Source organism: Gopherus evgoodei, chromosome 18, assembly GCF_007399415.2.
Source record: "Gopherus evgoodei ecotype Sinaloan lineage chromosome 18, rGopEvg1_v1.p, whole genome shotgun sequence".
NCBI classification, from domain to species: Eukaryota; Metazoa; Chordata; order Testudines; family Testudinidae; genus Gopherus; species Gopherus evgoodei.
Window position 1 is genome coordinate 15,381,302 of NC_044339.1, and position 257,932 is coordinate 15,639,233.

A 257,932-nucleotide genomic window follows, 5' to 3' on the forward strand; every position below is an offset into this window, starting at 1 on the left:
CACTCCACATTCCCCTCACAGCAGCAGATGCTAGGCCTGGCTCCCCATTCCCGTTGTTAGGACCTGCTACAAGGGGTTGCAGTGTCAATCTGGTTTGGCCCATGGCCCTTCCATCTACATGCTCAGTGACTCTCAGGAGACAGCCCCATCACAGATAAAATATAGACAGTGTTTTGCTTGGAACATACACACACAGACAATAGCACTCAGCCCCCAGAACTGCTCAAGTGATCACAACCAAAGCATGCCAGGGGCTGGTCTACATTGTAAAGTTAGGTCGAGCCAGCTGTGTCACTCAGAGGTGTGAAAAATCCACCCCCCGAGTGACGTAGTTAACCAATCCCTATCACCATTCTTCCTTAGCTACCACCTCTCAGGGAGGGGGATTAATGACAGCAAGGGGAGAACCCCTCCCATCGCTTCAACGGTGGAGCTGTAGCATTTTTGAGCGTAGACATAGCCTGCCTTGCAAAGCTACCCATTCCTTTCCCCGTGCTCTGCCCTAATGAAGGCTCAGTTCAGTGCCAATAAGTCACAGAAATGAACTACATTATGTGCATTCCATTTCATTCCCTACTCAAAGTGCATTGCTTGCTGTGCTGAAAAGAAAAACAGTGCATTATTTCAGGGGGAAATCTCTTGGTTTCTCAGGCCCGAGTTTGTTGGTGGATTTATTTTTTTAAAGACCATCAAAGAGGGATCCCTCTTTACTGAAATTAGATCCTAGATTATGAATAAAAATAAAATAAGTTTTTAATGGGTCCTTTGTGCAGCAAGAACAATCACATTCTTTTTTTTTTGGGGGGGGGATGGTAAAAAAGCATCATTTTATCACATTGTAACACACAGATCCTGATTCTACTCTCTTTTATATCAGTTTTACACCCATGTATGTCCATTGACTTAATATGGATTTACTCCTTATTTACACCACTAGATCAATATGTGGCCCTCTGAATCTACATTAAAATGCAACAGTTCCGTCTGAAGGTGCCTCCCGTGAGTTCCCCTCAGAAGTACCCAAGGCAGAACTTTTTGAAAGCAAGAAGCTTTTTTTCCTGACATCTCCCTATTTTATTTCCCTCTCCCTCCTTCAAAGTTGGCCCGAAGCGTTTGGTCTTTACCTCCATTTTTATCAGTGCAGCTTTATCGGCCAGTCACTGAGCTGCACGAAAATTATCCCATCAATTGAATGCACATGAAGACTGGACATAAGCAGACACTAATCTGTGTGATAGGCTGAACGTTAGAGAAACAGGACTTTTGCAATGCATCTCATGCACAATTCTTCCTCTGCATTTAACTCCCTGCATACTTAAGTTCTTTTGGAGATAGGAGCCTGTGCACACATGTATATGGAAATCCATGTGAGTGGGATTTCTTGTGGAGTAAGGTGCTACCCAGCACGAGCCAAGGTATCAGGATCTGGCTTGAAGTCCCCATTGCCAGAGACTGTACTCAAGGATGTATTGTCACATGTGAGAGGACCCAAGTGGTGATTTCATGACCACACAGCAGTTTATGTTATTTTCTATCAGCATTTTCAAAACAGGAAAGATACAGAGCCACATTCTTTGATGAGACTATTGAGGTCAGCAGAGATTAAACTGACCCCTTCTTTTTACAGCCAAGTGGAGTCACCTGTTCAGGGATCCAGGCTGGGGTCAAATAACTCCGTCGTTAGACTGCTGAGTGAGTGCAGGCTGCACAACCTAGATCTGCAAAGTCTGAGAAATACTGGGCCCAGTTCTCTCACTTGCAGCTGAGCAGCTCTGGACTGTGCTCTAAATTGTGATTAGCATCCAGTGTTTAGCCAATTTCCCCTCAGCATCCTCCAAGCCAATATGTAGTTCTTGAAAGACAGAAGAGCTGGGGAAGTTCTTCTGCACACAGCCCAGAGAAGGGGTCTCCAGTCCATATCTGCTACAAAGCAGTACTATCCATGATAGGCCCGAGGGGTGTTCAGGGGTCTTTCTAGGGGCCCCTGATGACAAAGAGCAATCCCCATTCTGCTGGCTCTTGCCAGCCTAGGAGGGAAATTTGGTCCCCATCAAGCCCTTGGGAGAATCCCTGTGCCAGGCCCATTCAGGCTTTAGAGGGCAAATTTCTTTATACTGTTTATCAAACGCATTTTGTTGGGGTTTCCTTGTTAGACTCACCTGCAATCTGGGGTCCGGCAGGATGCTAGTCTCCACCTCAGTTGGGGCAGACGTGCAGAGTCCAGAACAAGCGAGTCTAGTCACAGGACCATTAGTGGGTTGAAGCAGCTCCAGGGGACAGAAGGAGAGATTTCTTACTCGCTTCTTGGGTCTGCAGCTCAGACAGCTCCAACCTAGGCCCAGGACTCACAACACCCTGGGCCACACAGTGCAAAATATCACACCCTCTACATTATACTTGTGCTCCCCATAAGCTCTGCCTACTCCCTTTCCAGAGGCAGGCTTAGGGAGAGGGAGGAGATAAACTAGATTAATCTAGCCTCTCTTTTAAAGAGACAAGCATGCTTTCTGCACAAATGCATTGATGACAAGGTCAGGGCATGGTTGCCAGAAGCATTGAGCACTGCCAGTAGCTCCTGGGAACCTCTCCTTTCACTCATCATCCTGCATGGGAACAATCAGACCTCTGGATTCTATTCCCTCCACTTAGGCAACTCATTTAACTATCTGTGTCTCCGTTTACAGACCTCGATTCCCTGGACTCATACACCTTATCACAGGGGGGCTGGAACAATTTGTGTAGTAGGGGTGCTGAGAGCCATTGAACCAAAATGTAAACTCTGCATACAATAGAAACCACTTCAAGCACCCCTAGTTCCAGCACCTATGCCTAATCAGTGTCTGAGCATCCAGAGAAATGGCGATAGGCCTTAGAACTCTGAATCCCAGTTCCCTGCTCTAATCCACAGACCACACTTCCTCCTATCAACTGGACAGAATATTACCTCTCTCAAGTGGGGAGCTGTCTGACATAATGCATGCCTTGAGATCCCTGGAAGGCAAGTGCTGTAGAAGTGCAAAGTAACCTTATCAATAAAGGGAAGACACTGGGTGCAGTTTGTCACATAAAATTAAAAGCTTTTTTAGTGTTTAAAATAGCATTTACACATAAGCAGCTATATATTAACTATACAGACACTTGGGTTTTAATACAATATCTACAAAAAAGAATTCAATTATGCAATAGACATTTAACAGGAACAGTGCAGTCCATGCTAGTAAAAGGTTACTCTCGGAGTAGAACCAATTCTAGAATAGGTGATAGTCTGGGTTTTCATTATTTAAAATCATTTAACGTTTCCCCTCCCCACTGTACATAAATTCTTTACATGTATTTCTAATCACTGATTAGAATGATTTTTTAAAGTCAATCTTATTACAATCTAGTTAAATGCAAAACAAAAACAATTACATCAACTCATCAGCTGTCAGTCTCAAGAGAGGACTGTCAATTTGACAAAAAAAACAACAAAAATATCAAAAGTCGGCGCCTGTGCATTGTTTGCCATCCAATACACCTTTGGATAAAGTGTCCAGGGACTATTACCTCTGAAAAGAAAACGTGTTAACAGGAGGTCAAAGACATCAGCAGTGCCTTTAAGACAAACCATTCACCAAAATCTTACTCTTTAGAGAGTTGGGTTAATATATTACCCTGACATTCCAGTAGGAGGCGTCATCCCAAAGCCTTGGCAATATGTTATCTCTAAGCCACAAAACACACCTATTTGTCCTTATTCGGTGCTGTTGACAGGAATGAATAAATAATAGTGCAAGTCTAGCTGCAGAGCACAGGCAGATTTTGATAATTCCTCCCTTTCCCTTCCTCCCACCCCCCCCAAATTTAAATACTATTTAAGGCTCCTGTTATGAGGCCAGCTTGTCATTTTAACCTGTTCAGCATCACACCCTTCATGTGCCTATTAACGGCAAGCTCATTCCTTTTCATTGCAGTGGAAGGAGGACAGGTCAAGATACATTCTAGAGCCAGACCACTGCCAGCTCCCCGACCTTAAAAGGAGCAAAGTAACCCTGGGCTCTGCTAAGAAACTACATGCTCTTTAAGGGCCTGATCCTTCAACTATTCGTCACTTACAACTGCCTCGTGGATTTCACGGGCACGTCTCTCTGGAGGAAGTACTCCATCTGGCAGTATATACTTGCAAAGTTAGCCCCAAAACACCCCTAGGCTGCAAAGATAAACTTGGACATATTTAAAGGCATCAGCAGGATTTCGGAGATCTCCCTCCATCCACTCACGAATAAGTGACGAACAGTCTGCGCCTGGTTCCCCGCTCACTCAGTCTGGCATCTCGCTAGATTTCAGTGGAGTTACTGTATGTTCCTCTTGGGGAAGGGAGAGGGGAATCAAGTCCTACGTATTATACTATAAGCATGATGTATTGCACTATTCATAGAATGGGCACTTAGATTCTCCTATGGCTCTTCAGGGAACAGAAGATTCTAAATGCTGTTCATTGTTTAATAACCTGCCATCGCGCACAGAACAGCGCATGCTTTGCCTGAACTGGGAGCTTGATCTCAGCTGGAGCCAGTTTGGATAGAACCAGGCTAATGTCTAACCCACAGTCCAAGCCAGACTTGGCAGCCTGTTCCTTCAGCAGATGAGCACCTTCCCACACCTCCAATATGGACTGTGTCAGCCTGACTCCAGAGTCACCCATGCACACGGAAATACAGAACACAATCATTTCAACACAGCAGCAAAGGGCAACACGACACAAAGCAGTTTTTCTGCCAATAGCACTTACTACAACAATAACAAAAAGAAAAAAAAATACAGCAAGTGTGTAACTGCAATTCTTGAAAAGACGTACAAGGAAATAAAACATTTCAGCCTCCTTGGGTGAAAGTCCAGCCTGCACTCACTCCCCCTTCTGTATACCCTATCAGATTAACACTACAATCTTTTTCCCTGATCCCATAACTTTTGCTTTAAGATAAAGTGAGCCAGAAAAAAACAACACATGAGCAGAGAAGTAAAAAAACTGGTTTAAAAGCAGAACCACCAGAGATTGTCAGTAAAGTCACAGACTTTTTTTTTTTTTAAACAGTGTCTCCTTGAGATACAGCAAAAGTAAGGGATGATTTACCCTGATTTCTCTGATTGCTTTAAAGTTTGATTTAAAAAAAATTAATTTCTGAGGGAGATTAGTATTTGTGTCATGCCTAGATGAAAAATGGAAAGAATGTTGCTGAACAGCTCCAGGTTCTAAAAGAATCGTGCAATTTTATATTGGTCACCGGCAACTTTGCTACTTAGCCAGTACAGTCTGGGATTCCAGATGAATCATAATGAAAGCTGTGCTTCCAGAAACAGAGCTGGGCAATGATAGCCAATGGGTGAGTTAGGCAAAAGGGATTTAGGGGTTTAAATGGGGAGTTGGTGTGTGGCAAGGTGGGGTGTAAAATCTACAGTGCTCCAGCACACTAACTGTCCGTGTGGATCCTGCCGCTGTGCACTAATATGCAGTGATGAAGTGAATGGCTGTTTCAAGCAGGTGTATGTCAGCGTATTCTAGGGAACCTTGTGGGTACGGCAGCGGGATCCACAGGGACTGTTGCAGCTTTACGCCCTTGCTTGCCATGCACTCACTGTTCATTTAGACATGCCCTAAGACCCACTGACTCGCAGGCTGCTCTGTGCCGAAGTCGCTTTTGAAAAGGAGCCCTACGATCCTAAGTCATTCCGCTACTTTTGCAAATTTTTACCTTTTGTCTTTTTCTAATTCCACTAAGAAAAAGTAAAAGAAAAAGCTGTGGCAGCCACCCCAGGGTGCGTGATGTGATAAGCAGACTGCTTGGGAAGTCAGTGCTGCAGTAGGATTAAAAGGGAACATGAAATCCCAGCAGTATACAGCTATACACCTTCTCTTCTGCATGCTTGCTAGGCACTGAAGCCAACAATAATGCAAGGAATATAGCAGCAGGGACGGTCATATTGGAGAAAAAATCTTTTCTATACAGTGAAGTGTGATTTAAGCACCTATCCTCAAATTCAACAGGAAGAGCTGACTAATGAAGGTGGATTTTGACAACATTTTCCAACACCACAGGACTGAAATCCTTGGAGATGTGTGACAGCGGATGCTTAAGAAAAAGCTGCCTGTTGGAAGTGGGACCCTTAGCATAGGTTTCACTGTGTGTCAGGTAGAAACATGAATCCATTCAAGCATTTCTGAGCTGTGCATAAAAGCATTTCCCTTCCTACCATTACTAACCTCTAGCCCTGTCGGCCTTCAGAACACGCCCACTTGGTAACACAGCAAGGCCAACCCCAGGATTCTGATTCACAGCAGAGGTGAAGCTGAGAAGGGGGATGCCAGAAAGATCTTATTCAGCAACCAAGAGGAAAAAGAGCAGCCACAATTACCAGCAAAGCCACTGATGTGGGCAGGAATAGGATGAACATCCCCTCTTTAAAGTGGGAAAAGCTGCATCTATGCCTTGCATAACCAGAGAGTGGCAACTGTCCCATTGCTGCAGGAACAACCTTTACAACAGCAATTAAGTGCATGTTATGACCAGACAAAAATAGACATGCCTCATCATCAGGGATGTCACAATTGTGATAGGATGATGTCAAAATGAAAGACAATTCCACTCCTTACTCAGCAGAGGAAAGAAGGACTCTACATTGAATCAGATCTTTGCCTACTGCTGGGAATTTCACTCTGTGCCTGCCCCTCTTACGTATTGCCCACACACTTTCGGACGTTAGGGCTGCTTGTGTTGCTGTTTGCTATATACCAGATGTATGACAGGGAAATCAGTCATAGTAGCCAGTGTTTCTGGTAAGACAGAGAGAGTGAAAAATAAAGGTGCTAATAATGCATCATTGGAAACTTAGAAGTCATATGAAATAATACTCTTGAATCAGCCAAGACGACACACTAATTGCACTGAAAGTAGGTGCCACAATTACCAAAGCTCGTTAGGCTGTGAATATACACCAGTCAACCACATTAAAAAAACCTGGGGAGAAAGGGAAAAAAAGGAGGAAAGAAAAGATGCCATTGATTTGCTGATATTTAAGAATCTCAGGCGATACTTTTTGTTTTTTGCAACACATGACTGAGATTCAGGAAGATGTTACATGCAATACAGCCAAGCTTTCTTTCTTGAAGTGTTTGGCAATGACCCCAAACCCAAACTCCAACATCAATGAAAACAAGCCCCTCCCACCCCTCCCCCAAAAACAGAGTCTGAAGGCACTTCCTCTCACATGATGTCAACAAAGAATTCGCAAGGGTTGCCCATCGCCTTCTGGAAGGACTGCCGGCTCCCCGTCAGCTCTGGAGGAACAGAACTCAGTTCTCTCACGGGAGGTCCGCCGGGGGGTCCACTTGTCCCGTAGACTTTGGACCCTAGCTTTGGCAAGTTGTAGAGGGGTGGGACCCCCGGAGGCCCATACGAATGGTGGCTGTGGTGGCTTCTCTCGCTGTGGGTGGCAGAGACATGACTCCGGTGGCTGAGCTGGCTGACGGGCCGTTCATGGCGCACTACGCTGGCTCCGCCCCCGCTGCAGGCGGTGTGGTCAGATTCGCTGCCGCTTCCGGCTGACTTGCGGTCCTTGTCCCTGCCCAGAGCCCTCCGGCTGTTCTCACTGTTGCTCCGGTTAGAGCCGCTGCTCTTGCTTCCTGTGGACGGCGAGCAACAGGAACAGAACAGGAGGGTCAGTCAGTCACGTTTCCTCCCCTCCACATTCATCAACACTTCCTGAAATCTCCCCGGCATCAGACCCACAGTGGCAACAATGACAATGACCAACTCCGGCCCACATCAAGCACAACAGGCTATGGATGACTCCAGAATTTGGCGACGACACCCGGTAGAACAAAGCTGAGGAAATTGTGGCATGCAAGGATACACATCGATTGAACCCTCCCTCCAGAGCCAGCACAGGAAAAGCATCGGCTAGCCTAGAACTACAGCCTGAAGCCCTTCTGCTTCCATGCCCCCCACTCCCGGCACGTAGAGAGGGAAAAGACAAAATGGAGGGGTGGAGAGGTTCTGTTTTTAAACACAAAATCGGTTTTTTCTAACAATATGACTGAGTCAATGTGTGGATGCCAGGAACCCTGGCACAGGAATGGGTTATCCTCTCATGGAACCTCTTCTTCAAAACACAACTCATCTGGTCTTTCCTGTATCAGTCTTTGGTAAACAAAGCAGATTCAAATGATGGCCCTGCTCCAAACCCAGTGAAGTCTACGGAAGTCGTTCTGTTGGCTTCCATGGCATTAGGGCCTGACCCAAAGGCAGATTCCTATGAAGCCCATCACTGAGGTGTTTTGTGGTTGTAGTGGCCTTCAAAAGCCGGAGTGTAGAGTTGTTACACGTAGATTGCCGTGGATCATGCAAATGCCGAGTCTAGATGTTCCCCACAGAGGCTGAAAAATAATGCCTGTGAGGTTGTGTGCAAGTAGCCACAGTCTGTGAGTGTGAGCTATTGACTTCACTGGGTTTGAGGCAAGGCCCTGTGTAAGCAGCTGCAGGAAGTGCTCAGATATCGTAAGGATGAGCATGGGATGGATACTTAGGTAGATATTTCCAAGTTAAATCTCTCTCTCTTTAAAAAAAAAATCCTAACTTTCCAAGCCATCGTTCAACAAGGAACTAATTGCTCCGCGTAAACCAAACCCCTTAGTTTGAGGTTCCATTCACACACAAACTCCTCTGCCTCGTAATCGTGGGCCAGAGTCTGAATTTGAACAATCACCACAGCACTGATGGTTAATGCAACAGGAGAGAGGGAAGAGAGAATCACAGGTGCTCCTATTGCTAGTCCACTGATGAGATTATATAGAGAAAAAGGCAAAATAAAGGAGATGGAGTTAAAAAGCTAGGCGGCCTGGCATGTGTAGTAGAGCTCAAAGTCTCCTGCAGAATGCAGAGGGGTTGAGGACCAAAGCAGAATGTGAAATACTCAAGACGCAGTGTGGGCGAGGGGTTTGACCGCAAGACTAGGAACCTGCAACTGGTGAATTCTATTCCTAATCCCCAATTCTCCTGTTTGCTTTAGGCAAGACTCGAGCTTCAGTTTCTCCATCCATGAATGGAGATGATTATATTTACTCCCCTAACTTCCAGGGGTGTTGGAAGGATTGGTTAGCTAAGCCCTTTGAAAACAAAGCACTACATAAATGCTGAGTTTCATTATCAAACATCTCCTAATAACCAATAAAAAAAACCAAACACACATCAGAGCATAATAAGGAATTAGCAAGCTGACTGTTCCAGCCCTCACTCCAGGCAGGATCGACGCCAGCATGACACAGAGTTTTCTTACAAGGGAATGATTATAATTCATCCAGGAGTGAATGGGCAAGTGCCCATCTCCACCCAAAAACAAATCTTAAGGCAGGGCTCTTTGGCAACTGCTTTGCAAAATCAAGAAGCACCTTGATAGGAAGAAATTCCAATGCAGTGGGCCTTTTTTCCTCAGCAAGAGATCCTCCCCACATTGTGGCAACCCTTTAAGCACTAGAGAAATCTCCTTTTCCACTAACGTGTCCCAGGAAAATAGCATAAGTTTTCAAGTAGGAATTCCCATGGATGGAGAGATCGGTATGCTGGGCCTGCAATGCCGAGTCTGCAATAATATTCTTAGAGTCAAGCTGGAGGCGTACATCAAAGTTAAGGTGTATGTGAGAGTTGTTATTCGAGATCAGGCCCCAGAACCTAGGCTGATTTACCTCATCAGCATAGTCACTGCTGAAGGTAGCAGCACATTCAGTTTGGTGCAGGTGAAAGGAGCCGAACTGACAGCTTTGGAGAACTAAGCCCTCTATTTACTAAGAGCTACGTCCTCCCCAGAACAGTAAGATTCAGGCAACTGCAGGGCAAGCTTCCTCTCACTTGCCCTTCCAATACTCCTCAACACAAATCTAGGAGAGGAGAATAAAATCCAGTATCCTTGGCGGCTCTGATGACTACTAATGAGGTACCAGTTGTGTGACATGGATAGTCACCAGATCTGCACAGACACCCTGGCCACTGCAATCCTGGGATATCCCTTTGCTGCCTGGGGGTCACTACCAACCTACCAGAGCCACTGTCTCTTTTTGAATAGTGGAGTTATTGCTACACCCTCAATGGCTGCTCACTTTACATGTCCGTCAGTCATGTCAGCTTTCAGACTTCTGAATGCCCAGTGTGACCAGATCCAGCAGCCTGGTCCAGCACCCCCAACAACGAAGGTGCATGGCTGGCACCCACAGGCCTTCCACCAGGCGTATACCAGGAGAGCATTGGCGGCCACCTCTAGAAGCAGCTTATTGGACTAATAAAAACAGGGTCCAGATGAGAAAGTCAAAAGGCTGATCAAAGGCACTCAGGGCACCATTTGGAAGTCTGCGCATTGGCAGGGAGAATTCTGATGTCATTCCCTGGTAGCTGTTGTACCGCTGTGCAGTCAGATTGCTCACTCCGCTAATGCCACGGTATTACAAACAGGATGTCCTGGGACAGGCAAAGTGCCTCTGACAATTAAAAATAAAACAAGGGGGGGAGGGAACAGCTAAACACTTGGATCACAAGAATCTAAATGATCATGCTATGAAGTTGTTGTTATTATGGAGGCGTTTGAAGCTTACCAATCCCCTAGTGTCAGCCATTCCTTTCGGAATCCTTCAGTCTAATGCTTGCTCAGAACAAAACAAGGGAATAACAGTTACAAAACAAGAAACAACACATCAGTGTAGTTTCCAAAAGTAGAACAAGGAAGGAAAAAAGTGTTGAACCGTTCAAAATGAAACCCTCCCGTCGCCTTTAATGAAACTCTCCTTGCTGGTAACCCAGGATGCATGGACAAAAATACTGTACCTTTCCTATTCCAGCAGCAAAGAGCTAATATTCTGTTGCTCACAGTGACTTGGTGAACCCCCTGAGGAAAAATCAGTGCCCCCCCAGTGACAGAACAGACCTGATGTGGATTTTTTCCTAAAGATCTGAACTTTTTTGGTTTCCCTCCCACACATACTTGTTTTCAGCTGAAGTGGGAAGGGCAAGCGCTGGAAATCTCACAAGAATTCTTCTCATGGGATTTCCAGCCTGGGTTTGCATAACGAAGGAGGTTGGGTTAAGTCTGGAGGGGCTGCAGGCAAATTATTGGATGTTTATCTTGGTAACATGGTTCATACCCAAACTTGGAGACTCCTTCTGAGCCTTGCTTTTTGGTTACTGGCAATGTTTCACATTCACACACCAGAAGCAGTGTATTTAAGAAATTCCAGGGGGCCCCCACTGGACAGTCACACCACAGAATCATGTTTTATTTACTATGCTCAGAATGAAGTAGCAGGGTGATCCTAGGGCTGGAAAGGAAGTGGTACATTCAAGCAGCCCATGCAACATGCATCAGGGCAAAAGTCATTGTGCTTCCCGCGGAATGGCATTTCAGGGTTGCAGTGTATTTGGCTGGCTGCTCCAGACAGCACTCTTTCTGCTTATTTCACACAAGAGGAGGTGAATGGCCTTCTGCACTCGGTACGGAAGTGGAAGCCGGGAGCAGGTAGTTTGGAATCCCACTTCTGTCCTTGACTCTCAGTTCTGGCACATGACTTCAAGCAAACCACTAATGGCCTGATATTCAGGGATGTCGAGCACACCACTGAAATCAGCACCTCGCACCTGTGAAAACCAGACCCTTCACCTCTCACGGTGGCCTTCTGATTAGTCGGCAAGCTGTTATCTATGTAGCTCTTTCCTGGGATGAGGAGTGAGTGATTTATCAGTGCTATGCCTGTGCCACATTGGACACGACAGACAGCCCTGTATCTAGTTCCCCTGGGGTTCTTGCTCTGTGTGCTGAGCTCTAGCGAAGTACCCGGATGGAATATTGTGCTGGCTCAACTAAAATGTAATGGGCACTTTCACTGCAGTGCTGAAAGGCCGGCCCGCCTCTCCCCTGCATCTGCAAAGGGAGTTTTGATTCAGCACAGTTGCCACACATCCCATGCATGGAGCATACAAAACCACGAGGAAAGGGAGCACAGACAGGACTAGGGAAACTCAAGCAAACGGCCTGAGATAACAGGAGCTGGGACAGCGCGTGCTCTACTCACAGGCTTACCTTCGCTTTGCTGGCTACCCGCACTGCCACTTCCGTAGCTGAAGCCTGGGTCCTGATATGCTGGTGGGAAGCATGGAGGGGGGAGTGGGTACTGGTAGGGGTACCCCTGACCTAGCGGCCAAGGTGCAGCAGGATGTGGAAGGGGAGCAAGAGTGTCCTGATCAGAGGCTCCGCTAGACCCGTTGTTAAGGTTCAAGGCAGCCATATCTGGAGGAAGAAAGAAAAGGTGAGGACAGTACTCTTCCCAGGCCCCGGATCCCCACATACCATCATCACCCTCTAGAACGACAGCTAGTGGATTAACTTAACCTCAGCAGTTCAATGAAGCTATTACCCAGGGTGAAGTAGGTGTGAATATTGAATATGGAGGGACAGATATCATAGGCGCCAACTTCCACTGTTCCCGGTGGGTGCTCGACCCCTTCTGGTCCTGCCCCTGCACCGCCCTCGCCCCGCCCCCATTCCATCCCTTCCCCAAAGTCCCTGCCCTGCCTCCTCCCCTGAGCGCGCCGGGTCCCCGCTCGTCCCCCTCCCTCCTGGAAAGTCCTAAGTGCCGCCAATCAGCTGTCTGGCGGCAGGAAGCACTGGGTGGCAGGCAGAAGAGCGGGGACGCGGCGTGCTCGGGGGGGAAGAGAAGGGGGAGGAGAAGGTGGGGCTGAGAGGAGCTTGTCTGCCAGTGGGTGCAGAGCACCAACTAATTTTTCCCCGGGGGTGCTTCAGCCCTGGAGCACCCACAGAGTCGGCACCTATGACGGAGAGTTTCAAGTAAGCATGTGCAACTGCGAGTGCAAAAACACCTGCACTGTTCTGATTCGATGCCCCAAACCTTCTACCATTGGCCTATCGCTACCAGCCACCCGCAAAGACATTCAAAGGTTTATAGGAAGCATCTCAGTGGGGAGATGGGCCTTGCAGCAGAACCACTAGGTTAACAAAGCCAGTCTCTGGCAGACTAAGGAAGGATGGTGGCCTTGTGCTTAAGGCACTGACTCCCTGAGTGACTTTGGGCAAGTCCAGGCTGCCAGCTACACCTGGAGCTAGGGGTGTGAGTCCCAGCGTGCACACTCGCCATTGCACTAGTTCGCGCTGAGCGAGTGTGCTAAAATGAGTAGTGAAGCCACGGCAGCATGGACAGCTCAGGCCAGCCGCCCCCAATAAACCTGCTTAGACACGGAGGTTGGGGGAGGGAAAAGGTGCTCAGGGCAGCTCGCCCATGCTGCTGCTCCCGCTGCCTGCGCACTATTGCGGTGACACTACTGTTTTTAGTGCACAACCTGATGAGAGCTAGCAGGTCTCCCCAAGCCTGGGATCACACCCTGAGCGCCAAGTGCAGATGTAGCTTCCATCCCCTCTGTGCTTCAGCGCCCCTTCTGTACAAGTGGGGGATCTGTTCTGAACGCTGAGGGATGTGGCGAGGGTACAGCCATTACTGAAATAGAGGTGCTAACACACTGCCACGATGGGGGCCCCTGAAGTGACCTGAAGAATAAATTCCAGAGCAAGAGGGGTCAGTGGAGAATGCCTGGTAGCCTAGTCCCATTTAGACAAAAGGAGGGCCAGACGGAATGCCTCTGCTGATCACGCTTGTGTCGGCATGAAATCATTATTCGATGTCAGATCATACTTATACAGCCCTCATCACCGTAGTGTTTGAGCCCCTCACAGCATCCCCATAAAGCAGGGTAATACTAGCCCCATTTTACAGATGAGGAACTGAGACCCGAGGACACACAGGAGTGTGGCAGAGTCAGGATTGGAACCCAGATTTTCTGAGTCCCAGTCCAGTGTCCCATTTCACTAGACCACCCTTCCTATCCAGATAAGAACATAAGAACAGCCACGGTGGGTCAGACCAAACATCCATCTAGCCCAGTGTCCTGTCTTCCAACAGTAGCCAATGCCAGGTGGCTCAAAGAGAATGAACAGAGCAGGGCATCATCAAGTGATCCAGTCCTGTTGCCCATTCCCAGCTTCTGGCAAGATAGAACATAGAATATCAGGGTCGGAAGGGACCTCAGTAGGTATCTAGTCCAACCCCCTGCTCAAAGCAGGCCCAAGCCCAGATAGATTTTTACCCCAAATCCCTAAATGGCCCCCTCAAGGATTGAACTCTCAACTCTGGGTTTAGCAGGCCAATGCTCAAACCACTGAGCCATCCCCTCCCTGAGATAACTCAGTTGCTTCTTCTAGGGGAAAATATTGGCTAACGATCATGTGACTGGGGGGGGGGGAGAAACAGGACAAGGGGGCACGTGTGGAAATGTGCCTGTGAAATCCCACAGGAGGCTGTCCTGCACTTCCTGCCAGAACAGAGGAGCTGGCATCCAGCACACACACAGCTCTGCCCTTCACGGCTGAGGACCTTACTGCTGCAGAGGTCCCCGAAGACATAATAGCACTGCTCTGAGAAGGTGATTTTGTTCACAGTGTGCCTGAGGTAGCCGTGTTTTAACATGCTGCTGGCGTATTTTCTAGCCTCTCGTCTGTCCTTGAAGCCCTCCACGTGCGTGTAAAGCCAGTCAACCACATCTGCCCCTGCAATGGGAGCGGGGAATGGAGAAAGAGGAGAAACATCTCAATGTTACTTTTAGCTGGCAAGACAACATTCAAACTCCTATTATTATCTACCATAATGCAATAATGCCTATAGGCCTCAGCCAGCTCAGCAGCAGCATTGTGCTTGGCACTGTCAAAAAACAGAGAGAGGTCAGGCCCTGCCCCGGAAAGCTTCAGAATATCATAATTTCATAGCACCGTTCATCTGGAGATCATTTGGCCCACCATTGAAACGCATCCACATCCGGGGCGGGATGGAGCAGCTGTCTAACAGCGCTAACCACCATCAGTTTAAGCCAGAAAGTGAAAAACAATCCTGCATCCAGGTGGAGCACCCATTCATTTAAATGCTGGGGTGAAAAAAATCATACATGGATTTTTTTTTAACATAGTGCATATGAGAAGGAATTAAGACACTCTGAAATGATACAATGTTTATTCAGACAGTGAAAGGTGTTCAGCAGATACAGGGGGCCAGGAGGGGTGGCAACTCCAGGCTGTCTAATGTCCTGCTTCGGTTACAAGTAAAAGTAACTTAGGTTGCTTAGAGCATGCAGCATGGAAACACCATCTGGGCCACTTGGCAGTCTCCCTTCAAGAGGGGAATAGCTGGGAGGTGGTTCCAGTCACGACTGAGATGCCTTGACAGAACGGTGTGAACGTGCAGGTTTGGAGCAGCAGGGGGCGCTGCTATCCTGGACTGAGAGGCATTCATTCCACAGCTGCAGGGAGGCACAGGGTGGGAACAACAGTGGGTTTAGGTGCAGTGGGACAATGGGAAGGGGAAGCTTGTACAGTCCTAGCCCACACGAGTTCAAACTCAAGCCATTCGTTCTCCCCTTTCACAACTAGATTCTTTCATAGATACACACAAGAAAAAAAAGTCACCCGGGCTCTAAAAGGCAGCTTCCCCGGCCTGTTCCTAACAAGCCGCTAGGTGATCTGCGCAGCCATCGGGGGACCCGCTTACCTATCACTGCATTGGAGATGGTAATTTTTAACCACATTCTGTCCCGGATTTCCAGGCCTGAGTCGGGTAACTGCATAACCTTGACAATAGTAGCCATGTCACTCTTCACAGTCAAGGGAGATTCTTCCAATTCTGAAAGGAAGAGAGGTTAGATGCTTCTTGGAGCTCAGACACCTCTGCAGAGAGTCACGGTTTCAGCTCACTGTTTGGATTGCGCCTCTCAAGACACAGCTTTCCAAAGCAGAGGCAAGACACAGCCACAAGATTCCCCCGTCTTGCCCTCAGCAATGGCACCAACGTACAGTATTCACACCAGTTCTGTAAAGATGCTGCTTGGCGTGAACAGTTTCGTCACTGAGTTGCAAGCATCCTACAGGTGCTGGCTTCTCCAGCCAGTTACAAGTCACTACCGGCCCCTTTCACTAGGGGGGCTCCTGAGGCTGATCCAATCATCTGCAATTTCTCATTTAATTTGCAGTGCAGAAGGACTGTAGGCAACACTCCCTCCACATTCAACCCACCACAGGTCACATGGCGGTTGTACAACATTCAATGTTGGGAACAAGCAGGTTTCGCTTCTACCTAGACCTCTGGGTTAATCACCATGAATGGTGGCCCTGCCAGGGAAAGAAGAGGACGAGTCTATTCTGCTATCAATGCATCTGCAGCTCCTATTGATGTCAGTGGCCACGGTCCCGGCATCAAAGGGAGGAGGGAAATGAATCAGGAAACTAGAAGACAGCCTGTATCATTAACAAGCACTGGGCTGGTGGATGCCTTCAAAATGACTTGTTTATTGGTACGCAGCCTTACAAACCAGGGAAAGTAACATAGCCCAATGAGAACATCCCCTTCCCCACACTCCAGGCACCTCTCTTGCAGAATATTTGGAAAGGCCAATTCTAGATGTGTCAGCATTGATCTGTCATTGCTGCTTCTCTAATTTCACCACCCCATCTCGTGCATAACGCCCCGGTCCTGAGTGTTCAGCTAGAAACAAGAGTGATTTGTCTTGCTGATCTGTTTCCATCATAAAACCCAGCAGCAAATGCCTGCCAGATCTCCTGTGCTGGCTGGGCAGGGTTAAGCCTAGCCCCCCTGTCCCTCGTATGGGAGGGCTATACTCCTTAGTTACCTCAACCAGCAACTCCTAGGACCCTTCCTTCCATAAAAGTGATGCTCACTATAGATCATAGTAATTAGAGACCGATATGAACCCCCAAATGCCATCAAACTCTGGATCCAATTCCCAACTTCACAGCTGGTCATGTATTTTTAATGGGCTGCCCACCATACTCATTGTGTCAACCCTGCCTCCTGTCCTCCCAGCTCAGGAAAATTCGTATCCATCACATAGCTCAGGCCCATCTCCGGCAGAAACATAGCAAGTCATGAGCCCCCCACCTTCCTAGGAGAGCAACGGAATCAATTTCTCTTTGTGTCAGCCACCCTCACACTTTTGGTAAAAGGCACAAATACAAAACAGCAGAAACTCAAACCATTGATCTTGATACATGCACATCTACACACTTGAAATAGATCATCACATGCCATATACACATGAGGCTTCTAAACTCTCATGCTATCTGAGCAACACTAAGATTTTGCTTTTGCTTTAAGTTAGTTCGGTTAGTAACAAAAAGCAACTTTAAAAAAAAAGAATGTCTGATTTAAATATGTGGGGAGCAATAAACTTGATTTTCATGGCCTGCCTCCACATCAATATTATGCTTTTAAGAAACCACTGGAAGCAGAAGGATGCTGGATCAGTAGGCTGTAGTTTGCTGGTTGCTGTCCAAATCTGAAAACTCTCAGTTACATCAAAGAAAATGCATCCACTTCGGGACTGGCCTTCATCAAGTAACCCTTGACCTGACAACATGACTGAATGGGGTGGTGAATACACGAGCATTAGAACAGGCAGAAATGCTGAGCATCTTTTGAATCAGATGCATTAGCCCTCTGATCCTCAGATCCTAGCGGTTCAGGAGCCAAATTAGTGATCAACGTTCCCCAAAGGAGCCACAGTAGTGTACATTTATTGTTTCATTTTCTCTCTCTTGAGAGAGAGAGAGTGTAAATTATATAGTCATTTTGCTGTGAGAATTATATATAATTTTTCTCACAACAAAATGACTGACCACGTGTTCTACAATTGGTTAATAACATAGTAAAAGTATCCTGACTGGTTAATAACTTAGATCAGTTAATAATTAAATCACACAGTGTTTTAATATCATGTGATGTAAAGAGCCACAGGAGACACATTAGAGAGCCACTTGCAGCTTCTGAGCATCACTGCATTAGCCCATTGCTTTAGATTGGTTCTGAGTGGCACCTTTACCTGTCAGTTTCACCTCTCCACTTTTGGAGATTACGGATAAGGGTATATACATCAGGACAAGGCAGTTGTACCACACCTCATGCCATCTTTATTTTGCACCTTCATTCCAGTGCACATGCATGTACAATATTTGCTGAAGAGAAAGGCCCATGCAGAAGGAACAAGTAGCTCTGGGCAGAATACCCCTTTTCAAAAAGCAAGAAGGTATTTCACAGTAACGGTCTGAGGGTTTGATCCAAACCCCATTCAAGTCAATGGAAAAAAACTCCCATTGATTTCAGTGGATTTTGGATCAGACTCCGAAACACACTAGCTGCCAAGAGGGATTCTGAAATGCTCAGGGGCTAGCTCCGGAGAAAACTAGAGTGCTTTTACACATAAATATATCTAAGGTGATCTTAGAAGACCTGGATGGGCAGTAAAAGCAAGCTCCCCTTCTGAAAACGGAGTGGGGAAAAGGTGCTCTGCCTTTAACAGATAAACCAGCATTGGCACTTGTACTGGCTGAAGGCAGCTGGCCCAACAGAGAAAAATCAGAGGCTATTGCAAGAGATTGTTGCTCTGGAATAAGCTGAAAATTATTCTAGAACAAGGTACTTTTTTCAGTAATAATTAATATGGAAAACTGGCTCTATCTGGTATGAAAAAGTCTGATTTAACAGCAATTGAGTAGTCAGGTCCCTGAGGAATCCTGTGTTTGAGAACAAGCCTGAAGAAAAAGAGATAACAAAACCAAACCCAAATAAGAAACCCAAGCCCTGCTGTGTTGTGGGTTTCACCGGAGGCCCTCCAAATCTCAGGTGCTTTAGTCACAAGTGTTGATGTAACACTGACTGCACCAATATGTCTGACGTTAGGAACAGGCAAGCAGGTAAAGGGGGTGGGCTGGAAGAAAACCGGAGTCTTTCAACCTGTTTACGTTGTCCCAACCCCATTATATAAACAGAGTAAATCAGGAGACATATTGCAGTGCTCAAAAGAAGCACTGCAAAAGCACAGACTTGCACTCAGCTAATGCTGCTCCATTAACTGGCTGCTTCCACGTTTACAGCCAAAACAGTAAAACTGATGTTTATGTTTGCTGTGAGTATCAGCAATGTAACCCTGAGAGAATCTAGGAGGCTCCTGAACGGGGAAGTGCAAGGCTGGAAAGCCCTGTTTGTATTTAAGCTCTTCGTTTATTCCATTCTGGGTTTAGAGGCGCGTGCTCTCTCAGCTTCTGCCGTACTTGGCTGAGAGGTTAATGGGTGAGATCCTCTCTTCCTCCTGACCACTCCTGAGATCTGGGCGTGCCACGCCTACTGTGCATCAAACTGGCTCCAAATGGAGGAGACCGAAGGGGAAAATCGAATGAATGGCAGTGCAGTTTGCGACCAATCTCACTGCTAGTCCTGTTAGCCTTGTTTGTAATAAAATGTTACCCTTCTATCGCGCCTCCCATCTGAGGATCCCAAAGAGCCAGGTGTGCTGGAACAATTTGTATAATGAGGGGTGCTGAGAGCCATTGAACCAAACTGTAAGCCCTGTATATGATGGAAACCACTTCAAGCCAATGGGTGTGGCAGCACCTCCTTCCCCGCTACCCCCGTTCCAGCAGCTATGCAAAAAGCATCAGAAATATGAATGAAGAATCCCCCAGACACACCTCTGATGTGCGTCAGGATAACTACTTTACAGATGTGGAAACTGAGCCATTTTGTTCCGATTTCAGTTTTTCCTCCTGCTCGTGTTAGGAAAAGGGGACACCCCACGCCACAAGAAATGAAAAGCTATCTGCAGAAAACTGGTTTCACTCCCAAGCAACCTGCATTTCAGAAACATGATGAAGAGGGTGTCCGCGTTCCTCATTTCCAAATTGCTGTGCTGTGTAGCAAGGCACCCGATACATTAATGGTTCCAGAGGAATGTAAACAGAGTAACAGACTCTCATTGTTTGACAGCAAATCAGCAGACATATTCGACTCCAGTAATCTTTAGTATGTATAAGACTGAAAAAAATGCATCTCTAGATAAAGCCATGGTGGGATAAGTGGTTCACTTGCCTTTGACTGCTGATAATATTTTGCCCTCTTTTGTTGGTGCCGCCTCCTGTCTAGGGAGATGCAGAGACAAGCCCTAGAAAAGAGATAACTCCCCTTTCAGAGTTTCAAGGTGAGGCTGTAATTCTAGCGGCTGTCTGCTTATGAAATCAGAGAATGAGCAAGCACCTACACGGTCTGGCAGGACCTGCTGGTATTTTTAAATATAAAGGCACCACCAACGCATAGACAACTCCAGGAATTTAATACTTCAGCCAAACATTTGTCAAGGAAAGATTCTGTCATTGATCATTAACCCAAAGGCCTTTAAATGAGCAATGAAAGGTCTACTTTATTCATGATGATGATGATGATGATTGTTGTTGTTTTGCCTCTATGGAAAAATCCAATACAATGTATTAGCAATGAAACCAATAGAGTTTCTCTAAGGGGTTACAGAAATGACATTAAGCAACCTATAGATTTTAGGCCCCAATTAAGCAATGCTCTTAAGAGCTTGCCTAACATTAAGATTGTGAGTTATGCAAGCTGCCTTCAGTGATTGCTGAATTGGAGCCTTAACAGAGAATGAGATCCTCCCTACAGAAATTTTAAGGCAACCTACAGAATCTGTGGGGAATTATATCCTTGCTACAGATTGGGTTAACCTTCTGTAGAATTTTTATCATTCTGTATTAAGGGTTTTTCCATACAGGATGTCTGTAGGAAAGAAATAAGCACTTTTTAAGGTGTAAAGTTCCTTAGAGGGTCTAGTTTAGATTATTTCATTGCAAAACAAGTCTTGGAGTGGAAATAACACCTGAACTATAATTGGCAGTGTCAAGGTTAGTTAACAGAGTCAATCTTTTTTTTTTTTTATTACCCCGTGCAGCCGAGAATATTTTCAGTGTGAAACAAAGATTAAAGGAGATGTGTGTGAGTAATACAGCTAGATCAATCAATTCTCACCCCTTCTTTTAACCTACTCAGATAAGCCAACCCTTTCAGAAATGACTAGTCATTTGAGACATTTCAGTTTTTGGATGTTAAGCTGAGGCACCATAAAGGGCCTGATTTTTAGAAAGGGGAGAGCACTCTGAAACCTAGCCATCTTTAAGGTATTTCAAGCAGAGCCCAAAATTGCTGGTCACCATTGAAAATCTTGGCCCAAATTTTCTAAAATCGGGACATGCTATCATGAATAGCCACCAAAAGCATCCAGTTTGCATTGCTCCTTCCTATTTCTTCTTCTTTTGAAAAAATATGCCAGCCAACAAAGTACAGCAGCTGTCCTGCCTGCCTCAGAGGAATCGGTGGGAGAAGAAAAACTTGGGGACACAAACTGAGGCTTTGCCACTTGACGAATAAGAACAAGACAAGAATTTGATCCTGACTGAGGCAAAAGTGCTGTTTAATTTTGCTGTTCGCAGGGCAATTGGGAAGTGTGTCCAGTGTGTTTAGCTAAGTTGGTCGGTGCACTGATTGCCCTGTGAGCACCAATAGGACCAGTTAGCAGCCACAGCTCAAAGCGGGATGCTAGATGGCAACATTTTGGATGAAGTCGTGAACCAGTCTTGCAGAATGTGTTTAGTTTCCGGTCTCTCTCTTCTTCGTTCATTCATCCAGGAAAATACTTCAGCGTGGTGCTTAAGTCCACCCCTATTTAGGGCAACACTTACGGACTAGCTTAAGTCCCTTCAGCACATGCTTAACTGCGGCCTCAAACAGGGATGCTTTCCTAAATTGGGGCCTCAGTGGTGAGGCACTGAACAGCCACCTGCTGTATGTATGTGTCTTGCCTCAGTGCCATGTGTTTTAAATCAAATGCTGCATTGTGCCCTGCACACTCACTAGAGAACAAGAAAAGACTTATTTCTTCACTTCTAACATTTCCAAGATAAGAAACCATAACAACTTTCGCATTAGGCAGACAGGAGAACTTAGGAATTGTCACAACAGACCAGACCAGTGGAGGAGAGAATCTGACCCTTCATTTCCTCTTGCGGGACAAAAGTCACCAGATTTTGATTTTCGTTTGTTTGTTTTTTAAAATTTAATAAAAGTTCCCAAAAGAAATGGCAACCCAATTAAACAATATTAAAAACACTGTGAAGGCTGTTTTGAAAGCAAATAAAAAGTTTCCAAACATAAAGCCCCAGTTCCTGATCTGCAAAGTTATCCACCTGGGGGGAAACGGCTTCTGACTCTGTAAGGGACCGATACATTAGGATGGAGCTCGGCCCTTCCATTTGATTGGAAGATGTGGGGGAAGCCCTTCTAATTTATGGTGCAAAATGTAAGTGCAAAACCTTGCTCCTCCTACACTGTGCTATCACTGTGTTAACCTTCAGAAAGTTTTATGCTCCCCACACGTTAAAATTAAAAATTTAAATGTTTTCTTGTGGTTGTCGTGTTTGTTTGCGTCTTGCTTTGCTTTTTGTGCAGCTCTACACTGCCGGCCCTGAGCAGAAGACACCTGCCCTGTGCTGGCCGCAGTGCGACTTACTTTCCGAATCGTGAATTGAGCTTGTTAGTGAGGAGCTGGTAGATGTGATGGTGCTCATGGAGGGGCTCATACCGTAACGGGGGTACGCTCCCGTCATGGCTGTGGTATGAGAGATCCATGCTGCAGGGTCAATCGGCCTCACTGGTTCAGCTGGAACAGCAAACAAAAAAGAAAGAAACCAATCAGATTTCTGGCAGAATCCACCTCAGCAGGATTCAACGGATGGTGAGTGGGGGTAAGACACAATTATTTGGACACTGTCAGTATCTTGAGTCATTGTCATTCATGTGCACTGGGCTAAGATCATCACTAGTGTGAGGGACCAGAAGGAATTGTCTCCTTGGGTGTCCTATCAGGGACTTTTGCCTTCATCCAGGGCACTAAGCAGGGACGGTTGGGTTAGATTTGGAGGGGTACATCCAAGATGATCAGTTTCCTGTGATTGTAGCAGGAGTCTTCTCATATTATACTATGAAACCTGACCCAGACCCAAAGCTAACTAAAGTCAAGAAAGAAAGAACCCCTGCGCCCCCCACCCCCCACTTAGAACTAGATATCCTGATCTGTTTGCAAAGGGTTGGGGGGGGGGAAAACTTTAAGATGACAGGGTAGCTGGAAATGCCTTGACCCTTGAGGTCTTTGTGCCATGGATTTTGAAAACCTTGCAACTTAGCACTGTTATACTGGCTGCTCACTTACCCCTCGGGATAGTGAAATAACTCCTAGGTGTGGGGTCCCAGCACTTGGCCACCGTTAGGCTGATAGGTCTGAAAATAGAGAAAATAAATAGGGATGAGGCAGTTCTCTTTCCCTGTAGAACCAGGAGAATGATACTCTATCGCGGTGAACTAATTTGTTCCTCCCCAGGGATGGCCAGATAGAACAATCACATTTTGAGAAGTCTTTCACCCTAGGATCCCCAAAGGGCGTGAACCAGCAAGACAGCTACCAGTCTGTGTTGGTTTTAGCTGGTATACTAGCAGCCAGAGACTGACCTACTCCAAGTGGTTCAGATAGTCAGGATAAGCACCCAGTGAACTGTGCTTATCCAGACTGAACAGCTGAACTTTTTGAGCTTTGCCCAATACCAATATTTCGGGAGATGGGGGAAGACAGGAATCTGGTGACACACTCACCCAGGCTTGGAGACTATTTCCCGTAAAACCCGCACTGCGTCATCATTGCTCATGTTCTCAAAGTTGACCTCATTCACCTGGAACATGTCACAAAAGACAATGATGGTCAGAGGTTGTCATTGAAGGGAAAAGGATGTTTTACTTAGGCTAGTGTTAGCCTGTCCCATACCAACGGCAATGAATAGGGCATTGTCAAGCACTATGAGCGAGGCCCCAACTTTAATTTGTCTTAACTTTGTTTTAATTTGGTGGAGAACCTGAAGAGATTTTTCACTGCTGTAGAGTTGGTCAGCCATCCAGCAGGGGGAGCTCAAGTTAAACAGCAATGATTTAGAGACTTATGTAGTAGGTAGACCTTGTGCAAGCTAAAACTACTTTGCACAAGGGAGAATTTCACTCACGGGTTCTGGAACGAGGGAAGCTGGGGGAAAGGCTGAGCGGAAGCCAGTAATATTTCAGCAAGCGGCGTAATTTTGGGGGCATGGACCAACCTGTAGAAGCATGTCTCCTGGTTCAATTCGGCCGTCTGCTGCCACGGCTCCTCCTTTCATGATAGAGCCAATGTAAATGCCACCATCTCCTCGGTCGTTGCTCTGTCCTACGATGCTGATCCCCAGGAAATTATACTTTTCTAGATAGGAAGAGGGGGAAGAAAAAGCAAGCGAGGTGATGGAAGGCCACTGAAAGCTGGCAGAGCATTACTCTATGGCCTTAAGAGAGACAGGTGTCTTCCAGATTTCTCACCACCACCACCACATTATCAACAGAAGCATTGTAGACATTCAGACCAAGAGGCTAAGCTGAGCTGGTTGTATGTACCTGGCATATTCATCCAAGCAGGGAGAGGTTGTTGATCTTGGATTATTTTTTCATATGACTTGTTGAAAATTTGCACATTTTAAAGAAAATAAGCAAGAGGAACTGTTCTGAAAAGACCCGTCTGCACCTAGAAATAGAACACTTAACAGCATCAGGTCATGTTTGTTTTTCCATACATCACTGGGGCAGCAGGAATTCAGGGCTGGTGAAAGGGGTTGGACTGACAAGTCTGAAAGCATCTAGTTATCCAAACAATGCAGACAACATGGGTGGCAGCAACATAAGCCTCCATCACCAAGCTACCTTCCTCCTTACCCCACTTCTAGGAGTGAGAGGAGAATTCCATCTCCAATGACCACAGTCATGGCTTATCCTGCTGTATCTGCCATGAAGATCAAAAATCTGAGACAACTGTGGTGTGGGTTATGTTATATGGACACACATCCACTCTGAACTGGACCGAGAACCACCTGCTTTATTTGGCAGTCTGGACAGCTGTCAAAATTTATGCCCCTTGAAGTCAATGGGAATCTTTTCATTGACTTCTAAAGAAGTTTGGATCAGGCCCTAATTTAAATAGCTCAGCTATTGTATCATGCTAAGTCCTGACCTTAATAGTAAACAATGAACATTTACAGCACTCGACAAATAGAATTAAGAATAAAAATAAACAACGATGCTACAACGTCAGTTTACCCATATTGAGCGTGACAGTGATGATATTCAGGGACATGGTTGAATCCGTAATACTGCTGAACGAGGATGACTGGAAAAATAAAATAGAGGCTTCATCAGAATCCCAGCTTTCAAATAGTTCAAAATCTAGCAATGAAAATAACTAACTGGAGCAATTCATTGGGAGCAACCAACGGATCAGATTTGGACCTTTCTTCTGTATGGGAACCACCTGGGAACCCATCATGATTTTTTGAAATTGATTCCTTATTCATAATTCTTCAACAAATGTATTTCATCCAATGGTTGTTTGAAAGGGGCTCATAGCAATACTCAATATCAGGGATTCTGTATTTGAACGGTGCATGCAAAGTCCTGTGGTACAATTTTAGACCAGATGACCTAAAGAAAGTACTCTTGTCGCATAGATGTGCATTTGCATGCGAGTCCTGGTATTCCCATGGATCAAAGCTCCTTCCCAACCATCCGTGCAAATAAAACATGACCCTACAAAAGTTTGCAGAAAGGCAAACAGAAAATGGGGGACACACGGCTAAATTGAAACACTATCAAGGTTCAACAAACATGTTTGAGAATAGCTCTTCTGTTAGCCCAGTTCTAGCAATAAGAGCTTAACATATTCTGTTTCTTTAAAGCCCCCTGGAATATTTTTTTTATGAGAAGCAAACAAGTGCCTGATTAAATTATAATACATCCTTAGAGTCACTCCAGTGCAGCTGTTGCAGAAGTGTACCAGAATGGAGTGAGACACAATCCTTGCAAGTTGCTGAGTTTTTCCTAAGAGCTGAGCATCCTCTGCTCCCGTTCAGGTCAACAGGAGAGGATGATGCAGGCCAAATACCCAATACTGCAGTAACCTTGCCACTGGCCCTTCCTCTTACTGAAGACAGTGTCCTGACTGAGGCTGTCCCATGGGAGCATGTGGCATAGAGAAGATGGGGCAAGAAGCAGGGTCACTCAGCATCAAAGGCAGAAGTCTGAAGAAAAACAACAAGCTGTGATAATACTTCAAGATTCCTAGCTTGAGGACCTGTTTCAAAGCCTATAGGAGTGGACAGGAATCTTTCCACTAGCTTCAGCAGGTTGTTGGCCAGTCCCATAACCTCCTGCTAGCACACACGCGCTCATCAGAAACATGACCCTCCCCGCCAGATACTGCATGACCCCCCCAAACTTACCCTGTCAATCTGGCGCATCCTTTGTTTTCTCCTCCTGCGTTTATGCTTCCGTATTAGCCGGGATGAAGTACTTTGCTCTGTGGAGCTACTCAGCCTGGGGAGAATTCAAAGCACAGTTCAGCTGCATAAAAGTGAGGCCATTTTCAACTCTCTACTCTGCCACAAATGGCCGATGCCTGAAGATCCAGGAGGGAGCAAGAAATGTAGGCCCCAGCAATTGACTCACGATGCACCTCCCTCCCTCCTTGAACTGCCGCTCACCCCAGTGTGTTCGATCTTGGTCTTTGCCTAGCCGCATGCACAGGGCAGTAGATTAACTGTGACAAGGAAGTTACAGGCTAAATTTCAACATGGATTAATGAGAATAATTTACTATCTTCCCCCTCTCCGGGAGCAAGAGGGAATTCAGCCCCCAACTTGGAAACACAAATCCTTCTGATTTAACCACCCAAGGTCACGGAAACCCAGCATTGCCTAGTACTTTGTGGTGGTCCTGACCCCATTATCCAATGAAGAAAAATGCACACAATAAAGACAGCTGTAGGCCAAGCAATTATTTTAATCTCTGCTCTGAAAGGCTCCAGCACAGAGAACCCTGGAGAATCACGTGATGCTACATTTTGAGAGCCCTGGAGGGAGAAAGAAAGATCCTTGTCAGCATGCCGCTATTCCTCCATGCAACTGGAATCCCATGTGACTAGGAACTTAATGGGGGCCTCATAGCTAAGAGAATAAACTTTCTCAAATAGTTATGCTTGTTCCGATGGCTCCTCAGTCTGTGGGATGGAGAAAGTTACGTTGCCACATAGCGATTTATTTATTTTTGCTTCTATGGTTTTCGAAGGCACCGTAATCGCTGAGCATCACATCCATTCATGCATTTTTCTTCAGAACTGCTCAGTGAGGTAGGGAAGTTGTATCATCCCTATTTTACAGATAAGGAACTGAGACCCGAAGAAATGAAGTGACTTGTCCAAGGTCACACAAGCAATTTGTGGCAGACTCAAGGACAGAACCCATATCTCACAAATCCCAGTCTGGTAGGTAACCACAAGAACATCCTTGCTCTCTATTTGTTACTCTAAAAATGATTAAGAGACACAAAGACGATGCTATATCTTTAACCAGCACAACACAGCAGCTACAAGAGCAAATGGGCGAGTCCCTGCTTCACATACCTGAGCAACAGGGACCCTGGACCTTTTTTTCCATGTCTACCTGGCTCTGATCTACAAGATTCTGGCCATGTTCAAAATGCTGGAAACGACAAGAGAGGACAAACCCTGGAAATCTCATGAAGGGGCCTGTTATCATGAGAATCCCCACACACCGGCAGTATCCAAGTCGTGTATACTCTGCGAGTGAATACTGGGGCCGGGAACCTCACGGAGCTGGAGGGTTTGTGAATCTCTCGATTCATCCTCTGAGATCACAAAACTAATTCAAAGCTTGTCAACATCAAGCACATGCTTCCCCCAGCCAGCGGCGCAGTTCCATTTGGAGTGGCCACAGCCTACATTTTCAAAAGCAACTAGTGATTTCAAGTGCCTCCATTACTGGGAAAGCCCACGCACCACTTAAATCCTACCTAAGCACTCCACGTATGGTACAGTATGGCTTCCGGGGTGCCTAGATCTTATTGGCTGCTCTGCATAGGGATCAATTTCACATAATGTCCATTTTGCCACCAATATTTTTCCCAATTGGATTTTCACTCTTCCTCTTTCCTCCCAGAATCTCCCCTTAGTAGAGCATGAACCTAAGTACGTTCAAGACTGAGCTGAATTCTCCAACCCACAAAGATCAGGGGGGCTTGAAGTCCAGTGAAGTGAGTTTGCTTGAGTCCAATGAACCTGCCTGCTACTTGAAGAGAGACTCTGGGGAAACTTTCCTGCTTTCAAACAGCAAGATTCCTGGGAAGGCTGCCGAGTGAGAGGCAAGTGCCTTTCTTAGGCGATAAGAGTAGGACTTTAGAGCTTCACTAGGCAAACTAACCCTGTGCCGAGATTTCATTCCATGCTGTGAGCCCTGGGGAAGGGGTGAAGTCCAGCATGAGTCATGGTGAAGCACGCACTAATCTTTCTGTTGATTTTCATGCAGCTGGGTTGGGCCATGAGAGAGAAAGAATGAAACACATGGCAAATTTTTATAGTGTCATCTTTTTCTGATTCTAACAGCTTTAAATAATTCCAGGCAGCTTTGCATCATGTAGTTCATTTTCAGCGTCTGTAATGATCGACCGAAGCATGCAGTAGTTTAGAAGGTGCTGCTCTAGACCAGTGTTTCTCAACCTTTTTTAACCAGGGACTGGCTTGCTGCCTCCCTGGACCATGTCAGGGAGATCTCAAGGACTGGTGCCGGTCCACAGGCCGGTCGTTGAAAAACGCCGCTCTAGACAACTCCTAAGGAGGGGAATTCTGGTTTGCAATGGACACACAGATCGCAGGACACGTCCCAGGCAGCTCACCATATCATTTGTTTGGTATCACAGTGCCATGCCAAGCAAGCCACTGGCTGCTGTTTCCCATTGTAAACGGCGGGCTCTAGCTTAGAGATGTTGACAAAACGCACATACCACGCCATGCCAGAGAAGTCAGATTAGGGAGGGACTCCTCCCAGTAGCAGAGAGCTCTTCCTTCACCTGGCAGACATAGGTGGTTTTGTCTGGACAGATAATCACAGGACCAGTGGGCAGAAACATAAGACACCTTCAAGGCCCCCAGCCCAGTTTTGCCTCAAGAGTCTTGACAGGGACCTAGTGTTACTTCCAACATTTCTGATGCAGAAGCATCTTCCAGCCCACTCTCTCCCTGTCAATATTCTCATTATCACCAGGCACTTCCAGTAAACAAACCTCCTGAGCTGCCCGTGCTGACAGGTTGTGCCAATTCCTCCCCTCCTGCTCTGAGGCACATCAACACAGTGCTGCTTAGAAACACAAAGAGCAATTATACCAGGGGTTCAATCAGATTCTCTCTGGCAGGCTGGACTAAAAATATTTGTCTGCAGTAAATCTGACTGGAAAATGCAGCTGCTCTCTGACTTTGTGAGCACTTAAGTGACGTTTTAATCCCCCATCAAGTCAGGGACTCAGTGTTTCAAAGATAGCTTTGATATATACAAGGGTAAAATTAGCTAAGTTCCTAATTGCACTGAAACCAATTAAAGACGTCCTGATTGTAACTTGTAACAGTCCATTGCTAAAATACCAGCAAGATGGATACATCTTAGACACTGGTCTGATGCAAGGGATGGTCAAGAGAGTTTGGCTAAAATATTCTAATTGGTAGTGGGCTTAACTTTTCCTCCTATTTTCTCTGCTCCTTCTGCAATTCTGGGCTCCGGCCAGGGCTGGAAGTGTAACGAGTCATTAGCATGCTTTGCACTTGGGTCTTCCAGGTCACAAGCTAGACTTCTACCATTAAAGCTTAGCTGGTGGCTAGTAGCAGGCTGTTATTTTCTAGTGATCCAGCCACTAGGTAGCAGTCGCATCAGACATGTTGCTAGTGTTACAGAAGTAGAGGTGCAAAAATACCACAAGGAAGTGAACAGAACAGAAGGAAGAAATAGCAGAAATCTGGAGAGAAAGCCTATTTCCCATGAGACTTGGAGGTTCTGCAGATTCAAAGAAGTCTGAGAACTAGCATCCAAACTCTGGGTCATTATTCAACCCAAACTGTCAGATCTTCTTAGAGGTTCTTCCACCAACCACCATCTTATACATCCTTTATTACTGATTTCTTAAAGAATAAATGTACCTTACCCCTTCTGACTTGCTTATCTTTCATAATTATATCAAAGGAATTCTGAAGGCGTAGGGTAAAATTATACCTTCTCAACGGAGACCATGTCAGAGCAGAGTGTGGTTATTAAAAGTGTAAGAAACCGATTCTTACAAACTGAAGGGAAAGGGAGACAATCTGCTTAATGATTCAGAAAGATGGTTCTGTAACCCTCAGGAAATTCCAGACATTCACTCAAAGCACCTAATTGGCTCTAAAGTGCTGCAGAGTTGGTATCTGATCTGGCCAACACCATCACCCATGTGTCCTACTCTCTATGCCAAAGGTGCTAGGCACTCGGTTATTATTTATTTGCATTATGGTAGTGCCCAGGGCCCCACTGATTTAGGCACTCTCTAGACAAACAAAAGAAGACAGTCCCTGTCCCAGAGAACATACACTATATGAGAGAGCGACTATAGGGATGAGCCAGAAAGAATAGGCAAACCGAGAAAAGATACTTGCATATGTGTGAGGGTGATGGCAGTCAGAACATTTTAGCATCACCTGCAGGCTGATTCCACTGTCAACTGCACACTCAGCATCTTCAAAAGGATACACACCTTTACCCTCCCCATGTACCTTGGCAATCCTGGATCAAATGATACTAGTCTGCATAGGGAGACGTGGGCCTCATGTGGGAATCCAGGTTCCATTAGAATATGCACCTCTCCAAATGCTGAACACTGTCGATCTGTAAAAACGGAACTGGATATCCCACAGAACAGACTTTCTTTAAAGATTTCTGGCACTTTTTTGTTTCCAGCTGGTATCAGACTAAGAGGAGTCATGTTCTTTTGGTCTGCAGTATTTCCGGTTCTACTCTGCATCAGAAACCAGGAGTTGGGGTGCCGGGGAAAATCAGACCCACAAAAGATCTCAGTTCATATATGGTTCTAAAATACAGTCCATGATTTGGGGCAGTTTTAATGCGATCCAAATTGGCTCTCACTCTCTTTGTCTTTCAGAATTCAAGACCACATCTTCAGCCTTAAGACACACTTCCCTTGGCTTGCTTTCTGGCATCCTTCCATCACAGATGAAGGATGTTAAAATGGTACGTGCAAAATGTATGCAAAAGAAATGAAAGAGGAATTTATCCTGAAGAATGCTACAAACGTGTACGCATTTAATTCAGTTAAATTCTTGATCCCTTCTTGTGGAAAGCTGGTCAAAGTTTTAAGCTGTCTTAATAACCTTGGGTGGAAGTACAAGGAAAGCAGTTGGTCTTGGCAGGACTATGTGAAAGCATGTTTGTAAATATCAGGCTCCACAGTCTCTGCGATTTCTTTAAAAAAAATAATTAGGGAAAAATCAAAGGAATCAAACATTTCCTCTTGCACGTTGTCATAACATTTCAGCCATCTCTTAAGTTCTTCTAGCCAACTTTTTCAAACCTGTGTCCTCAAGAGAACTGCTACTTACTTCATATTTCATCAATAAAGAAAATATATATTACAATTACATAGTCATACTAATTTGCATTTCTGTAGCACTTTTCACGCCCAGTATTTCACAAGTGCTTTACAAGAATTAATTACGTAATCCTTACAACATCTCTGGGAGATGGGTAGGAATGACTACTGCCATTTTACAAGTAGACTTAGGCCACGTCCAGACTAGATATTAAAATCGATTTTAGATACGCAACTTCAGCTATGTGAATAACGTAGCTGAAGTCGAATTTCTAAAATCGAGGTACTCACCCGTCCAGACGGCGCGGCATCGATGTCCACGGCTCTCCATGTCGATTCCGGAACTCCGTTCGGGTTGATGGAGTTCCGGAATCGATGTAAGCGCGCTCGGGGATCGATACATCGCGTCCAGACTAGACGCGATATATCGATCCCCGAGCCATTGATTTTAACCCGCCGATGCCGCGGGTTAGTCTGGACGTGGGCAAAGAGAGTGACTTGCCCAGGGTCACCAGGTATCAGTGCCACGCCAGGAATAGAACCCACAAGTCCTGACTATCTCCTGCTGCAACCACTGGTCAAAACTCCTTTTGCACTCCTCAAAACCAAAAGGCTATTAAAACGCTACCCAGAGGTTACAAAATGAGGATAATCAATGCAATCCGGTTTCTCCAAAGAGGAGGCAAGTGGGGTGTGGGGGGGAAAAATGGTAACGATAGACATAGTTTGCGAAAAGGGCTTCAGAAAACGTTCTTTCATTTGGTTCTTTCATGCAATAGACTTCAGCACATCTGAAGTCAGTGCAGTTGGAATTCTCGCCACGCACGATTTTGACCACATTAGAGCTAAGAGTTCTTATTAATAATAATTATAGGCTGCTGTCAAAAACCAACTTCCTAACAGCCTTTCGTTTTCCAACTATTTACGGTCTTAGAGGGAAGGAAGAGAGACTTTAGAACAGTACCTCTTTACTGAATAGATTACTCCCCAGCAGCTCTGTACTCAATATATCACCCATTACCTGCAAATGCCACTAATTTTATGCTGTTTAATGACTTGTGTACTATAGCCCATTATATCACATTACTTTAAAAGGCATTTTTTAAAGAAAACAAACAGTTTTTCGTATCTTTTTCCCACATCCCAGAAGAAAAACACCAAAATTAATCAGAAGATCAAAGTCTGAAACTCCCTGAACCATAAGAGAGAGAGAAATTGCTACTGTCTGTAGAGAACCTGAGACAAAGATATGCCAGCACAGATGATACATGAATCTTGGTGTAACAGGATTCTGGTTAAGAAAAGAAACCTAAAAGATGGTGTCGAATTGGGGGAACTGTACTGCCTTGAGAGATCCACTCACTGAAATAAAGCCCCCCTCACTAAAACGCATCATGGGTTTCACTGGATTGGAAATTAACCAACTCTGCCGCACCGCTTCAAGTTAAAATCAAATACTCACAGAGAAGCACCACAGAAAGTTCACATCTTCCTTCTTGTTACCACCATAAAATCTTTACATTTGGATTCTTCTCTCCGTGTTGTCCCCCTCACCTGCTCACTCCCCACTCTCAACTCGGCCTCCAATACCAGAGTTTATCAACGCCATTAAACAAACTTACCCCCTTTAGCCCTTTCCCCAGGCCCCCATCCCCAGCAGCTCTGGAGCGTGTTTGGTTTTCTATCAGGCCATGTTTGCTGGTGAAGAAAATTCTCCCCCCTCCAGCGGAATCTCTCATCCGCTTGTGAACATCGTCTTTGTTATAGAACAACATACCTTGGAGCATTCCATTACGCTGCTCTTCCTGACGCGCTAGCCTGGCAGCTGCTTTGTATGCCAAGAACTTCTGCCCTGGCCTGGAAAGGAAAGGGCCCTTGGCAGCAGCTTCTAAGAATCTCTCTCTCGTCTTGGGTCAGATGCAGAGAGTTTTCTTTATTAAAATATAGGACAGGATTTAGCTGGGTCTAGCACGCTGTGCTTCAGTAGCCACCCTGACTGTGCTAATCCTGCCCCACTGCATATCTTGCTGCCATGGAAATAATTCATTTATTTACAAGAAACAAAATGAGCTGCAAGGCTCTCTTGGGAACCCTAAAGGTTTTAGGAAAGCTTAGAATGGATGCAGGTTAAAGGCAAAGGGCTGGATTTTGCAAATCATTTAGGCACAGGGAAAGCTGATGGACTTACTCGTGTGTGTAAAATACTTGAGGATTGGTCCCTGCATTTCCACATGTTGGGGATCCATGCCCACAGCTCATATTTGCACAAGGAATTTCCATTTGCATGTGAAATTATCAGTTTTGGCTGGGCGTTTTTCACCCAGACTGTGTCTGGCAAGCACGTATTTTTCAGGTCAAAGCAAAAATTGGCCAAACTGTCAACAGGTGACCCAGTAGCCCCAAATGAGCATGCATGTGCCTGGACAAATAGGCATTCTGCATTCCGCATTACCCATCTGAAAACCTCGTCCTTTACATGTGTCAAATGGAGCTGAAATTAAGGGGGATTTTAGCAAATTAAAAATAACTGAGGCCCCAGTTCAGCAAGGCACTTCAGCATCTGACTAGCTGCAAGCCTGCAAATAATTCCTCTGAATTCAATGGGCTCTATTCATGTGCTTAAAATAAGGCACATGTTTAAATACCTTGCTGAGTTGGGCTCCTCTTTTGTTTGCTTTTCACTTTAGAAACAACAGGAATACCAAGTTGTGTCTTTCGTGGTTTTACTAGAGGCCTCCTTGGAGGCCCAGAGACCTGGAATGGGCTTTTTCAGCTCAGCATCTCTAGAGGACGTCAGCACAGCTCTAGATACAGCATTTATAGCTACTTGCATTGGGAAACTAGGAGAGGGAACAAGAAGCTGGTCTTGCAAAAGCAACGGTGAGTTTTGTTTTAAATCTTGCAGCAATGGAGTGGTAAAATCATTAAAAACATACAGAATTAGAATACGAGTGCCTTGTCATCCTACAAACCCTTCAAGGAAAGGCAAACGTAACAAGAGAAAGCGAGAGTGCTTTGATATGGAAGATCATTTTGAAAACATCAAGGAATATTTCCCAACTACTCCCAGTGCCCTGGCTCCAGGAAAGATTAAATAAAATGCCCGTATAGATATTTGGCAAAACAGGCCTTCCTTGTAATAACATTATTTGGGATGAATTCCTCTACTGCTCATTGGGATCATGGAATATGTAATTCAGCATTAATTAATGTCTACTTACTTGGAAGATATTACATTATAATATTCACATCATTACTATGGAGTGTTTTGCAGCTAATAACAAGCCAAAAAAACATCTGGTACTTGAGGTCTGCACGATGTTTGGATTTCAAAATGTAGCCGTCCTTGCTCTGAGGACACAGAGCAGGATAGCTGTTAAAGGCATGGGATGTCCAGGAATTAGAGTTGTTCCTTAATTGGAACACTCACTCTCAGCTACAGGGCAATTTGGCTCTCGGTCCAAACTTCTCAACTGGGTCCCATCTCTAGTATCCAGAGATGAATGGTAAGGAGTAATCAGTAGGCCAGTGCTCAGATCAAAGTAAAGAGCAAATAAATCCCCCCCATGGATGCATCCTCAGAGATCCTCCATTTGGTTTCAAGAAGGGCTGCGATGTATTCAGACAATGGAGTATTTAGGCTTTGGCAGATCAGACCATCTTAGGAGGCTGTGCAGAGAAGGGAATTCTCCTCCTGCCCAGATACTCCCAGCCATGAATCCCTACTAAATGGGATTAATGTCCCAATTGGTCTCAAATAGGTTCCCTGGGAATTGCAGCAAAGCAGACTCCCTGGTTAAGTGGCTCTCAATTAAACAGCTAGTCCTGTCTACCAATCGACTGAGCCGTCAATATAGAGCAGGTGCCATTTCAGACCCAACGTCCACTGTAGTTTTGCCCTATGATAAGAAGGTGCCACAGCACTGGGGGAGAGGCAAATGCTGGGGTTTTAAAGGACACGATAATACTTCTTGTTGTCCCCTTGACTCGGAAACTCTCCCGTCTGCTCCTTAAATTCCCCAACAACCCACGTAATCCAGAAAACCTTCCTACCTTGGGCCTCCCCACTCTCCCTCACTTGAATGGCTGTCCCATGACTGGTCTTTGTCTTCCACTGCAAACCCACGGGGGGTAAGGTATGAGTCTTACTCCAGGTAAAGAGCCTGGTAAATTCACAGTGTTCAACAGGGGCTTTGTCATGAACCCAGAGTATGGGGCAGCTTGTTGGCAGGCTTCTCCAGGATAAAATTGGAAACCAGATTGTGACTCAGTCAGTCTGGCCCCTGGGTGCCTCTCCTTGCTCCTGGCAGGGGGATGTGATTTGCATCAGTCCTACACCTACTGCAGACCAGGTTTCTCCTCTGTACCCGCTCAGCTGCACTGGCTGGCAGCACACGTGGGTAGGTGATGTGGAGACCAGGCTCCATTTGCTCCCAAACCCTGCCTGCTGCCCACCTTTGCAGAAGCTGCCCCACAGAGGCTGCTTTTCCTCCCCCACACCCTATTCCAAGCTGCAAATGGTGATGGGGATAGTGTGTGTAAGGGATGCCTTACGTTCCCTTAGCCTGGTGCATAGCTAGGGTCACAGTCTGGCCCTACATGATTAAAAGCAACACAGTAAATCTATCCTAATTGCTCAGCGTCAATTCCCCACACCGGTTCCCTACCTGCTTGTGTTATCGTCATCATCAGAGTCAATGAAGCTGCTGGACTCCAGCTCGCTGCTCATCATGGTGGAAGAGCTGTCGTAGCCGGGCGGGTGCTCGCGGTGCCTGTCCAGCTTGGGGTGCCCATTGAGCCTAGGGACTGTGGAGAAAACAGCAGGAAATCAGGCCTGATGCGGAGAGAGGGTGACAAACGACTGCAGTGGCATGAAGGTGCCAGGGATGGGAGCATGAGACTGACACTAAACAACCAATTCCCTGGGAAAAGGGCCCATCTTGAAAACAGAACCATTTAGTGTTTGGATTTTAGTCAACAGCTGACAAATCCTTCCCCCATCTACCCCACTCTGGTTCATTCACAGACCAAGTTTAGAGTTCACAGGGAGAGTCGTACAGAGGTTAGGGCAGACGGGCTGCAGGTCAGGACTCAGCTGCATCAGCAGAGCTCTGTGGGGAGCTCTGTGCTGAAAGCAGCAAGTGCTGAAAGTCAGGATTGAGGTTCATTGGCAGAGCAGCACATAGCACAGGGGTGCCACAAACTGGGGGTCTGGCGCTTAAGCAGCAGGGAAAAATGTGCACTGCCCTGGTCTGAACAGTGCTACCAACTTCTCTCTCAGACACAAATCCGTACATTCCCCCATGCCCAGTCAGGTTCCCCACAAACCTGGGCAGCACAACTACGTTGCAGCCTCATTGTCTTGGCCTTTCCATATGCATAAAATATATTGGCACATTTTCTTCTGCTAGCACGGCTCTGAGTATGCAATCAGAGTGCAAGGACTTTCCTGTACATCTTCCCTCCGAAAGCGTACCCCATTTACCTGAATGCACCGGTGGCTCACCTCTGGCTACAGAGGCACTCAGGATATCCCTCTACAAAACAAACTTCCTCTCTCTGTTCTCCCACTCAGTCACCTGTCACTAAAAGACCCTTGACCTAAGAGTGAAACAATTTGCCAAGAAAGTTCTTGTCCTAGACGCCGGAAAGGCTGTTTCTGATAAGGCAGCCGGTCAAGAAATCAACAAACTGGACTTCAAAGCAGGAATGACTTTTTAAAGCACGCTTTCTAACCCTTGGAATGCCTTCCCAGGTACAAGCAGATTATACAATGGAAAAGCTTCATACTGAAAGAATGATGGTGCCAGGAATATACAAACCAGAGGGCAATTATTATACCCAGGAAGAAACTTTCACAGCCTAAGACTTTGCATAAGTTTTGAAGTAAGATTATTTGAAAAATTACAAGAAGCAGCATGGACTAGTAGATAGACACAGGACCAGGGGTTGAGAGAGCTGGTTTCTAGTCCCAGATCTGCCACCCTTAACCTTGCTGCCTCGGTTTACTCATCTGGGAACTGGGCATCTGACTACTTCCCTCCCTCCTTCCCAGGGAAATTAATTGTATAGCATTTTGAGATCTCCAGACAAAAGGTATTCGAGAATTACAAAGCACTATTATTCTCTGTAATTCAAGCCCTCCCGACTGTAAAGCTAGATAATCAAAATGCTGTGACAGTACCCAAGCCGATCCTTCTGATGCATAATTTCCAAATCCCATTCCATCATTACCTTGGCCCAGTTTACGTGAATTTAGCAGTGGAGAACAGGGACTGCCAACATAGCCCCTAAGACCCAAGCTGTCTTTGTATTGCGAGAGCGGGTGCAACCTGAAAGCAGCATGGTCAGTTCCCCCCTTCCTGGCCAATGTGACTCAATCTTGGTTTGCAGGGAACCACGCCTAGCAGCATCCCTCCTAGCTAGCCTATGGTGCACGAGGGGATCGTTTCAGATGCCATGGTCCATTCAAGCCCTGATGCTCTACTAGGATTGTGAACTAGTTCTAATAATGGGTTTTGAGACTGGAATCTTGTCCTCTCAGAACTACGTTGAGACTGCCGAGGATGGTCCTGTGTTTAACACCTTGGGTGGGAGGTCAGTGTTTAGTTCCAGGCACTGCCTCAGATTCTCCATGTGACCTTGGGACTATTGGCATTTAATCTCTCATTGCTTCAGCTCCCCATCTGTATCACTGGACAATGGTACTTTGTCTTGTCTATTTACACTGCAAGTTCTTCAGGGCAGGGACTTGTGCAGCTCCCAGCATAGTGGGGCCTGGTCTTGGTTGGGACCTCTAGGCACTACTGGAATCCAAAGCAGTGGCTCTCAACCTTTCCAAACTACTGTACTCCTTTCAGGAGTCTGGTTGGTCTCCTCACTTAAAAACTACTTGCTTATAAAATCAGACATGAAACCACAAAAGTGTCACAACCACACTTACTGAAAAATTGCTCAGTTTTTCATTTTTACCATATAATTATAAAAAAAATCAATTGGAATACAATATTCACATAGCTGAAGTTGCGTAACTTAGATCGATCCCCCCTCTCCCTGTCATGTAGACCAGCCCTTAAACAGGCTGGAAACTAATAATTTGTGTGTACATTGCACCACAGATGATCAGGTAAAAAATCCAGTGGGAATCCCCCTGAAAATAGCCTTCTAGTTCTGGATTTCAAACCAAACTCAGGGACCAAGCAACTAAGCCTGTATATCCCAGACTCAACACAGACAGAAGGGAAAATAAAGGGAAGTCAAATTTTGCCCCTCCCAGCCTGGACCATAGGAGTGCTCAGGCAAAAACTATTCTAATGATCAAGCAGGCGGCCTGGAAACAGACACACCCATGTCTCAAAGGGTCACTGAGGAAGTAAAGACTAAACTGTGTTATTTCTTCTCACAGGGAATCGGCAGACTTTGACCTGTGTCAGCCAAAGTCAAGTAATCTGTTCTACAAACTCCCTGAATGTTCAAACCCAGCATCTCAATCAAGCTTTAAAGAGCCATTTTTTTTCCACTGGCGCGGTCATCCGTGACAAAACAGGAGGAGGAGAAAACTTTCCCAATTCTAAAGCTGAGAAAACAGTGTTCTGGCCATCAAATTAGTAAGTTTCACACAGCTACCAAACTGTCCGTTAAAACCACAGAGAATGTCCTTGGCTTGGGCTAATGACCAGCCTCCTTCCTGGGGAATGACTGAATAATTTTAAATCCAGATACAGTGCAGTCTAGTGGCTAGAGCAGATGCCTGGAAAACCTAGTGGCCTGGGTTCTGCTCCCAGCATCAACGTTGCTTCATCTCTCTGTGCTTCAGTTTCCCGCATCTGTGAACTGGGGAATGATAAACCACTTAGCTCCTGCTAGGAGGGTTTTGCGGCTTAATTATTGTCCATAAAGTCTTGGAGACCTTCAGATGGGAGGCTCCAGAGAACTGCCAAGTTATGTTGTATCACTGAGGCTGAGAACCCAAGTTATACCAACATCAGCACTCCCGTGCACAGCACTGTGGCGGCAGGAGAGCTTCTCCCGTTGACACGGCTGGTTCACAGAGGAGGTTTTATTATGCCAATGGGAGAGCTCTCTCCTGTCAGCATAGCACGTCTTCACCAGATGCACTGCAGTGGCCCAGCTGCACTGGTACAACCACGCCGCTGCAGCACTTACGTGTGTAGACATGGCCTAAGAAATACTCAAATCCCATTGCGAGTCAATGGGAATTTGCGTGGCTAACTTCCCTTACGGGCCTTTGAAAAAAATCCCATCTTAAATCACCCAAAACATGTGCATCTTCCTAAGCAGGAACCTTTTGTTGCTTCCCTTGTGCAAATGCAGAAGGCAGACTCCTGCCCAAGCCTGTTCAGGTCTAGGAAGGAATGTTTTCATTACTGGTCCGGAGGGCAGGGTAAAACAAAACAAAACGAAACAGAACACAAAGGCTTCACTGCTGAAAGAAGCCTATTCTGTTGAGGGGAGATTTAAAGTAATCACCAGGCAACCGGAGTCACCATCAGAGTTCCCCAATTCTGGCGACTTGGTAAGACAAGAGATGAGAAGTGAACCTGAGAGCTGAAGAACACAGAAGCGCCTTAATCCATTTACAAGAGAACAAAGCCATGCGTGAAGCTTTAACTGCTGGGGCTCGCTTCCCATTTCCTGACATTCCTCTCCACGCCCAGATGTTTCTTGCCCCTCAATCAAAGACACATCTGACGTGCCCATTCCCTCTCCGCATTCTGCAGGTGCTCTTCCCCCAACTCCATCTCCTAAGGTCTGCTCTGGATAAAAATAAGGAGCACTTTTCATCCAAGGCGCTCTCAGCTCTCTACAATGGACAGCATGAGCAACTTCATTCTGCAAAGCCCAGTCCAGCAAAGCACTTGAACACAATTAACTTAATTTTACTTATGTGCTCAGGTCCCATGGGAGTCAATGGGGGCTTAAACATTAAGCACGTGTGCAAGGTCTGTGCTGAATCGGGGCACACATCTCCAAAGGCAGTTAGGCACCTAACTTCCACTGGATGGGATTTTCAAAGGAGCCTAAGGGAGTTAGACACACAAATTCCAATGGAATTTAGGAGACTAAACACCTTTGAGGATCTGGGCCTAAGTGACCTGGCCAAGGGCAAACAGCGAGTCTTTGTCTCTCTTTGGCGTTGGCTTTGTAGCTGGATTTGATGCGCATCTGGTTAACAAAAGCTGAACCTGACACTACCCAACAGCTGAGGAGCCATGCAGATGGATTTATAAGATTAGCTTCACAGTTTTCGGTCTCAAGGTAACATTTCCAATCAGGCAGGTCACAGGTAGCACCTCACTAAGGCAAGGTGTGTCTATTGACAACAAACATCACAATGTGGGAGCTGAAGTTGAGGGGAAGAGGGAAAGGGTTTAGGAATAGACTGTTGGACCCAATTTTTACTGTGCTGGACCCAATTTCACGGTTGGTGTGGAATACCTGTTGGTTTCCTTTTTAATGGACTGCATTTTTAATTTTGGTAGAGAGGGGAAAAAATATCCATGATTTGGGTTTGTGCTTTGGTTATAAGACCACATAAAATAAATACATACCCTGCCAGGAAAGAGGGTAGGAACGGTCCATCAGATTCACAAATATTTAATAATCTCTTGCACTAATAATTCCTGTTTGAACGCTTTGCTGTGCTCCACCACCAAAGAGGCTGAAATGTTCAGAACTGCTCTGATGACTATTTATTGTTTGTGTTGCTGTAGTATTGAGTTCACAGGACTGCAGCATGGTCCCATTGTGCTGTACAAACACAGAGAAATGGCCCCTGTCTTTGTGCAAGGGATCTCATTAGGGTTGGGAAGGATGGAAAAAATCTACCGCAGCCTTGGGGTTCAGCAGCTGTTATAGTAACCAATACCCCTCTCACCTCCACCCCACATGCTGGGGCTGAGGCCAGGAATCCACAAAGATCTCCTTACACTCAAACCTCCTGTCCTTGCTGTTGTGCAGACTCCTGGGGACAAGGTGAAGGAAAAATCATGAAAATGAATAGCAACGTGATTGCAATAGCAGAACCTGAACACATCCAGCAGCTGGCGGAGAAACGCAAGAGTGGAGGTGGTCACAACGCCAGCAGATATTTGCAAATCAGCCTGGAGCTGGGTCTTCAGCAAACACCGCAGATAAACACTAGGATTAAGGAAACCCATCTATCATAATCCATCATTCTGGGTCAGCTGAATCTCCGTGCTGTGTTTCTGTCTGAACCGGCTGCTAAGGATTCTCCATTCCCATTCAGAGGAGGGCTCCTGGACTTGCCAATAAACATCAGGTTTCCAGTTTATTTTATCAGCTGTGCTGGACGGGGCACCCTTATTGTGCAAACCAAAATACTGGAACACACACGGCAGCATTCGGAGCGAAAGAACAGCTTCTCCTCACACCCCCAATGCCATCCCTGGAAAAGTCAGTTTACCAGAAACTGGCCAGGGGTTGCATGAAAGACAGAGTGGGGGTCAGAAAAGGCTTGAGAGGCCCCGTCTAATGGTTAGCCTGACAAGGAATGATAGGAAGCAGGTTCTTGCATTATTATTGCAGCAACTTCCCAACTAAGATGGGGACCACATTGCGCAAGGCGCGCGCGCACACACACACACAGAGCAATTGTCCTTGCCTCAAACAGCTTACAATCTAAACAGACATGTCAGATGGCAGGTGGGAGAAAGGCAGGACTATTATCCCCACGTTACAGATTGGAACTGGGACACAGAGAAGGACTTGGTCTCACAGAGATATTTGCAGCAGAACTGGGCACACAACCCACATCTCTCAAGTCCCAGTCTGGTGTCTTAAATATGAAACCACCCTTCCATCCCGCCTTCCCTGTGCATTGGTTAGTGGGAATTGTTGACTGGGATGGGAAACTCCATAAGGGAAGCAGGCCCAGAGGGAGGATATTCAAAAATGGGCAAATAGGGGAGGGGAGGGATGCACCTAAGGCAGGGAGAGACCCAGACCACAACCCCAGATCCAACCACCTCTGGGATCCAGCTTTCAATTGTGTCTTGAGCTTGTTGGTATCCCCAAGGGAGGGAGAAGGAAAAGAAGAGAGCAGATTGAAGAAAGGAAGAGTAGGTGGGCTGGTCAGTCAGGGGTCGAGGAGACCAGGAGGGCACTGAAAGGATTTCAGGGACAGTCTCCATTTCCTGACCAGGGACAGCAACTCCTGCTGCCGACTCCAGGCCCTGGAACTACCCAAAGCCACACACGTTAGCATATGGTGGAAACGCAGCCACTGGAGATAAAACCCACTCTACTGGACGCTCTTTGGGCCAGGGACCATCTTTTTATCTTGTGTCTATACAGCCCAATGGGGTCCTGGTTCATGACTGGGGCTCCTAGGTGCTACAGTAGATGAGGAAAATAAAACTAGTCTCCCTGTTGTCTTGTCTGTGTAAACCTTGTCCTTCTTCAATCCAGTTCCTATAATCTTTTCCATGGTTCCTCTAATCTCAGGCTAAGTTCTGTGGGGCAGAGCATGTTCCTTATTCTAGCTTTGCAAATCACTGGGGAAATTTCTGCCAGCCCTACTGCACAGTGTTTTGGCTCACCCCAGTGCAGTGCAGTAGCAGTGTTTAGCTGAGTAACCCAGCAAAAACCCACCCTAATGTTGAGCCCTAAAAAAATGACTATGTCGCCATCCACTTCAGCAGTGTTTTAAGGGATATAAACCTCTGAAAACTGGGGCTAAACAACTGAATGCCCCAAAATTCAAAAGATTCTATCTTGAGCCATTGGGTGCAGAGACTGTTTCCCTGATGTGTGCGCACAGCCCCTAGCACAATGGGTCTCTGATCTCCAAGTAGGGTCCTCACCCCGCCGGCACTACGGGAATAGAAAGAATCTATCATTTAAACATAGCAATGTGGAGTCAATACCCAGACAAGAAGAACCTATAGCAAAGCCATGGGACCTCCCAAGCCACCTCACCACATGCAGACCCAAGACCGAGCAGAACTGCTAGCGAGAGCTGACGGCATATCATTTGCTGACAACAAACCGGGAGCGAAGTCTTGCTCCCTCTGAAGTTTTGTTGCTGGCTGCAGCTTTCCAGATTCACTAGCTGCCTCCTACTTTACCATGGACAGACTGAATCACTTTGTTCTTTCTGAATCTTAAATGTCTATTGTTCATACGGGAGCTGTATATAAATCAGAAGCAGCACGGGTCCAAAACACTAACCCCCAGGAGCCCCACTTTATACTTCCCCATTAGACAAAACCCCCTTCATTACTTTTCTTGCCCTCCCTGAGTTCCCTCTGCTATTCGTCGGTTGCAATTTATAAAACCAACCCCACCAATGGGAGCGGATCATTTTTATTTCATTTGGTGGAGCTGACGTTAAACAGAGCCCTGATCTTAAAAACAAGCCCCCATTGGGGAAAGCTTTTCCAGCTTCGATTGGCTGGAGCATGAAGATCACATAAAAGCTGCGGGGCCAGATTTTCATCTCAGGTACAGGGGTGTGAATGGGAGATGAATCTGGCCAACAGGCTGCACCAAAAGGAGAAAGCTTATTTATATTCAGCTTTGATTTTTAAGCATGTAGCTTTTGAGGCCAGTTGCATTTGTCGTGTTCCCTTTTCCCCTCTGGTTGCAGAACTGTTCTCTATTTTTGCAGCTGTAGGACTCTGTGCATAAGTTCGGGCTGCCCCCAGCACTCATTACTCCATGTTCACTGTGGAAGCCTCAAATCCACCCCTGGCAGTGACTAGATAGCATAGATTCTTAATTCTATTCAGAGTGGGTGGTCCAAGAGCTTTTACTACTGCGGGTCCCCTTTTCCTCTGTATAATTCCATCTTGCATTCTCTTCACCGCTGAAAACTCCACATGTCATCATTTATGGGAGGGTTAAAGAGGGATATTTATCGCCTGCAACCTCCAAGCACTCTCTTAGCCCACACAGCTGGGAAGGGCACTCACTTCCACAACCAGGCCTCCCTCACCACAGAGCTCCTCATTCATAATGGAGTGTTTAGCCAGTGAATTTTTCTGTTCACAAACTGTCAGTGAGCAGATGGTTAGATCATCCTTGAATTTGTCATTCAGAATTCTTTGCCAAATAATGCTGATGGATAATTCTGGGCCAGTAGCTCATTTGGCTTGCAAAGAAGATCCACCATTCAAAATGCTAGACTTTTTGATTAGTCACAGAGGTCACATGGCAGGGTTTTGTTCTCTCATTGGAGGAGCGTAGCTCTTAGAATCAGGTTTCAGGTGAGAATCCTTGCAACTGCAATTTGTTATTTGCTTCCTTTTTACACTCTTGCAACGCTTGCTCAGAATTCATTGATCCCACAAACCTCAGTGCTAATAAATTCACTCACCAGGACATCCACAGAAAACAAACAAATGCTCATAGCAAATTTGCCTCAAAATTCAAACTAATATTGATATGAGTTTATTTTTGAAGCTGTCAGTGTCTCATTGTCTAACACTAGGGTCTGGTGTAGGCTTCTTGGCTACTCCTATAATATGGTTTTAAGCAGTATTTCTCTATAAGAAAACACTATTTTCCTGTGCATTGCCTGGCTCAAGATTTATGAAGGATTACAACACAGCATGAGCACATTGTTCACTGCGATTATCTCGCACTCTGAATAATATCGACAGGAGCGGTTAGCTTTGGCATCTCAGAATATCCCATGATTTACATTTCCCTAAAGTACCTGCTCATTTTGGAGGCTATAAACTGGAAGCTGTGACTTGTATTCCAGTCAAACTGACTAGGATAGCTAATCCCACATGTAATTTTTAGACTCAAACCATTTCCCCATTCATTTTCAGGTAAATAATTTATCCCAGAAAAACCCCATCCGTTCACAGCCACTATGAAGAATTAATGGCCCCCATCAATGTGCTATGCTCTTTAGTTCTCAAGGGGGGCTTTTCAGATGGAGGACCATTCTAAAAGCAGGCAGAATTTTAACCAGCTGAGTGCTGCTTCACATACCTGGGACAAACACACACCTAACAGGGCTTATCTGTATACTGGGCAAGTTTCCTTCAAAGCTCTGACCTTCCAATGAAATACTAGTGTTTAAAAATACACAAGGCAAGTGCCATACGGCGGCTGAACCTGTGGTTAGCAGTGAAAGGGTTAAACATGGATCCATTTGCACTTGTTCTTAAACTTTCCTCAGTTTCCTGGTCACTTCGTTGGTGATCAGAGAGTCTCGCTCTACACCAGGTGTTCCCTTTCATGGCCCATATTCTCTTTCTACTCAGTCTTGTGGTGAAATCATAGGGTTGGAAGAAAACAAAGCTCTGGAAAGCAGCTGGGAGCAGGGGAGTGGGAGTCAGGACTCCTGGGTTCTATTCCTGCCTCGGTCAGTGCTTGGCTGACACACCTTGGACAAGTCTCAATCTATCTGTGCCTCAATTTGTCACATAAAATGAGGTGAAGCTGCTTCCCAAGCCATCATGAGATGTTTATAAAGCCCTTGGAGATCCAAGGCAAAAGCCATGGGAGTGCTCAGGGCTTGCAGAGTAAAAATCTTGCCAATTGAGTTTGATGAGCCACTCCCTTCTCCCTGCCCACCGTTCGCACACCGAGAATGGGCCTCTCACTGCTGCTCACTAAACGTTTAATAGCAGGGTGCTGGGGGGCGGGGTTGTTTGCGCCAAGAGTACATATGAATTTTTAGTGGGAGCAGTGTTTGGCAATGCCCCCCCCACCCTCAGTGTTAAACAAGCTCTTTCCTTCAGATGGATACAGATGGGAACATAAAAATACTTAGCACTCACAGGAGGCTGTCTCTCTCCAAAGGACATTACAAACATGAAATTATTTAAACCCCCAATATGCTGCAGGAGGCAGGTGTGTGTTCTCACCATTTGACAGACTGCCTCGGTTTCCCTGTCTAATGACCACACGGTTACAAAACGCCCTTGCAGGAGCTGTGATCTGTTTGACTGCATGGAAGCCTCAGTTAAGACGGCTCTTGATACCTACAGTGATACACGCGGGGCTGAGCTTCTGGGTAGCATCTGATTGGTTCCAGTGGTCTGGTCAGTGGGTGACACCACTTGTGGCAATGTCTCCTATTGTGACTGGGTCTCGGAGGGGAACGTTGCTGCTGCTGCTGCTGCTGTCGCCACCTCTGCTGCTGCTGCCTCTCCTGCCGTGGCCGGCTTCCCCCAAAACATTCCAGAAAGGTGGACGTGACCATGTCCCTGCCCACCCCGGGGCCCGTGAAGCAATCCGCAGTATGCACGTGACAGCCGCGCCGTGCAACTCAAGCAACCAAATCCAGAGGCAAAAAATTCTCCAGCTCTGTGCATTAAAAATAACTCTACTCCTGAAAAGAAGGTGGCGTTCAGAGCTCCATCTGGGGCATTAAGCCAATTCTTTGCCTGAAGACTCAGAGATTATGGGGGAGTGGGGGGAAATCTGCACGCTCTTTCTCCATGACATAATCCCAAGGATGCTTGTGCCCGAAGGGCAGCCAATCTGGTGAGCACTGGATCTTCAAGGGACTGGGGAAACAGAACATAAATCATTTGCATGAGCTTTTTCACATGGCTGTTCCCTGAACATGCTTTGCACTCTCTCTTTCATGGATCATCTCTGAAGAGTCCAATCCTTTTACAGACACATTTTTAATGGGATCCCTAGAATATACGCTATAGTCCTCTTTATCCAAATAAGCCACGCATAAGCACAGCTTTGGAATTTGCAGGATTACTTTTTACTCTATACTCAGGCTTCAGGAGATTATGATGATTTGGGGATTATTATTTTTAAATTGTTTCTGATTTTTAATGTATTTTAGAAATACAGTTCGGGCCTAACTACACTGGCTGATTTTTCTATTTTAATATAGCTGTTTAAATTCTTTATTCATTTTGCCTGTATTAACACTACTACTACTACCAAACAATAAAAATAGTATCTTTACAGTACACACATGGGGATTCCCTTCTTATAAATTTGTTCAGTTTCACATACACATTAGTATCTAACATGAGCATTGGCAGGTTGCTCAGACAAAATTCTGTCAATTATATTGGTTTAAATCTACAGTGACTCCATTGACTTGTATTTGACAAAGGATAAAACACACAGACTGCTGTCAGAGATATTGTCCGTTTATAGTGGTGGAGGCATTGCTTACAATGTACAATAGATCAAATTCTGGTCTCACTCCCACCAGTGTAAATCCAGATTAACCTTCAGTGAAGTCAACAGGAGTTTGGAATGTGTAAGGACCACAAAATATAGCCTGACAGACTTTGAGATCCTACAAGTTATGTCCCCAATTCAAGAAGTGACAGAGCATGTGCTTAAATACTTCTTATGCTAAGTGTGTCCTTATACCCCATTGACTTCAACGCGTGCTTGAGTTGTTTCCTGAATCAGGACACTTGGGCAAAGGTCGCACTTTCATTCAAGGCAAAATAACTATTGACTTCAGTGGGAACTTTGCTTGAATAAGATCTACAGGATCAGGTCCTAGAAATCAGTTATTTAATGCCACCTCCCCTGGAGTCAATGTGAAATTAATCATAGAACATCTTCTGTGTGACGGATTTCGAAGATCTTTGTACGTGTTTTATCTCAAGCTACACACCCTGGCGCTACCACCAGGTGCTCCAGCCCAGTGTAAAGAGGCAGCGTTTGCTGAGGAACTGTTTCCATTCAGAAAATTAAGGGCCAATGCATCAGATGAACTTCCTCAGTTCCCAAAGACACCAACTGGAGTTGCAGTGGCTCAGCTCCTTTCAAGCTTTGGCTCTACGCTTATACCCCATTTCAGGGAGGTTTTCATATTCCACGACTGCCTTCTTCACCGACTGGGTCACTAGGACACAGAGACAGCTACGTCTCCTACCCCGGGGATGACGGGACATTTAAAGAGAGCTTGCAGCTTTGTCACAAATCCCTCCAACTCCTTTTCTTTGCTTGCTTTTCTTTAAATTACCCCTCAGAAGCAGAGCAAAGGAAATTGGGGAGGGGAGTGGAATATGGAGGGGAGTGGAATATAGAGGTGCTAGTTTAACAGAGAAAAATAATGTACATTCTTGGTATCACAATTATTAATAGTAGTATGACAGCACCTAAAGACTCCTATATGGTACTTTACGTGCTCTATATTACTGCGTATGCTAGATTTAAACAGATATAACACAACTCTAAGAACTGGGATCTTATATCCTCAAACTACTTTTTTCTCCATTTACAGTAAGTAGCATTGTCTAGGTTTCTTACCACCCAACACAGTGACTCTGCTAGGACATGCAACTTACTGATTTCCATGCATGCAGCTCACTTCTTTTAATAAAATTAAAAGATTTAAGAAAATACCTATCCCGCTCCCCTCCCACCTCTGCCTTATTTTTCTATTCATATTCCAATGGTTACATTAAAAAACATTTAAACAATTTACAAAACTTTTTACCTAAACAATACGTGTTGTTGAAAACTTCCCCATTGCTTTCAAACTATAACATTTTAGCACCTCATATAGCAAGAGACTTTTGGAAATATACTTTCACTTTTGACAAAATCATGGCCTTTGATCAGAAATACTATTTAAATAATCCTTCCCATGGGGTTTGAACAGAGCAGAGGTCAATAACCCTTAACTAGAGAAAGGGACACTATTGTTCTGCAAAGACATCACAACTGAGTTGCTGGTGTTTTGTTTTGTTTTAAAACTATAAAGGATTTTTATGATTAATGTCTTTCAAAGTTTGTACAACACTGAAGCAAGAAAGTGGAGAGCAAGAGAGATCTCTCACACACACACACACACACCCCTCTCTCTCTAAAACCCATCCTACATATTCATGCACCTCCTGAATTTTTCCTCAACAGCACATACCAAAAGCTACTCACTTTAAAGCTCCTTCCAGCAATACGCTCAGTAAGCTGCTATATATACTTACTTTAAAGCACAACTTCAGCTGACTAGACTGGGCAGAAGAAACTTCAGCCTGGGCTTCCTAAGAAATCCTTCTTAAAATGCGCACACACAACCAAACCTCAAAGTGCCTAAAGACACCTGAGCCAGTGGATCAGTGAGACACTACAGTCAGCCGTCACTCTGCCTTCACTGTAGACACAGCTGCATCAGGGAGAGCCAAACCAATGAGGGGGAAGCTATGCAAATGTTCCGGTGATGTACTCTCTTCCCAGGGCCTCTGGCACACACATTGTGGCCCTGATGAATAGTCCTTCAGCGCTGAGTCCCCAAAGGGCAGTGCTGGAAGACAGGTAGACTTCTCTCCAGCAAGCAGCTGACATATGCTGGCCAACAAAGGGGTCTGTTGGGAGAAGGCACGTTCTCCTGATCAAAGCCACAGGCCATGCGCTGCTTTGACAAGAGGAAAGAAACACCGTGTTTCTACTTTCAATGGCGTAAGCTCAGCACAAAGCACGGCAGCCTAATACGCTTGCAAACAAACATTCTCCTCCACTACCTCTGTACCCCCCACCACCGCGTCTGCGAAGGAAGCTAGAGATAATTCCGCCCATTATCCCTCAGGCTTGTTGAGCCAGAATAAAAGGTGGCAGCAAATGGAATCAGCTCACCAAAGAGGCTGCCGGGACGCAGTTTGCGATGTCTTGTGTTAACTCGGCTGAAATCAGACAAATATGAAATGGAAAAAACAAAGGAATTTCTTTGGGGTGCAGAGAGTGGGAAGGGAAGCAGAGGCTCCAACCATTCCTAAAAACAACAGACAGGATAAGCGCTACTTGGCAGCACTGAGATTCCTCCTAAACGAAGAGAAACACCCCCAAGGCCAGTCACATATGGTCTCTTTTGACTCACATGCTTAGTTGTATAGCATGATGTTCCCCATACATAAAGAACACAACAGGTACCAGAGCAGCAGCCGTGTTAGTCTGTATCCGCAAAAAGAACAGGAGTACTTGTGGCACCTTAGAGACTAACAAATTTATTTCAGCATAAGCTTTCCTGGGCTACAGCCCACTTCATCGGATGCACAGACTGGAACACACAGACAGGAGATATTTATACATACAGAGAACATGAAAAGGTGGAAGTATGCATACCAACAGGAAGAGTCTAACCATTGAGATAAGCTATCATCAGCAGGAGAAAAAAAAACCTTTTGAAGTGATAATAGAGATGACCCATAGAAGGTGTGAGGAGAACTTAACATAGGGAAATAGATTCAATTAGTGTAATGACCCAACCATTCTCAGTCTCCGTTTAAGCCTGAGTTAATTGTATCTAATTTGCATATTAATTCGACTTCAGCAGTCTCTCTTTGGAGTCTGTTTTTGAACAGGTACCAGTGGCTTTCGTTGTAGATTAAGGAAAACCACCAAAAAAAAAAGGAAAGAACAAAGTTTCTCTGCAAGATTCTCCACTGCCCTGAATTCCCTTCCTGCCCTATCTCCCCATGGAGACATCAGGCATATGGAAAACTCAGGCAGACTTCTTCCCTATCAAGGTGAAGCACACAGAGAAACAGAATCCTGGCTGCACACGTCACCTACACTATCCAGGACTAACAAACCGTCCCCAAAGTTATACTTGGCACATGGATTCTTCCAAGGCACTCAAGTACCATGGCAACGAATGTCATACATAAGCCCATGGGGATGGATCGGTTAGATGGGTAATATATATTATCTGACATGACTTTCTCCATCGCAGAGAGAGGTGAGGGTGGCTGCTTGTTATGCAGCTCTGGGGGCACAACACCTGGAAGGCTGCATTGAGATCTGAGCACTGAAAGACGCTGATGTGACAAAGGCAGGTCAGAGAGGAGCAAAGAGTCTGGGCACTGGAGCGGCTGACTTACGAGGGAAGACGAAAAGAGTTAAATCGGTATACTGCATCCTGTGGCTAACAACCGATATCTATCACCAGGGCTGAGCCTTTCCTCTGTGCCACGTCCAAGTAGCTAGACTTGGCCCAGAGCAAGGGGCAAGGAGTGGAGGAATCCTCTATCCCAGGCCATGGAGAGGCAGTGGTGCCACTTGGTGCCTTTGATAGGAACTGCCAGAGTATATCACACCCACCGTCCACCTAGTCCAGCGTCCTGACTCTGGCAGCAGCCGGTACCAGATGCTGCAGAGGCAGGTGTTAGAACACGGCAGTAGCAGAAGTGGGATAACCTGCCCCCTACATTAGCCCTTATCCTCCTCTCTAATAGCTAGAGATTGGCTTTAACTCTGAAGCACGAGCTTTACCATCCCTTCTGAAAAGTTTGTGAGCGCTGACTATAGCAACGCCAGCGATTCCCAGCATTTTTAAAATCTTGCTAAGTCCTTGGCCTCAGTGGCTACCCGTGGCAAATTCAGTCATGTCCATTCGACAATACTTAGTTTTGGGTTACTTCTTGACCTTGGCTCAGTTTGAACTGGAGACCCGGAAGCCAAAGGCCCCCCGCTCCCCATTCCCAGCCTCAAGCCCATTCCGTCCCTCCGTCGTCACACTTTAGACGCGGCCTGAAAGAGAAGAGCTGCCAAGACTCTCCAGTAGGAAGCAGCAGATTCTGTAAATGTTTGGGCTCCAGTTCTGCAGCATCAGGCCCAGCACTACACAGCTGCTGCATCTGAAGGTGCTAAAAGTCTGCCTTAAGCGCCACCCCCACCAAATGCAAACACAGTATGGTCTCTCCTACCTCCGGCCTTTCATTCCTAACTAAAAACCACCTCCTCTTGGGGAGCTGTTTAATTAACAGCTGCAACCAAGTCTTGCGGCCTGCGGACATTTCGGAGGGAGCAACTGGCAGAAGGGGCGGCTCCATGGGCAAAAACTACGTCTATCATCGGGTTAGTGCAACTTTGCAATTGCCATGTGCTCAAACGTTCCTACTGCAAGAAACAAGGAACCAAGGCATTAAAGAAATGTCCAAATGGTAACTGGTGTCTGTTTAGAACTGAGCATGGAAGTGGAGTCAGGGCGATTATCTGAGCAATGCTGCGAGAAAGCAACTTAAACGTCCTTTATCTAATCAATTGCTCACCTGCAGGCGGCTGCCACTCGTTTCTCCAAAAAGCAGAGGCTCCAACTGCTTTAATCCACTGCTGACAAGCTGCACTGAAAACCAGAGTCGAGCAGAGAAGGTGCAAAGACACACAGAGGCCACCTTCCCTCCAGTTCCCTCCATGTGAAGAGCCATCAAGAGGTAAGCTGAGGCATGAATGAAATCCTCTTGAGCTCAGCTGATCCAGAAAGGCTCTTTCACTGGCCCCTTTGGCTGATGCAGTGGCTAAGCTACAAGCTGGCAACGCTGAGCTCTGGAAACCTGAGACCCTGAGGTAAAGATACATTAGGGGCCAGATCCTCAGCTCAGCTTGACTTCAGTGGAGCTCTGTCAACTTACAGCGCCTGACAATCTGCCCCAAGTGCATTGATTGAGTCTCATCTTATTAATTTGCTCAGTGGAACATGTACACTCCCAAATCGGCTGCTGGCCTTTTAAAGCTCCATAATCAGAAATAATCATGGACCCATTTAAAATGATTCCACAGACTTTGGGGGCCCAATTTGTCCTAGTACGAAGCAACAACTGCACCCCCAAACCTACAGGTGATCTCACCTGCCGATACATTTCACGCACAAGGCACAGCTGGCACCCCCAAAAGATCATGGCACTGCGCACGCAGCCAGCTGCAAGTGCCAGCTAGTGCTAAAGAATTAAATACTACCTAGCTCTTATATAGTGACTTTCACGAGTAGGTCTCAAGGGTATTGAAGTCCAATAGGGAAAACACAGAGATCCACCAGTTAGGAATAGGGTTTTCAGGAGGTAGGCACCCAATCTTAGGCTCCTTTGAAAAGGCCAGTCAGAGCCAACAGAGGCCAGAGCATAAAGATTCAGTACAATATTCGTTACTGCATTGCCTAAATAGCAACTGTTAAAACATTTAACAAGCGCACCACATAGCAGACACATTTACTAACATCGACTGTGGTGGAACCAACCGGGGCATTCCTCCGCAGGTTATTATGCTTTATTGTCAGTGCAGCTGCTTCCCTGCTTTGCTATCGTAAAACTGCAAGTGAAATAAAATGGGGAGTGTAAAAATGCTGCTAATCTAGGTAAACGGGATTGAACCATTGGCTTCACTGGGGGTGGGTGGCAGGGGAGGAGGGAGAAGGAAAGCAGAGCAGCGAGGCAGGCCTGGCTCATTTTCAGGGGAGGTGATCAAGAGGAGTAACTCATCCGCTAGGTTCTAAGGGTTTGAAGCCTGTTCCATTTGGGGTTGGGGGATCGAAGTGGTTCTGCTAATCAGCTCCGCAGCCCTTGAGACTCAGAATTCACTTCGTTAAAAAGCAGATTATGTTAAACGGGCAGCTGTGTCTCCAACCAACGGCAGCCTCTTAATCCAGGCGTGCTGGATAGCTGAGCGGTGTGCTTGTTCCCACACCGGTGTCTGTCTGAAAAAAAATAATTCTGAAGGGAAACAAGGTCAAGTCCGTCAGCCAGGACTAAAGACGGCTCCAGTGCTGAGCCCTGCCCGCAGGTCTCTAGAGAAAGGTTAGGTTAGAGGTATTTTATCAAAGACAAACTCAATGGAAAGTAATTACACAAGAGAGGGGAAACATGAAAAGGCCTGTTCTGTCCTTGCAGGGCATGCTTGCTTCTCCTCCTCGGGCGAGCAGAGTGTGCCCAGCTAAATAGCTAAGAGAGGCTACAGGCCTGGATCTTCTAGGCAATTGTCATCTTCAGATTCCCTTTTGAACTCCCACCCTGGAAACGGAACCATGCAGAGGCCAGATCCTCAGCTAGGACAAAATGCCACAGCTCCAGGCACGTCAGTGAGTGATATGGTTCTGCACCAGCTGAGACTCCAGCCCCTGGCTTTTAAAGTCCTCAAGATGGGTCAGCATTGTTAAGTGCCAGGTGTGTTTATGATGCTATGTAGACAAAATAATTATAAGGATGAACCTATCTGGATAAGTTAAGAACCTCTGATTGCCACCCACTTCCCAAACCCACGCTGGTAAGGAACCCCTTTTGAGCTCTGTAATCATTTGTTACATTTTTTTCCCTTGGGGCTTGTCATTTTTCAGCAGCCAGCGCACAGCTGGGCTTTGGCTGGGGCTGGAAACGGAACAGTTGAACGGCTGCTCCAGAGAGAGACTTCCAGCCCGAGTTTGCAGATCAGAGAGGTACTGATCGTTCGGGTAAGCATCCACGCTCCGAGTAACTCCATCGAAACCAAGAACGCCAAGCTTGTCGTTCGTGTATCACTGGTTTACTACAGAACATGCTTCCTGCTGCTATTTATCAGTCACCCCGAGCCCCACCTCCCTCCTATTTGTTGCGTGCTAGTTTCGGCAAAACGATAATGCACATTTCATCTTCAGGCTTTTACCTGGGGCCTGATTCTCTTTTACACCAAGTCCCCTTTAAAGTTGCTCTATGCTATCAAAGCAGTGTAAAGCGGGGGCAGGTATAATATGCTCCCACGCTAAGCAGGGGTGACAGTAAGTTAAAGGACTTACCGGTACGCCAGAGTCCTGAGCAGGGGCGTGGCCTCAACCGCCAGAGGCAGGACCTTTAAATCACCTGGTGCTACCAGCTGCAGAGGCGGCTGGGAACCCTGAGACTCAGGGGCGATTTAAAGGGCCTGGGGCTGTGGCCGCCACTACCACAGCGGAGCTCCGGGCCCTTTAAATCGCTGCTGGAGCCCTGTCGCCGCTATCCAGGGCTCTAGCAGCAGGGCTTGGGAGGCCATTTAAAGGGCCCTGTGCTCCAGCTGCTGCAGGGAGCCCCGGGCCCTTTAAATCACCAGCCTGGGGAAGCCGGTCTGGTCCGGCACAGCATACCGGACAGAACCAGCTTACTTTCATCTCTGACGCTCAGACACCGTTACACTGCCAGAGTGGAATAAATGGACTTTGGGTCTTCTCTACACAGGAGGTTTTTCAGTATCCCCTGAGATGTGAATGTGAATAGCTATAGTTACACCAGTATCTCTTGTGCATATGCATGTCCACAATGCATTTTTTTTCTGGTTTCACTATGTTCCCTGGGAAGGGGTTTAAGCCAAACCAAAAAAACCCCACCACTCTCCAGTGTCCACATGGGGTTTATACTGGTATAACGCTGCCTGTGTCACTGGGACAGTTTTCCCAGGTAGACAAACCCTAAGTGTAAACAAGAATCCCCTCCCTTTGTCTCAGCCATTCCCAGCGCAAACACATCCTGCCGTTTCTGTCTCCCTTGTACCCAGTACCCATCTGAGAATTCAATGCCTAACCCACTAATGGCCAGGGACTTTCTACCCTCCTTGACCCCGAGCTCCTATTGCTTCATTAGAGGAAGCAGAATCCGTTGAGACGATCAGACAAGAACCTTTCAATCTGTCATGACGATTAGGAGAAGACATTGCTCCGGAGGTTAAAGTGCGTTCTCCTTGGCTTTCATCAACAGCTGAGAAGGTCTCACCCTGAGGGACAAAAGCACTTCAAAGTGTGGAATCAAACAAGCCTTGAAAGGGGGCAGCGGAGCAGAGGCATCTGCACCAGAAACTTAGAAAGGGTTCTCCATTAGCCCCGTGTAGAACAGCAGGGAGGCCAGGGCGGGCAGAAATCGCAACTAACCCTAAACCTCAGAGAGGAGATGACAAAGCTCTAGCTATCCAGGGGGTCCTCCATCAATTATAGGCAGACACTGAAATCCATTCCAACACATGCCACCTCCCCTCCAGCAGCTGGGTCCAGGCCTGTGAGCACAACTGGACCCAGCCTGTGAGCCTGTGAGCACAGGACACAGTCGTTACTGGGCAGGTAAGGGGAGAAGAGGGCGTATTAGAGCCTCATAGCCATGTTGTGCTCCCTGCTTGTCTGTGTGTTGTATGCACCTGCCATCTGTTCTCTTGTGCTTGGACTGGGAGCTCTTCAGGGCAGGGACGGGCTCTGTTTTGCATTTGCACAGCACCTAACACGATGGGGATGTGGCTGCAGCGATACAGACCAATAAAACAAACTCTGACAGATGACGATGAAATCATGGGTTCCCTCCTTCCCTCACAGACAAGCATGCAGCCCAGCCGTGAGAGTAGCCCGTGCAAGACTTTATGCCCCTTTAGACATAAAGCAACTCACGACAGCTGTGAACAAACCCAAGCAGCAGCAAGCTGCCTCCATGTTAAAAATGAAACAAACCTGAAAACAAACCTACTCGGCAACACGAAGTCCTTGGACATGTGTGTGACTGATCCTGGAGTGTTACTGCCTCCAGTGTCAATACGGTGAGCGTTTGGTTTGGCAAGGGAACATAATCACTTACCCCTAAGAGCTTTTCCTTCAAACAGGAGTAGCCAATACATTTATTTGTCAAAGGAAATGTACCAAGAAACACAATCGCTCATGAGCGGTTTCTTCCCTACGCTGAATTAGTCTTAACTTGCCCTGGAAAATGAGTTGGATGCAGGATAATGTAACTTTCCTTTTAATAAATATCCTTTCCCAATGTTACAGCACAAGATTCCTTTCCAGTCCGCCTTCTGTACCTTAACAGATTTGCCTGCATGGTTCAGTATTTACATGTATCATCTTTCAACTGCAAATCCTAGAGCATTCTGTAAACGTCAATTACATCTCGTACAATATCCCAGGTCAAGTGTCTTTATCCCCCTTTTACGGATGGATAAACTGAAGCCCAGATAAATGAAGGGACATACCCAAAGTCACAGAGAAAGTCAGCAGGAGAAATAGAAGAATCCAGGAATCCCAACACCCAGCCCTCTGCTTTTAGTGCTAGGCAATATTTCTCAGCAGAGGAACGCTACAGCCACAAATATGTTCTCTGGGTCGGATTTTCAGAGATCCTGACCATCTGTAGCTCTAAGTGAAATTAACACCTGCAGGTTCCCAGCATCTCTGGAAAAACACACACACACACACACCTGCTATTGTATGTATCTAAATGTGTAAAACTAGTTGACAGATGGTATTTACAAATGAAGACTTTCCCGGTGCCCCTTTTTCCTAATACAACTGTTTCAGTACAGTCCTTAGTACCTCAGAGAGCTTGGGACACTGTTGGTCCTATCGAAGCAAATAGCATTTGAAATAACTACACAAACATTTCCCATATGAATCTATTTGATCTGGATTCTAATTACCCATGGACCAGGCCCGATTTTTGCATGGCGAGCTCTTGAAGAATAAACGAAGCCAGAGATGGTTGGGCGAAGCTCTTTTTCAGAAAACTACGGTTGTTTACGTTTCTGTTACAACTGGCCTGAACAAAAGGCACTGGGAATACAGATACACTGTTCTCCCCAAGGCTTAAGAACACACATACTGTAGCTGCTACTGGAAATTCGGAACAATCGCTCTTCCCAAACGTTCACAGGGCCTTGAGTGTACATGCCAGGCATCTCCCAAAGCACAGGCAATTGACCCAGCCTTTTTCATCTATCCATACAATGGTTCATTTCACCGCAGTGCAAACTCAGCACTGAAACAATAGCGTCGACACTTGACAGACGCAGACTTGTCAAAAAAAATGGCAGCAGCTATAAAACATCCTGAACGCCCATGAAAACTTGTCCCTTAATTACCTCCCTAATTAGACGTTCCACAGTCCCTTTTCTCGCTCCTCCTTGGGAAATGGACGTGGGACCTTTGTCCTAGTCAGTGAGGGGTCCCGAGAACATGTGCCAAGCAGACCTCCCACGCTTCTAATTAAGAGCCTGGCTCCCCTCTCATTTAATGGGACTTGGTCAACTTTTCCTAGTATCAAGTACTTTTGTTGCTTTAAGGGGTGGGGGACAGGAAACAAGGGGAGTCAGAGTTCTCCCCTAGTGACAGCTCCAGCCCATTCAGCCTGTGATTTTATTTGCAGACAAATCCAGAGAGAGATTTGCTACTAATTAGACCAGAAGGTGATCAGGAGAAAGACATTTCCTCATTCATATAAAACCTCAGTTTGATATAAAGGGGCTCTTGGTTTCCCCACACCAATTATTTCTGTGTCTTTAGCACCCCTTCCCTTCTCCTCCGCCACTTTTTTTTTGGGGGGGGGGAAAAGGGGAGGAAATCACATTCAAAAGGTAACTTTGCATAGGTCCGCTTACAAAGCACATCTTTGTCTGCAGGTTGGGTTTACTGTCTCTCACTCAAGAGACAGATGACATCTACATCAGCACAAATGCGCTCCTCTTGTGCTTGATGGGTAACACTCTGGTTTGGGAGCACAACAATCTAAGAATCATGCAATCCCTCTGAGGAGGACACGCTGCTCTTTGCTTCTCTTTGTTTTCCAGCCATTTTATGACACCTGGGGGATCGGTAGACAGAGATTAGCGTGTGCATCACATTATTTGACATCTGAGGATGTATGTTGCTCACTAATGGGAATTATTCTTTTCAAAATTACTTAACTGAGATCGCACGTTGGGAGGAAGATAAATTGGAAGGTTGGAGACCCCAGAAATCAATTATCTTGTTTCTATGTATCATGCTAGTGTGTGAGTTAGGAAAGGGGGTCAATCCCCTCTACAAGCACCTGAATCCTGACCCAAAGCCCACTGAAGTCAACATAAAGCTTCCCCAATTGACTTCATTGGGCACCTAAACACAACCCAGGCAACATCCAGTGCTGGGTGCTCTCTCAGGCCCTGATTCAGCAAAGCACTTAACATGCTTAAGGCCTATTGATGTTATTTGGCTTTAAGCACTTGCTTAATGTTAAGCGTGCGCTTAGGTGCCTTGCTGAATGGGTCAAAAGCACATTCCACAATGTTCCTTGACCCCACGGAGGCCTGGTTGGCCAGGTTGGCGGCGGGCCCGGCTGATGAGAGCTGAATGAAGAACGGATTTTTTCAGTTCAGTGGCCAAACTAAAAAAAATCTGAAAAATTCAGTTTGGCACCAAACCAGGAGGGGTGGGTTTTTTGGTTCTCTTGATGAATTAAAGGAAATGAAAAAAAAACTTTTGTTCAGGTCAAACAAAACATTTGGAATGTCAACATTTTCCAAACAACATCTGCTAATCAAAGTGTCAGTTCAAATGGACATTTCATTTCAAAATGGTTCCTTTGGACATTTTGTTTGGAAATGACATTTCCAGGGGTTTTCCCCAGTTTTTTATCCCGACCAACACTATTTGCTGAATTTGACCCACATTCACAAAGATGTTCAGAGCCCCGAGGAATGCATTTTTCAGTGAAATTTCTATTCACTGTAAAATCATCTGGCCCAGCTCTATTGCTGACATCCTTTGTTCAAACAAACTGTGATGGAAATTCATCTGACGCACCAGTCAGGCCTGCGGGAAAAACTAGGAGACTGCTCCTTCCAAAGATCACACCTCTTTAAATGCATATCACTTTACGCAATTTAAAAATCAACCCTTTGAAAATTAAGCTGGTTCCCTGGGAGAAATCACTTTCCCCAGCACCGCAATTTCTTTGATAATGATGAAGGATTTGTTTTTTAATCAGAATAGATACAGGCACAATGATGTCTGATGCCATTAATTATTTCTGTGCTATCAAATAGCAACAACATTTATGAGAAGTGTGAGTGTAGCTGGAGGGAGTGGAAAAACCTCACATGTATCATTACCAGAGTCACTCCCTGATTCAGTAAATCACAAACTCCTCTTTACTACAAACCTCTATCATCTCTGCACAATGAATATATCAGGTGGTAACCAAATTCTCTTCTAATTCTCACTTTATGCAAAGCAAGGCTTAACATTTTTTTTGAAAACTCTATGCCAAGTCAGTCATGCACTTATGAGACAATCATTCAGGCAGGGGAGATCCAGTTAAGCTTTTCCATTAAAGTACCAGAAACATTTTGCCTGTCCATTCCTGAAGATTTCCATAAGACTGCATATAGACACAAGAATTCTGCTCCAAAATGTCCTACGAACAAGGTGACTTACTTAGCCTTCTGCAAGGAGCAGGATACAAAAGAGAAATGAAAACAAACATGAAAATGTTACAGGACCAGGAAACACAACTGGTATTTGAAGCAACGGCAGACAAAAGGGCTGGAAACTCTGGCCTGCCCCAGTTGCTTTAGGCAAAGGGCAGAGTTAAGGTTACATGTGAAACCTTAACTTTGACTTTCCCTGACTTTGAAGTATTAAAGCCCCGATCTTACAATGTACTCTGCAAAGACAGTCCCCTTGCAATCACACTGAGCTCCAATTACTTCAATGAGGCACTGCATGGAGCTTACAGTGCAATCATGACCTGCTTTAATATTCTCAATGAAGCTTTCTATACACAATTTATATAAAAATACCCAAGCAATTCAACCACAGGCGGTTGGGCTCTATGAAGTGAAATTTTCTGGTCTGTATTATGCAGGAGGCCAGTTTAGATAATCATAGTGGCCCCCTTCTGGCCTTAAAATCTTTTTAACTACCCACACGTTAGAAATGAGTGTAAACACAGTACTATTCTAGTCTCTACAGGTTCTTATATCGTGTTCATCACTGCAGTATCTGAGCACCTTCCAGCAGTGCACTAAGTAATGTGAGTAGCATCGGTCACAGGTTTGCTCTCTCATCCTCTCCCCATGGGGAGGGGTGGGGGAAGATGCTTGTGCAGGAGACAATCTTGTTTTGGTAGCATGTTTTTCACATAGGCGCCCACACGCTGCTCTGCATCTATGCTACAGAAGGGTGATTAAAGAATGCACCTGGCACTTGAAGCAAACGGTGGGAAGGTGAGTGAGGGCCCTTAGACACTGGAATGAACTTCCCCAGGGACTCATGCCAGCACCCGTGAAAGCTCTGTCTTGTGCACAGACCTGAGCTATATCCTTATCGTGGAGAGCTCCCTTGTGCCAGCGGAGCAAAACGACCAACCATGGTTTTCATCCCGGCACTTTAGGCTCTTTTAAATACGCTGGGCCCAGGCCAGGGTCTTGAAATGCTGTGGGAAGCCAGTGTAGAAAACAGAAGGCAAGTCTGATGTGTTCTCAGTAGCCCATGTCGCTGAGGAGACATGCTGCAGCGGTCTGCACTAGTTGGAGTTTCCTAGGGACTGAAGCCTTCATACCCATATATATTGCAGCAGATCCATATTTGATACATCCTGCATAAGAAGCAGCTTTTTCTCCACATCACACACATCTTGTTCACATTCTGATCTGCTAAAAGGTCATGATTTTATTCATTCAATTTCATGCCTTGGCCGGTCCCATATCCCCACACAGTTTGGAAAAGAAGATAACAGTAAGCTATGGTGGGAAAAGCTACCATTAATGCAGATAGATGTATTATTTAATATCAGAGTGTATGTGTGACGAAGGGGGAATGTTCTTAATGTTTTCTCTGAATATTGTGTGGGTCCCTCAGTTTCCCCTACACATTTATCAAGTATCTAGGTGGAGGGAGAAGGGTGTGTGATGGCTGCAGAGCCCTAGAGGACCAGTGTGATGGTGTCTGTGCAGAGAATGGCCGATGCCCTGGCTCCTGGCAATCGATGGCCTGGGCCCCTCCCCTGCAAAGGTGCCAACTGAAGTTGCTGGAGAACAAAGAGATCAGGTGACCTCCTGGCCCGGGAAAGAGACAAAGGCCAGAGGAGGGGCTGGTGAGTTTCAGTTTGGAGCTGGCTGGGGAAATGGAGGGAGGCCAGAACTGGGTCTGGCTCCCTAACCCCGCAAGAAGGACCTGACTGAGGCGTCCTGTTTCTTGTACCTACAAGCTGTGTTTTGGACTATGTTCCTGTCGTCTAATAAACCTTCTGTGTTACTGGCTGGCTGGGAGTCACGGTGAATCGCAGGAAGTGGGGGGTGCAGGTCCCTGTCTCCCCCAAACTTTGCGACAGTTTGTTTCCCTTCCAACTGGAGTTTGGCTCTGTTAAGGAATGCAGAATGTGGCCCTTAGATAGGAGAGGGGAAGTAGGGCCATACACTGTGGGGATATCTGTGGCCAGGCTGCTACCAGCACATAGGGGACAGAGCTGGTTAAAATACTGTCCAAAAATACATGAAAATAGCTACTCAGCAAAACAAAAACAAACATTCACAGAAAATTTTCCATCACTGCTAGAAACGTTTCCAGTTTAACAACAAACGTTTGGCTTCACTTTCTGAAAAAACAAAAACACACACACACACACACACACACACACACACACACACACACACACACACACACACACACACTTACTTTTCCAAAAGCCAAAACATTTTCACAGGAAATTCTGAAGAATAAAAACATTTTCAGAAGTTCCCATGAGAAACAACTGATTGAAAAAAAATCAGCTTGAATGTTGGGTAGAGTCAAACTGATTAATCCCCAAATGCTTGGATAAGCAGCAACTCCATGGACAAGGGTGTTTAAACAACACACATACATGTTATAACACCTCAGCTCTGTTAGGGGTTGATCCTGAGGAGAAAGGGTTAAGTGGGCTCTGCTGACTCATTTGAGGTATGGGTCTCCTTATCTCACTTGGATATAAAGCAAAACTTGCTCTCTGGTGAGAGGGGATTTAGGGTGTGGGCTGAGCAGATGTGAGAGAGGAACCCTATATGCAGCTAAACCTGGGGAGAAAGTTTGAGCTGAACTTTGTCATCATATTGCTAATGACTCCATAAGTGGGGTGAGCATTTGACTCTACATAGTACACAGAATGTGTGTTGAAGCAAGTTGGGAAAGGCACCTTCTCATACAGAGTGGGAGAAACTGCAGGTGCTCAGTATAAGTCTATCGTTCTGAATGCTCCCATTCATGGCTATTCTTCTCTAGAAAGTAAAGCAAGAAGCCATAAAAACAGTACCATGTCACCAGGCATGTCCCATGGCCTCAGCTGAGGGTATACCATCCACTTAGATAATGGCCAGGGTCTGTCCATGGATGCGTATGAGTAACTCAACAGCACCATTTGTATTATCAAGAGTAATCCTGAACTAGAGCATGCAGCCCAATACACACAAGCAATCCTACCATGACAACACACATAATTACCACCACCAAGAAATGTCGTTAATTCACCATCACTTGAGTCTTAGAGTTTTCAAATCAGGCCACTCAAATACATTTGTTAGTATCTAAGGTGCCACAAGTACTTCTGTTCTTTTTGCAGATACAGACTAACACGGCTGAAACCAATCAGGATTGTCTCTGTGTGATGAACGTGCCCTAATTCAACCACAGGTTGTTGGACTCAAAGGAGGAACTGCTGGATGAAATCCTCGGTCCTGTGTTATGCAGGAGGTCAAGTAAGATGGTTGTTACAGTCTCTACTGGCCCTAAAATCTATTACATTAATTTTTTTAAGCAGCTCCACAATGATGAACCAGTTTGTGCAAATGGCAGTGGGGATGAAACTGTGAGGAAAGCGATTTCAGCCTCCGAGGGTTTAGAACAAACAAGCTGACCAATAATCAGAGAGGCAGCAGCCCTAGCGGATGAGGCATTGGACTAGGACTCAGGAGACCTTGACTCTGGTCCCTGTTCTGCTTTGTGATCTTGGGTGAGAACTTTCCCCTCCTTGTTCTCCGTTTCCACCCCCCTCCCACAACCTTTGTCTATCTTGGCTATTCCAAGTGTAAGCTCCTCATCTGTCTCTCACTTCTACGTCCGCATCCAGCACCTAGCACAATGGGGATGGTGGCTGGGGCTCTGTGTGCTACTGGCAAATAAATGGTAAATGCCGACTAGAAAATGTCCGTTTAATTCACCCTCTGCATCCTCCACCCAGAGACTCTCACCCATGTTCTACTGATCCTGCCAGCTTCTGATCAGCTCATTCCCCCCCCCACCAACCACCCGAATGACTGGTCTGTACAAGACCTTTCTTTATTTGAACATTGCACTGAGCTACCTATTATCAAAGCCCCTGGCTCAGGAAAGAGAGATTATTCTGTAGTGGCTCCATTGCTGTATGGTAGGACAAGGCAGCAGAGATCAGCTCAGGATTCTAACCCTTACGGATGGGAAGAAAAGAAAGGCCACCTGTTATTTACACTGCCTCCCTGGCTGATTTCTGCCATCGTTGCTGTCAGCGAGCATGGGAGCAGAGACACACAGTGCACATGCAAAAACACACCAATGTGCACCCCTTCAACAACTCAAACGGGGCACTCACAAAGTATTATTTATCTTGCAGTAGGGCCTCAAGCCACCAAGTGGGGTCTGGGGCCCCACGGTGCTAGGTGCTGTCCAAACACAGCGAGAGAGTATCCCTGCTCCGAACAGCCAGAGGGTGGGAGAGGGAAATGGAGGCACAGACTAGGGAAGTGTTTCGCTTGAGGTCACAGAGCAGGGTGGTGGTGGCAGCTCTCGTCTTAGAGCGCAGATTTCCTGAGTTTTAGGCCAGTGCACTAGGCTGCATCCCAACTTTTATTGTGGCCAAATTTATGACACTTGAGAACCCTGGACTTCGAAAGGGGTTTCTTCCCCTTGTTCACTTTTCTGCTTCTGCACACACATGAACCCGGTGTATATCTGCATAACTACTTGTACTCCATCCCATCCGCCCCACTAATTTAAATGGAAAAGTGACAGCTGCTGCCTAACGTTTTGCTAGGGATCCTTGAGTTACTGTGCTACACAGTGGTGCTAGGGAAAATTCTGCTGGTGGAGGATCTGCTTATGTCTATTAATTGAATGCAACATAAAACAATCACTGAAGATCCAACAGCACCTATCATTAGGCAAAGTATGATCTTTACATCACGGCCCAATTCCAGCCTGGGTTGTTACACGCTGCCTAGCAGAAATTGCCCTTGCAGGTTCAGCTGCAGGGAAGATTCTTCCTACCTTACTTTTTGCGCTGCTGTTAATGCGCAGTAACACTCTGTGAAGCAGAGATGGCTGCATTTCAGCATTGGGGAAGTGAATCATATTCTTTGAAAATCACTTGGGACTGTTCAGGTTTCATTTCTGGAGAATTGTGGGTTACAGAACGTGCCTGAGGCGAGTTGCACCTGTCCATTTTGCAGGTGAAAGAGAGCATATTTACCAGTAACTACTGCTGTCGTTTATCATTTTGCATCAATATGGGAACTGACTGAATGTTCACACTGAACGGGGACACAAGGAATGCTCCCTTTTTAGATCCTGTATTACAAACTGAAGATCAGCTGCACAAAGTCTCTTTGAAGCACTGCTACCTAGAGCATAATTTGCTCTTCAGCAAGATTCAACCTCTCACATGAATACCTAAAGCCAGGGGCACTCTACTAACAGACACACCTTCTCCACTATGGTTGGCTAGATCAGGCAGAGGAAGGGGAGAGCCTCAGTGGGTTTGTGGCATTACAAACTTTGCAAAAGAACTTTTGGGGAATTCACAAAAATAAAACCTCACCCATGAACCATTTTTTCTTGTCCTGGAAAATTCCAACAGCTAATCAAATTTAAAATGACAACCAAAGAGGGGTTGCCTAGCTCATGGGTTCTCAACTCAGGGGTTGCAACCCCCCAGAGAGGGCAGCAAACAGGTGTCAGGGAGTTTTCCCCACCTTGCCCTTTCTGTAAGTGGGAAGATGTCCCAGTCTGGTCCTGGCTAGATGGCAAGGAAGGGCTGGGAGTGGTCTTGGTACGGAAAAGGTTGGGAACCACTGGCTTAGATAACAGGAACACTACGCTATGTGCTAAAGCCAGAAGAAGGCCCTGAATGCCAGCTTGACAAGAGCGGATGTCCTCTCCATGAAAACCAGTTAGAATTTCCCTCTCTCCACTTTTCTCCATTACTCACATTCCCTCTGAGTGTGTTCAACCTTAATTTACCCTCTGCTCCTGTTTCACCCACTACTCCCAGTGGATTTTCTATTGCTTGTCTTCTTGTTTTGTAGTGGAACAAAAACCCTCTAACACTTGACCTCCTAACCCCACAATGAGAAAGCTTTAGGCAAAAGGAGTTTGCCGTCCCAGTTGGGCCTTACCCTGATGTGCCAGAGGCTGAGATACTCCCCTGTGTCTCATTAGCACCTTCTCCTGCTATGCATTTGCTTGAAATTAAAAAAAAAAAAACAAACCATTCAATTCCTCCCCTTCCTGCAGCACTTGGGGATGCCCCTCCCCCTTTGGCAGGGAAAGGAAATTAATCGTTTCGTTTAAACAAAAGGACGGACTCGGGAACATAATGGGAGGTGGTGGAATCTCCATCATCGGGGATTTTTAAGAGCAGGTTAGAGAGACACCTGTCAGGGATGGTCTGGATAATACTTAGTCCTGCCGTGAGTGCAGGGGACTGGATAGATGACTTCTCGATTCTATAACGGGGCATTTTTTCAGTGTAGCTTGGTGAGCTGATGGCACTGTCCATGTGCTTAAAACAAGCGGGGCTTTGCACTGCAGTGTAATTAACGCCCCTGGAACAAAGCCAAAAGGTCCTCAGAGCACTAAAGAGGACACTTCCCCCACACCCTAGTGAATTACTGGAGCTGTAATTTTGGTCTCCTTATAACAAGTCTCTACATGGCCAGATCAAAGACTTCGTATATTGCCTTATTCCCATAGCAGCTGAGGAGGGGCTTGGCCATTATTTCACAGTGACGAGGGACACACACAGCTCCTGTCCCTGAATTTGGCTGTGGACTCTAATCCTATTGTCTGTTCCACAGCCATACGCTCCTCATCCTTTCATTCCAGCAGGCAGAGATGGCCAGAAGGCTCACGGAAAGGATGGCTCTGCTGACACACGAGCTACGTTGTGAAGGGGCTTCAAAAATCAATCTCACTAATCAGAGGAATGCTGGATTTTTTTTTCCAGTGAGACGAATCATTGCAAATTACATTTGCCTTTTAATCTTAATTAAATGCCAGAGAAGAAGCTGTAATGAGCTGACAAGCCCGGATGGTTGCCTTCAATTAGAAATAAGGCACTGTTCTTATTTGAAGCACATTCCTTCACATCACCAAGGCCTTGTTCATTCATCCAGTGTGCTACAGGGAGCAGAACAGATCACTGTGCAGAACAGCCATTTACATTGCTGGATAAGTGATCTCTTTTTGGCAATATCGGCAGAACCAAGACAGGGCTAAAAGGAGGAGTTTCCATGCATAGGGAAAGGTGTGGGCTAGCGGTCAGAACACAGTGCCAGCAGCCAGGAACTTCTGCATTTCAAACACACACACTCAGCGACGTACACGATTGTCTTAGGCCAGTCAGTGAAAATTTCATCCTGCTCCCTCTGAAGTCTGAAGTCCAGCGCAAAACTCACATAGCCTTCAGTGGGGGAGGCTCAGGCTCTCACATGCCTCACCTCTGTGCCCTCATTAAAACAAGGGTGATCCCTCCAATTTACTTGCCTCTTCAGGGTTCCGGGAGGATTAATGAGTAATGAGCTAAGGGAGGTAAAGCCCTGTGAAGATGTGTAAACCCCATTTAAGTGCAAAGGGTTGTTATAGGGAAAACTCAGTGTGTGAAGTAAACCCCATTAAGTGCAGCGATGGGCCACAGTAGCAAAATTCAGGTCCCAATGCCATCCAAGGTAGGGAATAGTGGGATGCAAGATACGGTGTCAGACCCATCCCTCCATTACCAGGAAAGGGTCAGAGATCTAGCCAGATAACCAGAACACCCCCAGTAACATTTGATAGGATGGAAACCCTCATGCATCGGGGCATAAGCCAACTCCGACTAAGAGGCAGTCTATTCTTCTAGAATCTTGGGGACCTTCCCCTGAACCAGATGGTGCTGGAGACTAGGAACTGGAGTGGATGGAGCACATCTGATCTGGAGTACAATTATTCTTTTGTTCTTATGGCACCATTCCAGCAAAGGCGAGACACTTCATTCTTGTGGATACAGACTAATATGGCTACCCCTCTGATTCTTATCAGCATTCGTTATAAATTCTGCTCCATTATTGGACAAGTAAATAAAACAGCAGCAGAACTTTCCATTTCTCCATGTGTCCAATTCTGCCTATCCCCCCCAAAAATCTGGGGTCCCTGATAAAGAGGTTGCCACTATCAAGAGAAGGCATGCCCAGCAAACTCAGGGCTACTCTGTTTGATCACAAATCTCCCACCTGTGACTTTATGTCAAACAATGGTGACCAATCCAAAAACACCCCCAAAAGGACTTTGTTTAGCTCCCTACAAATCACAACCGAAAAAACGCCGTGTACAAGAACACCTGACAAGATGCATCCCAGTACCTGTTAGACAGGTCAGGATCTATGGATCTCCCAGAGAATAGTGGGAAGCAGAGGTTAGCACCTCTTCTAATTAAAAAGGACACTTTCTCTTTGCAAACTTCAATTCTCACACTAGAAAACAAATGATTGTCATGGCAGCAAATGAATGATACTGAAGGGGAAAGAGGCTAAAGTCTGGAACCATGCAGCAAACACAACGGCCTCACGCAATCTCAGAGGGCCAGGGCTATGCAGTTGCTAGGAAAATGTAACGCTATTCACATGCGGCGCGCCTAGGGGTACATAAACAGATTATGGAACAGGTGCTGCCTCTGTGTACAGATGGGATAATCTGGATGGTGCAAGACCCAATTCATTGTTCTGCCTAACGAGAAGCCTCCAAGGAAAGTGATCAGACTGGACAGATAGTGCCTGCCATCCAGGAGGATCTGAAAGCACCTCACAGCCCAGTGAACACAGTCCATAAACACTCACTTCCTCTGAGGCTCAGCTCCACCGCCATGTGGCAGACGCAACACTGCATGGAAGGTCTGTAGAAAAGGAGATCAAGAATACCATCTGCAGCTGAAGTCACAGCCATCAGCGTCTCAGTGTGATCCTGCCAAGTCTGGCAAGCTAGAGTAGTGCTGAAACAGATCAGTACTTGGGTCGGTCAGTTTAGGAAAACCCAGGGTGCTGTAGGAAGCAATTCAGTAGGTAACGCACTTCCCGCCCAGTCAGGAGTGAGTCTTTGTCCCCGCATGGCTCTTGGGAGCACTATGCTGCTGACGGTGTGACCTTTCAGATAAAAGCTCAGGTTCTTTCAGCTTAGCAGCCACCAGTGGTTACTAACGGTCCCGTGGCTTTTCACCACAGCATTACTACCCCTTGTTAAATGCTGATGGGATTCTCAGTACTGGACAAACATGGACTCTTCTGCCCCATGGAGCTTACAATGGACAAGGAAGTCAGGCACAGGTAAACAGACTCATCAGGGGTATGTCTACACTGTATCTGGAAACAAGCCTCCCAGTCACCTTTGAGCTGAATTTGCTTTGAGTTCTGAGATCTGAATCTGAACCTCCAGGCTTCGAACCCTGTATGGACTGAAGCCCACAAACCAAACAATTTGTCCAGAGCCTCCCAAACCTAAGCTGCCAGCGGCCTCCCAGCTCTTCTCCACTTTCTGACCCAGACATTTAAACAGGCATTGACAAGTCTAGCAAACGTCCCCTCCAGACAGCAGCTGGGAGCCCCGCCAACCTACCTCAGCATGCTGCACAGAGGGGTGTCTATGGGGGAACAGCTCACTGCCGATCACAGAGATCAGGGGAAGGGGAAACATCCTCTGAGCTGAGCAGAGAACAAACATACCCTTTCTCTGCTCCCTCTCCCACTACAGCCTCAGCTGTAATAATACACATCTGCCCATGGGAGCCAAGGCCTAAAACACGCGCTCCCCCTACGCTGGGCTAGTGAGTGAGAAAGGGGCATGGATGAATGGAAAAGGCAACAGACATTGAAAACAGACAGGCATGGGCTCCACAGGGTATTTTTAGCTCTTTGGTCAACAGCCCTTAGGGTCTGATCCACCCAGGAGCCAAACAAGCCCGGAAGCTTGCCAGCAGCTTGCAGGATTGAACCTTTGCTGGAAAGGACCTGACTGCATCCAACCCCTCCCACCCTAGCAGGTATCTGCAGTGGAACCAAACAGCTGGAGGGAAAGACAGCACCAGGCATTCACACAGCATGTGACAAGCAAGGGATGGACAGACACACACAGACAGGGAACTACATTTCGACCTAGAGAGCCAGGTGACACTAGGTGGTTTTGGCCAAGTTTCCCTTTGAGATTTGGGATGTGAACCTCAATCTCAAAGCAACACTTGGGAGGCACAATCCACAGGGGCTGAAGCCAGCCAGATCAGGGACAGGAGCTCCAGGCAGAGAGGTTCTGCTGAGTTTCACACAGCTCTGGCTAGAGCAGCAGGCCCTGCATCAGATTAGGGCCAGGTGGGACCCAGATCCAGTCAGACCTCAAATGAGGGGCCCGCCAGATTAGCAGTAGAGAGCAGCAAACAACAAAGAGAGATTCCAGCGAATTGTCAAACTCCACATACACCTTCTGTTTCTTTGGAGTGGAGCGTCGAGAAGAGACACAGAGCAGGCGAGTGGGGGTAAAGGAGGCCAAGAGGTCTGTCTCTTAAAACTTCCTTCTTATCGAGTTCAGACTGGCATATTTAATGCAGTCATTTCTAAAGAGATTGGGAGGGAGGGAGACAATAAACCAGCTTTAAACACACGTCGCCTTTTAACATTCTTCAAGTAACAACCTTTTGACCCAACATTGTTCGAACACTCCCCCCCTTTCCAGTGGTTTCCCAAAGGAATCTGCAGTCAGTACCATGTGAAGACAGCTCTCTGCTCCACCTGCCATTTGAGGGACACTCATTCATTCTCCGAGCCACTGACATGTTGGGTGGTTAAATAAACAGAAAGACACCTGCTGCCGACACAGTATTTATGCCCTTTTGGTCTTGTGTTTGGAGGCACTCGCAGATACTTTGGCAGGTGGGGCTGTGAGTTAAACCTACACAGGCTCAAGAGATGTCAGAGCAAAATATTCCAAAAGCAGGACAGTTTTACACTTGATGAGCCATAACACTTAACCCTGGATGTGCCAAACATTGCTACTCCGGCAAGTAATTAATAAGCTGACTCAGGTGTGTAGAGACCACCGGATGGAATTCTACACTTTACACACTTACCTTGGATGTGCAAATGTTTCATAACCATAATCTGTGGGCAGGCATGATATGCACACCCACAGCAATGTAAACCATGGCTTCCTTACCACATCTCTCAGGCTTCATCCAAACCCAACTAAAGACAATGGAAAGATCCTCACTGACTTCAACGGCCTTTGGATCAGACCCTCAGTGTAATATCTGTGGTCACGTGGGATTTTACAGCTGGCACTTATGATGCCCATCACGGCCACACAGAACTTCATGCTCCTTCACACAACGGGCAGGGCTGTGCATACACAGGTTTACAAGTCTTGGGCTGAGTCCAGAGGCAGCACCAGCATCAAGTCTGATGAGATGCGTCAGTTACACCACTCGGGTGTTGGAGGCAGGTAAGGAGTTCGGGGGAAATCTAAGATAGCACTGAAGATGGTGTCCCGAGATAAACCAAGAGCTGAGAGTTGCACCAGGCTACCTAAATAGAATATGGTACATACACACCCATGACCCCAGCAAAACACCAGTGGGAGGCTGGGAGCCAATGACAGACCTGGTGGAGTTAGTACCAGCAGCCTTTTCTGTATATGTATAAAAAAAAAAGTGCTAGAACTGGTTGAAACAAAGGGAGCAAAATGATGAGACAAAAGGGGGTGGGGAATAGATGCATTTTCATCAAAAACAGAAATCTGGAAAATTCTGACCAGCTCTAAAATGCCCCTTGTCTCCACTGCAATATAAATAATAAGCAGAAGCAAAGCTGGGACCCGTCTTCTAAACGCTGGAGCCATCTGTGCAATTTCGCAATAGGATTTCCCCCCACCCCCCTTCACTTCACTGGAGAGTGCTCCGGCTAATAGGGAAATACAGGAGCTCCCGGCTCAATAAGATGCTTCTCTGTCCTTTATCACAGGGGGGCTCAACCTTTTCCTTTCCCCACCCCATGCTATAAAAACTCCACAGCCCACCTGTTCCATAACAACTGGTTTGCTGCATATAAAAGCCAGAGCTGGGGTTAAGGGGGTAGCAAGCCAGGCAACTGCCTGGGGCCTCATGCCACAGGGGCCCCACAAAGCTAAATTGCTCAGGCTTTGGCTTCAGCCCCAGGTGGCAGGGCCTCGACTTTCTGCCCTGGGCCCTAGTGAGCCTAATGCCGGCCCTAGCCGGCGGAGCCTTTGAAACAAGTTCACAGCCCCCCAGGGGCCTTGGACCCCTGCTTGAGAACTGCTGCTGCCAACTTTTTTAAAGGCACAGGAACCCACAGCCACCTCTCTCAGTGGGCGGGGGTTCCCCAACGGGGCTCCAGAATGATGTCGTAGATGAATACAAGGGACACTGGGCTTACCGTCTTCATGGCCTTCCCTGTTCCGCCGCCGGTGTCTCTCTCGCCTGTGGCTAACAACCGACTCCGTTCCTGTTTCGTTGTCCAGTCCATCTCGACTGCTGGCAGCATTCGGGCTGTGAGAGACAAGGGGGCAGAAGACAGTCAAGGGTCACACACCACCTCACTAAAAACAAACCTGCCGATGTGCTTAGTGTCCAGGAAGGGTGCTGGCTTCGCAGCCCCAGAGACTGAATACAGAGGACAGGTACTACACAGAAAGCAGTAGTGCAAGCTTCCCACAGACTGCTCCGTGAGGGCCCCACTGGAGCTGAGCTAGAGGACGAGGGGACAGATTGGTCTCCCTGCCTTGGGAATGCCCAGAAAGCATCATGCTTTCATTGAACAAAGCAGGCTCAGACCCTCTAGTTTAGATTGTGGTCCCAATGGTCTTGATGTTGGGATAAGAGAGGGGATTGTTTCCACATGAATCTTAGCAGATCCGTGGCACGCTTTGGAGAGGCCAGCAGAAAGGCAGCTTTGACTGGTCACACATTCACACAGCAGCTGGAGACTCCAGTTCACGTTTTCACAGCGCCCTGCCGGGAGCCTGACCATCAGGGAGGCGGCACAAATGAACCTTGGGCCAGAGTCTAACTCAGGTGAGAAAACACCACAGGGACTCTTGAGGAAAGAGTCATCAGTTCTCACACATACTTCTACCTCTGAACACACAACCACCTTCTCCCAATGCCCCTCAATATTCTCCATAGATCAAGGATCCAAGAAACATTCACAAGGGCATTTGAGTTACTCCAGTAATGCTGACAGTCCAGTGCGTGTTTCTCTGGAGAAGTAGCTATTGGGTCATTCTGAAAGGACTGCTAGATACTCGCTGTCCCTCTCAGGTATCCCTAGGGTAGCCATGAGTCTCCCTGCTGCAAAGCAGACAAATCACCTGCTGCATGCACCCTCCGCTGTCGCTCACCATCCTGAGGGCTCAGTCACACGGTGCATGGACCCCCAACCTTTACCCCCCGTTTGGAGTTAGCAGCTTGCCAAAGGGCATAAACCACAACTGAGTACAGCCCCCTTTATGGCAGCCTTGCAGCCTAGGAAGACCCCGAGTCCCAGAATTCATTGCCGAGATACAGAGGAATGAAGGAAACAGCCTAGAGCATGCTGGGACTCACAGTCACTCCAGGCTGCAAAGCCACATTAGAGAGGAGGCTGGTTGCCTGACAACACCATGTCATCCGCCAATCCTTATGTTATCACAGGGACCACTGTTAGAATTCAGCAGTGCAGATTCCCTCCAAATCCTTACAGGGTACCGGCCCCAGGCACTGTATTGAGTCACGTTCTATTCCTCGCAGCAGACTTACCCTAGACCTTCCTCCACCAGCCCATAGTCTGGCACCCCCATCCATGTTCTGCCTTTTCCCTGCTGGTTCGAGGCACGAGGGAGAGAGCAGGGGAGTCAGGTTATGTTGGGTGAACAACGTCAAGGGGCAAGAGCGGAAAAGGGGCCAGTTGGGATTTAACCAAGCCAAAGTCCTGGGCAGCTGAGAGCCCTACGCTTCCCTCTTCTGCGACAGCGCCTCCAGGAGCCACCTGTCCACTCCAGCCATTTACCAATGCCCAGATTGTCAGTGGAAACGTTAGTATATAAGTCAGAGAAGAATTCGGCCTCTAAGACTTAAGGCCACATTGTGAATTTAGACAAAAAACGGAGCAATACTGGCTCCCTACTTCCAGCCTTCAGGGGACTGCTCCTCAATACAGCTAAGCAAGGTTGCCCATCACCCCTAGTTTAAATAACTACACCGAACTGCAGCCTTTGCTAGCCAGTCACTGAGGCTGTAATACAGAGCACTGTGCATATAACCCTGTTTACGAGCAACCGTCTGTTTCAAGACCACTGCTGAGGAAATGCCAAAGTGAAACTGGTCTGAGCAGAGGGGATGTGCTTCCCCCCACACACTTTCCCCAAACAGCATTAGCTTGGCTGCATATTTCTCCCTTCAGGCTCAATGGGTTTTATGGCGCCCTGTCACTCTTACGTTTCATAAACAGCACCGGAGCACTCATGTGGAAGGCAATAAGAAAAGCCTCCCAGAGGCCATAGCTCATTGTAATGGACTGATTTGTGGAAATTGACCTGTAGCTCCTGAGAACGCCGACTGAACAGGATCTGATGTAGCAATGCGCCACTGTGCAGCTAGGGGCTGGAATGGCTTCCCTGAGAAAGGGTCACCCCCCCCTACACACAGTCCCCTCAGATACCCACCCATCGAACAAGCTGCCCCAGCCTGCAGACACGCTACGCAGCTGAGAGTTACCTTTCCTGGGCGTCTCTCAGTAGTTCCTTTTATGGCCATCATTGCAATAGTATCCCAGCTCCACACAGCCATCAACAGATTTATTCTCACGACACCCTGGGAGGTAAGAAAGTGCTATCACCCCCCTCTTATAGATGGGGAAGTGAGGCAGAGAGTCTAAAAGGTACGTCTACACTTCGAGTTGGTAGTAAATTCCAGCTGAGGAGACATACCCATGCTAGCTAAAACTCCGGTTTGAGGAGACAAATTACCTCTAAGGGTAGATGGACCCACAGAGACTTGTCTAGGTCACACAGGGTGCCCGTGGCATAGCTGAGAATCGAACCCAGGTCTTCAGAGTCTTGGTGGAGGGCCCTACCTGGCAGGTCTCCCCTTGCTTCCCTCAGATTGCTGCATTAGCATTTTGAGGTGCTTTTCATCAAAGGATGTCAAATGGAACATCCTTGCTTCACCAATAGATAAAATAAGGCACAAAGTAATTGCTAATTGGGGAGGGGGAATCCAATTTTTGACACCCTACAGTAGGGTCTGAATTCCAGCAGCGCTGAAAACATGCAGCTCCCATTGATCTCAACAGGAGATGGGGAGGGTGTCATCACTGCTGAAAATTAGGCCCTGATGCAGTATGTCTAAAGTTGAGCATGTAAGAATGGAGGCACCCAAAATCAGAGGCCATATTTTAAAACATGGGCTCAAAAGAGAGCCAGAAATACATCCCAGATCTCTCTCATCCCAGGTCCTTCTCTGAACCACAAGAAAACACCGTTGTTGCCACCAATGAGCCGAATGACAGTCCAGTAACATGAAATCTTTGTTTTAGGGACAAAAAAAAATGTTTTACAAAAAATCACACTAGTTACACCTCAGCAATACATGTTCCAACACTGACTCACCACTTTGTCCCTATCAGAGACTGAATGGATCGCTCTAATCTAACAGCTGGCCAAGAGAGAATAAATTGCATGCGGAGAATGCAATAAAATGGATATAGTTAATGACACTATGACGTGCTCTATTGATTGCATGGATTCAAAAGGCAAAACTGTTATACAGCTACTGTAGACCATCAAGGGAGCTGAACAGCGTATGTGTAATAAGTGTATAGAGGACTTAAAAGAGGGCTAAAAGTCAATTATATGGGCACCTATTTAACAATGATTTTCCTCCTTTTCCCAGGGGTTTCTGTTTTATGTTCCACACGATGGTGAATTGGGGTAAAACCGTTAAATGGAACAGGTTAATCTTACTCAGCCACTCCACAGCAGCTTCCGGCTGAGGCTCTCAGACATTTTGCAAACACTAGTTAAATCCCATAATCCCCATGCGGGATAGGCAAGTATTATCCCCTTTTTACAGAGGGAGAAACTGAGTCAAAGTGAGGTTAAAGGATTTGTTTGTGACAATCAGGAACAGAATCCAGGGGTTTGTGCTCAAATCACAAGACCATTTCCCACCCAAAACAAGAGGAAAGGATGTCTGAAATCCACCAGTCTGAGCCCAGTGTTCTCTCCCTGGAATCACAGGGAACTGAACATGAAGGATACGCCCATCCAGCAATAGAGGACTCCTGCCCAGTGCTCCAAGAAGGTGGCAAAAACTCCTTTTAGCCCCCACCAATATGCCCCATGGGGAAGGGAATTAAGTCCCCAAATGAAATTTGGCTACCAGTTCAACCTCTACATGCACCAAAGGGGCTCAGAGAAGCACCCTACATTTGGATACTTAGAGGAACAGAAAACTCTGCACCATTTGAGTTTGCTCCTAACTACCATAGTACAGGGAGCCATGAGGTACAGTGGATAAAGCACTGGATTGGGACTCTGGAGATCTGAGTTCTATCCCAGTCCTGCCACCACCTCAAGAGAAGGGATTTAATTGTTCTGTGCCTCCGCTTCTCAATCTGTGCATGGGAGATTATGTTTACCCAGCTGTGCACAGTTCTTTCAGACCAGGGGATGAAAGATGTTTAATGCGAAATACTAGCAATAATCTGCAGAGTTGCCTCTCAGATCTCAGCGGTTATGCCACAGACCGGGACATATGCTGAGGGAAGAGACAAAAGCAGCACCAAGTCGACCAAAACACCAAGCTCTGTAAAAACGGTGCATAACTTAAAGCTGATCCTTGACAGCCAGAAATTGCTCAAGCAGCATATGCTGCGGAAGGAATCCCCCAGCTTCTCATTAAGGCTGAAGAAACACAGGAGATGCCCTACCAGTTTCACATGTGTGCATCTCTCTATTGCTAGAATGAGCCAGGCATGTCAAACAGAAAGCGCGGGACAAGGGAATTCAAGAGACACCAGCACGCTGCTCAGCGCCGATGCTAGTTCTTTTCCGTAGGAGCTGTAAAAATTAAAAATTCTTTGAGGGGAAAGGCTGGTGCCTGAGTGGTCCTCTCTTTCCATATTGAGAAACCCAGGACAACAATCAAAGGCTGCATCAAATCCTGCTCACTCAAACCCACATGGGGACAACTGAAAGCGAGCAGGAAACCCACAAGATCTCTATGGACTTTCCTCAGGGTAGAAATTCAGAAGGGACCATGCTAGCACCTTCCAAACTTGAGTAAATGGGCCCCCAATGCCACTTTGCCAAGGTGTTTTCATCATGACCAACAGTTCCTCCTGCTGCTACAGTCCTGCACACCCACAGCTGTGCCACAATGCTTCAGTTCTGATCCACAATCCCCCCGGGATGCTAGTCTGGGAACTGGATATTAATTATAACAATGTGACAGCTGTGCGGTCAAACAGACTCCCTTTGCTTGTGGCGTAAGCTGATGCAGGCATACACCCCATGTAAAACACAACATGACAGACCTGCTGAGATTACCTCCTGCAGCTGTGCACCACACACTTCCCTTTGATGAAGAAGCTGCACTTAAGTATCCATCACACGCAGACAGTGCCGACTTTAAGCCTATTCCACCAATTCCCCCAAATTGGGCCCCATGCCTAAGAGGGCTCCACACCCAGTGAGAATCCCTTCCCTGGCTAGAGGCGCCTTTTTAATTTTTACTCACCTGGCGGCACTTCGGGTCTTCGGCAGCACTTTGGTGGTGGGTCCTCCGCTTACTCTGGGTCTTGAGCAGCGGGTCCTTCAGTGCCGCCGAAGACCTGGAGCGAGTGAAGGACCCATTGCTAAAGTGCTGCCGAAGACTCAGAGCACCGCCCGGTGAGTACAAGCCCCACGTTTCTTTTTACATGTGTGTGTTTTGGTTTTTTTTAGTCATCCCTGCCGGGGCACCATTGAAACTGTTCAAATTGGGCCCCGCACTTCCTAAAGCCGGCCCTGCACGCAGAGGCCCCGATTCAGGACAGGACTTACGCACATGCTGAAGTCCCAAAGGCACTTAACCATGACCTGAAGCACTGTCCTGAACAGGAGTGCTTTTCTCTTTTGGGTCCACTTATCACAGGGGGAAAAGAAAGAGTCCCTTCCTCCCTAAACAAAGATGGGCATCAGCTGGTTTTCCAGGCCTTCGTCAGTCAATCTCAGCAGCACCGTCTAGTGAGTGCAGGCAGTTAGCATGCATTGCTACACAGCTCACTGGCAATTAGACACTCAAAGTCTGCCTGAGAAATCTCTACCTTGGAACCGTGGCACTGCTGGTTTTCTCTCTTGCTGTTGGGCTGTCAGGTTTACTTGCGAACGTGAAAGGAGCACGCCACGGATGTGCGAGGGCAGGGATACTGGGCCAGGCCCTCCACTGGGGTAAATCAACATTGCTCCATTGATGTGACTGGAGCGATGCCCATTTACACCCTCCGAGTAAGTGACCCCAGCTTGTAATGTCAGGTTCTGGGCAAAGCTCTGAAGTGATCATTTTCTAATCAGATTTGTACAGCTTCCGCTCCCACAGCATCCGAGTGCTTCACAATCTTTAGCATGTTGCTCCTCACAGCCGCCCTGGGAAACCGGGCAGGGATACTGTCGTGCATTTGGTGAACACAGGCTATGCTAACAAGAGAGTGCTCAGAATAATTACTCCACCTCAACGAGAGGCGGAAGCTATGTTGGTGGGAGAACATCTCCCACAGACAGAGCGCGGTGTGGACAGCACGCTAAGTCAATCTCATTTACGCTGCTGAGGGAGGTGGCTTTTTCACATCCGAGTGACATAACTTAAATTGATGTAAGCAGTTGTATAGACAAGCCCTGCGGCACAGAAAGATTAAGTGACTTGCCCAAGGTCACACAGGAAGTCTGTGGCAGAGCAGGGGATTCAGCCCAGATCTCCTGAGTTGCAAACTAGAGTTCTAACCACTGGACCGTCCTCCAGGCAGTTGAATTAACACCACGCAAAAGCAATGTGTTATTTGTGCCCTCACTGAGCTGCCATGGTGCCAAACAACCACAATCAAATATAATGAAAAGCATCAGAAAAAAAAACAAACAAACCACAACCTTTTTGAATCCAGCCAAAAATAAATTCAAAGGTTGGGCTAGGACCAACCCCCCCCAAAACTCTACAGCAATGGTGAGGCAGCTGGTGTGTTGTCTATCATTCTGACCAGTATTATCTCATTGTTGTGCTGCCTGCCAACCCGTCTGTCGACATTAATTCATCTCCTCATCTTCTATTTGGAGCTAAGCTCTTTGGGGCACTGACTGTCTTTGCTCTGTGACTGTACAGCACCTAGCACTGTGGGGTGCCGAACAGTCACAGAACAAACACAGACGGAGCCCCAAAGAGCTTATGATCGGGGACCCTGGGTGATGCAATTAATAAATACAACCACCACCAAAAAAGGGAGGGAGAAGAGAAGCAAGAGACATTGGGCCAGTGGCGGTTACACGAAAATAAACACCTCTGAAAAGAACAAAGAACGCAGGTCACATTTAGAAGATTGAAGGTGGGGGAGAAGGAATCCTGGACCACATCGACGTTGAAAATAGACCTGGGGGTCCTGATAGATCACTAGTTGCAAGTGAACTCCCAGGGCAATGCTGTAGCTAACTGGGTGAATGAATGCAATCCTCAGCTGTGTAAGCAGAGGGATATCAGGCAGTAGGCAGACAAGGGTATATGGTGTTAGTGAGACCATTAGCGGAATGCTGTGTCCCGTTCTTGTGTCCGCTCTTCAAGAAGAAGGTTGAAAAAGTGGAAAGGGTCCAGAAAAGATTCAAAGTCTAGAAAACACACCTTACTGAGAGAGATTTCAGAAGCTCAGTCTCTTTACTTGATCCCAGAGAAGGTTAGAGGTGACTACCACTCTCTACAAGTAGCTGCATGGGGCAGATGTCCGATAGCGGATGGCTCTTTAATCTAGCTGGAAGCGGACGGTAAAGAAGAAGTTCAGACTAGAAATAAGGCACAGCTCTTTAGCAGGGAGGATAGTTGTCCATTGGGACAACTTACCTAGGGGTGTGTTGGGTTCTCCATCACTTGCAGGCTTTTGAAATCAAGATGGGACATCTTTCTACAAGACATGCCCTAGCTAAGCAGAAGTTCTTGGCTTGATGCAGAGGTTACTGGGCGAGGTTCTCTGGCCCGTGCTAAGGAGGAAGTCAAACAAGAGGATCAGACCAGTCCCTGCTGGCCTTAAAATCTATGACTATGAAACAGAAAAAGGAACTGACACAGGTATCGGGGGGGGGGGGGGGGAGAAGCAATTCCTACCCTAAAAAGCCCTCTCCTTGCAAGGGCCTGCTGGCCTAGGACAAAAGGGGAATGCCAGGCCAGCACGCGGAGTGCAAGTGCAGAGATCTGTCAATGACAGGCTGCGACGGAACTGAACCGCAAACCTCTCATCAGACTTCAGGGGAAGAACTCGGACTTTAAAACAACTCATCTGCCAACGTCCAGCCAACCCACCATGTTGCCTCCCAGGACCCTCTGCTCAGCAGCTGGCCAACGCTCCTGCATTCTCCCAGTCTGCTGAGGCCCAGCTCAGCCAGGGCCAGCACTCCAGGCAGCAAGTGCAAACGTACACAATGACGGGCCACACACTTGGCAGTTGCCCTCTCCTCACATAGTCCCATGGCGGCCCACCCCACCATACCATCATTAGGCAATTGCTCCACTGGGCCAAAAAAGCCAAGCACGTGCATTTCTTTTCCATCCCCGATTTCTCCATCCTGCTGTTTGTTCGGACAGCTGGCTCAACGCCTCCATGTGCCGCGACAGCAAGTATTGTTTAGTAGTCAGAACACAAGCCTGGGAGCCAGGACCTCCCGGCTTCTCTGCCTGACTCACCACGTGAGACCTTGGGCAAGCCACGTCACCTCGTTGTGTCTCCGTTTGTCCAGCTGCGAAATGGGGATCTCAGCCTCTACCTCCCAGGGGCGCTGGGAAGCATGATGCCCCATTGACAAAGTCCTGGGAGTTCGACAGATGGCAGCAGGTGCAACAGAAGAGCACAGCTGAATAAAATGGCATCTTTAAAGCACAGGAGGTAAAAACAGGGAATGCTGCATGCGTGACCCTGTGCCGGGAGTTTGAGCGGATGTTTTTAAAAGGTACAGTTAAAGCGTTCTAAAACCATCACATATTTCTATATATAGGTCAGGAAGAAAGAACTAGTTATGCTCGCAGGTCACGTGACTGCAATTGTACAGGCTCCTCGTCTGCAAGGAAGGCAAAGCTTGGTCACAAGAGGGCAGCATAACCCTTGCGAGAAAAGCAGGCAAGGTGAGTAGTCCCTGGGATTTCTGGTCCCCTCCAGAATGCAGCTGGGTGCTCAGCCCCTCCACCCAGATAACGGGCTCTCCCAGGCAACAGACATCCCAGAAAGCAGAGGCGTGGGAAGGAGGAAGGAACATGAGAACAGCAGGAAAGGACACTGGGTTTGCCTCTTAGAAAACTGAGTCACTGGCTCACCAGCATTGGGATTCGGCTCCCGCTGCTTCCTTACTGGGGACCTGTTAATGTCACCAATGCAGAGCCAAATGCAAAGGACAGAGTCAGCAGCAGAACAAACGGAACAGCGGTTAACCCCGCTGCGCCAGGGGCTGCCTGCCGTTCGGGCCTTGCGGCACAAAGCCTGTCAAAGAAGCGAAGCGGAGAGATGTCCCGGCATCAGCATCAATGCACCGAGCACGGGGCATTTGGGTTGCCAAGCACAAGGAGAGGCCAGAGCTACTGAGAGCTCACTTGGCTTCCAAGAGAATAAAATGGGCAAACACGAGGGTTTCACGCAGCAGGTCGTTCACTTGATCAGGCCGGATTGGTCATATAGCAAGAGAAACAGCACTGAATTTTGAGCTAGATAAGCCTGGGGCTGACAGCCCTAGAGACCGATGGCTTCTGTTTTTCTGAAGGGAGGCAGAGTGGTCTGGTGGTCACAGCAAGAGGGAGAGGGGTCAGAACTCCTGGGTTCTATTCACACTTCCAGGAGGCAGTGTGGTTTGGTGGTTAGAACGTGGATCTGGGCACTTTGCGTTCTAATTCTGATGCTGATACTAACTTGACCTTGGGGAAAATGCCACTTAATTTCTCCATGCGTCGGATTTCCCAGCAGTTTAAACTCACATCAGAAGTGAGAATAATTCACTTTGTTGAGAAATGGTGAGGGGCCTGAGAGTCAAGATTCGGATCCGGATTCCAACCACTCCAAAGGACTGGTGCACAGGGCAGCAGTTTTGAATCTGGGTTTGGGAATTGGGTTACAGGGAAAGGAACCAGCAGCAAAATTCAGGACTGCACTGATCTGGGGTTTCAGTTCAGGCTCAAATCTAAAACTACAAGGCAGAATCTCAGCTCTCAAGCACAGCTAGCCTTTGGGGGAAAATACTTGCTGTTCCCTGGAACAGAGCAGAAGGATCACCGGATGCTTAAGGATCAGAGGGGTAGCCGTGCTAGTCTGGATCTGCAAAAAGTGACAGAGTCCATCTGACGAAGTGGGTATTCACCCACGAAAGCTCATGCTCCAATACGTCTGTTAGTCTGTAAGGTACCACAGGACTCTGTCGCTGGATACTAGAAAACAGCACACAAAAGACTATGGTCCGGATCTTGCTCTCAGGCTCCATGCAAGTCAATGGAGTCATTCTAGATTTACACTGGGAGGATCTGGCCCTGCACGTATTGCTGCAGGTAACGAGGCTGCTAGTACACCAATGTACGTTGCATTACATACAGTCAGGGTGATAGCGTGGGGGCGGGGAGCATTATTCCTTATGCAAATCGCTGCTCATTATAATAGCATTCTGCTGCCTGTGTGAGCTACATAATTATATGGCACACGGTAATAGAAGGTTGTCATCCACATGCCAGGCAAAGCATTTACATTCCTCCCCTTCTCTCCCCTACGGTGGGTTTCAAAATGACGAGCAATAGGGTAACTTCATTTCAGTGATGATATTTTTCCTCCCACCCCCCTTTTGAGTCCCCAATGAGCACAGCATTAGCAAATCAATAAAACAAAATGTGTTGGAAACATCTAACCCTGGGTGCTGAGAGCCGGGGAAAGGGAAGGCTGAGAGGTTGGAGAAGAGCCAGGTGAGTATTTTGCATCCCTTGATTAGAAAGCATAGCTTGGCCTTACTGAAACGAGGGAGGCCGTGAGTCTCCAATGCCACCTGTTCTCTCGATGGGAGGAGGGAGGTCCGTGTGGCTTTCAGTGCACTGGGAGCCCGTGTCGGAGTGGGAGCTTTCAGCCAGGACCAGCTGCAATAGAGGGGAAAAAAAGGGAGAATTAGATACACTCATACAGGTTTCCATGCCCTGACATAAGGTGCTCAGATGCCCCAGATAGGAACCCTATGAATGTCTAGATAGTTTAGATGGGGAGAGAACTGCTTGGCATCAGATTCTGATGGCTCTTTGCCAATCATTCACAACAGCCAGATCACTTTGGGTCTGAACGTGAAATTGAAACTGGTAGAGATTCGTGCAAAGCCCTTTTGAGACCCACAAACCTGCAGCTGACTCAAAGCAAGACTGACGTTGCTGGGCGGGGAGTGCATTTTGAGAGACTTCTGCAGCGTCCTTTGAGCTTCCTAAGGAAACTTGTGGCCCTTAGCAGGTCACTGGGACTGAACAAAATCCCTGGAATCCTCCCAGGCCTTCAGGAACCCTTAGGAAACACATGCACACGAAAGCACTGAGGTACTTTGCAGAATGCCCTGCCTTCAGTGACCGCTTTACCACCACGGGTTCAATCAACCCCCATGCTCACAAGGAAAATCAAAGTCTGCAAAATCACATGGCCCAAACGCAAGAAATTTCTCTGTTAGTTCCCGTGGCAAGCGCTCGTGTGCGAGGTGCTGAAGACTGCAGACCGGATCCCGGCTGTATGCACCCAGCCATGGTTCGTTACACAGATCTTCCTGAAGACTGGGAAAAAATTCAGAATCTGGGTCCAGATCCAATTCCATGGCTAGCCCTTATTTTATACAAAAGCCCCAGCCTGAACACCTGGGAACTTAGGAGGCAGACCTGAAATCCCAAGCTGGGTCTGAGTTTTGTGATTTAGGCCCATTTCCATTATAAATGTCAAGGTCATTCCTCAACAGTGCCATAAAATCCTCATACAGGTAGAAACAAATTGCAGCCAGTTTAAAAATCCAAGGGATCCCTAAAGATTCGGGGCATTTTTTTTTTTTTTTTTTTGCTTCACAGGATGTGCGCTCTCAATAGTCCATAATGGCCTGAAACCTTTTGTAAAATAATGTTGCTATAAACGACTGCATACAAAACCCCTTTAATGCCGACATCTGCATTCACGGAAGCTACAGGCAGCCAGTCAGGGGAGCGGGGAAGGATGCAAAGGACTCCATGTAGAACACTCATGTGAAAATGGATAATTGAAGAAAAGCTACAGCAATCAATCTTCTCACCACAAACAACAGGCAGCTTGACACAGATTGGTGTGTCTGAGGCTTATTATACATTCCATTCTCATTACAGGGGTGTATAAATCCTGCAGATAACCACCATGCTGCCGCTTCTCATTTTCAGCTTCCTGTCGATGGGAGGAAGCCTCGTGTATATGGATAACAGGGATGTTAGGGTTACACAAAAGACACATTGGGTCCAGTCCTGTTCCACCAAACTCAGCGGATGAAACTCTCATGGGTTTTGCGCCTGCAGAATCAGGCCCTTTGAGAGTGAGCCAATCAAGTGCCCTTGTTCTTAACTCAGAATCTTATGTTGATGGACACTGGAGGACGTTTGAAGTTGGAGACTTATACTAACCAAATCTGATTTATCCAACTGCCTTGTATCTCTGTTACCAAATTCTCCCAGGTTTTGGAGGCCAATGTCTTTCAGTCTATTCCCCATCACCACCACCATTTTTTTGGTAGAGCCAGGTGAAGCAAGAGCTACTTCCATCTTTATAAAACCTTGCTAGCGTTGGAGAAAGCCACAGTTAAAGCACACAACTGGGAATCAGATAAGCCAGGTTCAATTTCTGGTTCTGATGGGAATTCTGTGCAGCCTTAAATGAGTCACTTAATTTCTCCCTGCCTCAGGTTTTCCCCTCAGGCTGGTGTGAGATTAAATTCATTCATTAATGTTTGCAAATTGATTTGCAGCCCTTGGGTGGAAGAGGCCATAGATAAAGGACACTTAGAATCACACCAGAAGCGGTTTGGACCCAGCTTCCATTCTAAACTAATCCCTGATGTTTGGGGATTTCAGATAAATGGGTCCGGTTTTGCTCCAACTTTTTCTTTCCAACAGAAAGGGGCAAAAATGGGAGCAATATTTTTGCTTTAAAATATAGATTAGATTTATTTATTATTATTACTGTAAGGAAACAGTCCCTCGTCCCACGCTATCCAGGCCTCCACACACAAACTGGAGAACGCAGGAGGCAAAAAGGCTTGAAAATTGTTCCATTTTTTGTTACAGTGGAACTGGTGCAAACTCCTCCCATTGCAGGATTTTATATATAGCATGGTCGCACTTCGAGGCCCAAAAGGAGGAGAACAGTCCTGTTGTGCTCAGCCCTGTACGCACACAGCAAGAGACAGCCCCTGCCCCAAAAGAGTTTACAGGCCAAACAGACAATACCCAGGGTGGGAGAAAGGCAGTCTGAATAGCATCTTGAACAGATGGGAAACTGAGGCACAAAGCGTGGCAGAAACAGGAATTAATCTGGGATCTTCCAAGTCCCACCCAGTGCCTTGACTGTAAGAGCATCCTTCGGTCTTGTTTCATAGGGAACATTGTGTCCAGCGACAGGGAATTCGGATTAACCAGAAATGGTACTGAGGACATTTCTTTCACATGGGCCACTGATCAGATGAGATGCCGAACATTTCTGGCCATGAGCTCCACTTGAACTAGAGGCGAAGGGGCCCATATCCTATTACCAATCCCTTAAACCATCTAAATCCCCTTGCCCAGTCCCTTCACACAACACGATTAAGAAGCCTTTTAATTAAGTAGATGCTCTAATGCTAACTCAGATTATCACTTCTCACTGAGAGGCCAAAGGTCTCCATTTCTCTCCATTTGTAACGGGGCATAAAAGCTAAACACAGCTTCAACAAGCTTGACTGTAACTGGTTAATTTATCAAAGGCTAATCCTAATATAATTCTTGGGTAAACACTAGCCATCAGTGCAAATGGGGGGGGGAACCAGTGGTCCTGGCAGGCAGCACATAGTCCCGAAGGGGAATAGATCATAGTAACAAGCAGGCAAGAGACAGTTGGACACAAAAAGGAGCAGTTTGAATACAAAAATGGTTCTTCAGAGCCAGCTATATTACTCATCAGATTCGTACATCACCCAAAGCAAGAGCGACGGGGGAAAATATGGAAGCGACACATAGCATGAGTGATCAAAATAACAAGCCATCGGGAATCTGTTTAGCGCCAGGAAGGCATCTAGAAGGCATGGCAGTATTATGGAGACGAGGATGTGTGATGTTGTGCAGTCTATATAGTTTTATAAAAAATATGGTAATAAGTGAATATAATGTAACTGGAATATGCTTCATGCAAAAGGTCTCTTGTAAGGTATTTACAAAGTTTAGAATCTACTGAGTGTGGTCATCCTATTTGTATAAATGTACCACTCTTATATTTCATATTTCTAGTCCCAGATACAATTCTGAGGGCCTATTGCAATTATGCAAAGTGTGGGCCACTAATGGCAGTTTGGAATCTTAATAGTTCCCATCAACCAGGACAATTGACCGAGGCTCTGTTTCCTGTGAGTCAGGCTGGGAGGAACGTGATCATGTCACATGAACTGGAATCCATCGTTAATCTGGTACTTTTCCAGTGGGGTATGGGCAAACCCAGAGACAGACAAAGGATTCCTGCCTTATGCAAAAGATAAATAAAGAAGTGGAAGTGAACAAAAAAGAGCAGTCATCATGAAGAATCCCGTAGCTACCACCTGAGCTGGAACAAGAGCTGTACCAGGGGAAAGAATTGTGCCCAGGCCTGGAAGGTGTCCAGTCTGAGGGGAAAAAACAAAAAAAACAAAAAAAACTTATTGAAGCATTTCTAAGGATGAGATTATCTGTATTCAGTTTAATTAGACATAGATTTATGCATTTTATTTTATTTTGCTTGGTCACTTTGTTCTGTCTGTTACTACCTGGAACCACTTAAATCCTACTTTCTGGATTTAATACAATCACATTTTACTTATTGATTAACTCAGAGTATGTGTTAATACCTGGGGGAAGCAAACAACTGGGCATCTCTATCAGCGTTATAGAGGGTGAACAATTTATGAGTTTACCCTGCATAAGCTTTATACAGGGTAAAACGGATTTATTTGGGTTTAGACTCCATTGGGAGATGGGCATCTGAGTGCTAAAGACAAGTGCACTTCTGTGAGCTGTTTTCAGGTAAACCTGCAGCTTTGGGGCAAGTAATTCAGACCCTGGGTCTTTGTTGGAGCAGACGGGAGTGTCTGGCTCAGCAAGACAGGGTGCTGGAGTCCTGAGCTGGCAGGGAAAACAGGAGCAGAGGTAGTCCTGGCACATTAGCTGGCAGCTCCCAGAGGAGTTTCTGTGATTGAACCCGTCACAGGGTGCATCTCTGAGCAAGGCCTGTCCCTTAAGGAATCCCTCTGCGGGTGAGAACATTTGCACGACTCAAACCAAGGAACACAAAGGAACAAAAAATGGGTGTAGACATGAGATCCGAACCCTCCTCACGCTTGTCCCATGCCCAAATCAGACCGAGCTACCCAGACCAGTCTAGTGCCATTAGCTCTGAAGTGGGAAGATGCAAAACTTTCTCCAGCCTTTCTACAGATGGGAACACCTGTCCTAACTATGTGCAGCCAAAAACAAAGAGGCCGAGATGAGCTGACAGAGACAAATTGCTTCCCAGGAAAAACGGCAGTGACACATTTCATCCAGGACTGTCAGTTACCCAGCAGCGCACTGCCCTTGGTCTGACGAGCTAATTGCGCTGACAAGGTGGCACAACACCTGGGGCTCTGGTGCGCACACTGAAGGCCGCTGTCAGCTTTGACTGATGTTAGCCACAGTCTCTATTTTAGGCACAGAGCACCTGGGCTGGCACGTTCAAAGGGACACACCCATTTCCTATTGGCATTCGATAGGATCTGAGTTCCCAGCTCCCTTAGGCTGCTTTGATTGTCCCAGGCCCAGCGGACAGTTATTGTTCTGCCCCTGTAGAGGTGCAGAAACAAGCACATACCGTGCTTTACTTAGCTAATTCAGCTTCAGCAGCACCCTTGGGCGGTACGATAAATATCAGTAGCCTCATTTTACAGATGGGGAAACTGAGGCACAGTGCCTAAGTGATTTGCCAGAGGTCACAGAGGTAGTCAGTGGCAAGGTGGGATGGAACTCCGGAGATCCTGATTCCTATATGTAGACCATAAGACCACGCCACCACCCACTAGAGACAGAAGAGGGCTAGCCAAATGGCCTGTTCCATCCTTCCACCAATGCAGCGGTTTGATACAAACCTACCAGAGCCTGCCCAATTTGACTGGAAATTCTGCATGGACAAACTCGCGCTATTGATTTCTGGTACCTCCTGTTGGCCGGCTTGCAAAGCCTAGAAGAAAGTCTTTGAGGATATCAGTTGTCAACTAAAAGTTAATTCCCACAAGAGGATTTAGAAGGGCCAACAGAGGGCAGCCCATTTATCAGTCAGGAGTCTGGGGTTAAGCCTGGGTCTCTTCGGAAATGAAACAGCTGCTCTCCAGGCAGGGAGACCCAGGATTATGGGAGTTGGTCAAAACTTGCTTAACTTTGAATTTGGTAGGGCAAGAAAATGGAGAACTCTTTCTCCGAGCTAGCACAGATGAAAAGATGTATTACCTAAAGGCAGCAACATCACCTAGTGGTTAGAGCACAGACCTGCGAGCCAGAACTCCTGGGTTCTAGCCCAAGTTCTGCCCTTGATTTGCTGTGAGACACTCGATAAGTGACCTAATTTCCATGATGCAGCTTCTCCATCAGCCCAATGAGGATAACACCACCTCCCAGGGACTTGTGAAACCCAATGAAGCAACATTTTAATGCTTTGAAATCCTTGCAGGAGGCTCCGTGCAAAGTGTTTGCATCTCTAAAGGGAAGGGCTTAGTCCTGCAAAGCAATGAGGCAAAATCCTGCTGATTATTAGAGTTTGGATGGTCCAGCCTTGGGGAGAAAAGGGGAGGATGTGAAACTCAAACAGCTTCTTTGAGGATATTGGAAGTGTCAGGAAATCCCTCAAGTTTGGCAGCACCTGAAATGAGCTGAGAGTGAGACAGTTTAAAAGGGCTTCGGAAAGCGTTCTTGCTGCTCTGCAGATCTGGGACCTAGAGGGTCCTGCAGGACTATAGCAAAAGGCCTTGTTACAATATTAAAACAAAATCATTTGCTGTCCAGGTCCATGCCGGCTGACAGAGGGTAGGGCATGCTCTGCCGTTCACCAAATCTTTCATCCTTCACTCCTAGAAATCCACATTTGTGAGCACGGGAAATAAAGTGTCATTGGATATTCTGATGGCTCTAAACCAAATTAATGGGAATACGATGAAGGAGCTTTAGGAAAATACCCGCTGTGTGACTGCAGGAAAGGAAACCCTCCCCAGATGACAAAGGTGCAGTTGGATTAAAGCAATGGCTCAGGCTAGCTGGCCTTGCGCCATGGTTGAATGAAGTGTCTATGACTCTATAAGTGGAATCGGAAAAGTTACACATATGTACATCACCTAGCACAATAGGGTCCTGAAACTGGTTGCGGCCTTCCAATGCTACTATAGTACATGCGGCAATAAAACAGCTGTCCCACTCCCTCTGGAAAGCTCTTTGTCGTGACAGCACAAGGAAGAGGAATTCGGGAGGAAAGTGAGGATGTTACAGCGTTTGCTGCATCTGCACTCTGGGATCGAACAAAGGGCTCATGTCATGTATTGGGGTGCAGGGAAATCTGTTCTCTGTTTTTTGCAAAGCTCGTTAAGGATTCATCATTTCTTCCAACAACGAACGGTGCCAGGCAGAGAGCTAAGTATCTGATCAGCTTCACTTGAAGATAAATCACATCCCTTTCTCTTAGGGAGCTAGAGCGTAGCGCAAAATGCTCCAGTACTAGGTCATTTTGAAAGGAAAAACCCCCCAAACGGTAGTATTATGTTTGGGCACGATAGGCTTCTCAAAGTGTTTCCAGAAGAGCAGGGGTTGTTAACCCCAGCGTCCTGGCCAAATGCCAACTCCGATAATTACATTTTGCCCATCAAATTCCCCCTGCAGTTTCAACTGGATGCAGCACCCTGTTTCATTTCCTGCCTTATACTGCAGCTGTGCTGTGTGGTTACACAGCGTTCCTGTGCGCTGTGAAACAGCGACTGTGTTCCACCCCAGAGAGGGCTGCATTTCAGTGAGGGATGAAGCGGACTCTAAACATCTTTTGCCTATTTCACAGGGGTGAGAATTAATAAATGTGTAACCAATTATAATTGTTGTTTAAAGTCTGTTTCACAAATTAACACAGTGAGATCCTCATATTGCTAAGATCTCACCACAGCAGCTGCTATTAAATCTTTGCTGAGACATGAGGAGAACTTACCCATTCTGTGTGAGCTACAGAAAGGGCCTGATTCTCTTCTCCCATTGGTAATGCTGCAGTATCTCCACTGACTTTATAGAGTCACTTTTGATTTACAGAAGCACAGGTGATACCCAGTGGCAGGCTCAGAGGGCACAGGTTAATACTGTGCAGCTTAGAAAGAGTCTATGGTAATAATATCCCCTGTGATCATTTAACACTGATGGAAGCCTTGCCTTTCTTTCTGCATGCTAGGCATGTATAAAGGACCGCCTGAAGGGTGGACTTGGTCCTCGCACAGCTGATTGATCCTTGGCGTATTTCTAATCAAGTCAATGGAGCTACTCCATTACGCCAGGGTGAATCTGGCCCATCGTACAATATTCTGGCCATGACCTAGTCTTTCACTCCTCAGCACTTCTCTACGCTAGGGGGGTTAATCAATTCAAATGTCTTTTAACCAATTAAAATGCAGCTGGCAACCAGAGGCAAAAACAATTTAATTTAGTGGCTGGGAGGCAGTGATCAAAGTTACCTCGATAATTTGCAGGGGTTAAAACTCAATCCAATCAAATGCCCGTATGGATGCACCCCACTGCCCCAGTCAGCCATCCCACTTGAAAGCTTAACGTAAGTACACCATCAACTGATCACTCATGTGAACATAAATCCAAAGGTTCCCATTTGGAGTCAGAGATGTGAATAGTGCACTGGCTTGAGAGTCAGGACACCTGGGTTCTATTCCCAGCTAGGCCACTGACCTTGTGAGACACCTCGGGCAAATCACTTCACCTCCTGTGCCTCGATTTCCCACCTCACCCTGTGACATAGTATTTAGACTATAAGCTCTTTGGCGCAGGGACTCTCTCTTGCTATGTGTTTGCACTGGGCCTAGGATGAGATTTGTTAAGTTGACCCACAACTGAGGCCATGCTAGGTTGGTGGGAGTGTTCCATAGTGCACGTGGGTCTGAGAATCTAAACACGCAGCTTCATGAGAGGTCTTATTTCAATCTCTCAGCTCTGCTGTCTGTAATGTTGGAGCACTTGGCATCTGTGCCCCCTTAAGGACAAGGAGGGAGGGTGATAATAGCAGATGCATAAATACCTAATTAAGAAGAGCCGTTAGTCAGGATTTCTGCAGTCAATGCTGTAACTACCACCTCGTTAGGAGCAGAAAGTCATAATTTCATATGAAGGCATAGCTCTATAGTCTGCCGAAGGCAAATCCCCAGAGACGTGGTCCATTGTCCCCAGGAGCAGTGGTTATCAACCAGAGGTACATGTACCCCTGGGGGTACGCAGAGGTCTTCCAGGGGACACATCAACTCAACTAGATTCTTGCCTAGTTTTACAACAGGCTACAAAAAAAGCACTAGTCAAGTCAGTACAAACTAGTTTCATACAATGACTTGTTTTTACTGCTCTGTATACTATACACTGAGATGTAAGTACACTATTTATATTCCAATGGATTTATTTTATAATTATGAGAAAATGAGCAATTTTTCAGAACTAGTGTGGCTGTGACATCTTTTTATTTTTATGTCTGATTTTGTAAGCAAGTGATTTTTAAGTGAAGTGAAACTTGGGGATATACCAGACAAATCAGACTCCTGAAAGGGGCACAGTAGCCAGGAAAGGTTGAGAACCAGTGCCCACGAGCACTGCCTGTGTGGGTACTGATCTCGCAAAAGGATCCAACCATCTGTCTGGATGGAGTCCCATCAAAGGCAACAGGGCTCCACAGAGACATGCGGGTCTGCACAGGCAGATCAGGGACACGGGATTTACTTTCACGCCTGGACAGGAGACTGCCCCAAGGACAACCCAAGTTACTCAGCAAATTGTGCTAATGGTTCACTAGGCAGTACGCTGCCCTCCAACCCTGCAAACATTGGGCGGGCTCAAAATCCATAGAGAAATGTTTCAGCGTGGGCCCATCTGTATTAAAGGCAGAGCAGAGGTCTCTCCCACTAGGGCATTGAGAGGCAGATGAAAAAACACACGTCCATACATTCTAGTCTATCTTGATGATCTTCACTTCTGCCATATCTGACCCCCAGTGACTTCAGTGGGGTTTGGGTCAGACCCCAGCTCTACTGCTTGGTCTGTTCAAGAGAACTTTGGTGCAAAGACCATGTCGTCCTCATGCTACTTGGTGCCAAGAGCACTAACAGTCATCCCATTTCCTATCAAGAAGTCGCCCGCCAACTTCAGCTCTTTCTCCAGATTTTTTGCAAAATATCTGGCCTCGCTTCAAACTATTCTATTTCAAGAACACCCTTTCTCCACCCCCGGCACAAGTCTAGGAAAGCTCTAAAACGTCCTCAGTTGCAAAGCTTGGAGGAGCTCAAGTTAGTATGCCACAGACTGTGTCTAATAAAACAGAATATCAGCCCATGATTCCTCAGCCCTGCATCTCCTCTGACATATGGCAAAGGGGAACGGACTATAACGAGGGTCTCGAAAGTGACTGGAGACAACTGGGCTTCAGCGTTCACAGCCTTAGGGGGTCTCCTCACCCCTTGTGCAAAGCGTGTAAGTGTAGGCAGGGCCATCTGCTTTCATCAGTGGGAGAACAGCTCCCTCCCCCTACCCCTCTCCAGTGTCTGTTTCACGTCTGTGGCTTGATATCTAGCAGAAAAGAGTCAAAACTAAGCTTTGATCTTTCCACCTAACCCCCATTCTGTGTCCTCAATGACAGTACCATTAGCATCTGCCCGAGTGACAGGAAGGCCTAAGGAGCCGCCTTCAACTCCTACTTCTGTCCTTGATTTTAACATCCTGGCTGGGTCCAAGCCCCACACCTTCCCCTTCGCTCCCCAGAGGTGAAACGACAGCCAGGAGATTTTTAAAAGGGATTTGAAGGGGAGGTGGGGGTTTAGCAAACATGATCAGAGAGGGCATGCCAAGCACATGGAGAGGACCAAAGTAGGTACTGGGGCCGGTTGGAGTATGAACAAAAAAAAGGCCACAGACATAAAGAAGGTTGAGTCCAAGTGATGCAGGATCTTGCAATTGCCACCAACAATGGACTCACACAAGGCCCATTTCTCAAGGGCTCCACACCCACAGCCAGGGACAGTTTTCAAAGTTCTCAGCAGCTCCCACTCGGGCACGAATGGCCGGATTTCCAAGATGTTCCTGTACCCAACATGCACCCTGTCCACCGAGCTCTTTGGAAAATGCAGGCTGTGCTGGGGAAGATCTATGCATCGTAGAGCAGAATCTTCCTCCTGCTCAGGCTTCATGCATCCAGATCCAGAATATTTCTCCCAGCAAAATGGGCAGGATATTCAGTCCCCACTGCCAACAGCAGAGGAGCACGTGAGCTTGTATTCTGACAGGGGAAGAGAAAGGTCCTGCTGTAATTTCTTTCACAAATTAGAATCAGCTGGAAGCTGCTTGTTTGGATTATTTAGATTCTGCATCCGCTGCCTCAATTATGCACTAAGAGACACTGACTTAGCGACAGATTGCTGAACAATCCCAGGTCTCCTATGCAACCCTGTACAGCACAAGACTGCGTAACTCTACCTGACAAGTGGAACAGCAATTGCGCAGAAATGCAGCGCCTGGAAGTATACATACAAGAGGACAAGCAGTTCAGTCCATTGACAAAGCATTATCTCTTTGCACCTAGATACTACAGGCGGAGAGAGACGGGTATGACATCACTAAGAGCCAATCAGAAATTGGATGTCACCAACCAGTCACTCAGCCAATTGTTCTCAGATGTCGCAAAGTTTTCCGAAAAAACCACTAATAATGGCCAACCCACTGCATGTGAACTGCTGGCAGAGGCCACTCGGCTGGTTCTGAATCAGCAGCTACCTGCGGGCTAGTTCTTTTCAAATTCCCCAACATCAATGGGCAGGCTGTGAAAGAAGAGGGTGGGTGGCTGGGTCTGTCTGTCTCCCCCCTCCCACAGCTGCCACTGGCTTTTCCACAGAAAATCCCCAGCAAGGCCCCAATCCTGCAAACCCCGGAGCACATGGATAACTTTGCCCATGTAAGCAGTCCCATTGGCATCAAGGCGAAGTACCCACAACTTGTGCTGAAGGGTTTACGGACCAAGGGAGCCATTTCTTGCAACAGAGCAGCTCAAGGGAATCGGGGTTGGTTGGTTTACATTCAGTTAAAACTTAGGCCTGATCTAGAGGAACAGTCAGTGCCTGGCAATCTGGGGCGTAAATCTACAGTGCCCTAGCAAACTAGCTCGCTCTCAGGATCCTGCTAACACGCATTACGAGTCCTTAGCTCACTTGGCGTCGGTCTGTTTTGAAATGGGAATAGAGCAATGCACAGCAGGGAACTGCTAATGCACAGTAGCAGGAACCACACACCAGATTGGGCGCAGCACACCGGTACACCACAGCTTTGCACCCCAGCTTGCTGTGCACTCAGACTGCGTCTACATTTGAGCTGGGAGGTGGGATAACCAGCTCACTTCGATGTACCCAGGCTAGCGCTGCTTGAGCAAGCATGCTAAAAAAATTAGCATATCCACAAGGCAACTAGGGCTGGCCACCAGAGAATGTACCAAGGGAGTTGGAGTGGGTACACACTCAGGTAGCTAGCTCAAGCCACTGCCTGCACTGCCCCAGCGACACTGCTGTTTTTAGCACATTGGCTCGAGTGGAACTAGTACATCTACATGAGCTGGGAATCACATGTCCCAGCTCAAATGTGGACACAGTCTAACTGTTCATATAGATAAGTCCTAAAACATATGGGTCAAGAATTTCAGTAATGCCTAGTGATTTGGTGCACCCTAAATGGGCCTGATTTTCAGAGGGCAGGTGCTAAGATATTCTGAAAATGAGGGTCCCTTTAAAGTGTCAAGTTAGCACCCAAAAATCAACGGCCACTTTGGAAAATCTTCGCAATGAGTCACACAAATTTCTGATAGAATACTGCAAGATCTGGACGACTAGAGGGATGTGGGGAGTCTAGAAACAGACAGAAGAGTATTTGAATAATAGTACTTCATAGCACACTGGGATATATATATATTAAAAAGCATCACATCATCTTCTCAGTGTAACTTCCATGCTTCAAAACGTCTTTATAACCTCTTTCAAACATCTGATCAGATACACCAAGTGAGAAACAAAGTTGTCTGCAAACCATTGGAGGTTAGGAATTGAGGACTGGGAGTTTGCTTGTGTCTATTTTAATTTTCAAAGGGTGTCCCATGCATGTTAAACTGATTAAGCAGCAGCCTCGCCAAAGCAAGAGCCAGAATGTGATTTAAAGTCATGTTGTGAAACAAACAAAGTTGATTTGTGATTCAGCTCACCAAAGGAGGAGGTCGCCTTTTACCCTCAAATACAGCTGACAAGTCACATCATGGCTCGGATTAGAATGCTAAATGCAAAATACACCGACACACACTCATCACCAGGGGCTCCAGAGGTCAGGTTCACGCGAGTGGCGTACACAGAAGAGGATCCATTTTCTTAGCAGCACAGCTGACAATTCCTTCCTATAAGTCCAGTAGATAAACACACCCACAAGGATCCTGATCCAAAGCCCACTGAAGTCTGCAGCAACACTCTCATTGATTTCAATGGGCTATGGATCAGGCCCCAATCCATCTTTCATGCTACTGTCATTGCCCTATGAGCTGCTAATGTATTCATGACAGATGAACGGCTACACCAGCCCACGCCGGCTGCCTCCTGTTCACTCACGTGCACTCTGATCCCGTGAGACTGGGGCTTGCCGTAGACTAAGCACCACTTACGAAAGCCTGAAATATCACTAGCTTGGCCTCCTGGGTTCTAGCCAGGATAGAATCACTGCTAGGACAAGAATCCGTTCTTTGGTGGCTGGGGCTTGAACTGTTTGGCAGATTGTCCCTGAACTTGTGCTGCTACGGATATAGAAATCACATCCCCTCCCTCCCCCCAAGTCCTGCAAATGGGCTGCAGTGAAGTACATTTTTGTAACAATATACATACAGATATTGCACCTAACAACTCCAGATGGCGGAGAGGGGCAGAATACCCAGATTATACTCACCTGCTCATCAGCACCTGCCTTCCCCCATCAACAGCTCAGCTCCTGTCACTGTTGGAGAGAAGGTAGGTCTGTCTGCCCCACTTCCATGCCCGACCGCTGGGGAATGGAATCTTCTGACCCCTCTTAAAGGCCCAATTCTCTTCTCACGTCCATGCAGGACAGGAGGAGCGACTAGCATCGATGCAAAACTGGTGAGAGAGCAGAACCCAGCCTTACGGTTTTGCTTGCACCTGCACTTTTTCTCATGCCACTCTGCAAATTCAGTTCAGTCCTGATCTGCAGAGAAATCTATTCCCCCACCCACTTGGTACTTTGTGGTTCTTGCGGGGGAGGTGGGGGGAATCTTTCTACTTGGAGTTTGCTTGCTGGCTCTGGATTGAGGCCTGTAGCAGAACGTCTCTTGTGATAAAATCCAGCTGGACTCCTGGCCTCTGCTCTTAATCCGTCACTTCGTTCAGTGGCCATGCATTTTGTCAGGAAAATGGACTTACACTTAAGGCACTTGCAGGAGACTCAGGAGATCAGAGTTCAACTCCCACCTCTGCCATGGACTGTCTGTGACTCTGGGCAAGTCACTCCAGCCCTTTCCCCCCTCGTGCCCCAATTCTAAAATGAAGATAATGGTCCCATTGTCGGCTGTGCTCATTTGCGCTGGAAGCTCTTCAGGGCAGGGCCTGTCTCTTACTGTGCGTTCATGCAGATGAAAGACTGGCATGCAATTTATTAACAACGTTTATACTGTGCGAGTGCCTAAAGGCCAACCAGGTTGGGCCCCACTGAGTAGGTGCCTTAGAAATCTAGAATGACAGGCCTTAGTCTTAAAAAAAACCACACCATAAGATGCAATAAGTGGATGAGACAAACAAGCAGGCCAAGGCAGGGATGGAGGAGATGGGACGACAAACATAATAGGTAGGAGGCCACGCAATTGTTAGCCAATCAGAAGAGGCGACTGTGACTCGCCACTCGCGGGTATAAATGAAGGCAGTTCCAAAGCGAGGGGAAACAAGCAACAGCTGAAGGGTTGCAAAGCCTCCTTTTAAGATATCGCCCATGGAAACCAGTCCAGCATGTGACGCCAAGATCAAAGCTCCTGCCGATGACAAATATAACCATTCAGATGTTATTAAAAAAGACGAAACTCAGAACTTTCTAAATGTCACTCGTCTTGTAACTTCAAAACGTCAGTAATTGCTGCACCAGCCTCTGGAGAAAGATAGGAGGGGACTACTAAGCCACATCACGCATGCCGAATGCTCTAGTTTTTAAACATTCTGCCAGGATGTGGAATGTCTATACACATACAAAAGAATTACAGTAGAAGAGCCCAGTTATCACAACTGACTCAGTGAGAGAGTCAAGGCATTTGCTGTAGGTAGGCTTGGAAGAGTACCATTTAAAAAAAAAAAATTTTAAATACATTTCAATAGATGTTTATTTTTAAGCATTTGTTTTCTGTTTTTATTGATTTAAATCTTCACATTTGCACTAAATGATGGGCTTTAAGCATTTATTTATTTTTCATCAATTTCAATTTTCCATTGTGAGAAACTGGGAGGCGGGGGCGGGGGAAGGCAGACAATTTAATGACAGCAGACAGATTCAAAAAGGTAAAGCTTTATAACTATTCAAACACGAAATTGTCAGCATCACAAGCTAAATGTCCTTTAATCAAACACTAACAAGTTTACAAGCAGCATTTTTCTTACTTTGCGTGTTTGTAAATTTTGATCATCACCGATGGAAATACATTATCAGCACGTGCGTCTACAATTAAATTGACTTTTACTGACATTTACCAATAAAAATCCAATCCTTCCAAGCCTAGCTATAGGCAGACACTTGATTTAAACTGTGAGGGAAACAAAGGCCGCTCAAATCCATTGTGTGGGAAATCAGGTACTGGAGTAGGTCATGCTGAAAAACATCCTTATTCCAAAAGAGAAGGCTGTAACTAGGCTAGGTCTGAAATGCATGGATGCAATTTTCTATTCAGTTCAAGTGACTGGGATATTAAAAGGTTCTAAACTGTGAATAATTAATTTATAGTAAGGTTAACATAAACCTCCTCCAATAATTAGCGGCAAGGAGAGGCAGATAAGCATTGCAATTTTATGGTTGTTAATGCGAAAAAAAGTAATTTGCAATTGGTAATGCAGGTCAGGCACAGATGTTTCAGCTGATAATTCAGCACAGCCAACCGCAGCACGTCAATGTCATTGTCTGTAAAAGGGTGTCGTAAACAATGGGTAAGAGGAGGGCTACAAACTGAATCCTAGCTAGCGGGACACACACAGAAACGTAGAGATGAGTTTATGGCTGCTGGGTGGTTCTCAGTCTTTTGAGGCAGAGGATAGTTTACATTGCCTGCACCAACCAGTGCCCATTGCCTTCTGTTCAGTTGCTCACACTTACCTCTCTGTGAAAACTGTTCGCTTGACAATGAATTACAACATACACAGCTGAATGGCAGCTAGGGTGACCAGACAGCAAGTGTGAAAAATCAGGACAGGGGGTGGTGGGTAATAGGAGCCTATATAAGAAAAAGACCCAAAAATCGGGACTGTCCCTATAAAATCGGGACATCTGGTCACCCTAATGGCAGCTAGATAGTGGTGTGCACAAGGGGCTAAGAACAGACTCAACACTAATAACGTGGTGAATGGGAGACTAGTGTACTTGTTGCAAAAGGCTTGGCAATACCACTGGTTTAGAACAGCTGATGGAGGGCATCTATTTGCTTGTGCTTCTTGATCTTTGCAATGCTAATGTGATCTCTAAGCTTCCAGATTTGGAATCTGTGACTCCGCAACCAAACTGACCCTCAGCATTAAGAGGCCTGGGCTGGCGCTCAAGATAATGGAGACTTCTGCTCCATCACCTGATGAATCTCATTTCGTCTAGGGAAGAGCAGACAAACAAAGCCAACATTCTTCCTGGAAAAAGTGAAACAAGCAACCAAGAAAGAAGCATTGTCTGAACACAAATATCCAGATGAGAAATTACCTGTTCCCTGATTTCAAAAGCATTAGCCCAGATTGCGGCATTACAAGCATCAGGAACACCAAGAGTGGCAGAAAGGTGGTGAATACCTCATCATAGTAACATTTAGCATTTATTAGCAGGTCTTGGTAAGGGGATGACAACAAGCAACGTAACAATAAAACAGTTTACAAAGACTAACCCAAGCTAGTCAACTGCAAAACAATCCGAAGCAGCATAATCTACAGCTCTTCAGCAGGACTTTACTTTATCAGCACATGGAATGGAAGAAAATTTTGGAACAAGTCAGGACTTATCTACAGTTGGAAATTGACCAAAATAGCTATTCTGAAGTAGTTATAAATCTGCATGTGGACATTCTTATGGCAGAATCAAAATGCCTTTTCCCAATTTAATTTAATCCACTGGATTCTGGGATAAATATTCTAGAATCACTGTTTTGGAAAATGTTCAAGTATAGACTAACCCTTAAGGATGAACATCCCTCTAAAAGATTTGCGTGTGAGTTTAGAGGAGTCATGCACAGCCCAGACCCAGTAAGGCTGGTTGGATCCTTACAGGCCCAGATGGAAATAAGGATCTTCCCAGGGAGTTTCAGTCGCTTAGGAAGTTTGACATCAATGCAGGAAACGGTCTCAGAAATGAAGAGACACAACATTTCTCTGAGCTGCAAACGCTGCTCTTCACAAGAGGTTCTTTTTCTAAGGAGTTTGATTCTTTAGGGTTGGTTTTGTGACTTCTTCATTAAAAACACATCTTTCTACATGACCTTCCACGAGACCTTTCAGCCGTTTACATATTCAAAGAGCTGTATAAACACGAGCTAATTAATACTAATTAATCCCCATGTTGAGAAATACTATGCCATCCAGTAATTAGAAACTGTTTCATAACATGCTTGCACAAAGCAGGAGGCAAAGTTAAGGTCACATGTGCAATCTTAAATTCAGCATTTCCTACTGGAATGTGCAGCCTTAAATGTAGTTTTCCATGGAATACCCCCACGTACAAGCACAGAACAAAGGGCTAAGGCCCTGATCCTGCAGTGAGTTCCTTGCATCGCAGGTCTGTGCGCATGGAGCTCTGCAGGATTGGAACCTTGCTGTAAAAAGCAGGAGTACTGCGTCTGTTACACCACCATCTGGGGAGAATCTCTCAGCTTCTCCCTTTAAGGAGACACCACACTTTGCACTGCTCAAAAGGTCCCACTGCATTTTTGCTCTAGGGCTGAGAACTGCAGCCATTGCAAACCACCTGTGTCGGGAAAGCGGAGACCCCTGTAATTCACAGATCCGGAGGCCTGCACTTCTCTGAGCGAATGGCTACATGAAACAGTACAACCAGGGTAACGCTAGTATTCTTCACCTTGTCAGTAAAGGGAGACCAAGTGCAGTCAGGGGGCCACTCCAGACTTCCTCCTGTCAGGTATGACGAAGGGGTTTCTCAGTCCCCACCCAGGCCCGACCAGGGGCGGCTCTAGCTTTTTTGGTGCCCCAAGCACAGCAGGCATGCTGCCTTCGGTCCCGCGGATTCAGCGGCATGCCTGCAGGAGATCCACTGGTCCCGTAGCTTGGGCGTACCTGCTGCCGAATTGCTGCTGAATCCGTGGACCTCCCGCAGGCAAGCTGCCAAAGACTGCCTGACTGCCGCCCTCACAGGGACCGGCAGGGCCCCCCCACACCTTGCCGCCCCAGGCATATGCTTGGAGCGCTGGTGCCTGGAGCCGCTGCTGATCCTGACTCATGAATTTTATGAAATGGATTAAATGGTATCCACCCACCACGCATTGATCCCTTTCTTCTCCCATCACACACACTCCCTGCTCCTACAGAAGTCAACGGCATGGGACGATGCTCACTGGTCTTATAGGAGGCATTGGGCCTGATTCTGCACCACTTAAAATCAATGGGAAATTTTCCCATTGACTTCATGCAGAGTAGAAAACATTCAGCACCTCCCAGGATTGGGCCCTCCGTATTTAACAGCAGCCTCTGAATGCCACTGTTGTAACAAAGTTAATGAACACGCTACCTCTGTCAGCAGAAAAAAAGAGAACACACGGCCGGCGCTGACATTTTTGATAAGCCCAATTAAAATGTAAAGCTTTTGAGGTTTGTTTCTCTCTTTTCAAGTACATCCTGACGTCTGAATTGTTGGAGACTTGGATTCTGGTAGGTTTTTTAGTCTCTCTCTAGACAGTTTCATTTCAATGACTCCCGGCATTTCTCCTTCACGTTCCCATGCTGCTACTAATGATCCCATTAGAAGGTTAAATAAATAAATAAATAAATAAACAAACAAACAAACAAACATTACGCTCAAAAAATTCACTCGTCTTTCAAGCCGTCCTTCTGGTTGCAAGGCTCCCTCTTAAGAAAGGGGAAAGACGACCTTATGATTAGGAACTGGGTTGGGATACAGGAGAGCTGGGTTCAAATCACAGAGGTGCCTGGGGTCACACCAGGCAAGTCACTTCCCTCTTGTGCCTCAGTTTCCTACTTGTAAAATAGGAATTGGCTTCCTTTGTCTTGTACCTATTTAGATTACAAGCTTTGGGGGCAGAGGAGTCTCTTACTACATATCCGCAGAGCACCTAGCACAGTGCGGCCCTGATCTTGGCCAAGGGCTCTGGGAGCAACCATAATATAAGTAGCAACAGCTTTTATTTCATGTCGGAATGGATGGGAAAAACTGGAATAAGGGAGAAACCCCTGGATTATCTGTTCCTGCAAGTCTGTAAAGTGGCCAGCACCCTGTACTTAAACTAAATCATAATAAATAATAAAACTGAGGCTCTTACAAAGATGCATTTCGAAGACTTTGGGATTCCACTGGAATTTTTAAAAACAACATATGTAAAAATATGTAACATCACTCATCTCTCACTGTTCATGTGTAGATCTCAATGCATTTTGCAAAATAAACCAAACATCGTGATCCCCATTTTACAGATGGGAACACAGGGGCACACAGTCAGGAAGTGACCTGCCCATTGTCACAAAGCAGGTCATTGCAGAGCTGGGAATGGAACTCGAGTCTCCTGAGTCCAAGTCTCACCCCCTTATCCACTGCCTGCATAAATGGGTTTTTGTAACAGCAATGAACAGCAGCAGGGGAACACTCAAAGTCCCTTTAATCCTTAGTATGGAGAAAAGGATTTTCCAACAGCCCAAAATATAACTACCTTTGCAATAATGTCAGTTCTGCACAGGAGGGCTAGCACAATGCAATCACCAAACTGGCTGGCTTAGACTGAATCAGAAACTCGTCCCACTGCCAGAGCAAAACTAGGGATCTCCCACCCACCGTACACTAAATCACACGCATAACTGCTTCCAGAACAGTAAGGAAATTTAGGTTAGATAAAAATAAACCCCACAGAGATAGCAAATGTGTTGGAAAGGATAAGGGCCCGACCCAGCAGTGCGGAAGGCTGCTTGAGTATCAGCCTGTTCGCATAAATTCTTGTCAGTTTAGCAGCTTAAATTGGGGGAATGGCTCCGAGTGGCAGGTATGGCTTTTGGGTCATTCCTCATGAGCAGGGCACAGAGAACTGAGAAGGAGCTCGTAGGGTTTGGCTTGTTTTTCTCCATTCACTTCCAGCTGTTTCAAACGGATGCTGCTCGCATGCCATAGTAGCAGCCATCATCATGGGCATTTCTGGGGCCCCTTTCACCCAAGCGCTTTGCTCCCTTTGTTAATACACTACACAGCACCCCAGCTGTCAAGAAATTTGCAGCAGGGTCTGGTCCCCCGGCACTGGGGTGCAATGCAGCACCACTGGCCACAAGGCTGGGGAGAACACGGCACAGCTAAAACTTCAGGGGCCGGGGGGGGGTGTGCAGCATGTAATCCAACCAACTGGCATGTAAACATGGCACAGTGATTGAAGCTTCTTACTATGGGGAAGTAGTTTACGGGGCCTTTAACTACCTCCCATTTTCAGGTTGCTCAGTTTTAACAGCCAAGCCAAAAGAAGGGACCTCCAGCCTGGCAGTGTCGAGTAACACAGGAGAGTTCAGGACCCACGCAGAAAGAAGAGCTCCGCCATCAGCCACTCAGGGATGGATCCGGTCCTGGAACAAAGCTCCTGTGGTACTGAGATATCTCCGGTCGGTCTCTGGCCCGACTCTGCTGGCCTTGAAAGGTCTGACTGGATCATCGGTATTTATTCAATGTTGGTTTTATTCTCCAGTGCAAAAAACACGCTTGAAAACGGGGAACAGTTTAGGGTGATGGTGTGTCCGGTTTTCGACCCGAACACTAAGTCAAAAAGGGATCCTGGTGGCTCCGGTCAGCACCGCCGATCAGGCCATTAAAAGCCCAGTTGGCAGTGCTATGGAGCTAAGGTAGGCTAGTCCCTTCCTGTCCTGGCACCGCGCTGCACCCCAAAAGCGGCCAGCTAGTCTAGCTCCTAGGTTGGGGTGGGGGTGGGAACCACAGGGCTCTGCACACTGCTCCCACCCCGAGCACTGGATTCTCACTTGCACCAGTTCCCAGGCAATGGGAGTTGCAGGGACGGTGCCTGCAAGTGACAGCAGCATGCAGAGCTGCCTGTCATGCCTCCACCTAGGAGCTGCACCTGCTGGCAGCCTCCAGGATGCCGTGTGGAGTCAGGACAGGCAGGAAGCCTGCCTTAGCCACCCTGCTGCATCGCTGACTGGGAGCCACTGGAGGTAAGCCTGCGCCCCAACCCTCCCCAAGCCAGAGCCCCCTCCTGCACCCCAACCCCCCCATCCCAAAGCCTGCACCCCTAGGTGGAACCCTCACCCCAACCTAGAGCCCCCTCTTACATTTTGAACCCCTCTGCCCCAAACCCCTCATCCCTGGCCCCACCCCAGAGCCCACACTCCCAGATAGAGTGCTCACCCCCCTGCCTCAACTTGCAGCCCTCCCCACTCTGAACCCCTCATCCCCAGCCCCACCCCAGAGCCTGCACCCCCATCTGGAGCCCCCACCCCCTCCCGTACCCCAATCCCCTGCTCCAGCCCAGAGCCCCCTCCTGCACCCTGAACTGCTCATTTCTGGGCCCACTCCAGAGCCCACACCCTCAGAGCCCTCACCCCCTCCCGCATCCCAGCTCTGTGAAAGTGAGTGAGGGTGGGGGAGAATAAGCCACGGAGGGAGGGGGAATGTAGTGAGCAGGGCCTTGGAGAAGTGGGGGGGAGGCTGAGCGATCCATTTTGTGCAATTAGAAAGTTGGCAATGCTAGTTACTTTGTCCACGTAGCAAACACGGAGATTTCTCCCTCGATTATGAAGGCAGATATTTAAATATCCCTTCTCTCTTGATTACTCCCTTGATTCCTTGGTAGCATCAAGGATTTGTATCAGCACACTTCTGGGAATAGTAGCTGAGCTTTTCAAAGCCATCTAAGGGCTTTAGCTACCTAAATCCTTTAGTCAGCTTTGAAAAATCCCAGTGTCTGTTAGTCATCTACTGCTGCAGGGCCACAAGGACGAAACACAAAGCAAGCTGCGTAGGACCTATATAAATAGTTTTTTAAATAAACATTTCTCGGTGATAAAGTGCTGAGTTGTATTCTTCTTTTATAGGACTATTTAAAGCCTGGGGACCATTCCCACTTTGGGCTATAGCCGTTTTAACGTTAAAGATCCCGATTCAGCAAAGTATTTGAGCATACGCTTAATACTAAAACACGTTTAAGTGCTTTGCTGAATACAGGTGGTCTTTACCCTAAGCCTGTCCTTTGCCAAAGTGAGGCTAGAGAGTTGTTGTGACGATACTGTTTAAAATACGTGTCCCTTTTAAAAGGGGCGAGAAGGAGAATACTGTAGAGTACAGCGGAGACAAATTCGTCTACAGGCCCAATCCTGCTTTCGCTAAAGAGAACAGTAAAGATCAGCTGCACTCGGAGCAGTCTCAGGCCCAAAATGAACGTGTAGAGTTGGTTTCTCACAGCCAAGCATGAAGTTCTGTATCTGTTGACTCAGACGCACAAGCATGTCATAAACAACCTCCCACCCCCAAACGGACAGACGTTTAAAAACACATTGCACGTTCCTTCTACGGCAGACAGCACATGTGCATTCTACTGCAGGCTACAACATGTCAGCCAGGTTTCCTTTGACAGCCAAAACCTGTGTAGTCATGTCTTCCAGCAGACGGGCCCAGCGACATTCCCAGCAGCCCAGCCAGGTTTTGTACAATGCAGAGACAAGTTTCCTCAGCAACGTTTCTGGAGAGACGACTGAGGTAGTGAAATATTTTTAGGTTCCCCGTGCTCTCTGTGGGGCAGGAGAAGTGTTATCTATGGGCCGGATCCTCAGCTGGTATAAAAGTCAGCATAGCTCAGTTGAAAGCAATGGAGCTCAGCTGAGGACCTTGTCCCATATACTAGAGGGTTACAAAGTCAATCCCCACAGAGCTAACTGCACTGAACAGCACATGGCTGACAGCACATGCACCCTTACAGTTATTGCTGGGTCCAGATGAACCTATCTGCTTGGATTTTCCCCACTAAAATAACCCTAGAATAATAATTTATTTTTACTACTTCTTGACCCTGGGCCATCCTGCAGACACTAGCTACTTACCAGCCCCCCAGACTGTAGTAACAAATGTCACTGATCTTACTCTCAGTGGCAAATGCGATGCTTGGCGATTCCAACCAGACACACCTGTCAAAGCCAAGGCCCAAACACGATGTTCATGCCCTGCTTCTAGGTGCTCAGAACAGTGCATAGGGGCAGATGGACATCACTCAAGTTTAGCGTAAGCCCTATTTTGGAGACTTGAGTCATGCACAGACCTTGTGTCAGCCCTGTGTACAGGGTGAATGGTATCCCTACTTCCAGATTTCAGTATCCAAGTGCAAGCTTTGGACACCCCAGCGAGGGGCCTACCTTTGAAAACTGTGCTCTTCGTTATGCAATCAAGTATTAAAATTGCAGGCAGACTCTTACGCAATCATTAGTATTCTCATCTTCTGCTGGATACCAACAGGAGGGTATCTGATATTTCTCTCAGACTGAATAGTCTCAAAGGAAGATAGTAAAAGGACATGGGTTTGCTAGATCCTTTTTGCCATAAAAAGAAAAAGCCCACAAAGCTTAAAACAGACCCCTCTAGAAAATCAGACAGACTAACTTACTCTGCCTATTGTTAGTCACGTACCATGGACAAAAGGATGCAGCCATTCTTTTGTTATGCCACCACATTTCACATTTATCCCTCTCCTATGAATTATACAACATTTACTCCAGAGCTCGACATTCAGATTCACTCCGATGCTTTCTTTGGAGGGTGGGACATAAAGTGTTACAAAATTCCTTGACCATTTTTGAAGTTCTCGCGCAGCCAAAATAAGTTTAATTTCCTTTCTCCTCCACACACACTTGTGGACCTTGAAACATTCCAAAATAAATTGGGGGTGGGCAGGGAAACAGATTTGCAGATCACCAGGCTCTGAGCAAAGGTACAATAAAAAAATATAATCAGTATGCATTTGTGCAGTTTGTAGTCTCAGGCAAAAGAAAGATCCTCAAATTGAATTAAGTCTTTCCACTGACAATCTGGATGCTTCTGGAAATAGGAACTACATGCAAATAGCTTATAATTTAAGGGTAATACCATATTTTCAATTATGGGTATTTAGATGCATCATAAACAGCCTGATTTTTACAGTGCAGAATGCTATTGGGGTCAATTGAGTTCCTAGGCACCCTGAACTTTTGAAAATCGAGTCATTCAGCTAAATGCCCAACTCCAGACCCATTTTTTAAAATCGTGGCCTAAATAAATAAACTCAATTCTACTTACTTAGTCTGGGCCCAATTCAACAAAGATAATGCACATAGGTAACTATATTCAAGCAAGTAGTCCCACTGGTATCTGTGGGATCACTCATGTTAGTAAAACTATTCACATGTGAATATGCATGATCACGCCCTTACAAAGGCACAAACTCTTAAAAGGCAGAGTCTGAGTCAGTACCACAAAGAGAGTATTGGAGGGGAAGAGACAAACTCCTGCACTGTCGCATAATCTGAGTTTGTTTGTAGGCATGAGGCCAGTAAATTCCCTGCTGTACTCACATACCAGCTAAATCTAGATGCAAGCCACCGCGCAGCACACATACACAGACACACAGACCAACCTACCCAGGACACCACTCTTCCATTGAAGCACGGTAGCTTTGCATTGTCATCCGAGATCTCCTCCTTCACCACCCTGAAAAATAAAACCATCAAGAGCTTGTATCAACATCAGATCCAGGTGGGCAGCGTTTAACAGGTTCTAATCCGTGACATCAAGACAGTTCTTTGCTCTGATCATCCCAACGTAGCACCAAGACCATAAACTGTAAGTAATGCTCCAGTCCTTTTGAAGGCATAATTGTACTCCTGTGCTTTTTGCTCTGTTCATTTCCTAAGCTATCTAGTCCTATAGAGGGAATGCTGCTGGTTCTGGTGCATTTCCTGTTCAATTACTCTGCATGCCATAAAAATTTCATCCCGAAGAGGGTTATTCATCTACTAGACAAAAAATGCTGGCCAGGTCAGTGAATGGGTCTGGTGGGCAAGCTGTCAACTCCTCTCTGGCTATGGAGTCCAGGATATTCAGAGGTGAAGTCTCAGTAAATGATATTTAAGCTGGGGACTTTTCATCTTAGTGACTGTTGAATCTGGGAAAAGGGCCAACAGGAGCATCAAGATGTGACTGCCGCCAGTTATAAACGTATCTCAGTAGGTCTGCAAAGGGCTAGATGCACAGTTTAGTTTTCGTTGGGTTTTTGAGAATCAGAAGCACCAAGCAAGATTCTGTATAAAAAGAGTTAGATTCAAAGCCCACTGAAGTCTTTTCACTGACTTCAATGTGCTATGGATCAGGCTCCGAGAACACCAGACTCATTTCACATAGGCCACCAAGCTGATAACAGCATATCAACTTCCAGCTACTACTTACACTACAACCTGGAAGTGAAAGCTACTCCAGTCTCAAGTCTCCGTACGCCGCCTGTACTACCCCCTTGCTGCACCCTGCAGCTGTTCCGACAATCGAAGACAGAAAGTTATGAACACTGACAATTTGTTTTTTTCACCTTTCTTGATCTGCCCAAGTTATACACAAAAACCAGAAAGTGTGTGAAAAAAGATACAGTAAACAGACACAGCCGAGACCAACAGATCCCAGGTCTCTGGAAGGACTTAAGATGGGAACTCTGTGCAGGCAGAAGCTGCAGAATCAGGCCCAGAGGTGGTGGGATCCTAATGATTTTAACATCAGTAAGTATCCAGCATCATATCAGTCAAGCCCCCTCTAGAGCATAGGAGAAAGTGCAGAGGGAAAACAGAAAGGAAGCAGGTGGAGGAAGGGTGTGAGGGGTACAGCTGTTACAGCTAATGATAAAGGAAAGCAATGCACCATGTGATGGGTCACATTTCTCTTGCTTTATAACCCAGTTCTTCAAATCATCTGAAAACAGGATGTGGAGCGTGATCAGCAGTGATTGTCCTTCTGCCACGGGGAACGCCAATCATTTTCTCAACTCTGGAGTCTCACTCCTGCCTTGCCATTCCAGTACAGCCTCTAGGCCAGGGGTAGGCAACCTATGGCACACGTGCCAAAAGCGGCATGCGAGCTGATTTTCAGTGGCACTCACACTGCCTGGGTCCTGGCCATCGTTCCAGGGGGCTCTGCATTTTAATTGCATTTTAAATGAAGCTCCTTAAACATTTTAAAAATCTTATTTACTTTTACATACAACAATAGTTTAGTTACATATTTTAGACTTATAGAAAGAGACCTTCTAAAAACTTTCAAGTGTATTACTGACACGCGAAACCTTAAATTAGAGTGAATAAATGAAGACTCGGCACAGCACTTCTGAAAGGTTGCCGACCCCTGCTCTAGGCGCTAACCCAGGTCAGGGCTCTGTTGTGCTAGGTGCTGCTCACACACAGACCATTCACACTGAACGCCTCACAATTTGGATGGACAATCCAGAGGAAATTCTTAATCCTAGTCTGTGAAATGGGGATAATAGACTAATCTTAAGGGACTCCCCTGAGGTCACATGGGTAAGTCTGAAGCAGAGCTGGGCTTTAAACTCAGATCTTCTGCAGCACCACAGTCCAGCCCCTTTGCTCCAAGGCCATCCCTTCCCCTTAATTCCAGCACCCTTCGCTCCACTCTTGGATCATTCATTTTTCTCTTGCCGCTAATAAAGTTCTCTGGCTTTCCCCCTGTCCCACTCCCCTTTCTGAAGTGTTCACAAAGCTGCAGCCTGCCCCAAGGTGGGTATGGATGAGCACCAAGGTGCAGCTGTAGCTTGGAGTTCTTTTCCCTTGCAGAAGTGTGATGCCAATGCTGTGTGATCTTCAGAAGGAGACAAATGAGGAGTTACTGTCATCAGCTGCATGCAGCTCAGCTCCGAAAATGCCAGGGAGCAGAATGGAGCATTGCCCCATCTCGCAGGCTACTGCGGACAGCAGCCAGAACCACAGGGCAGTGCAGTGGGAGTGATATCACCCTTCAGCTCCTCATTCTGTTAGCAGCACAGGCTGGCACAAGAACAAAGGCAAGATCCCAGATCTGAAGGGGTCAATATTTCATTTATTTTCAGGCGGTCCAATTCAAGCGTCTCAACTCCCAAAGGAAGAACGGCATTGCCATAAGCCATGCCAGCTACGTAGGAAGGAGGCGCATGTTTGCTACCAAAAGATGAAGCGTGTCAATTTCATTTTCCATGCAGCAGCCTCTAGTTTGCTTTCTTAAAAACACCCGCCTCCCGCAAAAGCTTCCTCTAAAAGGAGCAATCCAGCTCGCTTTCACAGAACGTTTATTTCTATCTCGTTTGATTGCTGCTTTACAGCTGTGTAATAAAACAGCAGCAAACCTTGGACATTAACAGATGTTAATTTGACACTCATCTATTTGTCTGTCTTCCTAGAGCCTCCGACACTCATCCTCCCACCCAGCGATCCGCTCCACAAAAGGTACGCTTTGCTAGTGGGAAGGCAGGCTCAGAACAGCTGCAAGGCTCATGCCTGCTTGAACAAACGCCTCTTCCGTCTGGAGACCACATGCCTTGACTGCTGTGATATCTCCCTCCCTCTCTCCTTCAGCCTATCTAAGCTCCAGCTGCCCAGCTCCATTTCCACTCCTGATGTCAGTCAGGATCTCCCCACTTCCTTGGGCCTTTATCCCAGTTTTGTCCTGCCTCGCTGGCCCTCATCTTCACCTGCAGCCACCTTCGCTCTGCCCCAGTAACAGTCAGTTCCCCACCCTCACTGGCTCGCTCCCTGCTCCATTTCTGCTCCGTGGTCGGCTACCAAGGAAAGGAGGATTGTGTTTGAAGAAAGGATTTGAATGAACAGAAGGAGATGGGGCAATGTTATACCAGGGCAGAGGACCCCTGGCACCCAAACCTGTGTGGTTTCAATGTACCAGTGGAGAGAGGGGTTGTGCCAAGGATAAGGGAACTGGAGCAAGACCCAAAGGATCCATTGCTACAGGGATTCACCTCACAGAGAGGATGCGGTAGGGCTGCTGTTCCTCCTCCATCCGCCCACATGCACCCTTGCAGTACACAGCCCAGCTACTAGGACAAAGCTCCTGCGCCCTGTTCATCTTTGCACAGTTTGGACATGTTGCAATCATGCATCAAAACCACAATTGTCAGGAATCATGTGACTGCAGGTCATAACGTATGGAAGTTGGCCATGAAAAAAAATCCCCCCAAAACCAGATGCACACCTATTCCCCACCCCCCACCTCACTCTCCAGTTACACACCCAACAGAGAGGGACCCAAAGCAATAATCAGAGAGGGGCCCAAGCGGCAAACTTCAAATCCACGGCAGGGTTGGAATTTCCAACACCAAGGTTCAGAGCACAGAACGTGGCCTCGGATTTTTGATTCTGGCCTATCTAGAACAGTTATAATTCATTAGACCAACAGCGGGCCAAATTCCCCCCACTACAATCTCTTTGCAGTTCATGGAGGTGTACTAGCTATGCATTTGGCCCTATAAGATCTAGTTACATGGACTAGAATCACTCTGCAAGAGCACGGGCATTTCAAAGCACCAGGAGACAGTATAGCAACTGTCATCCCAACATCCTTTACAAACAGGAATGATTCCAGCCACCTCTGGCATGTGGCACAGCAGCTGTTTAACAGCATGCAGGAACACTTCATGGTACTTTGGGGAAGAAAGTGAGAAGAATTCTGTATCTCAATCAAAACAGCTATGGGGCAACTGGCAGGATGACTTAGGACCCAATCCAAACCCTTTAAGTCAATGAAAAGATACCCTTTGGATCAGGCCCTTAAGGAGACAAAATGTAATTACCCAAGTTAGTATTTGAACATGACAACACCTGGATTAAGGCCTCTGCTCCTACAAAAATTGCCTGTGGAATCTTTGAAGACAGCAGTACAGGCTAACCTCTAACTCCATGCAGGGGCATTGGTTCACATGCTAAGACAAGAGAAAAAAAAAATGAATCACCCACTGTGGTCAGTACTGTTACTATTTCATTCCTGAGCTCTCCTTAGAGGTCTCCCAATTTGAGTACTGACCACACACACAGACCCCCGTAACACAGCCTCAATCCACGTATGCAGCTCCCATTGATGCAGCATGAGCAGTGTGCGCAGACAGAGGACACGGGATTGCCATCAAATACATTCACAACCAGCAACCATTCTAAACAGAGTCACACTGGAAACAAAAATCAACAGCCGTTTGTTTGTTCTAGAGTTCCAACCCCCCAGCAACACAGGGCAGTGGGAGAAGATTGCTTACAATCTTCAGGGCAACCCACTGGACTGATTTATTTGTAAATAAGTAAATACCAACCAGACATTCAAGTGACACTATTAGGAAGAAAACAGACATGCACCCCTCCAAAATGGGCTCAGTTCCAGGGTTTCCTTTCAAAGGGCTTCGTTCCACATTTTTACCCCTTACGTTTTCCATCCGAGGCTTCTCATCCCTTGAGTGCCGAATTCAAACAAGCCCTCAGATTCAAAGCAAAACTCAGCCAGAAACGAGGTTTGGGATCAAAGCCATGTTAAATCATCACATTCTTCATGCCTTCTGCCCAGAGCCAACAGACTGCCCAAGTTAACTCAAGAGGCATGTGCCCAATCCTCATCGAGGAAGGATGGCCTTGCGGTGAAGGGGCTCAAAAGATCTGGGGTCAACTCCCAACTCTGCCACAGACTGTGAGGCCACATGCACATCAGGCTCCCTGGCTCTCACAGTCTGGAAACGGGTAACAACGTTGCCTATGTCTCAGTTAAGTCCTTTGGGGCAGGCACAGGAATACCATAGTGCCTGTAATCAGTGCACTCTCCCCCCTGGCAGAGAAGAGATTGGTCTGGGTTCACAAGCAACAAGGTCTATATCAAGGCTGCTGCACACACAGATTGACCCTGTGGTTCTCCCTAGCTCCCACACTAAATAAAATAGCTTGTACTGCTGAACAGCACTGCACACAGCCTCCCTAAATCCTGGCCTGGACTCCACAGTGATGGAAGAGACGGTTGACTACACTAGTCAATACCTCTAGAGTCATCCAGATGAATACAGCAGTATCTAAATCAACTAGTGGTTCCAGACTACTGGGAGTAATTAGCAATTGCCTTGAAGCTGTGTGTTCGCAACAAATCCCCAGTGAGCCAGCTTCCAGCTCTACTAAAAACAGTTACAGATGTCATCTTTTAGCAGGGCACATTCAGCTAGGTTTTTATGACGGTTGCTTTAGGGTAGAGAAAGTTCTCACTTAAATAAAATAAGATTAAGATTAAGGAAGTGCGAGCTCTGAAATCCCATCACCTTTCCCACCACTCTCCAATCCCTGTCTCAAAAGCTGCAATCTGTCAGAAACGACTCTCAAACAACAAGGCAAAGCAGGCAATTCTAGGGGTTCCTATAAAGACCAGCGGAAAAGAAGTTGTAAAGAAGAATAAATTGTTTGGCGGGAGGGAGGCATTAAGCAGGGTGGATAAAACTTGATTTTTCAGATTTTTATTTAAATTGAATACTTTTTTAAAAAAATAAGCCTATTTAAAATTAAATTTGAAATGACAACCTATATCAAGGCCCAGACTTACTATAACCTATGAAAATATTTTAAATTAAAATTCAAAAGTAACATCCAAGCAGTACATGTTTGCTGCCAAAGTTTTAAAGAAAATCAGACCACTGCACAGATGGAAGTCACTGGCTAAGCACCTGCAACCAGAGTTTGTTGAAGTGCTATACCAGTTTTTGGCAACAGTAGCCTCTTCTGCAGATGCACAGAGAATATTTTCTTCTTGTCAGTTTATTCATCTAATTCAGTTCAATGACTATTCAGTCACAGTTCAGAAAACTGATTGGGAGCTGAAAAGGCCCGAAAGCTTGTTTTCTTCATCTAAGCTACAAATAAAAACTAGGTGTGAGGATGAGATCTACTAATTCTAAAATCTTGAAAAGACATGATGTCCAGAAACATCAATTCACTATTGATCATACTTCCTTTGTTTAATAAATGTGTTTGAAATATAAAACATGTTTTATCAAGCTTACTTTATTCCCCTATTTATCCAGCATATTCAAGGGAGTTTTATTTAAAAAAAATTTAAAGTTCTGTTCTTGTGCATTTTTAATTGAATTATAATTCGTATCCCAATGCAGCTTGACACTAATCTGGAGTGCAAAAAAAAACAAAAACCCAAAATCTAGTAAATAAAAAAGGAGTCATTCATCATTCCTTACCGTTATAAAAAAAGTAAACATTAAGAATCTGATAAATGTAAGTTAAACTATAGAATTCCTTAAATAAATGTGTGGAGATATCCTGGTTAGCAAAAAGTACCAAATTTAGTGTAGAAGGCTCTATTTAGTTGCAAATCAACTTTTTTTAATAATTACCAACCAATGAGAATCAACGTTTCTATAGTCAAACTAAAAATTACAAATGCAAAACAAGATTAAAATCAATTATTTAAATCAAGTTTCCTGCTTAATGATTTAAATTGTGATTTAAATTGGTGATTTAAAAATCAATCCACTCTGTTTTTAAGATACTGAGAGCTTGTACCATGAGTGCTTAAGTTTTTGAAAGGACTTAAATGCTTTGGTGAATTGGGGCCTGGATGTTCAGAGTTTTCAGTCCGAAAATTTCTATTAGTCAAGTTTGTTTAAAATAAAACGGTACAATCTGGGCCAAGTTTTGATCTGACAGGATCTGACAGTATCCATTTAATCTGGACAAGAATAGGAACCCACTGCCCAAACTTGCCATCAGAGTCACATGGGCAGACCCTACAGCTGGCACTAGGGTGACCAGATGTCCCAATTTTATAGGGACAGTCCCAATTTATGGGTCTTTTTCATATATAGGCTCCCATTACCCCACCACCTGCACCCCGTTCTGATTTTTCACATTTGCTGTCTGGTCATCCTAGCTGGCACAGAGCCGCCGTGACCTCAACCCAAATTCAGCAAAGCATTTAAGCACATGCTTAACCTTATGCACATGGCTTTAGTCCCATTAAATCGGATTTAAGCACATGCTTCAGTGTACTGCTGAATCCTCTTCATGGATCCAGCTGCAGGATCAGGACTTCAGATGCTGCAATAATTTTATGCTGGCAGCTACATCTTAAACTAGAATGGCAATTTTTGGTACGGAAATGTCATTTACTGGGAATTATACCCCAATCCTGCACATCCCTATACACTAGTTTACTCTACTCATGTGAGCAGAGCCGGAGAAGTCAGCAAAGCTGCTCACACAAGTAAATTTACGCCTCTTCGGGTTTACAGTACTACAGCTCAAGTGTTTGACCTTTTGGGGCCACCCACCAAGCTCAGGGGTGTGGTAAGGGTCACATGTTAGGAGGCAGCAGGTTATGTTGTTCATCAACGCCCCCCAACCGCTACTTTTTCCAAAGGCCTTGGTGGTCTTTAAAGAGACCCTGCTAGCCATGGAATACGTGATTTCCCTGCTACCCAGCACAGAACACTTCAGCGGTAGGCTTGCTGGAAAACAGACATCACAGCTACTACTTCCAAAACAATGCACTTCAGCACAGGATCTGCTGGGGCAGGGCTGCCAGCTCTGCTGCAGCTTGAACTATTGAATACAGCCCCAGGCTCCGAGGCAGGAGAATCACAGCCTGTAATTCCCGGCTCGCTCTGGGTAGCAGCAAACAGTGCCAAGAATATCAAATGCTGCAGCCACCACTAATTTCATAAATCATTCCTTGTGCGGAAGAGGCAGCTCTCGGTTCCCAGGAAGTGGTGGCAGTGGACTTAGGGAGGGAAGGAGAATGAAGCACATGGGCTCTTTTATTCAATTTGGGGACCTCTTTGAAAGCACAGATCAGTCAAAGACCCCTGACTTGGCTACACAAGAGCAGAGATGCAGGGCTTGGGAGAAGGACACGTGTCAGCGTCAGCGCCTGGGGAGATTTAGAGGCTGCTCTTGCTAACATGCAACAGCGACTCAGCATCTTGGGACTTGCAGGATCAGGCCCTGAGTGACGAGCCCGGTTGAGGCTGGCACAGCGAGGAGCAGAGAGGCGGGGCAGCTTCTCATCTGCCAAAGGACTCCTGCCAAGCAGCTGGGACAGGACTCCTTAAGTCAGACTGGAGGGTCGGGGGGGGGGGAGAGAAGAGAGTAGGATCCACCCCACCACCGCAGCCTGCCCTATGATAATGAAAGCCATCAAGCCAGGGCCACTAGGCAGCTGGAAAAGTAGGTTCTCAGTCCTGACTCTGGAATGGGTATTTGCCACCTAAGCCACACCCTGCAGCCGGATAGAAGCCAGGTAGGTGCAGTGCTTATTCCTGCTAAGAGCAAGCAATTGCTGGACTGGGATCCTGCTATTCCTCTTCATTCCAGGTCTTCTGTGTGTCCCTCAAGCCGGGAACTCTCTGGCCCAGGGACTGTCCATCAGTGTGTGTATTGCACAGTCATCACTAAAACAGCCAGCAGTAAAAAAAACAACCGGGTTCCTGGAACCTGGGATCATCTCCTGGAGGTGGCCTGAGCGTGTCCCAGCAGCGCATCCAACCCTTTCTGTGCAGGGGCAGGGCATGCCTCAGGAAGAGTGAGCCGGAGAGAGACATTTATGCGAGTATTTTAGATTCACAATAATTTTTCCCTGTCCTGCCACCTGTCAGCACAGGTGAACTTTTAAACCTCTCCACCCACCTGCCAGGTAGGTCAAGCGAAGTGCAGAGAGGGGCAGGGACTCGCTGGCTGAGCCAGGAACAGAACCCAGGACCCTGGAACCCCCAAGCACTTCTGCTATGGAAAACTTGGAGCAAGCAGGCACTTTCTCCAGGGTGCCTTCTCTAAGGGCCATGTTCTTCCCAGCATTCCACTGAGAGAAGATTTAAAATCCAATTCATACATGGAGCCATCAGTCCTGGTAGCAGAAGCTACCCTCCTCCCCTCACACCAGTCCCGGTCCTCCCCTTCCCTGCCCATCTAGGTTCCTATACCCTCCTCGTGCCCACCCTCTCTTCTCTCCGACTTGCAGCACAATCTGAGGCCAAGGAGGCATGGCCAGGTGGTGCGGCACAGCCCCAGGAGCAGGAGAGCCAGGCTCTGTGTCCAGCTCCGACACAGACTTCAGGTTCTACTTTCCACTGGCAGTGGTAGGGCATCGAGCAGCCCCCCACCTCCTCTGGCTCTGGTGGGCAGGTGCATGGACTCAGGTTCCACCAGGGCTGGGCAATGACCGCTGCTGAGCCCTGACTGTGAATTCAAGCTGCCTCCCCTCGACAGCAATGATGGGAACACTGTCTGTACTCACCCAGGGGTGAATGCATCCTTAGCCACAGGTGGCCACAGGCCTTGCACAAGATGACTCAAGCCTTCCAACGTGGGACCTTGGGCAAATCTCTTCCCAGCCTCATGGCTGCCTGACTTCACAGGCCTCAGCCATTAAATGCTAGAAGCTCCTTGGAGAGAAGGGCAAAGCAGCAGGGTAATTTGTCCTAAACTCAAAGCCAATTTGTCTCAGAGTCAGTAAGATGACAGAACTGGAGACAAGCTCATTGAAGCGCAGATTTTAGCAACAGAAGTTCAAGCCGCAGCTTCTCACAGGTGCCCACTTTGATTCCACTTATGAAGCAGCAGGTTCTCTCCCCCTCCCCCGACCCCACAAAATAAACAGCTGCTAAACTAACAGCACAGCTGCTAATCTGTGACAAGTAAACCAGCCCGGAATTTATTTATATTAACCCACTAGATGTTTTGGCAGCCCTTGAGTCTACAGCATGCCCCAAGCAGCTTTGAAGCCTCCTAACTGTGCTGTAATCTGCTTCGCTAAACACATTAACATGGAACTAGGGGCCAGATTCTCAGCTGTGGAAATAGGAGTTGCTCCACAGAAGTCAGGCATTCCACTGAAGTCAACTGAGCTCTGCTGATTTACACCTGCCAAGGATCGGCCATTACTCCTTTAAATCTGCCCAGAAAGTTTCTCCAGAATACCCAGATTACCTGGTAACATCAGTCTTGTTGGACCAATCTGCAAGGATTAAGATCCCATGTAGACTATAAACACTGCAAGACAGCAAGGCTGCCGTGATCTTCCCTGACAGGGCATAGCACCGACAGATAGGAGATTCTGTCATTGTTGTGGGGGTCCACTCTAAAGTTCAAAGAAAACGTCAGTCCCTATAAGGACAGAACGTATTTCAGAGTGCACATGGCAAACCAGTAGCAAACAGCTGCTGCAGCCAACCTTTCCGAGTCTCTCTAAAAATCTCACCCCACTGATCACATGATGGGTTGGGAGTACTCCGATCAGAATTCTACACAGCTGCTCTAAAAATAGGTCCCTTTCAAAGCTGATTAACATTTCCGTTGGAATTCTTAATGAGAATTAAGAGTACAGTTTTGATAGCTGGGGCCTCAACACAAAAACCATGTTTGTTTAACCATCCCTCCTTGAAAAGAAAAAAAGTTCACAAAAATAATGCCACCCATGAAATTAGCCGATGGGATCTGGCCAGGACACAATGTTTATTCTGAAAATAGACTAGAAGGGATAGAATCTTTTTGCCAAGCAGGATAAACACCATGCTGCAGTGCAGCATCAGAAGGACCCTGCTCAACACAAAAGATCCACAGCCTTTTGTGATGCTGGAAAACCTTAGATCTCAGCTGCACCCCGCTGAGTTACCAAGCAGGGAACGGGGTTGAGCTGCGGAAGCTTTCAGAGGCAGATCCGCAGGTGCCTCTCTATGGAAAGCTCATGCAAATGACTCCCCAGCCTAGGGATCTTTCCACTCAATGCAGTAGAGCCAGAACGGAACCTATGCACCATTTTTTGAGCAATTAAAGAATGACAATACTTTGCATTTCCATACAGGCTCCTGTACGAGCCAACACTTGCATAAATGAGTCATGAACACACACTGGCACACAACACAATTACTATACAAATGACACACAACAGCAGAAAGTTGGTACTAAAACCCTTTTCCTACAGCTTCCAAAGCAGGGGCCTCAACCCCTGGAGCTAAAGACGAGCTCCCCTCGGCTGACAGAAATAGTAGGTCTGTTTTCCTCTTTGTGGGGTCAGCCACTAGAGGCCATCACCCAGGCATAAAGCACATTAAAAACTTGCCTCTGGACTCGGTGTCCCCCAGCCCGGGATTAATAACGAGACCATCCTGAGAACATATCTGATTAGACCCATTCTTAGAGGTTCTGTAAAAAAAATTCAAGGACAGACCTTATGCACTGGGCATTCAGGGAAGCTGCTTCTTTCAAGCACAGTCAGGATCTCATCAGAGTGAAATATCCACAGCCCTGAGCAACAGTTATACAGACTTTAACCCCCATGTAGACAGCGTTACATCAACAGGAGAATTTCCCCTGTTGACATAGCTACCGCCTCTCAAGGAGGCTGATTAATGGGCCAACAGGAGATCTCTCTCCCATTGACATAGATAATCTTCATTAAAGCACTGCAGTGGCACAGCCTTAAGAGAAAAGGTCCCTATGCTGATGGGAGAGAGCTCTCCCATCGGCATAGTCAATCCACCTCCCTGAGAGGCGGTAGCTATGACAACAGGAGAAGTTCTCCCATCGACATAATGCTGTCTACATGGGGGGAGGGGGCAAAGAAGAGGTCAGAATAACGATGATGCTTAGGGTTGTGGATTTTTCACACCCTTGAGCGATGTAGTTACACCGACATAGGTCTGTAGCGCAGATCAGCCTACCCACTGAAAACTATTAGCACCCACGAAACGAGGCGACGCTTTCTCCAAACTCAGAGAAACTCGTTCCTTTCAGGTTTTATACCACTCGCTTCTGAGGATAGGTAACAAGGCAAGGCCAGGGAGCAGAACCCCTGAGTCCTGTCTCCCAATTTCCTGCATTAAGGAGGCAGCGTGGCTAGTAACTGCTCGTGTTATCACGAGAGATGGTTGAGGATCTCCGCAGGGCACACATGAATGACCAAGATTACAGTGGATCATTTTGGTCGCTTCAGCGGCTTGTTAAAAAAAGTATTTAAATCAAAACAGAAACTCTGAAACGGAGTGAATCTAATTAAAGGCATGTAACGGGGCATTAACCTAAGCTTAACATTTCAATGTGTAAAAATCAGACCACTCTGAGGAAGATCAAACATTGCTCCTAGCCAGGTCACAGAGTATAAAAGAGGCTAGGAGGATAAATTGATGGGAAAACCTATAATGGGAGCAATGAGGTTATTTAGGGGACAGTGGGTAGATCTATACTGCAACCGGAAGTGACTGCTGCACAGGTAGGCACACCCACGCTAGCTTTGAGCTGGCCACACAGCTAAAAACCCAGAGTGGAAATGCAGCAACATGAGCTCCAGCACAAGCTAACTTACCTACAGTCCCCAGCCGGCTAGTACTACCTGAACTGAAGGCCAACCTGCCACATCTTCACTGTGATTTTTGGCCATGCTAGCTAGATTAAAGCTAGCATGGGTACGCCTACCCACGCTGCAATCACATCTCCAATTGCCATGCAGACAAGGTAACCTTACCTGGGTCTGGGATTTCATGCAAAGGCTCTGGAGAGGAGTGGTCCAAAGGATAGGATAGGAGGTCTAGGTGCATCTGACACGGGCTTGCTGTGTGACACTGAGCATGTTGCTTCTCTCTTTGTGCCCGTTTCCCCAGCTGCAAAATGGGAATAATGCTACAGACCTTTCTTGGAGATCAGTGGAGGAGAAACACTATCACAGCTAAGCGTTATTGACCAGCGATAAAGGACAATCCAGAGCTCTGTTAAACGTAGTCCCCGCCACATAAGACGTAAGAGTACATTTGCAGCCGGGGTAAGGAGGAAGGCAAATCAGCCTGGCACCTTTCACCAACACTAAAAACCATTAAAAAAAAAAAATAACCCCCCTGGTTGTTACTGAGCACAATGCTCTGACACGGTGACTCACGCTAAACGGTTCCACGTGTTTCCAACCAGCTGTGTTGGGCTCCCAGCCCAGATCTTCCATTCCAATCTAGCCCAGCAGCCCAGCCCCTTTCCTGCTAGCCCTCTGCCCCTTGCCAGATTTTCCGAACATCACTGGAAGGCAATTTCTAATGTACAGTTCAACATTGCTACTCCAGCTAAAAACTTGTATTGCATTTATGTTAACATCAGTCCCCTCGTACAGATTTTAAAACATTTAATTGGGGACAATTCTCCCCAGCTACCACAGTGAGCGGTCCTCTATTCCCAGGCCAATAACTCTTATGTTGTTTCATGGATGCTAGAGGTGGGACATCTAGTTCATCCACTGCACATTTCTTCCTTAAGGAATAGGGTAACTTTCAGTCCTGCAAGTCAAGTATTTTCTAGATAATAAACCTTAAAAACACGGGGGGGGGGGGGGGGCGCAAACTGAGCTCCAGCTGAAACGTCTATTGAAACAAATTAAGTGGTCTCCATTGTGACTTTAGTGCTGATAATTTTTTTTTTTATCCATGATTGGGACTTTCCTGTGACATTAAATAGCAATACTAAGCACAGAGGGATTTTTATCTGCAGATCTTGAAGCACTTTGCCAAGGTGGAGAAGTACCATTATCCAGGGCTGCTGGAACAACTTGTATAGTGGGGGTGGTGAGAGCCATTGAACCAAACTGTAAACCCTCTATGGAATGGAAACCACTTCAAGCCAGGAGGTGTGGCAGCACCCCCAGCACTCCTCCTTCCAGCACCTACGCCATTATCCACATTTCAAAGCTCAAGAAGTTGAAAAATAGAACGCAACACACTTTAGATCATGCCATCAGTCAATCAACAGCACAGGTGGCGAAAATGCAGATATCCTGTTCCCAGGTGAGTGGCTCAGTCATTAGACCAGGTTACCTCCCAAAATATTTTAGGTATGTATTACACACACACACACACACACACACACACACACACACAGTTTTACAAAACCTAACACAAACAGAAAGCTTTTCTTTTTCTTTTTTAAAAGACACAGTTCAGGTAAATCAGTTTTTTTGTTTAAACAAACAATCCCCTGCCACACAGGAAACCTAAACACCATAGCATCTTGCGAGGGTCTGAGTCTCACAATGCAACAGTAATTATAAGACAGAAAGTGACACAGAGCACCCCAGTTTCGCTGAGTGCAGACCACAATAAAGTGAACAGGCTGCACAAATGGAGCAAAGTAAATTCCATTTCTAAAACCTCTTTCAGTTGTAATAATCTAGGGTGGTTTTAGTAGCACAAGGAAGGAACCAACACATGGGAATTTCATTCTGACATAATTTCAAAATGGGAAAAAACCTCATCTGAGAGGCATCAGGCGCTTCCACTGGGGGTGCGAGTCACAGGGTGCCCAGCTGAGCTAAGTGCAAGCATTGATGCATTAGCAGAGAGTGACAGAATAGTGAACAAAAGGAATGATACCGTTACTGAATACAGCACTTGCTTCTCCCTCTCCTCCTCCAAAACCACATATGAAAAATCCACCAGTTCCGCGATGCATACAGCAATGCAGACCACACACTGCTCTGCCTTTGCACTGCACGATGGTACAGCAGAGTATCATACCCTTGAGATTAAAGCTTCTTGGGGGCAGGGATCCTGTTATTTCTCGGGCACCATTCACATACCATACAGCACAGCGCTCACATGGGGCACTAAGAAATGATACGAAATAAATAAGGGGTGTATGGATCTTGATTAAGTTTAGGCTACAGCTCAAGATTTGATTTGATTTGACAGACAAGGGGACAGGCTCTGTTCTGAGGATACTTAAAGCCAAATCCATGCACAAAGTCAGATTTCAACCCAACCTGGCAGAAGTCTCTCAAAAGTTGATCTTGCAAGAGGCGGACTTCCAAAATCCTGGGCTACAGCTGAGCCACACTGCCACGAACAGGCCACTTCTACTTCCACAGCCAAAACTGGAGAGGTAATTCTAACACAACCCTGTCCTACCCACCCCAACACACAAACACATGTACTTTAAACTGGATTATTGGCATGTGTCAAGTTAAGCATGCGTATAAGTCTTTGTAGGACTGGGCTTAAGTGAGGTCAGGAGACAACAGTATTTGGGGTCAGAATATAACAGAAAAGGTTAGACAAGGACATGCATGTGACAGGACAGGAAGCGAAATATAACTGGATGGTGAAATTGACAAGCTTGTATAAAGAGGCCAAACTTCTCTCTTGGCTGTCCCCTGTTAGGACACTGCATCAGTCCCATGAGTGAATGTTGCTGACCCGCTGTGGCAGAAGCATTCACCTGGAATAAAGAGAAGGGTGTAGCCCTCTGGCCAGAGAGAGCTAGGGAGGTCCTCCAGAGAAACCAAGGAAGAGCCAGGTTTGGAGAGAAGGCTTATGCTCTTTATTATTAATAGAGTTACCCAGAAAGCACAGCTGCAGGATGCACGTGAACTGACCTAGAGAGTCATATAGAGTCACTGAGTCTACGGCCAGAAAAGACCAAGAGATCATCTGACATCCTGTTTATCACTGGCCACCAATGCCAGCACACTAAGCCCAACAACCAGAATGATACCAAAAGTATCACAGCCCACAGGACATGACTATTATGTGCCACAGGCAAAGAGTCAGACGGAAAAAGGTGTACCAGTGCCCGAGAACCCTCCTATGGCAGGGAAATAATTAAAAGGAAATACACCCAGATAATCCTGGCAAAAAAAGGATTGTGACCTGAACCCAAACGCTGCAGAGGAAGAAGAAGAAAAACACACCATGGTCACAGCCAATCTGACCCAAGGGGAAAATTCCTTCCCAACCCTACATATGGCAATCAGCTAGACCGTGAGCATATGAACAAGAACCAGCCAGCCAAGCATCTGAGAGAGAGACTGATCAGTGCCACCTCACAGCCCTGGCCCACTCTGCCCAGTATCCCACCTCCAGTCATAGCCATCCCTGATGCTTCAGAGAAAGCAGATTAAAAAAGCCTCCCAGAATACATGGGAGAAAAGTTCCCTTCCTGACTCCCTGCCAGTGGCCAGCTGAAACCCTGAAGCATGAGTGTTAAGAACATAAAAACTCGAAGTCCCAAGGCTGTTGAACCCTGTCCCTGTCATAACAAGCAACCCCATCATACACCCGCACTTCAAATTTGTCCAGCTCTCTCTCAAAATTAACTTGTTTGCCCACCCACTCCCCCACAACTCCTACTGGGAGGCGGTTCCAGAACTTCACTCCTCAGATGGTTACAAACCTTCTAGTTTCCAGTCTGAATTTGTTCATGGCCAGTTTACGTCCATTTGTTCTAGTGTTAACATTGTTCTTTACCAGGGAGTGCAAAGAGCTACTTAAGGTTATTTATCCTCCCCAATGTATTTATAGAAAGCAATCATATCTCCTTCTCAAACTTCTTTTTCCGAGACTCAACTAGCCAAGCTCTTCCAGTCTCCTCTCATAAGACAGGTCTCCAGTCCCCTAATCATCCTAGTAGCTCTTCACTGCACCTGTTCCAGTTTATACTCATCTTTCTTGAACACGGGTGACCAGAACTGTACATGGTATTCCAAATGAGGTTTTACCAACGCCTTGAACAAATGCATTAATACTTCTCTCTCTCTACTGGAAATAGCTCACCTAATACATCTTAGAATCACACTTGCCCTTTTCACAGCTACATGACACTGGTGGTTCACAGTCAACCTCTATTGACTAAAATAACCATGTCTCTTCCCCTCTGCACTTCCAACTGATGAGCCCCCACCTTGGAACCAAAATTCTTATGGTTAGTACTTAAGTGCATGACCTTGTACTTTGTGCTATTGAATTGCATCTCATTTTGGTCACTCCAGTTTTCAATATCACCTAGATCTTCCTGTATAATATTCAGATCCTCCTCTATATTGACAATGCCTCCCATCTTTGTACCACCACTACATTTTGTTAGCACACTCCTACAGTTTGTGCCAGCATCATTAATACACATATTAAATAAGACTGGTCCCAAGACTGATCCTTGAGGAGCTCCACCAGTAATCTCCCTTCAGTCCGATCATTCACTTTTCGGCACAACCTTCAACTTCTTCTCATCTTACAGTGAGCCCCATCTTCCCTAATTTAACTAATTATTTCCCATGTGCCATGGGTACCATGTTAAATGCTTTACTGAAGTCTAAATATAAAGCACTTCCCTTATCTTAAAAAATAGTGTTATTTTCTGAAAGAAGGATCTCAGGTTAGTCTGTTGTGGTCTGACTTTGGTAAACCCATGCTGTATTACATCTCCTTTCCCATTTCTCTCTAAATTTAATTGTTCAGAGAGATAAATGGTGACTATGTGGTTAAGGAAGTATATTGGTCTCAAGAGACCTGGATTTGGTTCCTAGCTACACCAGACTCCTTGTGTGACCTTGACCAGCTCATTTGTATCTCAATAGCACCACCAATGAGCTGGGGATAAATCAGTCTCTCCCTCCTTCTTCTGCCTTGTCTATTTAGATTGTGAACTCTTTGGGGCAGGGACGATCTCTTACTCGGTGTCTGTACAGCACCTAACCCCATCGGGTCCTGATCTTGGTTGGCATTACCATAATAAACATGGTCAACAAACAAACAACCTCTGAAGCAGAAGATATCAAAAGAGAGGGTAATAGCTCAGCCCGCAGTGCCGGTGGCATCTGCTGCTATGCACTGGGGAATTTTAAAGATGGTTTTAATAATTTAAAACAGTCTCTTATGAAAGAAGATTTAAACACAAAAACAAAACAGGAAGCTCTACTTTCCCCTCCAATAAATATGCTACCTGAAGATACAAACATAAATTAAACAAAAATGTTATCAATGACCCCAATGGTAAAAATGCAACCTAACTCAGGGCTGGATCTGAAATATACATGTTCTCCATTTTCACAAAAAGCTTTTAATTAAAAAGGAGGGGGGGTCCCCAGTCTCCTTGAGCCAACTGTTTTGGCAGATCATAAATAAAAGAAGATTTACTGTAGCATCTTTTAAGCCTCATCAAACATGACTGCATAATTTATCTTTCACTACTCGCTCCACGCCAGGAAGGCTGATCTGAAGGCTCCCGATAAGACTGAAAAGTGGTACAAAACATGTCAGCAACCACTGCCTGGATAGCTATTGAAGTTGCTCATACCAAATGTGTGCAATGACTGCCTGGGCCACCAGTGTGAGCCCAAAAGAAAACCACAAATTGCAAACTTTCCAGGCACGGCATTAAAAAAAAATATATATATCTTTAAAGAATCCACCATTCCTCAGATTTCACTCTTCAGTTACGGTGCTGGGGGTGACTTGGTATTTCTGTGGCTGTGTGTCATTTATTCCAGATGCAGCTCCTGCTAGAACGCATGTTGCAATGTTGGATGAGCAAGCCAATATTCCCCTTGCCCTAAGCCTGCAGAGAGATCTAATCATTGTCTGCAGTGAGGAAAAGCCCATCGCTGGTTATGGACTCCTGCCATCATTACAGGGTTACTGAGCTCAGGGCCCCATTGTGCTAGGCAATGTATACGCATACTGGGAGTGACCATCCCTGCTCTGCATAGCGTACAGTCTACGGAAGACACGGAAGTAGAGATAAGGAGAAGTGAAGTGACTTGCTCAAGGTCATCCAGGGAGTCTGTGAGAGCAGAGACTCGAACACCGCTCTGCTGAGCACTGGGTCTTGGGGCCTATCCACTGCAATTTACACTAGCTCCCAAAGATTCAGCGGCAAACGCTTCTTCTGCAATGAGCCACAGGTTTCAGAAAATTCTCTGCAGCAATATCCCACTGGCCAATGGGCACGTCACCCTCTGCCACATCAATGGCTCTGCTGGGAGGCAGCACAGTCCCTCGACTAGATGACTTCTAGCCACAGCTCTGACACTGACCTACCAGGACATGGTGGCCAAGTCACTTCACCTCTGTGTTTCACTTGCTTTAGCCACAGAAAGGGAAAATGCTGCTTATCCACCTTCACAAAGCACTTTGAAATCCATGAATGAAAAGCACCCGTTAAAAACTAAGTGCCCTGTTGTTATGGTAGAGCCAAGCGAACCCTCAACAGCACATGGCAGAGGTAGGAGTAGAATCCAGGAGTCCTGATCCAACCAGTGCTCTCTGCCAGGGTTTGGAGTAGAACTGGGAAACTGTTCACAGCAAGCTGTACATTTAAAAAAATTTATCGCTGGTGCTTATGGACACGTGAATAGATAGCAAAGGCTGTTTGCAGAAAGCTGGCATTCAAAATGTGATTAATGGTTTATAAGAACATACTTCTGCTTATAAGCTGATTGTTAACTATTAGCAACTACTCAAAGTGATAGCTGCAATTTATAGCCTTGTAACTGGTCCAGCTAAATCATATCCTCTCTTTTTCAGCTCTGACAGGATGTTTTCAGAATGGCAGCTGAAAACATCTATTCTATGGTGTATCTACACAGCAGCGTAAACTCGATCTGCAGAACCTGGATTTTCAGTTTTCGAGCCTGCGATTCAGTGTCCACACTGTATTGTAATCCGGGTTTATAATTGCTGCACCCAAGTCTCTTGGCAGTGCTAACACATTCCTACTGCACTACAAGACCTTCTGACTCAGATCTGTGGTGTGAGCTGTGTTCACACTGGAAATGACAGTGCGAGGACCCAAAGTCACTGTGACCCTCCCCCACCAGGATTCTAGGACCCCAGTCCTGAGTGTTTGCTGACCCAAGTCAGATTAATCCTTGTGTCTGAATGGAAGGGACCTTTGGGCTCAAACCTAAAATCAGAGCCTGGGCTAAGTGTACAGTGTAGACACACCCTTAATGTGGATTCTAACGTGAATTTGAAACACTCACTCTCGTGACCATTCTTGCGAACAAATATTTGCAAATGGCAAGCGAACGGGATGGTGAATGATCATACATTTGCGCAGGAGGGAGCCAGTTTTTTCCCCCCGCACAGCATGCACTTTGCCTGGAAGAATTCTTTTGCAAAACAAATTGAAGGAAAGAATTTAAGCTTCTTACAGCTGGAGTAAAATAAAATCTGAATTGAAACTTCTACCTGAAGAGTAACAAGTCTAATCTAATGTATCCTGTCTGGGTGCCTCTGGGGCCCTTCCATCATCGTAGTATCAAATGCCTCCCAATCATGCATGAATTTATCCCCATTGCACAGATAGGGAAACTAAGTCCACAGTGGCAAAGTGACTTGCCCAAAGCAGTAGAATCAAGAACTGAATCCAGAACCCGAGTCCCACTCCAGGGTTTTGACCACATTCTAGATTAACAACTCCTCATTAAAAAATGGAATATCTTTTCCTAGGAAAGGGCCTAGAAGGAAACTGCAAAGGGAGACTGCAGCAGACAGCGAGGTGGTGCTTGAATGCTCATTTGAAATGGCTGGCTCCGATTCTGTTTTCCCCAAGGTGCAATTATCTTCAAAACACCAGAGTGGCAAACTCTCCAAATAGCACTTACAGGCAATAGTCACACGAAGTCAAGGCAGAGAAGCAGCCAGTTAAAAATCTAAGTCTCCGTAGGCTGAGCCCATGTCTTGACCTTTGCATACAAAGAACCGTGTACTAATTTACCAAGGTGCTGCTGCTTTTAATATGCACTTGAAGTTTTGTTCTCCCAGCCGAGCCTCAGTGGGAAACAAAGGGCACAGTTCAGATTCTTTCACTAATCAAAAGTGGCTCCAAATCCCAACAGCGAGTGGCAAAGAAACCTGCTCAACTCCCAGAGGGCCCGGCCAAATCACCTGCTATGTTGCTCTACAAACAGGATAAATCTTTGAGGTGGCAGCAACTGCCTATTCAAATGGCATCACGCCCCCCCACCTCCTCCCCAGCACAAGGCACCTGTAGCAGTCAGCGCCATCAGTGTGTGTGTGGGGTGTCATCCCATTATAGATTACTGAGAAAAGAATGTAAAAGCTCCATCAGGGACCCTAGACTTTACAGAACTCACACTGTCCCCAGGGGAGATGCCATACAGAACTCTTAAGCAGCCCCTCCACTATGGTACTATGTGTAGCGAAAAGCCCCATTAACAACCATCATCACTGGGGACTGAACTCAGAGCCTCCACAGACAAAGCACACGCCTCTCTGGGTCAAGACAAGATTAAGTCCCCTAGCTGGTAGCTCCAGCAGATTCATATTCCCTGTGAATCAGAGGAGGAGGAGAGGATGCGTGTTCCCACCGCACGCAGCAGCAGTACAGGTGCATCTCACCCAGCACTGCAGACCTGTTCTTCAGTGGCAGAGCTGAATGCTCTGTGTGGAGACAGCAGGGTGAATCACAGGACCTGCAGCACACAGTGCCAAGAGCTGGCATGGTTACCAGGTGCACTGTTCACACGCAAACGCTACGTGTAAAAAACAGCATGCTGACAAGTGGGGTGGGGAGCAGCAAACTCAGAATTAAGGGGCAAAGCGTGTTTGTGTTCACAACATGCGCCGTGGAATTGGTCTGGTGGTTGGAACAGGGGACTGGAGGCAGGACTCCTTGGTGTCTTCGAGGCTCTGGCATTCACTGGGTGATCTTTAATCAGCCATTTCATCAGTGCTTCAGCCTTTCCAATACTACAACTAGCTTCTTAAGACACAACTCACCCTTTTGCCAAGACCCAGGGCAAGCTCCCAGCTCCACCTAAGTCAGACTTAGCAATGCATAGGCGTCATGCTAGCCTTCAGCACAGGGAGGAATTTAACCCTTCAAGTCTGGGCTCTGTGTAAGCCTGAAAGCTTGCCTCTCTCACCAACAGAAGTTGACCATACAAAACATTACCTCACCCACCTTGTCTCTCTCATATCCTGGGACCAAGACTGAGATACAACACCACTGCATACAACGGGGGAACACAGACACTCTCTCAAAGCATTTTAGAGTAAAAGGCATCATTATCCCCATACCAGTACCGTACCTTCCCATGATTCTTAGTGAACTGTCAGAAAGTGCTCTAAGAAAGATGCCACAGACATGTAAAGTATTGCCGCAAGTTTGCTATCCTACACGTCCCTACTCAGTCAAATTCCCACCAATGTTAATGAAGAATGGCTCATTATTCAAAAATGTCAAACAACAACAAGAACAGACAATATCTGCAGGCTGCAAATGTCTGTTATCTTTGTAATTTGCTCACCTTTAAAAATGGCCAAAGCAGTGTCTGAGAGCCAGGTCGAGGCGGGATTGTTATTTTCTGCTTCAATGAAGACATTGTTGTATAGCAAGATTAACACAGGGTGAATATGCAACTTGTAAGGCCCCCCTCACCCTCGGGACTGAATATTTTTAGTGGGAAGGCTAGCATGTACTTACATCTAACTGCAAACACACACAACAAGGGCTGCAAGACCAGATCTTTCCAGCTGGAACAGCAACGTGCAGACACATTGACAACCCCAATAGCATCACCTGCACATATACAGAAAAACCAGAAAACAAAACAAGCATCTGGCATTCAGTAGCATCCTTAGTTTCTATGCCAAAGCAATTCAGAGATGGTTTCACGTCTTGCCTTTCAAATTCAGCAGCAGCGCTAGATTTGTGCATGCAAAGGCTGTCACCAGCACTTTGGCTTATTGGTTGTCAAGCAATCTATTTTCAAAGGCAATAATACCAGTCACATATTGCAACCTTAAGAATCCATTTTCTGCGTTAAAGGGGAGGAGAAAAAAAAATCTATAAAATCGTGTTCCTTCAGTCTCGTTCCATTTGCTTTGCTGTCACGGGTAACCATGGTGCAATCATTCTGAAACCAAAGCATTCATTTCAGTGTTCCTCTCCAGTGTAGCATTGTGGCGTTAATGACATCAGTACAAATTTCAAGACAAGTAATAAAGTAAAAAGACTTAGACCCAAGATCTGCCGAGTTAGAAGGGGCCATTTTTCCAGTCACATTTCTAATGGAAACTGCACTTCAGAGATACCTTTTCAGTTCTTTGCACCTAAAACTATGCTGCCAACATCTGAATTCATGTGTGTTCATACGTGTAACGGGACACCTGTGTGCGCGCGCAAGTGTAACGCCAACAGACGCCAGTCGTCAGCAGGCAGGATCGAACCGGCGACCTTTCCAGCTTAGTACAGGAGACTCTACTGCATGAGCTAAAAGCCAACTGGCTCCTAGCTAAGGCTGCAGAGCAAACTCCTTTATCTTTAAGTGGTTTCAATACCACTAGATGGGACAGAACACCACACCCAGGAGGTGTGTGGGTTACACAAGTTCCCATTCACTAAAGCAATTACGTGTCTGCGTGTATGTACTGTACTTTGTGAGAGCAATTTAGACGCCAGTGTTTGGCAGGTGCCACGTTAAGGAATTTGGTATTTATTCCATGGTCAGAGTGGTGAAGAGGTAGAATGAATGTTCATTCAGGATTGTGGAGGTAAGTACTAGTCAAGGTGCACTGCAAAGCTAATGTAATAATGGCCCCCGTCTGGTTCATTTGAACTCTGGCTTTCAAAGCATGCTCTTCCACTGCCTGACCTAAAGGATCAGGTCCATTTGCTCAAACCCAGTAGCAGATCCATTAACCTCCATGTTGTCTAGCCACTAGAGGGGGACAGAGCCACACTTATCCATGTTAGCATGGCTTACGCTAAATTGACAATGGAGACCTGGGAGCGAAATGACCCACTAATCGGTCTGTGCCATCCAATTCTACTGGCTAAAAGGCTGGGCTGATGGTATCGGTGATGTCAGAGGATGGTATATTCTGAGATATCTTCAGCAAACCTTCTCCTCTCCCTCACCATACAATATGGAGCATGGCGGTGATTTTTTTTTGTTTTTTACTTGCCCCTGGCCCAAAAAGAATTTTAAAAGAGTTGTCAACAAAATCTCTCAACTGCAACGCATCTAGGGCTCACTACAGGTACCATGAGACATGGACTGTCCTTTGTAAACTGCAGCATAGGTATTTATGGGGCTAATGATACTTATCTCCCATTGCAAGGTGCTTGGAGATCTACAGGTGAGCATTACATGGGGCAAAGTCCCCCTTTCCCCCTCAATGAAGTGGGCCAGCCCAAGGCATATGAACCATTTAAAATGGAGCCCTCCTATTTCCTACACAAGGAAATGGAGGAAAAACAAGGGCACAGGCTGCCTTTGCAATCAGATGTTACCCATAAAGAAGGAACTGGTTTCTTAATAAAATGCAACATAAAGTAAAGAGTTAATCTCATCCGTCCTATGCACCCACGGGGTAGCACTCACTGCTCCAGCCATCTTTCAACACCCAGCAAGTATTAATTCATTTGCAATAAAAATGTCACCTGAGTATAACTGTCACCATATCAGATGCCAAAACATCTCAATTCCATCATACATATTTTACTCATAACCACCCAAGAAATGAAAGACATCAAACGTTAACACACGCAGACAGACACACCAAGATGGGCATTGACTCCAATTCATCTTTGAAGTGTTTCTTCTCACGTTACTTAATGACTTGACTAAAATTCCATATCCATGCCAAATTAATTTAAAAAAAAAAAAAAAGCCTCCATGGCTAACACCTTACAGAAAATACTATCAACTAGCCAGTTCCAATGACTGCTGGCTGAGAGATCTGAACACCAATTCAGCCACATGGAAAACTACACACTGCAGCCAAGCAGCCCTGATGCTCACAGACTCAAACATTTCGGATGTGGAAAATCATCCATCAAGGGGTGGTTGTAAGAGTAGTTTAGTATGGTCCCAATGCAGAAACCTTTCACATTGTTTTATTATTGACAGGGTCTCTCTCAAAGTTATTTGTCTACAGATCAAATCGCATCATTCAAGGTCACTGATGTAGTGGAGACAATTCAGTTCATTAGGTCGGCTGGCACATGACCTCAGCTTCCACCAGCACAAGTCAGCGTACAGGCATTTGGCAGCTCGGTGTACGCTGTAACGAATTCATGTTCTGCAAGCAATAAGCATCACCACTATATAAAAGTTACCAACACTACACACGCTGGCGGCTGAGGGCTAGACCCCAGTCTGTTAGCTCATGTGTTGGAGGCCTCTCTCTCTGGAGCCAGATTCAGTACATGGCACGGATGGCCTCTACTGGGGAAAACATTCACAGAGTCTTGGTTGCAAATTAACACTGCGGTGTTCCTCTAGGGTTTAATCCCCCACAGGATGCAACAGTTCCCATTGGCCCAGGCAGTGAATCAAGGTCACTGAACACACACTGACATTCTCTGGGCATGTGCACATGGGGAATCTAACGCAACACCCCGAACCTGCTAACTAAAGAGTTGAGATTATGGGTCAGGCACTGTCGTAGTACAGACTCTTACTAGGGCAACAGAAGGGGTTCTTCCCCCACAGACATAAACCCACCTCTTTGGTAGCTAGACTGATGGAAGAATTCTTCCATCAACCGAGCAGTGCCTACACCGGGGCTGAGGTCAGCTTAACTCCATTGCAAAGGAGATGGATTTTTTTCACCACTCTGAGCGATGCAGTTAAGCCAATCCAAATTTTGTAGTTCAGGCCAGCCCTCAGTTTCAAGTCAGAAAAACAGATTGCTGAAGAGTGAGCACAATTGTTGTGAAATATGAGCCTTTAGAGTCGGTGCAATCAACAGCGGCTCAAACCCAGTCATCAACCAAGACACGCTACTATTAAACTGATGGACAGACTGGATTTGGACTCCCAATAAATTAGCTGAGTACAATGACAATGAGTTAGTCATTAAGCCAGCCTTGAAAAGGCTGTTAATCTAGTAACCAATCAAAATTGAAAGGAAAATGCAAGTGTCCATTTTTCAATATACCTTACATGGGTATCTTCAAAAGAAGTTATGTTTAGAGGATTTTTTGTGTGTTTCAAAGTGAGAGAAACTTTAACAAGGTTCCTATAGCTTAAGTTTTGCAGCTGATGGCTTCTCATGTAGCTATTTCAATTCTCAACAGGCCTCCCAGAACGTAAGACGCAAATGCAATGAGCCTGTATGACATAGGGCTCATTAATGAAACCTCTGGGGAAGCTCCTTGGAGCAGGGACTGTAGTTTCCTAGCATTCCCAGCACCTGGCACAATGGGGGCCCACTGTGCCCTGTAAGTGCTTTTGCAATTTAAATAATAACCTTAGAAGACAACCTAGAAGGTAGATCAGTGCCAATGGGGGAAAGACACTGTATTCTTTGCCCATTTCTTAGTGAACAAGCACAGACCTCTTGGCGCGCGCCACCACCAGATGCCCGCTTTTTGGCAGCCCCAGTGGACAGTTTCAGGATGGAGTGGACTATCAATGAGAGGCAGTGCGGTCTAGTGGATAAGGCACTGGATGAGCCTCCAGAAATCTGGATTCTGTCCCTGGCTCAGTCGCCAGCCGTGGGTGGGTCACAATGAGGCCCTGACTTCAGCTGAAGTCTCTAGGTGCTAGAATAATATGATACTAGATGACCAACTGTCCTCCATGTAGTGGATGATCCCTTCCATTCCATGGAGGCACACCAGCGGGGCGGTGTAAAGACGTCTGTATTGTTCCCATGCTGCGAACAGACAGAGGACTGCAATGCTCAGAACTGGCACTCCAGTACTTTATGTTTACAACACCACAAAATTTATGGAGGGAAGGGACCTTGGATAAAGATTGTGGGAAACAAGATGAACATGTGCTTACCCCAAAGAGGACACGTTTCCATCACTCCAAGCCTTCCCTGAACATAAGAGGCTAGGAGGCTGCGATTTTAGATATACGTGTAAGAAGGGGGTGAATCCTACAGCCACACTGGTGAAAAGACTGACACTGCACTTTTTAAAGCATCACTATCCATCATATCAATTTCATTACAGAATCTCTCCTGGGCAGTCAGACTTCAATACCAAGCACAGCCAGTCTGAAAGGGACAGAACCCAGTCACTGTCTCTTAAGTTATACTCCATTCAGGAGCCTTTAAATGCCAAATTACAATCAAGAAAGATTAGGTCTTTCTTCTAAATCAAGTTTATTCTCAATTAAACCTAGCCAATCACACTGGATATGCGTCACCCATTGCAGTTAGTCTCATTCTGCTTCCTCTTCCAGATCTTGTTGTGAAGTTGGGACCTGAGCAAATCATCGTTGGAGAACAGCGCTGGCCACAATAGCTGGGGGCTATGTATCCCACAGCCGTCATCAGGCAACATTTGTTACCCACTGAGAAGAATTCAGAAACTCTCACCTTTATTTTAAGAAAGCTGGGAATTTTTATTGGAGCCCTTTAAGCTCTACTTTTGTTTGGTGGCAGGTGACCTCTCCATCCATCTCTAAGCTTTGAGGAACCACTCTGTCGCCTTAAACTTCTCAAGGCTCTAACTAACAGCCACCCCCAATTCTGAGAGCCAAGGACGATGGGACTGGACTTCTCATTTATTGACTGGTAAAAGGTGATGTTGAGCAATAATGCTCCCAGTCAAAAGTGCTCCAGGCCTAACAAACCGATCAGAAGTTCCACCTCTCTGAGGCAAAGCCTCCTACTCATGGGTTGCTATCAAGTCTCACTGCTATGGGCAACAGGAAACCAGAAGTTAAACTGGACACTGCCAACCCTCACAAGCAACTGTAGCCTGCTGTTAGTCTGAGACCTTTGCTGTACCATCCATGCTCACTACTCCCCAGTCAGTCCCAGCATGGTTTAACCTACCATGGAAGTTGGGCTTCTCCAAACCCCATGGTGATGATTGCAAGCAACCCCAGGAGGGAGAGATAAGCTGGAGGAGGAAGACCCTGGAGTACCTGTGACAGAAGCCTGAGGTACGTGAACTGGTGGTGGAGAACCACTGCACTAGGCCACTGGGCCTATGCTGGATATAGCTAAGCTCTTGAACACATCAGATGCAACTTCATACTCCATCTAGCAATGGGTATAAAGGTGCAAAGTTCTCGTTAAGAAGCAGGCCTGGGCCAGCCTGTTCCAGCTCATATGGAGTCCCAATCAGATTCTGAGACACCTTCCCCTAGAGGTCAAGCCCCCATCTTGCAAACCGCACAGGCACAGGACAGTGCCTGACATTCCCCTCTCCCCCGCACCCAACGCAGTTGGGTGTCTTCCTGTCAGCAGACTGCAGTTCGGCAGACTGCTGGGTGTTCAGGTGGGACCCTGGGTTTGGTGCTTGACAGAAAGCTAGACGAGAACTTCAGCGATGGTGCCGACTGTCCACAGAGCTGTTTGGATCAGAGCTTTGTTTCACTCTATCATCCCAGTGAATGTGACAAACTGCTCTGTCCCCCCACCCCCACTCCCCAGTGATCAGACTGCAGCGCAGTAAAACCCCAGCGATGCTGCGTTTCAGCCCTCCACTGTCCTTTCAGTCTCACTAAGCCCAATGGGTCATTAGTGGTAGGAGCAGCGTTTGCCCAGCTGCTCTTAACAGAAGCCATTTAAAGAAAATCAGAAAACCTAATGTGCTGGGAAGCTTTCAGCTAAGATGCCGTTCAAAGTGACAGATGGGGTGCCTGCCAAGAGCAACATGCGTGCATTAGGAAACTGCGCTCCAAACATTACACTTAGATAACTATTACCTTGCAGCTGGGAGAGCCCACAGGCCACCTGGTTTGGGAGCGGCCCCATTAGAACGCTCACAACATGCTTCTCGCTTGCCTAGCTCTACCTGTCGGTTTATTTTTCTTCCCCTTTAAGAGAGTCATTGGAGATGCCTAAATGATGGCTTAGAGAAACCACGGCAGGTCAGAGAAGAGTTTTAGATTCTGTGCATCTGGGAATGGGGGCCCCATGTCCTATTTGTGTGCGAAGGTGGGGAGGGGGAAAGAGGGGCAAACCCTTTGCTCCAAACTTGACTCAAACCCTTCGCAGACCCACGAGGTCCTGGCCTATTGAACAAGCATGTGAATTTTCATGTGTTGAACCCAACAGAACCTCAAATCCTTTCTTAGGGTTACCAGTCACTACTGCTACACAAACATCAAGAGAAAAACATAGGGCTAGGTTAATAGTTATATTCAATTACATAGCTAGAGATCTGCAACTGAGAGCAGGGCCCCACTGTGTTAGGCCCAGTAAGGGATGGTCCCTTCCCCCAAAAGCTTGCAATATAAATATACAAGACAAAGGAAGGACTATTGTCCCATTTAAATAGATGGGAAACTGAGGCACTGAGCAATTAAGTGGCTTGCCCAAGATCGCACAGGAAGCATGTGACAGAACTGACTCCAGATCTTGTAAATGCCAATTTAGTGCCTTCACCGAAAAACCGGTCATCCTCTGATTCTTTACCAGTTTTCAGATGATATAATTCTGCTTATGTTGGTGTACAGCGAGCAGAGAATCGAGCTAGAATGTGTCAGACCACTAGCGAGGTGTGTATTCAGGCACCACTGCCTTTCAGCCTGTATGATTGTCCTCAGCCCTTTAGTACGCTGATCCCACTTGCACTCCAACCAGGAGAGTGGTGCAGAGGACTGAAAGACCAGGCTATTTCCTTATTCCATATTCAGCGATCCCAATTCTCCCCAGCCCATGCTAATTGCTCTACTAGATGCTCTGATTATTTTAAAATGCCTTTGACAGGTGGATGGCATCATGGACTTCCCTCTCTCATTTGCTCAGATTGCAAGAACATAACCTACCACCTTGTTCTCTTCAGCTATCTAATTAGAGACTCCGTGTGGTTCTTCCTGCCACCTGTAGCTCTCTGGAGTATCTCATACAGCCTTTAGTTGTTCTCCACCTAGGCTGTGGAATGCACCACAAGGGAATCCAAATCCCTCAGTCATCGGGAAGGGTTATGTGAATAAGGACTAAAGATGCTGTGAAACAGAAGGTGAAACAGCAGGGGGAAGTTTGCTGAAATGACAAGACATTTGAAAAACATCTGAGTTTGAATTTTGGGAGAAGGCCTGAGATGCTTCCTAGTTTTATTTTACTAGAACCCATCAGACTCATCTCTGGTTGAACCCAAATTCAAGTACCCTGTGGGGACTTCATAGTCAAGGGAACAACTGTCTAGGAAAGATCAGGCTTTGGCACCACTTGCACATCTGATGTCTGCAGCATCCCTTGTGGTACCAAAATGATTGCACTACTCAGTTGTAGCAAACAAAAAGTTAGTCCTTTATGGCCGCTAGACACAGACAGGCCCTGTGGTTATCTTGGGTTCTCGCTCTCCAGCTCGGGTTGTTTGGTGTCACTGGACAGGGTCTCTCCAAATCCTACACTGAAGGGACTGCTGGCTGCCACGCAGGGGCTGACAAGAGGAGAGTAGCCCAAACTCAGGTTGCAGATGGAGTGACCAGACAGCAAATGTCAAAAATCGGGACGGGGGTGGGGGGTAATAGGAGCCTATATATGAAAAACATCCAAAAATCAGGACTGTCCCTATAAAATCGGGACATCTGGTCACCCTAGTTGCAGGTCTCACAAGCACCAAGACTATGTGCTGAATCTAAACCTCCACCCAGTGACAAAACACAAGTGGCTGCTTATTGGACAGACTCTCAAGGCCCTGAGAGCGTAAGTGAGCATTTTGCAGCCTCGGAATAGGCCAACGCTGCAGGAGCCCATGACAGCTAAGTGCTCTTCATTTCTTTGGCTACAAGTACAGCAGATAAAGCAGCTACCCTGCTTAACAGGGGCAGGCTGCGCAACGGACCCTGAAGGCATCTTTGGCGGCCCATGTCTCTCTGCAGCAGGATCTGGGTAGCATCTCCCAAAATCAAAGCTCTGCTTTGCCATTTCCTAATTCCCATTTCTTTGAGATGTATCTACTCTGATCCGGCTCTGCCGAACAACAGAAGACCCAATCGCAATGGCTTTATAATCTGTCCATTCTTCCATTACAGCTGAATTCTTAACTTCATTCATTTTCTGCTCAGCGATTCCAGGAGAGAGACTGGCAGCTCTGTAACTGTGGCAGTTACCAAGTGTTATCCAACCAACCAGAGGCTGATTTCCTAATTAGTGCTCTCCAGAGTCTGAGAAAAAAAGAATCTATTACAAAGGAGAGAGAATGGAGGTGGAGGAAGGGGGGGAGAATTAAACGTTTGGCTCTTCAGAACTGTCCTTTCACGTGTCTATTGCTAGGACCTTGCCACACACCTGCGGGAATAGGCCTTTCTCAAATGCTTCCTGAGAATGAACTTCTCTAGTCTGTGAATCCTAGACTCATTCCCTCCATGCTCCAAAGGGCTTGCGGTCATGCCACCTGGCGGAACTCAGGAGCCAAGTGGGGCTGGGCTAACCCTTCATTGAGCTATCTCCCATTCAGCACCTAGGAAATAGATTCAGTAGGGGGGGGCTCTTCCTTCCAAATCACCACGAAGCAACATCATCACTACCATGATATTAAGGGGCACACCACTACCATGGGAGTGGTTGGGGGGACAATTTTTTGGAGCAGATGTAAAATCAAAATCCTGTCCACTTGTCATGGAAGAGTCCACGGACATTTTCACAAGAGACGAGATATCGACACCTTGGTGTACTGCCCGAATGAGAACTTCGTTAGTATCAACCTTCCTAACTAAATTCCCCTGTCGTTTAAAATTAACATAGGCTGGTTCTTCACCTTCGGCCCTAATCTGTTGTGGAGAGTTGCACGCACTGTTAAAGCGGCTGCTACATCCCATCCCAGTGGTGAGCGAAGCATTCCTGTGGACAGTTTGTTGAGTGCTTTGAGATCCTGTGTCGAAGTGAAACATCTCATTCCAATGACTACTTCATTAACATTATTTCACTTGCCAGTTACTTGCCCGGTAGAGGACTAAACAGACTGCACCTGTTAGAATTTCCATCGGTAACTGGATTCACCTCCTGGACTTTTAAACCACATTGCCCCCAAGTGTTTTCTGTTCAGACTGCTGCAGCCATCACTCAGCCAGCATCTTCCCTAGGACACCATTTCAATGGTCTACTTTATTTTGCGTACAAATTTAATTAGTCCTGGGAGCCAGTCAGAATAACTAGAAAGTCATTCATGTAATTTGTCAAACTAGGGTAGTGTGCCAATAAAAATCCCATAATAAAATTCAATTGTGCAGAGCTTTACATAAACCAAACACAAGTGAACCTTCTTAATATCCTCTTGGCTTTAAATAGCAGGCTCTTTTATTACCAATAAATCTCTAAACTCTGGGCACCCTCACTCATTGTACTTTTGCTATGATAGCAGGAACTCCTCCCACTGACATTTCTACAGACCTTCGGCTGGAACATGAAAGAGAAGTGGACATTAGCCCTTTTTGGAGGTATCGCCTTTTTTTTTAATCTATTCATAAAAAGCCTATAAAGGGGATACAGTGCAAAGTTATTAAGCCTTGAAATTTACATGCCTGATGATTGTCCCATTTGCAAGACTTACCTTAAGGGGACACTGAAAGATATTCATTATAAATACATGTGGTTAAATATGGGCCTGATCCTGAAGCTTTTACTTATCTGAACAGTGAAACTACAACTTTAGTGGAATTACTCAGAGTAGGATTTGCAGGGTCAGGCCTCAAAAGCGTAGGTTCACTGATTTTTTTTTGTAAATTCCTGTTTTTTAGAATGCTAGAGGTCTAGTAATTTGAACACAGATTTGTGCTCAGGCCACCAGAGGGTTCCCTATTCTCCTGGGCCCCAAGAGGGCTGTATCTGGCTCTGAGGTTCAAAAAAGCTGAGCCCCCAGACTGAAATCAATGAAAGCTCCTATCTAAATGCGTGTATGGCCCTCATCACCCTAACATCTGAGGATCTGCCAGCCAATCATGGGTTTGACCCTCACGACAGCTTTTCAAGCCAGGGAAAGTACTATCCCCATTTGTAAAGCCGGGAACCGAGGCGCAAGGTAGACAGACTTCCCCAAAGTCACAGAGGGAGAGACTCTGGATGAGCTGAGAATTTAACTCAGATCTCCTGGCTCCCAGCCCAGTGTTCCAGACCATCCTTTCTAGCCACATGGGATCTGGTGAGCGCTCAGGACTTCTAAAGTTCAGGCAAAGTGTGGAGATGATAGGACATGAGGCTTGAAGCTGTTGCTACAGCAACAAGTATCAGCTTTAATATCTGACATTTCTCTTGTGCCTCTCATGGAAGGCTGTCCAACGGACTATGGACCAGATTACAATGCCTTCACTTGCTAGTCAACATAAGAAAGGGATTAGAAACTGACTTCAATTTATGAAGCCTCAATACTTCTGCAATGTTGCATTATTATCCCCTTTTAATAGGTGAGGACACTGAGGCAGGCATTGGTTCATTACCTAGTCTAAAGTTAGAGAGTACCAGCCATGTTAGTCTGTATCCGCAAAAAGAACAGGAGTACTAAGTAATCCTGTTCTTTTAAACTAGCCTAAAGACACATTAAGTGCCTACCCTGGTTTTTTTTAAAAGGTCATTCCCCTTAATGGACTGAAGACAGATATCCAAACAAACAAAAACAAACCCAAGTCACTCAAAAAAACAAACAAACTAGCAGATCTTTTGGAATTCTGACCAGCACTTTAGCATGTCAGGGACAGCAACTCCCAGTCTGCTGTTCTAAGTCTTATACCTAAGGTGACCAGATGTCCCGATTTTATAGGGACAGTCTCGATTTTGGGGTCTTTTTCTTATATAGGCTACTACCCCCCCACCCCATCCTGATTTTTCACACTTGCCATCTGGTCCCCCTAGGTTAAGTCTTGACATGCTAAACTGAAACACTAACTATTTTTTGAAGGCTACAGAGACGTCAAGATGTCAGAAAAAAAATTCTTTAGTGGAAGCCATCTCTGTCTCTAAGAAGGAATGGTAGGCTTTTTGTCATCAAGTAAAATAAAAGAGAAAGCAACAGAAGAGAGGGGATGGAGATCGTAATCACAGAAGGGACCATTGTGGCCAGTTCTGGGGACTGCAGGCTGGAAGATATCAGACGGGAGAACAAGTTCGTGACATAATTGATCTAGCCAAGCCTGACAGACTGACTAAAGGCTGCTGCCCATGGCTGCTTCTGGATACAATTGGTTTTGACAACCTTGAGTCCATTACAGACAGTCTAATAATACATGCTGCTTCAAATTAAGCAAAGACGAGACACCTCTCTCTCACTGGAGACTCAATGGTCGTGTTTCTTCTTCCCCTGAAGGCTGGTGCAGGTGGCGTGAGCAGCTCTGATTTATATCTGGATGCTAAGCTGATGGCAAGGGGCTTTACATTATACCAGCCAATAACTGCGGCATTATAGACTCTCAGCAGCTTACTGAATATCCTCATTAGAGGCCATATCTATTTGCTTTCTTCAGAGTAACCTAGTGTAAACTGGGAAATGGCTCTAACTCTGCACACAAGTGGACTGTTCTTGTGGGCAGGGTGATGCCAGAGAATTGGTAAGACCCCATAGTCCCCTTTCGCCAATGCGTCCAGGGTTTGAATCTAGGCCAGTAATGGTTCTGTTGGTGGTCTGTGTGAAATGAGATGTCAGCTTAAATCCTAGTGGATGGGGGTTTAATATCACAACAGCCACCACTGGCTCCTCTGCTAGATCTGGGGCGTGGCTGACTCCTGAGAAACCTGCTTAATAAATGTGTTAAGAGGTGCTGATGCCATCAATGTTTTGTAGACTGTGGGTTTGCCCTACATTACAGAGGACACAGCATTATGGGGATGTCTTCACTGCAGAATTAACTGGGGTCTGGAAACCCAGGAATGGGTATCCAGGTTACCCAAGCCAAACTCCCAGCATCCATGCTGCAGAGCCTTACATATGTAGGGGCATCCACACTGGCACTGCAGTAACCTGGGTTAGGCACTAAGCCTTCTGGGGACATATCCCAGGGTTCTTAGTGCCTCACTAAGGAATTGTTTTGCAGTGCGTTGCATGGTCTCTGTGGTGCTGTGTTGAAATCTGGCTCTTGTGAATCCTCAGAGCAGTGTGCTTTAAAGGAACACTCAACCTGAAATCAAACCCGCTTTTAAACTGCAAGTTAAAAGTAGTTGTGGGTTCTACAACCACTCCGAAGTGCCCCTATCAATACATCTGATTTTCACACTCCCATTTTCCTGCTTTTTAAAACACTTCTCTTGCCTGTTTGTGTGTGAAAGACTCATGCAAACAAACTGGCTCTGCAGAGGGAACAGCAAAACTGACTGCATACAAAGTGCTGCCAAATGCACAAAGTAAACAGAAACAAATGGAGAGAATTACAGGTTTGGGTTCTTTGTTTTTTCTTCACCAGTCAGTAGTAGAAATCTGGAGTGTTGCTTATATAACAATAGTGAGTGTGGAATGTTGGCCTTTTAAAGTTGCGGAGTCCCCCTAAAGAAACTGTGACAAAGGGTAGTGTTAGGTAATAAAGCAAGTCCTAACTCACCTCTCCAACACCCAAGTTCGTGCGGAGTTGGAATTTGGGCACACAATTCTGTCAGAGACCAGACACCAATGCGTTGATCAACGGGCTCACACTAACCCAAAAGCTTTAGAATAAGTGTGGCCCCTTTATTAGGGGTGAGCATCAATATTTATACACAGAAGTAAACAAAGTGATTAATAAAAGATAATGGTCATGCATAATCAATCAAGATTTTACAGGAAAAGCAAGTTTAACAAGTAAATGCATAGAGATAAAGGCTAATGGCTACTTAATAAAGGAGGTGTCATTAGTAGTTTGCAGGTCAGTGCTTTGTTCGATAAAGGGTTCAGAAAGGATTATTCAGAGACGGCCAGTCTGGGTGTGTTTTGGCTCCAAAGTTCACCAAAAGTTTAGACCCAACAGTAGGATTTGCACTGTTGCAGGCTCTGTATTTTGGAATTTTGTCTAATGTCAAACTGGCCGCAAAAAAGTGATACTCTACAAACACAGTACAAAAAAGTTAGAGAAACCCGTCTGAAGCCTTGAATTGTGGCACTGGAAAAAAAAAATGCCCCTACAAGCAAAGGCACAGTGCGCCAAGAAAACTGGAGGGATAAAGCAACTGCAGTCTCAGCATAACTAGCGTGCAATCTCCTTTTCTTTGCTCTACTTTCCCAGCGATACATGTCCTGGTTAAGCATGGTGGAACAGGACAGAACATGGACCAAAAGTAACACATTACACAGGTGATGTAATATGGACACGGTCAAACCTGCTCTACCAACTGCCACTTTCATAGCACTAAAAGAGAAAGATCCCACTTTTGGGGAGGGGGGGGGAGTCTTCAGGGGTGTGGTATAATTAGGGTGACCAGATGTCGCACTTTTAAAGGGACAGTCCCATTTTTGGGGACTTTTTCTTATATAGGTGCCTATTACCCCCCCATTCCATCCCATTTTTTCACAGTTGCTATCTGGTCATCCTATTCCTGCCGCTACTGCTCTTAAATTTTCCAGACTGCACTTGGTCTCACTTTTTCAGACTCCCTCCACCCCTCTCTGAGAGTTTTACTGGGATTTTATCACGGGAACAATAGCACAATGGAATCTCTTTACCCACTGGCTGGGAGAACCACAGTATTTGCTGAGTGCTTCATTACATGCTCATTCTTTAGGACATCCAGTGTCATCCTGATAATTAGGGCTGAGTGAAAGGGCCTTTAGTAAATAGGAACCAATTAACTGCAGGGCAAAGGGAATTGGTTCCATTTTACACTTTCCCTTCCCTGTGTATACAGGGAGCATAAAACACAGACAGGATGAAACTACAGAAGAGCTGAACCGGCACAGCTCAGAATGCTGTAGCTCTAGGAGTGGGTGATGTTAGGGTTGCCAGCTTTCTAAACTGCAGAAAACCAAACACCTTTGCCTTGCTCTTTTGCTGAGGCCCCCACCCCCACGCACTCCATCCTCCCTCACTCTCCCCCCAGCCTCACTCCCAGGCTCATTTTACCAGGCTGGGGCAGGGGATTGGGGTGCAGGAGAGGGCTCTTAGCTGAGGCCAGAAATGAGCGGTTCAAGGTGCGGGAGAGGGTTCTGGACTGGGGCAGGGGGTTGGGGTGCAGGCTTCAGAGTGGGGCCAGAAAAGCAGGATTCAGGGCAGGGGCAGGGAGTGAGGTGCAGGCTCTGGGCTGGGGGTGTGGGCTCTAGCGTGGGGCTGCAGCTAAGGTGTTTAGAATGCAGGAGGGGGCACAGGCCAGGGGTATGAAAAGATACCCAACCACAACTATGCCAACAGAGCCCACTGCAGAAACAGCCATGCCAAGAGAGGAGGGATTCCAGTGGCACAGCTAATGGCCGTTCACAGAGCAGTCTTGCTAACTCCTCCTTCTGTTGGCTTGTATTGCATCTACACTAGAGGGCACTGCCGGTATAGCTATACAGGCAAAGACCTGGTAGTGCAGACAAGGCCTTGCTAGGTGTTTATAGCCTAGATCAGCTCTCTTCTTGATTGAGGGCTCTAAGCGCTATTATAATACAAATAAATACAAGATGAACCAGACAAATCAGCTACACTGATTTTTCCCCTGCTGCCCTTGCTCAGATGTCTAAGTTCCACCTCATCTTTACTGCAACTCAAGGGGAATGGCCAAGCCAGGGCAGCTGCAGGAATTCCCACTAAGAGAACCTGTCAAACCGACTCCTCCTAAAGCTTGGCCACCATTCTCTGCAACACCCACGGAAAATGACCCCTCCACTCCTCACCCCTTGCAAGCCAGAGTCCTAATTCCTCTTGCACTTGCTGATTTTTGTTATCGACACTCTAGTCAGCGTGGCATTAATGATGCAAACCAGGATCCCGCCCTGCAGCAGAGGGCAATTCACAGCAGCATTTGCGTCAATTCACTGGCTTGCTGCTAATTTGTGTGAGGGCGGAGTAAGGGAGCGAATTTTTTCCATTGTTAACATAAGCAGAAACTTGCTTCTTAACTAGATTAAAAAAACAACAACACACCTTATTCAAAATAATGCTGGGAGGGTAGAAAAGGAGCATGTCAAAGAAGTAGGAACTGGAGCCGCCTGGCTAATATCAGCCATGAAATGCAGCCCCTGAAACACAGAGGAGGCAGGCATTTGATTGCTCTAATTCAGAGTGAAGCTAGCTAATAGTGTATTAGGAATGGGACTCCTGATTTATCCCACAGCTCATTGTTACAAGGAAAGAGTGTGACTGGTTCGGTCACAGAGACCCCCCTTGGCACTATCACCTTATGTGCTGAGCCCATTATCCCTGCCAGGTTAGGACTCTAGAATCCTGCCTTGCTGAGCCAAACACACGAGCCTGCTGCAACACAGACCCAGGTTCTGAACCACACCGCCAAAGCTGCAGGCTTTACCAGAAAACCACTCAGCAGGTTACCTATCTCCAATACCCAGACACCAAGTTCCCAATGGGATCCAAACCCCAAATAAATCCATTTTGCCCTCTATAAGCTTTATACAGCATAAACTCAAAATTGTCCGCCCTCTATAACACTAAGAGAGAAATGCACAGCTGTTCGCTCCCACAGGTATTAATCACTTACTCTGGGTTCATCAATAAACAAAAGTGATTTTATTAAGTATAAAAAGTAGGATTTCATAGAATATCAGGGTTGGAAGAGACCTCAGGAGGTCATCTAGTCCAATCCCCTGCTCAAGGCAGGACCAGCACCAATTAAACCATCCCAGCTAGGGCTCTGTCATGCCGGGCCTTAAAAATTTAAGTAGTTTCAAGTAATAACGGACAGAGCAACGTAAGTTACCAAGCAAAATAAAACCAAAACAAGCAAGTCTAAGCCTAATACATTAAGAAACTGATTACAGATAATATCTCACCCTCAGAGATGTTCCAATACACAGATTAGACGCCTTCCTAGTCTAGGCCCAATCCTTTCCCCGATATAGTCCTTGTTAGTTCCAGCAGACATCTTAGGTGGAAACTAGGGTTTTCTCATGACGTCCCCTTTTAGATCTTTGGCACAAGGCAGGAATCTTGTTTCTCCAAGTCCCTACCCCTCCTTCTAAATGGAAAAGCACCAGGTTTAAGATGGATTCCAGTATCACGTAACAAGTTCACATGTCCTGTGAAACCTCATTCTCCATTCTTTCCGGTCTGGCCCGCAAGCTCCCAGAAAGGTTTGCAATCAACTGAGCCATTTACAGGTCATTGATTCTGAAGCACTCTTAATGGCTTCCACTTCATATGTTTGCATAGTAATACAAGTTTATATCTTATTCTCGTAACTCCAGACATAGAAATAATACCTGCAAACAAATGGGGTGAACACACTCAGTAGATCATAAGCTCTGTAGTGATATCTTACAAGAGACCTTTGCATAAAGCATATTCCAGTTACATCATTATTTAAACTCATGCATATTTCCATAAAACATTATGCAGTGCAACACTACAAAAAGAAAGATCCTAAATATCATGAAAAGGACCAAATCAATCCCCTACATGCCATGAACTGGGGACATGTGTCTTTTTCAAATCAAGCCTGATGCAAGTGTTGTGAGCAAGACGACAGTATGAAAATATTATGAAATATACCAACTCATTTTAAAGTGTCCCCAGTGCCATGTCCATGGAAGCTATGAATTGCTGCCATACCACCATCTGGTCTCTCTTTATTTCAACATCCACAGCTCTTCAGCCCCAGATGCACTCCTACCATCAAAAACTAGCTTCTGCCCCCGAGAGCCACTATGAGTTTTGCCATCGATCCTGCCTTTAACAACTCATGTCCAGGAGCATATGAGCTTGCTTAAAAGTCTATAGTGGCTGGGATCCCACTAGTCTTCCTGATGACAAAGGAAACCCAGGCATCCCCTAAGTGAGGGGAAGTAACATGGCGAGTCCAGAGATTGAGGTACAGAAGGTCTTTGTAAATGCACAGGTCATATCATTGCTGGCTATCACTTTGCAAGAAAAATTTTTATATATGGCCAAATACTGTTAAGCTTTATTAGATGGAACAGATACGTGGCATACAAAAGGGAAAGAATGCTCCGGTGCTCGGGGATTGGGTATGCATCTCCTTTCCTTTAAGTACCACTTTGCATCTCATGAAAGGGGTATGTGGGGCTGAGGCACTCTGCCCCACGGTGAATTTCAGAGTAAAATTCATCCCTCCTAATACAATGCATCCATTTTTGCAAATTTTACCTGCAACTAAAATAGCCCATCGGGTGCAATGAATCCCTGGAAATTGCCACTCTAAAAAAACCTTTGAGAGAATCATTTGAATGGCCCGACTTTCTGAGTGGGCACATTTCCCTTTCTTCACTCAAACTGCAGCAAGAGATTCAAGATCAAACTTCTGCAGGTGAAAGTGGTGTGATCTCTGCAGATGGTTGCCACAGAGAAATTGTTGCAATGACTGCCAAAAGCCAGGAGAGAAAGAGAGACACACGTTTTGCCCTGTGGAACAAAGCAAAAAGGAAAGAGAAATCTGGCAAGCTACTGTGATTTCTTGGCAGATGAATGAGATAGCCTGTTGTAGGACTTTGCTGCCAAAATACTAGATGCTGGGTATCTTTGTACCAGTGTGTAGCTGCACAGGAGCAGCCTTCCAGGATTGATGTGCCACATTCATGGAACACGAAGCTTGCATTGGTGGTGCTCAGCCTGGTTGAAAAGCTTTTTTAGATGGGTTATTGAGGCACAGAAAGATTCATTCCTCAAGTACATGTGCTGAAATTTAAATATGGGAATAGTCCAACTGACATCCACAGAACTAGTTTAAGCTAAGCACGTGCATATCTGTTTGTAGGATCAGAGCCTAAATGACCTGCCCTGGGCTATACACAGAGTCTGCGGCAGAGTGAAAAATTGGACCCGGATCTCAAGTCCCAATCCAGTCGCTTCAGCACATCATCCTCTCTCAAGGGAAACTGAAATTATTTTCCCATTTAAAGTTCTTTCAAGGTTAGTTGTTGACTATTATTAGTCACTAGAATTTTTAAAGGACTCCAACTTTGACACTGGCTTTTCCAATCTAATTCTTTTCACAATCTATTTCATGAAAACGCTGAAAGGTTTTCTTTTCTTTTTTTTAAAAGCCGAACAAATCGTAGAGTAAGTGCTACCTTCACAAATCCCCATGGCAGTAGAGCCAGTTGCTAATGGACAACTTTAGGCACGCCTGCTTGCAAAGAGATTTCTAATAGCCCACTTCAAAATACATCTGCTGCCATACCCCCGAGCCTGGAAATGGATACAAATGGAAAGCTACTGGGTGAGCAGGAAAGAAGTAAACTTTTCTGACCCGTCACAAAGGTTTGGTTTGGGTCTGAGGCAAAGGATTAGCAAAGAGGCCACCACGAACTTGTTCTACAAGCCTCTCACCTCTGCCATGATGGCCACAGAACACTCGACAGCAGCTAAACTGCTGGCATGCTGGGAATGCTGCATGATCTGCTCAGCTGAAGGGTCTCGCTGTTACCTTGTGCTCCGTCCTCTGTTTTGTTGTACTTCAACTGTAAGCTCTTTGGGGCAGCGACCTTCTTTTCATTAGTAGCCTACACAGTTCCCACCACGATGGGGTCCCAGTCGCAGATTGGGACTCTGCTCCTGGAGACCGACTGTAACAGAACTGGTTTGTTTTGGTGCCTGGGTGCAAAGCCAACCAGCTAAACCACACAGAATATTATGGACTGAGGCCAGGTTTGAATTCTCAGGAGCCAGGAGCTCTCAGGGGAGGGCCCTTATCTGTTCATTTTGCCACAGAACAAACCCCGTGTTCTTTGTATGATCCATGACTCATCTCTGCACAGGTTCATGCCTAATAACCAACCTGCTGAGTCCAACCAGGTGTCGTCCCTTTTTTTCAGAAGTGAGCTATGGCTGCCATGGAAACAGATGCCTTTCAGACCCAAGCAAAGGGTGCCCAGACACAATAGCAATGAGTGCCTTAGAAATGCAAAATAATGAAAAATAGCAGCACACAAAGCTGACAAAAAACATTATCCTTGAAAACCAAGGTCTGGAGCTGGGCTGTAGAGACTCAAAGCTATTTTTGAAAGGGAGATTCCTGACTGCCTGAACAGACTGACAGCTCTTTAAGGCTGCTAACACAGGAACAAGCACTAAACCTGTTTCCCCACGGTGTCCACATATTAACTCATCTTGAATTTGTTTTCGAATGAGGAGGACTGTGGTAGGAAGAGTTTGATACAGAATGTTCAGCGCCTCCCCGCCCCACACTTTTGAAGTGGGAGAAGATTATTTGCTTGCTTTGGCTACAAATGCTGAGACGGTCTCTCGCAGAAGCAAGCATGGAAATGCTTCCTGGGCTAACTAAACCAAGAGCAGTCTCAGCTTGGTGCATAGGGAGATGCCATTAACATTAACAGTCATTAGCTCTAATACAGAGATAGTCCAAGCACAATAGGATTCCCTCTTTGAGAGGGGTTTCCATGCAGGATGGAAGAACCCCTTGGCAGCTAAAGGCCATTTGCTTTTCCAACTGTATTCCCACTGCTGTTATTGAGGAAGCAGCGTAGAGTGACCAGATGTCCCAATTTTACAGGGACAGTTTTGATTTTTGAGTCTCTCTTATATAGGCTCCTATTACCCCCCAGCCCCATCCTGATTTCTCACATCTGCTGTCTGGTCACCCTAAAGCAACGTGACCTAGCAGGGGATTGGGAGTCCAAGGTTCTAATCCCAGCTTCAGGAAACTCAACTTCTCTCTGCTCCTCAGTTTTCCTCTCCGTGAAATAGAGGGGAAATAATAATTCCTTAGCTCATAGGGTGGAGGGCACTTCCCTAGTGCTCTCCTTGCCAAGGATCTCAAAGCACTCTGCAAACACTAAAGGGCCAAAGGCCAGAAGTCTCCAACAAACCACTCTGCATGCAAATGGAAAGCAGCATCCGGCCCTTAGCATTTGTTTGCCAAGCACTTGGAAATCCTGCATGGAGAGCACTAGGGAAGGGCCAAGTGTTAACAAAGGGTTCAGCTCATGTTTATGACATCAGTTCCTGTTGCCATGGAAGTGAGTGGGGGTCACGAAAGGTAGCAATAGATCATCTCTGCAGGGTCTAGGAAATGCACATTTGTTCAGACAAGACATAAACCCAAGGCCCTGACCACTGGGAATATCAGAGCTCGGGGCCAAAATTTGGTGTCTTGGCCAGATCCCAGCCTGGATCACTACATTCAGCTGGCCTTCATCCCCACCTAGTTTGTACAGAGGGAGTATTCTTCAGGAGTTTCCAGCTCTCACCATTTCATCTCGCACGTCACAGGACTTGAAGCTGCAGCTCCTGGAGTTCTGTGATTAAGAGAGAATCTCCGGTTTCATTTTTAAAGGAGGACGTTTCTAGCCCTGGCTGTAGAGGAAAACTTGAACACGTTAGTGATGTGCCCCCAAAACACTCAAAAAGCCCAAAAAACTGAGAACAAAAAACACATCTTGATTTTTAAACCCGATTCATGATTTTTGAATGCATGGGGTTGGCAATACTGTTCTCACTCCATCCTGAACTGTTCTGTAGGAGATGAAAACTATTATGTTGCTCTCCAGAGATGGCTGCATTTCAGCGGTTGCTGAAGTCAGACCTGTGGATAGGCAGCTTTGAAAAAATCTCAGCTTAAAGAGCATCCAAATGCCTAGGGCAGGTTTGAAACTCTCAGCCACAGTTTGTCAAGCACTTTACAAGGATGCTCTCTACATACATATGTGATGGAGTAGGGACTGTCTGTGTGGGGAGTGGGAGAGCAGGGGAGGACTTTAGGGGATGGACGATGCCAGAGCCTGTAACCTGAGCTAGGTAAGGGAGGGGAAAGGTCACCACCTTTGCCCGGGAAGGGGACAAAGGAAGGGAGTGGCAGGAGGGAAGCAGTTTGAGTTTGGGCTTGGGGCTGGTGTGGGCAGAATTCAGGGGATCCTAGCTAGGATCCAAGCACCCTGAAAGCCCAGAAGGACTCGGTGGAGGGGTCCTGACTGTGCCTGCAAGCTCTGCTGTAACCTGTGTTCCTGTTGTCCAATAAACCTTCTGTTTTACTGGCTGGCTGAGAGTCACTGTGGGTCCCAGGAAGAGGGGTGCAGGGCCGGACTCCCCCACACTCCGTGACAACATAGCACTCAGTTTAAGTATAACGTATTATTCATTAGCACAGATAGGGTTCCATTTAATGGTCCTCAGCTGGAGTTTAGAATCTGAGCTCTGGAGCTGGAGACAAAATTCTCATCTTTCCTACAGACCAAATTCCTACTGCTGATAATCACTTCTGAATCAGTGTTCAGAGTCCAGATCCAAACTGGACATTCAGGCGTTTGCGTTCCACTCATTTGAGCAGCAAGCTTGCGTCTGATTTCTTTTTTTCAGTTTCTGCCCAATCGCTAATAAGACTTGGTTAAATTTCCTCCCTGCTTTTGCTGACTATCTAAGATGCACAGGAGAGGTAACCAGACATAGGTTTGAAACAGTCAACATTCCCTGCCAGTGAAAAAAACGAACACTAAGATGAATTCATCAAAATAGCTACGATAAAATTTCCACCCCTGAAAAATATCCTGCTCTTCATCTCCCCTGGGAAACAAAGTTTGTGTTTGTTTCAAACTAAAGCATTTTCACATGTCTTGCGATTTGCGGGAAGCATGCCTCATCTCCCCCACCCACCCTCCAGGGACCTGCTCCCCCCCTTGTTTTTTTGTTTTTTTTAATGCCGTGCATGAATAAAAAACCCCACGCAGGGAGAGTCGGACATACAGTACATTCCTACAGAAAGGAATACTGTCGCTTACAAACCTGCTCTTGCTAGACACTGGTCAGTAAATGCCATCTACACTCACCCTAAATTCCATGAAAAGCCCAGGGAAGCGACATGCGGCTCTCTTGTTTAGTAGAACTCCTTTTGCCCCATCATACATACATGGAGGGGAAACATGAGGAACATCTGTGTTTTGCTGATAACCAGGGGGCTGTGGAATAGAATCCCACATGAAGCATACCATCTACATTGCAGTATTTGCATAAAGCAGATGGCAGTTCCAAGATATGCCACATCCGTATCAACGCTGGAGTCTAGGGCTCAAAGGTGCCCTATCTCTGGATCGCGTAATTGACACAGAGAGAGCTGGGGCCCCAATTTAGAACAGCAGAGGATTCAAAGATCTGTCAGTGCGACATCGCAGCTCTACACGCTGTTCTGCACCTGGAGGCGCTAACCATGCAGCCACTCACAACACGGAGATTTAAAGAGACAACAACAATCCTGTGGCCAGGCTGCATAAACTTGGCAGTTGCCAGCAGGCACAGAACTCCGGGCCTTCTGCTACAGTAAGCACCTGCCCCCAACACTTGCACGAAGGGGATCTCAGCTGTAGTAGAATTTATATCCTGAGGGCAGTCTATATGACAGCCTAACTCGATCCAATTTATGTTGTTCAGGGGTGTGAAAAGGTCCCCCCACCCTCTAACCAACGCAAGTTTCGCACTGTTCCACACCAGCACTATGTCAGCAGGAGACACTCTCCCGTCAGCATAGTGCGTCACCACCAGAAGCACCAATGTAGCACTGTAGTGTAGCCTTGCCCTATGTTGGCTTCCAACCACTAGAGGGTGACAGGGCTGCACTTCTGAATGTAATCTTATCACTCCAGCTCTATGCCAATGTAAACCCCACTGAAAGTGTAGCAAATCCAGCCCAATTATCTTTAGATCCAACTCTTGTATGTTTGGCTTTAAGCATGTACATCTTTGCAGGACAGGGGCCTTAGCTTATAAGATCCTTGGGGAAAGGACTGTCTTCCAACATCTTTCTCCCTGTCGATACACAGAAAAACATCATCTACTGCGTAGTTTAATTTTTTCCCCCCCTTTCTTTTCTTTCAAAGTCAGCTCAATACACAAATATTGAAGAGTAGCAACAGGAACAAAGCCAAGGACCAAAATCTCACTCCAAGCAGGAAGCCCTCTAGCAGACTTCATTGAAGAATCTCACTTGTTAGGAGTGTGAAATTTCTCCTCCATCGCTGCTTGCCCTCATCAGTATCCATCTGCTTCCCTCCTCTCTCGTAAAATATTTGGGTAATTGCTCTTGTAATTATCAACGATAATTCTAGAAGGAGGCATGCATAAAAATTATCCACCAAAACATTTCTCTTCATGGTCCGGACTTTTAAACAAAACTGTACACAGATGTTGGGCCTAAAATAAGGAGATCACCCCTTTAAGAGCCCGTGCTCCAAGCTGCAAGAGGAACACCAGCAGTGAAGTGGGTTTTGTACTTTAAAAGCAGAACCTTAGCAACAACAACGTTTGTTTTTATCAGAATGTCTCATGCCAAGCCAGCTCTGATGATTAATGAGGACAAATTGATATTTTTTCCTTGCAGACATTCCAGTAATCAATTCAGCATCCCAAACCGCTAGCTACGATCACGTAGTGGATACTTTAGAGCACTGTGGGCAAACTCTGCCATAGGATACTTGTTCAGATCAAGGAAGATCGTTCATTTTGCTGTCACTGGGGAATGTTATAATTTCAGAAAGATATCTAATAACCACCTACGTTTCCATTATGAAGAACATATTCCCTTAGGTTCAATACCACATCATGTTCAGCAAAACGTCTACAGCTAGTGAAATTAGGCCACAATCTATAGGGAAAAAGTAGGTTTCCTCCCCCTCTCTCCGACATGGACTGAAATAAGATTAGAGACTGTGTGTTGCAAATTGCCAGTTTCCTTTCTGTGCAAGGTTAGCTACGTCCAGATTTTCTGATCCTTGGTAACCATGATGCATAGTAGGGAGGTGATCTACATATGGAAAAATTATCCTGCTAAGCAATTTGAATTAAATAATAAGCATTACAGTCTCTTACTTGTAAAAACATTCCCTAGAAGCTTTCGTTTATGTAAAGCAGAGATAGAAACAATACACTGCTGCCCGAGACACAGTATAGATTGCGAAAACCTCTCTGAGGTTATGCTCTCCTGGATCAATGTATTCTCCCCGATACATGCATTCAACAAATGTGTTCCTTCTGCTAAATCCCTCCATGTGTTAGGAGGTTCTTAAATGGACTAACAGCAATGCTGAGAAAGAAAAAAAAATCAATTGTGCAGCCTCTTGCTTACAGCAAAGGGAAGTATTCGAATGACAGTCAAGCCTAGAACAGTGAAAAGAAACCCTAATGTGTACTAGCAACAGGGAAATAGAAACACACGCAAAACCACATGCAGTAAGCATGTCTCATTATTCCCACTGGAATATTTTAGTTTCAAGACCTCAGTTTAAACTAAATGGTGTGGATTAGTAACAACTTTTCCTTGTTTGCATACAGGAAGTTATGCACACCTCACGTGATCAGAGGCTTGCATAAACCGTAAATTTAGCTAAGCATCTAGACTACCTGTACCTTTGGAGATCTTCTCCCTTCCGCCACCTCTCAGAGGAAATCAAATCAGTGAAGTCCAGTGGTTAGAGTTGTGATCTGGATATCAGAACTCATAGATGGAGTCTATTCCTGCCCTTGAATTCATGCTGGCACTGTTATTGCGTTAGAACTGCTGAGTAGGGCAAGAATGCCACTTGGTTTCATCTAGAAAAATTGAGTCACCGTGAGATTTTTGCAGGAGAGCTTGTGATTCTGTAAGTGGAGCATCTCAAAAGTACTTAATGATCATGAAGCTTTGAAACCCCTTAGGAAGGTTACAAAGTCAGAGGCAGGGCCAGGATTGGAACTTTAGACTATTAGCTTCCACTCCTCTAAGACATGCAAGAAAGATGCCATCTGCATGCTGAGCAGCCATGGATATTAATTTCTCCTAAACAGTTATTGGATTCATCACTCTGGGATCCTACACTGCTTCTTTTGAAGCCTTTCTCCATCGTGAATGGTGCAAAGGACTAAAATTGTTAAAATATTGACAGCTCTTTCAAAGGATCCTGGCATCAAAAAGCAGCTCTCAGGTTTGCTTCAACTTTAATTTTCTAGCGACAGTTGCTCGTTCTATGCTTGATTGGGTTCTTTGCTGTGATTTGTGAAAGACTAAGATGTGCTGCTACCAGGAAGATCTGTCTGCTCAGAGACAGACTCAAAGGGCCAAATTTTAAGCATGCATCAGTGATCGTCCATGCAAAAATTTGCATATCCAAATTAGAGACCAGTCTGAAATGAAGGCCCACACATTGTATTTCACTAGATTCTGTACTTGTGCGCGTAATTTTAAGTGCACGAGCAGTCCATTGACCCCAGTGAAAATACAGTTAAGCAAAAGCAGGATCAGGGCCTTAATCATTATTCATACAGCACCTAAAACACATCAGACACGTACAGGACAGAGAGGGTACAGTCCCAGCCCCAAAGACCTTACAGCCCCAGTCGAGATAACAAGAGAGGGTTACAGTTTTTGCATACATCTTGCTGGCCAAGGCAGATCTGTGTGCGGCGAAATTCCCCAGGAGAAGCACATGACCCAAGGAACACAACAGCAGAGCTGACAAGGACCTGGCAATAGGAGACTTTTTGGGTCAGGCCTGTGAGTGGTCACACTGGTCCATGACTTGGCACCTAGGTGCTAATACACTACATAAATAACACCAGTCACTGACTGGGTCACTTGGGCAGGATTCTAAGGCTGAAATGTTCAAACCCTCCGACTGGATTTAGGCACCCAATTTCCAGGAAATTATAAATTGTGTGTCTAAATTCCCTACACCACTTCAGCCGGGGGGGGCAGGGGAGGGAGAGAAATGCTCTCAGCCTAGAGTGCATGCATACAATATTCCCTAATCTTGCCAGTTAAAAGTTAGGTCAACATCAGTAGAGCCCAGGAAATCTACAGATCTGCTTTATATCCAGGGCTCTATGTATCATCAATCCCTCTCTTTCCTCTTACCTTTCACTTGAGGCTCTAAAATCTCTTTGCAAAAGGTGCACAAGTACCATCCTCATTGTGCAGCAGGACACACTGAAGCACAGAGATGTTAAGTGACTTTTCCAAGGTGATGCAGCAAGTCAGTGGCAGAGTCAGAAACAGAACTCAGGCCTTCTGGTGGTTAGAGCAGGGCAATGGGCACTACACCATGCTGCCTTCTATGCAAGCAGAAGGCTGTATTGCAACGGATGCATCTATAGGGACAAAGCTGGGATTAAAGCTGAAACCTTAACTGAGAATGTCACAAAAAACTCTAACATATAGATGCCTAAGTGCACTATGGGAAATAGATTTTGAAGGGGACTAAGCTGAACATGATTTTTTCCACAAAGCACTGTACCAAGGCCCAGTTTTCAAATGACAGGAAAGTCATAATTTCCACATATCTCCCATGGAAACGCAAGCAAGCTATTTCTGCCGTTTGCCTTCCATACGGCATGCACCGGAACCATTGCTTAGCTGCTGCATTGCAGAGGGAAAGAGAATACGCAGTTCAAAGACCGAGCAAAAAGCCATGCAAGTTAATGGCACCAGCAGTCCCATTCAATTACTGTTCTCTCAAGAGGACGTGGTCCAGGTTGCCAGAATGGATACAACGAGATGGTAACACAGAGTAACCTCCTATTCACTTTGCACAAAGGCTTTAAAATAGAGTTTTAACTAACGATCACTCAGTCAATACGCTAGATCCCATGCACCAGGGCTAATAAGGCAGCCAGACATATAGACCCAAGACAGCCAAAGACTACGGGACTACGGGTGTCATCTGCAAAGGTGCTTAGGGGATTTGGATACTCAGTTCCCACTAACAATTAAGGCATTTGGGTGCCCAGTTCCCATTCGGCAGCTTTGAAAAATCTCACCCTCTATGCTCTATCCACATGGAGGGGGGCGGGCGTGGGAGACACGGGACTTCCATGCTCTTTTCAACACAGGGTGGGAAATTGATAATATTTAGTGGTCTGCCTGGTGAACAAACAACCTCACACATCGTAAGACATCTTAGCCAGAGAGACTAAAGTTGGATCTCAGTCCTTTGGCAGGTAGGTTTCAAGGAGGTAGTATCTGGGAGGCTTTTGCCTCTGGGAGATTAAAACAGTCCTCATTAAACACTACTGCTATCAGCTTGGCTGCTTGTCCACCCCTACTTGTGGCTGAAGGAGGAGTATCTTGTGTCCAGCTGTCTAAGAACATACGATTTGACGGTGACGTGTGGAATCGGTGGCAGAACTGGTTGGGAATTTTCCGTGGTTTAAGTCAGAAAATGCCTGTCAGCCCTGAAATGTTTCATTACTGCTGTCCAGTGGCTGAAAGCAGGGAAACTGACAACATGTCCATTTCAGCCAGCAGCTGCCATCCAAAGAGCAGACTTCCTTTCAGAACCACCACCTGTCCGTTTCTGAAACCAACTTTTTACAGTATCAGAGGGGTAGCCGTGTTAGTATGGATCTGTAAAAGCAGCAAAGAATCCTGTGGCACTTTATAGACTAACAGACATATTGGAGCGTGAGCTTTCGTGGGTGAATACCCACTTCGTTGGATACATCCGACGAAGTGGGTATTCACCCACGAAAGCTCATGCTCCAAAACGTCTGTTAGTCTACAAGGTGCCACAGGATTCTTTGCTGCTTTTACAAATGTTTTACAGAATTTCTGGTGCTCACACACACACGGAGTCTGGTTTCAGTCCCAGTCTGAAAGAAACCAAGTTTCACAAGTTAGCCCATAAACCCCAAATCGCAAGTTTTGGCCAGCTCTAAATCAATGGGCCCTAGAATGAAAGAGTTGGGTGGATAATAATGTCCTGTCCAGCCCTCGGTAACTTCCGATACCCAAAGGAGAGCACAGGCTTGTGTACAAAGGAGGAGACACCAAAGTTCTGCAGTTACTAGCAGCAAAATCTTGACTAGGAGACGCCACGCAATGAGCTGCAGGATCCTATCCCATGAAGTGAGCTGAGCAACCAAACGGCTGAAATGCCTCAGGTACATGTATACCCCAGCCAAGAGTCAACAGCCACTAAAGAACTGTGTTCCTCAACTTCATTCCTCCCCAGAAGGATCATGGGAAGAGAGACCGAGGCTTCCTGGTCCTTCCAGGGTAAATTGTAATTAACCTATCCTCTGGCTTGGTCTGACCGCATTACCATGGAGATTTGGTTTTAAAGGGACATGGGCAAGTAGTTTAGTCTCAAGAATCTATGTTCAGTGCTAAAAGACAGCCTCACAGGCACCATATGTTTTTAATATTGAAGTCTTAATGAAAACACTTAAATATTATCAAGACGGCCTGCAGCGCTGGAAATGCACAGCACAAGAGCATCAGGCTGCTGCAACAGAACCGGAAAGGGACATCGACTGTGAACCGAGAGCACCATTGACTAGTCTTATTTTATTGTCCAATCCAAGCCCTACTTCCCGCTCCACGCTGCTTCTTGTTTAACATTCTTGCACAAGTGTGTGTACGGATAAACACTTTCCAAAAGTGTCAAAAAACACAATCTGCTATTGCTGACAAAACAACTTTGATACAAAACATGCATGTAAACAAATCATTGTAAAGACACTGGTAAACAATATAGTCACAAAGACAATAATATAGATACCAACGTATCCGCAACGCAGCAGGATTAGACCGCACCAGGAAGGTTTAGAAATAAGAGTAAAATACAACTAAAATTCATGTTATACGCATTAGTTTTTAATCGCCACTCTTTCCTGGCCATCATGCTGACAGCTGTTCTTTAGCACATTTGCTGCGCTTAACAAGTCCTACCACAGGTTTCCAGGAGGATTTTATTTTTATCAGGTCATTGATATAACCTTAAATATAGCTGATAGTATCTTGCAATGTCTCCCTCATTTCAGCTGGTCACATTTAGCCCAGGGATTCTTTGCACCAGAGTGAACTTGGTGCAAATATTTAGGCCACCCTTTCCTTGAATACTGTAAAATCCTCTGTATTTGTTCATCAGCTTGCCTCATTCGATTACACTTTGGAGCAGAAACTGGCTGCTTTACCTTCATGTACGCTTTAGTCTCCTCTGAAAACAGGGACCCCCCCTCAAGATAGCAAGAAAGTTGCCAGCAATGCATGCCCCCCCACACGCTCGTATGTGCTACGCCATTGAGCTAATGCTCATTAAACCCCACATGACATGACATTAGTGGCACCCGATATAAACTTTTGGTGCTGTTAATTAGACTGGCGCAGTCAGCCATCAGCTGGAAAGCATCTAGCCAGCATAAACAGCAACGTTTCCTCCCCCTCCCCCCTGCCGCACACCCATGCACAAGTGGGGCACTCGGCACTTATCTCCGCTCTGCCACTGATGACAGGGAGCAAAGAGCCAGAGGCAGAACTGGAGAGTTGTGTTGCTGTGCCGAGACACCTCCTCTCCCATCTCTCTGGTAGGGTTCTCTCCAGAGTCAAGGCAGATCTCTCCCATTCGTCAGCTCCTCGATCTGAAGCACACGCACAGGTGATGTGCTTTGAATGCCACAAGCTCCCTGACGTCTGCACGGCAGGAAAGTTGCAGTTCCAGAATAGCTTTGTACATCCTAGGCCCTGGAAAGGTCAGTCTTCCTTGATTTTGCAATCCAGCTAGTGGAAAGCAAGTGGATTTGCCAGGAACTTTTCGTTACATTTCCTCCCAAGAGCATGGGTGTCCTCAGAATCCTTAGTCCATCACTTAAGTTCTTTGCACAGTGGAAAAGGTACTGATGCAAACTCAGAAAGCGCAAAAGCCTGTAACAGCTCAGCCAGCTTTCTGGTGCACTTACAATCCCTTGTAATCTGCTTCCCTCATCCAAGCCCACCAGCAGAGTCTGAGCCAAAGCCCATTGAAATCAGCAGCAGCTTTGCCACTTATTTAAAAGTGTTTTGGCTCAGGCCCATAAGTGTGAAGGGAATCTTGTACCTGCCAACAAATCAGAGGCTTCTGCATAAGCACTTGGCTGATGGAGATGGACCTACTCACATGCTTCAAGTCAAACACATGCTTAGATGCTTTGCTGAATTGAGGCCTAAACGCTCTGGTTAGTAATGGATTCCTACATGTTATGAACTGGTGCTTCGGCACCAGTGATAAGTTCTTTGTAGGGTACCTAACTCCGCCACAGAGATCTGGAACAGAATTTCCATTTACTCAAGCATCTATGGAAGCAGCACTACCCCATCACACACTGTATGCTAGTTAAGGTAGCCCAGTTACGGCCTAAATGCAAGTAACAAATGAGGAGCTGCTTTGTCCAGTAGACTCTCCGAAACTGAAACTCCTCCCGTAGTGCCTGGGATACCTTAAAAAGAAGCGTCAACCTGACCGGTGCAGATCAGCGCACCTCCACTGGTGCAGATCAGCGCACCTCCCATTGGGAGCCCGCTAATCATGCTGCTTAGTAACAGGGAAGAGCACTTGTGTCAATTCTCCCCTTCCTATATCCCTGCACAGCACAACAATGCACAATGTTCATGCGGCAAAGGCCCACACCCAAGAGTCAGGGCCAAGCTCCCACACACTGAATGTTAACTGCTAGTGGAAATAAATAAGGTGAATATCTCCCATGACATCAGTCTCTCCCCCAATATCCATATGTTATGCTGCCATTTAAAAAAAAAATGGCCACACACCCCTTGGTATTAGATAAGACAGGTGCATTTCTCTCACCGCTTCTAATATGCTTCACCAAAGTCCAGGGTTTGAGCAGTCCATATTTAAAGAGGGAGGATTATATAAAGTACATCTCCCAAGAGCCTTCATCCAAAACTCCAGAGGATAGAAGGTGTTCTGAGGAGGAGGAGTTTATTAAGCCCTTGGAAAGGGAGACCATCCAAGAGAGGAGAAGGATGGAAAGAGAGACGGGCTTCTTTTGACACACTGTGGCCAGCGAGCAGTGGGCTTCAGTCCCACCTGGGCGGACGTGAACCGGGGGCAAAGCTGGGTCAGAACCATGACAAATTTCAAGATCACATTAGGCAAAAGTTAGAAGCGAGTAAAAATAAAGTAACCCAGGGACCTCCCCCAACCCCTTTCGAACCAGCCATTGAAGACTGACCTCAGGAGCCTGCACAATGCATACCCATTACTTAGCAGGCTCTGGTACCAGTCGGGTGGACTTTTTAAACTGAAGAATTGTATTGCCCTTTGGTGAGAGAGAGTCGTGGGAAGGATGCAGCTGGGGAGAGGACAGAAGAGTAGGGTAGAGGGGGAATAGCAGCAGGCCCTGAGGGCCTCTCTGGAGGGGTGCTGGGAGGTTAGCATACCCCAGGTCAGAAAAGCTCCCCATGGTACTGTCCCCACCCCTGAATCCCACAGGGACTGTGGCACTGACCCCTGATAATGCAGGCCTTGTTATCTGATCCTGGCTGGCTCTCCACATCATCAGAGCCCCTTAAAGGATGTAAGGGGAGCTGGGGTGTTTCAGACTACTGGCCAATAGGGACAGCGTGTGGGCAGTAGTTGGATTCTTTCCCCCCAAAAGAGCTGGGCTGTCATCAGAGAAAGGGATGGCCTGGGACGCTGTACCCAAGCACTGGACTTGCATGAATACAGCCCTGAGAAGTGCCTGGATTTTAGATTGAGGGTAAAGGAGGGACACCGCCCCCCCCCAGCCATTCTGGAATGGAGAGGAGACCCAGCTGCCTCTATAAAGGTAAGAAGGTGGAAATTCCTTATGTTTCAACTTGTGCATGGGGTGGAGAGGACGGTTTCCAGCACATGATGCAAGTTTTTTCCCCAGGTGTAGGGCGAGGCAACCTGGCCCACAATCATCTGCATGCAGATGAGAGAGCTTGGAACCTCCCTCTGCCCTAGAAGCAATGCAGAGCACCCCTGGAGAGGCGCACAGTCAGTGCCTCGTGTTTTTAAAAGACTAACTGCTTGTTTTTCCTGTGAACTCATACCAGCCCCTGCCAAGCCTACAGAGCTGGAACAGACCATGGGTAATGGACCTCGAGACAGAGCTCCCACCTCTGGGGTGAGGAGCCAAGCCGCTGTAATGCTGAGAACCACCACTCTGGAGACAGCAGGGTGCAGCTCCTGTGTTGGAAAGGCGTTCCCAGGCTGGGCCTGACCCCTTCTCTTGTTCTCAGGGATGATCGCCAGAGTTCAGCCAAGGGCATGTCAGGAGCTCGGAATTTTCCCTTCCTATATGCCGGGGGAGCCACCATGAATTGAGAGAACATTTCAAATGCTAACAAAGGCTCAAAGACACTTCCACCAGTGCTGGGGGGTCTGTCGCAGTCCTTGGCTGGGAGTGGTTTTCATCACACACAGGGTTTACAGTTTGGTTCAGTGGCTCTCAGCACCCCCCACTATTCACATTGTTCAGCCCCCGAGACGTTTCCATCTTTGGTATCTCTAGGGGGCCTGCCCAATGGGACACTCAAGTACTGGAAAATCCTGAAGAAAGCAACGAGCAGATCCATAGGCCCCTTATTCTCCCCTTTCCCCGATTACCAAATTCTTTCCACGTTGCTCCCCCCAAAGGAATTCTGTTTTCTTCTTGTGTTTTCCTCCACTCCCAAGGTTCTCCATTCTGCTCCTGACCATTCAAATCCCTGGGAAGACACATTTGCTTCAATGGGCTTTGGCTCAGGCCTTAAGTACTAGTTGGGGACAGGAAGACGCAGCCACAGTGGGAAGAGGTGCATCCTGCCTTTAGACACAGCCACTGTCCCTGGCTCTCCATCTCCTGGAGCTCCCTAGACTGGGGTCTTGCAGGGACAACTCTGGCATTTGAGCCCACAAGACTGATTCCTAGCCTGTCTGCTGTGCAGTTGCCCTGGTAAGATATGGCTGACTAGACAGCTTCTGGGATAACTCCGTTCTAGTCCATGACGGGCTTATAGACTCAATATGGAGCCCTCTTCTTATTGGGAAAGCAGATTTCTTTTGCTAGCTCCCGCGTATTTTATTATTGTCAACATGCTCCTAAGTGGCTATTTTGATTCCGTTGCCATTAGCTTTCTTTCTACATTACCTGCCTCATCAGCTAAAGTGACAAAGCAGGACTTGGAGCAATCTAAACGCAGCACTGCCTGCACTTAGTCTGACACCTTTAATAGAAGGCCTTGGTCAAAATCAATGCCAAGATGAAACACACACACACACACACACACACGAGATCAATTGCCTTGGAACTCTTGGATAAAATGGGACAAGATTCCGTTTGTCTAAAGGGAGAGCAAGGAAGCACCCGTTCAAGAACTTTTTGCTAATTGCCCGAGGAAATGCTCAGGTGCACACGGAGCACTTAAGCCTGAAAGGAAAGTTACAGCTCAACTCGGTCTCAGTCTGCTGAGAAGGTTAAGAGGAGGATCTAACTAACAGTCACGTAGCAGATCCACACCCCACCTAGAACACCAACCACCCCCTGCTCCTACATCCTGCCCCCAGAAAAATCACACATTCCTTCTGAAAAACCAGGAGTAGTCAAGAGACACTTTTGAGCTTTACAAAGGCCATGGTAGCACTGGCTGCAGAACAGTCGTGTACAGGGTGAGCAGATGTCCCAATTTTATAGGGACAGTCCCGATTTTTGGAGCTTTTTCTTATATAGGCACTTATTACCCCCCCCCCCACCCGCATCCCCATTTTTCACACTTGCTATCTGGTCACCCAGTTGTGTAATCATGTCTTCAACAAATCTCACTGGGTGTTTCGACAAGTTACCTGAAGGAGAGTCCATCCCCATCCCAGCATTATGCATCCAGGTTAGACAGCTGGTGAGTAAGTCAAATAATGGTGTTGAAATTAAGAAGAGGAAAATTCAGGCCCCATTAGGAAGAGATTTCTTCCAACCTCCAAGTTTACAAGGTACACTGAATGAGCCTGCTCTGGTGCAGGGGCAGGAGATAGAGTCTTTTCATGATTAGGTACCTGAGATGTATCCAATAATAGAACTCATCTGGACCTCTGGCTGTGCAAATAGCCGAGCACCCACAACACACCTTGCTTGGTTTTCCACGGATTAAAAGACTGATCTGTTCATCTAGGTCTTCCTATCATAGCACCTCAATGTTAATAACACACACACACACACACACACACACACACACACACAGAGTTAATTCATACAAGCCATACAGCAGTATCTGCTTCACCTACTATAACAAAAGCAAATGAAATATCAGCTCTTCCTATCTGGCAGGAATTTATTACATGTACGTTTTACTGTGGCATGAAGGCTTGAGTGCCATAGATTTTTATTGGTACTGCAGCAGTACCCAGAGATCACAGTGTGCTACACACAACAACAACAACACACTGAACTGTCCTAGCTCTAAAAAGATCAGACAAACGGTGGGAGAAGGCCAGTATTATGGAATCAGAGTCAGAGCATCACTTGTCTCAGGCCACAGCTGAAATTGCCGTACACGTTTATTCTACCCATGGTAAAGCTGAACCAGGTAGCAATAAAGACGAAGACTTACTAGTTAATGTATGCAAATTAACAATCTGGGCCCTTGGGGAGGAATTCTAAATTGTTAATCAGGAATCCCTATGAATCATTACAAGCATTCAAGACAACAGTGAGAAGGAGACCAGGGTATGGGATAAGTTAACTTGAGGTCTATGAAATCTATGAAGCTGACACATGCCTTGGAGAAGCACGGATGGATGCCTTTTTTCTCCTGGCAGAAGTACTGTCATTTCCCATCATGGTTATGAATGGGGAAGCTGTTTTAGAAAAGAAATTATCAGAGTTGGTCACGATTTTAGAGTGGTAATCACTTAAAGCAGGAGTCCCTTGGAGACAGAAGGAAAGGGAACGGAGCTCGCAGGCAAAGAGATTGGGGAAGAACTTGAAGACGGACTTTTTGAAGGAATACAAGGAACTCTCACCACGAGTCTCCCGATGACTCTAGCGGAGTTGAGAAAGAAAACTCCACACAGCCCTCACTTCTAAAGTTTCTTTTAGAGCTAGCTACAAGGGCAATTCAATCACCCATTAAACATCCTTGTAGCCAGAAAGGGGTCACTTGCTGAGCCACAGGTGTGCTGTAACCGCTCTTGTTAAACAATTCAAAGCAAGACAGCCAGTTGGGCCCAACATTGCGTCATTCTGAGAGAGATCACATACAGTCAATTAATGTCTAAGAAATAGTTACAGAACAAGAACAGTGGGGTTACTTTTCTCAACATGTGGACTTTCCGTCCAGCAAGTTTTTATGTTCCATGATTTACTGGTGTATCATGCTGATACTGACCATTTCCAAAAACCACTTGACTAGATGCATCATACCCATGGAGAATATTTCAGTGTTGTATCTCAAGTTCCTCTAAAGATCATCAATACGTGGTGACCCTTTCAAGATGCTGTTTTGAAGAAAACTCAGTAAAACAGGCTGGGCTTAGCGATGAGCATTTATACACAAGAGTGTTTCTACAAGCCACGAATGATCCCTTTGGCATGAGCACAAGCAGGCATTCAATTTTAAAACTTGCGGGGGTTAACATTTCTCATGGGAACCAGCAACATATTCTGCTCTTCATCGGGTTTCCTATAGAAACTCAGTTCTTTGCATACAAGCGATCAGGTCATGTGCAACAGCAGATTTACCAAGACACTATGGGGACATGGCAGGCAGAAAGGCATCTGCCCTTTGGGGCTGGTAGTCACAGGGTGCAGCCAGCTATATTGGGATAAACACTCAAAAATTCCAACTCCTGGAGAAAATGTGGGAGAGGCAATTTCAGTTATCAAGACAGCTGAATTGACACAGGCAGCAAGATTCAAAGGAAGATGCAGGCTGGAAGAACAAGGAGAGCATCCTGGCAGCTACCACCATGTAGAATGAGCTAAGAAGTAAATTCCATATATATATATATGCCCACTACAGCTATACCATCTCATCAGCTTCCATATGCTTCTGCTGGAGCATAGCAGTTGCAAAAAGACTGACACTGTAGATAGTTTCATGCCTTTGAGAGGATTCCCCCACAAACTAGTTTTAGCCAGGAATGTCAACCCTGCCTGCCTGCCCCTCCCCACCCCCCCCCCACAAAAAAAACTGTGCAATTTCTTGGTTCTCTAACATCGCCAACATCTGAGACTCTGCAAAGCAATCAGAATGATAACTGATAAAGGTGCATACAGTCACTTACCGGCTGCATTTCAAGTAGAACCCCAAAGGCAAGCAGGAACAAGCCTATTTTCAAAAACCCCAGGCCCATGCCCAAAGGCAAGCAGAATCCAAGTCAAATCGATCTGCTGTATTCATCTCCAGTATATCACAGCAATTTTCACAGGTTTTACAACTGCATGTAAATGAATTCCTTAATCCTATCTTTCATCTGTTCCCATGCTATTTAAGGTTGATTTTGAAAATGCAGACATGGATCCCCTCCTGGTGAACCTGCTTTGCTCTCTCTCTCTCTCTCTGGCAGACTAGAAGGATGATAATTGTTCAACAAATGATTTTTTTAAATAAACCCTATTTAATCCCACTCATGTCACAAATAAACTCATTCTTTACAGGAGCAATAAGCCCACAGATGTGTTCTGAACCTCACTCAGAGAGCTGCTTAATAATTTTAACAGCTGCACAATCTACATGTGTAGTTAAAATCAAAGGCAGGAAGGCTACCTGCCTACAGGATAGTTGACTATACACACATTGTGGGGGAGGTTTAGTTCTAGGAATAGTAACTACATTGTTTTTCTAGCTTGTCTCACAGCAGATCACTAGCCACAGGAAGCAGGCCAAACCTACTGTATCCCTTTGGCATGTTTTCGTAGCACTAGATTTTAATAAAATATAACACTCCACCCTCAGAGCAGGGCTGTCCTTGGGATCCATGTTATTGCCACTAGAACAATGGCTGGTTTAATTATTCGATTATACGACAGCTGGACCTTTAAAATAAGACGTGACTTGCACTATAGAAAAGCATCAGAATGAATCTAGCAAAATACATGCATGCTAGTATGGTTACAAGTGCATAGGCTTTGGTACATATACCTTTATGATTTAGCATTTGCAGGACAATACCACCTACCACCCCCAGTCAAATTAAGAGGTCCCACTTATGCAGGCTCTGTGCAAAAAAGAAAAAATCATCACAGAGACAGACAGTCCTTGCTCCTAGAAGCTCAACATCTAAACCAGGGATAGGGAACCTGCAGCACGCAAGCTGATTTTCAGCTGCACTCACACTGCCCTTGTCCTGGCCGCTGGTCCAGGGGGCTCTGCATTTTAATTTAATTTTAAATGAAGCTTCTTTAACATTATTAAAAACCTTATTTACTTTACATACACCAATAGTTTAGTTCTATATTATAGACTTATAGAAAGAGACCTTCTAAAAATGTTAAAATGTATTACTGGAATGCGAAACCTTAAATCAGAGTGAATAAATGAAGACTTGGCACAGCACTTCTGAAAGGTTGCCGACCTCTACCTAAACAGATGAGACAGACAAAGCTGGAGAAGGGAAGTTCAACTGCCCTCATTTTATAAACAGCAAACAAGGCTCTAAGCACAGCACACACCTAGCAATTCAGCAAAGCACTTAGACATGTAACTAACTTCTTACACAGACGTGTGTTTAAATGCCTTGCTGAACTGGGACCTAAGTGAGTTGACCAAGGTCACATAAAAAGTCAGTGGCAGAACAAGCATTGACTCTGGAGCTCAAGTCCCAGGTCAGTACCAGGCATCAGTACTTCAGGCTTGTGTGACTTTTAACCTAGCTTCCCCTCCCTGCCTTAAGGCTGAAAACTCCCTGGACCCAACTGCTGCCTGACCCAGATAGTCAGGCCCAAATTATGCTGTAAGTGATTCCGTTACTCCACAGTGACACTGGTTTGATTGAGAACAGCAAGTGGCCCTCACTTTTGATTGCTCTCCAACTGACCATGGATTGGGACAGCTGCCAACTTCTCACACGAGGGCCTGGCGCAGACCAAGCTCCATTTCAGGCTGGAGCACACTCAGGAGAATAGGAGCAGATGGCTGCTCCATGGAACCAGTCAAGGTCCCCATCTGGCAGACCTAAAGAGTGGCCCACAAAGGTTGAGAAACACTGCTGTCAAAACACCATCACAGAAGTCTTATTAGCTACCATTGAATGCAGTAACTAGTTAAAATCCCAGCGCCAAATCGAAAGGAGGCTTTGGAAGATTTCCCTGCCTCTGACAAATTTCTCTCTTCTCATGATGCTACTCCGCCACCTGTTTTACCTACATTTTTGTGGGTGCCGCTCATTGAAATATTGGCAGATTTGACTTTAAAAAACCATCTGTTCCCCTTGGTACTCACAACAAACTGCAAATTCAAAACATGAACTAGATAGCTAAGGAACTGCTGACTCAAAGTCCACCGAAATCAATGGAAAGACTAATTGATTGCATTGGGCTCTGGCTCAATCCCTGAGTCAGCCAAGTTGCTGCTCCCTATGTTCTTCAGACTCTGGGCCCTCCCTACAATGCTAGTTAAGTGAGCAACAACAGAAGGGCTATAAAACCTTGTCAAAGTCCTCTAACGTGTCATGCATTCATCTCCTTGAGCAGCCATGTTTGTTTGTTTACATCATGTGGAACAGCTGAGCATGACTTTAAGACAACGTTGATGTCTGTACGCCAAAAGAACCTGTTACATAATAGTCCGAGCAAGCAGAGATAGGCACCGTCTGTTCAAACGTACGTACCACTTGAAAGAGATATTTGCACTGGAATGTATTTGTTAGAGAGAGAGGCCATCTAATTTGTACAACATAAGAATGGCCATACTGGGTCAGACCAATGGTCCATCTAGCCCAGCATCTTGTCTTCCAACAGTGGCCAATGCCAGATGTTTCAGAGGGAGTGAACAGAAGAGGGCAATTATCAAATGATCCATCTTCTGTCATCCAGTGCCAGTTTCTGGCAATCAGACTTAGGGACTGGGGCTGTGTCCCTGACCCTCTTGGCTAATAGCTATTGATGGACCTACCCTCCACGAACTTATCTAATTCTTTTTTCAACCCAGTTTACTTTTGCCCTTCACAACATTCCCCTGGAAGTGGGCTCCCCACAGGTTGATTGTGCGAACAAGTACTTCTTTGTGTTTGTTTTAAACCTGCTACCTATTCATTTAATTGGGTGACCCCTGGTCCATGTGTTAGGTGAAGGGGTAAATAACATTTCCCTGTTCACCCTCACCACACCAGTCGTGATTTTATAGATATCAGTCATCTCTTTTCCAAGCTGAACAGCCCCAGTCTTTTTTAATCTCTCCTCGAATGGAAGTTGTTCCACACCGCTAATCATTTTTGCTGCTCTTCTCTGGACCTTTTCTAATTCGAATATACCTTTTCTGAGATGGGGCAACCAGAACTGCACACATTCAAGGTGTGCGCATACCATGGATTTATCTAGTGGCATTTTTACATTTTTTCTGTCTTAGGCCTGGTCTACACTGGTGCGGGGGGAGATAATCGATCTAAGTTACTCAACTTCAGCTATGTGAATAATGTAGCTGAAGTTGACATACTTAGACCTACTCACTGCAGTGTCTTCACTCTGCCTGCGCCTCTTGCGGTGGTGGAATACAGGATTCAATGGGAGAGCGCTAGCTGGATCGATCGATCATTTCTAGACTATATGCGATCAATTGACCCCTGCTGGATCGATCACTGCCCACCGCTCCAGCGGGTAGTGTAGACGTACCCTTAGTTTCTATCCCTTTCCTAATGGTTCCTAACAGTCTGTTTGCTTTTCAGACTGCTGCTGCATGTTGAGTAGATGTTTTCAGAGAACGATCCACAATGATTCCAAGATCTTTTTCTTGAGTAGCAATAGCTAATTTAGACCCCATTATTTTATACGTATAGTTGGGATTATGTTTTCCAATGTGCATTACTTTGCATTTATCAACACTGAATTTCATCGATCATTTTTGTTGCCCAGGCACCCAGTTTTCTGAGATCCCTTTGTAACTCTTGGCATGCACCTTTGCTGCATGACGGTATTACCATTTAAAACCCCCAAGCCTGAAACCCCTTGTGCCTGAGTGGACTGCTGTGCCCATGTGGCATTTAATTGAAGTAGGGCTCTGCACTGGGTCAACTGTCTGTACTTGTCAAAAAGCTGGAAGGTCAAGGCCTAAACCTGCAGTTGACAGCTATCTACTGTTCTCTTATTCATTTAGTTTATGAAAATGCATGAAGTCCCCAAGGTTAAGAAGTGATCCGAACCTGTTAGGTTAGAATACAAACTCTTAGATTTGAGTAAGGAATACACCAAGCAACCTATTTGCAATCTGGACAGATTTTTCCATTGCTAGAGAATAAGTTTCCCAATCATGACGGCTATTGAGTTGTGTGAATGATATTAAACTCCTCTTTTTTTCAGTACTAGTGGAGTTCAATGTTGCACTACAATTCCAATAATCTTAGCTCAGCTAAACAAGGTTGTCTGGAGGGATTAAAAATTTACCCATTCACTTTGTTCCGATGAGGTCTACAAACAGATTCCCAGCTGCTGTAGATCAATGTTTCATCATCGATTTGTTCACAATAAGGTCATAGCTACTTAATCCTCAAACTGTGTAGGCAGGAAGGAAATTGAGGAAGAGATGTTAAGGGCTTGATTTGAGAAGTGCTGAGAACCATCTACCCCCTGGAAAGCAGGAGGAGCAGCAGGCACCCAGCTACCCTGGAAACTTGGCCTTACGGCTCCAATTCAGCACAGCATTTCAATATGTTTACCCACCCGGTCTAACTCCATCCTGGCCCAGGAAAGCACGTGAAGCAAATGCTGAAGTCTCACAAAGTCAGTGGGAGATAACCATAGCTAGGATTCTCAAAATGGCCTCAAGGAGTAAAGGCATCCACCTCCCATTGACTTTCAATAGGAATTCATTGAGCCAACTATTTCCTTTGACTCCTTTGAAAATCAAAGCCCACTTGCAAAAAATTAAGCATGCGCTTAAGTGATTTGCTGAATTGGGATTTTGATGACTTTATCAGTGCCATAGATTGAGTCATAGTCAAAAACGGGATTAGAACTCAGGCCCCTCATACTGGAAGATCTTCCACCATGAATTTGTCTCATTCTACACATCTCCCCCACAGTATACCACCAGCAAGACGGCGCCCCTTTAAGAGGCACAGTACAAAGAAAAACCACAACTCCTCACTGATACAGGCTCATGCATTAGAAAGATCATGTAAGTGAAGATCTTACGCAAAACTGATAGCAACATCTTTCAATACAGAGATACCAAAGGGGATCCAGAAATCAATCCTCTCTTTACATCCTCCCCAAGAACATACAATAAATAGAACATCACTTCTTGATTCTGCAGATCCTGAATATCCTCCAGAAGAATGGCAGAATATATTCTGGTTTCTTGTACATTGGGCAAGAGGATTCCAGAGCAGCAGGTCCTTGACAGAAAAGGTTTGTCTTTCAGTACCACCATTAGGGGACAGGAAGACAAGCATCTGTTCCAACCCTACTGACATATTGGTTAAACCCTAGGAAATGAACAACAGGGCAGACACCGTGGAGCATGGGGCACATTTATCAATATAAACCTTGGGATGTGACCCAGGTTACGCGTTGTAGATTGAATAGTTCTTCCTCAGTATCTCTCTTGCCAGCAACGATCCTGTCTTGCTGTGTCCTGTGTTAGCTAGTAAGGGACTGGATAAAATGAAATCCCAACATGTGCTATCATACATTTATCTTAGGATGAGAATGTTACATGCAGTCCTGTAATTAATTGCTTTATCTTTGAGTTGATTGCTTTCATAGTTTCCATCTCTAAACCACACATTATTGGACAGTGTTCTACAATATAATAAATCACTAGGTTTTTTCCAGAGCTTTTCCTTACAAATATATGTGCTCATCTGATATTATGGACACTCCATGTGAATAAGCTGGATTCTGAGCCGTAAGATCTGTGCAACCAACAGAGTTTAAATTAAAAAAAAAATTAAAAATTCCAAAAAAAAAAACAACAACACCCCTCTAACGTAGTGTGTTTCAAATTAGCAATTGCAAAAAGAAAATCAGTGAAGTTGCATTAGACAAAGGACTGCAAGGACGCATGAGCATAACTTCAGAGTCAATACTATTCCAATGGATAGGAAATAACCTATTGTCACTTACTGTGAGAGGCGAGGGGGGAAAATAAAAAAATCAGTTACTGTAAAACACCAAACAAACCAGGTGACACTGCTCTTCAGCTAACAGACATGGACCATGAGCAGCAGATTTTTTCAGAGACTCAGAGCCTGACCCTGCAGTGTCCTGAACACCCTCACCTCCCACTGACTTCAAAAGGAGTGGAAGTTGTCAGCAATTTTACATTAGAAAATAGGCGCTCTAAGATGTCTTGTAGCTACAAGGCAATATTTACATTCATATATTATCGTGAGCTATAGATATGAAAGTAGCAGGAAAGTACTGTACCTTCAAAGTATAGACAAATCCATGCCCCTACCAGCGGGTGCAGAGGTCATCAGGCATGGGAGATGCATTATGAGCCAGATATAAGCAGACTTCAAGGGATGTTAAATTGTTCTGTATCATACCTGTGCATCACTAAGGTTTACACTACCATAACTGGCTGAGGCTGTAACATTAAGTACTTTGTGCATTAGTAAATTAAGCCCTAACTCAAATCAGAAAGATCCCTAGAACCTCCTCTGTCGTGCTTTCCGACCAGCATGCTGAAGGCCAGCCAAACACTCAGCATAGATACATGAAACAGACTGTGTAACAAGGCCCCTGTTCTAACACCACTTCTCTCTGCCCTAAATAATGCTGGTCATTCCAGGTTGGAAACTATTCCACGTATACATTATTTCTGAACACAGTTATTTATTACATTATTTCAGGATCCAGGAAAGGCTGGGCCATAATTACAACAACATGTGCAATATTGCAGAGTCAGTTCCTGATCGCTGGTTTCGGAAGAAGGCTCCACTTCTGCACAAAAACATTTGCCTTCCTAACACAAGAACTACTTTTTATTCCATATTGGGATTTATAAACTGCCCTGCCAAGCAGTGAGCTTGCCAAATTATAGCTCTGCATGGCCATTGAGCAGCAATGCCAAGAACAGAAGTCTAGAGCGAGAGAACTCCAAATGACAGGAACATTTCAGTTTTAAATGAAATCTTAGAGAACAGGAAAAAAAAATTCCTCAGGGAACATTTTCAGGGATGTTCAGAGGAAATCAGACAATTATTGTGATTGTTAGTGGAAATTGTAGACATAGTTCCCTGTTTGCTATTGAAAAAAATGCACCCTTCAGGGTACAAGATTATAGAAACACAAATCCACATTTACTGTTAATACTTTGTCCTGACAGACAAAACGCAAATTGGTTCTTCAATTTGCTCTGCTTTTCATATGTAATTGTATTTATAAAGGAAGCAATAAAAGCTTAGTAGGACCAGTAGACAAGGCTGATTGATCGCATATTGGCTTATGAGAGACACTAGCCCTAAACAGGAGCAGATGCTACCCTTACTGCGCCAATAGCTTCCTACTCCAGTGCATCTACAACACAACATAGCTTTAGGGCTTGTCTACATCAGAAAGTTGCAGCGCTGGTGAGGGAGTTACAGCGCTGCAACTTTGAAGGTGTACACATCTGCAGGGCACCACCAGCGCTGCAACTCCCTGTTTGCAGCGCTGGCCGTACTCCCGTTTTGTCTCGGGTGTAGAGGATCCAGTGCTGGTGATCCAGCGCTGGTAATCCAATGTAGACAGTTACCAGCGCTTTTCTTGACCTCCGTGGAAGGAGGAAGCCTCTGGTAATCAAGCTGGTTTCCTTTCCCGGTTTGCTCTCTCGGTCCCGGAGCCAGCCAGCAAACCGCAGGGAAGGAGACCTGCTTGCTCGGGGTTCCGGGACCGAGAGAGCAAACCGGGAACGCCGCGGTTTGCTCTCTCGGTCCCGGAGCCACCCAGCAAACCGCAGGGAAGGAGACCTGCTTGCTCGGGGTTCCGGGACCGAGAGAGCAAACCGGGAAAGGAAACCAGCTTCGCCGCGGTTTGCTCTCTCGGTCCCGGAACCCCGAGCAAGCAGGTCTCCTTCCCTGCGGTTTGCTGGGTGGCTCCGGGACCGAGAGAGCAAACCGCGGCGTTCCCGGTTTGCTCTCTCGGTCCCGGAACCCCGAGCAAGCAGGTCTCCTTCCCTGCGGTTTGCTGGCTGGCTCCGGGACCGAGAGAGCAAACCGCGGCGTTCCCGGTTTGCTCTCTCGGTCCCGGAACCCCGAGCAAGCAGATCTCCTTCCCTGCGGTTTGCTGGCTGGCTCCGGGACCGAGAGAGCAAACCGCGGCGAAGCTGGTTTCCTTTCCCGGTTTGCTCTCTCGTCCCGGAACCCCCCTTGAAGCCGCCCAACAGCGCTGCAGTGTGGCCACATCTAACACCACTTGCAGCGCTGGTTGCTGTAAGTGTGGCCACTCTGCAGCGCTGGCCCTATACAGCTGTACTAATACAGCTGTAACAACCAGCGCTGCAAAATTTTAGATGTAGACATGGCCTTAGTCTTTAGCCATTCATACAGACTGTATCCTGAAATGCTTTACAAAGTTCCCCACCACAGTTAGAGAGTGGAATAATCACAGCAGGAGAGAGAAACAGAGGTACACAGAAAGGAGAAACAAACTTGTTTTCATGTGAGATTTGAAAGCCGGGGATGGGGAGGAGATGATAAAGTGGAAGAACAGAGAAAAAGCTGTTCCAGATGATAGGAGCTGCACAGAAGGCTCTTGCACCAACTCTGCTGAGGGGTGAGATAAAAAGGAGGCTGGTGCTAATGGACTGGGGACAGGAACAAAGTCAGAGGAAAGACTACATTGGTGTAATTTACACCTTTTAGTCCCACGATACCTAGGATTTACTGACGTTGGCCATGAGCTGACAATCATATGAGCAGTCCCACTGAAGTCAGGGGACTGACTAAGATCTTCTAGCTCACATGCTGGGTCTGGCTTTTCTTTTGCTGCTGCTTCCTGAAGCAGAATATAGTAGAAGCCTTGGAACTGTCAATTTTTCAGCACACATCTGCACATAGGCACGTCAAAAGGTGGAGTGCCAGATACCGCTTGTGAGTGGCAATGGAATTAAGTTTTATCCTACGTACTACATACACAAGGCAGCAGCAGTTAGTGACCAAGTATGACCTTTAGCTCTGAGTTTGCTAGGCATATCTTGCTTCATGTTATCGCCTTATAATTTAAGCTGGTGGTGTTAATGTCTGTGAACCCCATTCACAGACTTGTAGCTTTGCAATTTGGAAAAGCAAAACCTTTCCAGTTCCATATTACAAGATCACTAGGACACTCTCTACGACAACGTCTTCAACCAAACACCCTCATATTTCCCACTGTAAGAGGCAAGGTTCCCCTGGTATCACCAAGCTGCGACTCCACGCTTCATTGACAGTTAAGTTGTCTGTGCTTTCTGACACGTCACTTATACAAATATACGATACAATTGATACTTTGTAATGGACAATATTGTTTACTAAAGGGACACTAATTTGACGGATCCAAAATCTAACTGTACATCTGCAACTCCTCACTCTTATGCCAAGTCCATTTTCACAAGCAGGCAAATGGATCAGATAGAGATGAAAATCCAGGCAGCAGGGGAACTGAAACAAACAAGAATCTTGCGCAGGATTTTCTTGTTAACTACTATCCTTCACCTGGACAAAGAGCAAAGGCAGCACTACATGTCCCAACAAACTCAGAATTCAGCCTGGTTTTACTGAGGTTGGATCACACACCCGAAGAGTTAGCATTTTAAGGCTATCCCACAATACTGCAGCACCCTTCATGTAGAAAAATGTAAGTTTAAGGGACAGGGAAATTTTATGCTTGTCCAACATGATATACATATTTTTAATATGTACTCGATTGTGCTATTAAAAAGCAAGTACTTCAGAAGGCCCAACTGGCTGGTCTAACATCTGGATCATTTCACACAACCCCATGTGTTTGTTTTGAAATTAATTCTTAATGTACTTTTTTCAAAATAAACGTTTCCAAATTCTAGGAAATAAATAAATCAGTGCACCAGCAGCTCAGTAACAAACCAATATAAACAAACAATCTACACATAAGAAACACCCTTCAGCATAGAAACATGGTCCAGTGCTGATGGAGAAACAATTGGAGAAACAAGCTTTGGGGTTTGAGCTTTCAAGAAGCAATAAAGAGAATGTCATTTTAAGATAGTATGAATATTACCAATAGAGTCATTTTAGATACCAGGCACTAACATATGCTTATTATGTTAGTGATGCTATAGGCATTACATCCCACACGTTATTTTTTGACAAATGTTTCATCTAGCCTCTTCCAAACTCAATCTAGAAATGCAGAGATGTCTTGCCAGTGATAGATGCAGATACAAACATCCAAGACCAAAAAGTGCAGCTGTGTATTACAGACAGATTATTACCCTTTGAAAGCTGATTTATGACAAACTGTCAAAGGGCACTGGACTTTTTTTTATATTTATATATGAATGCAAACAAATTCAAGTATACAAACCCCTCATATGGGAGGGAAAGCTGGGCCAGAAGTGTGTCCAGCACACACAGATCACATTGGAAATCTGGGCTGAGGACTTCCGAAAATCTGGCCCCTCATCTTCATCAGCTTTTATACATTCTGCATACTCTTGGGGTGAAAATGATCACTTCCGAAAGGAAACAGCTACCTGATGGGTGCGTGCAAAGGTGCTTTCGCTCTTGCAAAAGTGGAAGGCCTTTTGAATACGTCCATTAGCATATTCTTGGTCATGTCTTTCATGCTATATTATTGGGGTGTCCTGAAGACTATCTAGAGCAGATGTGTAAGGAGATAGGACAAGGTGACAGGAGAGCGGAGATGCTCAGTGTGCAGAGGGCTTGCTCAGCGGGAAACCAGCCAGTTACCTAGCGCCAGGGCAGAGTACTGGCCTCTCTTTCTGGGTGATGAACTGGGTATTGGGAATGGAATTTCCCCCATTTCCCCAGGGGAGGGGGGGGGGGGCGGGGGGCTTCCCAGGACCAGCCGCCTGGAGGAGGAGAAAGGCTTTTGGCCCAGTCTCCCAAAGGCAGATACCTGCACGTGGGAAGGGCCATGAACCGGTCTCCCTGTGGGTCTGACTTGGGCAGGGGGATAAGGACCCTCCCTTGCCCTCTTGTGCCTGGGTATGGCCCCAGCCCTTGGCACTGGGAGATGCCCTGTCCCGCTGCCGGGGCACAGTCCCCGGGCAGGGCCAGGCCCCTTATGCCCAGCTCCCTGAGGGCAGGGAGGGGGAAGCTGCCCGCAAGCCCCCACCCGCCGGGTAATTGGCGCGGGGGGGGGATCTGCCCCCAGGGCGCCCTCCCCCCCCCGCCCGGGCAGTGCTGGGGCTGTATTGAAGGAGGCTGCCCCGGAGCCCCCCCCCCGGCCCCGCCGCCATGTTAGTAGCTGCCTCCCCCGGTCCCTGCAGCGGCGGCGGCCGCCCGGGCCTAGCGCGAAGCTGGCGCCGCGGTGCCAGGCTCCCCCCGCCCGTGGGGGGCACAAGATACAGCCCCCCCCCAGGGCACAAACCCCGCTGGCTCTAGCGCTGCCCCAGCCCCCTCCCCGGGCACCCCTTGAAGGGCAGCAGCCCCTGCCCCCCCCCCGAGGCAGCCCCCGCGCCCCTCCCCTCGTGTAAAGGGGGCACCCCCCCAGCGCGATCCCAGCCCCCCCCGCCACAGCTGCTGGGGGGCTGCTCTCGTCGCCCCCATCTCCCAGCCCTTGGGGGCGTTTGCTCCACCCCCCCCATATCAAACAAACGCCCCTCGGACCCTTCCCCCTCCCACGAAGGAAAAGTCCCCCCCCGACCCCCGGCGCGGGGAACAGGTGCGCTCGGCTGCGCCGCTCCCGGGAGGGGTTTAAAGCCCATCGCAGCTGACAGGGGAGGGGGAATATTTGGGGTCCCCCCCATTTTGGGGAGTGCCTATAACAAACAGCGCTGGGGGGGGGCGGGCGTTACACACGCACTCACCCGAAATCCTGGTCCATGGACTTGAAGAAGAATTTGTAGCTGTGCACGGGCCGGTTGCTGAGGACATTTTTAAAATCTGTCAAAGTGACTTTCTCCGGGGGGACGGGCAGCTTCACCAGGTAGGGGGTCTCCTCCTCGTCGACGTGGTAGATGATTTTAGTCTCCGCCATGGGGGAGGGGGGGGGAGGACGCTTCCGAGGACAAGGGGGGACCCGGGGGGGGGGGGCAGATCCAGCCCAGGTCGGGGCTGCCAGTCACTCCCTGGGTTTCACCAGCCCCAGGCCGGCGCGGCTGCAAACAGGAAGGGAGAGCTCGGCTCCTGGCTATGGCACCGGGGATTTCATTCCCTGCACCGCTCTCTAGCTGCTCAACGGGAGAAATGCAAGCGGGCCCCAGCCCCGGCCCCGGCCCGGCGGGCGAGGAGAGGGGGCACAGCGGAGGCGGGCCATGCCCCGGGGCTCGCCGGAGAGGCGAACGCCGCGGGAGGAGCCCCGCACGCAGCCGGGAGGCGTTTGGAGCCGCCTCCTGCAGCCGCCAGCTGCTCTGGGTGGGGAGGGGGGAGTAAACCCGCTTCGCAGCCTCCTCGGTGCTGCCTCCTCCCCCGGCGGAGTTAAAGGGACCCCGTGTTGGCAGCTTGGCCCCTGCCTTTAGCCGGCACAGGGGCCAGCCCCGCAGCCGGGTTACCGGCAGGGCCGCTCCAAAGGCCCCTACCGACCCCGCACCGCGCGGCTGCCCAGGGGATTTCAAAGCGGGGTCCCGGCTCCGCAGCTTTCCCCTGCAATCATGTGACGCGCCGGTCCCGGCTTCCGAGCCGGCGTGGAAACGTGATCCGCCAACTCCGGGGACGAAATGGCCCAGGTCGCTAGTCCCCTGCTGGCTGCCTGGAAATAGACCGGGGGGCGGGTTCCCGGGCGGATTGAAATGGACAAAGACAAAAATCTTCGTAACGAAACAAAAGTGACAGCTGGTGCCGTTTTGAGGCTGGCCGTCTTGACTGAATTGTAGCTACACTAAAGGCATTTCACGGGTTTATGGTTGCCATGCCTGGAAACCTGAGAGTAAAGCTATAGTAAATAATCAGCTCGCTTCATACCTGTCATTTCCTGACTGAGAGCGATTTACGGTTACACAGGAACATGGGGCCAGATGTAGCCCTCCCTGGCTTTCAGAGAGCCCTCCTCTGAGTCCTCTTCATGCGAGCAGCCCCCTTGACTCCAGTAAAACGACTAATGAAGGGGCAGCAGCTGAGCATCTACAGTTTCCATTGAAATAAAAAATCAAGCTGCTCTGTGTATCTGCCTAAATATGGATCTGGGAGCATAACACATTAGGCAGCCAGGGTTGAAAACGTTGGGCAAATTTTGGTGCCTGGCCCGTTCGCAGCCCCTCCACCTGCTTCTCTTCTACAGATTGCTCTGCTCCTTACAGGACTAACCTGTGGGATAAGGACACAAGTGGCACTAGCTTTGCATTAATAGTTGGAGTAAAGGGAAACCAACGAATGCAGGAATTAAGGCAAAAAAAGAAAATAAAGAAAAGAGCTTGGGGTTAAACCAAGCAAGAGCTGGTAAAAAGGAGATTTTTAGCTGCAGAAAAATGTGTCTTGTGCTTTGTGACCGGAAACAGCCAGGTACAGAAAGCAGAGCAGTCACTGGACAAATCAGGGTTGTTCCTTCCCTTTGTATTTCAACAGAGCTGGGTTGATTTTTTTTCTGTCTAATCACCATGTTCAGTGTTCCCCTGCTGTTAGTACAAGTTGTCATGGACCAAAGCCTATGCTAATAAGAAAGCAGAGAGAGACATTTGCCATCTTCAGAAATCTTTAATAGGTGCTGATTGTGAATGTATCCAGTGTAGATACTGCTGGGGTGGTTGGCATCTACAAAGCTTTTTACCTGTCATAAAAATGTAATCCTTTCTCAGACGTCACGGAGCAGTACAACGAAAGCTCTCCCATGCTTTGGAGTAGCTTTGGTCCTACTGCTCCAGGTATGAGAGTGGTGCTTTGGAGCAGAGTGGTGGTCCTCTGGTTCTAGAGAACACCTCTTTAGGGGAGCATATTCTGTAGCGCCTACATTTGAGTGACTCCAGCTTCCTCCTTAAAAATTCCAAAGGAGGGCAACCGGCCTGTGAAGATTTCCAAAAAGTATGCTGCTGAGTCATGAGGAATCTGCGGTTCATTAAAAATACTTCTGCAGCAAAACCCAGGCATATTATATCCTTTTTTTTTTTTTTGGCGCCGCCCCCAAGAAAGAGCCCATTCGTTTCTCCAAATATTCAGTTGTTGCCTGTGGAAAGGTAAATCGCAACTCAGTAACTGAATGACCTGTGGCTGTGGAGAGCCACAGGGGAGCCAGTTGTGTTAATGCAGCTGCAGTAGGCCAAACGGTTCATTAACATTGTTACTATTTATTATTTTGAAAGAGGAGGAAGGGGGTATCCCAAATATAAGCCTGAGGGGTGAGATTTTGAAAAGCATCTAGTTAGGTTCCCAATTCCTGTTGATTTTTAATGGATATTGGGCACCTAACTTTAACTTCCTTAGGCACCTTTGAAAATCCTACCCTACATCTGACATTTATGTAGCATCTTTCAGCCGGAGGTGCTTTAACAAACTATGGGCCCAACCCTGCAGACGCAACTGAGTGCAGCCCCTTTGCTTAGATGCGGTAGTAAGTTGATGCACGATCAGGCCCTGTTTACCTCCACCAAGCAGCATCACTGAGGTGGATGGGGCAGCCAGAGCACAGAAAACCGGTGCACAGCCTCCTGTGCATCAGTCATCAAGGAGGGACGGTTTTTATTTTTAATTTGAAGGTAAAAGTATTTCTGGGTGCCCCAGCCAAAAGACAGTTTGATCCTGCCATCCTGGGGATGGACCAATGGTTCTTTCTATCCTAATTTCCTATGTTCCCATCCCATTTAAAAAGAAGCCATCTTACCCGAAAGGAACCTAACCATTCTCTATTGTAACAGACAGGCAGCGTCATTCTAGCGTGTGTTGAATGAGTGTGGGGCTTGGATTCATTTCAGTAACGCTTAGTATCGTAACTGGGGCTGACAAAAGGGGGGAAGGGGAGACAAGTGGACCAGGGCCCTGATTTCAAAGGGCCCGCCCCACACCATGTGTACCATCTGTGTAAATGAAGTGAAAGGGGCGGGGCAGTGAACATGATGTGCCAAGGTCTCACATTTCTGTTGCCAGGCCTGACTGTGACATGTATTGGGAAACCAAAATGCTAGCGCCAACTATCTGCTGGCATTCCTAGTTGTTTTAACCTTATTCCCAGATTCTGGACCTTAGCGTCCAAAATTTGGGGGTTAGCATGAAAACCTCCAAGCTTAGTTACCAGCTTGGACCTGGTACTGCTGCCACCACCCAAAAAATTAGAGTGTTTTGGGGCACTCTGGTCCCACTGAAAAACCTTCCCTGGGGACCCCAAGACCCAAATCCCTTGAGTCTCACAACAAAGGGAATAATCCTGTTTCCCTTCCCCCCTCCAGATGCTCCTGGAGAGATACCCAGACACAAGCTCTGTGAAACTACGCAGAGTGATTCCCCCTCTCCGTTCCCAATCCTGGAACAAAAGCACTTTCCTCTTCACCCCGAGGAAATGCCAAATCAGGCTAGCAATCCAACACACAGCTCTCCCCTTGATTTCTTCCTCCCACCAATTCCCTGGTGAGTACAGACTTAATTTCCCTGAAGTAAAGAAAAACTCCAACAGGTCTTAAAAGAAAACTTATATAAAAAAGAAAGAAAAAATACAAATGTTCTCTCTGTATTAAGATGATACAACACAGGGTCAATTGCTTAAAAGAATATTGAATAAACAGCCTTATTCAAAAAGAACACAAATCAAAGCACTTCAGCACTTATATTCATGCAAATACCAAAGAAAAGAAACCATAGAACTTACTATCTGATCTTTTTGTCCTTACACTTAGAAACAGAAGACTAGAAAATAGAACTACTTCTCCAAAGCTCAGAGGAAACAGGCAGACAGACAAAAAGACCTCTTACACAAACTTCCCTCCACCCAAAGTTGAAAAAATCCGGTTTCCTGATTGGTTCTCTGGTCAGGTGTTTCAGGTGAAAGAGACATTAACCCTTAGCTATCTGTTTATGACACTAGTACTGTGATCTAATCACAAAATTGCATTCACTGACGTTCTCCAACCCTGACTCTCCACTCTCTCCGCTGTTTTCACCATTGAGCCCAAATCCCTGTCACCAAGACATGCAAGGTAAACAGCACGGAAAAGCTGTGGCCTGAATTTTCAAAACGTGATTAGTGGTTGTAGGGTGGCTCAGTTTTGGGGTCTCCAATTTGGCACACATCAAAGGTGTCTGATTTTGAGGAGGTGATGAGCACCCCCACTCTCAACATCAGTCTTCTTTCAAGTGTCCCCAGTTGGCCCCCTCAGAATGTAGCCACTAGTCACTTTGGAAACTTTAAACCTATGTTTTCCCTATTTAAATATTGGCCTTTTACTCACAATAAGCACAAACTACTGAGGATTTCCATACATAAGTTCACACTAGTGTGATCAGACAGCAAGAGTGAAAAATCAGGATGGGGGTGAGGTGGTAATAGGAGCCTATACAAGAAAAGACCCCAAAATTGGGACTGTCCCTATAAAATTGGGATATTTGGTCACCCTAGCTCATACATCCAAGTTCTCTCTCTCTCTCTCTCTCTCTCACACACACACACACACACACACTGTGGTTCACATAACATTTTGGGATGCGCTTGGTACAGAAAATATGCCACAAAAACAGCAGTTTTCCCACATTTTAGAATCACTTGGTAGGAATGTCCGAGATTCCTTACAGCAGGCTTGTTCTCTAACCTGAGCTATGCTTCTCAGAGATACCGTGTCCTCTGCAATCTTTTTAATAAATAATAAAGAAAACCCCCACACAAATATTCAAGACTTTGGTCTCTTTAGTGGGTACTTAGTGACTTTCTGAATTTCTCAGTCTCAAAGGAGGGGCGAACACAGGGATTGGGGCTGCAGAGCCCTGTCACTGCTCTAGCCAATTTGCTTTCACTTTTGACAACTAAAAATGGAATGAGTTGTATAATTGTCAGATGGCTACATGCCAGCATAAAGACGAGGAGCTTGGATTTATGACTCACAGAAGGATTCCTGTGTCCTGCCCATAATGCCCTGCCTTCTTGGCATAACCCAGATGAATGTTACAGTTAAACCACAAGCTAATCCAATTAAGAAATGTATTTGGTACATAGTGAGGAACAGGAGGTTTGCCATACTAGTAAACCATTGCTGCACCAAAGCTAATATTTTGTTTCTTGCAGAATCCAGTACCTGACATTTCAAAGGAAAGTCAAATTAAGGTATAATGCTCCAAGCCACTTGACTGAAGAAATAGCCTTCTGGAGGAGATGAATGCTTAAAGCATAAGCGCTGATCAGCCATTTTTAATTTTTTTTTTTAGCAGTTGATACTACCCTTCATTACTGGCTACAGAATTCACAGATTCGTAGACTCCAAGGTCAGGAGGTCCACTGGGATCATCTAGACTGACCTCCTCAAAGCACAGGCCAGAGAACTTCCCCAAAACGAGTCATTTAGCAGATCTTTCAGAAAACCATCCAATCTTGGTTTAAAAATTGCCACTGATGGAGAATGCATCACTGTGGTAAGATGAGGCCCTGAAACATCAACCCTTCTCAGAGGCCCTGTATGAGGCCTACGGCCTGAACTAAAGTAATGGTCAAGGCTTTGCTAACATAAAGCAGAGTTAAGCTGTGAGCCAGAGGCAGGCCCTGCTCACAGAAGCTGGCAATGAAAGGGCTGATGCTGCAGAAATATTCATACCTAAAAGGTACTGGACACCAGAGGTGTAAACAGGTGCTAGGATGGTACTAGAACACTCCGATACTTACATATTCCGCAAGATAACAAGGAACAGGCTGACCCCATCCTAAAGACGAGGAAAAAAGGGTAACATGATGGCTAGAGTTGTTTTATTCAAACCAACATATACAAGGTGAGAGGCGCCCTTACTACGTAGAGGGGTTGTACCTCAATGCGTCAGGAGTGAGGTGTAACTTGTTTGTACCTGTGTATAAGAATGCACCCTTGAGGCATTGCGTTGTCTGGCCTAGGGGGCAGTGGTGATTCCCGTCACTGACTGAGTTGGTCCACTGTCAGGGAGCACATATGTACTAGCAGAACTGTAGACATCTGATCCAGGAAGCTAGAGACTGTGTTTTGTTTGGCAATAAACCTGGCCAAGTGCCTTCGTACCTTACTAGAGTCTGCGGTCATTGGGAGTTCTCTTGGGCTCTGCTGTGTCAGCGATCTGTAGAGCCGGGGCAGCACACAGGGGGAACACACGCCTGCAGCCGACTGTTATCAACATTGAACAGAGCAGAGCACCACACCGGTGACATCTGATGACAATCACGACCCTTGGTAAATTGTTCCCGTGTTAATTGCCCTCACTATTACACCTGTGCACCTTATTTCCTGTCTGAATTTGTCTAGCTTCAACTTCCACCCATGGGATCATGTTAGATCTGTCTCTGCTAGACTGAAGAGCAAGTATTGGTTCCCCAGGCAGATACTTACAGACTGCAATCAAGTCACCCTTAACCTTCTCCTTTGTTAAACTAAATGGATTGAGGCTCTTTGAGTCTGTCACTTTCAGGCATGTTTTCTAATCTTTTAATCATTCTTATGGCTCTTCAATGATCAACCCCATTTTTAAAAAATCTGGCTTTTATGTTGTATTTGTGATGGCCTCTTGTGGCACTGAATTCCACAGGCTTACTGCACGTCGTGCTTTTTTAACTAAGCATTTGCACTAGAAATAGGACTGAAAGAAAAGCAAGGATTTGGGACATCCTGGTGTTTTAGGGAAACGTGTGACTCAGGCCCATTCCCAGCTTGCAAGAGTGTTTTTAGAAATCTCTGCAGGTAAAGGAGAAAAGTATCTCCCCTCACCTGGTGATCCTTGGCAAGGGAATCCAAAGGCAAAACTCATATTATTTGACTCTAAACACTTTGGGGATAGGGAATAGTCTTTTCATTGGGTCTGTGCACGGTACCTAGTATAAACGGGGCCCTGATCTGTGACTGGAGCCACTAGACACTACCAAGGTACAAATAAATGTTTGAAAAGTGCCCTTCACACCTTGCATGGAAACTTCCATTTAGAAACCTATCAAGGATCAGGGAATTTAGTTTTGGTCCTGTACCGAAAGAAAGGCTCCTGATTTCTTGACAGAGCAGCCAAGTCACTCTGCCCCTGCCTGTGGTATGAGACTCACAAGGGAAGATGAACCGAATGGCCACTCAAACAACACCTCAGACAAACACCTGTCAAGAACTGAGCAAAATACTTCCATTGGGAGCTTAGATATTGGTTTCACCTTAGAAAATAAGCCTGCTTGTTCTCTAAGGGCCAGCCAATGGGCGTGTTGCCAGTGTGTCAATGAGATCATAAAAGTGCCCTTGGTCAGATTGCCAGCTAGAAATGAAAACTTCTGCTTATCAACAGAATGGGAACATCTGGGCTAGTGTCAGCAGAAGCTTCCCACACCCCCATGTCCAACAATCCTTGCCAACTTTCCTTATCCATCCTATAGGTTCAGACTCAGTCCTTTGGCCTCTCTGCTGAGAACGCCACTAAGGAGGCCAGTGAGTGTCACATCTATGGATGCTTCTCCATCAGGAAGTGAACTGAGGCCACCAGCTAGCTGGCAGAGACTCCATCCTGGCTGGATTCACACTAATGACCTAGAGATAAACGTTTCTCAATTTGCCAAGCCATGGAGTGCTGCCAGCATGACTCATATTTACTACTCATTCCTGCAATTGGACACTTTTCACTTAAGCATTATCCACAGGAGTCACTGGTGAAAATGAGAGGGAGATGTTGGCCATTTTACATCAGACGGAACGTATAAAAGTTTGGGAGTAGTCACCTCTGTCTGCGAGTGCAGCTACGCGTGCGAACCGCCAAGCAAGCCACTGTTCTTCGTCACATGTTTTAAGTGGCCCCGTCTAACGAGATTTAATTGTATTGGGCACTAATAGATTTCAGAGTGTAGCAGGAAAGGGCAGGTGTAATGATGTGCACACACTCTTCTCCTCTCAGGGAGGGGGTTTGGCGGCTCACTTTCAGTGTTTTAACTCCAGTTCATAGAGGCTGTAAATGTTTCCTGTCATCCAAAATGGAAGCTGGCAGCTAGCCACGGACACGTCCTAGGAGCTTTTTACAAAGGAAGACAGGTCATGTAATCGCCCACACATCTGGGATTTGTCTAAAATTACGAAGCAATGGGCCTGCTCCTAAGATAGTATAAATTGCCATTGAAATCAATATACACCACGTGAGTATCTGGCCCTGTGAGTCTATTTCCTCTTCTGCCACCTCCCTGAGGGGCTGACAGGTCATTGCAGAACTCAGCTCAGGGGCGGCTCTCATGGCAATAAACCCATCTGCCACCAGAGGGTGGCAAAGGCATTGCAGTGCAGCAAATCCGCTCCCCGGCTTCCAGCAAGGCTCCTTGTTGCTTTTGGCTGCAGCAGGTTTCGAAAACAAATAAGCTAGAATGACACCCGATACTGGGCATTTTCAAAGGCATTTCAGGGAATGTACATACTTACCCTGTGGGGCTTTCCAGCTGCAGGTCTGTGCCCGCCGTGAGGTCTGTAGGAATGAGACAAAATGTACTTCACAGGCAAAAATAATAAATAACTAAACAAAGCTCGATACCTCAGCCCAGGCAGCACCTGGCCTCTGAACTCCTGGGGGCCTGTTCAAAAGAAACAAGACGCTTCCAGCGGAAAAAAGTTAGTAAACTCTGCTGGGGCAAGCGTATAGTTCCCCTATGAATGTAAATAGAAACTGTGGGACTGGGGATGGATAGAGCCGCCTCCAGCCCAGGTTCTAATTTTAAATCCAGCCCAGGGCTGTAATGATGCTGTTCCCATCTGATGGGCACAAAACCCAGCGCCGTATTCAGCACTAATTGCCTCCTATGCAGGCCATGAGCCTGAACTACCCTCCAGTGCATCAGTGCACCCCAGCAACAGCAAACCCAAAGGAAAGCGGGATGCTTTTAGAGAATGATGTTTACCTACAATTACAAAGGTGCTCCCATCACTGAGTGCAGCCATCTCTGAGGTGGAATGTGGCAGCTGTTTAACAGCTCATAACACTACAGACAATTTAGAGGATATGAAGGAAAATCCCAGATTGAACTGAAGCTGTAGAGCATAATTTAAATTGGCAGAATTTGGCCAGAGTCCTACAGGTAACTCCCCATATCTTGCAAAAGGTTTTATGAGATCTTTACTAACTTGATAATCACAGGTGACCCAGGGCCCAGTTTTTCATCTTATCTAGTGCTCTGCAATGCTGATGAAAGCCTGGCGGTGTTTGCTGTTGCATAGATCACCATTAAATCTGCTGTGGCCTGTCAGATAACCTCTGAGTGATGAAATCTGAATGGGAAAGGATGCCATTTGAGTTCTATAAGCCAGATGGGTTGGAAATACTAGAGAAGCAGGTAAAAACAAAACCAGCCCATCTCTTTGCTAGTCAAATGCCTGAACCTGCAGCTCTTATGCAGAAAAGTCTCCTTTTGAAGTTGCAAGTTTTTGCTTGTGAATAGATGTCAGGCTGGAACACGGAGGCAGGTCATCAAAGCAGCAAGTGGGTCAAGTTAATTTTGATAAAGTGCCATTTTTTCCTCCTTTTTGATTGTTTTATATGGGCTCCTCAAATTCAAGTCCCCGTATTCAATTCCCTGCCTCCAAAGATCAGAGAATCATAGAATATCAGGGTTGGAAGGGACCTTAGGAGGCCATCTAGTCCACCCCCTGCTCAAAGCAGGACCAATCCCCAACTAAATCATCCCAGCCAGGGCTTTGTCAAGCTCATCTTAAAAACCCCTAAGGAAGGAGATTTCACCACCTCCCTAGGTAACCCAGTCCAGTGCTTCACCACCCTCCTAGTGAAAGTTTTTCCTAATATCCAACCTAGACCTCCTCCACTGCAACTTGAGACCATTACTCCTTGTTCTGTCATTTGCTACCACTGAGAACAGTCTAGATCTATCCTCTTTGAAACCCCCTTTCAGGTAGTTGAAAACAGCTATCAAATCCCCCCTCATTCTTCTCTTCTGAAGACTAAACAACCCCAGTTCCCTCAGCCTCTCCTCATAAGTCATGTGCTCCAGCCCCCCTAATCATTTTGGTTGCCCTCTGCTGCACTCTTCCCAATTTTCCACATCCTTTTTGTAGTGTGGGGCCTAAAACTGGACACAGTACTCTAGATGAGGCCTCACCAATGCTCAACAGAGGGAAATGATCACGTCCCTCGATCTGCTGGCAATGCTCCTACTTTACAGCTCAAAATGCTGTTAGCCTTCTTGGCAACAAGGGCACACTGTCGACTCATATCCAGCTTCTCATCCACTGTAACCCCTAGGTCCTTTTCTGCAGAACTGCTGCCTAGCTGCTTGGTCCTTCATCTGTAGCAGTGCATGGGATTCTTCTGTCCTAAGTGCAGGACTTTGCACTTGTCCTTGTTGAACCTCATCAGATGTCTTTTGGCCCAATCCTCCAATTTGTCTAGGTCCCTCTGTTATCCTTCCCTACCCTCCAGTGTGTCTACCACGCCTCCCAGTTTAGTGTCATCTGCAAACTTGCTGAGGGTGCAGTCCACGCCATCCTCCAGATCATTAATGAAGGATATTGAACAAAACCGACCCCAGGACCGACCCTTGGGCACTCCACTTGATACCGGCTGCCTACTAGACATGGAGCCATTGATCACTGCCCGCTGAGCCCGATGATCTAGCCAGCTTTCTATCCACCTTAAGTCCATTCATCCAGCCCATACTACTTTAACTTGCTGGCAAGAATACTGTGGGAGACTGTATCAAAAGCTCTGCTAAAAGTCAAGGAATAACACGCCCACTGCATTCCTCTCATCCACAGAGCTAGTTATTTCATCAAAGAAGGCAATTAGGTTAGTCAGGCATGACTTGCCCTTGGTGAATCCATGCTGACTGTTCCTAATCACTTTCCTCTCCTCAAAGTGGCTTCAAAATTGATTCCTTGAGGACCTGCTCCATGATTTTTCCAGGGACTAAGGTGAGGCTAACTGGCCTGTAGTTCCCTGGATCCTCCTCCTTCCCTTTTTTAAAGATGGGAACTACATCAGCCTTTTTCCAGTCATCTGGGACCTCCCCCGATCGCCATGAGTTTTCAAAGATAATGGCCAATGGCTCTGCAATCAAGTGGGAAAAAACCTGTGTTCTAGCCAAGACACAATCCCTAGATGAATCCCATCCATAGGGCATCTGTGGAACTAGAAATACAACTACACACCTCTAAAACATTTTCACAGTGAGGACCACATCTCAGCAGTGAGATTAATGGGTATCTCCCCACTCTGCATTTGCCTGGTTCACCATCTTCCCACTCACCACCAGGCATCACTCCTCCAGCTCTTGTTTACATGGGAAAGTTTTCCTGTCATTGACACTGTCCTTAATGCAATTAAAGCCAGCTCTCTGCGAAGCACCAGAGTTTGGGAACCTGGGCAAGGGACTGTGTTTTGTCCATTTAAAAGAGAGTGAATCCCACTGTGTACTTTTGCTCTTTATTTCACCCCTCCCTCCATCTTGTGGTCTCCTCCACCCCCCACCCCGGGGCTTGCACCCCCTTTTCCTCTTCTTAGTCTGAGCAGGTTTCCGGACACTTTGTACCCCTGAGGTCCAGAGCATTGTGTGGCCCAGGATTGGCCCTGGTTAGGCATTAGGACTATGTTCTCCAAGGGGTTTGGTGATCAACCCACCTCTGCCAGCTGCCCGATTTGCGTATGGAAAAATTCTCCCTTTTGGTTGGCGGCTGGTCACTTGCCCTTGGAGCACATGTAAATGTGGGTGTCATGTGTGTACAAACAGACATGCCTGCAGACTTTGCAGCTGCACTTTCGGAGGCCCTTTGGAAACGTGGCTCCACATTTCCCATCTAGCACTAATGGGAGAAAGCAAATTGCTGGAGTCTTTGGCCTCCAGCAGTTGCGGTATAATTTGAAGCATTTTCCGTGGCACAGCCCTGAAGTTTGCTCGAGGCTTTTAGAAAAAAAAAAAAAGGTGAGGAGCTAGTTTTCATTCTAAAAATGGTCTCAGGTTTGATTCCTTCCCAGTGGAGGTTGGTCGAGGGATGAACTCCGCTGCTGGAAGAATGGCCAGCCCTGTTTCCCCCTAGATGCTGCGGTGAGGAACATGCGCTGCAGCTTAAAAATGGGAATGCCGACCAGTGTGGAGACACTGTGTGCTTGTGGGCCCCGAATTCACCTCAGCCAAAGAAACAGAAGGTTCATGATGCTTGGTGCAACCTGGGGCACTCCAAAGGCAAGGGTTTGATGTCATACGTGTTTTGGGGAGCCCTATCCTAGCAGGGCTGATTGAGCAACACCCAGGACAAGGGGGGGTACGCCATCAGAGGCAGGGAAATCACCCCAACCTTCCTTTCAATTCTGTGCAGAAAGGAGATTGGGGGGGCCCTCCAGCTCATCACTAGCCCCCTCTTTAGCCTTGTTTATTTTGGCCAGTTGGGAGAGAGCTGAAGGAGGCAGTGCAGGCTGATTTTCCCTAGGGTAAGAGGGTGTCATAGAATGACAATGGATTGTTTTTCATATGAATTCCTTGCAGGTGAGACCCTAAGCATTGGTGAGAGCCAGGTAGATTGGACAGGCTCCTCAAGTACACCTCTGGTTATTTACACTGTATCACTTCCTGCTTTTCTCCCATGTCAAATGCTTTGATTTCCCTCTTCCTTTGCCAGGGACTGTGGACTGTCCATGCAACAGGGTAACATCAGCGGTTTCCACTCTGTCCTGGGGAAAACTCTGTCACTCCCGCTGGAATATTGGTCAGCAGTTGGTGGCTCTCCAAGAGCAGAATGGACTTGGGGAGACTTGGCGGCTATTTAAGTCCAGCAGGAATTCCAGGGAGGAGGAATTGACTAAATGCACCAAGTGGCATGAGCTTTGGAAGTTTAACTCCTGGCAGCAGGTGGGTGGGGCAGATTCCTGACCCCCTACTAAAGGCAAATTCTTTGCCTCTCTGTCTGCCAATCCCAGAGTCCTGAAAAATTCTACTAACAGTAATAATAACGCTGCTATACTGTCACCGTGCCCAAACATCCTCCTCCCCTGCAGTTTCAATGGGATACAGTGTCTTCTTCTCTTCCTGTCCTACAGCACTGTGCATACTTACCGTGGACTGCTAAACCCTCAGTGGTGGCGTGAGTAGAAGGGCTGACCCTGCAGTCCTTATATACAACTTCTTGGGAAGTCAATGGGAGGTTTTGCATATAGACTGTAGGATTTGGGCCTTACAGACCCAGTCTGATGAGCCCTCCTCGTGGGGAGCTCTTACTAAAGCCAACGGGAGTTCCATACACTGGGAGCATGCAGGATTGGGGCCATACTTTGTTGAGCACTCTGAGGTGAAGATACTGCACAGATGAAGAAGAAACACGTGGCTGCTTCTCAGTTTCTCAGAGGGCGTCTCAAAGAGCAAGAAATAAAACCAACTGCATTTGAAAACCAATTACATTCTTTATTTCTTACATGTAAGGAGAGTAATGCAATGGGCTGATAAATGATGACAAAAAAGCAACAACGATAGTATGGAAATGAAGTATATTACAACACAGAGTCAAACCAGCTTTATGGTTTCCTCTAAATCTGGAGAGTCAGCACAGTTCAGTGGCTAGTGCACACAGCTGAAAAGCAGATTTGTGTCCTAGTCCTAGCTCTGCTATTGATCTCTTCTGTATCTTTGGACAAGTCGATACAAAAAAAAAAAATCACGGTGTGCCTCGGTTTCCCCACCTGAGACCTAAAGACATTTCTACTTACACACCTCCGTAAAGCACTTTGAGCTCTTGGGCGGAATGGCTCCTTGGTATTAATTATTATTATTATTATAGGGTTGCAGAGCTGTAACAGAAAAAATTAGCCCCATATATAATTTAGGAGGCATTTTCTCCTGCACATATTACTCTAATTTTATTAATTTCCAAATGCACCTCAGAAAAAGCCAAATGCAGCACCAGGCCACCAGCAGAGGCTTCCTAGATTTTAAGGCCAGAGGGGACTGTTATGATCATCCCATCTGACCTCCTGTGTAACATAAGCTAGAGAACCTCACCCACTAATTTCTGCATCAAGCCCAGCATTTCTGGCTGAGCCGGAGCATATCTTTTAGCAAGCATCCCCTTTTGATTTACAGACTTTAGGCGACAGAGAATCCACCACGTCTCTCGGTAAGGTGTTCCTACGGTTAATTACCCAGCGTAGCCAGAAGCATGGTGTGTCACTGCAAACACCTTCTGGGTTTTACATTAAAGACTTAAAGACACTTCTCTACGTTGCAATGACTACTATTTCATCAGGAAGTTGTTAAAATAAAAAATCCTAAATGGTATAAAATAATCAAATAAAAAAACCAAAAACTTTACAGCTTTTCCTGTGCTCACCCGTGAGTTTTCTTTCCACAGGCAAAATCTCTTGTAGCCTGTTCTGCGGGACAAATCATCAGACAAACCAAAATTATTATTTCCTTGAACAAACTGTTGTGGGTCAGATCATTAGCGGATGTAAACGGGTGTGGCCACCAGAGCTTACTGATTTAAACCAGCTGAGAAACTGACTCTGCCTTTGCTTCACATTCCAGTGTCATCTGGGAAGCAGCACTTAACCTCTGCCCCTCTGAATTTTAACACATGCCCAACCGCTCAGATACTGGGGGAAGAAACACTTTTTGCTTCACTCTGTGTCATTCAGGTGCATCCTACCTGCTGCATGCAACCCAGGCAAGCCCCACATAAAGACTGGCTTATAGCATCACACCTGCCAGGCGGGTTCTCATCTAGATGGAGCTCCATTGTAATTAGCAAGCTACTGATTACCAAAATATACATCTATATACCAATTCCCAGCAACAAGAGCAGCTGTCTGATTACTGGCAAAAGATCTAAGTTGGAGACTAACATAATCCCTGTTGTTTTAGCACCTGTAAAAGGATTGCGCAGCTGCATCAAATTATACCATCTCACAAGCTTCTAGTCAAGTTCAGGCGTCAATTAAGATTTCACTAGCTCATGCTGAGGATAATTTTTTGCCCAGACACTGAAACACATGAGCTGTTCTTTTTTTTTATCTTTTCCAAATCACTGAGTCCACGCAGGTGTCTTAGTTTTTTATCTGTACCCGCTTTCCTGCCTACAGAAATGACTCCCTACTGTTTATGTCCAATTAAGATCACGACAATGTCCTCTTCATTAAACCAATCCTAGGATTTCTCTCTGTCTTTCTCTCCAGTGCCAAGTGACTATGCTTGCTACAAAAGGAGAAGTCATTGCAGGTCCAATAGCCTATAGAACTGTTAACAGTAACAATCATTCACTTATGAACAATTGCACTTGGGAGGAAAAACAGCCAAAAAGGACTCCATCAGCGGGAATGCAAGAACAATAAAACGAACTTTCTGGCAGCTTTTCCTATCCGAGTGGAGAGCATAAATCACAGGGAAAGGATCCAAAGTCAAAACCACCAGCACCAGATAATACTGATTCCAAGAATTAAAAATAAAGGCCCTGTTGCAACACAAAGCTCTCTGGAAAATGTTTGCTTCCAAAGAGCCGAGCCAATCTGGGACCAGCTGGCATTTAATGTAACCCCTTTTTAAGGTCACCGATGTAAACTGTTGCCTTGTTTCCAAACAAAAGATTACAGTCTATAAAATCTTAACTACCCTACCAGGCACTTTGCATTTTCTGCCATCAGCTTGCTTCAGAACAGGGAAAGCAATCAGAAGACAAATATTAAGGGGTTTTATTATTATTATTATTATAGTGAAATGTGTTTCTCAGGAATCAAAGGAAACTAGAAGGGTGCAAAGCTTGACAACAGTCCATACATCAAAAGGGAAACATGTCTGCTAAAGATTAAATGCAGCATCTGCTCCGTGCAGGCATTTTTAACTTTTTTTTTTGCACTGCTATAGAGACCTGCATTTAAGGGTCTCAAAGTGCTTTACAAATATTAATGAATTGCTCTTCTGTGAGCGAGGAATTACTATCCCCCTACACCGATGAGAAAACCGAGCTGCAGAGAGAACAGCCATATTCCTTCAGGCCAAGGGGAAAGACCAACAATAGACAAGAGGAAACATGCCAAGGAGCTACAGCTAATGAGCTGCTCAGTGGTGTCAGAGCTGAAAGCTGTCTGCCCTCTCATCACTCCTATACACCATCAAACACAAGAACCTACCCCTGCTGACTCCACTTTAACACTACTATGGAAACACTAACCAGATTGTCCTGTAGTCTTGCCTGGATCTCTTTATCTCTGGCCTTTGACTTGGTAAATGACACACCTGGCACGTGTCCCTGTAGTAAGGCAGCAATGCATGCCCTGTCCGGCTTGATTGTCTCGTTGATTAGCAAAAAAACAACCTTGCACTGAACCTGTTCAGATCTACACAGGACACTTGATGTGCCAGACTTTAATGCTGTCATTTCAGCTGTTTTTTCTTGGAGAGGGTGCAGTTCCTCCAAGAGACCCTCTTTTTAAAATTTCCTCCCCCCTCCCCACCAAGGCCTGGGAACTTTTTATTTTTTACTATTAAGCTTCAGTGGTGTGCCTGGCTCTGGACCAGATACGGTCCCTGCCCCAAGGAGCTGGCAGTGGAAACATCACAACAAGGTCTCTGTCTGGACATGATTCCTTCAAGAACCATCACCTCTCTTACCACGCATGCAGAAAGGAAGGGGTTGCTCTCCTAAGTGTTCCTAGACCCGGTCAGCATGACAACCTCAGATCCTCCTGTGGCAGGCCAGAGATAAAAGAGGAATTTTGTCCCTCCATGTGTAGCACAGTGCAATTTGCCAAGGAATTGCACCTTCTTTTGAGGCACCAGGTAGTGCCTGAGGCAGGTTACCAGACAACGGCCTGATCCATTATGGCGAATCCTTTGTTTCTGTGCTGTCTGGTGAGACTTCCAGCCTGGCCCTTCTTTTGTTTTTTCTTAAAGTGGCCTGGACAGCGAGGGACGTCTAACAACTGCCAGGCACAATTTTCTCTGGCCACATTTTTGTGTAATTCTTCTCAGCCATCTTTGGGCCCAGACTGAAACTCCAAGCCAGTTGCATCACGGGGACTGTGAGAAATGCAGAGATGCAGCTGTGATACATGGCACAAGCAAAATTCCACCCACAAACGTCACAGGAGGCTTCACAGACTCACACACAAACTCCTCTTCTGAGTTACTGATTCACTTGCTTGCTAGGCGGGCACAGTACCACCTCGGGCAATGTAGGGTTACACACACCCCAGGCTTGACTGCTCCCTGCATTCACGCTGGAGACCAAAGCAAAGATGGGGAACTCTCAAAGCCCTGTGCCTAGTTCAGAAAACATGTTAATTTTTTCCCCTTAAGCTCTTTTGCAGTCTAGAAGACAAATGAAATATTTAAACTCCTCGGGATCTTATGAGTAAGTGACCCCATTTCTAGCCTGTGTCTATATAAGCTACGCTAAGCAATTTGAACTGGCAAGTAAAAGTTCCAACCTTTGACTCACAGACACGAAAGAGAAAGAGAGACACACACATTAATGCTGATTGCTTGAGACTGTGCCATCCTGATTGAATAACCAGTGCTTTCTTCTGCACCTGCAGAGATGTGACTTGGATTTCAGTCAAGCCCCACGAAATGCAAGCCAAGAATGGCTCTTTGCCTTCTGAGGCCAGGCAACTAGTGGAACGTAGGGCCTTGATCCTACCAGCTGTGTCCCGCAGGATCAGGGGTTTGCCTTCACTGAGCAGCTTGCAGGAAACAGGATTACATGAGGATAAGGGAAGTTTCTCAAAAATCACAGGATCTCTATATGGGGCCATTGGGTCTCTAGAGAGATCCAGAATAACTGGAGGTTAAAGAATTACCCTACTATGTCGCACCAGTATTTTTTCACACCTCTGCTGTTTAGCTAATGTTGCCCTAAGAGGCTGCATTAAAGTAGTGCACTCCCACAGAAAATTATTCTTCTGTAAGAAGACACCCACCATTGGTGAGAAATCAGAGCCTATGTGGTACTCATGATGAACCATTTTCCTTTACACTCTCCTTTAGGTACAAAAAGCCTCTCATCCTGGCTTCTAAGTATGTATGAGGGCCTCGTGGCATTGTGATAAGATTGGCTGGGCACCATCCATGATCCCTCTGATGGAACTTGAAGAACTAAATTCAGCTTTGGCGTAAATGGATGCTCCAGGCCCAAATTTGGCCCGAAATGCATTCTTGTGGCAGCCAGGCATCTCCAGAATTCAGCCTCTGCCAGGGAGGAGATAATGGAAACCAAAGTATGGCAGAATCCACCGTGATTTCCGACATGCAAAGAGTTGACTCAGAAAGAGATTCAATTTTAAACCTGAAATACCAGCCCAACAGGCTATTTATTTGCAAAGGGCTTCTCAGCCCATGTCCCCTACTTCCAAATGTGAAGTCAACATCCACAGAACTGATCCTGTTTCCTTTCCCTCTTCAACCTTCCTGCCTAAGAGTTATCACCCTGAAATCGCCCTGTAGCCTGTTTTGAGAGTTTGTTGATATACACACCTTGCAGCTCTTCTGAATCTGTTCCTCCTTCGCTGGGATCTTCCAAGTCTTATGGAAAAACAAAGAATGCTCTCCGGAGCAGCTCTATGTTGATAATTTACCAATAGGAAACAGACGGTGGAGGATTTGAAATGCTGGCCAAACAATCAATGGGGCCACTGGATGATCAAGGTGCTGAAGGATCACTCAAGGAAGACAAGGCCGTTACGGAGAAGCTTGATTAACTGTTTGCATGAGTCTTCATTGCAGAGGATGTGAGGGAGATTCCCACACTTGAGACATTCTTTTCAGGTGATAGATCTGAGGAACTGTCGCCGATGGAGTTTGATTTCAGTTGCTAACCTAAGGCCTCCGTTCACCCCCAGCATACCACCTCTCTTTACATCAGTGGGAGTTGTGCCTGGGGCTGGGTTTGGTGCATAGTGAAAAATTCTCCTCCCTGATCCATCCTGCAGCTAAAAGAGACCTACAGGATGGAGTTAGGTCTGCACCTCACTGCATGGGTAGGACCCGCCTAGCAAATGCAGGATATGTAGCAGAGAACCACTCGATGGATCCAAGAATTTTGCCTTGTTCATAGTAAGATTTCTGGTTCTGATCTAGTTTACACTGGTTTTCCAACAGCATAATGCATTGACTTCAAAGGAAGCTGTAACTGCTTATGCCAAGGTTGGATTTGGTCTACAATTTAAAATAATAATAATAAAATCAGGCAAGGTGGCTGAGAGGAATAAGACAGAGCTACGTGTCCACAGCATCTGGGATCTAATCCTGGTGTTGCCACTTATCCTCTGCAAAATCACAGGCAAGTTTCTGCACTTATATGCCTCAGTTTCCACACCTGCAGGAGGATGATAATATTTACTCACACTCCTGGCAGGGCATGAGGATGGATTAGCTAACATTCATACCACATCTTGACTATGGAAAGTGCTAAGTGTCATGTTTGTTCCTTCTGATTTACGCCAGCATATGGGAGATCAGAAACAGACCCTGTCTTATTTGCTGTTAAACACATTGCACGGAAAAGGACCTGACATACGGATGGCTCAGGGTCATGGTGCAAGTGGGGTTTATTTAATGCTGTTAAGTTAAAGCCAAACATGTGCAGGTTCAGCTGAAAAAAACCATTGATGCAAAAGGACAAAAACAAATCCAGAAAAGGGATGGAAAAATAAACAGGAAAGGGGAAAAAGAAGCCACCAAAAACCATTTCCAAGATCACACAGCCAATCTAAACCTTTCTGTATGCAGCTGCACACGCCTGGGTGCCCAACGGGAAGAAAGTCTAAATGAAAGCTCTATGGTAACTGGAAGGATGTTATAATAAGGAATGCATCTTGTCTATTTTTAATTGCAGCTTCTGGTCCAGCCAGCAGCTTCCGAATGTCTTCATTTACAGTATTCCTTCCTGAAATCTGAAAGCACAGGAGGGGGCGGAGGTTAGCGTTTGCAGACTCCTTTAAAATCATGCAAATCAAGCCACTGTGATATATACAGATGTGCAGCAGGGTGCTCACAGCCTGCTCATCTGGTAAAAATCCTCCTTCTGAGACCCAGCTGGGCCTGGGGTATGTGTGTGCGTGTTGTGATGGAAATGCCTCAGGTGAAAGTATATTAAGGCATCTGAGTGCTGCTTAGGAGACCTGAGTTCAATTCCCTCCTCCCAGGGCTCAGATCCCCAAATGGGAATAACGTCATTTCCCCACTTCACTGGTCAAGCCAGATGTTTCAGCTCCTTGGCAATTCAAACAAAATGTGAGATTGACTCAAAACTGAATTTTTTCTAAATTTTTGGTGACTTGAAAAATAATAATACGAAGAAAAAAGAATCATTTCAGGTCAAACAAAACATTTTGATTTTTTTCAGAATCTCTCTCTCTATTAGGGTTTTTTTCAATCAAAGCTCTTCACCGAAATCACCGTGAATTTCCCACATGTTTTGGTGTTGCCGAATCTGCATTTTGCACTGAAAAAAAGTTTCAGTTGAAAAGTTTCACCCTATTCTACTCGCAGGAGAACGAGGAGGATAAATGCATGTGTGAGTGTGAGGCACTCAGAGTGAATAGAACTTTTTCCATACTCTGTGGAAGTGACTCACAACTTCATCCAGACCTAGGCCTGAGGGGGAAGGATTTGGGAACTTTCCATCTGCCTCTTTTTCTGTGGGGTGCCTTCTCTCGTATAATTCCATCTCCATGCTTTGTGACGGCCACCCATGTGATCTGATTCAAACAGAGGAAGACCCAGATTCCCTTTAGGAAAAGTCTTTCCCTCTCTTTATACAGGGAATATTCCATTGTTCCAAATAACGCATAATCATTTTACTAGAGAGCACAAAATGTCTCCTTCATTTGCTAGCAACTCCCCATGGACTCTGCTTCTTTCAGTGATCTGGTATGGTCCTTTCACAGGTGGGATCCAGACTGGTCCCAAGCTATTTAAATGGTGACTATGAGATGCTCTACAGAATCTAGGCAGTTGCAGCTCCAGGGTAACTGATGTGATCACGGTACTAATAAAGTTATAAGGCTGAATTACAGGAGGCCCAGGGCGTGATTCCCTTCTCACTTGCACCAGTTTTACACCAGTGTATCTTTGTTGATTTCAGTGGAGTTACTTCAGATTTACACGGGCATGAGAGGAGATTCAGACTACTGGGGGGTTTGTTTGCTTGCTTTGGAGCAAGTGGATGATGTCCATAACTAAATTAGCCCACAGTACTTTCTTCCAGAGAGTGGGTCATCCCTAACCTCCATGGGAGCACATTTCTGCTAGGAGGAGCCGGGGAAAGTACTATTTAAAAGACTGGAATAAAGTATTCTAGCTCTGTTACATACTGGGGTGGGAAGAAAATTCTCCTCATCTACTGCCAAGAGTTTTTTAGGCTCCTAATCACCACTTGTAACTTGTGGCTGCATGATGAGAGAACAAGAGCAGAACCAACTCCTCATTCCAGCGGCCACGTGTCAGGCTGTTTGGACATTCCCCCTTCATCTGTGGCTTGGGCAGCTGCAATCTTAGCACCATGCTCCCCGCCTCCCCCAGCCCCCACAATAAACAGCATCCAACCCAGCATTTGGTGGGTGGAGTGGGTCATCGGTACCTTTGTCTAAATCAATGATCTTTGCTGGGAAGCTCTTGGCCTGCTCGGCCCGCTCCTTCAGGATGTTGTTTTTGAAATCTGCATGAGGAAAGAATGCAATTCAGAGGCCAGACTCCAACAGATGGTTAAAAGAAAGCAATGCTTTTCTGATTAGCGGGATGTGAGATTGTTCCTGACGGGTGCTAGGTGCATCTCCAGATCGGTCATATTTGCAGAACTACTCGGATACTGACAGGGAGGAAACATGTTTCCCCAGCTTAATCACTTCACTGGAACAGATCAAGTCTGAATACTTCAGCGTGCTGCCCTCAGTAGCGGCCACGGATTGCTTAGGTCTGTAGTGAGATGCTCTGGATTAGCTCGGGGAAGGGCACCTGGGGGCCTTTCCTGATGTCATTATTTAAAGAATTTTGCTCCTAGGAAAACTCTCACAAGATGCAAGCCCTCAGCAGGATTTTATCAGAGTTGTAGGAAGCCACGGGTGCAGCCTGCCCCACCCCCCTGCACAGAATTATATCCCAGATCCCATCCTCTGCCCCAAACCTGCCCCCGGGAACTCCTCTATTCTCTGTTGCTGCATTTCACATGCCTTCTGTTTTTCTGGGGCCCATCTTGGGATCTCTGTAGCTCAGTCTCTGACGCTGTATCCCATGATTCTCCAGCAGTCCCTTATCATCCTTATAACACACCTTTCACAGACTGTTGTGCAAATTTTCGTCCTGTTTTTGTGTCACATGGATTCACATTCCTGTGAATTTTGCTATGAGCTGCAAAGTTCAAAGAAGCCCCAAAGCTCAAAAGGAAAGTAAAGAGTTTTGCCCGTTTCCCCCAAACCCATAAATCAGCCCCCAGCTCATCCCAAAACTTCCAGTCACCCCAAAAACTCAAGCCCCCAGGTTCAGCCCAACATTTTTAGCCCAAGTTTTAAATTTGTGGGCTGAGATTTCCAAAGCTGCCTACAGATTGTGGATGGGCACTTCCCACAGAAATGAATGAGAAACTGGGCAACCAACCAAATCCTTTAGATGGCTTGGAAAATCTCAGTCGTAATTAGTTTTTGAGAACTGCTGCAGGAAACATCCTGCTGATTCAACACATACCCAGCCTTATGTCTTCGCTTTTGTACTGGGTCAGGTCGGTTGTGTCAACTGAAAACTCTTTGAGATTCACATCCTTCCTGACAAAGGGAATGAGAAAAAAAATCACAATTTGCCAGATATTTTCTACACTTGGTTCCTTTAACTTTTTTCATGTTTGCAGGTTGTTCCCCACTTCTCTCATATCTTTCCCATCACCTCTGCTCCCAACATTCCAGCCAATTCCTGATCTTCAGATGGGGTAATTTCAGAGCAGTGTATTGGGGGATTTCTGCTGTACCACACATATTAAAGCTAAGGGGAGCACTGTGGTTAAATCATCAGCCACTGCTTTGAAGATTTACCCTTTAACAACAAATATCAAAATCACAATGTTTTAACTGTTCTCTTCCATCACACTTTCCTTTAGGACACCCTACACTCCCAGGATTTATCTGAATAAAATGATTGTGTGGTATCCAATGCAAAGCTTGTCATGTTGGGTGTCTTCAGCAGGCTCGTGATGCACTGACCATGGTTGTTCTAGTGATGTTATAGTAATTGTTACAGGTTATAATTTCCGGTATATAGTTATAAGGCTGAAAATGTATCTTCATGGCTTACAGCAAGCAGCTTACATGCCAGAGGCTGTGCGTGAACAGCCCAGGGGTGGGAGTTCCTAAGCAGAGCAGGGTAAGGCTGGCTCCCAGAGTCAAGGATTGGAGCAACCTAGCAGATCACTGCTCCAAATAACACCAGAGGGGAATGTCACAGTAGGTTTTTGGGAGACCATTCCAGAGAATTTAATCAAAAAAGGTTGTACATCTTTAGGATGGTAGGAAAACCCTGCACAAGATGCTCATTCGCTATTAAATACTAGAGGTTTTAGGGTATTTTCCGTAGAACCCTACTAAATTTCTACAGAGCCTTACTGGTTGCGCTCAAGACAGTGTGATCTAGTAGACAGAGCATAGCATTGAGAGTCACAGCCACTGATCCTGGCTCTGCCAGGGTACGTCTACACTGCATTGTAAACCCAGGTTTGTAGGACCTGGGCTTGTGGACTTGGACATGCTTGAGCGTACACACTGTGTTGTAAACCTGGGCTTACAATCGCTAGATCCAGGTCTCACAGCCAGGGGCGGCGCTAGGTATTTTGCCACCCCAAGCACGGCAGGCAGGCTGCCATCGGCAGCTTGCCTATGGGAGGTCCCCGCTCCTGCAGATTCGGCGGCAGCGTGCGGGAGGTCCAGCGAAGCCGCGGGACCAGCGGACCCTCCGCAAGCATGCCGCCGAAGGCAACCTGCCTTCCGCCCTCGTGGCGACCCGCAGAGCACCCCCCGCGGCTTGCCACCCCAAGCACGAGCTTGACGTGCTGGTGCCTGGAGCCATCCCTGCTCACAGCTGCGCTAATGCTTCCATACTGCACTATGCTGACCATCTGACTCGGGTCTGAGGCTTGAGCTGAATCCACACTACAGAATGACAGGGCTTGGACCCAAGATAGAGAGCTCTGACTCACACCCCTAGCAGGGTCCTAGGACCTGGGTCCTGGGTCCTTGCTGGCCCGAGGCAGACTGATTTAGGTATGGACGGAAAGGGGGCTTGAGTTCAAACCTGAGTCAGAGCCTGAGCTTAGTGTGAAGTGTAAACGTACCTCCAGTGACCTGCTCTGTGACCTTCTGCAAGTCACTTGGCCTTGTTGTGCCTCGTTTTTCCTCCCATGCTTTCTCTGACTTGTCTATGCAGACTGTAAGATCTCTGGGTCTGGGATGGTTTCTTACTATATGTAAGTACAGTACCTAGCACAATGGAGCTATGAGCTCAGTTTGGACCTTGAGGTGCTACCGTAATACAATTAATAAAATCCCTAATACATTCTATCAGACTTTTCTTATAAAGGAAGTGAACACATGACAAAACGGTCTCACAAAAGGGAATCACGTCTCCCACTGAAGTCCGGGGAACGTCACCAACTCTCTGTCTCTCTTTTTAGACACCATCCTCTCCTACCGCATGTCAGCCAAAAGTCTCTTCCTTACAGAGAAATAAACGGAGAAGCACAAGTCCCAGAAATGGGGCCAAGATGAAAAGAAAGTGTAAGGGGGCTTAGACACAGGCATGTGTCCAAGACGACCACAGCAGTGTTTGCACCAGACCTGTGCACTTTGTGCCTTTAACACGAACTCCTGGGGGTATCGTTAATGAAGCGCTGTTTATTTTGAGGCTCAGTTCGCAGCGTGTAAGCAGAGGAAATCCAGCTGCCGAACCAGCCCTCCAACAACTGTTTTGGTAGAGTCCAAGCTACTCACTAGGGATGGGGATCCCAATTTTTGTGTACAGCCCCAAGCATATAGCAACGGCCATAATTAGGAAGTGAGCTGCAGGTGAATCAGCGGGAAGGCAGTGAATAAAGCCAAGCCTGTCAATTAACATGCTTGTTGCATGACTGGGCACTTCACAGAGACACCCTTGGCGGGTGGACAGCCCTGGTGGCATTACAGGACGTGACAGCACCAAGAATCTGGGCCCATATTCTTCAAGATGGAGCCTTTCGCTTTGTTCAGTGCTCAGTTACTACAGATCAGGGATTCCTACTTACTCTTCGTATTTCTTCACGTTGTACTCGTAGCCTGGGTGGGGAAAGAGACACGCAGTGAGCGGGAGCAATGACACTGGGGCTGAGAGGGCTGCTCACCGTGGGCCTGGCTTTCACAGCCCAACCACGTGCCCACCCATGTGCATCCCAGCTCCATTGCCCGAGGACGCCATCCCAGCTACCGCTTCTCCCAACCCACTGACCAGTCACGTTTTGTTCCTAAATCTTCACCTTTTGTTCCACCCTTCCCAGACCAGACTGGCCACCAAAAGCTTTGGTCTTCTTCATTTGTCACATCTCCCTCTGGTATTTCAGGCGTGGACCTTTCGGGGGTCACTCTCTGCCTCATGCTGCTGCACTCACTAGGTCCATGGTACATCCAGACAGGTAAGACAGGACAGCCATTTAGGACTTTGTCTGTGGTGGGCCACAGGTATCAGGCTAGAGCCATTAGGTCTGTGACCTCTCCAAAAGGCAGGTATCAGCCTAGATTCCTTCACCGCACCTTGGATGGAACTATGATCTCAGGGGTCCTCTTCTCCTTAGGACAACCATGGCCCGGATTCTGTTCTCATTTGACACCAAGGTGAACCCAGTGTAACTCCATCAAAGCGAGTGGAGTGGCTCTGGATTTACAGCAGTGTCACTGAGATCAGAATCTGGTCCCCTGGTGTTTGGGTACCTATCCCCCACAAAGAGTGGCCATCCTAGTGCCCCACTGAGGAGGCCGACATTGCCCCCCACATAGGCTCACCATAGTGTACGTGGCTATTTCTGTTACAGTCATGTCTGTAGGCACATATCTCCTTCTGCAGGGGGAGAGTCACCCATGGCATAGGGTCCACACAAGACCGAAGATACCACTTACTTCACCCACAGGTGGTGCTTTGGGTTTTACACAGTTTGGGCAGAGGCAACATGTAACTGTTGATGGGAGGGTTGCAATTTAAAGGTTAGGGGTGGGCCGTGTGACCGCCTCATGCTCTGATGACTATCACACCCATCTCATGGAATGGTCTCTCTTCAGGCCCACTCCTGCAAACCCACCATGAGCCTCATTGCCTTTAGCATGATGCTCAGCAGCAAGCACTGACAGGGCTGTCTCCTTAAGCCAGGTAACACCCCTGGAGACTTTCCCATTGGTGTCTTTTCCCTGCCGGCCAGGCGCTTACCTCTCCTCCGGTGTTTGCGGGTAACGAGCACCACGATGATGAGGAGGATGAGGAAGAGGAGCAGGGTTGCCAGGATGTAGCCCAGCTGCTGGAAGAAGTGCACCCGGCTCTCAGGGATGATGACGTTTATCACGTTATGGCCCCTGCCTAGGTTTGGATCTGGTGTTGGTGAGAGAAAGCAAAGCAGAAAAAAATGGCAGCGCCCACATATCCGGAGCAAAGCAGAACACAGACCGGGGGCGGGAGGCGGTGCCTGGTTCAAAGGTAAATCCTTTTTGGTAACGGCTTTGGAACCTAAACGTGCCCCAACATGGGGAAGGAGAGAAGTTATTCTTCACACCCTCTTTTAAATGCTGTTGTGCATTGGGGCACAGAACGGCGGGCAGTTCCACCCCAGAAATGGCTGCATTTCAGTGAGGAATGAGTGAGCCCCATAGATACAGGCTGTAACGTGCAGCAGGAGCCTTTTCGATGAAAGGGGCCCCATTAGAGAGAGGCCTGAGGTAAAGCTAGCCCCACCTCCGAACAGCCTCTCGTCACGTTGGAACTGGCTCCAGCGCTGGAGAGACAAACTAAAACCCTAAACCAAACGCATTGCCCCTGTTGGGCCTACAGATTTACCTCCCCTGGGGCAAGTTGATGGAGTGTCACAATAACTGCAAATGCTGACGGAAAAAGTGCAAAAAGGGGGACAGGGAGACTGAATGAGTCCAAACTAAGAGGCCTCCTACTATAATGTAAGGGCTGTGTAAAGCTCATTCCTGGTAAACGAGAGACGTGTGGGACCAGAACTCACTGACCCAAAACCGGGGTGTTGGAAATTACGTCTAATTGGTGAAGGACATCATAAGGGGTGGGGCGACTCCGCCATTACTCCCTTTTGGGGCTCTTAACAAGAAAAGACCTTTAGGGGGAAATGAGCAGACCCGGACAGGCAGAAGAGGCTACTGCAACATGGGTGGATTGAAAGAAGGGGACAGAGCGAGTTTCACCACCGTGGCTGCTGCCCCGCCCCACATCTCCCCCCACACCCCTTCTGTGTAATAAGGGTCTGGCTTAGCTGGCCACATTTTACAACCCTGCTGTAAGCCTGTGACCAGAGAGGCAGATAGAAGCAATGCCCGAAACAGCCCGACGCGCAGTACAGTTTGCCAGGTCTCCGAGTGACTGGTAAGACCATGCACGGTGTCTGTTTTTTCCCAGCAGTGAGACTGCAAGTGAAAGTCAACAGAGCTGATTTTTCTGGCTGGCTGATTCTCTTCTCTTCCTCCTAGTATGAGTTTGGCTTGTTTTGTCTTCAAGAAGCCGGATTGGACTATAACAGCAACAACTGCTCCAACCCCCCTCAACTAACTTCTTCTCTTTTCCCCAAAAGGACAGTTATCACCATCTCTGTCACCATCTCAGACTGTCAGACAAGGGCAGTCCCTTTCTAAGAGCTCCCTTCAGCTACCAGGGAAAGGGAACAAGGAATGTTGTTAAAACGAAAGCCTTATTCAATGCGGTACATTTCAAAGGCATTAACTGTCTTTCCTTCTTCTCTGGATCTTTAATGAAAGGTTTCAATGGATAATTAGTGGTGATTGCCACGCTGCTAAGCAGGCTGAGGTCTCTGGATACCAAACCCTGACCCTGTTTAATACTGGACAGTGGCAGGGTCACAGGCTCACATTAACACCTTGGGCCTCTTGATTCCTTCTAAATTAACACAACACACCCCTCTGGATATCTCAATTATTATTTCTCTCTTCATCTGAGCTTGGAGGCTCCCATCTGAGATCAGGACCCACAGAGCTGAGTACTGTGCACACCCATGGTAAGAGACAGCCCCGGCCTTTAGCAATGTATGGTCCTAAGGATTATTGACCCCAATTAACAGAGAGGGAACTGAATCACAGTGAGATTCAGTGATGTGAGCCAAGTCAGGCAGAGCATAGAGAGCAGAACCAGGAAGTGAACCCTGCTCCCCCGAGAGTCTATCCAACTCACTAACCATTAGAGCATCCGCCCACACTGCTGCACAAGGCATTAATAATCATTCTTTAACATGTGCTCGTGTTTAACATTCCCAAGCCTTTCCAGGAAAGCAAACGTGCTGTTAGTGACTTTTACTGATTATCACTGAACTTTTCCTATCTAGCAAAGAGGGCAAATCCAGGGAGCAGCAAGGAGAGCCCCAGGTGCCTCTGCATGAGAGCAGAGAGAGCGTTTCTGGTCGCTTTAGACCTGCACTGCACTGCTTCGGCTCCAGACAGCTAATGGGTGAAGCAGCCCAGCCCTGCCAAGTGGTATAATTTATGGCGTGGAAGGAATTTGCAATGCCGAAGAATGAATTTTCTTTTAAATAAAACAAAATAAATAACTAAGAACACAGCGAAAAAGCCAGAAATCCATTCCATTTCTGGGCGCAGCAGCTTGTCGATTCCAGTTGCTCGTCTTCCAAGCAGGGAAGGGAAACTGAGTTTGTACATGGAACATTTTTCTCGAGCCTGAATAATTGAGTCAATGCTCTCTCCCTCCCTCCGCCTGAAAAATGAGAAGGAAATATTTGTTTGCAAGAGTCAGGGGGTTAGATAAATCCTGCTGAAGGATAGATAGCAAAGCCCTGAGATACACTGTGCTGTGGGGGACTTCCCTTTGAAGCAGAGTTCAAAGCAATGCTGTCTCCTGGAGACTGGGAATGTTCACACAGCACCAGACAAACGCCAACAGGGAATTCTAACCTGAAAGCTGCTTCAGAGTTAAATTCCTATAGTGTGAGAGAGTGCAGGGGAACATCCAAAGAGCCATCGTACCTTGCAGTATGTTCAGGCAGAATTCCCTAATGGCTAAAGCAGGGACCAGGAATCCTGGGTTCTCTTCCAAGCTCTGCACTCTCATATGCAAACTTCCTAAGTGTTCTGGTTCTTCAGTTTTCCCAGTGTCTATATAGTAATAAAAAAGGTCCAAATTCTGCTCACTGTTATACCAGAGTCAACCCATTACTTTGGATTTACACCAGTCTAAGGGAGAGCAGAATGTAGCTCCCTCTTTTCTTTGTAAGTGTTTTTTGGTGCTCGTGAGAGTGGGGTGCTAATAACAGAGACAAATAGCAGGCACTGAGAGGCAGACTTTCCCCCCGCCATGCCCGGCCCACCATGCACAATATTGCCAAGCAAGAACTTCCATCTTTCTGCCAGCACGCCTGTCCTAAGCAAAGACTATGCTAGGCCAAACTGGAGGGCGATTTTGCAGTGTGGACCAAATGACCATCGAGACTAGAATGAGACCACCGAGGCCTGTCTCAGCTGGGACATGATTGCCCCCAGTTTGAACCCAGCTCTCCGTTTGTGTCAGCCTTGCCTGTGCAGTCAGATCTCCCCAGAGCCTTTTTAGTCATTCCCCGGTAAGTGACGTGACACCTCCGGAGTATCGGTTAAGCACAGCAATGATCGGCTGTCAGAAGAATGTCGCTGCTGAGCGAAGCAAGCGAGTTCATCATAACTCCAACAGCTGGTTTTGCTTTTCGGGCCATTTGAGAATATTATAAACTATTCGGTTCCATCAGCACAGAAATGCAAATGCAGCCAGGGTCCAGAAACTCCACGTTCCCTACAATAAACTAAGCGCTGAGCACCCTGACCCAAAGGTCCAGGACCTCAGTTACAGAAGGGCTACTAGGCTAGAGCAAATAGCCCGTTAAATCAATCAGCCAAACTTTAATTAAACACTTGAGTGACCCAGGGCCCCAGGGCATTAGGAGATGCTAAACTGGTGATCGAAATGAAGAATTGAGGCAGCTGCTCAAGAACAGGTAGGAACTAGGAAACCCTCTAGCTGTCTCTGGGTTGGGTCCTGCTCTGGGAGGAGCAGGAGGTGGGACTAGAGAGACATCTCCAGTGCTTGTACTGTAAAAGCGACTCCTGCCAGGCTGGCCAGGATTCCGCAGGGCAGGCTCAGGCCGAGCACTTTGCTGCCGCTCCCAGCAAGAGTGAAATGCCAGCACCCCCTGCTGATGGCAGCATGTGTGATTGGATGGCTGGACACACCCCAGCCAGAAAAGCATGGCCCCCTGGGGGACATGGTGCCTAGCCTTGGTATGTCCATTGGTCCTGTCCCTTCATGCTCTGCTGGTTCTACTGGGGAAGAAGCTACCTATTTCCTTTTCCTGTCCTTGTAGACCTGCATAGCGCAGGGCTGGATTCAGCCCTCACTGTGATGTCTTTTTGCCATGAGAGTTTGACAGGTATAATACTGGAACACACAGGAGTGGTCCACCTGGAAAACCATTTGTTACCAACTTGGTAAGAGCAGCAGGGCATTCTGGGAAGGGGAGGTACAGCAGGGTGGAGAGTTCTGAAAGCCTGATGGAGTCTTCGCTAAGCTTTGTGGAAGAAACCCAGTTAGATCTGGTTCAGAACCTGAACACTGGATCTGACCCCTCCTGAACTTTCGGGGAGCTTGGATCCAGATGCAAACAATCCAACCTGGGCCGCTCTCTTCAATGGGCCGGACAGAGCATCCAACACCCTCAGACTGAGGAGACGTTCAGCTGCAAAGCCAATGGATGTGAAATTCACAACCTGGCCCCGTCCCTAATGAGGGGCAAGGGTCTTTGGTTGCCATGGGGACAGCGTACACTCAGGGAGAGGAACAAGACCCCGATAATAAGACAAAGAATCTATTTAAACCACTCCCGTGCCTCAGTTTCCATATCTGTAAAATGGCAAAAATAACTGATTTGCTCCACAAGGGTGCTGCAAGCGTTAATTGATGACTGTCAAGTGCCCATGATCCTGTGGTGAAAGGCCCTGGTTATGTACATAGAGCCACTGGCTTTGGGGCAGGTTGTTTTGTTTGCTTTTTAAATACACACATCTTGGGAAACTGAGCCAAAAACGTAGAGCCAAAGATGATGTCCTGGAAATGCCAACATCACCACCGGAAAATCGAGAGGCTCGGTGTGGTCTGATGGGTTTGTCCTCCAGCCCAATTGTGTATCCCTCTTTTACTATCATCGCTACCCATTGCGCCGACTGTTGCTGGCTGACTCTATTGGGAATGAACTGGGTAATTCTTGTCACCAGAGCCAGGCTTAAAAAATATTAAAAATCTACTAGCAGAGCCATCAACAACTGCCTGCTGCAAACCTCTACGTTGTTAAAGGCGGCAGTAGCTGCCACACAGAGGAAGCAACCACACGGGCAGATGTTTAAACCAGGTGACAGCATCCACAGCGCGGCAGCTTACTGGTCTTTTGCCTTTCCCTGACATCGCTTGCTAGAGAGGGTTGGAGTTGGCTTAGCCTTTTGTAAACACTGGGGATTTCACTAACATAACAAAGAATAGATCTGAAACAGTTTGGGGCCTCTTGAGGTTTATTTTATTAAGTATATTTATTATTAATTATTATTATTATTAACACCTAGCTGTTATCTAGTGCTTTTCACCAGTAGAGCTCAAAACACTTTACAAAGGAGATCAGCATTTTACAGATGGGGAAACTGAGGTACCAGGCAGTGAAGTGACTTGGCCAAAGTCACTCAGCAGGCCAGTGGCAGAGTCAAGACCAGTATCTCTAGCTAGTATACAGTATCTCTTCCCCATTCTAGTTTTCCACCAAAGTGTAAGCTTAGGTGATGCTGCTTTATGCTACGAGCAAGAGCCAAACTTGCAATATTTCTAAATATCACATCCCTATCTGCACTCAAGCCACTGCACTAAAGTTCCCTAAAATAGTCAGTAATGATTAAGAAAAGAGGTGAGTGCTAACATAGCCAGCAATGCAAGAGTTAAGGCACTGACATTCCCACACACATGCTCACAAAACAGACTATAAAGCACTGAATTCAGTGGAGTTACACACCAAAGCCTCAGTCCTGCAGTCTGATCCATACAGGTGGACCCTTAGACCCGAAGTCCACAGGGCTCGGCATGGACGTGAGGGTCCACTCGCATGGATCAGGATACAGGATTGGGGACGAGGCATGCATGCAGCCCTAATCAAAATCCTTTCCTTGTTTCTCTCAAATACAGTATAATCCCGTTTAGTTCCCTCGCTCCCATACTACTCCATTTAGGACAAGGAGGAATAATTAACAGGTTTGTTTTATAAAGACGTACCTATCTCACAAGCTTGTGAGACTTGAGGGATTCAGAGTTTGTAAGATGCTCTGAGACCTTTGGTTGAAATATATGACAAACTTGCATGCATTTTCAAAGGGCTGCTGCTTATTTTAACCCAGGATAACTGATTTTTAGTGCAAAAAATTAAGTAGGGAACAGCCTCCCGACATTCCTGCCACCAAAATACCAGGGGTTGTATCCCCAATGCTAGTGTGGATGGGTCTAGCTTAACTGACGCCCACAGAGCTACACCACTTTGCACCAGCTGAGCGTCTGCAGGCCAGCAGAGGACTGAGCCCAGCTCTGTGAACTGCGCTACAATAAATCCGCCAGATTCTTCTCTCAGTTCCGCAGAATCATTGCACTAAAATCAGTGGCTTCACTCTAGATTTATGCGGTGCATCCAAGAGCAGAATCCAGCCCCAGGTTTCTATTTGCAGCAGGATGAAGTTTCCTGTCTGGAAATGGCTCCAAATCTTGGAGCTAAGCCTGAAACTGGAGCTGTTCATTGAGAAAGGTCAGCGCTTTGGTTCTGTTATCCCCTGACGTTTTCCTTTTCTTTCATTCCTCCTGGAAGATTTTTACAGGGGTGCACAAGGAGTGGGGAGATTCTGTCACGGCCACTCCCGCTGCTATGGAAACAGGATCCGCTCCGGCGTGCTGCATGGTGTCAATGGGTTTGAAACAGGCGCACGAGACATTCCAGCTTCTCTCAAATTCCCATTGATTCAGCAAATTCTTAGCGTGGCGCTTCACAGGCCAGATGAGCACTCACCATCCAGGGGCCCAAAGGGGGCAAAGCTTAGCAGCTGAACTGACTTGCTTTGCTTTACCTGAGGCCCACTAATGCCTGATCCAAACCCCACTGAGATCCATGGGCTTTAGATCAGGTGCCACGTGCACAGCAGCCAGCCCCTCATGGACCTGTTTAGCCAAGGCTCTGAACAGAAAAAATCCAGCTTACGTGTTCTTCAAATGAGGTGTGCGTGTGTGTGTGTGTAGGGGGGGTGATCCTAGGCCTGATCCTTCTCTCACTGCTGTCTCTGCAAGTTTTGCCATTGACTTCAAAGGGAACATGTTCATCTGTGTCGTTTTTTGTTGTTGGCCAGAGGAGACCAGTGAGGACTACTTGCATGAATAAACATTACGGAGATTCGCAGGATCAGGACCCAGTTTGCCAAAGTGGCAGAAGGCTCCTTCCCTTCTTGTACTAATACTTTGCACACGGGCCACAGTTCAGGCTCTGTACCCTTCAGTAACACCCGTCATCGGAAGATCTCAAAGCACTTTATGAAGATCAACCAATGATGGCTCATGTCACTGCTGCAAGACGTTCTCTCCATCCTGTGCAGGCACAAGCGATTACCCTGCTACTCGTGTGAGTGCGTGGTGCAGGACTGGATCCTACTGGATCTGTCCAAAGTCACAAAGCCAGCCACAGAGACTCAGCCAGAAAGAGAACCCAGGTGTCCTGACTCCCAGTTTCCCTGCGCTGATCCTTAGACTTCACTGTCTCTTGAGTTCCTCCAGCACACTCTGACCTACAAGACTGCGTTTGTCAATCCAGCTGCAGACACTATCATTCAGTTAATGAAACACAGTAGCTTTATTTGATTTTATTTAGTCCTGTACATTCCAATGAAATGTAAAGGAGTCAAAAGTAAAACCTCCGGGAAAAGTTTACCAGGGAGAAACAAAAACTATTGAACACAGGAAGAACAGTAGTTTGATACTTAAATTTGAATTAGTGTAAGGGGAGAGAGGGCTCCTGAGACTGCTTCTTTGATTGCAGTAATTAATCCTTTCGTTCTTTTTGCCAGTGACAAACCTCAGTGCACGACCCAGACTACTGATATTATCTTGCACGTATCCAGCACCTGTTCTCCCAATGTGTTTGATAGGCTCAATTAAACTGAAACTCACTACGCTGGGATCACTTTCCCCACCTCTGAAATGCAGCCATGGCTGGGGTGAAACACAGCAGCTATGGGACAGCCCACAGCAATACTAAAGCCAACAGTTTTGAAGGGCAAGTGATGAATACGTACCCTATTGAAAGCCATGGGGCAATGCAAGGAGGCAGAATGTAATTACTCCACATCAGAATGCAGTCAGGATACTGAGGCTGTCTCTGTCAGTGCTATTTCAAATTGGCCAAGGCATTAGTTAGATATTTCCTCTAGAAGGCAAGAGGGGACAGTACTGCTTGAGCTGTTTTGGGGACCTGATGCAGGATTGAATGACTAGTGAGCCACTCTGTCTATATTCAGTTGGTTCCAGCTCCTCCCATGTTTTGCCCACCACCTGTTCAGGTGGTTACCAGTTCACTGACTGCACAAGGAAAGAGCAAACCTGGATTCCTAGGGGACCATCCCTGAAATTGAAATGTAGATCTGCAGAATGGCAGCTGAATGTGACTCCTCAAGCCAAGGGACAGCAGCAAAACGCCACAGGCAGAGAGAGTAATACACCTCTACCCCGATATAACGCAACCCAATATAACATGAATTCAGATATAACGCGGTAAAGCAGTGCTCCGGGAGCGTTGGGCTGCGCGCTCCGGCGGATCCAAGAGGTTTCACCTATAACACAGTAAGATTTTTTGGCTCCTGAAGACAGCGTTATATCGGGGTAGAGGTGTATTCGTGTCCCAGCCTCTCCGTAAACTCAGCCCACAGGCAATCTCTGTTTGATAATGCCTCTCTTTTCTGGATGCCAACCTATGGCCCAACGGGGAGATGCAGGCCTCTGTGGCTTGGAAAAGCCTCTTGCTGAAGCAGAACAGAGCTACTTAAAGATTTATAAAGCGTGTTTAAATTCAGTATTAAGCACCCAATAAATATTAATCCATGATGAATATTTTAAAATGTTAATAAAGAACGATAACCCAGAAGGCTCAAAAATTATTAAACTGGGGATGGGGAGTTGCCTGTCATGAGTGTGATGATTCAGGATTTGAACAGGCTTCAGAGAGCAGCTCGTCCAGAGCAGAAAATGCGAGATATGGTAAAACAAAAAAGGGGAGGGATCTTGGGGCCTGATTCTCCACTTGGCATGGACACCTGTTCAGAGTGGGTGTGAAATGCTCCCACACCAGAATAGTAACCTTTGACATGCACTTTGCACCAGTGAATATAGTGGCACTAGATGCAAGGCAGAAAAGAATCAGACCCAGCAGCTGCAAAGGTGCTGAGCATCTTTAACTCCCACTGACTTCAGTGCGAGCTGGAGGCAGGATCAGGCCCTGTCCAGAGGTTCCCAGGGTTTGCTCTTTGCAGATGTTTTTCCCTTCTAGCAATCAGAGCACCCACCACCCAGACAAAGAGACCTACCACCCCTCAGAACATAGGGGCAGATTCATTCCTGCATGGACAGAAGGGACATTGTTTGAGTCTCATCTACTCCTGGCTGCAGGGTCACGTGTGGACCCTGGCTCAGCTTGGAGACGCTCTCAGAGCATTTCGAAGTCGCGTCAATGGCCTCTGTGGAGCTTTGCAGGGATGCAGAGTCACCTTGGTCACATCCCCTCCCTCCTTCCGGCCTGCCCCAGAGTGTCTCCTGAGCCCAGGGCTGGTGTGAGGGCAGAACCATCTCTGCCTGCTAGAAAACCCTCCGGAACTGGAGGCATTCCCTGAGGGCAGAGCCCATAGCCCCTCTCAGCTGACCTAGCTCAGCCCTAGGGCAGGGCTGTAGCTGTTCCCCTCCTCCCCTGCAGGAGCCCCCACCCTCGGAGGGACACCTACCTACAGGTGGCACGCTGTTGGGGTTAGTGAGGTTCACCACCTTCTTCTCTCTCACTGGCTCCATCACGGAGACCCGGAAGATCCTGCGCTCGTGGAGGCCACAGTAGTGATGGTGGAGGTGGCAGGAGTACGTGCCCTCATCCGCGTTCTCCAGGGCTGAAATCCGCAGTGAGAAGTCACCCAGGGCGAAGGCCGTCTCAGTGATGTTCATCTTCTGCCGGATGAAGAGAGGCCCGTAGGAGCGGCGCTCGCCGGAGGCGTACAGGTCTATGAGGCGGTCAGCCCGGTCGTGCGGGACCCCCGGGGGCTGCCTGTCCCAGTGGACCACTTGCTGCTCCTCTTCGCTGTGCCGTTCAGTCCAGATCTGGTTCCGGTTCACGCAGGGGAGCACCACGGTGCTGTCCTGCAAGGCAACGATCACGGCCTTCTCGCCATCCCAGTACCTCTTCGCTTCCCTGGCTGCAGAGAGGACACAGGAGGCAGCTAGGTAAACATACATCTACATCTGGAAACAACCCAGCACACACACCTTATTATACCCGATGCCCCCGGCAGCTCTGCTGTCTAAAGACACCAGCCTTTCCTACGCTAGGAACCACCAAGAATCTTTCCTGCTCTGCACTTCCACCCAAGGATCTTAAAGTGCATCACAACCTGAGGCACGTGGAGAGGAAGTGACTGGCTCTCAAACCTCACACACAGAGTCTGTGCCAGAGCTAGGAATTGAACGCAGAACACCTGGGTCCCCGTTTAGTGCTTTAACTGCAAGCCCATCCTTCCTCCCTGGTAGCTGAGAGTCCGTGGCTAGATCTGCAAAGAGGGAAGAGTGTGCTCTCTCCAATGACTGAGAATGGAATAGCAATAACAGACTTTATCTTCAACACCCTGGCTCCCATCCTCCAAGCGTCTTAGGCAGTCTCCTTGCAGGAAATGCTTTGCTGCTCCCAGTGCCCTAATTACTGGAGGAGTTACAGGATCACTGGCTTGCAGGCTGCTCATGCTGAGCAATAAAAACCAGAAAAGCAGCCTGGGGCTCCTGGAGACGGACTGGGCGTTTTTATTATACGAACAAAAACTTTCAGGGAGCGAGAGCAGAAAGCAGAAGATGCTGCTTCCTTCCCATCCCACCACCCACTTATACGAGTTACCCGTGTGCTTGCTGAACAGTCAGCCCTTCGCCTTTCGCAGCACAGCCAGGCAGGGCAGCCTCAGCTCTTTCCCAGGGCTAAGGCAACCTGGACAAGCTGGAGGTGAAGCTAGTGGGCAAGGGGGAACATCTACAGCAAGCAGCGTCTCCATCCAAGTGGTGCTGTGAGTGGAAGTCCCTTGAAGCCCCCGCTCTGGTCTAACCCAGAGAGCTGTGACACAGCAAGACTCCAATGGCAAAGAGAATGAAACCTCAGAGCTGCATGGTTGCTAGAAGATGCAGTGAGCCCGGATGTCTTCTGAGGCGCAGTAACATTCATGTGCAGCACCCGTGATCCTATCCTGCACGGTGCTCTGTCTCTGCGCAAAGCCCCACTGATTTCAGTGAGGCAGTGGGTGGAGCAGGGGGCTCCCTGACCAAAGCTGGGTAGTACACCTGTGAAACCAACAAGGCTCTACATGAACATAGGGCTCCCTCTGCCCAGAGTTCTCTGTCAGCCTGGGGCCCGAAGTATTGGGCATGTGAAGTACCTGCCCCCCCCGCAGAGGGACCAATCCCCACCGTTTGCATCAGCAGGCGCCTTTACCATTCTCGGTGACCTCCAGCTGGATTTTCACCGTCTCGTACAAGTGGCAGTAGTGATGGTGGAGGTTACAGGAGTACGTGCCTTGGTCGCTCTCTGTAACATCTAGCACAGGAGAAAAAGACCATTTAAGAGCAAGGTGATGATAGTTTGCGGTTGTTTATGCAGCACGCCCCCAGGCATGGCAGTACAGAAGGAGCTTCAGACAAACAGGGCCAACCTCTCACTGCAGTTACATGCTCATTTGAGCTCAGTCTTGTTTGTGTGAATTATTATTTGGCATTTCAGTAACACCAGCCCCAGCCAAGCTTGTGCGAGGCATTGTAAGAGACCCAGAGAGCTCACAATCTGCATAGACAAGACAGACAGAGAGTGGGAGGAAGACAGGATTCTTCTCATGTTACAGGTGTGGAAAATGAGGCACAGAGTGGTTAAGTGACTCAACCAAGGCCACAGAGGGAGTTCATGACAGTGCTGGGACTGGAACCCAGACCTAGTCCAGTGCTTTACCCATAAGGCCAACCTTCCTCTTGACACACCGTGATTAAGACTTTCAAAGTGGTTGCAAGGCACATTTCTCTTAAAAGGTGGTTACTTTTACTAGTGGTTAGAACACTGCATTTCCTGAGTTTCAGATAACATCAGCCCCCCTGCCCCATAGGAAATCTCAGTACAAGAGCATGGAGCTGCAGCTCTCTAGAAGCAATGGAAGGAGAGATCCCTTTGGCTCCTGGTACCTTTGATCACCAGTGAGAAGTTGCCATCTGCGAACGCATTCTGGGGCATGGCTATCCTCCCTTGGTTGTAGGAGCTGTACACCCGCTGCTCCCCAGCTGAGTACATGTCACACAGCCTCTCCGCCTTGTAATCGCCATCCTGGTTGCTATACAAGTCCCAGTGGACCACACGCTGGCGGTCATTCAGACGGTCCTGGGTCCAGATCATGCGGTAACTCTTGCAGGTCAGGACAGTTTGAGATCCAGCCACAGCGCTGACATTCGACACCGACACCACCACGCTCTCGGGGTTCAACATGTCAGCTGGGACTGTGGGCAGAGAGAGGAAGAGGCCGGACTGATGGGGCATGAATTGGGGAAGGATGCATGAAAGCAGCAGGTTGGTCATGGCAGCATGTTCTAGAATCTATGCGTGTCCGGCAGGGGCTCCTGGCCAATGGGAGGTGCAGAGTTGGTGCTTGGGGTGGGGGCAGTATGTAGAGACCCCTTGGCCATGCCTCCTCCTAGGAGTCGCTGCCTGACTTGTTGCCACTTCTGGGAGTGGTGTGGGGCCAGGGCAGGTAGGGAGCCTGCATTAGCCCTGCTGCACTGCTGGACTTTTAGCAGCCTAAAATTTTCCGGATTGGCTTTAGTAGCCTCCGACAGATTGAGCCCGATACCGGGAGGGTTGGTAACCCTAGTCAGTTCCCATACTTCTAACGATCCTAAAACCAGGACAGATTAAAAGGGTGTCACTTACCTGAATACAAATGAACAACAGACCCTGTCGAAGGAGAAGAGAAAATAATGTTACTGACAAAGTAAATGAGCGAATATTAAATATATTCATAGCCAGCAGCAAGCATCTTTCCTTTATTTTTGTTATTCTGTCCTTCAGGTCTTCTTCAACATTGTGATTATTTAATATTTACACTGTGCTAACGCTGATGGCCTCACAACCCGTCTGGGCCCCACAGTGCTAGGCCCATTACAAGCATAAGAAATGAGAGTCCCTGACCCAAAGAACTTCCAGTGAATTAAAAAAACAAGCAGGCTGGAGAAGGGGGTGGAGACACGGGGTCAAAAACAGAGTCGGATTTGGTCTTGGCTTTGCAGAGATAACCTGAGGCACCAGATTAAACTGGCCCAGTAGTTTACCATGCTAATTAACTCTCTTCACCACCTTCAACCCCAGCGATCTGGCTGGCCCCTCCTCCCATCTTTTGCATTATCTGGATTCTCTTCTGGTAATTTTACTTGTACCCTGGTCCAGGCGATAATTAGAAAAAGGAGATAAGGGGATTGGAAACCTATCAGTGACCTGGTATTTGTGGTAACTTTCAGAGGCCAAACCCTGTACCCACCAACCCACTCATTGAAATGAACGGGCCATTCATGTCAGCAGAAGAAAAACAGGGATTTCTTCCAGTCCTCGGGTTCACCTTCAATGTGCTGGTAGGGCTAGAGGGGAGTTTATAACCCCAATTTAACCTCCCCTCAGTTGGTCCTACAGATGCAGCTTCTTGCCCAATAAATATCTTAATTTTGTTCGGGAGCCACCAGGATAAAAAAAAGACCAACTAAGCATTTAATGCAATGCACTAGTTCTTCTCAAGATCAGGGCTTAAACATGTATGTAGCTTACATCTTCTAATGGGTGCAGCCTACAGACAGGATTTGAACCTGTCCTTAAGGGTGTGTCTACACAGCAACTGGGAGGCATGACTGCAACTCATGTAGACATAGCCGAGCTAGCTTTGATCGAGTTGTCTTGCTAAAATAGCAATGTGGCCACGGCTGCCTGGGCAGCAACACAGGCGAGCCGCTCGTGCACAGTCTGGACTGGGACGGTAGATCCGGACTCAGGCAGCTAGCCCAGGCCAGGTGGCCACACTGCTATTTTCTGTGAGCTAGCTCAGGTGTGTCTACACACACTGTCCAAATGGTGGTGTAGACATTCTCAGCTAGCCATCCCTAAGGGTTTCTCCTGTTGCTAAAAGGGCTGAGGCCAGCATTTTTGGAACTAAGTGGTCAGGGGTCCTGTTCTCAGGAAATCACTGGCCTTTCTGATGCCTGTAGGGTGCCTTCCATCCTGGGCCAGTTACAATAGTGCTTTCAGCCAGACTGCAGTCACACACTGCTTCTCAGTTGCAGCTTTGCGCAAAGAAAAGTACAGCTGAGCCTCATAGCTCGGAGCTGTGATTAGGGCTGGGAACATACTGACAGGGGCTGTCCCTGTGTCCTCACACCACAAAGCCTGGCTTTACACAATGGAAACAGGACCTTGTCTACCACAGGGTTTTTTCCTCCCTAATATTTTCCACCACTGTTACCGATGGGGCAGCTCCTCCACCAGCAGCCACAGGGGGAATGTTTGTGAACACAAGGGGCCGACAGCTGCCGGCATTTTGACCAACTCACAACGCAGACTGGCTCTATGCAGGGTAAGACGAGACAGCGGCTGAGCACGCCCATCGATGGGAAATTGTAGTGAATTACCAAAATACCCATCCTCCCCCCGGTGTTCTCTCGCTGAGACAGAGTGTTTATAATGGAACTGGCATACAAACATCACCTTGGTCTCTCTCCACTGGCTCCAGCTGATTCGCCCTTGGTGCGAGGCAGTGCTTCTGACCACGCTGCTGTTATATAATAGATAATAGAGGCTTTTGTTTCTGCCTGGTGTATAGTCAGCTAGGGCGAGGCCCTCAGAGCTGTTCATTTGGAAGGGGAGGGGCCCTGGGGGTCTTGTAGGAAGACACCCAGCCTTACATCTAGAAGAGAAAAGTTCCACCCTTCTCCCACAAACGGTTAGTAAGAAAGGGTGACAAGGCATAATTGCACCTCAATTTCTGCCACATGGACCAGGCTCCCCATGATGGTCCACTGCAATTCCAGGGATCATCCATGGACTGTAGCAGCAAGGGGGCGCTGGATGGCTCATGGAACTAGCAATGGGGTATGGAACCTTCCCCTTGTAGATCATCTATTTGAACCCTGCTCGGCTCTGTGCTACCTGTGCGAACGGCGTTTGGTCATCTCATTCCGGTTCCTCCTTAGAGGGCATTCAGATTGCTGTCCCAATAGAGACCAAGGACTAAATGGACATGGAGATTCAGGTCCCAGGTCAGAGCTGAGCCGGAGTAGAGTGGAGGGGAAGATGGCGCTGCCACTCTTCCTGTCCTATGGCTAAACAGAGGACTTTGGTGTCCAAGTCTTCAAAGCTAGCACCTTTCAGGAGAAAGGGCAGCAGCACCGATGCTGGAGTTGATGCAACTGACTGAGTTCCAGCGTTTCATAAAAGGCAAAAAGCTGATGATCAGAAAAGCATGAATCTCTTGGCCAAGCTCACTGCACTCAGGTGTGTTCCCCTGCACGCTCCTGTCACACTTCGCTGCCAGTACTAGTCAGAACAATCACCTGTTGACATCAAGGGCATCCCCATTCAATTCTATCTCCCTCACATGCCTGGCTTCCCCAGGCTAGCCCAGTGCAGCCTCTCCAGCCCGCATAACTCAGATCCATGTGAGCACTACTTCCAGGGACATAAACAAATGTCTTCATTTCCACCTTTCGACAGCCCAGTACCTCCTGCTAGTTGCATAGGATGGGAAGTCCGGTGGGCAGCGTGGAAAGCATGGTTCAGTATCACAACACAGTGGCATCATTCATCTCCATAAACCATTGTTAACCATTTAAGCACAAATGGGTTACAGCCGGATAATTAGTTGTTTTGTCCTGAGAATGCCATGGGCACAATGCCACCCTGACAAAGACTGGAATTTATTTCTTGCAACAGGGAATAAATTAACTCCAGAATGGGGCTACTTCAATCACACCCACAGAGAACACGCTCAGTAAAATAAACCACTCTTATTCTCTGCCTCTCGCAAAGCATCGGCAATGACATGGTGTGAGAATGGCCATTTCCATGCAAGAGCCCCATTCAAAGATACTCCAGACGGAAGCCTTTTCTTCTGCATTTATATTTGCAGCTTTACAAAGAGAATACACTGGGGAAATGCCAGTGTACTCTGTATCACTTTGTATAAAAGAAAGGGACAACACATTCCCAAACAGTGAAGTGACTGAAATCACTAGGAGTTACTCACACGCAGTGATGGAATAACTAGGACCTGGGCATATCTTCAGGTGTGATGGGACATCGTGTCATCGTACTGTGTCCTGGCCCAGTACTGCCATGCATCAGTATAACAGTGTGATGCTAGCCAGTCAGGATACGGTGAGGTTTGCAGCGCGGCACAGAAAGGTGATGTCATGACAAGGTCGTGCAGTCAAATGACCTTCGTCCCAGAGCACAACGTCTACACGTTGGAGCTGCTAGGTGTCTGCACACCCAGTGCTGTCAGAGCCTCATTTTGCTGTTCACTTAATAAGGGATTGATTTGGTGCTGCTAGAATCTCCTCTTGTGGGAGAGCCGTGGGAACGCATTTATTTTTCCCTTTCCCTCTTACAACTTAATGCAAAAACCATGGAGGCAAACTGCATAAATTGGACATCTGACAAAGCCATGCAGCTGAGCCTTCCAAACCCGGAAACCCTCCATGTGCCCCACTCCACAGCCTGCATCGTCCCTGAGCTGAGACTAGCAGAGCCCCTCTCCCAGTTCTGGATTCTGTTATTACGCTGGTTTTACCTACTGGCATGATCAGGACCCACAAGCCCTGACTCTCCCGTCCATCCACTGGGGCGTATTGCCAGGATGGGCTGCTGGAGCTCATTAACAGGCCACGTGTGTTAGTCCGCCACATTGCAAAACGTGGTTGTTCTGTGAAAGAAGGCTGCAGAGCGTGATCATCTGTAACATCAGAGCAGCAGCTTCCAGGAGAGAAAAACTTGACACAGCTCCTGCCGGCCTCCCTTTCATTCATCTGTTAAAGCCTCTGCTAGCAGATCCTTACAGGGGAGGCACCAGGCTAGTGGTTACCAGGCAACTGCACGTCAGGACTCCTGACTTCTCTTCCCAGCTCTGTCACTCATTGTAGGACATGGGCAAGTCACTGTGTTTCTCTGTGCCTCAATTTACCCATCTGTAAAGTAGGTGTAATACCTGTCTGTGCTTTATCAGGGACATACTTCAAGCCCTTGGTTCTATTGTTCATCCTGACTGGCTGGGATACAAACCCTGGCCTGTGCGTGGCTCAGAGACACTGACTCCCACCTGTCAGTACTGTTCCTGTCAACTGAAAGAGGCTGCTTTGCCCACCTTGATCAAGGCAGTAACCACGTCGAGGGGGGCAGCATGAGAGGAGGTGCGAAGCCAGGAGTGGGAGGAGACAAAGGAGGTAGTGAGTTGAGCCGATCGGGCAGGACACAGGGGGAACAGTGGAATGGCGTGAGATCACAGATGCCTGTGGGCTACTGGGATCCAATTCATCAATGTGCCTGAGACTGGAGATGGCACCTCCCTGATTCTGGGTCATGGTTTGGGGCTGCCCTGGGACCCAGCAAAGTAAGAGCAGCCTGAGACACTGCCCTAAGCTGCCTCCGGCCCCATGCAGCCATTGGGGCAGCTGGAGACAGCCAGGGCACAGCTGCACTGCGGCTACCCTCCCCCTGGACTGGAAGGGGATGTGTTGTAGAAGCATTGCACCAGCTCTGCCTATGCTGGAAGAAAGGCCAGTGACCCATGCTGGCAGCCGTTCAGCCCCTTACACTGACAAAGTTTGTGTGACGGAGGCAAGGGGCAGCCAGGAGCCCCATGCTCAACTCACAGCACCATCAATGCCATGTCCAGGGCCATGCTGGCGGATGGCTCCAGGAGATAAAAGGGAAGGGCAGGTTGCTCTGGTTTCCCTCTGCAACATTAGGCCTAGAAACAAGAGAGCTGAAGCTTTGGGACCATAACCTCAAGCCTGGCCAAATTGCGTTAGCTGCAGTTTATGATTCCGCTTTCCAAAATGGAAGGCAACTGCTCTGACCTCTGCAGCTACATCCCCCAGCCCCATCCTCAGCTCCAGACACAAGTGGCACTAGGAAGACTGGCTCACATGGTGGCCCCGAATTTTTCTTCTACTCTAGAGGCAAATTCAGGGTTCTTCCCACTGAGTTCATGAGATATCGTGCTGGCCCATCCAACGAAAGCTCCAAGGAAAGGCAAAATCTTGAGCTCCGCCGGATGAGAAGAGGGGAACAGCCTACATGTCAAGCTCCCCCTGTAAAATACACACCAAGGCTCTGGCTTCTATAATTCCAAGGCAAGCTTCTCAGATAGGCCAAAAAGAAGCTAGACAAACATGAAGCAAGAGCCCAAAACTCTGAGGAACGTCCTGAGTGACCTCCTCTGTGTGATCCAACTAGGAAACCACCTCTCCCCTTTCCTACACACAGAACACCACCACTGCTTCCATTGGAAGGTGACTGGGATGCCAAGGAGAGACTGCCGCTCCGACTGAGAGGCTGAGCCCGAAGTTGGGCTAATCAAAACACCCGGCATCCTGTTCAACGAAGGGCTAATAGAGGACGAAAGGCAACAGCAGGGCTGAGCCAGGAATCTGGCTAACATCACAGGAGGCAGTGTGAATGGGACTGTTTGCTGGTAAGTGGGTGTGTTCATTACAAGGTCCTGTGACAGCGGGTAACCCCTGCCTCCCAAAGGCCCAATCCTTACTCACACTGGTTCTGATGCTGACCCCGCTGAAGCCAGTAGGATCTTTGCCATTGACTTCAGGAGGTGCCGGATCAGGTATAGAGAGAGCAGTGCTTTACAAGACAAGCAGTGCCGCTGAAATCCATGTGGCCACTTGGGAAGCAAGGGACTTCCCCAAGGAGTAAGGGCAGCAGAATCGAGCCTTCTTAGTGATCTACACCCAGCATACTTGAGCACTGTCTCTTCCCAAGGCAACTGAGATCAACCAGGAATTGTCCATGCTCTTCTCCCTCCTAATGGTTCAGCTGATACAGGCTGGAGGAAGGTCCTTCTGAAGGCAGGGACCTCATCTCTGGCCCAGCCTGACTGTGTTCCTAGACAAGGCCTTTCAGTTAGAGTAAGTTCAGCTCTGACCATCTCTTTTTCAGTCCTTTTTTCTTTGCCCATCTCGTTGCCCATTTTCCAGGCCACTGAGTCTAATAGACTTTAAGGTCAGAAGGGACCATCGTGATTATCTAAGTCTGACCTTCTGCACATCACAGGCCACAGAACCTCACCCACCCTCTCCTGTAACAGACCCTGAACCTCTGGCTGAGTTACTGACGTCCTTAAATCATGGTTGAAAGATGTCAAGTTACAGAGAATTCACCATTTACACTTGTTTAAACCTCCACGTGACCCGTGAGCCATGCTGCAGAGGAAGGTGAAAGCCTCCCCCGCCCCGAGGGTCTCTGCCAATTGGACCCGGAAGAAATTCCTTCTCAACCCAAATATGGCGCTCAGTTAGACCCTGAGCATGTGGGCAAGACCCACCATGGAGACACTTGGGAAAGAATTCTCTGTAGCAATTGAGAGCTCTTCCTCCTGTTTAGCGAAACTGTGTCAAAGCTGTGCAGCACCCCGGATTCTAAACAATAGCACTCGTGATCCTGGCCATAGTCCTTTCAGTGTCAAAGTGACGCATGACACCTTCGTGAGCAAGGTGTTATCACTTCTAATCTGCACTTCAGGAAATTGAGCTCTGGAGAGGTTCAGGCCAACGCCTTTGAAAGTGAACACTGATCTTAGGTGCCTCAGTTTTGGGGTGCCCAACTTGGGGCACCCTGGGCCTGATTTGCAGAAGGGCTGAGCACCTGTAGCATGCAGGGACTTCAGCAGGGCTTGGGATCAGCCCGTAGGTGTCTCTGGTTGGGTAGCCTAAGAAATCAGACACGCCCCGAATCAGCAGCCGCTTATGAAAATTTCAGCCTAACCCAGATCACATAGTCAGACAATCACAGAGCCAGGACTAGATCCTGGGACTCCTGCCTCCCACTCCCTGCTCTAACCATTAACACACAACTGTGGTGCTGTCTAGATGCCTGAGCATACGTCGAAGGAAGTGACACCTCTGCACTGGCCATTAAACCAGCCTCTATTGACAAAAAGGGAGCTGCCGCTCCTCTTGCTGGAGGGATGACAGCATCACGGTCTGGTTGGAGCGAGAGGGCGGTGGATCAGGCCTTGAATGAGGAGCTTACTCAAAAACGGGAGTTTTTCAAAAAGTTAAAAATAAGAAGCATGTGAAAATACCAAGTTCCTCGTTCTCCATCATCGCGACCCCTGCATCAGCACTTTTAAGGGCCTTCCTAGAGCTATTCCCATGTCAGTGCAAACATACCAGATGCTGCTACTGACTTAAGCTCATACTCTCTTGGAAAATGGTAACAACTTCACGCTGGCTCCTTGGGGGCCTGACCTAGTGTCAACAGGACCATTATGGTTTATCTTGCAGGCACTGTACTAGCAATAGCTACACCGAACAGCTCAACTTAGTTCTGGGAATAGCAGAAGGAAGCGGATCAATGCCCCTCTTTTCAAGTCACCCAGGCGGGGGCATCAGTGAGTAATGCAAGTGCTTGCTTCCTAATGGCTAACCACAATGCATCCCTGCTGCTCCTATCTCCTGCTGGCCTGGGAGTGAAAGACCGAGGCTGGATCTTGAATGAAGATCCCCTCAAAGGCAGCCACTTGATTGCTGAGTCAGCCCTTGCATTGGTGTTTTTTTAAGTCCCCATTTAAAAAAAATAAAGGCTCCTGGGATTTAATTTCTCAACAGCAGATTTTTGTTCTTGCTTTCGGAGGGGATTTTGGGACTCCCAAAAGCTTCCCCAGCCATCAAACTCTAACATTCCAACACCTTCCCACAAGTGGGAACATGCCTGTCAGACCGGAGAGAGACAAAAATATGCCGTCTCAGCAGAAAGAAAAACGTCCTCCGGCTGCACGAGGAGCCAGGAGACGCTCCGCCAGCATTTGCCCGTTGCCATCTTGGCTGCTGTGCACACAGGCCCTGCTTCTCCCAGACAGCTCAGATGTGTGTTTCGCTTTGTAAACACGTCTCAGCCTCGTGTTCAGTGTGTTGGCCTGCGGCCTGCTACGCAGAGCCATTCGGAACAGAGCCGGCCTTTCCCCGAGGGATGAACGCTCCAGGGTGGAGATCAGAACCGCATCTCATCAAAGGTTAAAGGAACGGGATTTCTCGCCGCCTTGCTTCCAACTTTATTTTCATGGGAATTTGGTGAAGTCAGCCTGGAAGTGGAAGATCTCTGACATGGCTCCAACCCTGCCCCCACCCCCATACACTGCGCCCAAATGTGTCCGCTAGAACCCCTCAACCCTGACCTGCAGGTCTGAGCCCCACAGTGCTCCACTGCTGATGAGCAGCAACACAACCTGCTGTTCTTGTCCCACATGCTCCTCAAGCTTTGCCAAAGCACCTGAATTGTGTAGGTTTCAGTCCCAGCTGGTTTCAGTCCCCTCAGTTCTGCCAGTGCTTCTCAGGCATGACATGAAACCATCTCCCCCTGCTCCGGTCACGGATCCCCACACAGCTCTCCCACTGCTCCTCAGTCATGATCGTCTCTTCTGGCGCTGAGTCCCTCACAGCTCTGCCCGTGCCCCACAGTCCTCATCGGCAGCCTTCCCTGCTCTGCCCGTCCTGAACCATGCCCAGAGGCACTGCAAACTGTGGATGGCTTGGTGAGGTGAAAAATATCCACCAGGGACCAGACTGAGCACAAAAACTGAATTCACCTGTGAAAGGAGCTATGCAAGGCAGGTGCGGGGAAACCCCAGCCACTGGCTAATGGGATTATTTGGGTTTATGAAGCTGGGGGATAAAACAGCCCCAAAAGAGCTTGCACCCGACATTTCCCAGATGGGCTGCACTGTCGTCCTTCAGAAACTGAGCTGTCCTGTGCCCCGGGGAGAGCCAGCCTTGCTCACACCCACCTCTCCTCAGAGGTGTCGAAGGGGCTGGTTGGGGTTGTGTGACGTGGGCTGCTTCCTTCTGGGGGGCTGCTATTTACCCACAAGTCTTTTCACTTCATTAGAACCAGCTGAGGCCCCCTTTCTCGGCGCATTGGATCTGTCATTGCCCCCTGAAAACTTTGCAACACAGGAAACAACATAAAAAGTGCCACGTTTCTATAATAACCCCCCCCCCCCGCCCAAACCATCCTCCCCTTTCTCCATCTCCACCCTCCTCTGGGATGTCAGGTGAATCCTCTTTTTACCTGGGCAGCCCAAACAGTTTTAGCATTTCCCCCCTTACCACCCATAACAACTGCCTGCTCCTGCCTTACAGCACAAAGTCACCTGAGATCAAATGATTCAGAGCGTCTCAAAGCTTTGGGGCAATACCAGGCTATGTTCCTTCCCTTCCTTTTGCACGCCAGCAAAAGAAACCGAAGTACATGGATAACGACCCAGAACATCCTCTGATCAACCCCTCCCCACCAAATATGCCTCCTCCAGAAAAGCCAAGAGAAATCCCTTTTCCCCATCCAAACCTTTTCCCCCACCAAGGGCGACCAGACAGCAAGTGTGAAAAATTGGGACGGGGTAGGGGGTAATAGGAGCCTATATAAGAAAAAGACTCAAAAATCAGGACTGTCCCTATAAAATCAGGACATCTGGTCATCCTGCCCTCACCCCACCACACACACACACTCCAGAAAAACAAATAGCTACAAGCATCTAAACCAAAACACTGAACTGACAGAGCCAGCTCCCCCAGGTAAACTCCAAGCCCCCATTCTCTCGGGGTGCAAGAAAGACACATAACATTGATGCCGATCAGCTAGAAGCTTACTTTGCAGAAGCAAAAGCTGCCACAGAAGGAGTTTTGCTACTTGCTCCATTTCTTCAGCCTCTGTGTGTTTCTCAATCTCTCTCTCTCTCTCCTGAAAAACAAGTTGAAGTTGTTTTTTTTAACCCAAAAACACTATGACCTCATCACTGTACAGCCGGGGAGCCAGGGACAGCAGCTCAAATTCTTGCAGTATTACTCCACCTACAATTTATAACACCCACCTCCCTTCTGCACTGCCCCCTTAAAAACACTCTCTCTACCTCCTTCCCTTCCTTAAAGCTTCCTGCTCAATTTCTCCAAAACACAAGCTCTCTCTCTTCCCCCCCTTGGATCCTTCTGCTCTGCTCCCTGACTTTGATGTCAAAGTCTCATCTGCTGACTTTCGCTGGTCCCACACAGCTCTGCGCTCCAAAACCCAGCCCCCTCCCCCTACTTCCCTTCTGGGTATGGAACTAATTTTCCTTCTGCTTTTACTGGATCCAGCTGTTTCTTTCTTTTGACACTCATCCAGCTGTCTGCCAGGGACAGGATTTTTGAACCTTTGTGGTTTTTTGATCTGTGTCTCCTCATATGGTTTTACTTTAAAAACAAGTCTCAGAGGATGATTTAGGAAACAATGTTGACTTGAGTTCAGGGCAGTGGGGGCAAAACAGACTAGATTATAATTGTCCCCTTAAATGTCTCCTGATGGACAGGACCCCTCTCCAGCCTTTGGTGCCAGCTTCTCTGCTATGTAGAGACAGGAGAGATACGACCAGCGGAGAACCTCTACATCAAGCTCCGTGTACAAGAATGGAACAATGCCATGGGTTGATTGATTTCTATTCAAAGAAAAAGCAGACGCCTTGTACAGTGGATCTTGGAGAGCCCAACATACTGATCTTTGTTTCCTTGGTCCGCTCGTAAGCTGTTAGATACAAGACTAATAGGGCCATGATACAGCAATGATCTCAGGTAGTGATGGAAAAGCAGAGTTCTTAGTGGGCTCCTGCTCATGAGAAAGATTGTTAAGTTAGGCCAGGTCTGTACATAAAGTGGTACCAATGTGACAAAAAGTGTGATTTTATATCAGTTCAGTTACCGGTGCAATGTTGTTCATGGACACAGACATCCATTCAAACCTGGCTCAGAGCAGTTTAACTTGCATCAGTAAATGCACAGCCCCATGCTAAACCAAAATAACCAGTTTTAAACTGATATGAAAGACCACATATGAAAGCGGCAGCAGTTTAACTAAATCAATTTCAGTGAAATCAACGCAGGTTTTGTATGTAGAGAGTCAATTTTGAGGAATAACTGAACTATCTGTGGATAATTCCCTCTTCACCTGAAAACAAAATCTGGCCAGCTAGTTTCTCCAGCATCCAAGCGCTACCTGCAGAAATTGGATGAGTCTTCCCCAAGTTCACACAGCTATTTAAAAAAAACAAAAATCAAACATACATATTTTCAAATCCAATGTTAAAACTCCAAGGCAAGTCTTCCATTCTCCAAGAGTAACTGTTACTCTGCAGAATGTCAACCCCATAGAGACAAGAAAAGATGCCTGAGAGCCAGTGGAGTCAAAGATGCAGCTGGTACAGGAAACAGAATGCAAGAGCTCCTGATCTGCTAACTCTCAATGGCAGAAAATAAATGAATACAGTCAGAAGTAACAGTAAGGCCTTGGCCTGAAATCCGTAAACCCTCCATTATGAGCGGAGACTCTTCCTTCATCTCTGCTGAACATCTCAGCGGGTTCTGTGTCCTTTTAGCACACCAAAGGGAGCTCCCGCTACCAGATCGCACTGAAGACAACATGAAAGAGAAGAGAAAGATTCGTTTCCAAACGTGAAGATGACCCTTCAAGCCAAGAAAAAAAACCCAACCCTTGCCCTAACTTTAGTGAGGAAGGTCTTTCTGTTCCTTATCAGTCCGTTTTTTGATTCGGAAAATGAACCCAATCCTAAACTGGCGAATAATAAACCTTAGTGGGTGACATCTTGAGTCAGGACTCATGAGTTCTCTTTCTGGTTCAGTATTGATCTGTCATGTGGTGGCGTGGGCACCCACAACTCTCTCCGAGGTCAGTAGGTGCTCACAATCATTGCGAATCAAATCATAGCTCCCCGTGCCTTGGGCTAGCTTCTTTGTGACTCTGCTGTGTCAACACTTCCCCTCGTCAGAGGTGTTGGAAGCTTAATTGCTTGGAAAACACTTTGAGATCCTTAGATGGAAGCAGAACCAAAAACCTGATTCCAAAATTGCCTAAACTTTGGGGAAGTTGATCCATGTTCAGGCTTTGCAGCTATATCTATAAAGGGATGAACAACACACCCAGATGAAAACACCTCTGTCACCTCCCATTCTTCAAATCTAGTCCAATTTTCAATCTCTCTCTAGAACAAAGGCTGTGTGTGTGGAGATGTAATCTGACAATGCTTATATGGATGCCCTGGCTCTAGTCATGTGCTGTTAACATTACAGAGTAAAACCATCTGAGCTGCCATTCCCCATGCTAGGGAGGTCAAGGACAGCAGCAGTAGAGCTGTGACACGGAGGGATTTTTCAATTCCGTGACAGTTCCAAAAATTGTGGGGGGGGAGTAATAATTTTCAGTCAAACCAGAAAATAATTTTTGGTGAATCTAAAAGTCAGGAAGAAAATTCATTTTGAAGCGAATGAAAAGTTTTGTTTTGCTTTTTACCCCTTTTCAACATTTTTGATTTTTAAAAAATAAAATTCAAGATTTTGAAGCGAAGTCATTGTGAACCAAAAAAAAAATATAATCAAAATTTTTTGTTTCAAAAAGGTCAAAAATGAAACATTTCCATTTTTCCAGAATTTTTTAAAAGTATTTTATTTGGCAGACACAATTTAGCAAAACCAGCACAAATTTGCCAAACGTTTTGGTGAGTCCAAATCTGCATTTTTCACCAACAAATAGTTTTGGCCAAAAAATTCCACCTAGCTCTAATCAGCAACATGGGCTACCATCAGCCCTGATCAGCAGCGTTCAGATTTCCTTTACGTAGCATCTGACTCAGAACAATGCCCAGACGTTTGATGGAAGCAGACTTGGAGGAATGCACATTTCAAAGGTTGTTCTGTGCTGGGAGTGGCTTAAATTCAAATTCACAACCTATTTGTCGCAGTGGTTCTTCTGTTTGCATGCTTTCTGATTTTCATTTAACTCCTCTTTTCGCCTGCATATTTTGCCAGTCAATAGCATCCTTATGAGGATCCACCAGAAACTGACGCATGTATAGGTTTGCAACAGAGCATGGATAGCTTTGCTTGTGTCTGGCTCCTATATACCACAGATAGTGCTCAGATAGTAGCACTTTTGCCTCAGTGGCTGAAGGCTGGGGGTTCAAGTCAATATTATTTTTATTACAGTAATACCTAGAGACCCCAAGACAAGATCAGGGACCCACTGTGTTAAGTGGGTCCCTGATTGGTCTCTGTGCAGGCAAAAAGTATTATTGTGCCCATTTTAAAGAATGGGAACTGAGCCACTGAGAGATACCAATGAAAGTCAGTGGGACTCAGGCACCTAAATCCCTCAGGGGCTTTTGAAAATATTACCCAAGGTCACTCAGGGAGAGCTAGGAAATGGACCCAAATCTCTCGAGTCCCAGTTTAACACCTTCACCACAAGATCAAAATCTTGCACCCAGATTTGAGTCCATGCCGTGCTAATGCCAGAGAGGGCTGCACTTAGATGGGATGTTCAGCCTAACACGGATCGCCTCTAAGGGCTGTAACAAAGGAAGTTACAGACCCCAGGGCACCTTCCCAGACAGCATAGGGAGAGGACTTGAATGTCGCCTCTCAGTAGGAGCTGGTACATGAGGATTGCCTAGGGCAGAGTAACTGGTGGTACTTGCTCTCACAGCATGTAGCATGAATAACATAACAGGAGTATGAAAAGTGCTTAGTGTTATTTTAGGACTTGGGCTCAATTCTCAGCGGGTGTAAGCTGGCGCCGTTCCATTAGAATTTGGCCCTGTGCTTTGGTCTTGAATGATTTTGTACTTTGGAGAATTGTTTAACTGCCTTCTAGAAATTAGCAGTGGATTTTACCCTGCTCTAGGGTTCCATTTAAACAGTCTGGTGCAAAGCACATAATTCTATGGCTTTCTCTCGGACTCTTCCGGTCAAGTCCGATGGGCATCTCTTACGTGACCAGGCCTATACCTGCAAAGAGCAGGGTATGTTAGGGCAGCCCACTCCTACCTTTCTTCTCGTCCGACTGAGTGAACTCTTGAATGGTACTTTCCCAGTCCTCCCCTCGGATCCGAACAGCAGGGAATGACTGTCTCATTTGCAGTTTAGATTTTTTCAGTAGAGAAGTTCAGTCCCTCCACGGTCCTTCTCATCTCCCCTTCCCGTTGCCCCCTCTGCGCCTGTCCCTTTCAGAGGCTCCTGGCCTTCCACTCAGGCCTGTGAAGCGCACCACCACCGGGCACCAAGAGGCGTCTCAGACCTCTTTGCCAAGCAGCATTCGATACAGCAATCAGTTTCCCAGCGTTACACAGCCTTCCTGTTTGGTAACGTGTCACGCAGCCTCAGAGAGAATGGAAATCTTTAGCAGCTGGCAGCCTTCTCCGCTTTGTAGACAAACACACAGTTAGTCAGCCATGAGCATTGCCCTTTTCATGTGGGTTTCAGATTGGGCTGTTTGATGCACTGTAGCTGATTGAGGCTATCAGATGGCCGATAAGAGGCTCAGTGGCAAAGCCCTGTGTGTTCAAACACCTGGATTCCCTAAAGCCACATGTTTGAATCCTACCAGGGCTACCACATCCCTTTGTTCTTCCAAGGGAAATAAACACATAACCCTAGAAAGTTAAAAGTATGTGGATCTGTCCAACAAGCCCTTCAAACCAAAGGATATTGAAGGTCTCCGTAGCATTTCTATCAGAGAAAGTGTGTGCCTCTGGTCAATTTTTCCCGTCACAATATTATACCCTGTCCTGTGTGCTACATGGTAGCTTTCCCCCACCCTAGAAGTGGTTGCTTTCGTGGAGCTGTGTTTTTCTAGCTGGATAAGTGCGTTTGGAGGAAAGGTGCATTATGAATGTAACATTTTATTACAGAGATCTAAACACCAGGACATAGTGTGCGCGCTGCAACAAGTGTGAGCTGAAGGGCAGCCAGACTAGATCAGATACGTGGTCCATCCAGCCCAATATCCTGCCTCCAACAGTGACCAGCACCACGTGCTTCAGAGGAGGTGCAAGAAACTCCAGTGATTATTATTAAATAATCTGTCCATAAACAACGGTTCTTTTTAACAGATACAGACTCAGCCCAGTGGAAACAAGCCACAGCAAAGCTCCAACCCAGGTGGGATGCACTGGTTTGGCTACAAGATCCCACTGAAATTTGACCCCGAACTTGAACTGAACCACTCTGCTGGAATATGGAAGAGTGGGGGTAACTATGCTTGTTTTCCTGACTCTCTGCTCTTCTCAGGATTAGAAATCCAGAAATCCCAGCTCGTGCTGGCCCCAGTCCCTACCCAGCCCAGCGGGAATGCTTTGGTGTAAGCCAAAGGGGAGTCAGAGAAGCTTGAGGAGCTATTCAGAGGAGCACCTGCGCCAGTCATTTGGAGGGTTGTCTCTTCCTAACTCCAACCTGACCCCTGCAGAGACGGGTCGATGACCCTCTTCAGAGAGGAACGCCAAAGGGTCAGGGCTGGCAGGGACATCACAAGGGCACCGAGAGGAGGAAGCATGGCCTAGTGGGTAAAGTATAAGACGAGGCATGTACCACTACTGGACCCTGAAATCATTTCACCTCCTCGCTGTACCTGCATTTCCCCATACGGGGACTCAACATCCTGCTTAATTCAGGCATTTTTGCAAAGTGCTTTGAGATCATCAGATGGGAGGAGCTAGAAAAATGCACCATGATTAGCTTAGTTTCCAAAACTCCTGCCTGTCGCACTTTCCCCCCGGCTCCGAGCTGAACACCAGCTACCAGCCCTCCAGCTGGTGTCCATCACGACTCCACAGATGACACCGATCTCCAGCTGAGACTCTGGCCTGTCATCTCTGCCTGAGGAGAGTGGGAGAAGGAGCCTTTCCTCTTGTATCCTGTTGCCTCCGTGGGTCAGAAGAGCAAGATGAAATGGTTCTGAACCCACGGCCCTCTGCCCAGCTGCGTCATCAGAGAGCAGTGCCTGCAAGACCTGTAGCTCAGCAGCAGAAAGCCTCGTGGGACTGCCACCCTTCTGCATCTTCCAAGCTCGGGACCAGCCCCACCCTGCTCCATTCTTTACCCCCTCCTGCTGATCAACCTTGGCCTTCTGGGCATCGACTGCAGGTCCCTTCCCTTCCCCTCCCCTCTTCTGCCTCCTGGGTCTGGCTTTGCAGAAGCTGCTGGCTGTGCCTTGCATGACTTCTCTGGATGGCTGTGGTTGCTGCTGTTATGAATCGGCTATTTCCTGTCTGAAAGGAGCCAAAATCCAGGCAGAAGCCACTGAGGTCTGCAAAGGAAAACAGCTAAACTGGCAAGAAGAGGCACAGCCTCTCTGGGGCTCAGGCTGAGAGAAGGGGAGAGGTAGAGGGGAGCCAAGGGGTTCTGGAACATCCCTCTCCAAGCGGGTGTGGCTTGCAGGCCCTTGCCATGTTGCATGTCCCATCCCCCATCCCAGACCCTAAGGCCCCATGCTGGTCTGGCCGGCCTTCCCAGCTGAGGCCAACCGGGGCCACTCTTGGGTTGGCCAGTCCATGGTTGTACCCAGGAAGACCATGGAGATGAGGTAACTGCCTCAGCTGCTCTCCCTGGTACTTGTCAGGCTGGGCATGGAGGGGTGAGCTTGGGACCAGAAGCTAGATCCTCCATGGAAACCAGCTCAGCCAGCTTTTCCCAGGTCTCTCCTGTGCCCTCCCTTCTAGTGGTATTTGGGGTACTGATTCTCCAAACCAGCAGCGCGGCTCATTTTCTCAAAGTGGCACATTCCAGCTGCCCTGCTCTGACCATGGGGATGGCCAAAGAAAAGCAGCTTCACTCAGGGAGAAACCGCTTCTGCTTCATCATTTCGACCAACCAGCCACAGGCCTCTGGCCACCCAGCACCCACAGAGCAGATCAAGGCATGTTACAGGGCACCATGGCAAGACTCTTTGTGCGCTGAAGGACATGTTGGATCTGGTTTAGGATTCATGCAGTTGCAGTCCTGCCAGGGAAGCTGATGACTAAGTCCAATCAGTCTTACTTCTTGTCCAGCCAATCGCTCAGGCAAACAAGTGTGTTTACATTTACGGGTGATAATGCTGCATGCTTCTTATTTACAATGTCCCCAGAAAGTGAGAACGGACATTTGCATTGGCACTGTTGTAGCTGGTGTTGCAATGTATTTACGTGCATATGCTAAACATCTGTATGCCCCTTCAGGCTCTAAAGTTTTACATTGTTTTGTTTTTGAGTGAAGTTATATATATAAAAACTACATTTGTAAGTTGCACTTTCATGATAAAGAGATTGCACTACGGTACTTGTATGAGGTGAGTTGAGAAATATTTTTGTTCATCTTTTTTACAGTGCAAATATTTGTAATCCAAAATAACAATATAAAGTGAGCACTGTACACTGAGTATTCTGTGCTGTGATTGAAATCAATATATTGGAAAATGTAGAAAGACATCCAAAAATATTTATAACACATTTCAGTTGGTATTTTAGTATTGGTTAACAGTGTGATTAAAACTGCGATGAATCGCGACTATTTTTTTAATCTCATGATTAACTATGATTATTTTTTTAATTGACAGCCCTCCTTTAAATCTTTTTGTTTAAAACTTGCACTACACTTTATTAGTGCCAGAGAAATTATCTAGACTGTTGACATGTCCAAACACCACAGCCCAACTGACGATATAAAGAGACACAGCACACACCTATTTGCTCTCTGAGAGAGCCACCACGCTAAGGAACGAGTGGCTTTCAGGCACAGCAGGAGTAGTTCCCACTGGACAGGAAGACACAAAATAACATAGCATGAGTCATTCACAAAGCCCGCGTCAATGATCCATGATCAAACTACCAATGATCCTTTTAGGTCTGTTCTAACATGGGATTGGATGACATCTCATCATAATCCTTGAGGGGGCCATTTAAGGAACTGGGGTAAAAACCCGTCTGGGGATTGGTCCTGCTTTGAGCAGGGGGTTGGACTAGATACCTCCTGAGGTCCCTTCCAACCCTGATATTCTATGATTCTATGATTAATCCGCTCTGGGAGATCAAAAGCAAGGAAAAGATTCCTATCAAGGGGGAGGCATAGCTCAGTGGTTTGAGCTATTGGCCTGCTAAACCCAGGATTGTGAGTTCAATCCTTGAGGAGGCCACGTAGGGATCTGAGTAAAAATCAGTACTTAGCCCTGCTAGTGAAGGCAGGAGGCTGGATTTGATGACTTTTCAGGGTCCCTTCCAGCTCTGTGAGATAGGTATATCTCCATATCTATACAGCAGAGCTGGGGGTTTCCAGCACAAGGAGCACTACAGATGGGAAATGAAGTGTAATGACAGGTGCATTGGCAAAGCAACATGGGTGCTGAAGATCAGGAGAGAGAAGCATCTGCAGAGCTGCACCTGGGAAGCCCAGGGCTGCCAGTCAGGATTAAGGTGCACAGATGCAATTCTTTGTAGCAGGAACTGCTCACATAACTCGTATTGTGCCATCAATCTGCTACATTCATGAGGACTTGCATATCATCCACATGCACTCCCTTTTCTCAGGACAATTTGATTAGAAAACCCGCCTTTAGTGCTGTCTATTGCTGACAGGCAAGAACAATGTAACACAATCCCACGTAGGTCACTGGAGAGTGCATGTTTCCCAGGAGGTTTCATTTGGTTGCAAAGCTTCTCCCATTAAAATAAATCTTCCATCTGCAATGAATCCCGTAAGCGAGACTGAAATAATACAACATGCACTTGGTTCCGTGAACTAAGAGGACAAAACTGAAATCTAGCCACAATGACAGGCTCATCAAATGAAGCCTATCATTATCTCAGTGACCTAACGAGCAGCGGCATCTCTCCGGGACTCCATGTTACAATGTTTCTTCTGTACTGAAATTACAGAGCTAAACCCCCTGACTTGCCTTTTCTGAAGAATTTATTCAAAATGAAAAGTCCAGGGTTCTGTGCAGGGTTCCTCTGTGTATTCCTGTTCAACAGCAGAACCTGAACGCAGAGAAACAATCAGTTTCACACATACAGAATGGGAAGAGACTGTCTAGGAAGGAGTATGGCAGAAAGAGATCTAGGGGTCATAGTGGACCACAAGCTTAATATGAGTCAACAGTGTGATACTGTTGCAAAAAAAGCAAACATGATTCTGGGATGCATTAACAGGTGTGTTGTAAACAAGACACGAGAAGTCATTCTTCCGCTTTACTCTGCGCTGGTCAGGCCTCAGCTGGAGTATTGTGTCCAGTTCTGGGCACCGCATTTCAAGAAAGATGTGGAAAAATTGGAGAGGGTCCAGAGAAGAGCAACAAGAATGATTAAAGGTCTTGAGAACATGACCTATGAAGGAAGGCTGAAGGAATTGGGTTTATTTAGTTTGGAAAAGAGAAGACTGAGAGGGGACATGATAGCAGTTTTCAGGTATCTAAAAGGGTGTCATCAGAAGGAGGGAAAAAACTTGTTCACCTTAGCCTCCAATGATAGAACAAGAAGCAATGGGCTTAAACTGCAGCAAGGGAGATTTAGGTTGGACATTAGGAAAAAGTTCCTAACTGTCAGGGTAGTTAAACACTGGAATAGATTGCCTAGGGAAGTTGTGGAATCTCCATCTCTGGAGATATTTAAGAGTAGGTTAGATAAATGGCTATTAGGGATGGTCTAGACAATATTTGGTCCTGCCATGAGGGCAGGGGACTGGACTCGATGACCTCTCGAGGTCCCTTCCAGTCCTGGAGTCTATAAGTCTATGAGTCTATGAGTCTCCAGCCTGACCCAGCTGCTGGCATAAATCCACGAGGCAGCTGGGTGAAGGTACCAGACTGCCTACTGTAACGGGCACACTTCAGCCTTTCTGGGTATTTATATGCACAGTAAAAGCATGACAAATTATTAGCCGGGAATTTCATCTATTAATTCCCCCGTTACGCTCCAGTGACAAACCTGCTGCTGGTGAAGAGAAAAGAGAGAGAGCCCTGGATCTAGTCAGCGGGGAAGCTGAGGTCAGATCAACAAGAGGAAGGATGACCCAGCGGTTGGGGTGCCAGCCCAGGACACCTGGGTTCACATCACCATTCTAGCACAGACTTTGGACAAATCACTTAGGGGGCGGATCCACAAAGGCATTTGGGTACCTAAATCACAGAGGGAGATGCCTTAATCACTGGACTAGAATCCCTCCCATTCCATCTGGCTGTTCAGATATTGCTGGCCAGTTAGGTGTCCTCGCATGCACCTTTTGCCATTAAACCTCTTGGGGGTTCTGGGCTGCTGTAGCTCCAGTCACTTTAACATCTTGGGACGGCACTATACTTAAACACCCGTTTTCACTGGGCGGCCTTCAGACTTGGATTCCTGGAATTCATTTCAAAACCAGGACTAGAAGCCAGCTAGAAAAACAGAAGACCTGCCCAAGAAACCAACAGAGATTTTTTCCAGACTTTAGTTTGAAGATTTTGTTTCCAAGATAAAAATGCAGAACTCAGGCTGACGGAGAATGAGTGGAGAGAGAATCTGGATGGATGGACTGATTTGTGGGCTTGAAAATCATCAAACAGGGGCAGATCCGCAGCTGGTGTAAATCAACATGGCTCTATTGACTTTGCTGGAGCTAAGTCAATTTACACCAGAATTATGGTACCATTTAAAACTTTCACAGTAGTGATGGACAAAATCTGCTTGATCACTGAATCCTATTGTAAGGGCCCCCGGTAATCGATTAATTAACTTAGCTCTTCTATAATGGGTTTATCCACAGACCTCAAAAAACTTTACAAAGGCAGGAAGTATCCTTATCCTCATTTTACAGATGGGGAAACTGAGGCACAGAGAGGGCCGTGACTTGCCCAAGGTCACCCAGCAAAGCAGTGGCAGAGCCAGGAATTGAATCAGGTCTCTTAAGTCCCAGTCCTGTGCTCTATCATTCTTCTGGAAAAACCTCTATTCGTGCTTTTAATTATAAATGGAAGGGAAAGCAGTAAAAGGAACCAGTGTGCTTTGTGGGGTGAGTGCAGGAGTCTCTGGGACATACAACTCATTGTGCCTGGCATCACAAAATGCATAAGAAGGGACCTCTATGCTGCAAGCCTTTGCTCCCTTTTGTCAAAGAGGAGCCCACCCTGGACAGCCACAGTAACACAGCATAACCCATCTGGGTCCCCTCTGCATCTTAGCAAATCCCCTTGTTGGCCAAGTCTCACTGGTCAGAACTCCGATGTGAGGGCTGGGAACTGAAACCACCCACCACAAACTCTTGGCCCTGACGCCATTCGATTTGCAGTCAGAGCCTCCACAGCTGCCCCATTTGCCAGCCTGTTGAGATACGAACAGGAACCAATCAAAACCTGCCTTCTGCATCTCGGATCCGAACTGAACCTTACACTGGGGTCAAAACAGGAGCAGGATATAAACCAAGGCTTATTCTCATGAGATCCCCAGCCCAATTTTGCAAGCTCAAGAGATTTGGAAAGTTTGGAGGAATGGCCAAACCTCTAGATTCTTAGCCAAACCGCCGACCATTTTTTGAAGTTCACTCATCACTCCTTCCCAGGCCACACAGCGCAGACTGGCCCGGGGAAACATGGGAGATATGCTGGGCACAGCTTGGCGAATTATTGACTGTGGACAAGTTATCCAGTGATTGACGTTCCTTTTTCTGTCTGTTCACAGCCAGGCCAGGACTTCCATCCCGTTGTTCAAGGTCCTCAGGTATCCGACAAATCTTCACTGCAGCCACACTTCAGCCCATGGGCTGCTCGCGGCTGTTCAGTGCAAGTATGCAATATTCAGGCTATGTGATTGGTCACCTAAGTCATATGTTATTGCGTCTATTCTATAATTGGATGTCTGGGGCTTTTATAAACTGAAGAAAGGCCTGAATAAATCAGTGGGGTTTGAATTCCCTCAGGGAAAGGGGAATTTGAAGGAGAGGGTGCAGAAGATAAACAAGCATTCGGGAAGTGGGGGCTTGCAAATAATACACTGGACTGGGACTAAGAAGATCTGAGTTGAATTCCTGGCTCTGCCACTGACTCCTTGTGTGACCCTGGGCAAATCACTTAGTCTCTGTGGGCGAGATTTTTAAAGGTATTCCCAGGAATGCTCATGGAAATGAATAAACTAAGCTGCAGACACAGTCAAATTAGATTAGAATTAGGGTCAGTGGCAGAGCCAGGAACAGAATCCAGCGCTCCTGAATCTCAGCCCAGTACCTTCTCCCCTGGACCGCGCTGCTTTTGTCTTATTAGAGAGGTGGGAACTAAGACCCTGCTTCTGGCGACTGCACTCACGTACGGGGGACTCTCGCAGTCCCACAGAGCTCCAGAGGAGTCAATGGGACTCCACACAGCCACAGGGCTCTGCTGTCACGTGCACCAATGCATTGTGGAATCAGGGCTTACCCAGCTACGCAGGGGAGAGAGTGCTGCTGCTGTTACACACTCTTCCCCATGTGCAAAGGGAGCAGACTGCAAAAATCAAGGTAAATATTTTCTCTCTCATTTCATTCATCCCCAGCAATCTCAGGGCTCAGGCTTTAGCCATGACTATGCTGGATAATGTGTGTGCAGACCGGAAGGTGATGGTCAGGTTGACGGTCTACCCACCAAGTTCTTTGACTCTCCCTGATCCCCTAAGCAAGGCAACACTCTTGCCATGTGTGTTTCCCCTTTCCTGTGGGTCTCATTCAAAAAATACAGACCTCATTCCCCCGCCAGTTCAAAGAGCCAGACCAGCACTAAGCACTAAAGTAAGACATGGGTGTTGAACTGAAAATGGTCCATCAGGTTACTCTGCGGCTGCGAAATGGTGGAAATGTGAAGTAAAAGTGGAAGTGAATGGGAGTTTGCCCTGAATAAAGACTTCAGGATTTGACCCTATGCACGGACAGGAATCAGTTCAAAGGCAGCCAACAGACACATACTGGGGCAAGGGGAAATCTGAACCAGGGCACTCAAGTGCCTTCAGATCACTCATGTCCATACAGAGCAACAACTGCTACATTTGAATGCAAACTGCATGGAATTCAGTGTGCCCAGCTCACGACGGCCTGGGTCACCCCCAGCAGGAGCTGTGGCTCTCAGGAGTCTCGGTATTTCAAACTTACACTTAGACCACTAAGCCGCCCCTTCGGCATATATCTCACATTTGTCCAACTCTGCAGATCACAGACAGCGCTAAGAACCAGGAGGAAATGACAGTGGAATCGAATCAGCCAGTTTGTTTGTCTTAGGCGTGCAAGACAAGCCAGCTTCCCAGTAGCCTGACATTCCACTCAGTGTTACTCATCCCTGTTTGTTAGTGATTTGAAAAAAGCTCTTAAAGACAATCAGGGAAAGAGGGGACCCTGATGTGTATCAGAATAGGTAGACTCAGGTCCCGTCTATGCTCCTGGGGACTCAGTCACAGGACAGCAGCGGTTACAAGTCAGCTAATTGTAAAATCTAGCTCTTATGGAGAGTTTTTCCTCAATAGATCTCAAAGCACATTACAAAGGAGGTCAGTGTCATTTTATAGATGGAGAAACTGAGGCATGGAGAGGCAAACTGACTTATCCAACAGGCCAGTCAGTCAGTGGCTGAGCTAGGGAAAAAACCCAGGACCCTTGAGTCCCAGTTCAGGGCTCTATGCACTCGGCCACACTGTCTCCTTGGTCACAGAAAATAGAGGCCATATCAGGTGGTTGGCTGGTGGGGAAGTCCAAGGTGTAGCACAGATCAGAAGCCCAGTCAAGACACGATTTATTCCATCTTTGCATCACAACGAACCCTCTTCTAACAGTGACCCCCACCCTACAGCTAGAACCTCACGGTTGGAACCCTGAAACCATGTCAATCTGACTGAAGCCTATGATGGGAGACAGCTGTTCTAAGCAGGTTCCCCCAGCTGCAATAGCCAGCAGCCCTGAGCCCTACAGTTCTGCTTGTCTTTATTTGGGGTGACGGGGTTCAGGGTGTGCACATCGACTTGCAAAGACTGTCACTGACTGGATCAGGACCAGAGACCCTCTTCCTTCTCCTTGACCCTTCTTTCCATTCACCGGTGAGCTGGGACACTTGTAACAGCCGTTAAGGTTGCTCCTCCTCACTGGAGCGTCTCCTCATTTACCTTTGGAAATAACCACTGCTGAGAGTGTGAGTGAATTTGGTGCTGGTGAAGCGGGCTGAAATGCCAGGCCTCTGCCTCTCCGTGGGCAGCAGCAAGCCAGTCTGCAACCGTGTACACCTCAGCGGCCACAGCCACGAGCGCTCTATGCTATTCCCGTGACTAACGAAAGCAGGCAGGACTCAAAGGTACTCAGGGAGTGGACCCCGTGCTGCAGAAAGGGCTCATTTTCAGAGTCATTTTTCTGACCATCAGCCTCGTGCTTGAAACCACATAGTCTAGCCTCTCCACATGAGAACCAGACTCTGGTGAAACCGGCTTTTGAAGGGACTCTGTTCCCCACACTAATTGCAGCCCATCAGCTGTGCCCACCTATAATAATGAGGCAGCAGCATCGCAAGCCCAGCAGCTTATTTTGAGATCGCAAATGACGGAGAGGGAGCAAGAGGGCTGGGAAAATCAATAGCTTTGTCCTGAAAAGAGTGCTGGGAGGCTGCCTCCCAAGAGGTTTTATTATTTTCCAAGGCTTTCCAGACCACTTCATTTACAAGAAAAGAAAACATCATTTGGGCTTAACGACGGCTGCCCTCCAGAATGCGATATAAGCCTGTTGCTAAATTCAGAGGCGGAAACACAGAGCTGGGCCAGCTCTTCAGACCTGGGGCTGCTCTGAAAGGGCAACTTGTATATCCACTCTGGGCCCGATTTCCAGAAGTGCTGAGCATCCCCAATTCCAGCTGAACATAATGAGGAGCTGCTGCTGTTGACCACCCCTGGAAATTGGATTATCCGTGTTTCTCTCTGCTTGGAAACCTACATCTCCCCACTTCTAATGATCACCGTTTGCACCTGTATTGAGCCTTCCGTCTAGAGTGACTAGACAGCAAGTGTGAAAAATCGGGACGGGGTAATAGGAGCCTGTATAAGAAAAAGACCCCAACAATTGGGACTGTCCCTATAAAATCGGGACATCTGGTCACCCTACTTCCATCCCAGGGTCGCAATGCCCTACACAACACCCTTGCCAGGCAGATGAGGACTATTATTCCCAATTTCAGAACAGAGGAAGCTGAGGCACAAACTGATTAAGTGACTTGCCAGAGGCCATAGAGGGAACCAGTGTTCCTGGCTCCTAGGCTCAGCTCGTCTAAGATATTTAGGTGCCTAACTCTCATTGGAACCAATAGGAGTTAGGTACCTAAATATCTTTGAGGGGCTGGGCCATAGTATCTTACTCAAACCTTGTCTTAGTAGGTCCTGGATGTTACTGCGGTAGTTAGCAATGCACTAGTTCCCCTGAAAGGAGTGCTGCCAGGTCTGAGGATCTAGGGTTCTAATAAGCTTCATTATAATCCGTTTCATTTGTGAAACCAGCCGGGTGTAATTTTACCCCTTCATTATCCATGAAGCCCATTGAAAGCAGCCAGCTGTTAACCAAGAAATTAATAGTTGTCATAAGTCATCGTCGCCTCGGAAAAGTGCAGTTTCTGAAACCACGGCTGAAAACTACCTCTCCATCATTCCTAATCTTTGTTTCGCAGCTTGATTGCTCTCCAAATGGCCCTGGAGGACTCATGAAAGAGAGATGATGCCCGAGAAGATTGGTCTAGCAACATTAACTTCAAGAGCATGCGGGTCGGCGGGATGGTTTGGATTTAGAGAAATACATATCTTGCCAATTTACAGAAAATGGGCTTTTTCAAGCCGGGAAGAGTAGGGAGGATTCTGCCAGAACCACTGTAGGAAGGGGGGGCGGCTATCAGTTCTTTGCAGATGGGCTGCTTGAATAGGGAGCTGGGAAGGAGAGATGCAAAGCAGAGAGTTTGGTTTACTGTGCATGGCAGCAAGCAACGCATTCATCCAAGGCAAACTGAAACGGGAGAATGTTGCCTGGGGGATGAAAGAGACATAGTTGACATAGCAACTTCATCCCAAAGGGCTGTTCACAGCAACCACTGTCACGCATTACTGAAATGCAGCCACTTCTGAGGTAGAACATAGCAGCTAGTGAACAGCACACAGAAACACTACACAATAGTTTAGAACAGGAAGTGAAGAAGAATCCCATATCCGAATAAAACTGCAGGGGAATTTAGGCAGGTGGAAATGGGAATCTGGCCAGGACACTGGGGCTAGCATCCCTATTCCTGCAAAAAGATACCAGGAAATCTTTAATACTCTGGAGTGGAGGCTCCTGACCAGCAGTCAGAGCTTACAGAATCACAAATCCCCTACCCTCAGTCATTACAGAGCTGAGATTCCGCATTGCTAGAAATGAGGACATGAAAAACGTGTACACAAAAAAGGTACACGCTTTGAAAACCTGGCCTCGTGCATCAAACCTACTGCAGCAGCTTGCAGAACAGTGCGAAGGCCAATAACTGCCATCAGGGTGAGGGAAAAGTTCAAGTCAAAATTTATGAACACATCAGAGCTGATTTGGACTAAGATCCACACTGGACAATGCTCCTTAAATTCATATCAAGCAAACTACCTCCCCCACCCCTTACTTTTTGTTTTAAGCGAGCATCCCCCTTTAAATGCAGGGCAGAACTCTCCTCTTGGCTGCATACATCACATCCCAGCTCTGCACTGAGAATTTTATCCTGTGCTAAACTTCCAGACAGGAAAACAAGAGCTAGGTTTGCCTGGAGTGGAGTGGCTCGGCTCTGGGCCTGTTCTAAGCTTAAGGCAGGGATGCTTTATATTTCTCTTTGCTTTGTCCATCCCTTGCCACTGCTCAGCATAGCATAGGCCCACAGAAGTGCTTCCCAAACAGTGAAGCAGGCCCTTTTCATCTCTTCCAACAGCCGCTCAGATCAGGGAGTCTGCCGAAAAAGCTCTTTAAAAGTTCCTGCTCCAAGATGGAGGAAGCCTGTCTCTGACACCAGCTGCAGCCAGCACTGGACACTGCAAAGAGCAGGGAAATCAGCGAAAAACTGGCCACCCGGCTGCAAAGCCCAGAACCTCCTCATGGCAGGAGATAGACAGCCACTCATTACATCTCCTGTCACTCATCCAAGCACATTTCCCCTTCATTTGCCCCCTTTTATTTCCCTGCTGTGGCTCATTAGCCCCTTATGACCTGCTGGGGGGAAGCCCACTCCCAGTGACTAGCTGTCCGAAGTCTGTTTTCACCAGGCAAGATTTCAAAATGGCTTGTGAGCAAAGCTAAGCTAAACCAGTAGCAACTGGAGGTATTCGGGGGCAAAAATGAAAACGGGCGGAAAAGGGTAGGAGTTTCTCATTCTCCTCTTGCTTAGTCTGGTTTTATATCAGGAGGCAGTGCTGCCTAGTGGATAGAGACCCAGGGGTCCCTTTCCTGGCTCTGCCACTGGCTTGCTGGGTGACTTTGGGCAAGTCACTTCACCACTCTGTGCCTCAGTTTCCATTTCAGGTTTACTGAAGATAGAGCTGGGTAGTAAGGACTTCAGTGGCATCTCCCTGGCTTTCCCAGTGTAACTGAGATCAGAGTCCAGCCCTATGTAATGGCCTGCCTCCTATCCCAAGGAATTCCAAGGCGGAACTAGGGGCTTTTACCTTCTCCCCTACTTTCCAGCTGGACAAGGATCACACGCTCGGTCCCAGGCTTTACCAGGGCTCTTCCCCACCTGCTATTTCTACCTTCCCTAGTCCCTTTTCTCTTCCTTTTATTGACATCATACCTGCTAACAGCTGCTCCCTGCAGCACAAGCTGAGGCTTTGCAGAAAAAAGTCAAAATGGAGGACAGGCCATTTATAGGAGCCCCACCCACAGGCAGGTCTATGCTAATTAGTAGGAGGAGTTTGTGTCCTATAAATAGGGTTGCCAGAATCCATTTTTAATAATTTTGATGGATAACAGTTTATTTTTAAGCATTTTTTCTACTTGTATCGATTTACATTTTCACAGCTGTGCAAAATGATGGGCGTTACGCCTTTTTGTTTTATCTGTATCCATTTAAATGTTCACACTTGCGGGAAATTATGAGGGGGTTCAGACCATGAAGGGATCAGTCAATAATTACAGAAGAGGCTGAGATTCAAAAAAAGCTGAAGTTTTATAACTGTTAAAATGCAGATGATCGACATCACATGCACATACAAAGTGAATAACCTGAACTCAAACTCTAAGAAGTTCTCAAGCAGCATTTTTCTTACTTTGCCTAGCTGCAAATTTTACCAATGGAAATATTTTTTCATAAGTCTGTGGGTGTTGTTGCCATTTAACAACACTGACCAGTAAAAATGTCATCCTTCCAAACCTACCTGCAAACAGCTCTGGTACTGCAAACTGTTCCTCTTCGTTCGCCCTAGAAATGAAAGGACCAAAACACAGGGGGCAGCTCAGCCTGGACTGGGGGGAATTTAAATTTGGGTTTGAATTTTGCAGCTCACCCTGTGGAGATGGAGAGATGCCGTAGGCCAGACAGAGCCCTCTTTGTGTGCATTCTCTATGTAGACATGGTTTGCTGGCCTGTACTTTTTCATTCACCCTCTGTTGTGTTCTGCAACCCCGTTGTATAATAATGAAAACCACTCCCATCCCTGTGTGTTGGGGATAACATCCTCATTTGCCACCCTCTTCCTCTCTGGATCAAATGTGGACCCCAGCAGGAATCCTCCACAGATTCCTGGTGAGGAAAAGTTTCCTGCTTTTCTGGAGGGCTCAGCAGCCCTTCCCCAAGGAATAGTAGGAGATTTGGCTCTCCCTATGTTAGGACAAGCCAAGGAAGATTGCCTTACACATGGCAGGATGCTGGTAACAACCTAGGTCATTCCCCTCCTCACACATAAGAAAGGTAAAACGTCTCAGACAACGGCAGTTCTGTGAAGGCTGCACATTAAGCTACCTACGTTAAGCAGGGTTGAGGTTGCAGAGCAATAACAATTTCTGGACAGTAATTGGAACTAGGAGTGCTGGAACTAGGGGTGCTGGAACTCCTGGGGATGCTGCTGCACACCCTAGCTTGAAGTAGAAATAAAACCATATATATGGTTTCCATCATCAGCATCCCCGCTATAAAAATTGTTCCAGCACCCCTGATTGGAACAGTACAGATGCCCTGAGGTTTGGTCTGGAGGGAAGGTTGCCATGATGACCTATCTCAAAGATTCTGCCCTCAGGACAATTCTGACCTGAATCCAGCTGGCTCTTTCCTAGCTGACCCGGCCCTGCAAAGCTAGCAGGAGTGAGAACACTTTGTCGGTGGAGGAAACGGATCTGACTCAAAGACACCCAGGGAGCAGAGCTGCTGAGTAAGACAGTGCCATTAACATACAGTCACATTGCTGGCCATAACCTCACCTCAGGCCTCTTTTACTGTTCTTGCTTTTGGCACTCTTTTTCCACAGTCGATAATTATTCTGCTTCAGATTAACCTCCCACTGGCTTGGGTCACAGTTCAGCTGTGAGGACTCTGCCAAGTTCTGCAAATCCACTTCAAATATAAGGTCTTAAATATTTTCGAAATCTTTATTTTTATGGAGATTGCCGCATCCTTGGGGAGGGCTTTCCCTTGCAGCACCCTGCCTCTAGCAGCAATGTCACTCCAGGACTATTCACAGGACTTACTAAGCGCTCGATGCTATCGAGTTACTCCTAAGTCCTCCCAAATCCTGTTCATATCGGTGAAAAGGCAGAGGGGGCTCAGGCCCAGCAGAACTCACCCAGCACCACAACTGGTCAAGCTCCCTTAAAGATTCTGGGACAAAAAATGGCTTTTCGAATGATATGACAAATTCAGGGGGATTTTTTTTATCATTTGAAATGTTTGGCTTTTCTATCAAAATAAAACAAGAGCTTTCGCTTTGAATTGAAACCAAATTACTTCCAGTTTTTGCCTCTCTCCCGCCCCCGCCAGCTTCTCTCGCATCGAGAGGGGGAAAAGAAAGACAGGGAAAGCAGTGCTAAAAGCTCCCCAAAGAGAGAGGTGGTTGGTTGATTGGTTTGAATAGCATCAAAACAAATGGTTTTTGTTTCAGAGCAAATGCACATGAAATTTTTCATTGCATTTAGATGAAAAGTGGAAAAATTCTGCATGAAATTTTAAAAAGAAAAGAGGCCTTGTTTCTTTTGAATTTCATGTGAAAAATCTGTGTCATTTTTTGACCAATCCTTCTCAGCACATTGTAGGACTGGGCCTAACTCAGCAGCAGCAGCATTTCAATACACAAAGTCCAGGGCAGGACTTTTTAACAAGATTCTTTTTCACAATCAGGATTCATTATCTATGGTGCTGTTAGCATCATCGAAAGATCATTTGGGCCAGGTCCTCCCCTGACTGCAATCAGCACAATCACACCGGTTTACAGCAGCTCAGGACCATTTACTTTTAAAATATGTGGGGCCAGGTCCTCCTCAACTCAATCCCCGTGAAGTTAATGGAAACATGCCTATTTACACCAGCTAAAGATTTGGCCCATTGCTTTTAACCTGGCAGTGTCCCTATTAGCTCACCAGTGTAAACGCACCCATCATTTTTGCTCAGGAATTATTGGGCTGCGGTACCCCTGGTTTTTAATAAATCCAATCAGCAGCTAGCTGATCGACAGCAGGGGAGCTTGGTGCTTCACTCTCTGAAATGCAGGCATTGTTCACAAGCTGCTCCAAAAACTTGCAAGGCACAATGGAGGTGCGAATTAGATGGGGTAGAAAAGATCCCTGGCATGTGCCCCTTCATCTGAGATTGCCCTGGAGCCTTAATGATTCAAGCGAAGAGGATGGTGCCCAAAATACACACTAGGAACCAGGCCCCTGGCATCAGAGGCTAAGCACTGAGCACAGATGGAACCCCTCAGGCTGCAAACAGAAGGAAATTTGCTTTGCAACTTGGTGAAATCTTCTTTTACAGCTGCACACGGCTGGGTTTACTGGGCACCCCGCAGCCTGTACCCAGCACTTCAGACACACGTGCCTGCTCTGATGAGATCACAGCAGGAGTCGCTGCCAATGCACATCATAAAGAGCTGTTTCAGTTCATACTGTTTGGACGAAGCGTGTTACCCTGACAAGGCTCCATTATGTGAGCAGCGCCAGCATAAACCGGCAAGCGTTTTAGTAACCTCTCCAGCGCATCATCAAGTATCTACAACCTATCCTGAAGGATGATCCCTCACTCTCACAACCAACTCTGTCCACATATCTATTCAAGGGACACCTTCATAGGACCTACCCACATCAACCACACTATCAGGGGCTCGTTCACCTGCACATCTACCAATGTGATATATGCCATCATGTGCCAGCAATGCCCCTCTGCCGTGTACATTGGCCAAACCGGACAGTCTCTATGCAAAAGAATTAATGGACACAAATCTGACATCAGGAATCATAACATTCAAAAACCAGTAGGACAACACTTCAGTCTCCCTGGTCACTCGATAACAGACCTAAAAGTGGCAACTCTTCAACAAAAAAACTTCAAAAACAGACTCAACTTGAAACTGCAGAACTGGAATTAATTTGCAAACTGGACACCATCAGATTAGACCTGAATAAAGACTGGGAGTGCTTGGGTCATTACAAAACCTAAACCTAATTTCCCCAATACTAATTTTCCCGTACTGTTACTCATACCTCCTCTCAGCTATCTGAAATGGGCCGCTCTCATTACCACTTCAAAAGTTATTTTTCCTCCTTTGGTATCCTGCTGTCAATTGAATTGTTTCATTAGACTGATCTCACACTTGGTAAGGCAACTCACATCTTTTCATGTATTTATACCTGCTCCTGTATTTTTCACTCCACACATCTGATGAAGTGGGTTTTAGCCCGCAAACGCTTATGACCATATAACTTTGTTAGTCTCTAAGGTGCCACAAGGACTCCTCATTGTTCTTGTATGTAATGGTTCCCTGAACTATTCCGAGGCTCACACAGGAGCAGGGTCTCCCCCTTTGGTTCTGCCACTAGGAGGGGAAGCCCAATCAGAGTTGCAGGCAGGGCTGGTGAGTTTCAGAACCCAGGGAAGCATGGGCTGAGAGCTGATTAAAGTCAGTCTGGAGCAGAAATATTCCCAAGAAGCCTGTTCTCTGGAGATTTTCAGCCCATGGTTTGAATAAGCAGCTCAAATCTGTGTTCCTCTGACTCAAACCCAAATTTCACACCTTTGGACGTTCACCCATCACTACTTATATGGTAGGAATTACCTAAGCTGTCAAAGTTGCCCAGAAGATAGCCATGCTAATGCTTTGCACATGCAGCACGTGGAACAGGATCACTTGACTCAGGTGTGGTTTTCACATAAGAACACTGCCGTGTTGTGCCTAACACCGGGTGTAACTGTTGCTATCTTTCATCCATTTCAATTTGATATTCATGCCCATATCGGACTAAATGCACCTGATCTTGTCTGACCGTAGAAGCTAAACCGTCCCAGGCCTGGTTAGTATTTGAATAGGAGACCACCTGGGAATCTTTGAGTGTGGTAGACAGCCATTCAATTTGATATTCGTTACCAAAGGGCTTTACTCCATATATGGATAGCAACTGGTTTCCTGTTTGATTGGTGGGAGTGTGTCTCCATTTAGATACACGTGGCTGTTGTCAGTGTGGTAGTGAGAATCTGGTAACAAAGGAGTGATTGCTAGTGCATCCAGACCACTGCGGACTGTGGAGTTATTTTCACCATAGCGTTTAGACCTGCTGTGAACAGGAGTGGACGCTCCAGTGGTTAAAAAGTCAGTGGCCAGCAAGGTCTGTCTACACTGGCTCTACCCCATCGCCATGTAGTCCACTGACATAATGGGCCTGATCCTCAGCTGCTGTAAATCAGTGCATCTCCAGTGAAGTCAAGGGAGCTACATCGATCAACATCAGCTGCGGATCGGCCCCAGCATTTGACAGGTATCTTGAGCTCGTGCTGTTTGAATGCAGGAGCTATTATTCACAACCAGAAACCACTGGAATCACACAAATCTGGACTCGAGATTCTCGCTACCACACTGATGACAGCCACATGTATCTAAATGGAGACGCACTCCCAATCCTTCTGAAGTTCACCCATCACCATTATGAGCTGCCAGTTCTGCAGCAGATTCAGCTCATCCCAGCTGTTTAAGTCACAATGCTGCGGTGTCCTGCACTTCTGGGAAGAGAGCAGGCCATCTGTGTGAGGTTTATACACTGCTTTGACTGACGGGGAACAAAAGACAGCCCCTTTATATCTCTTTGGAGAGCAACGGTATTCCTACCTGAGATCTAAACCATGGTTTCAGTTCAAACCAGGTGGCTCTGAAACGACATTGATCCAAACGCTAAAACTACCAGACTGAATGAGAGCCAATATTCTGCTCAACAGTCTCGTTTGCTCTCTGTATTCAAGCACACATAACCCAAGCACGGAGGGGGAAGGGCTGTGTGCGTGTAATTTGTTCCATATTCCAATTTTCTGAACTCCTTCCTGAGCGATGGCTGAATCCCAGTTTCAAACATCCATCACGTTGTCTTCACTGGATAGCTCCAGCCTCTGCAATACTTAAGCATGGATTCCTCTGGCAGCCTCCTACTGTGTTTCAGCCATAATAGGGAGAAGAAGGAAGAATCCTTGAAACCTCTTGATTTATCCGAGTAGGATAAAGGTGAAAGCATGCCCTTCCACAGGCTTTCATCTGCTACCATAGCTACACATACTTCTACACGTGTGTGCATACGCACATGGGCGTATTTATATTTCTAGAACAGTAGAAATCCATAATAAGGTTTCCAGAATGGAATATTATGTGCTGGTGCTCCCCCTACAGACAAATATAGGGAACTTTCCTTCATCTGTTCCTCCCCAACAAGAGCAGGACCAGGTCAACCCAAGGATGAAGGGCTGTATTAGGGTAGAAAACCTGATCTGTGATTGAGTGAGCTAGGGCACACTGATTTTAGTATTGGTGGACGATTACACACAGAGAATGAGAGGGTGAATGTGTGTGCCTCTGTGTCCTTATAGTGTCTGGCACTGAAATAGCATGAGACTTCAAACATGCTTTAGGACAGTGAGTTTCAGCCCTGGGTCCGCAGACTATGTTGAAGATTTCCAAAGGGGTCCGCACCTCTCTGAAATTTTTTTTAGGGGTCTGCAAATGAAAAAAGGTTGAAAACCACTGCTTTAGGATAACCATGATTTAACCATGCGACCCCACCTAGAAAAAATGTATATACTACTAAGAGCAGGGCACAAATGTCTTGTCCCCAGCCTTTAATTATATAGGAACATACTGGGGCTTATTTGTAAACACCATTGCAAATTACACAGTACTTCCATAAACCTGCAGCTTAGGCTGCCACTATGTTTAGTGGACGTAAAGATGATGATTCTATGCACTGAACTATGATTTAGAGGGCAGATATAATCAGACTTCTCCTTAGCGAAGAGATGGAATTCACTGCAGAGACCTCCAGCTGGAACATGGCGACTGCCCTGTAACAAAACAATCCAGCTCTTCCAGAAGGTGAAGAATTGCATGAGGTCTGTGGCATGGAACTTCGAGTGTTTCAGAATTCTCTTTCCTAGCAGCTGACTCGGTGTTAAAAAACGGGTTGACATATCAAGAGGTGGCTTTAACGCTATGGGGCTAATCCCAGGATATAACATGTCCCTCCCTGCACCCTTGAGCTATCAGCGATGACTGCAGTGAACTGCATTGTGTTCCACAGTCTTCCAGAGAGACTAGTGCAGGCAGTGCACCAATGACAGACATGGCTCTCCTCTCCTACCCAAAGACAGAAGAGCTTTGAATGTTATGTTCTTACTTATGGCATGCCCAGTAGATTCCAACCCACAAAGCCCTGAACCCAACTCTGCACCCCCTGAAATAGTAAGGTGGGGGTAGAAGGGGAATTGGTTAATATGGCCATGGATGTTTGATGTACGTGGCCAGTCTCTGTATGTTCACCTCTGAGGTACAAAAAGAGGACGAGTGCAACCATGTTTGTGGTACCACTATCAATATTCAACAGATTATTGCAGGGAAAATCAGGGACACATGCACACACACCTGGTGCCAAATTCCAATCACTCACACACCCGTTAGGCTGGAAGCTGGGATGGCACATCAGTGCTTCTGGAATAAAAGCAGGAGTCACAGCATTCTGTCTGCTCAGGCTGGCAAGAACAGAGAACATCACAGCAGCACAGCTGTGTTAAATGAGGCATAGGAGGTGGCTAGTCTTTTGGGACAGGATTTTGCTTGTAATTTTGAAGACTCCCCCAGATACCACAGCAACCAGCACCCTAGAAACACACAGACTGATTTTTCTGACAGAAGGGCAATCAGTGAGAGGTCTAAGAGCCAGTCCCAAAAGCAGCAGGAACGGGAGCGACAGAGCTGTGAACACAGCCCCTAAGAATGAGCATGAAATGAAATAAAAACCCAAGGGCCTCACTCCAAATGAGCTAATACTTTAGGCACCTGCTCAGAGAGAGGAGGCCAGACTGAAAGGACCTGACAGCAAGGCACTTTCGTGCAGTTACACTGTAAAATGTTCAGACTTTTTAGCAACCCCTGGATGCCTGCTGAATATTAAGCACACCCCTGAAGGCTAGAGCCAGCATTACATACAGGGACTTTTTAAGTCAGAGGGTTAAGTGCTCCCCTTATTGATTGGAGCCTTGAGGGAATAGGCTGAAAAAAGCCCTGTTTGAACTAGTTAAAAAGAACTGCAGCTGTGGCCCTCTTTAAAGCTTTACGAGGAGGCAAGGGGTTGTTTTTAAAGCCCTGATCAAAGTTACCTGCTAATAACAGACGAGCCTATAGTCTGGAAAACCAACCTTAGCAATGTTCTAGTCCTGTCTGAGTCTCAGGGGTCACATCAGCTGAATACACCACTCATTATATGTTTCTGTCAAGAATAAGGATTTTTACGCACACACCAATTCTTTAAAATACAAGAACTGGAAAATTATCCAGCAGGCTCCTATTACAGCTCCCAAGGCATTTCAGGATGCCTTGACTCTACTGCCATCAAGTGACAGGAAGAAGAGTAGCAGGTGTCTTTTGGTTGCATTGGCAGATGATTTAAAGGATACAACAGAAATCATCATCCTAATCAGACCACGCTCCATCTAATCCAATATCCAGTTTCTGAATGTGGCCAGCACCAGATACTTCAGAAGAAAGTGCACAGAACCCCAGAAACGTTCACTGAAAAGTAACTTGGCCACATGAGACCTTTCTTCCAAATTCCCATCAGCTGTCTAAATATTACCTTGTAGCAATGAGTTCCACAGGCCAACATACTTAAGTATACACTTTTATCCGCTTTTAATTTTGTTGCCTTTTGGTTTAATCAGGTGTCCCCTTATTCTTGGATTATGAAAGAATGAACAGGAGTACCCAGTTTATCACCTATGCACCATTTATTATTTTGTATACATCTAACATAACCCCTCCAAACTCAAAAGCCTCAGTCTTTTCTACCTCTCTTCATAGGACATCACCTCTAATTATTTTCATCACCTGTCTCTGGTGGGATATTATATTTCACCTCTCAAGTGGAAAGACTGAGGCACAGAGAGGGAAAGTGACTTACCCCAGCACCCCTGTGCAAGTCAAGGCAGGGCCAAAACCAGAAGCCAGGACTCTGGACCCCCACTAAAAATGGTTTAGACAATACAAATAAAGATCTTTAGTTGCTTCTTCTCTTCAGAATGGGTGCTAGATGCTTTCGCGTGAAGAAGCTACTCACTGAGCCTGCTGGTTAATGCAACTTCCACTCCTGCGCCAACTCTGCTACAGAAATAATGCCGTTCACAGGCTGTCTTGAGAAGCAAGCAGCAGGCATCCTGTAGCAGGATGTATGATGAGAATGAGACACTATTTTGCAACCAACAGAGAGCTTCTCCTGCTGGAAGATTTGAGATGTGCTGGTCACATGACCCTGTTTTCAGCACCAGTATGAGGTGCAATCTCTCTCACACTCAGAGGCCACTGGTGCAGTAGGGACCGCTTCCTTCTCGCCATACTAAGACTATTGTATCACACTTGTCATGCTCTCATTCCACCTCCACCAAGGTAACAAAGCCCATCATATTCATACCCCCACTTGGGACTGGATACCATATACTTGGGTGGTTACATTTCAAGGACTTATTACCAATCCAAAAGGCCCTGATCTAGGATGAAGGTATGTGCAGGATCACTTCAGCCTTATACCTTGCACTAAAGGAAATGAGAACAGCTGGATCGGCCTGGATCTCTGACCCTCACAGTAAATTGGTCCCAAACCGGCTCAGACTGAAACTCCATGAAACTATTCCTCAGAACTGCCACGTCCTGCAGGTTGGGTCATTTTATTCAGAACCTTACTTGCTCTATTTCCCTCTTCTCCATGCAGCTAGACAGAGGGGCTAGCGCTGGGAGACAGAGGTCTGACTTGAGCTAATGAACCCACTAATTGATTTTTAACTCAGGTCATTTTTAGTTACTATGCCCACATGTTTTATTTTATTTTATTTTTTAATTATTTTATTTTTGGCATTTCAATACCAGTATTGCACAGGGCTCGAAATGATCTCCTCACCAAGATTTTAAACATTCACACCCCTCTGGTCTCATCATTCAGGACAAAGTTAAAAGAACTTTGACTTCTTTTAAATACCCTTTAATTACAATTAAATGGCAAAACACAGTTGAGGTGTTCCAGTCACTTAGTTCTCACAAATATCTTGGGAAGCTGCCATCCCTCAGAAGGTTTTTTCAATCCAGCTTTTCTCCAGATGCGTTTCAGATCTCTCTCAAACTTGGCCTGGAAAGAAAAAGCAATGACTGTGAGCTCTCTTGGAAGTGACACGTTCAAACCAAGACACCCCACTACATAAGAAGTATCCTAAAGAGAAGCTGGGTGTTATCTGTATGAAGGAAGCAGTACGTTACCTAGGCAGCCTGTCCTGCTTCTCAGAGTGTACTGTAGTTCTTATTGCAGAAAATGCATTTCAAATGCCGTATAACTGCATTTTAGAAATGCCCCATTAGAAATGCTGAAAACAGAGACACATTTAAGGAGTTCAAATGTTAAAAAAAACACCAACAGTATCCAGTAGGGATCAAGAAAGGAAATGGGACCTTTAACCCGGGCTCTTTAAACTTGAAGGGGTTAACTGGGACTAACAAGACACAAACACCTGCTAAGGACGTGTGTGGTGGGAGAAAGACTAGAACAGGGATGAGACAATTTGAAGCATGGAAGACCTGTGGGCTGTGGAAAGGCAGAGTAAGTAGCCCATACAACCAATGGAGTTGCATCTGCCTCCACCAGTCAATGTGGACCCATGTCCTTCCTTCCTTCCTCCTCTGCCCCACCCCACATTCTAGAAAGTGAAATGATTCTAGGCAGGAGTGCAGTGTGATATTTTCTCCTTAGCACATCAGCTGGCAAGACAGGTAGAAAATGGTTATTACAGCAACTATCCAAACGTCTTGGGCATGTGTACTACCCATTGGTGCATATGTTGAGAGATTCCCTTTACCTACTGCAAAAGTTGTAACCATTCATCTTTTCAAATTATTTGAAGGTCAAGATAGCTCACCATGCATAGTGATGTATCATTCAAAGTTTAATACATCTCTTTACAGCTACAGAAATATTAAATAATTGGCCAAGGACATCCATGTCAAAAAACAAGCCAAAAAGTTCAGAGGGTTCCGAAACCTGCATGATCTGCAAAGCCACCAGCCCAATGTACTGGAATTGCTCCAATCAGATTGCTGCCGTTTTTCACAATACAATTCTAAATTAAAAGCACCACATAAACTGCTAGCCATATCTAAAGAAAGTGCCAGCCACTTTTTGAAAATATGCTTCTGTTGATTTCCTGGACTGTTTAACCCAATCTCACCTGACGTTTTTTCCTGCGACCATCTAGTATCTTCCTCCGCAAAAAACGTGTTCGTTTGAGCAGCTTTTTGTACTTATGCCTATTCATTTTCCTCCTGCGGATCTTCAACACATTCTTACACTCAACCTTGTTAGTGCTGACTTC

General features: G+C 46.7%; 3 protein-coding genes across 15 annotated transcripts in view; all 3 read right to left on the bottom strand.

Moving 5' to 3' along the window:
- Nucleotides 1-3,051: 3,051 nt before the first annotated feature.
- On the bottom strand, nt 3,052-179,476 carry DVL1 (dishevelled segment polarity protein 1). 12 transcript variants are annotated; one of them, XM_030537313.1, is made up of 16 exons: nt 179,021-179,087; nt 108,048-108,117; nt 83,456-83,577; nt 72,647-72,759; nt 55,843-55,936; nt 36,184-36,322; nt 26,320-26,413; nt 25,142-25,211; nt 24,118-24,257; nt 23,627-23,703; nt 23,190-23,257; nt 22,491-22,640; nt 15,623-15,754; nt 14,464-14,631; nt 12,097-12,303; nt 3,052-7,660 (listed from the first exon to the last, which is right to left on the bottom strand). In XM_030537313.1, the coding sequence occupies exons 2-16, from the start codon at nt 108,092-108,094 to the stop codon at nt 7,242-7,244; spliced, it is 2,040 nt and encodes a 679-aa protein (XP_030393173.1). In that variant the 5' UTR covers nt 108,095-108,117; nt 179,021-179,087; the 3' UTR covers nt 3,052-7,241. The 12 variants fall into 12 exon arrangements, with proteins under 12 accessions (XP_030393173.1, XP_030393176.1, XP_030393175.1 ...); XM_030537316.1 differs by lacking the exon at nt 179,021-179,087 and adding an exon at nt 155,524-155,702; XM_030537315.1 differs by lacking the exon at nt 179,021-179,087 and adding an exon at nt 151,383-151,489.
- A 13,148-nt stretch (nt 179,477-192,624) lies between these two features.
- MXRA8 (matrix remodeling associated 8) lies at nt 192,625-232,966 on the bottom strand. Of its 2 annotated transcripts, none has more exons than XM_030537754.1 (11): nt 232,918-232,966; nt 228,700-228,790; nt 218,714-218,737; nt 217,975-218,283; nt 217,241-217,342; nt 215,508-215,966; nt 205,660-205,818; nt 204,491-204,521; nt 201,913-201,989; nt 200,813-200,890; nt 192,625-199,124 (listed from the first exon to the last, which is right to left on the bottom strand). In XM_030537754.1, exons 2-11 carry the CDS (start codon nt 228,746-228,748, stop codon nt 199,099-199,101), a joined length of 1,314 nt encoding a protein of 437 aa, XP_030393614.1. In that variant the 5' UTR covers nt 228,749-228,790; nt 232,918-232,966; the 3' UTR covers nt 192,625-199,098. The 2 variants fall into 2 exon arrangements, with proteins under 2 accessions (XP_030393614.1, XP_030393615.1); XM_030537755.1 differs by lacking the exon at nt 232,918-232,966 and adding an exon at nt 228,960-229,011.
- Nucleotides 232,967-256,538: 23,572 nt separating this feature from the next.
- AURKAIP1 (aurora kinase A interacting protein 1) overlaps nt 256,539-257,932 on the bottom strand; it is a 3,854-nt gene continuing 2,460 nt past the window's right edge. Inside the window, exons 3-4 of the mRNA XM_030537756.1 lie at nt 257,789-257,932; nt 256,539-256,698 (exon numbers count right to left, since the gene is read on the bottom strand). The exon at nt 257,789-257,932 is cut by the window's right edge and continues 308 nt beyond it. Of these exons, the coding sequence (XP_030393616.1) occupies nt 256,597-256,698; nt 257,789-257,932 (246 nt within the window). The 3' untranslated portion in view covers nt 256,539-256,596. The remainder of the gene's footprint in view (nt 256,699-257,788) is intronic.

What these genes read in the sequence shown, in the direction of transcription:
- DVL1 (XM_030537311.1), bottom strand. Translation starts at nt 179,190, where the DNA reads ATGGCGGAGACTAAAATCATCTACCACGTCGACGAGGAGGAGACCCCC. An exon ending in TTATTTCACTATCCCGAGGG is followed by an intron (nt 22,641 to 23,189) that starts GTAAGTGAGCAG and finishes TTGCTGTTCCAG; the next exon opens with CTGAACCAGTGAGGCCGATT. An exon ending in CTCAATTCACGATTCGGAAA is followed by an intron (nt 15,755 to 22,490) that starts GTAAGTCGCACT and finishes TCTTCCTTTCAG; the next exon opens with AATTGGAAGAATCTCCCTTG.
- MXRA8 (XM_030537754.1), bottom strand. Translation starts at nt 228,748, where the DNA reads ATGGAGCAAGTAGCAAAACTCCTTCTGTGGCAGCTTTTGCTTCTGCAA. An exon ending in CTTCTCACTGGTGATCAAAG is followed by an intron (nt 217,343 to 217,974) that starts GTACCAGGAGCC and finishes CTCCTGTGCTAG; the next exon opens with ATGTTACAGAGAGCGACCAA. An exon ending in AACGTGAAGAAATACGAAGA is followed by an intron (nt 201,990 to 204,490) that starts GTAAGTAGGAAT and finishes TCCCTTTGTCAG; the next exon opens with GAAGGATGTGAATCTCAAAG.